The sequence below is a fragment of the Myotis yumanensis genome, unplaced genomic scaffold, assembly GCF_028538775.1.
Source record: "Myotis yumanensis isolate MYYU_CA2020_CCGP unplaced genomic scaffold, mMyoYum1.0.hap1 SCAF_9, whole genome shotgun sequence".
In the NCBI taxonomy this organism is placed as follows: domain Eukaryota; kingdom Metazoa; phylum Chordata; class Mammalia; order Chiroptera; family Vespertilionidae; genus Myotis; species Myotis yumanensis.
In genome coordinates, this window is record NW_027223760.1 from 22,994,950 (window position 1) to 23,212,853 (window position 217,904).

At 45.2% G+C, this 217,904-nt stretch overlaps 1 protein-coding gene and 3 pseudogenes across 5 annotated transcripts; 1 reads left to right on the top strand and 3 right to left on the bottom strand.

The window, feature by feature from the left end:
• Positions 1 to 4,695: 4,695 nt before the first annotated feature.
• On the bottom strand, positions 4,696 to 4,958 carry LOC139016852 (large ribosomal subunit protein eL43-like; annotated as a pseudogene).
• Positions 4,959 to 16,066: 11,108 nt separating this feature from the next.
• Positions 16,067 to 17,016, bottom strand: LOC139016853 (geranylgeranyl pyrophosphate synthase pseudogene; annotated as a pseudogene).
• Positions 17,017 to 29,140: 12,124 nt separating this feature from the next.
• Positions 29,141 to 158,272, top strand: NRF1 (nuclear respiratory factor 1). 5 transcript variants are annotated; one of them, XM_070423883.1, is made up of 11 exons: positions 29,141 to 29,217; positions 79,833 to 80,064; positions 88,588 to 88,702; positions 93,608 to 93,734; positions 102,878 to 103,018; positions 119,153 to 119,311; positions 120,006 to 120,203; positions 120,766 to 120,867; positions 126,761 to 126,918; positions 133,486 to 133,610; positions 156,663 to 158,272. In XM_070423883.1, exons 2-11 carry the CDS (start codon positions 79,842 to 79,844, stop codon positions 156,824 to 156,826), a joined length of 1,512 nt encoding a protein of 503 aa, XP_070279984.1. In that variant the 5' UTR covers positions 29,141 to 29,217; positions 79,833 to 79,841; the 3' UTR covers positions 156,827 to 158,272. The 5 variants fall into 5 exon arrangements, with proteins under 5 accessions (XP_070279984.1, XP_070279987.1, XP_070279989.1 ...); XM_070423884.1 differs by having other exon boundaries at positions 29,146 to 29,217; positions 79,836 to 80,064; XM_070423885.1 differs by lacking the exon at positions 29,141 to 29,217 and adding an exon at positions 78,121 to 78,136.
• On the bottom strand, positions 54,582 to 55,147 carry LOC139016865 (proteasome maturation protein pseudogene; annotated as a pseudogene).
• Positions 158,273 to 217,904: the final 59,632 nt, after the last annotated feature.

Here is a 217,904-nt window from a genome sequence, read left to right on the forward strand (position 1 = left end):
ATTTTTAAAAAAACAACTATGAACAAATTCCTATGCACACTGCACATATCTTATTTTGAAGTAAAAAAACAAAACGGGAACAAATACAATATTTGTATTTGCATGTGGCCCGCGGGCCGTAGTTTGAGGACCCCTGCTCTACACTGTCAGGGCAGCAGCCTAGTCGGTGTCTGGAGACCACACAAGACCTTTCAGCAGGCGTGGTGCTCGCCTTCCCTCCCCCCCCCCCCCCCCCCCCCCCCCGCCTCACCCCCTGCTGTGCTGCCAGGACCCTGCAGCAAGCCTCAGCTGTGGGATGCAGAACCTGTTCATGCACGGTGATCCTCCAGTTCCTGGGACAGCCCGTCACCCACCACCAGGCCCCTTCCCTTGAGGGGGCTGGTGCTCTCACCTCCACACCACGACCTGGCCCTTTGGAAATCCCACTCTCTGCCAGGAGACTCTCTCCTTCTCTGGTATCGGCCTCTCCTTTTTCCTCGTGCAATGTTATCAGAAAAGACAAATGAAGAAAACCCATCTTCTTTCCTTATCTGTCCCCTGGCAATCAGGGAAGTTTCCTTAGGTGGCCAAGGACGCTGGGCCATCACGCCACCCAGTGCGGGCACCAGCAACCTAGCGTAGAAGCACTTTGCCCGCCTCGGCTGCTTGGGTTTACAAGCTGCCCTGCACCTTTGGCAGACCTGCTGAATACCTTTTTCTAATTATAAGAATAATAAGGCACATTTAGAAAGTAGGGAAAGGTAGGTGCAGAAAAAACCCACCTATAATCCTGCCACCCAGAGGCAGTCCCTATTAACATTTTGATATATTTCCTCCTTCAATTTTACATGCATTTTTCTGTAGCTGAGATCATCCTGTATACATGACTTTATGTCTAATTTTTCTCACTTTTTACAATATTTTCCCATATCATTAAAAATTGGTTGAAAAACATTAAAATTTTCCACATAAGTTTTTTATTTTTATTATTTTTTTAATCCTCACCCAAGGACACGTTTATTGATTTTTAGAGAAAGGGGGAGAGAGAGAGAAACATCAATTGAATGCCTCCTGGACATCCCCAACCAGGGATCACATACCCGAAACCTAGGTATGTGCCCCGACCAGGAATTGCACCTGAAACTTTTTGGTGTACGGGATGACGTGCCAACGGAGCCACCCAGCAGGGCAACACATAATTTCTTTTAAATTATAAAGGTAATACACATGCTCTGTAAAGAATTTTAAAAATTCAGAAATATATAAAGGAAAAAGGAAAAAATCTCCCTTTACTACTTTTCCCCCATGCCTCAGAGGTAAACCACTTTTTGTTGTTGTTGTAAACCCTTTGTTGCATATATATATATGTATATATAATCTACAAGCAACTTTATTTTTTATTTATTTATTTATTTATTTTATCTACATCTGCTTCTAGGTGAAATTTTTTGTTTGTTTTTTTGTTAATCCTCACCTGAGGATATTTTTCCATTGATCTTTTAGAGAGAGAGAGGGAAAGACACAGAAACATCGATGTGAGAGAAACATATCCATTGGTTGCCTTCTGCACGAGCCTGGGCCAGGTGGGGAGGAGCCTGCAACCAAGGTATGAGCCCTTGACCGGAATCGAACCTGGGACCCTTTGGTCTGCAGGCTGATGCTCTATCCACTGAGCCAAACCTGCTAGGGTACAACTTTATTTTTTATTAATGTGACCATCTACATCAAATTGAATAATTCATTCCTGAAAATCCTTGTGTGCAAACTGAAAAATGAAGCATGGTATGGTTTGCAAAATTTGTTCTGAAATTCTAACTACTTCACTGTTTTCTGAAGATACTGATATAATGGTCACACAAAACACCAAAAGTTAAGAGGAAATATATGTCCATCATCAGACCTTTAGAAACATTTAAAGTAAAAATTAACTGCGACTTAAAAACAAATTTACACAATTTGAATTCATGCATCCCAAAGAAGTTGAACTGGCATAAGTAGACTTATAAAAAGCTAAGGCACATATTCTTATATGAGGCCCGGTGCATGAAATTTGTGCACTGGGGGGCGGGGGGGGGGTGGGGGGAGGTGTCCCTCAGCCCAACCTGCACCCTCTCCAATCTGGGATCCCTCTCACAATCCAGGATTGCTGGCTCCCAACCGCTCACCTGCGTGCCTGCCTGATTGCCCCTAACTGCTACTGCCTGACAGCCTGATCACCCCCTAACCACTCCCCTGCCAGCCTGATCAATGCCTAACTGCTCCCCTGCCAGGCTGATTGACACCTAACTGCTCCCTTGCAGGCCCAATCACCCCCAACTGCCCACCCCTGCTGGCCCAGTTGCCCCCAACCGCCCTCCCCTGCCGCCTGGTCCCCCCCTTACTGCCCTCCCCTGCAGACCTTGTCCCTCCCCCCAACTGCCCTCCCCTGCAGGCCTGGTCCCTCCCCCCGACTGCCCTCCCTGCAGGCCTGGTCACCCATAACTGCCCTCCCCTCCTGGCCTGATTGCCCACAACTGCCCTCCCCCCTCCCCTGCCGGCCATCTTTTGACCACATGGGGGCAGCCATCTTGTGCGAGGGTGTGATGATCAATTTGAATATTACCTCTTTATTATATAGGACTAGAGGCCCGGTGCACGAAATTCGTGCACTGGGGATGGGTGGGGGGTCCCTTAGCCCAGCATGTGCCCTCTTGCAGTCCGGGACCCCTCCCTTGTTACTGCCCACCTGCTTGCTGCTTCCTACGGCTTGGCTTGCTGCTCCTTAGTTCTGCCACGAAGGCCTTGGGTCTGCTGGGTGCCGGGCCTGCGGGTTTGTGTCTCTGATACCCCCAGCAGCCCCAGCACCAAGGTGGCGGGCCTTGGGGCTGCTGGGTACAGGCCCCCCATTGAGTGTTTGTGTCTTCTATCAGGCCCCCAGCAGCCCCAGCAGCCCCAGCACCACCTAAGGGAAACTTTATTTAGTCTTCTTTTAAAAGCAATCTAGTTTAAAAATGAGTTGCAGTTAAGACAGAACAAAGAACATGGTACCTAAGAGTGAGATAGACTGACAGAGGAGAGGCTGGGCACTGGTCAGGGGCTTACATGCCAACTGTTCTCCACCTGGGAAATGATGTAAAATCGGTTTCTTTAGTTTTCTGCTTAATGGTCTTCTCCAGCACTGAGGTCAGAGGAGCCCCCTTCCAGGCCGTAGGCTGCTTCTTAGAGTCGAAATTTTCGCCATAGGCCTCTGCCTAGGAAAGGACCTCTGCACCCCCAGGGTGCATAAACACACAGGGCTTCCATCAGGCTCTGCTGATCCCGGGGCCGGGAGGCCTCTCGGCTCTGCTGATCCCGGGGCCGGGAGGCCTCTCAGCTCCGCTGATCCCGGGGCCTGGAGGCCTCTCGGCTCAGCTGATCCCGGGGCCGGGAGGCCCTTCGGCTCCGCTGATCCAGGGGCCGGGAGGCCTCTCGGCTCCGCTGATCCCGGGGCCGGGAGGCCCTTCGGCTCCGCTGATCCAGGGGCCGGGAGGCCTCTCGGCTCCGCTGATCCAGGGGCCGGGAGGCCTCTCGGCTCCGCTGATCCAGGGGCCGGGAGGCCTCTCGGCTCCGCTGATCCAGGGGCCGGGAGGCCTCTCGGCTCCGCTGATCCTGGGGCCGGGAGGCCTCTCGGCTCCGCTGATCCAGGGGCCGGGAGGCCCCTCGGCTCGGCTGATACCGGGGCCGGGAGGCCCCTCGGCTCCGCTGATTCCGGGGCCGGGAGGCCTCTCGGCTCGGCTGATCCCGGGGCCGGGAGGCCCTTCGGCTCCGCTGATCCAGGGGCCGAGAGGCCCCTCGGCTCCGCTGATCCCGGGGCCGGGAGGCCCCTCGGCTCCGCTGATCCAGGGACCGGGAGGCCTCTCGGCTCCATTGATCCTGGGGCCGGGAGGCCTCTCGGCTCTGCTGATCCAGGGGCCGGGAGGCCTCTCGGCTCCATTGATGCTGGGGCCGGGAGGCCTCTCGTCTCCGCTGATCCAGGGGCCGGGAGGCCTCTCGGCTCCGCTGATCCTGGGGCCGGGAGGCCTCTCGGCTCCGCTGATCCAGGGGCCGGGAGGCCTCTCGGCTCCGCTGATCCAGGGGCCGGGAGGCCTCTCGGCTCCGCTGATCCAGGGGCCGGGAGGCCTCTCGGCTCCGCTGATCCAGGGGCCGGGAGGCCTCTCGGCTCCGCTGATCCAGGGGCCGGGAGGCCTCTCGGCTCCGCTGATCCAGGCGGCCGGGAGGCCTCTCGGCTCCGCTGATCCAGGGGCCGGGCGGCCTCTCGGCTCCGCTGATCCCGGGGCCGGGAGGCCCCTCGGCTCCGCTGATCCAGGGACCGGGAGGCCCCTCGGCTCCATTGATTCCGGGGCCAGGAGGCCTCTCGGCTCCGCTGATCCCGGGGCCGGGAGGCCTCTCGGCTCCGGTGATCCTGGCCTGGCTGCCGCGGCCATCTTGGCTGACAGTTAATTTGCATATACTCACTGATTAGCCAATGAAAAGGGTAGCGGTCGTACGCCAATTACCATGTTTCTCTTTTATTAGTGTAGATCATTTGACTACTGAACAATTAGATGGATTTTAATTTACAAGTCTTTTTTTGAGAAAGCAAGATTAATACAATGTAAACCAGAATGTCTAAATAATAAAATTAATAAACCAAAGTAACTTTGCTATGTAAATTACCTCATTTATTATAGGCTAGCAATGTTTCAAACTGTGGAGCTTCTACTGGTCTTTCAACTCCTTCAGACTTTATTGTGATGGCAGAAGTGGTGTTGTAGGTCCAAGCAACACCAGCTACTGTTTTCATGCAGGAACTACAGTGCCAGATCCCACAGCTTATCTCTTCATCTAGGTTTTGCCATAGAAGGAGCAAGTGTACTTGGCATGCTGGCTGATTTCAATTTCCTTCACTGTTTTCTGAGGGAGGCACCATAATGAGTCCCATATTTACCAAAGATTCTAATCTTCTTGGTGCGTTTAGCCATGTCCTTGCAAACTAGGTCAGATCCCCACCTCACTCCCACCCCCCACCCCCAGGATATTTTTTCCATTGATTTTTAGAGAGTGGAAGAGAGAGAGAGAGAAACACAGATGTGAGAGAAACATCAATCAGTTGTCTCCCACACACGGGAGCTGGGGATTGAACCTGCAACCCGGGTATGTACCTGCAACCCAGGTACGTGCCCTTGCCTGGGAATCAAATCTGAGACCAATGCTCTAATCACTGAGCAACACCAACCAGGGTGGTAAACTGCTCTTAACAGTTTAGTATTTAAACAACAGTAAATAATATCTATGCTCCCTGTCATCTCAATTCAACACTTCTTATAACTAAGCATATCCCTTGCACTGTACCTATACATATACCAATACATAGTTGTTATGGTAATGTATGCCACCTACACTTGTATACCAATTGTTTAGGCACATTACTTAGGTATTTGGGGGCAAAGATGGAGAAAGTGATGACAAAGTTACATCGCAGAGCAAGTGCAGGCCATACAGAATTTGAGAACTCGGTGTTCATCTGGCAGATGCCATATTGCTTCTTTGCATTTCCAGGACGAGACCCTGTCGTCTGGGATCTAACGTTGACTTCTGTCACCTCCAAAATTCCCTGATGGTTTTCCAGATGGACAGTCTCCTGGGCTCCACCTCAGAAGAGCTGAGAAAATACCAGTGTCTCGAATTACCCAAATTACACAGGTGGTTTCCTGCACCGCAGAGGCCTTTTATGGAGACGGCAGTATTCCACCCCGGGGGGCGAGGCTGGAGACAGAAAGTCAGCCTTGGCATTGAGCTGGCCCATAACGAGATCGCAATGGTTTGCCAAAGTCACAGATGTGAAAAGTAACCAAGTTTACAAGCACCTCCGACTTCTGGACAGGCCTCGCCTCAGGCATAGGATTATAGGAAACCCACACACAGATGCTCAGCAGCCGAGCCAGGGCTTCTGGAGTTTGCAGGAGGACAGCGAGCAAGCCTTGTGTAGTGGAAACAGGCAATAAGGAGCCAGGCCAGGGGCTCTACTTAACCAGAAACCTCAAAAAGGCAAAGGGCCCATCTCTCTTTGTCACTCTTTTCAGACTGAGGCCTCCTGGCCCTCTGCTCTGTGGCTGGTCCAGGCCTTACTAAGATGCCCACAGGTTCTGTGGCCAACAGAGCAGGTTGCTGCGAGCTTTCCACCAGATGTTTCTTTTCTTAGTGGGACAACAAAGATTTCCCTGCATAATTGTTGCTATATATATATAATGCAATTTACCATATGTACAGCTCTGCATCCTCAGAATCCAGCATGGCTCCTGGCATGGCAAGATGCTGAAAAATGCCTTCTCTGAACCTTAAAGATGCTCAAAAATGACTTTTTTAACCATATTGATGTTCAAAAATACCCTCTTTGAGCCTATTTCATGTCATTGCACTCACAGGAAATATATAGCATGTTCAAGTAAACTGGGGGAAGGGAGGTTGGGGGCAGCTCCTGGGGCTCCATGGAAAAAGTAATTATGTTTTCTTTATACTAAAGAATTAGACAAATAAAATATCAAGTAATTAGAGAACTTAGTCAATACTGAATTTGTATGAAATTATCCAAATAAAATATTTCCAAAATGTAATGAGAAACTTGATCTTACTTCCATGAACATAACTTTAAAATGTTTTATATTTCATTTTACGTAAAGTGTCTACTGTATTCTGATTCCATATGTCATCAATATAAAAATTATTAATGAGCTCTTTTACATTCCCGCTTTCTTACTAGGTCTGGTGTGCGTTTTCACTGCCGGCACATGTCAGGTTGGCCCAGGCCCCGTCCAGGTGCTCCGCTCCACAGGCGGCCGTGGCTCCGGACGGCTCGGCACCGCTCTGCATAGAGAGCCGCAGACACTGCTGAGCAGAGCTCCTTCACACGTTCTTCTTCAGATGCTTGCAGTGGAGATAAATAATTGCCAATGAGGATTTTACAGTAATAATCTATTCAAGTTCTTGCTAATCGCCATCAGTGAGAATTTTTGCCCAAGAAAGAGATTAAAATTTTTAAAGCATTTTTACCACTCTTCAAACTTTTATAGACGTTGAAATTATCTTTCACGAGTTTAACAGCTCTTCTGGAAATTTCTTGTGATAAGGCAAAGGATTTCAAACCCATCACATTTTTTTGTGCCAACTATCTCTTCTTTTCCCTCCCCTCCCCCCCCCCCCCCCCCCCAACCATTTAAAGATAATGCTGAAGGTCTGGTTAGCAGGCATGCCCATGTGGTTAGAGCAATTATCACACAGCGGTTGGATCCGCCTCAAGGGGAACAGGGGCTGCAAAGGACAGAACCTGCTGTGGGTGAAGACAGAGGTTTGGGACCCAGCCTGGTGCTGTCTCTCCAGCGGCAGCAGCCACCTACCCGCACCCACTCTCCATGGCCTTAGCTGGGTGCCGGGCTCCCAGGACGCTAGCAACACAAGCCCCAGCAGCTCGTCTGCCCCTTCTCCAACGCCTGCACAGTGGTTTGTGGCAGCTACTGATGTCGCCCTCGGCGGGGCGGGACATTTTCCGCATGGGGCTTGCAGGGACAGGCGTCACTCTCTTTTCTCCCTCCCTAGGGTGAAAAGGCAACGGATTTAAAAAATAGATAAAAACTTTTCTGAGGAGCCCTGATGCTGCTGCTCACAGCTCAAAGTGGCTGCCCAGAGGGCTTGCCCGCCCCAGGCCCTCTATTGTCCCCACGCACTGAGGTTGTCAGTGACAAAGAGAACCCCAGTGTCTGCCGCATGCTGCTGAGAGATTCTGGTGTAGCAGACACTGTCCAGCATCCATTGCCTGCCTCTCCTTCCTCCCTTCCTTCCTTCCCTCCCTCGCTCCTTCCTTCCTTCCTTCCTTCCTTCCTTCCTTCCTTCCTTCCTTTCTCATTATGTTTTTTTTTTTTTTTTTTATTTCAGAGAGAGGAAAGGAGATAAAGAGAGAGATAGAAACATCAATGATGAGAGAGAAGAATTGATCGGCTGCCTCCTCCATGCCCCCAACCAGGGATCCAGCCTGCAACCCAGGCATGTGCCCTGACCGGGAATGGAACCGTGACCTCCTGGCTCATTGGTTGACACTCAACCACTGAGCCACACCGGCCGGGCTGCCTGCTTCTTTCTTGTTAACAATATCTTCTCACTTTATACCTTGGTGATCTTGGGCAAGTTATCTAACCTATATGAACTTTAGTTTCTCTCTCTCTCTCTCTCTCTCTCTCTCTCAGCAGCTTTATTAAGATTTGAGATAGTATTCACACACCATATAACCCATCCATTTAAAGTATACAGTGTAGCCCTGGCCAGGTGGATTAGCTGGTTGAAGCACCCTCCGGTACACCAAAAAGTGAGTTCAATCCCCGGTTGGGGCACATAGGGAGGCAACCGATTGATGTTTCACATCGATCTTTCTCTCCCCCCCCACTTCATCTCTCTGAATTCAATAAAAACAAACAAACCAACAAATAAAGTGTACAGTTTTGTGATTTTTGGTATATTCACAAAGTTGTGCAAAAGCTTCTGTTTCTTGTCTGTCAAACAAGATAACCTCATGAGATTGTTGTGAAAAAGAAGTGAGATGACTAAAGTGCTTGGTACATCATCTGGCGCATGGTAACCCTCAATAAGTGGTCATTTTGACGATGATGATGACAAGATGACAGGTGGTGAGGGAGCGGCCTGGGACACTGAGCAGTGACTGCAGCCTGGGAACTTGCTGCACGGCTTTGTGGAATCTGGGCAGCCCAGCTTTACTGCTCCTCCTGCACTGGCCACAAAGCCAACAGCCTTCCCATTAGGTGCTAGAAGCCACCTCTGTGCTCCCACGGACTGACGTGACAGCTGCTCAACAGCTGTGCGGGCTGCAGCACAGCCTAAGGCAGGAAGTGGCAAGGAATGCCATTTTTTACAGAATACCGAAGGCAAGGGAAATTCAAGTCAAGCAAGAAAAGTCACTCCCTTGTCTTGGATTTGATCAGCTGCAACTTGGCCTCATTTGGCTTGGTCTCCTCCCCCTCCAGAAAAGTTTTACTGTCAAGATTATTATAATAAAAATGTTTATTGTTAATTACTTAATATAATCCCCTCTCTAGAGGTGGTCAGTATTAATTTTGGACTAGATATTTTTATTTTTTATTTATCTTTTAATTTTGTTTTTTAGTTTGGACTAGATATTTTTAGAATGTACATACAGGGTGGGGCAAAAGTATGTTTACAGTTGTTCGTATGGAAAATAATACAATAATTAATAAATAGTAATACAAGCATAAAGTGTTTTTGCATCACTAGTTTTGCCCCACCCTATGTATTTTTTGTAATTTTTAAAATTAATTTCAGAGAGGGAGGGAGAGGGAGAGATAGAAACATCAGTGATGACAAAGAATCATTGATCAGCTGCCTCCTGCACGCCCCCTACTGGGGATCGACAACCTGGGCATGTGTCCTTGACCAGAATAACCCGAGACCCTTCAATCCGCAGGCTGACGCTCTATCCACTGAGCCAAACCAGCTAGGGCACAAACTGAACTTTTTCAAACAACTGCGTAGCATTCTTTGGCATGGATGAACTGTCATTTATTTACCAAATCCTCAATAGATTGGCATGTTGATTGTTTCATACTTTTGAAAAAATTATTACTTCAGGGGCAATGGCGTGCCATCCACAACCCCCGTCAGGAGGGAGATGCTCACTCCCCAGCTGTGAGGAGTTTGCCGGCTGATAGCCCGCAGCTCTGCTGTGTCCCTATCTGGGCTTGTCCTCAGCCAGTGGGCTGCCTGGCGTCCAGTGACTGACCAGTCAATGTGTGAGTGGAAGGGGGAGTTTGAAGGCCTTGCCTCAGCGCTATAACCTCCAAAGGATCATTCTAGTTCCAGAACTTTCTAAAACTCTTACTACAACTGTTTCAAAGCTTAAGTTCTCTCTCTGTTCAGTCCTGCTCCCCTCACTCCTTACAGAGGCTGTTCTCAGGAGCACGTCCCAATAAACCTTCTGCACATAGACCCATCTCAGAGTCTGTTTTCTGAGTAAGCTGACCTCAGATGGTGGCAAATGTCTTTTTTATCTTTTTAAAAATATAATTTTATTGATTTCAGAGTAGAAGGGAAAGAGAGAAAGAGATAGAAACATTAATGATGAGAGAGAATCATTGATCAGCTGCCTCCTGCATGTCCCCTACTGGGAACTGAGCCTGCAACCCAGGCATGTGCCCTGACCTGGAATCCTTCAGGCCGCAGGCCGACGCTCTATCCACTGAGCCAAACCAGCTAGGCCCTAGCTAGGGCATAAAAGTCTTTTTTTCAAAAAAATCTTTTTCTGAACAGTTGTTACTAGAATTCTTCTTGGGAAAGGGGTGTCGTTTGAGGGAGAACCTCATTGAGTCTCGTGGGGACTGAGTGTGACCTTGGGAATGGAATTCGCAGGGAGAGGAGGGGAAGCGTTCAGCTCCAAGCACAGAGAGGAATTACCAGCTTTGCTCCTGAACTGGGAGGAGACCAGTGAAGCAGAGAGAATGACAGGGAGAAGCGAAAGACAGAGAGAAGAGCCAGAGAGGTGGTGAGAAGCCAGGACTGGTGAAAGGAGCAAAGAACTTGTAAGAAAGAGGATGACATTGTGTGGCTTTGATGTAAACGCCTCTCTCGTCTCCACTCTGGAGCCATCCGGAAACTCGGCTGCGCTAACAGCAGCTCTGGATGAGGGGGCCATTTTGTGGAAGTCGAAGGAGTCAAGTGTCACCTCCAAGACTCTCTGGGCCACGGACAGTGCATATAAGGACTCAGTGACCATGACCTATAGAGACTGTGTGAGGGAAGTGTCGGCCCGCAGAAGGCTCGGGACTTAACCGAAATGTGAAATGGGACAGCGACGTCCCAGCCACAGTCTCTGCTCCGAGCAGGTGTGACTTCAGCGAAGAGTGTGTCAGTGCAGGTCTGCGGGTCCCGGGGAACGGGGGGAAGGAAAGCGATACTTTCTGCCTCCTCTCTCCCTTTGGGAACCTGGGACATGAAGACCCAGGTGCTCCGAGTGGCACAGGGAACGGTTACCAATGAAGGCGAGGAAGAGAATGCCCTGTTCTGGGCTGCCTTTAACTATTGTATTTGGAGAGAACAACACTCACTCATGTCACACAAATGACTCCCTTTCCTAGTTCACATCTCATAGTCACTGGCGTTTTCCCACAGCCTCGGGTTTTATGTAATTGCAAGCCCGATGGGAAGCAGTTTGTGCAACACGTTTTCTCTTCCAGTCTTTGGAGGCAGGATAACAAAGTAGGAAGAGCTTGGGTCCTGAAGTTAGATCTGGGTTTCAAATCTACTCTAGCTAACCTCAGAGGGCTCTGAGCCTCCGTCTCCGTACCTGTAAGACAGACCTCCCTTACAGGGTTGTAAAGATCAAAGGAGGCCCAGTCGGTGTGGCTCAGTGGTTGAGCGTGGACCTATGAATCAGGAGGTCACCAGTGGGGGCATGTGTCCAGGGTTGCAGGGGTGGTGCAGGAGGCAGCGATCAGTGATTCTCTCTCATCATTGATGTTTCTATCTCTCCCTCTCCCTTCTTCTCTGAGATCAATAAAAATATTTTTTCAAAAAGATTAAAGGAACCTTAATCAATAAAGAAATTAAAAAAAGATTAAAGGAGGTGATGTATGCAAAGCATGCACAGAGATGGCAAACACTCAGCAAATACTGCTTATTATTATTTATCCTTTTCGTCTGCATAACTCCATGGCTTTAATATTCCCCGTTGTTGGACATTGGGCGGTTTCTAGTTTTTGTCTGTTGTAAGTAGTACTCTCCCACTAGGTGGAAATTGGCATATCAGATAATTCAATGCTTTATAAACCACCTACTCTTTGACTGATAATGACTGATAGTAACCTCATTGGGTGATTATGAGAATTAAATGAATTGATACATATACGGTGCTTAGTACAGTACCTGACACACTGCATGCTTTATAAAAGTGTTGGATGGTATTATTATTGTAATTATTCTTTACGCCTTCATTTGTCCTCCTGGCCCTCCCTCCCCCTTCCTCCTATATAGGCTGATGTTCTCTTTGTCCTCTGTCAAGTTCTTCTCATTTCCTCCAACTCCTTCAGGGAATGACTTGGATTTGCATCATCTGAAAATTCAGCTAATTCAGAACCTGAAACCAAGTGCAAGGAACCTCCTGTGGAGAATCTAAGACACCTCAGAGCTGCGTGTTCACCTGCTGCAGACACTCGCTGACTGATCTTCGTGGATGAGAGTGGTCACGGCCCCTCTCCCAGAGTTGCTGAGCGCTGGGCACTGTTAATTAATCAGCCTCACGCTGGCATTTGCTCACGACGCCAGGGAGGAGTGCCAAGTTGGCAGCGGGCAAAACTGTGAGCCTCGACAGAACCTGGCTGGAGAACCCAACTATGCTGATCAACTAAACGCTGCCTCCGTATCATTCCTTTTTCGCCAACTCCGTCCACACCTTTGGGAACCCCTGGACCTGCTGGGGTTGGACTCCAACAATTGGTGCCCGAACAGGTATCCTCTAGGTAAGCCCCCCCACCCCTCCATTGAGAACCCCCACACTCAGACGGATAGGACTCCACCAGGGTGCTGCAGACCCCCCTATAGAGGATAAGTAGGGTAAGAAGGTGGATAGTACAGAACTTAGATTGAGAAGATGTACAATACTGAGTCCAAAGAAAGAAGACTCTTTATTGATCTTTAGAATGAGAAGATGGGCCATACTGAGTCTAAAGAAAAAAAGACTCCGTATTGATCTTTTAACACATATGCTTGCTAGGAGTTAAGGTTACTCCCATTCAGACGGAACGTTTTTATACAGGAAGTATGTCCATGCTTTTCTGAGGAAGGAAAGGTAAATGTAGAGGCATGGGAGAAGGTAGGCCCAAGGAGCCTTATCCTTAACCCCACTGCAGCCTTTCCACCCCAGGAAAGTGCAGGACTGGCAAGCTCTCCCTGGGGTGATAGATCAGGACTCAGGTAATAGCAGAAAGCATCAATCCTACTCTTAAAATGGATACAAGAGAGCATTTGGGGTTTTTCTTTTTAATGCCTGCTTTGGATATGTTAAATTTTTTAAAAATACAATGCAGAAGGTTGTACAGCAGCCAAAAGGCATCGGGCCTCCTGTACAATAGCCTCTGCCGACTCAGCCTGGTAGAAGGATACATAAACCAGACAGGAGTTTTACCAGATCTAGTAATGATGTGGGGAAGAGGTTGTGTTTTTTATCTTTCCAGAAGGAGCAGCTTCTGCCTCCCTCCTGGGGACCGTCACCCCTGGGAGGCCTAGTTAGCACACCTGACCAGTGCCCGTCTGCAGCAGATGTGCAGCCCTGAGCTGGAACCACCTGTCCATTGGGAGGATCACATGTGCCTCCTTTTTTCTGTCCTTATGTCCCAGCTTTGCCCCACATCTCCTTTCCTTTTTCTTTTTCTGTTTTTTTTTTTTTTTTTTTAATCTGACTACTTGTTTGCTGGTTCTTTGGCCTTTCTCCTTCTCTCCTGAACACAGCCTTTTCTAGAATCTCCCTACCCTACTGTTCCAGGAAGGGCACCTCCCTTTTCTGCCGTGACTGGGAGTGTCTGGTATATGCCCCATACGTGGAGTTGTCTTGTACCAAGAGCCTGACATCCTGGGCTGAGAAAGCCCTGTCCCGGGACTCTCCTTTGTCCTGTATTGGCCCCTCTTGCCCTCGTGTCATGAGGGACCCCCTTCTCACAGTCCATTTGCCCACAGCTGTTGACTGGGCTTTCTGTTCATGCTGAGGTTGAGGCCTCGTGGTGGCCGGTGCCATGGATCTCTCTCTCACCCAATGGTGTGAGCTGGGCCCTCCCTGGAGAAGAAACCTGGGTTCCCCAATATGTGACCAGAGCCGGGGCCCCGCCAGCAGGCAAGGGGAGCCCAAGGCAGGTGCTGGGTGTGGAGGCCATAGGGCATAGGCTACCAAGGAGACAGAACTGAACCTTTTGCAGGGAGGTGCTTCCCCTCCCTTATTCACACACCTCACATCACCCTGCTTGGCCCCAGAGGATGGTTGGTTAGCCAGAGATGGGTAAGATTTCTCAGGGAAGGAACAACCTAAGACAGGCACAGTGGCAGAGGGGCCATCAGGAGACAACTTGGGGGTCAACAGAGGTGGGGCACAGACCTTCACTCCCCCAACTTTGCAGAGGCCTGAACCCTCAACCCTTCTGAGAGCACAGCTGACTCTTCCCTGGATGCCCACACCATCATCAAGCATGGCCCTGATGGACCCTTTGATGCAGCCCTTCAACTCGCTGACGCTTCGGGAAGCCCATCGCCAGTGACACCGCCTGCTAGCCAGACCAACAAGGACAACCAAACCACCAACTTGAGGACAGCTGAAATCCCTTGACTGAAGAGGCCAGCAACCTTCTACAGGAACAAGGCTCCGTGTGCACTCCATCCACTATGTTTATAGCTATGCTCGCTATCATTGCTTGTCAGTCTCCTTCCGAGTCTTAACCCAATCTGAGAGGTGGCTTCTGATTTATATGCACTATCATTTAAAAAATAAAAAAGGGGGAATTTGCCGGAAGCTGGTCCATCCTTGCTGCTTGACACAGTTGCTGCAGGAAAGAAACATCTGCATAGCATATGTTTCAAGGGACCTGGCGTATATGGCATACTGTTCCTCATATGTTTGCTCACCTTCTTGGCTCTATGTGTTTTAACCAAGGTCACCTCTCTGAGAAAGGTTGTTTCCCCAGATAGGGATTTTTCCCTGAAGTTAGGGAGGGAATAAAACCCCTTAACTAAGAGCCAGGTGAGTAGTTAATCACTTTAACTACAAACAATCACCCTTAAGCTACATAATCTTTACTCCCTGGAATGGAGGTAAGAAACACCCTAACCTTTGGAATAGAAATTGACAGGATTAAAATCAACTGGTATAAATACAGATGTAATAAGACAATAAGATACAGGACTTGCTTGGCTGGAGAACCCAACTATGCTGATGAACTTAAAAAAAAAAAAAAAAAACAACCGAAACCGGTTTGGCTCAGTGGATAGAGTGTCGGACTGCGGACTGAAAGGTCCCAGGTTCGATTCCTGTCAAGGGCATGTACTTGGGTTGCGGGCACATCCTCAGTGGGAGATGTGCAGGAGGCAGCTGATCGATGTTTCTCTCCCATTGTTGTTTCTGACTATCTCTCTCCCTTCCTCTCTGTGAAAAATCAATAAAATATATTTTTAAAAAAAACACAAAAAAAAACACTGTGAGCCTCTGAAGAAAGACCATACACTCCTCCTAGAGCTGATTCCTTCTGTTTCATTTAGCATTTACCTTACCACCCAACAGGGCCGAAAGCCACTGGCTTTGACCCAGACAAACCTGAGTCCACACTGGCTCAGGCACCTACTAGCTGGGTAGTTTGAACAAGTTATTTAATTTCTTTTTTTAAAAAATATTTTTTTATTGGTTTCAGAGAGAAAGGGAAATGGAGAGAGAGATAGAAACATCAGTGATGAGAGAAAATCATTGATTGGCTGCCTCCTGCACGCCCCCTACTAGGGATCAAGCCTGCAATCCAGGCATGTGCTCTTGACCGGAATAGAACCTGGAGCCCTTCAGTCCCCAGGCCGATGCCCTATCCACTGAGCCAAACCGGCTGGGTCTAATTTCTTGTGCCTCTCTGATTCCTCTTCTGAAAAATGGGAGCAATAGCTTCCACACCAGGTTGTTTTTTAATTTAAATTGTGGTAAAATACACATAACATAAAATTTACCATCTTACCCATTTGGGGTGGGGGGGTCGAATTCTTTATTGACAGAATCAATCAAACACTCATGGCAGAGTTGGCCACAGAGACCCAATACAGCACTCTGGACATTCACATTACACCTATTTGAATGTGACTCCTCTCAGTTCCTTCAATTCTGTACAATGATTACAGAGTGGCTCTACATGGAAACCACCTCCCCCACATCGCCCCTGTCCACTCAGTTCTTAGAGACAAACAGCTTGCTCCAAATTTATAAAAAGATAGGCTAAAAGACAAAAAAATAACCAACTAAAATAAGCTGTCAGGCCTAATCAAGAATGGCTTAATATTACTAATTCTCTTCTTTGAACATTTTACTTAAGTGCGTTATTAGAGCTACCAGTTCAGGGTTTCCACCAAGCGCATCAATTTGTTTGTAGGCTTTAGCTTCAAGCTCTTTCAGAGTATTCCGCGTATATTCAAAAGAACCCACTTTCTCAAGATAATGTACACAGTATTTTTTTATGTCTACATTTTCGGTTCTCTGGCACAAGATGTTCTGCACCTGCGTGCTTTCAGGCTTCAACCAAATAGCATGAATAGTAGGGAACGAGAACTTTCCCTCTGTGAGATCTTCACAGAAGCTTTTGTTTTCACTGTATTCTTTGGAGTGTAGATTAGCATAATCATCTCTAATTTGGAAAAAGAGCCCAAGTGTATCAAGTAGTGACTTTAAATCTTCTTTGTAATCAGAGAACAACTGCATGAGACCTACTGCTAATCCAAACAGCCCAGCTGTCTTCTGCTGCACCATAGCTTTATATTCTTCTTCCGTGGGACAAGTGCAGCTATCCCGCCAATAAATATCCAGGCCTTGTCCCTGATGGAGTTCCAAGAGCTGGTGTGTAAAAACCTTAACTGCATCGGGGTGATCAAGAGTTAAGACTTTCTCTAGGCCAAGAAAATATACATAATTGGCAGAATTGATGACAGACGGAATCCCATAAATGCTGTGTGCCATGGGAAAGCCACGTCGGAGCTTCGAGTTGTCTTCGATATCATCGATGAGCAAACTGGCATTATGCAGCATTTCCGTCACTTCAATGATAATCTGAAGCTTGTCGTCTGGAACTTTTAGCCAATGATTAAATGCCTGTGAAAGTTTGGTTCTCACTTGCTTACCTGGTAACTGAAGCAAGTACTTGTAGGGTTCTAGAAGAATTCTTTGGACTTTTTCTTGAGTCTTCTCCATTGTTGTTGGATTTCAAAGATGATGGTTCAGCGATGAGATCACAGCTTCCACGCCACTAGTCTGGGAATAGCTGGGCCCCGCATCAACTTCCCACTTTATAGCTCACACCCGGGCTCCTCCTGACGCTTCCATGAATCCCTCCCCCTACTTTATCAAGGAACTCTCCGCCCTCTTTGGCCGCCAGCGCCGCCACATTATTCTGTGCCCATCTTACCCATTTTTAAGTGTACAATTCAGTGGCATGAAAGGCAGGGTTGTTTTTGAGGATTAAATGAAATAACATATATAAATGCCTAGCACATACACTAGAGCAGTGGTCAGCAAACTGCGGCTTGTGAGCCACATGCAGCTCTTTGGCCCCTTGAGTGTGGCTCTTCCTAAGCCTTAGGAGTACCCTAATCCTCCTATCTAGTAACAGACAAACATGGTAATTGACCGTACCTTCGCTATACCTCCCATTAGCTAATCAGCGAGATATGCAAATTAACCACCAACAAAGATGGCAGTTAATTTGCATACGTAGGTGCGAAGCGGTGGAGTAAAGACTGAAGGCGTGAGGAGAACCAAGATGGCGGCATAGGTAAACACCGGAGATTGCTGTCTCGCACAACCACTTCAAAAATACAACTAAAAGACGGAGCGGACATCACCCAGAACCACAGGAAGGCTGGCTGAGTGGAAATTCTACAACTAGAAGGAAAGAGAAAAGCATACCGAGGCTCAGAGGAGGCGCAGTGCAGAAGTGAAATACTAAGGTGCAGAGGTGCGTGCGGAGTGGGCTGGCGGCTGAGGGTGAGGTTATCTGTTTCAATTGGGAGGGAGTCTCAGACTCTGAGCTCCACATCCGGGCGAGTGTCTAGGGACCCAGACTCATACGGGAGAAGCGGGACTGTCTGGCATCAGTCGGAACTCGAGGGCAGCTTTCTCTCTGAGGTTTGCAGCAGTTGCTGGGACACTGAGAAGCAGAGCCTCTGGGGATGGGACTGAGAGCAGCCATAACTGGTCCCTCTGCCCGCCCTGTTGATCCTGTGGGACCCGCCCCACCCAAGCCCTGCACAGAGGCATTTGCCGGATAGCGCTAGATTAACACCTCCCTAGAGGACAGAAATTCTCCCACTGCAGACACAGCTGATTCTCACAGCCAGTTGGCCTGGAGGTCAAATTGCCCCCCCCCCCCCCCCCAGTATTACCTACAACAATCAAGGCTTAACTACAATAAGACTGCGCACAAAGACCACTAGGGGGTGCACCAAGAAAGCATAAAAAATGCAGAGACAAAGAAACAGGACACAAATATCAGAAATGGAGGATATAGAGTTCAAAACCACACTTTTTTTTTTTCAAAACCACACTTTTAAGGTCTCTCAAGAACTATCTAGAAGCCGCCGATAAATTTAGTAAGGCCCTCAAAAAGACTGGTGAGACTGCTGATAAATATAGTGAGATCCTCAAGAAATCTAATGAGACCCTTGATGTTGTGATAAAGAACCAACTAGAAATTAAGCATACACTGACTGAAATAAAGAATATTATACAGACTCCCAACAGCAGACCAAGGAGCGCAAGAATCAAGTCAAAGATTTGAAATGCGAAGAAGCAAAAAACACCCAACCGGAAAAGCAAAATGAAAAAAGAACCCAAAAATACGAAGATAGTGTAAGGAGCCTCTGGGACAGTTTCAAGCGTACCAACATCCGAATTATAGGGGTGCCAGAAGATGAGAGAGAGCAAGATATTGAAAACCTATTTGAAGAAATAATGACAGAAAACTTCCCCTACCTGGTGAAAGAAATAGACTTACAAGTCCAGGAAGCGCAGAGAACCCCAAACAAAGGGAATCCAAAGAGGACCACACCAAGACACATCATCATTAAAATGACAAGAGCAAAAGACAAAGAGAGAATCTCAAAAGCAGCAAGAGAAAGAAACTCAGTTACCTACAAGGTAATACCCATACGACTGTCAGCTGATTTCTCAACAGAAACTTTGCAGGCCAGAAGGGAGTGGCAAGAAATATTCAAAGTGATGAATACCAAGAACCTACAACCAAGATTACTTTATCCAGCAAAGCTATCATTCAGAATTGAAGGTCAGATAAAGAGCTTCACAGATAAGGAAAAGCTAAAGGAGTTCATCACCACCAAACCAGTATTATATGAAATGCTGAAAGGTATCCTTTAAGAAGAAGAAGAAGAAGAAGAAAAAGGTAAAGATACAAACTATGAACAACAAATACATATCTATCAACAAGTGAATCTAAGAATCAAGTGAATATATAATCTGATGAACAGTATGAACTGGTGATTATAATAGAATCAGGGACATAGAAAAGGAATGGACTGACTATTCTTGGGGGGCGGGGAAAGGGATGTGGGGGGTGCAGGAAGAGACTGGACAAAAATGGTGCACCTATGGATGAGGACAGTGGGTGGGGAGTGAGGGCGGAGGGTGGGGTGGGAACTGGGAGGAGGGGAGTTATGGGGGGAAAAAGAGGAACAAATGTAATAATCTGAACAATAAAGATTTATTTAAAAAAAAAAAAAAAAGACTGAAGGTGGCTCCAGCCAGAGCAGCCAAGACTGAAGGCGGCTCCGGCCGCAGCCAAGGCCTGGGTCCCAGGTGCCGGAGGAAAACCAGTGCCGGCAGCCAGGGGAAGGGAAGGCCTATTGCATGAATCTTTTCGTGCAACAGGCCTCTTGTTAAGTTAATAACAATGTACCTACCTATATAGTTTAAGTTTAAAAAATTTGGCTCTCAAAAGAAATTTCAGTCTTTGTACTGTTGATATTTGGCTCTGTTGACTAATGAGTTTGCCGACACTGCCCTAGAGCATAGTGGATACGCAGTGAATGTCAGTTCTCTTCTCTCCCAACTTCTCCCACTCAATGTGGGCCACTGCATTGTGAGGCTGCCTACGAATGCCTGGGTCGGTTTGCTTTTAAGTTCAAAACCTACGATAAGGGTTTCTCAGCCCTTATCATAGCCCCCAGCTGTGGCTGCCGCTTATCACTGAGTTGAGTTGGTTCTATGTGGAATCCTTGTCTGGTGAGGAAGTCACAGCAGCTGGGCCGCCTCAGTTTCCGGGGAGATCTGCCTCACATACCTGATGGCCTGGGACCAGCATGGGAGGGGGAGCTGTTCCTGGACTTGCCACACAGCTGCACCAGGCCAATGGGTGACAGTCACAGAGGGCCAGGCTTTAGCCAAATAGGAGGTCATCCCTGTCGTCATTGCCTGTGAAACTAGGACCTGGGTTCTTTCTGTCCTGTCAAAGCAATATGGCACGTGGTTGTCAAGAATACTTTATCCTGCCCTGGCCAGGTGGCCTGGTTGGTTGGAGTGTTGTCCCATGCACCAGACGGTTGTGGGTTCAATTCCTGATTGGGGCACATACCTAGGTTTTGGATTTGATCCTCAGTGGAGGTTCGTACAAGAGGCAACAGATCCATGTTTCTCTCTTACATCTCTCCCTCTCTCTCTTTCTCTCTCTCTCTCTCTCTCAAATTAATTTTAAAAAAACACACATATCTTAGGTGAGGATTTTTTTTTAAGTACATTATACTAAAAGGTTTATAACAATAAACAATGGTCTCCTTGCCACCCAGCCAGGGTCCTCTCTGGAGCCAACCTCTTTTAGATGTTTCTTCTGGTAGTTATCTCCATATTTCCAAATAATATGCTTATTCTTATATTTTTTGGTTTACTAATTTTAGATGTTATCTATTGACTTTTTATTATGGTAGATGAAGATCTGACAGTTTGGCACAACCTCCATCCTCGTGTCATAACTTGGAGTTAAATCAATATTCAGCCTGGCTGGCGTGTTCAGTGGTTAGCGTAGACCTAAGAACCAGGAGGTCACTGTTCAATTTCCTGTCAGGGCACATGCCTGGGTTTCGGGCTCTCCATCCCCAGTAGAGGGCCTGCAGGAGGCAGCCAATCGATGATTACCTCTCATCCTTGATGTTTCTATCTCTCTCTCCCTCTCCCCACCTCTCTGAAATCAATAAAATATATGTATATTTAAAAGTCAATATTCAGTGTGTACTTTATTATGATAACAAATCATTCAAGTCTTTGCCACATTCTACAGAGTTCTATAGGATTGGCCCCTGGCTCCGTCTTCCCCCTGCTGTTTCTTTCTTCATCCCTCTCCTCCAGCATCAGTGACCTCTCTGGTTCTTTTTACTTTTTAAAAAAATATATTTTATTGATTTCAGAGAGGAAGGAAGAGGGAACGAGAGATAGAAACATCAATGATGAGAGAGAATCATTGATTGGCTGCCTCCTGCACACCCCACACTGTGATGGAGCCCACAGCCTAGGCATGTGCCCTGACCGGGAATCAAACCATGACCTCCTGATTCATAGTGATAACCAGAATGGTGAGCTGAGGGTTTTTCCCAGATCATGTCCTTCCACACCACAGAATAAGCTCCATGGACCAGAAGATTTAAGCAAAAATGTGGAAAATTTATTACAAGCAGATTCAGACTCCCTGCATGGGGAGGGGGCCCAATAATGGGCTGCCTGGTGAAGCCTTGTAGACCAGGGGTATATATTTGCTACAAGCCAGCTTCTGTATCTATCTGTGTCGTCACCTGCTTGATTTCCTCATTGTTCTTGCCCAGCAATAACCGGAACGTTCTCTGTTTCTGTGTCAGCACACCTTATTGTTGCAAGTCCTCCCTTGGTTTCCCATGCCTCCTGCTTTGAGTCTAGAAACATTTTATTATTTCTGCTTGGTTGGTTCCTGCTCAAACTGCCCTGTCTGCCCCTGCCTATGTTCCACCTGCCTTTGTTTTCCACTGGACCCCTGTCCTATCTGCCTGCATGTCAAGCTAACTTCTCTCAATAGGTTGACACTCAACCACTGAGCCATGCTGGCTGGGCCTCCCTGGTTCTTTAAACATTCAACCATACTGAGTGCACCCCTGCCTCAGGGCCTTTGCGCTCGCTTTTCCCATTATCAGAATATAATCCTCCCTGAGCTGCTTTCTTTCTTTTATTAATCCTCCCCCAAGGGCCCATTGATGAGAGAGAGAGAGAGAGAGAAACGTCGACTTTCTGCCTTCTGTACCTGCACCCGCCCCAACAGGGATCCAACCTGCAACCTAGGTATGTGCCCTGACCAAGAATGAACCCCAAACCTTTTGGTGTACGGACAATGCTCCAACCAACTGAGCCACCCAGCCAGAGTTGATAATATATAATTGTTGTTAAACCTGAGGATATTTTTTTCAATTGATTTTTTTTTTTTTAGAGAGAGAGTGGAAGGGAGGGAGGGGAAGAGAGAGAGAAAAGGACATTGATGTGAGAGAGACACATCTATTGGTTGTCTCCCACACGCGCCCCACTGGGACCAGGGATCCAACTGGCAACCCTTCCGTGTATGGGTCAACGCTCTAACCACTGAGAAACACTGCCAGGGCTATGTATTTTTTGTGCTTTAATTTCTTTGTTTGTATAATATCCTTTCCCCTCCCTATATGTACTACATGGGCACACCCCTATATAACCTACTTATATATTTCTTTTGTTTTTTATATCTTTTTATTGATTTCAGAGAGAAAGAGAGAGGGAGAGGGTGAGGGAGAGAGAGATAGAAACATCACTGATGAGAGAGAATCATTGATCACCTGCCTCTTGCACTTTGTTTACCTCCATGTATCTTGAGCCTAGGAACATGCCTGGTATGTAGAGGACTGTCAATAAACATCTGATTCACCCTAGCTGGTTATGATCAGTGGATAGAGCTTCGGCCTACAGACCAAAGGGTCCCGAGTTCAATTTTGGTCAAGCTCCTCCTTGGCCCAGGTCCTGGTCGGGGCTCGTGCAGGAGGCAATGAACCGATGTGTTTCTCTCACATTGATGTTTCTCTCTGTCTTTCCTTCTCTCTTCCACTCTCCCTAAAAATCAATGGAAAAATATCCTTGGGTGAGAATAAAAAAAATAAAAATAAGTAAACATCTGGATTGAATGAATGCTGAGTCTATTGACTTACTGTGCTTTAATTTCTTTGTTTGTATAATATCCTTTCCCCTCCCTATATGTACTACATGGGCACACCCCTATATAACCTACTTATATATTTCTTTTGTTTTTTATATTTTTTTATTGATTTCAGAGAGAAAGAGAGAGGGAGAGGGTGAGGGAGAGAGAGATAGAAACATCACTGATGAGAGAGAATCATTGATCACCTGCCTCTTGCACGCCTCCTGCAAGGGATTGAGCCTGCAACCCAGGCATGTGCCCTTGACTGGAATTGAACCTCGGACCCTTCAGTCCAAAGGCTAATGCTCTATCCACTGAGCCAAACCATTAGGGTGACCTACTTATGTTAATGTAACACAGATGTCACTAATTGCCACAGGCCTCTTTTGTGTGAGTGAGTATAAAGGTGCCACTGACCAGCCGGTTGTGGCTGCTTTGTATGCAATAAACTATCCACCTATGCCTGCTCGTGTCTTTTTTCCAATTTCCAGCGTCCAAAGAGGTCAGGTCCATGGCAGAGGAACTTGGGCCCAACATGCTCCCTCTTCCTTCATGTTCTTATGTCATATTCAAGAGTCTGATCACCCTCGAGCAGCCCTTGTGAGATCTCACGGGAGTATTTTCTATATTATTTCACCTGGAGGTAGATGACCTTGCTATTAAACCCAATCCTTCCTACCCTGAGGTTCAGCTTAGAGACTATCTTTCAATGAAGTCCTCCTGACCCTCATTATAACCAGGGCCAGAAGTGGGGTGAACTTAGCAAGGCACCTAAGGTGCAAAGCTTAGGGAGGCCCTCACTCTCAGAGCTGTACAAATATCTGTTCCATCAGTTTGCACTCATGTCGATTGCTCAGCCTCAGCCGTCCCCACCTTCATTCCATGCTGCTGACTGTGCCCAGAGTAATCTTCTGAAACACGTGGCTTCCCCGTTGCCACCCGTCACTCAATCAGTCTGAAACCAAACATTGCACCTAAATTGGCTGTTCCTTTAGATGACTATCAATGATACCACCGTCTTTTGTCATTTAGTTCTTAAAACGTTGGAATTACTTCTGACCTTTGCCCTCCTAGTCCTTAAATACCTCATCAGTTACTTGAATTTTCCTTCACTGGTCTTTTTTTTTTTTTTTTTTTTCATTTCTTTTAGCCATCTCCAGCCTAATTCTGGTCCATTAGGGAATTCAGCATGTCTTCCAAGGACTGATAGTAAGTGGTATTAAGAAGATATTTGGTTAGGGATCTGAGAATGCCTGAATCCTGGCTTGGCCAGACATCTCCTCTTCCCATGAGGTCCCCAGGGGAAATACATGTATAGGGAACAATGACCCAAACAGGCAAAATAGAACTTTATTATTAGCTGGGTATTATTAGCTCAAACCACAATGTACAAGTCAGGAAAGATAGTCTGGACTCTAGATGTCTCTGCCTATTCTCTCTCATCCGTACCCAAATATGAGTCTTAGAATCTTACTCTCTAGTGCAGTCGTGGGCAAACTACGGCCCCCAGGCCGGATCCGGCCCGTTTGAAATGAATAAAACTAAAAAAAAAAAAAAAGACCGTACCCTTTTATGTAATGATGTTTACTTTGAATTTATATTAGTTCACACAAATACTCCATCCATGCTTTTGTTCCGGCCCTCTGGTCCAGTTTAAGAACCCATTGTGGCCCTCGAGTCAAAAAGTTTGCCCACCCCTGCTCTAGTGGGACAAAAAGCCACTCTTACCAGAGAAACTGAAGAGAAAGACTAATCTGCAGACTTTTTGCCCAAAGATCGGGGCTGTCCCAAGTCTTCACAGGTGGGCAGTAGCCCCAGGGGCTAGCAACCTCTCGAGAGGAAAAGAGAGGATGCTGGCTGAGGTGCATCAGAGTAGAGACAGGGCAGCACTTGTTACCACTCAAAACTTGGTGAAGATGGGAGGGAGGCTGCACTCACTCGTGCTGAATCTTTTACTTTGCAAAGGCTCAATCCCTAGACAATGTAACTTACTCTGTATTCTCCAATTTTAGCAAGCTTTTTTTCCTTTGAGGGGGTGGGGGTGGGATGAAATTTTTTGCTCACTATCCTGACTCCACTCTAAGGGGGAAGCCTTGAGTGCCCTCTAGGGACCAGTGGCTCAACTCAAATTTGGATTCATGGTGAATCTACACTAATCTGATCTTGTTCGTGCTTTACTCAAAATTGTCAAAAGCTATCTGTTGCCTTCTGAGTTAAGAACCAATTTTTTTTAAAAAATATATTTTATTGATTTTTTACAGAGAGGAAGGGAGAGAGATAGAGAGTTAGAAACATCGATTAGCTGCCTCCTGCACATCTCCTACTGGGGATGTGCCCGCAAGCCAGGTACATGCCCTTGACCGGAATCGAACCCGGAACCTTTCAGTCCGCAGGCCGACGCTCTATCCACTGAGCCAAACCGGTTCGGCATGAGAACCAATTTTTAAAGAGGTCTTTATGACCCTCTACAGTCTGGCTCAACATACTTTTTTTTCCCCCCAATCATTAGAATGACTTGGGATTATGCCAGACAAGGCAAGAATAGGAAAATGACATCAAATGTAGTCACCCAGCCCTAACCGGCTTGGTTCAGTGGATAGAGCATCAGCCTGTGGACTGAAGGGTCCCAGGTTCGATTCCGGCCAAGGGCACATGCCTGGGTTTCTGCCTCAATCCCGAGGAGGCAGCCGATCAATGATTCTCTCTCATCATTGATGTTTCTATCTCTCTCTCCTTCTCCCTTTCTCTCTGAAATCAATAAAGAAATATATTTAAAAATATATATATAGTCACCCAATAAAGAGATCATTTGGATCTAATCAAGAGGGGAATGAACCCAGGCAGTTACCAGGATTTTCCCTGCCAGGTAATCTAATCAACAGGTCCAGAAAGAACTAGGTGAGGCATCACAGGAATCTAATGTGTAGGGTGGGCTCTGGGAGAACCCTGTTGACACACATCATATAAAAGGGAGTTGGTGTGTTCACAGCGATGGCAGAAGAATCTCTCTCATACATGTTGGTCAAAAATCTCTGACAAAAGACAACCTCAGCCTGCTGAGACAGGAGTCCCCCTTCTCTTGCAAAGGTAAGCCCAGTCTCGGCTTGAGACAGTAACCTCAATAGTTAATGTCATTGAATCCTAAGAAGGTTCAGAATTTAATATGAGAATGATGAAAATGTCAAATCCATAGTATCCATATTTTTGTGTTAACTTTGTTAATATTCTGTGCAATTAGGTATTTTCAATGTAAAATTTAGAGAATTTATTGTTAGAGAATCTGACAAATTAGCCTTGTGATTCCAATGAAAAATATATAATTAATTAATCTTAGACTTGTATTAGAGAATTCTACTAGTTTGCAAATAGCATTTAGAGAATCTAACATTCACTATACTTGTTTCCTATATTAGATTTCTAAGAATCACTAGATTAATCACTATTTGCTAGAGAGATGACTAAGAGCAAGTAACTTAAACTTCTTGTACCTGTTTTCTCACCTGTGAAATGAGTATAATACCTATTTCATGAGATTGTTGTGAGAGAATTATGAGTTCGTACAAGAGTTTGCAACAGTGCCTGACTTTTAGTGAATGTTCAATAAGTCAGTTGCTGTTATTATTTATATAAAGAGGTTTTGTTTGTCAGTTCAGATATTTAAATACAGTATTTAAAAATAAGGTGAAAATGTTATGTTTAAAATGCTGTTTGGCATGTTTAGGGAAATTTATTAACAGTGTTGTAAGTGAAGCAGTTATTTGGGGGTTTAGTGTATTCCAGCTGATTTGGAGGAGCATTAATCAGCCTCTCTCACAGTGTCCATGTTTCCCACTGTATCCAAAGCACCAGGTACTTCATACTTGGTAGTGTACCAAATCTGTGTTGAATTGAACTGAGAAGTGATATAAAAAAGATTCTGCCTGGCCAGTATGCTCAGTGGTTGAGTGTCAACCTATGAACCAGGTCACTGTTTGATTCCCACTCAGGTCACATGCCCGGGTTGCGGGCTCCATGCCCAGTGTGGGGCGTGCAGGAGGCAGCTGGTCAATGGTTCTCTCTTATCATTGATGTTTCTATCTCTCTCTCCCTCCCCCTTCCTCTCTGAAATAAAAATATATATTAAAAAAAAAAAGTAAAGAAAGTTGTGTGCAGAGAGCAGCCCTTGCAAAAGTTGTGAGGTGGAAGAACTTCCTGTGTTGTATGACCTGAGAGCTTCCGAGTTTGGCTGTCCTGGTGGAGAAGTCTGCGACAGATGATGTCAGAGCTGGCAGCATCGGATGAGGTCATGAAGAGCCTTGAAGTCACCTCAAAGAATTTTAGACTCTAACTTATGGGTAATGGGATCTTATAAGCCTGTTAAGCAAGGAAATGACAAGATTTACTTAAAAACAAACAAACAAAAAACCTCCCACAACAATCAAGCTATAGGGTGTAGAATGGATTGGAGAAGGCAATTCCTATAGCAGGGAGACCAGGAAGAGTTTTCTGCAGTATCTTGATGAGGACTGATAGAATCTTGAGCCAAGTTAAGAAATGACAAGGAAGGACAGTTTTAAAAATCTAATTGATGATGGGGACTTGAGGGAGAGAGAAAGGAGTATTGGATCATCATGCCTAGGTTTCTGACCTGAGTCCCTGGGTGGTAGGTGGTGACACTCAAGTCACTTTCTTAGAAATCGCTGAATAAAAAGACATTCCGTTTTTATTTTTTTAAATTTATTTTTATTGATTTATGGACCCTTTAGTCCATAGGCCGACGCTCTATCCACTGAGCCAAACCGGCTAGGGCAAGACATTCCATTTTTAGAGATGTTTCATTTTGTTGAAAATGAAAGTTTCCTGCCTGGCCGGCATAGATTCTTTCTCATCATTGATGTTTCTCTCTCCCTTCTTCTCTGAAATCAATACAAATATATATTTTTAAAAATAAAGAAAATTAAAGTTTTCTAATTGTGTGGAGCTGTTTTCTGACACCCTTTGGATATTTAGCAATTCCCTAGGCAATGGTTCTTACACGATGGTGCCATGAGAACAACCAGGAGAAGGTGTGAGGGGATGGATAGAGGGCGGTGCGAATAATGAGGTTCCTGCACGAGCAGCCAAGGTTCTGGAGACACCAATGGGGGCCCAGGATTTACACTTAAATCAGGCGAAGGGTTAAGGGTTACGATTCAGGTAGTCAGTCTCCCGACCACACTTTTAAAAAACAAAGAACAACAAAACCACTTCTAAGAAGTCTCCGAAACTCCATTGCTCTCCTGCTGTGCACGGCTCCCTGCTTCGCGGGCACCTGCTTGGGGTCCCCCTTGCTTTGGCCTCCCTCCCTCCAGCTCAAGAGCGAGGGGTTCGTCTTCCTAACCCAGTGGTTCTCAACCTTCCTAATGCCGCCACCCTTCAATACAGTTCCTCATGTTGTGGTGACCCCCCATTTCATTGTTACAAATGGAACATAATGAAAGCCTAGTGATTAATCACAAAAATAATATGTAATTATATATGTGTTTTCCGATGGTCTTAGAGTCGTTCGACCCCCAAAGGGGTCGCGACCCACAGGTTGAGAACCGCTGTGACCTAACCGGTGCATCTGCGGCGAAACCCAGAAAAATTCTTGGCACAGAAAGTGTCCGCTAGAAACGTTCGCCCAATGAATGAATGAGCGAATAGATGAATCTATTGCTTTGCACAAAAACGTCTGCTTTTCAACACCTGGGGAGGGTTTGAGATGGGGAAGCTAAGGTCCTTGCAGAGAGCGGGTGAGGATGCGAGCGGCAGGCAGCGCGAAGAGCGCAGGGAAACCCCTTTCCGAGCGTCTGTGCCCCTTCAGGAGCCCTCATTCCCCGGGTGTGCGGCGAGAAATGTTACGATTTCCAGACCAGCAACCATCTTGGGCGGCCCGCGCCCCTTCTCCCGGGGCGTCCGCGTTGGACTAATCCATTTGCTTTCGTGGCCGCCACCCCATCCAACCCTCTGAAGCGCAAGGTGAGCGTGGGGAGCCCGCGGGGAGCTGCGGAGACCCTACGCCCCGGGGCCCCTCCGGGCCGAGCCCGCCAAGGAAACGCCGACCTCCCCATCATGGCGGCCGCCGGGCGGGGAAGCCGAGCCCGTGCGTCGCGTGCGTGCTCCCCTCCCTCCCCTCCCCCTCGGCGGCGGCAGAGGCGGCAGCGCTCGCCATTGCCGCTGGTGGCAGGAGGCTGCGAGGAGCCGGCGCGGTCGCAGTCTCCACGGCGCAGGCCCACGGTAGCGCAGCCGCTCTGAGGTGAGTGCCCTACCGCGCAATCTCCAGCTATTTCAGCCCCGGCGCAGCCGCAACACGCCGCCCGCCCGCCGGCCGGCCGGCCCGCCCCGCAGCCGGCACCCTGCCGCCCCCGGCTCCGGGCCTGGGCCCCCGCCGCCTTCGGCCTGCCTGGGGCGGGGGGCCCCGGCCCGGCCCCGTCAAACCGCCACTCCGAGGATGCGCAGGCCGCACTAGGCCCCAGGCGTCCTGGCGGGCCCGGGAGGGAGGCGCTGCCCGCCCGAGAGCCCCGGGGTTCCGGCCTCCCTCGCCGCCCCAGGCTCTCGGGGCCGCGGCCTCCTCTCCGGCGTGGAACCCGGGGCCCGGGCCCGGCCTTGCCGCGGGCTCGGGAGCGGGAGGCCCGGGAGAGCGCGCCGGGCCGGGGAACAGGAGGTGGGCGGGCTGCGCGGGACCGGAGCCGCGGCTCTTGGCTCGCCCCCCGGGGCCCTTCCTGGGTCTGGGCCGCGGGCGGCGCGGCGGGCTGGGCCGACTCGGGCGCGGGAGCCGCTGTCTCCGGCGGGGAAGGAGGCGGCTCCCGGGGCGGCCTCCGCTGCTTCCCTCCCGCCGGGGCGGCGTGGGCTGGTGGCCCAGGTAGACGGGGGACGCCGGAACATGGCGCGCTGCCCACCTTCTTGCAAGTTAGAAGGCGGCTCGGGCGGCGGCGGCGGCGGCAGTTCGAGGAGGAGGGCGCAAAGTCCTTTTGTATGCAGACAGAAGGAGCGACATGATGCTTTCCTCCACGGCTGACATGCTGCCCCGGGAGGAACCGCGGCTCTTCTCTGCCGGGGGTGGTGGTCCCCTGGGTGCGGGTGCGGGACCGGGGAGTGGCGCGGCCGTCGGAAGGAAGCGACCCTTTGCCGCTGGACGGACCGGGGCTCCGGACGGTCGTGTGCATGATGCTGACACCATCTTCCCGGCCTTTCGGGGGCCTCCGGGGTTGGTCCCTGCGTGTCACCTACCCCACCGTGCAGCGGTGTCCATCGCCTCTCTCACCTGTTGTGTCGTCGTGGCTGGCCCCGAAGTTTCTGCCGTGCACCTCTCTGTGCTCACCAGAACTTGGAAGCTGTCTAACAATTCTTAATATTTTTAGGGCTTCCAGCGGTAACTGTGCTCCAGCCAGTTGGAGGAGCTGTTGCCTGGCCTCCATCACTTTTTTCCAAGCATTAGAGTTGAATATATTACTTGCTTGCTTTTAGAGCGAGTGTCGGTTGTGCTTAAGTATTTCTGTGGTCAGAGCAAAATGCGCATTTTCTTAGTGTGTAGAGACAGTGCGTTGGGAGCTCTTAGGGTGAAAGGTAGTGTGAGTGAACCTGTCAACTTTGTCCCAGGGCGTCATCTGCGGCCACAGGGATCCTTTTCTCATTTCATCTCTGCCTACTCTTTTAAAAAATTCATTTTCCTTTGTCCGTGAACAGTAAGGGACTGGAAAAGGGAGAGAGGATCTTGAAGATGCTGTGTGTGTGTGTGTGTTATTCAGTAGTGACCCGACTCCCTGTGATTGTGTTTGAAAGTTCTTGACGTGTTATCCTATAAGGGAGGGAAAATATGACTAGTTCTGTGTCTACATCTGAGTGTAATTTCCTTATTTTATCGAGTGCAAAAGCAAGCGTACAGTTATCACATGTAATGTAGTATTCTTATTCTTGACTTGGGCCCTAAATTGTGTGCAGAATTTTTGTGTCAAGGGACTTATTTTTTTCTTCTGACAGCATCCTTATTTAGAGTCCTGTGATTTCATGGCACCTTCCTCCCACAACCCCTATCTCAAACTCAGCTTCCATGAGGGAAAATGACTTTTTTGCTAGTAGTCAGTGGTCATATTCTCACTTAGGGAAAAATTTTTTTTTTCTTATACCCAAGCCAGGAGTTTTCACGGAAATAGTTTTCTTACTAGGTTTATGGAAATTTAGCTTCTGGACTTAGGAAAGTAACTATAGGAGTAGAAGGTAATGAAAGCCCTTGTTCAGATATAGAAGGGATTAAAGGAGAAAGGATTTCAGGTTTACCTCCCAATTCATGTATATTTCAATGGAACCAAAAAGTGTACAGTTTTTTAATTTAATGATTTTGCTAGGGTGCTGAAGACCAACTTCCCATGAATTTGCATTGCCTGTAGGTTCAGTCACACCATTGGGTTGTCTTCAAAAGTATTTTATCTGAAATAATCACAAGTGGGTGACTGTTTTAAGGGAAATTTAAGCTCTGTGGGGTCTGGGATTAATTTTTTATACCTCTTACTTGGGGAATAATAATGATGAACAGTAATTATTGAAGTTAAGTTTTTTTTTCACAAATATTTGAAAAGGCGTGCTGATATTTTGGTTTCTGGAAGGTCTTTAGAAGCACACCCTCCAGCCCTCTGGAGAACAGGAAATGATTGCATAGTTCAGTTTCTGTCATATCTTAGGTGAGCCCTGTTCATCCACTCAGTTCCACTGTGGGTTGTTGAGTGAGTGTCAGAAGTGTCTACCTGAAGCATTTCCATGTATTCTGTCTGGGGCTGGAAATGTGATACTTGAATTTAGATGTTTGTGTAATTCTGCGTGATGCTTATTAATACATGTATAAATAGTATTTGGAAAGTCAGCTTTACAAATATCATCTTTGACTTTGTAAAAAAACATTTCAGAAAATGTTCTATACTAAAGGACATTTTCTCTGTTCTTTCATGTTTTCCTTGAGAGCTAAGGCTAGTGTTTTTAGTCTGAGCTTATCCAAATATAATTTTCCATGAATGCTTAGTAAAACAGCAGTGGAAAAGAAACCCACTTGTTAAGTTTATTTTAGAAATATTTTATTTAGACTAAGTACAATCAGTATTTTTTGCTGCTTTAGAGACATGTTAATTTTTGTGCCTTATGTATCATAGTTCCTTATTTGCTAGGGGTAGATTATCCACTTTCTTGGTTTTTCAGTTAGTATTTTTATCCATCAGTTTTGTACTAAAATGAACAGGCTGGAAGAGAAATAGTAAAAAGAGGTGAAACAAATCAATTTCAGGTGTTTCCAGAAGATTACAGCAACATTCAACTATTTGGAAACTTTTAATCCTGGAGTAACAAAAGCTTTGTCTGGTTATTTTGATGTAATATGGACACAGCTTAGCAAATTAATTTTTGACTGCTCAAGGAAAATAAGTGGCTTATATATACCTTGGAATATATACTTTTTTCTGAAGTGCAGTTCAGAATTAGGCTAATTTATTTTCGATCCCACTCATTGCAGTTTAGTTAACTACCAAAGCTTCAAAAAAGTTTTATTTTTTCCCTTTTCATCATGTCGCCTGTACACCGACAATGTCCTAAAATGTGAATATTAATGTGAACTAAAGAAAAGTCAGAATTGCAACTTTATAGAGATATTTTAGTATATTTTTAAAAGACAAAAAAAGAAAAAACAATTAGGGGACAGTTCAGACAGACTTAAAATATTTGTGTTCCCTTGAGGCAAATCTGTATTGTATGAATGGCAATCACTTAGAAGATAAACTGGCCACATCTCCAGAATTCCAGATCTCATAACCTGCCTTAAACTGCTCTTGAACCAGATAATATTTCTTAAGGAAGCCGTGTGTGAGTGTGTGTGTGTGTGTGTGTGTGTGTGTGTGTCTAAAGTTTGAGGGGGAAAGAGTAACTGATACTGGCAAAATAATCTAGTTTTATAGATTGGGATGATCACTGGAATTTAGGAGATACATTGGTTTGAAAAGCTCAAGGAGCTACTTTTGTATGGGTCATCAGTTGGTGATTTAGACTGTCCACTATAATGTACTTAGTATGTAAGTGTAATATTTAGATTAATTCATGCATGCTGATTTCTGTGGTTGCAAATGTGAAAAGTTTGGCTGACAGTTTAAGTGAACATTTTCTTAACTCTTAAGTAGTGCCTGTTGGATAAATTGCCAAGTGTTTTTCAGAATCATGAAGAATGAGCTTTGTATGCATAAGCGTTAAGACCATTTCAAAAAAGAGCTTGTAATTTACTGTTGGTACAGTCTTTGCATTTCAGAACTTGGAGAGTGTTTTGTTGCTGGTACTGAATGCTAATGTGGTTAGTCTGGCAGCTAAACCTACGAAGAACAAGAGGAAGTGAGGAAATGTCCTTATGAAACATTGCTTACAACTAAGCAGTGGACTAGAAATGAGGAGCGGACTAGGGGACTTAATCCTCATTTTATGTTCAAAAGAGGATGAGGTGTACCCACCATTGAGAAATAACCTTAAGTGTGTCCTTACTTTGGAGTTTTGCCCTTCATTCACCAGACATTGATTAAAGACATGCAATATTCCAGGCATGTGCTAGGTGCTAGAATAACAAATAAACCATGGACCTTGTCTAGTAGGGGAGAAAGATTGAAGGCCCAACTAACTATAATACAATTTGTTGAGATCTGAAAGAGTGGCGTGGATTATTGAGGGAGGGAGGAATTCCCTCTGGGAAGGCATGGGTGTGATGCAGGGAGAATAAGTGAGGCTAGGGAAGACTTTTCATGTAGGGGATGTTGAAGTATGACTTTGAAGGGTGAGTGGCAGTATTACTGATGGAAAAGAGGCTTGAGGAAGGGCATTGATAGTCTGAGAAATAGCAAGTAGATTTTGCAGTACATAGGGAGTAGTGGAAAATGAAGCTGATGAAGTTGACTTGATTGGGAAGAGCATGGGGTGAGTTAAAAGATTTTAGTTGGTGAATAGATGATGATGCCTTTATTAAAAAAAAGAGAGATTTGTATTCATTAGCATAATGCCAGTGTAAATACATACTGCAAAAGAGTGTAATATCAAGAGTGAGGAAAAGACTAAAGGAAACCTCGTGGAGCACCTACATGTAAGGGTCAAGTAGATGAAGAGCCTTTTGAGGGAAGTTGAAGCGGAATGGGTAAAGATAATTGGTGTGTGTTGAAGAAGCTGAGGCTAGAGATTAAAGGAATTTTATTAGGGAATTTAGCAAAGTGAAATTGAGCAGTCTACTACAGAGCTCATTGGGATAAAAACTGGATGTAGTAATCAAGAGTTAAAAGACATTTTCTGAATGTGTGTGTATGTATATATATATACATACATACATATGTATGGGGTGGGCAGAAGTAGGTTTATGGTTGTTTATGTGGAAAAATATATAATACAAGAATGAATAAAAATACAAGAATAAACTTTTGCATACTCATAACTGTAAAACTACTTTTGTCCACTCCTGTATGTATATATGTATTTATTGACTTGCCAAGAATCATGAAAAACAATATATCTCTAGAGCATCATTGAATATAGGTGTAGGACCTATAAAATCCAATTTAATAGAGGATCCATGCTTAGAAATAAGTCCAGTCCTCTCGTTTCATGGGAATTAGGATAAAATCACTGAGAAAGGACTTAAATTCTAACAATTAGAGTTTATATATTTGAGTACATGGTATAGAATGTTTGAGTTTATAGTCTCTTAAAATACAGATTCCTCTTGAAAGGTTTTGAGGTTTTATATTATTATTATTAGTTTAATATATTTTTATTGACTTCAGAGAGGAAGGGAGAGGGAGAGAGAGAGAGAAACATCAATGATAAGAGAGAATCATTGATTGGCTGCCTCTTGCCCGCCCCCTCCTGGGGATAGAGCCCACAATCCGGGCATGTGCCCTTGACCAGAATTGAACCCAGGACCCTTCAGTCCAAAGGCCGACGCTCTTATCTATTGAGTCAAACCAGCTAGGACAAGGTTTTATATTATTTCCAGTTATGTGCAGGGGTTTTGACCTGGGTTTTATAGTTCTAGGGTTTATGGATATATTTTGGCCCTATGATCCTGATCTCTTGAAATTGTATGAACAGTTTTTGTGTGTGCCTATGTGATTTTTCTGGTTAGAGGGTCAAGAAAGAGATTCTCAAAGGATTCTTCTTCTTTTTAAAAAAATATATTTTCATTGATTTTAGAGAGGAAGGGAGAGGAGAGAGAGAGAAATATCAATGATGAGAGAGAATCATTGATTTGCTGACTCCTGCACGCCCCAACTGGGGATCGAGCCCCCAACCCGGGCATGTACCCTGACCAGGAATCAAAACCATGACCTCCTGGTTCATAGGTTGACGCTCAACCACTGAGCCACACCGGCCAGGCTCAAAAGATTCTTGAGACACACACACATGTCAGGGGCCTTTTCAGTAATGTTAGTGATTAAGTCAAGCGTTGGTTGTGTTAAATCAAGGGAAAGAAATTTTGAGTGGGTGTTTCAGGTGAGGAACTTTGGGAAGGTATGAAGCAGCTCTAGGAGTTAGGAGTAGTAGCACCAGAAGGAAGGTGGAAGGCCAAAGCAAAGCTTAACCAATTTTAGAATTTTGCCAAGTCTTCTGGACTCTTTTTTGTATGTTTTTTTGTTTTGTTTTGTTAATATTCCAGGATTCAACTAGTACATGGCTGTCTATTCATGCACTATATACAATAGACTTTGTGGGGGATCAAGTTACCATTGTTTTAAAGAGAAAGTGAGTTTTGAAAGAAAGCTAATAGATTGTGCTCAAAAATTCATTTTTAGTTGGGAGTTGCTTATACTTTGGAAATTTTAAAAAAAGTACAAATGTTTTAATCTAGTGTTCTTGGGCCAGAAATTTATTCTCTCCTTGCTTAATTTTTCTGACCATGAAATGAAAGACCATGGTCTCTGTTATAGGGTCTTTCTGAAATATGACAATTATGGAGTGCTTTGAGATCTAAGATGATTTAATGCTAACAAATTGCTCACATTTCTTGTCATTAATAAACTCTAGAAATTTAACCAAATTATTTCATAATGTTCCATTCTAGAACTTGATTTCCAGAATATTCCATTCTGAAATTTTGGATAATTGGTCATTTTTATTTGCTTACTCTGATCTCTGGATCTTTGAAATTTAATTAGACAGGTTTGTCAGCTAAGCCCTATATTCTGGGGCAGTGATTTCCAACTTCTGATTGTCACCCTTACAAGTAAAATTTTGAGCACACATTGTGAATCACATTTATTTATAAATGATGTTAATATACTTCTGTATTAATACATTTATGTGCATTATAAGATATATGGAAAGTAAATTTTAAAAGGTTGAGATAAAATGAAAAAAGCTACGGTATTTTTAAATGTCTTGTTAACTGAGTTAATGGTGGTTTAGTAACTTATTTATGATTTTGTTTTTGTAAATATATTTGCTTATAACCCATGTGTTTTTTTTTCTATAATTAATGCCAATTGATAATGTTTTATATGATATCCTGTAAAAGTATTGGTAATTCAAGAATGATTTGAATAAATATATTGGGTGATCTTAACATAGAAAATTTGTGTTATATCACTTGTAATTAGCTTGTGTTTGTGGATTATCTTTACATTCACTAAATCTACAAAGAAGATCCCTAAATAGAACTAGAGTATTCTCTTTTCCTTTATTCACTTTATTTTTCTTTTTCCTTTTTGTTGAATTTATTGGGGTGACACTGGTTAACAAAATTATACAGGTTTCAGGCACACAATTCCCCAAAACAGCATCAGTACACTGTATTGTGTGTTCATCACCCCAAGTCAAGCCTCTGTCCATCACCTTTTATCCCCCTAAACTCTTTTCCACCTCCTGGTCCTTTGTCTTTCATTAAATGATTACGAAATAAAATTCTTTGTAATAGCTCTTCCTTATAAAAGTAGCCCACAAGTTAAGACGTAACCGAGGTTTGCTAAGTAAAAACACCCTCATAGAACTAGTATCTGGATGTAAAGCTGGCTTCGGGTACTAAGTCGAAAGAAAAAATAATTCTGCCCTGGCCCATATGGTTTAGTTGATTGGGGGTTGTCCTGTGCAGCAAAGGTTGCTGGTTGGATTCCGGTCAAGGGCACATGCCTGGGTTGCTGGCTCCACCCGAGTAGCGGGTGGTAGTGGGGTGTGCAGAGGCAGCTATTGATGTTATGCTCTCACATCGATGTTTCTGTTCCTCTGTCTAAAAATCAATAAACTATTCTTTAAAAAAAAATAAATTCTATCACCAATTATGTGACAGCTTAAAAAAATTTTGTCTCCCTTAATTTTTGGCTCTATATTTTGAAAGTTTCCCCCACATTGAAACTGTATTATATATTCTTATTATAGTGAAACATTTTAGAAAGAAAACAAACAACCCCTTCAATATTAAAGGTTATCTTTGGTTTATGTGTCTTGGTGATTTTTATTTCTTTCTTGTACCTTTCATTACTTTTCAAATTATTTTTATGAAAACGCATTAACTTTGTAATCAGAGAAATAAGTATGGATAATAGAATTATGACCCTGAGGATTCACTATCAGATTTTGGGCAGGTAAGTCACTTATCCTCGTTGGGTCTGTTTCTCTATTTGAAAAATGAAGAGGACAGAAATAGTATTTAAAGCTTCTTGTAAATAAAAATTCCTTCTAAAATTTTGAGTCTGTTGTTATGACATGTTAAACAATAAAGATATTTTCTTCTTAAAAAGGCATGTATATGTGTTCATTGTAGGAAAACAGAAAAAAATTAAAAATAATCATAATTCTACCATCCAAATAATTAAGAATATTTTAATATCCATCCAAATAATATTTTAATATGTGTGGATTTGGATATTTCCCTAAGTATACATGTATGCACATGTGTGCATACACATGCAATATATATGCATACTGTATATGCTAACATATAGTAATACTATGCATACTGTTTTGAAACAGTAAAGTCTAAGGATATTTGATACATCTATTTTGCTCTGAAACTTTTTTTTTTTTTAAAATATATTTTATTGATTTTTTACAAAGAGGAAGGGAGAGAGATAGGGAGCTAGAAACATTGATGAGAGAGAAACATTGATCAGCTGCCTCCTGCACATCTCCTATTGGGGATGTGCTCGCAACTCAGGTACATGCCCTTGACCGGAATCGAACCTGGAACCTTTCAGTCCGCAGGCCGACGCTCTATCCACTGAGCCAAACCGGTTTCGGCTGCTCTGAAACTTTTTAAAAAATATATTTTTTATTTCAGAGAGGAAGGGAGAGGGTGAGAGATAGAAACATCAATGATGAGAGAGAATCATTGATTTGGCTGCCTCCTGTATGCCCCACACTGGGGATCAAGCAACCTGGGCATGTGCCTCGACTAGGATTCGAACTGTGATCTCCTTTTTCGTAGGTCTATGCTCAACCACTGAACCGCTCCTGCTTGCTGGGCTTTTTCTGAAACTTTCTTAATGGGGCAGTGATAAATCCTTTTGTTTTGTGTTGTTTGGGGTTTTTTTTGTTAATCCTCATCCGAGGGTATTTTTCCATTGATTTTTAGGAAGAGTGTAAGAGAGAGGGAAAGATAGAAACATTGATGTGAGAGAAACACATCCATTGGTTGCCTCCTGCACGAGCCCTGACCTGGACCCTGGGCCAGGGAGCCCACAACCAAGGTACGTGCCCTTGACCGGAATCAAACCAGGGACCCTTTGGTCCGCAGTCCAGTGCTCTATCCACTGAGCCAAACCAGCTAGGGCTAAATCTCTTTGTTTTGATGAAATGTAAAAGATGTTTAAAACAAGTTTCTCTCCAAATACAATATTTGTCCAGGAAATGCTTACTGTCTCTTTCATGCTCTGTGTGGTTTTGCTGAAGTAAGTATAACTTGGAGTAAGGGCGGAAGGGCTTGCCTATGAAAGCTTACTTAGTGAAGAATGAAATCTAAATCCTGGGTTAACCTCAATTTCATTCACATATTAACTTGCATTTTTTTTTCCATTCTGCCCTCATATTTCCTGAGGTAAAATTCCTGTTTGCAGGGTAGTTTCTGAAGTGAACCAATATATTACTGGTTTTTGATTTTACCCTGGGACCTTCTGAGTTGTTATATTCCCAATTGAGAGCAAATTAGATATTGGTAACAGCAACAGTATAATATAGAAGTTAAAAAAATACTTATTTGTAGACCCAGAGACAAGGGACAGGGGAGGGGGGTTAGAGATCAACCAAAGGACTTATATGCATGCATATTAGTATAACCAATGGACACAGACACTGGGGCAGTGGGGGCTTGCCCTCAGGGGTGTGAGTGGCGGGGGTGGGTCAATCGGGGAAAAAGGAGACATGTAATACTTTATACAAATAAAGAAAATCTCTGACTATAACAAAAAAAATATTTATTTGTTTTTAGTATTAACTATGGGGAGTTCAAAATATTTTCTATACATATAAGTATATCTGTATATATAAAAGCCTAAGCGACTGTCCGACCGGTAGCTATGATGTGCACTGACCACCAGGGGGCAGGAGCTGCCAAGCTGTGGTGACTTGGCAGCTGTGGTTCTAAGGATATTTGATATATCCTTAACATATAACCAGAAAGGAGGGAGCCCCATTCCAGGGTGCCTCACCTGAAAACTGCCCTCTCACAATCCAGGACCCCTTGGGGGTTGTTGGAGAGCTGGTTTTGGCCCGATCCCTGCAGGCCAGGCCGAGTACAAATCTAAAATGCTATGTAATCTAATTCATGCTTTCCCCTCAATGAGTATGTGATGTATATAATTCTAATTTTATGTAAAGGATAAGTGGATCCTTCTCAAAGTTAACTTTTTAAAAAAAATGTATTTTTATTTATTTCTTAGAGAGGAAGGCAGAGAGATAGAGAGTTAGGAACATCAATGAGAGAGAAACATCCATTGACTGCCTCCTACACGCCCCCTACTGTGGATTGATCCCGAAAAGGGGCATGTGCCCTGACTGGGAATCAAACCAGTGACATCTTGGTTCATGAGTAGACACTCAACCACTGAGCCACACCGGCCAGGATCGAAGTTAACTTCTTTGAAGAGTTTATACAGTGGATTCTCTTTAGAATTGTAACTTAGCTTTCCTGCATTTATTTCTATCTTTAATCTCTCTGGTAGCTGGTTTTTTGTTTGTGTTTTAAGGCAAAATGGAAAGCAACTCTAGGGTAAATAGCCCCTTAGTTATGCCAATTAATAGCTAAAGTAATCTGGTTATTTTTTTAATCTAAGTGTAGTATGAAGCCTGTGGAGGTGTGTCGGAAGAAAAAAAAATCTGATTTGTTTATTCTCTTCCCTTCTACCTTGAAGATTAGGATCTTTTCTAGGAAAAAAAAAATCATTTATACCTGATAATTAAGATGCTTAAATCAGTATCTTCCAAACATAATGGGAGGTGAAATTTTTGGGAATAAAAAGTCTGAACTTTTTGCATCTTAAACTTTGTCTTCAGTTTTCATGTCTGAAAGATGTGAGAAGAGTAGCTAATTCTAACTTGAGAATTTACCAGATGAGCTGTCTTTATTCTGAAGAAATCCATTTTGTAGCCAAATGAATGGTTTATATCTAATGTTCTTTAAACAGGTAATCTTGTTTAGTATTAATTTAGGGGTATAGGTACAGTAGTGATTCCTGTCTCTTAGGTTAGCATGATTTTGAAATTACCTTTTTAAAAGAATACTGATGATTTTATGACAAATTATTTCCTTAAAGATAAAAAATTGTGCAGTTGTTCCATGTAAATGCACTTACTCAGATTTGGCCAACCAATAGAGTTCCAGAATTCTATACCCAGAGGCCTAATTGACATTTGTTGGATGCCCAAATGCACTACATCCCAAAATGAAAGTTCCTTCTCAAAGTTGGCCCTGTTGCACTCTTGCTTACCTCAGTGAATGGTACCATCATTTCATCATTTCTCAGAACAAAAACCTTGTTTTTTCCATATCAGCAGATCCTGTATAACTCTCAAAGTAAGCTCAAATTGTCTTCTTCATTTCCACCAATATCACCTAAAAAAAAACCAAAAAACAATCCTATTATACATAGAATTATTTATTTACTTATTTTTTGTTAATCCTCATCAGAGGATATTTCTCCATTGATTTTTAGAGAGAGTAGAAGGGAGGGGGAGAGACAGGGGAATATCGATGTGAGAGATACACATCAATTGGTTGCCTCCTGCACACACCGCGACCAGGGATTGAGCTTGCAACCAAGGTACGTGCCCTTGACCTGAAGCAAACTCTTGACCCTCCAGTCTGCAGGCCAACACTCTATCCAATGAGCCAAACCAGCCAGGGCCACCATTACCACTTTTGTCTGAGTTGGCATTGTTTCCTGGACTGTTGCATAACCTTTGGTCCACCTGCATCCACTCTGAGCACTAGTCCATTCTCAGTGCAGCCAGATGACTTGATCTTTTCTAAAGACATGGGGGTGATCACATCTCCAATTGTATTTAGGATGATGACAAAGTTCCTTAATGTGGCCACACCTACCTTTGGGGCTCATTTTGTATCAGCCATGTTCCCCTAACCGTAAGGCCTTTCCTATCGCTGTTCCCTCTGCCTCGAAAGCTTTTCCTCTCTTCTTTTTAGCAAAATCTTACACATTTTTTTTCAGGTCTCTGCTCAAGCATCATTTCCTCAGGGAAGTTTTATAAGGTCTTCCTCATTTTTGTACTTTTCCAGCACTTACCCAGTGATAGGAAATTTACAACTTACCCCAAGTCTGTTTAGTCTTTAAGACATTTAGATAGTTAGAAAGTTTAATTTCAACTGAAAGTTCGTCCTGTAACTTTTACCTGCTGGTCTGTCCTCTGTTCTCTAGGACTTTCAGAAACAAATATATTTCCTGTTTTCTTATAAAGTCCTCTGAATTGTCTCTTTTTTAGTCTAAATATTTCTAGGACCTTCAGCCTTCTTGGAAAGGTAATGGGATATACTGGAGAGAGAGAGTTGCTGGGGTTGTACTAGTTTCCTAGGACTCTGTGCTTAAATCTAGGATAGCTTTGCAAACTTGAGCATGTTACTTACCCTTTCTAAGTCTAAATCTCCTTTATTTTAAGACCAGGATAATAATGCCTATGTCATTGATATGTGAAGATTTAAGGAAAATTCATATGAAGTACTTGATACACGATAGCTAACTCATTAAATGTTGCCTTCCACCAAACTACCCTGACCCTACTGCACTTTGTCAGGGACCCCAGAGTTGTGTGAACCTAGTATAAGATGTGGGACTGTTCTGGTAAGTACAGACTAGAGTGGGTCCAATTTTTCTGTATCCTGGGCACCGTGTAGCCACTTTGATTAATGTATCCCAAGTTTGAATTAGATTTTATGTTTGTAGCCACAGCATAAGATTGGCTCCTTAAACTTAGAATTGGTTAAAATCCCCAGCCTTTTTCATTGGTATAATTATTAAATCTACATATTGTGCAGTTAGTTGTGTAGATCCAAGTGCACATTGTCACATTTACATTGTGTATTACAAGTGTTACATGATCAAGTCATAGGCTTAGTACATAGAAACTAAATCTGAATTTAATGTCGCTGCATGGTTTAAAAGAATCTTTAAACTTAACCTACTTTATTGCTATTCAGAGAATATTTCTTAAAACAAATGCTTTAGTGAATTTAAAAAGGAAAAGAGTTACAATTGAAGTAGCAACTATATCAGTTATGTTGGAGAAGGATGGCATTAGTAGATACTTCTGTAATCAGGTAATTAGGTATTCCTTCAGGTGGTAATCAATGCTGATCACTTGCAGGTTAATGGATAGCTTGCTATTGACGCTTTTTGTCAGATATATGAGATCTGTGTCCATTGCTTATTTAACAAATAAGCATTTAATGATATCCATATTTACTATTAATTTGCATTTGAGGTAAAAGACTAGAGAAATGAGTAATGTAGAAATGGTGCTTTAAATATTTATTTATTTTTTAAAAATTTAAAAAAAAATTTATTGATTTTTTGGAGAGAGATAGATAGTTAGAAACATCGATGGGAGAGAAACATCGATCAGCTGCCTCCCGCACATCTCCCACTGGGGATGTGCCCGCAACCCAGGTACATGCCCCTGACCGGAATCGAACCTGGGACCTTTCAGTCCACAGGCTGACGCTCTATCCACTGAGCCAAACCGGTTTCGGCTAAATATTTATTTTTGATTAATTATTACATGTACATAGTTAAAAGATCAAACAGTATAAAAAGAATACAGTAAGAAGTGTTTCCTCACAGTTTCCTTTTGAGAAATAGCCACCACTACCAGATTCTTCTGTGTCCTTCAAAGTAGTTTAAGCAAAAATGTGTGTCGTGTGTGTGTGTGTGTGTGTGTGTGTGTGTGTCTTTAAAACCACAAATGATTGCTTATGTGCATATGGTTCTCCTTTTTTGAATGACATCTTTGATATCTTTTTTGTTTTAAAAATATGTTTTTATTTATTTTAGAGAGAGAGAGAGCAAGGGAGAGAGAGAGATAGAAACATCAATGACAGCCCTAACCGGTTTGGCTAAGTGGATAGAGCATCGGCCTGTGGACTGAATGGTCCCAGGTTCGATTCTGGTCAAGGGCATGTACCTTGGTTGTAGGCACATCCCCAGTAGGGGGCGTGCAGGAGGCAGCTGATCAATGTTTCTCTCTCATCAATGTTTCTAACTCTCTATCCCTCTCCCTTCCTCTCTGTAAAAAATCAATAAAATATATTTAAAAAAAAATAAAGGGCCAGAAGGTTGAGAACCACTGCTCTAAATAGTTTTAAAAAAAGGAAAAAAAAAAAAAAAGAAACATCAATGACAGAGAAACATCCATTGGCTGCCTCCTGCACATTCCCCACTGGAGATCGAGCCTACAACCCAGGCATGTGCCCTGACCAGGAATCGAACTGGCGACCTCTTGTTGCATGGAACCATGCTCAATCCACTGAACCACACTGGCCGGGTGACATCTTTGATATCCTGATCTTTAGCACCAATGTAGGATTTCTAGTCCCCTATCTCCGCCCTCCCCCCCATTGTTCAGAGGCAGGGAACCAAGTTCCATAGCTCTCTATTACTAATTTGATTGTGTGAGACGCATTTCCAAGAGTTGTATATTATGTAGTCCTTTGTGTGAAAGACTTCTCTTTATAGGTTTATTAAGTTTATCCCAGGGAAATAAAACGAATTTTTATTTCTGGCCATAGAAAGTGAGTAAAGAAAAACCCATCAATTCAAATTGGTTTAACACATTATCATGATATTGCTTGAGCCCTCTTCATGCTTTCTAAATGAATTACTCATTTTGATTATATTGACAGCAAGGCTAAATAAATTATTTCAGTAACCTAGTAGGTGTCATAGTTTAGGAAGAGCTGGAATGTCCAAGAGTAGTAGGACTATGGCATCATCACATTCTAATTTGGGTTATTATTTGTGTGTGTTTTTTTCCCGCTCTTATTACACTGTAAGCCAGTTAGATCCTTTTATACTCTTAAAAATTATTGAGGACTCCAGAGCGTTTGTTTATGTGGGTTATAACTTTCGATATTTGTTGCATTAGAAATTGAAACAGAAATTTTGAAAATGTTTGTTAATTAATTTAAAAAATAATAGTACATCCACTAAGTGTTAAAATAGGTGAAATATTTTTATTAACAAACTGTATTTTCCAAAACAATTTAATGAGAAGAATAGCACTTTTTACAGTTTTTGCAAATCTCTTTAATATCTGGTTTGATGGAAGACAGCTGGATTCTTATATCTGCTTTTTTAAAAAATGTTTTTATTGATTTTTAGAGAGAGAGAAAGGGAGAGGGATAGAGAGATAGAAACATCGATGAGAGAGAAACATCTTTGATCAGGACTGCCTCCTGCAAGTCCCCCACTGGGGATCGAGCCCACAACCCAGGCATGTGCCCTCGGCCGGAATCGAACCTGGGGCCCTTCAGTCCGCAGGCTGACGCTCTATCCACTGAGCCAAGCTGGTCAGGGCAATAAAATTAATTTTGTTTGTTAAGCCTCACATGACATTTTTTCTATTGCTTTTCAGAGAGAGTGGAAGGGAGGAAAGGAAAGGGGGGGGGTGAAAGGGGGGGAGAGAGAGAGAGAGAGAGAGAGAGAGTGAGTGTGTGTGTGTGTGTGACAGAGACACACTGTTTGCCTCCTGAATATGCCCTGACATGGGCCAGGGAGCTAACCAGCAACCCAGGTACTTGCCATTGACTGGGAATTGACACTCTAACTAATGAGACACACTGACTAGAGCTAAAATTAATAATTTTTACTTTTATATCAACACATTCTTAAATAAAAGTGGCTCTTTAAAAAAAACCAACAACTGTGAGTATACAAAGGTGAAAAATGTAGTGATTACTACTACAGTGTGGTGCCATTGCCTTATATTGTGCTAAGGTGCCCTACCTTTAAATTAACTTACCTTTGCTTTTGCATCATAAATGCAGATATAAGCACTGTGAAAAAAGGCAAATAATGTCTTGGTTACTATGAAAATAGTTTTGACCTCATGGATTTCTGGAAAAAATATCAGTGGGGACCTCCAGGGTTCTGTGGTTCACTTTGAGAATGTTGTAAGCTGTTTAAGAGTTAAACTAATTATTCAGATCAATCGTCCCTGCCCTCCCTCCCCCTGCAGTTTCTGGTCCAGGATTTTACACAGAAAAGTTGTTGAAAGGATATTTGTTTAATGAGTGTGATATGATGACATTTAAACAGGACAAAACTTGCTGAGTAGAATAATAGGCAGTCTCACAGCCATCCAGGCAGTCCTGATTACACAGCTTTGCCACAGACAATTATGGAAGAGAATGAACTAGTGGAGTGTTCAACATACTTGTTAAATGCAAACCATGAAATAAAGAAGTGTAAGGTGATACTGAACTAGGAGTTAACTGGTTTCAGAAATGCACAGGAAAAGGATGCACATGTGTAAGTACCTACAGAGCCAACAACTCCAGCCTTTTTAGGCTTCTTCTATTAATGAGTCCTCTACTTTTCAGGCCCTTAATTTTGTAGCAAAGAGGAGCCTCACTAAGGTGGATCTGATTGAAAAAGCAAACCTCTAATTGAAATTTCAGTAGGTCACTGCTTGTGCTTGATCTAGTAAAGTCTTTTCAAAAAGGGTTACAGAGGTGAATGTTAAAAACAAATCACTTTTTTATGAAGAATACTGAATAAAATTCCTGTGTCCATATAAGCTGCAGATTCAGGTAGATAGTTTTTTGTTTTTATAATCCTCACCCAGGGATATTTTTCCATTGATTTTTAGAGAGAGTGGAAGAGAGAGGGAAAGACAGAGAGAGATATCAATGTGAGAGAAACGCATTGATTGGTTGCCTCCTGCACACTCCAGACCAGGGCCTGGGGCCGGGGAGGAGCCTGCAAACAAGGTACGTGCCCCTGACTGGAATCGAACCCAGGACCCTTGGGCCAGCAGTCTGATGCTCTATACACTGAGCCAAACCGTCAAGGGCCAGGTAGTTTTAATTGAGTAAATTTCCCCTTTAAGGAAACCTGCCCTATAGAATACCCTAATGTGGTTATGGACTATACTTTCCCTTTTGGGGTCAAGGAATTGAGTGATTATTATTATTATTTTTATGTTTGTATATTCTTTTTGGTTAATCCTCAATTGGGGATATTTTTCCATTGATTTTTAGGGAGCGTAGAAGAGAGAGGGAAACTTAATGTGAGAGAAACACATCGATCAATTGCTTGCCTCTTGCAAGAGCTTTGATCAGGACCCAGTCGAGGGAGGAGCCTGCAACCAAGGTACATGCCCTTGACCGGAATTGAACCCGGGACCCTTTGGTCCACAGGCCGATGCTCTATCCAAGGAGCCAAACTGGCTAGGGCAGAATTGGGTGATTAGATGGCAGGATATATTCTCTTTTAGTGTGATGTCTCAATCCATCTAGCTACGTTTTGATAATCTTAGAGTTTGCTAAATAGTACTTTTAGCAAAAAAGTACTATTGTTTTTAGATAATTTGTTTTGTTTTTAGATAATTTGTTTATGACAGTGTTATTTCTGGTTTAGGGCTAGGATGTAGGAAAGGGCAGTAAAATTGAAGGCAGAAATAGGAAGGAACAGTCCTAGTCTTTCCCTGCTCCATTCCTCATCTCTACTTTTTAAAAAGTTGTTACTTCTATCTCCAATAAAAATCGTAAAATATTTAATCTTACATAAAATTTTTCTGTGTATATTTACAAGCAAATAACATGACTGTATGATTACAACTATTGTGACATTCTGGAAAAGGCAAAACTATGGAGATAAAAAAAATTAGCCCTAGCTGGTTTGGCTCTGAATGGAGCGTGGGCCCACAGACTGAAGGGTCGTGGGTTGTGGGTTTGATTCCAGTCAAGGGCACCTTGTACCTTGATTGCAGGCTCCTCCCTAGCACAGGCCCTGATTGGGGCTTGTATAGGAGGCTACCAATCAATGTGTTTCTGTCACATTGATGTTTCTGTCTTTCCCTCTCTCTTCCACTCTCTAAAAATGAATGGAAAATTATCCTCGGGTGAGGATTAACAACAAAAAAAGAGTGAACCTTAAGGTGAACTATGGACTTTGGGTGATTATGATGTGTCAATGGAAGTTCATTCATGGTTAAAAAAAAAAATAGTACCACTCTAATGAGTGATAGTTATGATGGGATAGCCTGTGCATGTGTGAGGTCAAGAGGGTATATGGGAAATCTCTGTACCTCCCAACTAACTTTGTTGCAAACCTAAAACTGTTCTAAAAAAAATAGTCTTAAAAAAATGAAAAAGAAGCCTACAATGAGTATTTCTGTACTGTTTAAATACTATGTACTGTTTATGTTTTTTCTGGGTAACTCAGTGTCATTGCAAAGCACCGATTCCTGAATTGTATGGAACTTTTTTTGGCCATAGGAGCCTCTGAATTCAAGTGTACGTTTTAGTTAGACCTTTATTAGCATACCATGCCACTTGGAGGAGGGAGCAAGAAAAGCATGACAGACGATTTGAGTTAAGTGGCACTATAGGCTACTGCTGGCAAACAGGAGCTCCACAAACCATTGTTTAAAATGAAGAAAGAAAAGTCCTAGGCATTTCTCTCATCAGTGACAGTGTTGGGAAAGCTCCACCAGCACCATTATCTCTTCATTAGATGAAGCTGCCTCCCCCACACCCCACCTGATCTCTTCAGTCTTTTCTCACCACCATGCATTCTATACATTCAAATATATTCAGCATTATGTAACTATTAACTATAAACTGTGTACATATATGGACCATATTTTAAAAATAAATATATATGTAAACTATAAAAATATATGTATTGAAAGACTTTCATTAGGAATAGAAATTACAAATATATGGCCCTAATAATAAAAAGTAGGTAAGAAGTTAGGTATGGCAGGGCAGAATTCTGGTCAACAGATGGTTTTTCTGATGGGTGTGAAGGAGTGGGTTGTCAGGAAGCAGTGAGTTCTGCCATCATTAAGTTTCTTTGTGTAAAGCATAGACAACCTCCTAGGGAGCTAGAGAAGTGAATCTTGCATGTGTCTTGACAGACTAGCATGTGGAAAGTAAGGAAGCAAAAATCCTCTAAGATTCTGCACAGGGCAAGCATTCCTTTGCATACTCGAGTAATGTGTTTTTTTGGGGGGAAAAGCAGAAGTTCTTCTCTAGGTTTATATATCTGTTTTTCCAACTCATTCCTTATAATATTTGGTTCTTTTCATAGTGAAATATGGGATTTTTCTACATCTTTAAAAACTAAAGTGCCCAGCACTAAATACAGGTGTGATGAGGCTGATGCAGAATTCCCCTTCAGTTGTCCACATTTTACATATGCTGATTGTCACCCGATGCTTATTTCCATACTAAGTTTAGTGTGAACCAGCACCCCTGAATCTTTTTTTTTTTTTAAATGATGATACAAGTCTTCATCATCCCATGCTTTTCTGAAATGGTGTGTGTTTTTTTTTAAGACCAAAGTTCAGAATAGTGTGTTTATGCCAATTAAAATTTACCTTTGAGATTTTAGCTCATTATTTTAGGCTGTTGAAGCCTTTTTGGAATTTGATTTCACCCTCCAAAGGCGGACTTCGTTATCTCTGGCAGCTCCAGTTATCTATCTACTTGACTATCTTTTCTCCTTTTAGTTTCCAAAATTGTCCTGTTGCTGCCTTTTTTCTATTTGCTTTTTTCAGTGGCAGATTCCAACTTGTGTTACTTTGATGGAGATGTATAGCTGCACTTGAACCTCAGACAATAGAAAAGCATACATTTGCAAACCCACTAGAGAATTGTGGTTTACTTAAATCATGTTAAATATCAAGAACCTTTGTGCTTCTTTTTCTTTTTTGGACATTTATTAATTTTGATTATTCAGTCTTCTTTTGGTATTTTGGAGCCAATTCATCTGTGTTTTTAGTTTTTTTTAAGCTTTTCTGTATATACTGGAAAAGAAACAACCCAAAGACTATTTCTATAATTCCCAGTAGATAGAATGACCTTAGGGGTAATCTGGAAGGCAGAGGACTTAACAGGTGGCTAATTTTCTTGGACGTCAGTTTCCCAACTGCACAATGGAAGACTTTGATTAACCGGGGGTTTCCACTTGTGCTCTTGGAGTCCTAAGGAGCCTCAGAGCATCCTGCAGGGGGTGAGGACGATGGATGGCTATAGCTCTCTGTTCTCCAGCTCCTTCAATAATAGAAGCTACACTTTATCTTACGTTTTGAGGTTCTACATAGGATTCTGTTTAAAGAAAGGGTTCCCAGAGGACATCATGCAGCTTTGATAGTGTGTGTGTGTGTGTGTGTGTGTGTGTGTGTGTGTGTATATCTGAACTTGGAGGCCACCCTCTGGTTTTTCATTTGGTAAAGGGAAAGAGAGCCTTATTATGCTGTTTGTCTTTTCTTTCCCAGAATAACCACACACACACACACACACACACACACACACACCATTATAAAAGTAATTACCTTATTTTATTCTTTTACATTATCATTTTAAAGGGAGAAAAACATAAAATAGAAGTAAAGTATCTGTAATTCCATTCTGCAGAGGATAGCATTCTTAACAGTTTCAGTGTATCTTTTTAGTTAATTTGGTTTGCCCATAATTATATCTACCCCCTTTTTTTTTTAATGAGACCATACTCATTCTAGCAGATTTTGTATCATGTTTTTTTGTTTTCTTTCAATTTCCAACAGTGTATATTGTGGACATTTTTCTGTGTCACTACACATCACTCTATCTCATCCTTTAATACTTCTGTAGTATTCCTCTGTAGTAATGATTTGTAACTATACCAGTGATAGCGAACCTTTTGAGCTCAGCGTGTCAGCATTTTGAAAAACCCTAACTTAACTCTGGTGCCATGTCACATATAGAAATTTTTTGATATTTGCAACCATAGTAAAACAAAGACTTATATTTTTTGATATTTATTTTATATATTTAAATGCCATTTAACAAAGAAAAATCAACCAAAAAAATGAGTTCGCGTGTCACCTCTGACACGCGTGTCATAGGTTCGCCATCACTGAACTATACTGAGTCAGAGTGAATATTTCTGGTTTTGCAACATATGGAATCTGTTTTTTTTTTAATATATATATTTTATTGATTTTTTACAGAGAGGAAGGGAGAGAGATAGAGAGTTGGAAACATCGATGAGAGAGAAACATCGATCAGCTGCCTCCTGCACACCCCCCACTGGGGATGTGCCCACAACCAAGGTACATGCCCTTGACCGGAATCGAACCTGGGACCCTTCAGTCCGCAGGCCGATGCTCTATCCACTGAGCCAAACCGGTTTCGGCGGAATCTGTTTTTAAAGTATAACTAGCTTTATTTACATACTAGAGGCCCAGTGCACAAAAGTCGTGCACAGGTAGGGTCCCTAGGGGCTGCTGGCTGCCGGCCGGGGCTTCCCTTCCCCCTCCCCTCCCACCTGCCTGCCACCACCCCCTGGTCAAATTCCTGGTCCAACTCCCTGTTGAGGGGACAATTTGGATATTAGGCTTTTATCATTTTTAGATTGCCTCTGGCATACTCTTTCTTTCAATAGTTTACTTTTAATTCATTCTTTTTAAAGGTTATACTATTGGTTGCTTTCACCAGTTGCTTCCCTTTCCTCTGGTTTGATTACAGATCAAAATCTCAGAGATATTATTCCAGTCAAGCTACAAATGCAGATAACTCTTTTCTTTTGGGCAATAGCTTTAATTTAAGGACCACTTTACTAGTTACAAGTCTGTCCTTAACAAAATCTTGGCAGCCAGAATTATACTTGACACTTTTATTCCAGTATATTACTGTTGGTGAGAAAGGCAATTGACTTGTTTTGACCCAAATGAGCTTAGTTCTAAGAGATTAGGAAGGTGAGTGACAGCAGCTTTTGGTGGTTTGACAGCCAGCTGCAGGATGTCTATTGTGGCCAAGACCAATGACTGCTGATAAGTATATATGTTAAGTTACATTGAAAGATTCCTTTCCCCTACTGTTATTTAATATTGTATCAAAGATCACATTGAGAAATGTAGTGAGAAAATATTTTTTTATTCTTATAGGTTAGATTATTGTTATTTTTTGTACAGTGCTCTATATTTTTTCCAAATACTTAATTCTAAATGGATGCAACATTTGATAATCATGAGAAAAAATTTTGACAGGAAATATAGTATAAATATTATTTAGGGAGGTTTTGTTTTCTTTTTTAAAAAATATTTTTTTATTGATTTCAGAGAGGAAGGGAAAGGGAGAGAGAGAGAGAAACATCAATGATGAGAGAGAATCATTGATCGGCTGCTTCCTGCACGTCCCCTGCTGGGGATTGAGCCCACAACCTGGGCATGTGTCCTTGACCGGAATTGAACCTGGGACCCTTCAGTCCGCAGGCTCTATCCACTAAGCCAAACCAGCTAGGGCAGGAGGTTTTGTTCTTTAGAAAGTTGGGATAGCATATCTTCCTCTCACCTTTAAGTTTAGGGATATCTTGTACAGGTTCAACAAATCTATAATAATAAAAGCGTAATATGCTCATTAGACTGAAGGCCAAACAGAGCAATGACCGTCCAGATGACCTGGACGACCTTCTGGACGAAGCCGGGCGCCATGGCTGCGAGGGCCAAGCCTCTTGTATGAATTTCATGCATTGAGCTTCTAGTTCTAAAATGAAATGTTACTCTTACTAGTAGTTTTAAATGAAGTCATTTTTTTTAAAAAATATATTTTATTGATTTTTCACAGAGAGGAAGGGAGAGAGATAGATAGTCAGAAACATCGATGGGAGAGAAACATCGATCAGCTGCCTCCTGCACATCTCCCAGTGGGGATGTGCCCGCAACCCAGGTACATGCCCTTGACCGGAATCGAACCTGGGACCTTTCAGTCCGCAGGCCGACGCTCTATCCACTGAGCCAAACCGGTTTCGGCAAAATGAAGTCATTTTAATTTTGTTTTCAACCACTTTACAAATTTTATTTATTTCAGTCTTGAAACGTACTTTTTTATTTTTCTCTTACTTTCTTTCCTTATCTAGGATTCTAAGATGATTTTTCCTACTTAATCCTATGTCTGTAACTTTGAATATATGTTATCCTAAATTTAACTTTGTATGTAGTTCAAGATACAGTTTATTTTACAGATTGCTCACAAAGTAATTATGGGGATTTTAATTTTTGAGTGGGTACTATTCAGAATTTAAATGTTTGACACTTTTGAAGTGTTTATGGGTAGGGATAATTATTATGCAATTTAGAAAGGAGTTTTTTTAAAATTTGTTATTTATATTACAAAATCTCTGGGTACTACTTATCTTTGTCTTAAAATGTATTTCATACATTCTTTCTGACTAATTTAGGGAGTTCTAATTTCTCATTTATTCAGCAAATTAATTTGAGTGATTATTGTGAGCCTTAAACAGTTCTAGGTTCTGGGGGTAAAGCATTGAATAAAACAGAAAAATCTTTGCCCTGATGAACTTTATGTGGGGTTGAGAAAACAGATAAACAGAAAAACAAATACTACATAAGGAGGTAATGAGTGTTATGGGAAAGTACTGTTAGTTTGAGATTATCTCCATATTGTTCAGAAAATTAATCCTCAAAAATACTAAGGCTGTGCCCTAACCAGTTTGGCTCAGTGGATAGAGTGTTGGCCCTTGGACTGAAGGGTCCCAGGTTCATTTCCGGTCAAGGGCACGTACCTCGATCCTTAGCCCTGGTCTGGCTGGTGTGGGAGGCAACCAGTTGATATTTCTCTCTCTCTATCTTCCCCCTCCCTTCTACTCTTTCTAAAAATCAATGGAAAATTATCATTGGGTGAGGATTTAAGAACAGAAAATACTAAGGCAGCAAATGGAAACCTGGATTGGATATATAATGGACTTCTGATTATTGATTGATGTGTAATTTAAATATAATAGTATTTATTGTCAATTACCTTTCATACTCCTTTCAGTCTCACAGTTGTGTTAATAATTCTTATTGTGGTTCTATTTATTGTTGCTTAAAATAATACTTTCCATAGTGCTTTACAGTTAAAAAAAACATTTTCACATCCCATTTTTTAAGTGGCCATAACATAATAGTTATGGTTGAATCATATGAAGTTGCTGATATTTGACTATTTTGAACCTACAAAAAGCAATTTCATATTGCTCAGTCTAAATACTATTCTCTACCTACTTTTAAAATTAAAATGTGAACATGTTTTGTAAACTGTAAAGCACTGTGCACATTGCCAAGATTTAAATCTTGTTTCTGAAAGCCTCTATTTGTGATTTCCTCATATAGTAAGGCTAATAATAAATAATGCCTCATTGAGTTGTGAGGTTACATGAGATTATACATATAGAAGTGTTTAGAAAAGCACCCAGCACTACCTGTTCGTTTTTACTAGCATTATCATTCGCAGTTTTGCAGATGACGAAATTGAAGCTTGTAGAAATTTTATGATCCCCTCTCCCAAGATTATGCAACTAGAAAACTAGGCATTTCTGATTCCAAGTCTGGCTTTTTTCTGCTTATACTTCACCTATCTCTTAGGAAAAGATGCAAAGAAAAGAAAAAAAGAAGAAAGACTATTCGTACAGTAATTTACAGAGCTCATTCTTGAATCTCTCTAACATTGTTACTTTTTTTTAAAAAATATATTTTATTGATTTTTTACAGAGAGGAAGGGAGAGCGATAGAGAGTTAGAAACATTGATGAGAGAGAAACATCGATCAGCTGCCTCCTGCATACCCCCCACTGGGGAAGTGCCTGCAACCAAGGTACATTCCCTTGACTGGAATCGAACCTGGGACCCTTGAGTCTGCAGGCCGACGCTCTATCCACTGAGCCAAACCAGTCAGGGCTGTTACTTTAATTGATGTAGTTAACCTTGTTTTCCTATACTGTTTTGACATTAATAAAGAAAAATGTTTGACAGAAATTTGTAAACTGAGATATGATAGGTAATTGTGACTTACTGTACATTATTTCCTTAGAAAAGGTACTAGTGGTACTTTTATAACTGATTTGTTGAGAAATTAATGTACCTAAATAATAAATATTAACCTCAGTATTTCTAAGAATATAAGTACAGGTTTTTTTTTCACGTGTCAGTACTTTTAATGTTGTATATATAAAATTATAGTAAAAAGACGACTATAAACAAGATGTAGCCCCTCCATTTCCATGGTCAGCTCACTGCATTACAGTAAACCAAGTTTATATTCCACCATCAAGTGTGGTTCTCCCATTAGTTCACTTTGTGATGGGTCATTAAGAATATCTTCAAATCCAATAGTCTCATCATTACCCCTCAAAATATCCAGTGAAAGGTTTGAGCTTGGAAGAAATGGAAGACGCTGAACCTGTTGCACTGTCTTGAATTCCATTTGCAATTTTAGTGGAGCAAATAGACCCTGGATGTTTCTCAGTGTGGAAAAAGTCATTTTACCTTGGTTGAGCTGGAAATTTTTTTTTGATAATTCAGAGGATGACTGGGCAAAAGTTCATTTTTCACACAAGAAAAACCTTTTCGAAGAAGATCATGACTTTCAAAAGGTCCACTTGCTAATAGCTCAGTAACTGGAATACTGTCCTTTAGCTGAGATCCAAGTCCTCTGGCATTCACCTTTAGCTCACTCTGCAAATAGCCTCTCAAGCCCGGTATAAGTACAGTTTTTAAAAATATATATAGTTTTATTGATTTCAGAGAGAAAAGAGAGGGAGAGAGAGAGAAACATCAATGATGAGAGAGAATCATTGATCAACTGCCTCCAGCACACCCCGCACTGGGGGATTGAGCCTGCAACCCCAGGCATGTGCCCTGACCAGGAATCGTGACCTCCTGGTTCATAGGTCAATGCTCAACCATTGAGCCACGCTGGCCAGGCAATGTAAGCAGTTTTTAATTATGTTCTTTAAAAAGGAGTAAAAATAAATGTTAAAAGCTATTAAAAATAGTTTTAAAAAGCAGTTTTTTAAAAAAATATATATTTTATTGATTTTTTACAGAGAGGAAGGGAGAGGGAGAGGAATACAGAGTTAGAAACATCGATGAGAGAAACATCTATTCAGCTGCCTCTTGCACGCCCCCTACTGGGGATGTATCTGCAACCCAGGTACATGCCCTTGACCAGAATCGAACCTGGGACCCTTCAGTTCGCAGGCCGACGCTCTATCCGCTGAACCAAACCGGTTAGGGCTAAAAAGCAGTTTTAAAGCATCTAAAGGCAGTTAAAAAATAACACTTAAACCACCAATTCACAATCTCCTACTCAACATTTCTACATGGCTATCTATAGGCATCTCAATTGTTCCTCTGACATTCATTCCCATTTCAGTAAATAGCTGTTATGTTCTTCCAATTGCTCAAATCAGAAACGTTGGAGTCGCCCGGCTGGCGTGGCTCAGTGGTAGAGAGTCGACCCATGAACCAGGAGGTCACAGTTTGACTCTCTCTTCCTCTCTGACATCAATAAAAATATATTGTAAAAAAACACACAAAACACCTTGGAGTCATTCTTTTTTTTTTTTTAAATATATTTTTATTAATTTCATAGAGGAAGGAAGAGGGAGAGAGAGATAGAAACATCAACAATGAGAATCATTGATTGGCTGCCTCCTGGGGATCAAGCCCGCAACCTGGGCATGTGCCCTTGACCAGGAACAAACCTGGGACCCTTTAGTCCGCAGGTTGACGCTCTATCCACTGAGCCAAACTGGCTAGGGCTGGAGTCATTCTTGACTCCTCTCTTTCATTGTACCACCCAGCATCCAAATCATCAGGAAATCCTGACAGCTCTACCCTCAACACATGAAAAATCTAACTTCTTACCATCTATCTCCACTTATGCTACTCTGGTCCAGGCCATGCTCATCTTTCAGTAGCCTTTTAATTGGTTTTCCTGTTTCCACCCTTTTTCTCCTTTCAGCCTGCCTTTCATAGTGTAAGTCAGAAAATTCTATATTTCTCCCCTGCTCAAAAACATTCAAAGACTTCCCTTCTCATTCAGAGTAAAATCCAAGGATCTTAATGTAGCCTTCAAGGTCCTACAAGCTTGATCCTGACTAACCTCTCTGACCTCATCTGCCTTCCCTCCCCTGGCTTAGGGTGCTTCAGGTCCTGGGGACATTTTGCCAATCCTTGGTCACACCAAGCAGGTTCCTGCCTCGGTATCTTTGCATCTGCTGTTCCTGGAGCCTGGGTACTCTTCCTTCCCCCAACTATTTCGTGTGTCTCCCTCACTTCCTGCAGACCTAAGATCAACTTGTCAGAAAGGCATTCCTTGACCATCCTCCCCGTCTCTATTCCCCCTTCCTTCTTCCTAACATATTATATATATACTAGAGGCCCGATGCACAAAATTTGTGCAAGAGTAGGCCTTCCTTCCCTTAGCTGCAGGCACCGGCTTCCCTCGCAGCCCTGGTCTAATTAGCATATTATGCTTTTATTTTATATATACGTATATTTGCTTATTGTTTATCTCCCTCTGATAAGATGTAAAATCCAAGAAGGCAGGGACTTTTTGTTCACTGTTGTCTCTTCTGTATCAATATTTGACACACAGAGAGTGATTATTATGTATGTTGAATGAATGTGAATGTGGTGGCTCTTTTGGCAAGGCATTATTATCTCAACTCCTTTCACTGCATTTAATATTGTTGATTTCTACAATACCATGTAGAAATGGCACTACTATCTCCTGCTTTCTTTCACTTTTTCTTCTAATGTCCTCTCACTCTTTTTCACATGTTTTGTTTTGTTTTTTTCTCCTATATATATATACTAGAGGCCTGTTGCAGGAAGATTCCTGCAAGAATAGGGCTTCCTGCGGCTGGAGCAAAGCAGAGAAGGGAGCGGGTTTGCCCTCCCGCTCCCAGCCGCTGTGGCTGGGGTTGTTTTTCCCGCTCCCAGCTGCTGTGGCTGGGTTTCCCCTCCTGCCTCCCGCCTCCGCAGCCTTGGCTCTGTTCCTGTCTCCACCGCCTCTACTTTGCTCCCTTCTGTAGCGCTTCGCTTCTACGTTGTCTTCAGTCTTTGCTCCCAGCTGGTATATGCAAATTAACCGCCATCTTTGTTGGCGGTTAATTTGCATATCACGCTGATTAGCCCATGGGAGGTGTAGCGAAGGTACAGTCAATTACCATGTTTGTCTATTATTAGATAGGGTATCCCTTTGAATATCCCCAAGTTTCCTGCTTCTTTACATATTACTCCAGGTCAATTTTATTCATGGTCTGTGATTTCATTACCGTCCCTTGTTGACAATTTCCAAATTTACACTTGCACCACAACTCCAGATCTAGGTATCTGTTTTGACAGCTAGCATGAGTATTGTCACACACTGTCTTTCTCTGCACATCTGCTCTTTTATTATTCCTTGATTAGATTAATGACCCACTCACTAACCCAAGCAGAAACATGGGTTACCCTCCCCTCACTGTTCACATCCAGTTGTTTACTAAGTTCTTTCCATTTCACCTAAATATTTCACATATGCTTTTCCCACCCTCACTGTCTTAGTTGAGGCCACATTGGTGCTCCCTCATGGACCATTGAATTAGTTACCTGACTGGGTAGACTCAGTCCTTCCCAGGCCATTCGTCTAGAATGTTTGCAGAATGCTACTCATCACCTTTAGCAATGCTTCCATCCTGTAGCTCAGAATGGGAAGGGTGGCCAGGAGTTGTACAGAGGGCTTTTGTGACCTATGGGTTATCTGTCGGCTGAGTAGATATACTATCTCTCAAAAGTATTGCTTACTAGTTAAAAAAACAACAACAACAAAAAAACAAAAACCAACACACAAAACACCAATTTATTACATACCCTTTTATTATCTGTTTTTCTGAATAAATTCAACTGTCATGGAATAGAGGTTTATTTTTTGTGTTTTTTACTTGTTTTGGTTGTTATAAAGGGATCGTCATAATATTAAGTATCACTGAGCTAGAAGATAAAATAAAAAACTGCATAGCATATAAGACCCCACCATCTGACCTCCTGCAAGCAGAACCTCTGGTGCACTCCATGCTTGATCATAATGCCACTCTGTTTCCTCTGTTCCTAATACTTCCACTCCACCCCTAGCAACAGCTCTCAAATAGCTACTCTATAAAATATTTCCTGACCAGAATAAAATCCAAACTCCTTTCCAAGGCCTACATGTAGAGGCCTTACATGATTTTTCCAATGTTGTCCCCTTCCCACCTCCCTCTTTTCACCAGGCTCTTCCCATGGCTGCCTTCTCATCCACTCAAATCACAAATCAAATGTTTCACCAGAAACCATTCCCCCTTCCTGCCACTTTTTTATTATATGGCCTTATTTTATCTTCTGCATAGTACATGTCACTTCCTGAAATGCCTTTCTTATGGTTCCTGCCACCAGAATGGAAGTTCTTTAAGGTTAAGGACTCTGCCTTATTGCTCATCACTGGGTATCTTGTCCTAGAACCTGGCCCCCAGTAAGGCTCATTGACTGATTGGATTACTTACCCTCTCCCTATAATTATCTTCCTTAGCCTTTATACATTGCATTGCAGTCTTTGTTGCTATTAGAATTTGCAACCTGTGGTGCTAGACCAAGCAAGCATTGTAAGTGGGTGAGGCAGTCCAGGAGTGGACATCCTAAAGAGAACTTGTTCTGCTTCCCTTAACCAGTCAGTTGTTGCCAACCTGAAATGATAATAATGATTAGCATTTATTGGGGAGGGGCACTCTGCTAAGTGTTTTACTTCAGGGGTCCTCAAACTTTTTAAACAGGGGGCCAGTTCACTGTCCCTCAGACTGTTGGAGGGCCAGACTATAGTTAAAAAAAAAAAACTATTAACAAATTCCTATGCACACAGCGGCAGCAAAAACACCTGGCGGGCCGGATAAATGTTTTCGGTGGGCCGCATGTGGCCCGTGGGCCATAGTTTGAGGACCCCTGTTTTACTTAATGTTTCGTTTCATTTAATCCTCATATCAGCACTATGAGGTAGGTATTAATACCACTAGTTGATAAATGGGAAACAGATAGAGAGAAGTTAAGTAACATGAAACTAGCAAAATGGCAGAACTGGCTCTGGAGCCCCAAGCTCTTCACAGTACTTACTGCTTCCTGGTGTCCCCACATCTTTCTGACTTTTCAAGAGAAGTCAGAAATCTAGAACTTTTATGCTAAATGTCAGTAGTTCACATTTAAAAACCAAACACATAAAAAACTGTGGACCAAACAACAGGTATGAGGGGCTGCTTTGGTTTACATGGTTTTTCTCTGACCAGACGTGCAGCTGCTTTTAGTTCTACCCTTATAATCTGGCACTCAAGTGCTGGATGGATGGTTGCGTGAACAAATGCAACTAATCATTTCCTCTTCTGCCTCACTTTCTTGCTCTACAATAAATAAAATAATGCCTTGTTTCTGGAGCATGTTGCAGTTATACAGTGCTTTCATATGCATTGTTTAACTTCTTTAAAAGCCTCAAAAAATAAAATACCCTCAACATTCTGCTACCACCACACTATATGTGTGTGTTCTTTTGCTCTTAGTTTCACAGTGGATCAGAGGGAGTAAGACACAGGAGGTAAACCACAAAATGATGAGTGTTAGGCTCACGTCTCATCTGTATTATTGTTGCTGTTGCCACTGATCTTCTTATGCCCCACTCCGTGTGTGAGAAAGCATGCTTTTAAACAATCAGTCTTACTTTAAATTAATAAATACACTATCCATATATTTTGCAAAATTTGTGGAAAATAGAGCACTGTGAATACTGAGGTTTTGGTTGTTAGATCTTTTTTTTTTTTTTTTTTAACATGATTATATGCTATATCTTTAGCTTCAACAGTTGGCTTTTTTTAAAAATTTTTTTTATTGATTTTTCACAGAGAGGAAGGGAGAGAGATAGAGAGTTAGAAACATCGATGAGAGAGAAACATCGACCAGCCGCCTCCTGCACATCTCCCACTGGGGATGTGCCCTCAACCCAGGTACATGCCCTTGACCGGAATCGAACCCGGGACCTTTCAGTCCACAGGCCGACGCTCTATCCACTGAGCCAAACCGTTCTCGGCACTGGTTGTTAGATCTTGACTCTTCTGCATATACTTGATTTCCAGTGATTGGTCTGGCCTTCATTTTTGTGTGTTTTTTATTTCTAAGTTTATATAAATAATAATTTATGTAAGTAATTTATAAATAATAGGGACTTTCATACTATTTAAAATAATTTTTATAAAGTAGTATAATGATTGCAATCATAAAAGTTGTGTGCACAATTTTCTATTTTCCTCAAAAGTCAGCTCCTTGTCTTTTTTGTTGTTGTTGTTAATCCTCACCTGAAAATTTTTTTTTTTCCCGTTGATTTTTTTTTTGAGAGAGAGTAGAAGTGAGGGGGGAAAGACAGAGAGAGAGACACATTGATTGGTTGCCTCCTGCACAGGCTCTGTCTAGGGATCAAGCCTGCAATAGAGGTGTTCTTGACCTTGACCGGAGTCGAACCTGAGACCCTTCAATCTATGGGACGACGCTGTAACTACTGAGAAAAACCGGCTAGGGCAATGGTTCTCAACCTTCCTAATGCCGCGACCCTTTTTTTTTTTTAATGTATATTTTATTGACATTTTACAGAGAGGAAGGGAGAGGGATAGTTAGAAGCATTGATGAGAGAGAAATATCGATCAGCTGCCTCCTGCACACCTCCTACTAGAGATGTGCCCACAACCAAGGTACATGCCCTTGACCGGAATCGAACCTGGGACCTTTCAGTCCGCAGGCTGACGCTCTTTTCACTGAGCCAAACTGGTTAGGGCTAATGCCGCGACCCTTTAATACAGTTATTCATGTTGTGGTGGCCCCCAATCATGAAATTATTTTCGTTGCTACTTCATAACTGTAATTTTGCTACTGTTATGAATCATAATTTAAATATCTGATATGCAGGATGTATTTTCATTGTTACAAATTGAACATAATTAAAGCATAGTGATGAATCACAAAAAAATATGTAATTATATATGTGTTTTCCGATGGTCTTAGGCGACCCCCGTGAAAGGGTCGTTCCACCCCCAAAGGGGTCGCGACCCACAGGTTGAGAACCGCTGGGCTAGGGCATCCTTGGCCTTTTTTTGTTATTGTTGTTAAACAGTTTTGTTCCCTTTGTATCTACTGAAAGTGGGAGTGGGTAATTAGCTAAACTATTTGCTATGGATGAAGAAAAACATGAAATCAATTGACTGTCCTGATGTTCACAGAAGACTGTAGTTTCAAAAGACGTTGCTTTGGGAATTTCATGAATTGCATTTGTTCCTATAGTGGGGAAGCATGCTGTCAGGACCCTCAGTTTGTAGGAACCAGTCCTCACAGTAGCTATGTCCTCTAAGGCTGTGTTGGTGGGGGGAGCAGGAGACATGTACTAGGCACTAGGATGGGTGACTGCAGGTGCAGTTTGAAAAATCAATTCAATATGCATATTATTTTATAATCCTAACTCACTGGACCCTCAGTAAAACCCAAATTTTGGCTTAAAGACATGCACATGATAGTGTAGGATAGCAATTAAGGAGTCGAAGCCAATAATGGTTAGAGACTGTGCTTTAGGACAGAGTGGGTGGGTCTGTGATGGAGAAGATGGAGTACTTGATTGGAAGGCACCAGATGTGGGCTCGAATTTTGGTTTTGCCACAACTAGAGATGTGACGTTGGTTAACTCAGACTTTCTAGGTCTCAACTTAATCTGTAAAATGAAATCAGACTATATAGTCTTCAAGGTCTTAGGTATTTTAAATTTGCCTCTTGTTAAAGTAAAGATCTGTAGGCAGTTGGGTCTGACTAGTTTTCAGGATAAGAGGATATAGTTAGGGAAGCCAAAGTGAATAGTTATAGATTTTTCAGGCAGCCTTCATCAGGATATTATTTGTGCTTTTTAACAAATCAAAAAGAAGAGAGCCTTTGATGAAAAAAACTTATTTTCTGCCTCATCTCTTTCCTTCCCATCCTTAGCCTCTACAGTCCAGAGTCAACCTTTAAAAACTATTTTACTATTTCTGTCTTTAGCTTCTCGTGGAGTTACTTCCATGAGACTTCATAATTAATATGTGTAAACTTCTGTTCCTTATTTATCAACTTTAGATCAACAGTATCTGAATTTTTTATATGAAGAATAAGAATTTAACTGACATTTTCTACCCTCTCCTTTCTCCATCTCCCTTTTTTGATATTTATATTCTTTTTTAATAGTCTTTTATGACGTTTCTTTATAATTTTAAATGGTAAACAGTTACTTAAAATTTTTTAGAATTTTTATAAGCCTTTATTTGAGCCAAACTGAGAACAATGTTGGGGAGCAAGATCTCGGGTGCTCCTAAACTTTTTTTGTTGTTCCATCAACATTCAATATGGTCTCAACTTGTAATTTTGTAAAATGGGGTTATAAGTGCTCCTGTACTTCCCTCTTTCTGTATTTCACTTTCTAGGAACTATCCTTTTATTGTCAAGGTTAAGACTTTCATTCTGCCCTCTGTCCACCACCAAGTATTATGCCCTTGTCTTTATGTTTAGATTGCTGTTTTTACTGCATTACCTTTCTATGCTTGCTGTAATAGCAAGTCCAGAATCATAACTGTATGATTACTCAAAGTTTTATGGCCTTTTAATGCTAAGGAAATAGCGGGTATGTGTAAATAAAGACTTAGTTTAGTAAACCATTCATTTACTCATTTAGGTGACAGAATTACTTCAGTGCTGTTTATAATAGTGAAAAATTGAAAACAATCTAAATGAGTGACTTTTCGGAATTAGTAAAATAAGTACCGTATACTTTTACAGGGAATGCTCTGTAAACATTTAAAAATGATGTGAAATTTTAATTATTTATCACATTAAAATATTTACAAAATAGTATATACACTGTAGCCTCACGTTTGTTTTAAAAAAACAACCACTATATAAGAAACTTGGTGGGAAGAGAGGGAGGCTAGACCCGTATGTATACATCAAATTGTTAACTTTGTAATGTGGCCATCTTGGGTGGTGATTTATGTTTCTTTTTATTACTTGTATTTTATCAGTTATTCAAAAAGAACATGTGTCACTTATATGATAATAAAAATTTTAAACTAAAGATAAAAACATTACAGTTGCCAGTCAGTTTTTCTTGGAATGTTAGTGTTAAAATAAACTATTAGTATCTGATAAAAATTCAGTAAATATTTGTGGAATGAGAGGAACATAGAATCATAGCGATCTATAGATTAGTAGTATTGACTCTTATACCTTCATAATTTTATCCAGAGACGATTTCAGTTATCTCAGAAGAAAATTCATGCATTGAATGGTCTGCAGAATCTAAGAAACAGCCTTAACTGAACGTTGGTTGTGTAATGACAGATGCAGCAGGATTGAGGCCCACTATAGAAGCAGGCAGCAATGCTATATTTCACAGTAAGCAGATCTGAATGAAAGTGTCCTTTGTGCTTGTCTGAGACTGAGGGGTGGGACTTGTGGCAATTTATGTTATTCCTTCTTAATGGAAATTGAGGCAGCCTCTAATCCTGCTATCACATGACAACTACTTATTTGATTTTTGGTAATTTGGGGAGCAGCTGTGGACAAATGATTTTTCTGCAAAAAGAGCCAGCTGCATTCTGGTCCATTTGCAAATTAATGCCTGGGTTTACTAAACTTCCTATCCATCATGTTTTAATACAGGGATGGCTTCAGCAACTCACCTGCTTTTTATTGATAGTTGTAGCTGTTAATAAGTATCTGAATATTTGAGGATGCACTTTCTAATCCTTTTTATCATTGCCATTAACATTAATTAGGTACCTTCTCAATTCAGGGTACTGAGCCAGATACCAGATTTGTAAGTTGTATGGTATTGTACAGTGTGGATAGAGTAGTTTTCTCTTTAACAGTTGGGTCAACATTAGCCTATTGTCAGCTGATTAGATTGCAGTGCAAAGAAAGAATCTGCCCTGGCTAGTGTGGCTCATTTGGTTGAGCATCATCCCATGCACCAAAAGGTCACTAGTTAGATTCCTGGTCCGGGCACATGTTTCAGGCTCAGTCCCCAGTAGAGGGTGTGCAAGAGGCAGCCAATTGATGTTTCTCTTTTACATCGATGTTTCTCTCTCCCCCACCCCCTTCGTGTCCCACAGGTGTAATAAAAACACGAAAAAAGAAAGAAAATGATCTAGTGTAGAGGTAGCCAAGGGCTGTGTTCCTTTGGTTCCCAGACTTCTGAGTCTGCTCTCTGGGTGTTCTTGATGCCCCCTTACTAAGCTATGTGCTTTTATAAGCCGTTGCCTCTGCTTATGTTTTCTTCTTCTATTCTGGCACCTGGCTGAAGACTCTGCTTCTCCTTTATGCTATCTACTCGATGTCTTTCCCTCTTAGTTCTCCCTTAGCCTTGGTGATTATCACTGGAATATGTGTGTGTGTTTTCTTTTTTTAAATGGCAAAAGCTTTCTTATTTAACTTTATTAATTTGTACTTATTTTTTTAAATATTTTTATTGATTTCAGAGAGAAAGGGAGAGAGAGAGAAATATCAATGATGTGAGAGAATCATTGATTGGCTCCCTCCTGCAAGCCTCACACTGGGGATCAAGCTTGCAACCCAGACATGTACCTTGACTGGGAATCGAACCATGACCTCCTGGTTCATAGGTCGATGCTCAACCACTGAGCCACACCAGCTGGGCTGCACTTATTTTTTTAAAGCTCATATAATCCAGGGACTTAAGAAACACAGGGAATTGGGTCGGTAGGGTCTTCTACAATGAGTAAAAGAAAGCTTTCCCTTTCTTTGATTGTGAACACCAGTCGGGCAAGGGAGAGACAGTGACAGTCCTTCTATCCTTGCAGTGTTGAATTTTCAAAGGGACAGATTGATCTGAATTATTGTGTGAACCTACCCTATTGGAAATTTCTTTAGCAATGATATGTAATAGCCTGTGATTAGAAGCAAGTCATTTCAAAACTTAAAAATAAAACATAGCTGAAACCGGTTTGGCTCAGTGGATAGAGCGTCGGCCTGCAGACTCAAGGGTCCCAGGTTCGATTCCGGTCAAGGGCATGTACCTGGGTTGCACGCACATCCCCAGTGGGAGATGTGCAGGAGGCAGCTGATCGATGTTTCTAACTCACAATCTCTCTCCCTTCCTCTCTGTAAAAAATCAATAAAATATATTTAAAAATAAAAAATAAAATAAAATGTAGAACTACACTGTTCACTGTGGGAGCCACAACCATATGTGACCATTTAAATTAAAATGAACTAAAACTAGCCCTAGCCAGTTTGGCTCAATTGATAGAGTGTGGGCCCACAGACTGAAGGGTCCAAGTCCAGTTCTGTTCAAGGGCTTGATCCCCAGCTCTGGTTGGGGCGCATGAGATGAGTCTCTTTCACATCTATGTTTTTCTGTCTCTCCCCCTCCCTTTAACTCTCTCTAAAAATCAATGGAAAAATATCTTCGGATGAGGATTAACAAAAAAATAAACAAACAACAACATATAAAATGAACTAAAACTAAATAAGATTAAATGTTTTATTCCTTTAGTCATAGTTGTCACATTTCATGTGGTCAGTAGCCAATGTGGTTATTGGCTATTGTTTTGGACAGTATAAATTTAGAACATGTCTGTTATTACAGAAATTTAGATCAGTGCTGATCTAAAACCTATAGAAGAATTGATGTATTGTAAAGCATTTGGTGAAGTAGATTCACTAACTATTTTATATGAAAGGATGTTTGTTCCAGTTGAATTTGAGTAACCTGAAATTCCCTGTGCTTTCTTTATATTTTATGTTGTTGTGGCACCCTCTAGTGTTTCATCTGTGGTATAGCTATATCATCATGAAATAATCTTTTTATGATTTGAGTCTAAACATTGAAATATTTTGGAAAATTTTGTAGGTATATGCCTTTTTCTAGGGAGGGGATCTGTAGCTTTCACGTATCCTCAAAAGGGTTCATAATTTGGAAAAGGCAAGAACTACCCTTTGATAGAGATCCTAATATGGTCAAAACTCCTAGTTTGTGATCTTATTAACTTTTTTTTTTTTTTGCCCAATGTAAAACTAAATCATGTAACTTTCCTTTGGGCATTTCTATGTTTTACCTATCCTTTTATGTGGAATAATAATAACAATAGGTTATACTTAATCAGACACTTATTATATACCATGTTTCATTTTAAGCCCTTGTACTTACATGATCCTCACAATAATTCTTTTTTAAAAAAATATACTTTATTGATTTTTTACAGAGAGGAAAGGAGAGGGATAGAGAGTTAGAAACATCGATGAGAGAGAAACATCAATCAGCTGCCTCTTGCACACTCCCCATTGGGGATGTGCCCACAACCAAGGTACATGCCCTTGACCGGAATCAAACCTGGGACCCTTGAGTCCGCAGGCTGATGCTCTATCCACTGAGCCAAACCCGTTAGGGCACAATAATTCTTAAATAGGTTCTGTTATTCTTCCCATTTGCGTGATGATAAAACTAAGGCATAGAAAAGTGAAACTTGTCTGAGGTGCTAGTGAGTGGCAGGGCAAGGATATAAACCCAATACTCTGACTCCCTGCTGTAGAAATAAGAATAACTTTTAAGCAGGTATGAGGTGAAATGGAGAGGAGACTTTACATACCCTTGTACACGTTGGATCTAGTTATATAATAAGAAAAAATAATAACTCTAAAATGCTGCAAGCCACACTGGAAATTAGAATTAATACCCATTATTGAATTTCAAGTCGATGTGCCTAGATCTTCATAGTCTGCCAAGAACTTAGAGTGATAGCCCTGGCGAGGTGCCTCGGTTGGTTGGAACATCATTCTGTACACGAAAGGATTGCGTGTTTGATCCCCAGTTGGGGCTCAATTTGGAGTCTACCAATCGATGTTTCCCTCTCTCTCAAAATCAATGAACATATCCTCAGGAGAGGATTTAAAATTTTAAGAATATACATATATACTTTATTTTAAAAAAATATTTTTATTGATTTCAGAGAGGAAGGGAGAGGGAGAGAGAAACATCAATGATGAGAGAGAATCATTGATTAGCTGCCTCCTGCATGCTCCCTACTGGGGTTCAAGCCCACAATCCAGGCATGTGCTCTTGACGGGAATCAACCTGGGACCCTTCAGTCCGCAGGCGAACAACGCTCTAACCACTGAGCCAAAACAGCTAGGGCATATATTTAAAAAAAAGAAGTTAGAATGATACATCAACACTGCCGTTGCTACCACGTATTCTTTAGTTTGTCCAAACACCTAATCTAGTCCATTCATTGAAGTATATGACAAATATTTTTGTGACTGTTTGTTATTGCTATTTCTGTAAAAAGACATTTATTGTATTACTGTGATGTCAAGTTTAAGGTTTGCTGGAATGTTAGACTTATTAAGTACTTTACTTAAAGGATAGGTAAGATAGACTCAAAGAGATAGTCTTTGTTTATTGTCTGTACCTTCTCACTTCTTAGTGTACCATTTCCCCCCCACCCTCTCTCTCAAATAAATTTGTCTTTTTTGTTTTGTTTTGTTTTGTTTTGAATTAAATCTTTATTGTTCAGATTATTACATTGGTTCCTCCTTTTTCCCACCCCAACTCCCCTCCACCCAGTTCCCACCCCACCCTCCGCCCTCACTCCCCACCCACTGTCCTCATTCATAGGTGCACGATTTTTGTCCAGTCTCTTCCCGCAGCCCCCACACCCCTTCCCCCCAAGAATAGTCAGTCCATTCCCTTTCTATGTCCCTGATTCTATTATAATCACCAGTTCATACTGTTCATCAGATTATTTATTCACTTGATTTTTAGATTCACTTGTTGATAGATGTGTATTTGTTGTTCATAATTTGTATCTTTACCTTTTTCTTCTTCTTCCTCTTCTTAAAGGATACCTTTCAGCATTTCATATAATACTGGTTTGGTGGTGATGAACTCCTTTAGCTTTTTCTTATCTGTGAAGCTCTTTATCTGACCTTCTATTCTGAATGATAGCTTTGCTGGATAAAGTAATCTTGGTTGTAGGTTCTTGGCATTCATCACTTTGAATATTTCTTGCCACTCCCTTCTGGCCTGCAAAGTTTCTGTTGAGAAATCAGCTGACAGTCGTATGGGTACTCCCTTATAGGTAACTGACTTTCTTTCTCTTGCTGCTTTTAGGATACTCTCTTTGTCTTTTGCTCTTGGCATTTTAATGATGATGTGTCTTGGTGTGGTCCTCTTTGGATTTCTTTTGTTTGGGGTTCTATGTGCTTCCTGGACTTGGAAGCCTATTTCTTTCACCAGGTAGGGGAAGTTTTCTGTCATTATTTCTTCAAATAGGTTTTCAATATCTTGCTCTCTCTCTTCTTCTGGCACCCCTATAATTCGGATGTTGGTACGCTTGAAGCTGTCCCAGAGGCTCCTTACACTATCTTCGTATTTTTGGATTCTTTTTTCATTTTGCTTTTTCGGTTGGGTGTTTTTTGCTTCCTCGTATTTCAAACCTTTGACTTGATTCTTGCGATCCTCTGGTCTGCTGTTGGGAGTCTGTATAATATTCTTTATTTCAGTCAGTGTATGCTTAATTTCTAGTTGGTCCTTTATCACAACATCGAGGGTCTCACTAGATTTCTTGAGGATCTCACTACATTTATCGGCGGTTTCTAGAAAATTCTTGAAAAACCTAAAAAGTGTGGTTTTGAACTCTATATCCAATAGTTTGCTTTCCTCCATTTCTGTCCTTTGTGTCCTGTTTCTTTGTCTCGGCATTTTTTGTGCTTCGCTGTGTCGATAGAGTGGCTTTCTGTGCTAAGTGTCCCAATTACCTGAGGTAGACACTCTTGGTGCACTCCCTTGTGGGTTTTGTGCACAGTCTTGTTGTAGTTAAGCCTTGATTGTTGTAGGTAAAACTGGGAAGATTTGACCTCCAGGCCAATGGGCTATGAGAATCAGCTGTGTCTACGGTGGGAAAACTTCTGTGCTGAAGACACCCTTATGGGGCAAGACTTGCTTCAGTGGGGCTTTGGTGCTCACTGAGTCTGCCCCCTGAGTGTGTCCCTTATAGATCTGAGGAGTTGTAATTGGATGGTCCCACTCTGACCACTGGGTACACTGGCTCTTGGGTTAAGGAGGTGCTAATCTAGCCTTTGCCTGAGGCTACCCAGCAGAAGCCAGCTGTAAAGCAATGCAAGTTGCCCTAGGGCCTTGGGGCAGCTGCAGTTTGTTAAGTTATTTTCAGATTACAAAGGGCCGGGCCTTTCGTATGCAAAAGCCTCCGTGCACAGCTTGGGCGGGGCAGGTCCCAGGGGATCAACAGGGCGAGCAGTATGGCTGCTCTCAGTTCTGCCTTCAGAGGTCCTGGCAGTCGCCGAGAGTGCCTCCGAGAGAAAGCTGCCCTCGAGTTCCGACCGATGCCAGACAGTCCCGTTTCTCCCATATGAGTCCAGGTCCCCAGAGACTCGCCTGAACTGGAGCTCAGAGCCTGAGACTCCCTCCCGATTGAAAAAGACAATCGTGTCCTCAGCCACCAGCCCTCTCTGCATGCACCTCCACACCTTTGTATTTACTTCAGCACCACACCTCCTCTGAGTCTCGGTATGCTTTTCTCTTTCCTTCTAGTTGTAGAAATTCCACTCAGCCACCCTTCCTGTGGTTCTGGATGATGTCCATTATGTCTTGTAGTTGTATTTTTGAAGTGGTTGTGCGAGGCAGCAATCTCCGGTGTTTACCTATGCCGCCATCTTGATTTCTCCCCCAATTTATCTTTTTAAAAAATATATTTTTTCATTGGTTTCAGAAAGGAAGAGAGATAGAAACATCAATGATAAGAGAGAAATTCCCTGTGCTTTCCTACACTCCCCCTATTGAGGATCAAGCCCACAACCTGGGCATGTGCCCTGACCAGGAATTGAACCATGACCTCCTGGTTCATAGGTCAACACTCAACCACTGAGACACACGGGCTGGGCCCATTTCTCTCTTCATGAGGCATTTTATACTCTGTAACAGTCTCATTTTAATGATTCATCAAACTCAGGATTTTGAATTCAACTTCCATCAGTGTATGGAAACAGAAACCCTAGTGATGGTCTTATAAAAATGCCCTTAGAGTCACTTTATTGACATACACAAATCAATATAAAATTTTACTGCTTACCAGCACTGAGCAATATCTGATGAGGGTGCATTTTTTTCTTCCCTTTAGATCAGTCAGAGCCTAGTAAACCATAGGAGGTATTTCCAAGAATGTAATTGTGGGAATTGGTTACACAGGTTGAAGACTGAAAAAGCAAAAAGTAGACACTGATATAATCTGAATACTAATAACTTGAGGAAGCAGCTACCAGGGCTGGGGGAACAGAGAAGAATCTGAGAGCTCAGAGGCGGCCCCCATTCAGCCGGTAATCTGATCTCTGAGTGGGATGCCATGCAGCTGTTGCTCAGCTACCAGGGGAGAGGGGGGCACAGCTGGAGCAACACTGAAGAATGAAAACAGCAGGGAAATCCCTTCTCCCTCCCCTTTTCATCTCACAATGTTGCCTCCCCTTGCTAAAGCGTAGCTGGAAGTTGGCAGGCAAGTTTGATAAACAAGGTTAGCTGACCAAGCCCAGAGCTGGGTGTAGAGCAGTTCAGATCAAGTAAAGAAGGAGACGGGATGAATAGCCAGCACAACCTTGTAGGGGAAGAAATTGTTATTGCCTGGATTTTAGCTTTAGTAATGAAAATTGCAACCAAGTACCTCCAAGCATTTAGCAAAGAGCAAATTATGATAGCACTATTATTAGTGGACACAAGCCCTGCCTTCAATGAGCTTACAATATTGTTTTCACAAAACCTTCACTCTTTCTTAAGTCATTATGAAGTTGTGTGGTTAAGCTTGTTTTTCCTCACATATTATGTAAAAGTATAATTATTAACTGGATTCTCAGGCTGTTATTAATGTTAATGAATATTTATAAATTTCATCAACATATTTAAATGAAAACTGTTATGTGATTGCAGCCTCACAAAATTTTGTTATTTTCAGATGCTCCAAATTAGTAAATTATTCTTACTCAAGGCAAAACTATTTCTTTTCTTTTAACCAATTCTTTTGGTGGTGGTGGTGGGGGGGGGGGGGTGATATGTTAATTTTTGTTGTTGTTGTTAATCTTTTTTTATTATAGTTTACATTCAGTATTATTTTGTATTAGTTTCAGGTATACAGCACACTTCACAAAGTGCTCCCCTGGATATTTCCAGTACCCACCTGGTACCACACATAGTTATTACGATATTATTGACTATATTCCCTATGCTATACTTTGCATCCCCTTGACTGTCCCTTCACTATTTTCATCCAGTCCCCAGGCCCCCCTCCCCTTTGGCAACCATCAGTCTGTTCTCTGTGTCTGATTCTGTTTCAGTTTTGTTTGTTCATTTATTTAAGGAAAAACTATTTCTAAATTTGAGCAGTGCTATTCTCTTGGTTCTTAGCATAAGAAAGGGACTTGATTTTTCTAATGACAATTTGCTCTAACATCATTAGTTTTAAGTTTCAAAAGGATATTACAATTATTGGCTTTTAAAGTTCATTTTGTTAAAAGTCAAAGTAATAAATTCATATGATAAAAGATCAAATAGAAGCGTTTAGAATAAAAATCAGTCTTTTGCCATATTCTTCCACTACCCCCTTCCCACTTTTTAAGAGACAATTTCTTTAACTGTTTTTTATTATAGTTTATTTTGTTTATAGTGGTATCAAACAACTTCTGCATAACTCCAAGTAGTATGTCTATACCATCTTTACTTGACTTATCAAACTTGGGTATTTTTCACTTCCTTGTAAATAAGGATTACCTTCCTGTCTCCTCTATTTTTGATAGTTATATTGTAATAATACTAAGTTCTCCCATCTCTTCTTGATAGTATCCCTGACTCCCATCACTGTGTAAAGATAGGGTGGTAGTGCTCCTCACCATTGTCCACCACTCCATCCCTCTCCTACATCATTTTTTTCAGCCTTATCTGCTTCTACATTGTCATAGTTCATATCTTTTACATTCTTTTTATATTCTGATTGATTTTCCATATTTTTATCTATAGTTGGAGTCTGAAAATGGAAAAAAATAAACTGCATACATGACTATATGGCTTTTGCTCTGTAGAGAGAGCCCAGTGGTGTGGGAGGAGGATATATTTTTCTCTGCAAGGCCAATATCCCTTGGGCTATTTGAAAGAGAATATTCCTAGGATGGTCAGATGGGTTCTTCTTATTTTGAGTAGAATTAAGCCACACTTTACCTTGCTTCTCTTTTCACTTTGACTTTCTTGTGCAATTGTTTTCTATTTTTCCTGCTTTGGTGAGATTTTGACCCATTACCCTATGTCCCCCAAAAATCAAATCCTATTTTTAGCTTTTTTGAGAAAGTCTGTTCTGCTTAGTAAAATTTCTGTCTTAGTTAAAAAGTTTAGATTCTGGACATGTCTGGGAATGTAAGTTGAGCCTCTGGGTTTTTCTGTTTCTGTTTGGACTATAGATACAGTCTTACTCTGAGACTTTGCCTTAGGCAGTTCTTGCAGCGTTTCTTTTGATATGATAATGTCATTGATTAGACTAATGCTTTCTTTTACATTTCGTTATACCTTGATTAGATTTCCTGGCCTGCCTTTTCCTACTTTGATTTTTAAATTACTCTCTATACTTAATCTCATCTATTATGTGTGGATTAGACTAAATTTAACTCTCTTGGACATTTTATCCAGATTCCCATAGCTCCCCTGGTATTATGAACTTCAATACCAGGGTGCTGAGATAAGAAAACCTGATTTTTCTGTGCTCTCTTCCATTATCTTTCAGTCCCACTCTTATTGCCCTAGAATGGCAAAAGCAGAGACTTCTCTGTACCACAATACACCCCCCTTTATAGTTCATATAATAAAGAAGAACCTTCAGATAAAGCACATGTTACATCCCCAGGTGATGATCCAGGCTAAGAAAGAGGTTCTAGTGAACTTCTCCCCATGTTACATTAGTGTTGACGAATCTGCTGACCGTCAGCTGGCTCCAGGTGATAGACAGATATGCCTTTTTAATTTGGTGTGGCGTTTAGAATTCTGTGTTGCTGGTGCTTTTATTTTGTTTTTCACATCTGTTCAGAAGAATCATTGTCAGGTCTATGTTTTCCATTTTGTGCACTGTCAGGAAATGATGCTAGAGATGGTTGCCTGTAGTTTCTTTTTTTTATGTCTGGGAGAACTGTATCTTAGTTGTTAGAGTTAATATAATAAAGGGCTTTTTACCAAGACATGGAAACAACTTGTGTCCTTTGACCAATGATGGGATAAAAATGCGGTACATATATTCAGTGGAATACTACTCAGCCACAAAAAGATGAAATACTGCCATTTGGGACAACATTGATAGAGCTTGAAAGTATGCTAAGTGAAATAAGTGAGGAAGAAAAGGATAAGAGCCATATGATTTCACTTATATGTGGGATATAAAACAAAAAGCAACAGCAGCCCAGCTGGTGTGACTCAGTGGTTGAGTGTTATCTATCCCATGAATCAAGAGGTTCGATTTGCCGTCAGGGCACGTGCTCGGGTTGCAGGCTCGATCCCCAGTAGGGGCATGCGGAGGCAGCTGATCCAATGTTTCTCTCTCATGGATATTTCTATCTCTCTATCCCTCTCCCTTCCTCTCTCTCTAACATCAATTAAAAAGACATATTTGCCCAGCTGGCGTGGCTCAATGGTTGAGCATCACAGTTCGATTCCCAGTCAGGGCACATGCCCAGGTTGTGGGCTTGATCCCCAATGTGGGGCCTGCAGGAGGCAGCTGTTTAATGATTCTCTCTCATCATTGATGTTTCTATCTCTCCCTCTCCCTTCCTCTTCGAAATCAATAAAAATATATTTTAAAAAAGCAACAAACAAAAAATTTATAAACACAGACAACATTATGGTGGCTACCAGAGTGGGAAGGGGGTACAGGGGAAGATGAATAGGGTAAAGGTGGGTCAAATATATGATGATGGAAGGAAACAGGACTTTGTGTGGTGAGCATACAATTGAATATACAAATGTATCATACGGTTGTATACCTGCAACTTATATAATCTTATTAACCAATGTTACTTTGGTAAATTAAAAAAAAGAAAGAAAGAGGGCATTTTAGATGCCTGACTCAAAATCTTTTGTTCTCAATTAAAAACAAAACAAAACACAGAGATGGAGGTCTAATTTAAAGGTGAAGAAATTGAGGCCCAGCCCTTGTGAGAATAGTCAGAGAATAAGTCAAGAAGGATAGAATAATAAAAACATAGTAATTCTGGGCATAATAATAATATTAAGCATATGTGCTGGGCACTGTGTATCTGGATGGTCTCATTTAATCCTCATGTCCTTTTGAGTAAAGGAATTACCTTTTTCTTTTCATTAAAAAGAGTTGAAGTTGAAATTGAGACTTAGAGGTTAGATAACATCTAGGGGTTCTGGATATGGAGTAATAGTCTGTCCTGTGGTTTTGTGTGGTTTTTTTAAAAATCATATTATCTAATATGTTTTCAACCATTAGTCGTTCCTATCAGTTTTGCTATCCAGAGAATCTCACTCCTCATGGATGAGTGCTAAAAGGCATCACTGGAAATGTCTTGGGGAGGGTGGGCATGATGATCTCCAGCAGTGTGTATATGTTAGTCATATCAGGCTTTAGGCAACCTATTTTATACATTATTTTTTGAAAACATTAAAAGCATCATTGACAAGTATCCCACTCTGCTTCAAAGAAGTTTGAAATACCTTTGCCTTTGCTTTTTCACAGAGTGTGCTGAATAAAAATGGTTAGAGAGGCTGAAGGATGGGATGGGGAGTGAGGTAGAAAGATGAGGCACTGGACAAAAGTGACAAGCCTGTGAAACAGACAGCTATTGATTTATGCAGTAATTGCATTCTGAGAAAATAATTGAAATCCATTATGCCAAGTGCATAGTGTACAAATCCCTTTGAAAAGCAGTTAGATGCCATCTAATCCCAAATCATTTAAAAACAATTTTGAAGTACCCAGAATTCTAAAATGCCCTAAGCAGTTCATCTCTTAGTCTAGAAGAACAGTGAAATGGATGGAAAATAGTATTTTAATGTTGCCTTTCCCTCATATGTTATTTTTAATTGTGTGACTTAAATAGTATTAAATTGCATTTTAGATATGGACAAATCTGGGAAGTAGGATATATTCCCTTGAATATTCTGAAACACACCAAACATGGGATATGGAAGAAACCTCTCTTTAATTTTTTTTATTTTGACATAATTTCAGACTTTTAGAAAAGTTGCAAAAGTAGTATAAAAAACTATCATTACCCAGATTTCCCAAATGTTAATATTTTACTATGTTTTCTTTCTTCTTTTCTCTCTATATTAAATGCTTATTATTGTACCAGTACCTGTTCAAAGCTCCATTTGAAGAAATGAGGGTGTGAGTTTATCTATGAAGGTATTATGCCACACAGAACTGCAAGGCTGGGAGATGATCTCAGGCACAAAAGAAAGTATAGAAAGGGGTTTCAAAAGATAGACAATTATTAGATCTTTTTGGATTTGTGGCATCCTTTTTGTAATTACATTGAATTTTATTTTGAACTACAGAATACTCCCTGAGATAATCAAATAATTCCAATGATAAGAATCACTTGAGTCACAAGGATGAGTTATGATATGTATGTGATGTGAGAGTGAAAAGACATAATGAAAAGTTAGAGCTCCCCCCGCCCCCCGCAAAAAAAAAAAGAAATTGGAAACAGCACCAGAATATAAAACAAAAATCAAGGACCTTAGAAAAGTAAAAAGTTAGGCAGCTACATGGAAATAGTTGACCTAAAGAAGAAAGATATCAGTACGAGGCTTAAGAAAGAGGAACAAAGGATTTTAAAAGTCCTCAAAGAAGGAAAAGGAAACCTTAATAATAGAGTAGAATAAATTGAGAAAAGAATTTCACATGAATAATTATATTTTTACTTATAGCCACAAAGGTCATATTTCTATATCTATACGGCTGTCTTTTTGTGGGGTAAACTCTAAATATGCATGCATTCTCTTTCATAGAGAGTATCTTTCATTGAGCAGAAGTTTCTAATTTTAATGACGTCCAGCTTTGTCAGTTATTTCTTTTCATGGATCATGCCTTTGGTGTTGTATCTAAAACACTGTTGCCATACCCTTGGTCATCTAGATTGTCTCATGTTATCTAGGAGTTTTGTTTCTTACACTTAGGTGTATGATCTGTTTTGAGTTTCTTTTGAGTGTCAAGTCTATGTCTCGATTCACTTTTTGGCATGTGGATGTCCAGTTATTTTATCACCATTTGTTAAAGACTGCCTTTGGTCCATTGTATGTATTACTTTTGCTCCTTTGTCAAAGATCAGTTGACTGTATTTATAGAGGCTTGTACCTTTACTTTTTATTCTGTTCCATTGATCTGTTTGTCTGTTCTTAATACTACACTACTTTGATTACTGTAGCTTTAAGTCTTAAAGTCAAGTAGTGTCAGTCTTTCGACTTTGTTCTTCTCTTTCAGCATTGTGCTAGCTATTCTGGGTCTTTTGTCTCTCCTTATAAACTTTAGAATCAGTTTATCAATATCCATAAAATAACTTGCTGGGATTTTTTATTGGGATTGCATTGAATCTGTAGATCAAACTAGAACATCTTGATAGTAGTATTGAGTCTTCCTACCGCAATGCTTATTTCTCCTTTGATTTCTTTTTTGTTGTTGCTAATCCTCACCTGAGGATATTTTTTCCATTGATTTTTAGAGAGAGTGGAAGGGAGGGAGGGAGAGAGAGAGAGAGAGAGAGAGAGAGGAGGAGGAGAAGGAGGAGGAGGAGGGGGGGGGGAAGGGGAGAGGGAGGAGGAAAGGAGGGAGGGAAGAATAGAACCTGCAACCTACATACATGCCCTTGATCTGGAATTGAACCCGCAACCCTTCCATGCCTGGGCCAACACTCTAACCACTTAGCAACACTGGCTGGGGCCTCTTTGATTTCTTTTTATCAGAGTTTTATAGTTTTTTCCCCCCCAAATAGATCTTATTCATATTTTGTTAGATTTATACGTACTAGTAAGTATTTCATTTTTTGGTTACTAATGTAAACAGTATTGTGTTTTTAATTTCAAATTCTATTTGTTCATTGCTGTTATATAAGAATTGATTTTGTATATGAACTTTGTGATTACTGTAGCATTGCCGTTACTAGTTTCAGGAGTTTTGTTGTTGATTCTTTTGGATTTCCTACATAGACAATCATGTCATCTTGAACAGAGGAAGTTTTTTACCCCCTTCCCAATCAGTATTCTCTCTCTCTTTCTCTTTCTTTCCGAATTAGCTAGGACTTTCAGTACCAGGTGGAAAGGAGTGATAAGTGGGGGCATGCTTGCATTATTCCTGATGTTAGCAGGAAAGCTTCTATAGTAGTCCCTGCTTATCCACAGTTTCATTTCCAGCAGTTTTGTATATCCACAGTCAATCGTCATGGCTCAGTGACTAAGGATCACCCGAAATATGATGATCCTTCTGATGTATCATCAGAAGGTCAATAGTAGCCTGACGCTGGTTCACAAGGTCTACATCATTCACCTCACTTCATCTCATCCTGTAGGCATTTTATCATCTCACATTATCACAAGAAGGAAGGGTGAGTACTATACAATAAGATAATTTGAGGGAGAGAGAGAGAGAGAGACCACATTCACATAACTTTATTATAGTATATTGTTATAATTTTTCTATTTTATTATTTTTGTTAATCTCTTACTGTGCCTAATTTATAAATTATAGGAAAAATCATAATATATATATATATAGGGTTCAGTACTACCTATGGCTTGAGGGATCCACGGAGGGTCTTGAGATGTATCCTCCACAGATAAGGCGGGACTATAGTAATTCTCACCGTTAGGTTTGATGTTATCTGTAGATTTTTGTTTTTTATTATTTTTTAAATATATATTTTATTGATTTTTTACAGAGAAGAAGGGAGAGAGATAGTTAGAAACATCGATGAGAGAAACATCGATCAGCTGCCTCCTGCACACTCTTTACTGAGGATGTGCCTGCAATCAAGATACATGCCCTTGACCGGAATCGAACCTGGGACCCCTAAGTCCGAAGGCCGATGCTCTATCCATTGAGCCAAACCGATTAGGGCATATCTGTAGATTTTTAAAATCAGGTTGAGGAAGTTTCCTTCTATTCCTAGTTTGTATTTCTTCTTTTTAAAAGTTGAATAGTATTGCATTGTATAAATATTCACATTTTGTTATCCATTCACCCATCAGTGGATAGTTGGGTTGCTTCTACCTTTTGGCTATTGTGAGTTTTGCTGTTATGAACATGGATATGTATAAATAGCCCTTTGAGACTGCTTTCATGTTTTCTGGATATAGACCCTGAGTGAAATTGCTGGGTCATATAGTAATTCTTTTAAGTTTTTTTGAGGAACCAATATGCAAAGTTTTATATACAGGTATGTTTATTGCACTTATGTTTATAATAAAGATTTTGGAAGCAGCAGCCTTGCCATGTATCAGTAGGTGATTGGTTGCATAATTATGGCACATCCTACAATGCAGTATTCTGCAGCTATTTAGAAAGGTCTGGTAGATCTGAATGTTTTGACATATCAGATGTCCAGGTATATTGTAATAAGAAAAAAAGCAAACTATAGAATAATATGTGTAATATGAATGTTTTTATTTTAAATCATATGTATGTATGTATGCTTTTAAAAAGTTTTTTTTTTAAAGATAATGCACTTCTCTGTAGTTGTTGGGGAAAGAGGGAACAGATTATAAGTGCAGTAGAGGAGCAAACCTTTATCTTCTTTATAAATTACTGCATCATTTTAGGGTTTACAAGAAGCACAGTTTATAAGCAGAAAATCCAGTTTGAATGATTGCAGTTTTTGGGGGGCAGGAATTTAACTCCAATTTGTCTATGAAAAATACAAAGAAAATGTTAAATATTTCATTTACTTATTAAGTGTTTTCATCTCTATAGTGTCAAATGTCAAGTCACTGGGATCTTTTAAATATCTTTTTTTGTTATATTTAATTGTCTTTTACTGTTATGTGTAATATTGGAGTATTTATTGTTTCGTGACCTCAGGTATAAAATTAGCACAGTGATTTCCATCAGAAGGTATTATATAAGGAAAATATTCTACCATTTTTGGGTCATATTTGAATGGTGCCTCCCTTTTCCCATGACTTGGTATGGTGAGGTTTGTAGTGAAATCAAAGGTTTCTCCTGCTCTTAGGGAAAATATCACTTAGTTTAAGTATTGTGTTATATTACACACTGAATTCTGTTCTTTGCCTTTTTTCTGACAGTAGATCTACATGGAGGAGCACGGAGTGACCCAAACTGAACACATGGCTACCATAGAAGCCCATGCAGTGGCCCAACAAGTACAGCAGGTCCATGTGGCTACCTACACTGAACACAGTATGCTGAGTGCTGATGAAGACTCGCCTTCCTCACCAGAGGACACCTCTTACGATGATTCCGACATACTCAACTCCACAGCCGCCGACGAGGTAACAGCCCATCTGGCTGCTGCAGGTAATGTTGTTTGTATTGGAAGTTCTTTATTTTTTGCTTAACTCTGGTACGCTGCATATCTGGAAGAGCCTAGGATGTAGGCACTCTCACATTTATCTTCATATTGCATCTTCACAATTTTGTTTTAAGCCTTGGATTTTGTGCCGGTGCTATATCGAGACTTAAGTCCTAGAATCATATACTATTGGTGATATGGCTTATTTTTTTTATTTTCATCCATCTTAACGATCTTTTGACTTTGAACTGAAGCATTTAGTCCATTTATACTAAATGTAATCACTGATATATTTAAGTTCAAATTGATCGTGTTTACTGTATGCTTTCTCTTTATCTCACTTGTTCTGTGTTTTCTTTTCCTTTTAGAGATTGAAAGTTTTTATTTTTCTCTTGTTAGTTTGGAGGTTATATATACTTTTGCTATTAGGGGTACTCCTAGAAATGATAACATACATACTTTACTTATGTCCAAGTATTATATAATTGATACTTGTGTCCTCTTTAGGGATAATGGAACACTGTATTCCAAAAAATTCAAGAGGAGGGAAGACTCTCAAGCTCATTTTATGAGGCCAATATTATGCTGATCCCAAAACCAGATAAGGACACTACAAAGAAAGAAAATTATAGGCCAATATTTCTGATGAACATAGATGCTAAAATCCTCAACTAAATTAGCAAACCAGATTCAGCAATACATTAAAGAGATCATACATCATGAACACTTAGAACACTTGAACTTCTTCCTTTTAAATTTTTATTGAATTTATTGGGGTGACATTGGTTAATGAAATTACATAAGTTTCAGGTGTATAGTTCTATATTTCATTATCTGTATATTGTATTGTGTGTTCATCACCCAACACCAAGTCTCCTTCGTCAGCATTTATTCCCCCTTTATCCTCTTCTACCTCCCCCCACCCTACCCCTCTTTCCTTCTGTTCTCTGTGTGTAGGTGTTTTGTTTTTTTCCTTTTTTAAGCAATTGTGGATGGGATTGTTTTCTTAGTTTCTCTTTCTGATAGTTCATTATTGGTGTATAAAAATGTAACTGATTTTGTATCCTGTTACTTTACTGAATTCATTATCAATTCTAGTAGTTTTTTGTAGAGTCTTTAGGGTTCTCTATATACAGTATTATGTCATCTGCAAATAATGACAGTTTTTCTTCATCCTTTCCAATTGGACTGTCTTTTATTTCTTCTTCTTGTCTGATTGCTATGGCTAGGACTTCCAGTACTATGTTGAATAAGAGTGGTGAAAGCAGACATCCTTGTCTTGTTCTGATCTTGAGGGAAATGCCTGTAGTTTTTGCCCATTGAGTATGTTAGCTGTGGGTTTGTCATATATGGCCTTTATTACGTTGAGGCATGTTCCCTCTATTTCCACTTTGCTGAGAGTTTTTATTGTAATTGGGTGGTGGGTTTCATCAAATGCTTTTTCTACATCTATTGATATGATCATGTGATTTTTATCCTTTATTTTGTTTGATGTGATATATCAAGTTTTTTGATTTGTGGTTATTATACCAATCTTGCATCCCTGGAATACATCCAACCTAATCATGATGTATGATCTCTTTAATGTATTGCTGAATCTGGTTTGCTAATTTAGTTGAGGATTTTAGCATCTATGTTCATTAGGAATATTGGCCTATAATTTTCTTTCTTTGTAGTGTCCTTATCTGGTTTTGGGATCAGCATAATATTGGCCTCATAAAATGAGCTTGAGAGTCTTCCCTCCTCTTGAATTTTTTGGAATATAGTAAACATGATTTTGTGGACCTAGATTTATTGGACTTTGGATTTAACGGACAAAATTTCCAGTCCATATAGCATGTGTGAACATTAACACCCTATTAATTTTAAAATGCTTTTAACCAAAATTTGCTTATAAACAAATAGGTTATTTTGTTGTTCGTGAATAGGCCATATGTTGGGAAAAACACTAGTAATTTCGCCAACATAAATAAATATTGCATATCTACACCTATAGTCTACATACTTAAATCCAAGAGTCACTGCACATAGACAGTGTTCGGCCAGTGATTATCACTTGATCACACCACATTGCATGCCAATATTTGTTGCTTGTTGATCTGTCATTATTTTTTCTTTTTCTTTTTTTTTAAAATATATTTTATTGATTTTTTTACAGAGAGGAAGGGAGAGGGATAGAGAGTTAGAAACATCAATGAGAGAGAAACATCGATCAGCTGCCTCCTGCACACTCCCTACTGGGGATGTGCCCGCAACCAAGGTACATGCCCTTGGCCAGAATCGAACTTGGGACCCTTGAGTCCGCAGGCTGACGCTCTATCCACTGAGCCAAACCAGTTAGGGCGATCTGTCATTATTTTTTCAAATAGGTTTTCAATTTCTTGCTTTCTCTCTTCTCCTACTGGCACCCCAATGATGTTAATGTTGGTATCCTCGAAGTTGACCCAGAGGCTCCTTACACTATCCTCATTCTTTTGGATTCTTTTTTCTTTTTTGCTGTTCTGATTGGGTGTTTTTTGCTTCCTTATATTTCAAATCACTGATTTGATTCTCTGCTTTATCTACTCTCCTGTTGATTTCCTGTGGATTATTCATTTCAGTTAGTGTATCCTTCATTTCTGACTGGTACTTTGTTATACTGTTGAGGTTATCACTAAGTTTATTAAGCATCTTTATAACCATTGTTTTCAACTCTAATAGATTGCTTGTCTCCATTTTGTTTAGTTCTTTTCTGGAGTTTTGTTCTGTTCCTTCATTTGGGACATGTTTCTTTGTCTCTTATTTGGCAGCCTCCTTGCATTTGTTTCTATGTATTAGAGTTGCTACATCTCCCAGGCTTGGTAGAGAGACCTAATGTAAGTATTCTGTAGGGTCCAGTGGCACAGCCTCCCTATCACCCAAGCTGGGTGTGCTCCCCCCACTCCCAACCCCTGTGTGGGCTGTGTACACCCTCCTCTTGTAGTTGAGCCTTGAATGCTGTTGGCATGTCAGTGGGAGGGATCTACCCGTGGCTGTTCAGCTGCAAGGACTGGATGTGACCACTGACCTCAGACCACTGTGGAGGATCAGCTGTGCTGGAGCCCACCTCACAGAGCAGGACTTACTTCAGTGGGGTTCTGGTGCCTGCTGAGCCCACCCCTTGAGTGTGTCACTTATGGAGGTCTTTGGGTGGTTGTGCTTCGAAGTGGCTGAAGATATCCACTGGGTGTGCTGGCTCTGGGGCCTCTCAGGAGGTGCACCTGCCACCTGTGTTCTGCCCGGAGCCACCTGGCATGAGCTATAAAGCGATCTGCAGATGACTGCTACTTGTGCTGGGCTTGGTGGTGCCCAGGCAAGGCAGTCTGTGAACTGCTGCCTGGTGCTGAGCCTACGGCCACTTAGTGAGAGGTATGGGGCATGCTGAAGCCAGATGCTGCGTGTTTAGGAAAATCTGAAGCCTTGTCTGGAAAAGCTACGGGAAACAGCTTGGGAGGGCCCAAAAGTTGGGTCGGGTGGAGCCTCAGAGAATCACCAGGGCGGGGCAAACTCTGCGAGCCAGGTTATTGGAGTCTCAGATGTAGCGCCTGCCTGCTTGCAATGTGGAGGAAGGGCTCAGTAAAGAAACAATGGCCTCTGCCAGTACTTATGTCTGGGAGAAAGCTGCCCTGATGTCAGACAGTTCAGTTCCTCCTCATAGGTATCATGTCTTTCAAGCTGACACACCAAGGCCGGAGCTCAGAGAGAATGAATCTGAGGAAGTCTGTGCAAGGGCCCTTTAAGAGGAACTGGGTGGGACTCCAGCAGCCTTCCAGCACCCTCAGCCTCATTCCCCACTAGTTTTTACAGCCAGAAGTTATGGGGATTTCTCTTCCTTGCTCTGGAACCCTGGGTTGGGGGCCTGGTGTGGGGCTGGGACCCCTCACTCCTCAAGAGGGACCTGTGCAATTGAGATAGCCCTCCCAGTTTTTATCTGCCACACGTGGGTGTGGGACCAGCCCATTCGGCATCTCTACCCCTCCTACCAGTCTTGCTGTGGCTTCTTTAATTCCCTAGTTGTAGGACTTCCAGTTAGCCAGATTTCTGGCAGTTCTGAATGATAATGGTTATTCTGTAGTTTAGTTGTAATTTTGATGTAGTTGTGGGAGGAGGCGAGTATGCTGCCATCTTGACCAGAACTGCCCACTGGTTATATTTGAATGAATGCTAGATGCTGTGTTTGGAAGATGAATTTTATTTATTTATTTATTTACTTACTTACTTACTTACTTACTTACTTACCTTTATTATTTTTTAATCCTCACCTAAAGATATTTTTCCATTGATTTTTAGAGAGAGTGGACGAGAGAGGGAAAGACAGAGAGAGAGATTGATGTGAGAAAAACACATCGATTGGTTGCCTCCTGCACAAGCCCCAACCAGGGCCCAGGCCGGGGAGGAGCCTTCAACCGTGGTACATGCCCTTGACTGGAATCGAATCCGGGACCCTTCGGTCCACAGGCCCAGGCTCTATCCACTGAGCCAAAACGGCTAGGGCAGGAAGATGAGTTTTAGAAGTAATTTGGGTAATAACTATGTATGGTGTCAGATGGGTATGAGATTTATTGGGATGATTGCTGAATTATATAATGTCTAATCCAGGGGTGGGCAAACTTTTTGACTCGAGGGCCACAATGGGTTCTTAAACTGGACCGGAGGGCCGGAACAAAAGCATGGATGGAGTGTTTGTGTGAACTAATATAAATTCAAAGTAAACATCATTACATAAAAGGGTACGGTCTTTTTTTTTTTAGTTTTATTCATTTCAAACAGGCCGGATCCGGCCCGCGGGCCGTAGTTTGCCCACGGCTGGTCTAAATCACTGGCTTGTACACCTGAAACTAATAATATTGTATGTCAACTGTAATTGAAAAATTAAAGTAAAAATAAGAAGTAATTTGATATCTAGAATAATATTATCCTCCTCGAGAGGATTTTTATTTGCTTCTGCCAGATGTCTGAGGGCACTAGCAATCCTGGATCATCTTAATCCAATTTAAGGTTTTAAGACTTTTTCTGGGCCACTAAATTACTTAAAGCTGAGCTATATTTTGTACCATTCTCTTTGTTATTTATATTGTATATTTAGCATTATGTGGAAGATTCTTAAACCATACTTGGGTGGATCTGATACTGTATTGTGCTTAGATGTTTAGGAAAAACTGGACGGGAGATCAATGATCAGGAATAGCCAAAATACAACATCTTTTTAATATATGCTGTATTTAAGGGGAGGAAGATAGATGTAATGAAGAATAATCTTTTTACCATAAGTTATTGTCCATTGTATATTTCTGAAATGGTGAATTTAAAAATAAAGCTTCGTAGCAGCAAATCACATGAAATATTTGTAAAATACATTTTTGAAGTTCTTATACGTCCCAGAAGAGGGCATCCTAACATCGTGAATCCAGGTCAGCTTCTTTCCTAGGATGCTTTTGAGACAGTTTTGCTGTATTACTGTACTGTATTGTCATAGTGGTAAGATTAGGAAAGGACTTTAGCTTAACCCTTTTGTGTGGCAGATATGCAAATTGAGGCCCAGCTGGTAGAAATGATTTACTATACAATCATTCAACAATTACTTACTATAGACTCTATTTCTATATATAGGTACTATGAATAAGACAAGCAAGAGCTTGCTACTAAAGGTGTTTACAGACCAGTGGGGGGAGAAGGTATATATAATAAAGTAAGATATTTTCAGAAAGTACTGAGCGCTCTGAAGAAAGTAATGAAGTAAGGTCAATGAAGAGGAAGGGGTAATCGGGAGCTGCTTTTTCTTATCCTATTTCCCTCCCTCCACTGAGGTAACCTGTTCTGTTCTGAATGTGGTCTTTATCTTTCTCTTCTGTTTCTTTTATGTTTTTGCTGTATATCAGTAAATAATACTTAGCATTGCTTTGCATGTTTTAAGTTTTATATGAATGGTATTACTCTGATGTTATCATTTTATAACATTATGTTGCCGAAACTGGTTTGGCTCAGTGGATAGAGCATCGGCCTGCGGACTGAGGGGTCCCGGGTTCGATTCCGGTCAAGGGCATGTGCCTGGGTTGCGGGCACATCCCCCCGTGGGAGATGTGCAGGAGGCAGCTGATCGATGTTTCTAACTCTCTATCTCTCTCCCTTCCTCTCTGTAAAAAATCAATAAAATATATTTTTAAAAAAAAACAAAACAAAACATTATGTTTATTCATTTGGTATTCTTTTTCTGAGATTCATGTTGATAATATGACTATATGTTTTCATTTTAACTGTTGTTTGGTAGTCCATTATCTGGCTGTTTCATATATTGGTAGAATACTTAGGTTGTTTATAATATTTTGCAATTATAATTGCTGCAAATGAAAATCATCTTAAATATTTTCTTGTGCATATTGTGAGGGTTTCTCTTGGCATTGGTTTTCAAACTCTTCTGACAATATTGCACAGTAATACATTTTACATTGTTATCTCAAATGCACATAAAATGAAATAACAGTTTTTCATGAAGTAATACTTACCCCCTACTGCAGGGAATACAATATCTGATATGTTCTATTCTCTTTCACTTTATTGCATTTTATTAAAAACAAAACAAACCAAAAAATTATTTATGAGCCACCATAGGGTGGAAACCTGCAGTTTGGAAACCATTGCTTGAGGATATACCCAGCAAGGAGAGGGAATTGGAAGGCAAGGATCAGCACATTTTCAGTTTTACTAGATACAGTGGGGCCTTGACTTACGAGTGTCCCGACTAACGAGTTTTTTGAGATATAAGCATTCTCTCTCTCGGCTGATTTTTTGCTTTGAGTTGCGATTCGGGTTACGAGCCAGCTTCAGATACCCCGCCGCTAGTTGGCGAAGCGAACATCACAGTGAACGCCACAACATCAGTCCAGCATCACGTGTCTCACTCATTCACTGTTGATTTGACATATGAGTAATTTGAGTTACGAGCTCCGTCACGGAACGAATTAAACTCTTAAGTCAAGGCCCCACTGTATTCCAAATGTCTTTTCACACTGTTGCATTAATTTACATTCCCATAAGCAGTGTACTAGAGTGCCTTCTGCTTCTAGTCCTCACCTTATTTGGTATTATCAATCAGTTTTTGTTTTGGCAGTTTGGTGGGTATGAAATAGTATCTTACTATTGGTTTAATTTGCTTGGCTCTGAGGTAGAGGTTTCAGCCAGTGCAGGAAGACAAGATACAGCACCATTTCAGATCTTTATTGACTGTTCATTTTCCTCTTTTGCATATTTTGCAGAGTTAAGTTCTAGGGATTTGCTGTACAACATTGTGCCTATATTTAACAATACTGTATTATACACTTAAAATTTTGTTAAGATGGTAGATCTCATGTTAAGTGCTCTTACCACAATTAAAAAAATAAAATGTTGGAAAAAATATATCATTAAGATTTTTCCCCTCTCCCAGCTGTTTATGATGAAAGGTAGATAAAAAATCATTCATTTTACTTGCTTTGGGTCTCTTTTAGAAGGGTTTATTTAAGTCAGACTTATACTACTAAACAGCATTAGAGCAGCAGAAGATTTCAGGAAGGCTTATTTTAATTGAGCCACTTAGAACATATATAACATTTATGCCAGTATAAATGTGAAGGATTAAACTTAATTTTTATTTAAGCCTTTTATGGATTCACAAATAAGTATACCAGTGGGTCATCTGTTAAAAATAAATATAGCATGGCTCAGTGGTTCAGCATTCACCTATGGAACTAGGAGGTCATAGTTCAATTCCTGGTTAGGGTACATGCTCAATTCCCAGTGTGGCGTGCAGGAGGCAGCCAATCAATGATTCTCTCTCCTCATTGCTGATTCTGTCTCTCCCTCTCCCTTCCTCTCTGAAATCAATAACAATATTTTTTAAAAAAGGAATGTCTTTGATATGTTTGAGATTTCATGAATCAGAGACTCCAGTAGTTCTCAATGGCCTACTTTTATTTTAGTCATTAGTTTCAGGGCAAAACAGACCAGTTTTTATTACCATTTTTTCCCTAGAGTGGGATGGGTTTTCATCTCTTTCCTACCAGGAAGCTTTCATCATTTTGACTAATTCCAAGTATGAGTGATTATGTCTGACTTCCTTAATTTGGCTGTCACAGGAATGGAAATGAAATTTGAAATCTGTAATTTTTTTGTTGTTCTGGCAAGCTTCCTCTCAATGTTGCAATATCATCTAGCACCTGTGAGAATATTTCCTTAGCAGTATCAGTATACTGGCAAAACAAAACAAAAATCATTATATAAAATTCAGGCTGGTATGTGGTGGGGAGGCATGCCATTCACTTTTTTTAAAAGATTCATTTTTTAAGTTTTATTGGTAGATTGAAATATAATTCATGTTGAATAATAGTGAAATATATTGATAATATCAGGAATATTTTATATTTATTGATAACATATTAGGAAATAGTGCTACCTTTTTTTGTAGCTTTAATTGTGTTCTGTCTTGTATAGTTAACAGGCTCTGCATAATCTCAGCACATACATTATTATTTCAGGTCCTGTGGGAATGGCTGCTGCTGCTGCTGTGGCAACAGGAAAGAAACGGAAACGGCCTCATGTGTTTGAGTCTAATCCATCTATCCGGAAGAGACAGCAAACACGTTTGCTTCGGTGAGGGCGTTTTTATCCATATTGTTATTTCTCAAATATTTCATGGGGTGGATGACACAATTAGAACATACATTATTAGGTTCACCAAAGATACCAAGTTAGATCCCTTGATGACAAAATTAGACCTCAAAGTACTCTTACAAAACTAAATAAATGCTACTAGAAATATGATTAACCAATGTATAATATTACATTAATTAATTCAGGAAATTTATATGCCTGCTATATGCCAGGCATTGTTCTAGGCTTTGGGAATATAATAGTGGACAAAACATTCCATTAAAGAATTTATATTCTAGTGAAGGGGGAAAAAAGTGAACAAATATGTAATATGTCAGATGATGATAAGTGCTATGGAGGAAGATGAAGTGGAGTAAGGAAAAATAAAGGTTAGGAGGTTAGGAGGAATATGTAGTTTCTCTTTTTTTAATAGGGTTGGTCTGGGAAATGCTCATAAGATAACCTTTGAACAGATACCTGAAGTAAGTGAAAAGGCAACCATGTTAATGGGGAAGGAAGAGCTTTTCCCCTGGGGAAATGGGGAATAGAAAGGGGAAAGGTTCTTAAGCGGGAAAGGAACATGATAGTCATGTTTGAGGAATAGCTAGAGAGAAAATGAGAGAAGGTATGGTCAGTAGTGGGGAGTCACATCATGAGGTCTTTTGGTCCAATACTGGGGCTTTGATTCTTGCTCTGAGTGAGGTGGGAAGTCAGTGAAGGCTTTTGACCAAAGCAATGATATGGTCTGACGTATGTTTTAAAAGGGTCATTTAGGCTACTGTATTGACAATAGCCTCTAGGAGTATAAGAATGGAAACAAGGAAACCAATTAAGAGGCTAATGTAGTAGTCTAAGCCAGAAGTAATAGCGCCTTTAAACCAATGTAGCAGCAGCAAAGGTGGAAAGAGGTAGTCAGGTTTTGATTGTATTTCAGATCAGCTCCAGCATGATTCATTGATGGATTGGATGTGGGATGTGAGAGGGGAAAAAGGCTGAAGGGTGACCTCAAGTTTTTTGGTCTGATTACTGGAAGGATTGAGTTGACACTTACCAGAAGAGGAGCAGGTATAAGATTGAGGGCAGAATCAGGAATTTGGTTTTGGTTAAGTTTATGATACCTCTTAACCATTAAATAGAGATATAGAATAAGCAGTTGGAAATATGAATCTGGAATTCAAAAAAGAGATCTTAGCCCTGGCTGGTGTGGTTCAGTTGGTTAGGCGTCGTCCTGTGCACCTAAAGCTTGTTGGTTCAATTCCCAGTTAGGGTATGTGTCTGGGTTGTGGGCTCAATCCCTGGTAGGGGGGAGTACAGGAGACAGCAGATTGATGTTCTGTTCTCATATCGATGTTTCTCTCTCTTTCTCCCTCTCCCTTCCTCTCTCTAAAAATCAATAATATATATATATATTTTAAAAAAGAGATCTTCATTGAAGATATAAACAATATAGGTAGTATTTAAAACTATGTGTCTGAAAGAGACCACCTAGGGAGTGAGTGTAGACTTAAGCCTCAAGCACTGTACCCTTTGAATATTTTTGTTATTTTTATTTTAGACAGAGGAAGGGAAAGGGATAGTGAGATAGAAACATCAATGAGAGAGAGCCTCTTGCACTCCCCCTGCTGGGTATTGAGCCCGAAACCCAGGCATGTGCCCTAATCAGGAATTAAACTGTGACCTCCTGATTCATGGGCTGATGCTCAGACACTGAGCTACATGGGCTGGGCATACCCTTTAGAGTTTGGAGAGATGAAAGGAACTAGCAAAGGAGTCTAAAAAGCAACCAGTGCACCAGGAGGAAAACCAAGAGAGTGGTACCCTGGAAACCAAGTGCAAAAAGTGTTTCAAGGAAGAGGGCACGTGATGAGCTCTAGCAAATGCTGCTGACAGTCAAATAAGATGTAAATTGACCTTTAGATTTAGCTACATGGAGGGTCATGACTGAACTTAACCAGGACATTTTCTTTTTTTTTTAATATATATTTTTATTGATTTTTTTACAGAGAGAAAGGGGGAGATATAGAGAGTTAGAAACATTGATGAGAGAGAAACATCGATCAGCTGCCTCCTGCACACCTCCTACTGGAGATGTGCCCACAACCAAGGTACATGCCCTTGACCGGAATCAAACCTGGGACCTTTCAGTCCACAGGCCGACGCTCTATCCACTGAGCCAAACTGGTTAGAGCAGGACATTTTCAAAAGAGTGGCAACAACAAAAGGATTGGTGTGTCTTCAAGAGAGAATGGAAGGGAGGAATTAGAGACAGTGAGTATAATACAGACCATTCCTTCAAGGAATGCCACCAAATTTCTTGTTTGGTATGTTGTCTTTTGCTCATTTTTATTTCTTCGGAAGAGTTTGTAGGTAGCAAAGAAAGATTATTATGTAGGTGTGATACATGAAGGACTTAATATTTTGATTGCATAACATGTATTCATATACTAGAGGCCCAATGCATGAAAATTCGTGCAAGAGTAGGACTTCCTTCCCCAGCTGCCAGCACCAGCTTCCCTCCTCTGGCTGCCAGCAGGCCCCCAGGACCCGGGCTGCTTCCCTCTTCCGGCTGCCAGCAGGCACGTGGGACCCGGACTGGCTTCCCTCCACCCTGGCTTCGTCAGGAAGGACAGGAAGGACGTCCGGAATGATATCCGGTCTAATTATCATATTACCCTTTTAGTATTATAGTTGATAAGAAATTTATAAAATGTTCTAGAACTTTTTTCTTATAGTATTTTAAATACTACATCCAAATTTTCTAGTATTTATTGGAATGTTGATTCCTAATGGAGTGCCAGCCCATGTGAATGATCTACCCTAATAAAAGAGAAACATGGTAATTAGCGTACGACTGCTACCCTTCCCATTGGCTAATCAGCATATCCTTATGCAAATTAACTGTCAGCCAAGATGGCGGCCGGCAGCCATGCACTGAAACGAACAGGGAGGCTTGCTTGCTCCAGTGACTGCGGACTCCAACGTTCCCTGCCTGACTTGCCGGCCTCTCAGCTGCAACTCTAAGCAACTATGTTGCAAGTATAGAAGCTAAACAAAACCCCAGAAACCGGCTTTCAGTCAGCCGGGCTTCAGCCAGCCTGACCGAAACATTGTATCAAATACAGAAGGTAAAGGCCAGAAACCTGATTTCACCAGCGAGGCCTCATAGCTAAAGCTGGCCCAGAAAAGAAAAAAAAAAAAGAAAGAAAAAAAGGAGCAGTTGGGAGCTTCAGTCACCTGCCAGCCTGAAAATGGCCCTCAGCCCCTCACCCAGACTGGCCAGGCACCCCAGTGGGGACCCCCACCCTGATCCAGGACACCCTTCAGGGCAAACCAGCCGGCCCCCACCCGTGCACCAGGCCTCTATTCTATATAGTAAAAGGGTAATATGCCTCCTGGCACCAGGATCAACGGAGCAGCGAGGCTCCCGGCACCGGGATCAGCGTGACGGGGGGCAGTGCCCCAACCCCCTGATCAGCCCTGCTCTGTGCCTGTTAGGGGGGAGCTCCCCAATCCCCTGATCGCCCTGTGGCTCTGTGTGTGACAGGGGGCGGGGCCACAACCTCCCTATCCGCCCTGCTCTGTTCGTGACAGGGGAAGGCGCCCCAACCCCCTGATCAGCCCTGCTCTGTGTGTGACAGGGGAGAGCCATAACCTCCCCATTGGCCCTGCCCTGAGTGTGACAGGGTGCAGCGCCCCAACCCCCTGATCCGCCCTGCTCTGTGTGTGACAAGGTACGGAGCCCCAACCCCCTGGATGGGCCCTGCTCTGTGAGTGACAGGGGGCAGCGCCCCAACCCCCTGATCGGCCCTGCTCTGTGAGTGACAGGGGGCAGTGCCCCAACCCCCTGATCAGCCCTGCTCTGTGTGTGACAGGGGGTGACGCCGCAACTTCCCTATCGACCCTGCCTTGAGTGTGACAGGGGGCGGTGCCCCAACCCCCCAATCGGCTGTACCCTGAGCGTGACTGAGGGTGGCATCGCAACCTCCCTATCCGCCCTGCTCTGTGCATGACAGGGGGCGGCGCCCCAACTCCCCAATCGGCCCTGCTCTGAGCCTGACCAGGGGCTGCACCTAGGGATTGGGCGTGCCCTCTGCCACCCGGGAGCAGGCCTAAGCCAGCAGGTCGTTATCTCCCGAGGGGTCCCAGACTGCGAGAGGGCACAGGCCGGGCTGGGGAAACCCCTCCCCCCCCCCAGTGCACAAATTTTTGTGCACCGGGCCTCTAGTATGTGATAAAAAGCTAGAAAACAGTCTACATTAAGAACATAAGAAGATTATATGAAACTAAAGGAAAGCTTGAAAAGTACTAACAGTAGCTTCAGCAAACATACAGGTTATATACCACTAGATGGGCAATTCTTCTCATTTCCTTTAATGATAGTACAGGCAGGAGGAATTAGAATGTATTATTTATAGACATATATTTGCTATGAGGAACATAGATAAAACAGTACATGGTTTTGGAGAAAGATAGAAAACTTTATTTTAGATATGTTGGCTTCACTTCATTTGAATTGACATGACTCACTAGTCCCTTAAAAGGATAGACTAGCCGTAACCGGTTTGGCTCAGTGGATAGAGTGTCGGCCTGTGGACTCAAGGGTCCCAGGTTCGATTCTGGTCAAGGGCATGTACCTTGGTTGCTGGCACATCCTCAGTAGGAGGTGTGCAGGAGGCAGCTGATCAATGTATCTCTCTCATCAATGTTTCTAACTCTCTATCCCTCTCCCTTCCTCTCTGTAAAAAAATCAATAAAATATATTTTTAAAAAAAGAAAAAAAAAGGATAGACTAATGTTTGTAGTCATAATAAATTGTCTCAAGTCAAAGTAAATTTTGTGTCTGTCATCACTATAATTTTTCTTTTTAAACTGATTTATAATTTCTCTTTTCATTCTCTGATTCAGGAAACTTCGAGCCACATTAGATGAATATACTACTCGAGTGGGACAGCAAGCTATTGTCCTCTGTATCTCACCCTCCAAACCCAACCCGGTCTTTAAAGTATTTGGTGCAGCACCATTGGAGAATGTGGTAAGAGGACTGAGCTGTGTTCTCAGATACCCTTTACTTTCTGTGAGTTGTTGTTCACATTCTTATGATCTTCTGGGTAGCATACTAATTATTACTTCTAACCTACTCTCATCCAGGAAGGGAGTGGGAAATGGGGTTTTCAAACCACTTTATGCAAATAAAAATGATTATGTCTCTTTCTACTTCCAATGACAAGGTATTTTACCTCACCAGATGCAATGGGAAAAAATGGTATTCTGTTTGTTAAGAAATCAATGTAGGATTTTGTAAGAAAGTTGCTGATTTATGTCAGAAACAAAATGGTAGATAATTCCAAGATATAAACTTCATGAGGCAAAGCTGGGAGCACTTTATTCATTGCTGATATTCGAGTTGCATATTTAAAATCTCTTACATTTATTCAAGATTTGACTTAACATTGCTTTAATTTTGATATATACTTAAATATTTTGATCGTATACCTGTCCATAGATAACTTTATGAAAATACTATTTACTTATGTGAACTACTTTTTCTCTGGCTGAAATAACTTTGAATTATTAGTAGAATAAAGATCTGTCCAGATTTAAATTGAATTTTGTTTTTATTAGGATAAAATCTATTCCCTCAAAATTACATTTGTCAGTTTTCTCCCATATTGAATGTGGACATTTCAAGGATTCAGAATTACTAATCACTTGAGATTTTATTAGTTGTACTATGTGTTTTTCCACACACACAGTTGTTGTGGTTCTTCCTTAATGTTTTTAAGTTTTGTTTTGAGGTTTCCCCAGAATTCCTAAGACCCTAGAATAGGATGTGTATTAGGACCTTTCCTTAGAGGAATATGGTAGAAAGCTTCTAGTTCACAATGGTGCCTGACAAGCAGTCCTTAGTATCATACTGTTGATAGACCTGAAATCTGGGCATGTCTTCTCTTCTGCAGAATTAAAAATTTTAAATATGGTTCTACTAATGTGATCTGTGAAAAAGACTCAGCTAAAAGCCCTGCTGAGTTTGGTTTAGTGCAGTGGTTCTCAACCTTCTGGCCCTTTAAATACAGTTCCTCATGTTGTGACCCAACCATAAAATTATTTTCATTACTACTTCTTAATTGTAATGTTGCTACTGTTATGAATCGTCATGTAAATATCTGATATGCAGGATGGTCTTAGGCGACCCCTGTGAAAGGGTCGTTCGACCACCAAAGGGGTTGCGACCCACAGGTTGAGAACCTCTGGTTTAGTGGATAGAGCATCGGCCCGCGGACTGAAGGGTCACAGGTTTGATTCTGGTCGAGGGCAGGTACCTTGGTTGCAGACTCTATCTCCGGTCAGGGTGCTTTTGGGAGGCAACCAGTGGATGTGTTTCTCTCACATGGATGTTTCTTTCTCTCTCTCTCCCCCTCCCTTCCACTCTCTCTAAAAATCAATGGAAAAATATCCTTGGGTGAGGATTAACAACAACAACAAAAAAGACTTACCTAGAAGACTCAGAAAAATACTTCTGAAAATTCCTCACTGAAAAATCCTAAAGAAAGCTTTAGGAGACTGTTGGAATTGTCCATATAATACAAAAAGATATATAGATTTTATGAAACAAGAACAAACAATCGTTTGATAGACTAGAATAAGGTAAAAAGAAGTAGATATTTTCCCATTGACTGACATTTAATAAGTATGGCTAAAGAATAAATACCAATAGAATAAGAAGCAAAATATTTCTTCCCAGAACACTAAAGAGGAAAGAAAACCAAGGCTATATACAAAAGATAGAAAACAGGGAAGGAATTCAAAACAAAACACAAGGCATAGAACAAGCTAATATTAGTGAAACTACTTAATTATGTTATAAACCATAAATATAAATGGGTTAAACTCCCTTGTTAAGACAAAGATTTCTTTCAGATTGGAATAACAACCCAAATTAAAACCGAACTCTTTAATTTATGTGGCATACTTACAGTTTCAAATGTTCAAAGTAGCTATAAATGATAATATTAAGAAAGTGAAAAGGTGACTTTTGTTATACCTTCAAGGTACAGAATATTCCTTAAACTTATATACACTGAATTACAGGCAAGTATTAAAGAATTAGACCCCATTGTTTACCATAATCAATTATGCACTATATTGCACATATTCTCACATTAATAACAGTTAAAAATAATTTAGATTTTATAGTAATGTGTAACATTTATTGAGTGCTTACTATGTTCTAGGTATAGTTATAAGCACTTGGCATGTATTATCTCATTTAATAATTTAAAAACTGTGACATTTGCATTTTCTATTTCCTGAAGCCATCATTATTCTTCCTTTTTGCTCTTCTAGCTGGAGCTGCTGAGAACTCTGGAAAAATTAAAATTCAATAGGACTGTGCATCTTTGGAATGTGGATTTCTTATTATTTTAAGAGTTTGTTGATGGGATTAACTTTTGCAGTTATAGAACTTTCCAAATAGGTCAACAATCAAATGGATAAAAGAAAAATAGTGCAAACATGTAGAATCATTATCACTCTAAAAATTCAGTTTTATCCTGGTTTCTAATAGGTCAACAAAGTGTTAGTAATGTGTAACATTTTGGGATTGGAATAACATTTTTCCAATGTTTTTCCAAAAATGTTATTCCAATCCCAAAATGGATAGAAATATTTTGCTTCTTATTCTATTGGTATTTATGAATAATTTATTGCACTTTCTTCTATCCACTAAACCAGAGGTTCTCAACCTGTGGGTCGCAACCCCTTTGGTGGTCGAACGACCCTTTCACAGGGGTCGCCTAAGACCATCCTGCATATCAGATATTTACATGACGATTCATAACAGTAGCAACATTACAATTAAGAAGTAGCAACGAAAATAATTTTATGGTTGGGTCACAACATGAGGAACTGTATTTAAAGGGCCAGAAGGTTGAGAACCACTGCACTAAACCAAACTCAGCAGGGCTTTTAGCTGAGTCTTTTTCACAGATCACATTATTAAAAAATGTACTGGACTTATAATAGATTGAAATATTTCTTATATTGTCCAGGGTTTTGTTTAATTCTTCATACTGTGTTCTACCCAAATTACCTCATGTTGACAAACATGAAAAAGATGTATAACTTGCCCTAGCATGGCTCAGAGGTTGAGCATCAAACTATGAACCAGAAAGTCACGGTTTGATTCCCAGTCAGGGCACATGCCCAGGTTGTGGGCTCAATTCCCAGTAGGGGGCATGCATGAGGCAGCTGATCAATGATTCTCTCTCATCATTGATGTTTTTATCCCTCTTTCCTTCTCCCTTCCTCTCTGAAATTGATAAAAAATATATTTTTTAATACATATAAATTGACATGTCAAACAGGCAGATTATTGGTGTAATTTCCTGGAGGACAGATGGGCAACTGGTATAAAAAGTGCCCCAAAGCCTTGGTGGTGTGACTCAATTGGTTCAGCGTCGTCCCGTGCACCAAAAGGTTGCTGGTTCAATTCCCAGTCAAGGGCACATACCCAGGTTGTTCCCCTATAGGGGCATGCAAGGGGCAGCTGATTGATGTTACACTCTCACATCAATGTTTTTCTCTCCCTCTCCCATACTCTCTCTGTAAAAATCAATAAACTGTTTTTTAAAAAGTTATAAAAAGTGCCCCAAATGTATACTTTTTAACCCAGTTTCCTTTTAAAATTTTATTCTTAAGAAATAATTGCTTAGGCCTGGCCGGCGTGGCTCAGTGGTTGAGCGTAGACCTATGAACTGGGAGGTCGTGGTTTGATTCCTAGTCAGGGCACATGCCCAGGTTGGGGGCTTGATCCCCAGTGTGGGGTGTTCAGGGAGGAGCCAATTGATGGTTCTCTCTCATCATTGATATTTCTCTCTCTCCCTCTCCCTTCCTTTCTGAAATCAATAACAAAAAATATTTTTAAAAAGAAATAATTGGTTAAATGAGCAAAGATGTATGTGTAAGGGTATTAGTCGCACTATCTTTATAGTATCTTTATAGTATTTTTAAAAATTGAGAGTAACCTCAAACTTCAAAATAAGGGATTTGTTAGATAAATTAATGACTCATCTATAGATAGGACAATTACACTGCCATTAAACATGATGACCCAGATCTTTCTATTAACATTTTTCAAATGGTGAAAATGTATTAAATGAGAAAAGTAGGTTATAGAACCATATGTAGAGTTTGGTTCTACTTTAAAAGTAAATCTGCATTTTCTACATGCTTATGGAATTGTTGAGTGCAGAGGATTGTTGTAACTAATGCTTGTGTAGTATAGCAGATTTACAAAGCTTTAAAGTATACATATTCTCAATTCTGGCAATAACGCTGAAGTGTAGGTATATTAATATTTCATTTTGTAAATGAGAGTATTAGTTCAGAGAGGTTAAGTGATTTGCCCAAGTTTCCCAACTTCTGAATAATAAAGCCAGGTTAAGTCACTCTAGGATTTGCATTGAAGGTGATAGAGAACCACATCTTCCATAGATTTGTCCAGGGTATTAATATGAAGTTTCAAATTCAGTCTCATTTTCTTAGTCTTTGCCTTCTCTTCTAAAGGGGAACAAATAGAGCTAGCTCCCAGTTCTCTACAGTCCTGTGAAAGGTCATGATGGTTGTTTATAAGCAAACACTCACTGTAGCTACTACTAGCTCTTTCTGGGGGAGGAAAGCAGCCATTTAAAGGCATTATTCTGGTGCTGTTGAACATCAAAAGTCACCTCCCTTGTTCCCCGTCTTGGTCAGACCTACAGAACTAAGAGAAGAGGTTAATCAGAGCACCCGGAGGGGGAGGGGGAGTGTGAGTGATTGATTGATGGGGAAGTAGGAAATAAGAGTAAGAAACTTCATTTATATGTGCATATGTTTATATGTTTTTAAAGAAGAAAGAAAAGTTATTTATATGTATATTGAAAATACAAATAACACAAAACAGACATAAAAATACTTCCACCCCTGGCCCGTGTGGTTCAGTTGTTTGAGTGTTGTCCCATGCACCAAAAGGTCTCCAGTTCGATTCCCAGTTGGTGCATACAGGAGGCAACTGATGTTTCTCTCTCTCTCCTTTCTCTCTCTCAAGTCAATAAAAACATTGAAAAAACAAATAAACAACTTCCAAACGATTGTGGCCATACCAATCAAACAGCATGGTATTGGCATAAAAACAGACAGAGATCAATGGAATAGGACAGAGATCCCAGGAATAAACCCATGCTTACATGGTCCATTAATATTTCACAAAGGGGGACAAGAATATACAATGACACAAAGATAGCCTTTTCAATAAATGCATTGGGAAAATTGAACACATACATGCAGAAAAATGAAATGAAACCACTTTCTTACACCACATACAAGAATAAACTCAAAAGAGATTGAAGACTTAAATGTAAGACTTGAAACCATAAAACTCTTAGAAGAAACATGGGCAGTAAATACTCAGACATTTCCAATAGCAATATTTTTTCTGATGTGTCTCCTCAGCCAAGTGAAGCAAAAGGGAAAATAAACAATAGGGACTACATCAAACTAAAAAGTTTTTGCACAGCAAAGGAAACCATAGACAAAATGAAAAGACAACCTACTGAATGGGACAAGATACTCAGCAATGATACATCCAATTAGGGGTTAATATCCAAACTTTATAAAGAACTCATACAACTCAACGGTAAAAACAAACCAACCACCCAATCTGGTTAAAAAATGAGAAAAGGACCTGAATAGACACTTCTCCAAAGAGACATATACAGATGGCCAATAGACATATGAAAAGATGCTCAATGTCACTAATCATCAGAGAAATACATATCTATAATGGAATATTACTTAGCCATAAAAAAGAATGTGATCTTACCACTTGCAACAGCCTAGATCAGCCGTGGGCAAACTATGGCCCGTGGGCTGGATCCGGCCCGTTTGAAATGAATAAAACTAAAAAAAAAAAAAAGACTGTACCCTTTTATGTAATGATGTTTACTTTGAATTTATATTAGTTCACACAAACACTCCATCCATGCTTTTGTTCCGGCCCTCCGGTCCAGTTTAAGAACCCATTGTGGCCCTCGAGTCAAAAAGTTTGCCCACCCCTGGCCTAGATGGACCTAGAGGGTATTATCCTAAGTGAAATAAGCCAGACAGAGAAAGTCAAATCCATATAATTTCATTTTATACAGAATCTAAAGAGAAAAATAAGTGAACAAACAAAGCAGAAATAGACTCATGGATACAGAAAACAGACTGATGGTTGCCAGAGGGGAGAGGGGTTGAGGAACTGGGTGAAAAAGGTGAAGGGATTAAGAAGTACAAATTGGTAGTCACAAAATAGTCATGGGGATATAAAGTACAGTATAGGGAATTTACATATATAAAAGCCTTAGTGACCGGTCGACTGGCTGGTATCTGTGACATGCACTAACTACCAGGGGGCAGACGCTCAACGCAGGAGTGGAAACCACTGGCATGGAAACATGGAACAAACTGATGAATTTCAGAGGGAAGTGGGGAGGGTGGGATGAGATTAACCAAAGATCTTATATGCATACTAGAGGCCCGGTGCACGGATTTGTGCCCCAGTGGAGTCCCTCGGCCTAGCCTGCAGGGATTGGGCTGAAACCAGCTCTCCGACATCCCCTGAGGGGTCCTGGATTGTGAGAGGGTGCAGGCCAGGCCAGGGGACCCCCCACCGGTGCATGAATCCATGCACTGGGCCTCTAGTATAGTCAATAATACTGTAATACCTATGTATGGTGTCAGGAGGTACTTAAGTATTGGGGAACCACTTTGTAAAGTATATATGATTATCTAGCTACTGTGCTGTGCACCTGAAACTAATACAAAATGATATTGAATGTAAACTGTAATCGAAAAAAAATTAATTAAAAAATACTGTGGTCATAACCTGAAGTTTTTTTGTAAATTTCTCTGAGGGATGCCCTACCATCATGTTTTGTTTTGTTTTTAATCTCAAGATATTTTTAAGGAATTACCTAGCACTGATAAGTTTAGCTAAATGCCTGAATATGAATTCCTATAGTTTACTAACCCATAAAAATGGATGAAATAGTTTGAAACTAGCTAATTACATAGTAATAATCTAATGATTTCCCATCTTCAAATGCCTGGTGTTTTCAGCACAATGAAATTAATTTTTATATATTATCATTAACTCTTACTATATGATCCTACTACTAATATAATGATTTAACCTGATACATTAAAATTCAAAGACTGGAACCTAGCCTGGTAGCTCAGTGGTTGAGTGTCCACTCATGAACCAGGAGGTAATGGTTTGATTCCCGGTCAGAGCACATGCCCAGGTTGTGGGCTCAATCCCCAGTAGGGAGTATGCAGGAGGCAGCCAGTTAATGAATTCTCATCATTGATGTTTCTATCTCTCCCTTATCCTTCCTCTCTGAAAAGCAATACAAATATATTTAAAAAAAGACTAGAACCTAGGTTTATAAGGTTCAGTTTTTCTGTGGGTTGGTAGTATAAAAACTCTACCTGGGATACAGAAACCTAGAAAGCAGAAAATGTAAATCCTTAAAGTTGCCATGGCAGCACCAGCTGCTTATATTACAATAAATAAGTTAGTAAATTTTTTGAAATTTTCTTTTTTATTAGAAACCAGGATAAAACTGAATTTTTAGAGTGATAATGATTCTACATGTTTGCACTATTTTTCTTTTATCCATTTGATTGTTCACCTATTTGGAAAGTTCTATAACTGCAAAAGTTGTACTTTGTGGCCAACAATAATTTTTACTTTTTCACATGCTGGAGGTGGAGTATTGGGAATCTTTGTTTTTTTAATCCTTATAATGAGATATTTATAAGGAAGTATGTCCTGATTGAGAGTCCAGTCCACTTAGCAGAAAACCTAGGACTCAAACATTGTTGTAACTTCTGAGCAAAACTCATTTTATCTTCCCTTTTTTCCTAAGTTAATGGCTTGAGATCTGAATGCAAGTTAATTGTCTATCCCATGTTGTCACATTTTCATAATTCCATGGCTTCTTTGTTATCCCCAAAGGCTTTCTCATCCCCCTTGTGCATTCTTGTAAGTGAATGAACCTATTATTGTTGCTTGTAGGATCCAGTGTCTCTCTACCGTTTCTGCTCACCATAGAAGAATGTGCGCACGTACAAATGTGCTGCTGTTAAGTTCTCTGTCTTTTGAGAGACCTTTCAGTAGCAGTGGAAAGAGTGGACTCAGAACAATACTGGTTCAGACCAGTGCTTGTCAAAACCACAAAGGCATTATGGGTTTGAAGTTCACCTCTGTCATCAGGAAGTACCAGAAAGGAGGAGGACCTGACCTGTGGGGCTCTCTCTGGCCTTGGGCCTTACTAACAGTGGCACCTTTGCCACCCAGCTACAATATTCACCTCTGGTGTTTTTTTTTCTGATGTCAGCTTCTTGTGCACTTGAATCTCCAATCTGTTTGGTAGTCTGGCTTTGCAGAAAAGTAACAAAAGTTTTAGAGACAAGCTTTTGGTCATCTTGAAAATGATTTTGGCGTTTAACTGCCACAGTTAGGTTTTATTAAATGGCCCGGGAAATGCCATATAATGAAAGCCATTCCTAATAGACCTGGAACAAGTGATGGAGCCAGCATTGACAGAAAACATGATTTTAACTGAGAAGCAGTATTTCTGTAAAAACTTTTTTCCTTTTTACTGTTGTTACCTGTAAATTTTGTTCGTTTGTTGTTTTCTTTGTAAATCCTTACCCAAGGATGTTTTTTCCATTGGTTGATTTTTAGAGAGAGTGGCGGGAGGGGGAGAAACAGAGAAAGAGAAACATCGATGTAAGAGGGACACATCGATTGGTTACCTCCCCCACCCATCCTGACCAGGCCCGGGGAGCAAACCTGCATCCGAGGTATGTGCCCTTGACTGGATTCGAACCCACAACTCTTCAGTCCATGAGCTGATGCTCTAACCACTGAGAAAACTGGATAGGGCTCCCTGTAATTTCTTTTCATTTAATTCTGTACATTGTGCTGTCTTTGGGGCCAGTGGGTGTTTTTATCTGCTAGTTGTAGAAGTGTTTGTTCTTAGGGTTCTGGACTGGCTGAGGGAGACCAGCCCCACCCACTCGCTAATTGCTTTGCACCTTCCCTCCCTGGTTGTTGGGCATCTTGTTTACTTCTGCCCTAATTCCCTGCAGGTGCGTAAGTACAAGAGCATGATCCTGGAAGACCTGGAGTCCGCCTTAGCGGAACACGCCCCTGTGCCACAGGAAGTTAACTCAGAGTTGCCGCCTCTCACCATCGATGGAATTCCAGTCTCTGTGGATAAAATGACCCAGGTAAGGGGTGGGAAGTGAGGAGACACAAAGACAGTGGCACCGATGTGGGTGGGCCTCAGGTGACTTTACTTGGTTTTGTCCTCAGTGATACCACTAGAGTGAGATTCAGCCTGGAGCTTATAGTGAAATAGGAGAACTCTTGGAAAAGAAAATGTTGTGCCAGACGAAGGCTCCCCACCAGGGACATGGATGTAGCCTCCTCCTTCTGTTGGCAGTTGTTTACTGCCTCTTGGATCCTTGGGTTAGCTAAAGAAACTTAGCTTGGAGTTGGTTTGGAAAGGAGACTGTCAGGACTTGGATGAATCACAGTAAAGTGGAGCAAGTAAACTTTTCGCCTCTTTTGGGCTGAGCTGCTCCTCTGTGCACATTCTGAGTCCCACCACACTACTGCCAAGGAAGGCTCCCTCTCCAGGGAATGAGGATGGAAAGCTCAGAAGGACACCTTACTCATTGCTCCCCTCCTCTTCCTTTCAGACGGGGAGTCAGAATGTACTGAGCCTGATACGTCAGGAATGTTGCTGAGATTGTTTCTTTAAAAATTTTTAACTTTAACAGTGACAGCTTAAACAAAGCTAAATGCCTTTTTCTAACATATTTTCTCACTTTTATTAATACACGTTGCTAAATCCAGTTGTGAGTTTTCTTTCCTTTCCTGTCTTCCAGCAGCGTTTAACACAGTTGATTACTTCTTTCTTCTTAACACAGTTTCTGTGACCCCACATTCTCCTGAATGTTCTCCTACTCGGCGGATCCTCCCTCTTCTGCTGGCTTTTCTTCCTCTTCTTACCTGGTCTGTGTTGGCATGTTCCAGAGCTCTATCTTTATTTCTCTCCAAGTGATCTAATCCTGTCCTGAGGACTTTGTATCCCATCTATATTCTGTTTACACCCCAGCTTATACCACTACTGTTAGATCCTTGATACCAGATGCCCAAAACAGAACCTATGAATGCCCCCACCCACTGCACTCTCCAAATCTCTTCCTCCCCTATGCCCATGTCAGTTAATGATGCCATTGTCCATCTGGTTGCTCATATCCCATCATAGAAGTAAATCCTTGATTTCCCTGTTTTGCCCTCATCCTCCTACCAACCACATCTAATTATTAGCAAGATATGCCAATTCACCTCTGAAATATACCTTGAATCTGATTATTCTTCTCAGTTCCCATCACACCCTAGCCCAAGCCTTCAGCATCTCTCACATAGACTATTTCAGTTGATCAGTTTTGTTGATCTCCTTGCTGCCACTCTTGCTCTGCTGCAGGCCATGCTCAACAGAACCACCTGAGATTTAAAAAAACAACAACAAACAAACAACAAATGAGGTCATGTCACTCTTGTTTAAGCCCTTTAGTGGATTTCACTATTTCTCGGTTCAAAATCAGATTTTGCCATGGCCTCTGAGTCCCTATGTAATCTGACCTCTTTCAACCTCATTGTCCATTCTTCCCCCTCAGTTAGTGTGCTACGGCCAAACTAGCCCTCTTTCTTTTTGTTAGACACCCAAGCTCATTCTTTTACTTTTGCTATTCCCTCTGCCTACAACATTTTTCTCCCAGAACATTGTGTGATGGAGCTTACCTTATTCAAAGTATAGCTCAGATATCACCTTTCTTGTCTCATCTAATGAAGTTTTCTTCTCCCATCAAGTCACTACCTAATACATCCTGTATTTTATTGTATTTGTAACATAAATTCTCACTTAACATTTTTGATAGGTTCTGCAACTTTAAGCGAAATGACATACAAGGAAACCAGTTTTACCATAGGCTAATTGATATAAACAAGAGTTAAGTGCCCATAGCATTCACCAATGTTATAATGAGATGGCATTCTTTGAGAACCTGCTGTACTTATCTGTGGCCTGTCTTTCCAGTAGGGTCTTAGTTCCTGTTTTTCATTACTGTCCAGTACAGCTGCCCAACACCTAAATAACATCTGTATTCTAAATAATACTTGGTCAGTATCTGTCTAGTGGATGATGTAGGGGTCAGAGCAGAAATGAATCCAGCGTAGTGGGTAACTGAATTGTGAGGTTCCTGAATGGGATTCGCTCGGTACAGACATTGCTGCTGCTGCTGCTGCTGCTGCTGCTAGGGAGGAACACTTTTCTTCCTACTGAGTCTGAACTAGAGACTTGGTCTGAAGTAATACAACATTTTATAAATATAAAGCTAAATTGAGATCTTTCTGTGGATACTTGAATGATCTCTAAATAATGATTCAAAAAGGAAGGCATTATGTAAACTTTTTCTGCCATTTCATACCTGCTATTATTCTGTTCCTAGGGCCATTCTGACTGGTTAAAAAAAAAACGTGAGGTGATTTTTTTTTTAATCTAATTGATGTAAAGAATTTATTCTGTATCTCAGGTATAAAGTACATCTAAAGCCGAGTAAGCTTCTAATTGAGAATGCAGTTAGGTAGAGTCCTGTCCTGTGATGGGCATATTTCCCCTCTTGTCACAGTTGAGGTTCTAGGTTGAAATAGTCCTGGATACTGATAATCACGAGAATTGGCTGATGGCCACAAAAGTCAGAGCAAATAGTTTAATTATCGTGTTAGAGATAAAAAATTTGAAACTGTTGTTTCCAGTCCTCAACAAAATATTAGCACAGAGGATCCAACAATACATTAAAAAGATCATACACCATGATCAAGTTGGATTTATTCCTGGGGATGCAAGGTTGGTCCAACATTCTCAAACAATAAATGTGATACACCACATAAACAAAATGAAAGATAAAAACCACATGATCATATCAATAGATGCAGAAAAAGCATTTGATAAAATCTACCATCTATTTATGATAAAAACTCTCAGCAAAGTGGAAATAGAAGGAACATACCTCAGTGTAATAGAGGCCATGTATGACAGACCCACAGCTAACATCATACTCAATGGGCAGAAACTACAAGCTTTTCCCTAAAGATCAGAAAAAGACAGGGATGTCCGCTTTCACCACTCTTATTCAACATAGTACTGGAAGTCCTAGCCATAGCAATCAGACAAGAAGAAGAAATAAAAGTCATTCCAATTGGAAAGGAAGAAGAAAAACTGTCATTATTTGCAGATGACATGATACTGTTAGAGAACCCTAAAGATTCCACCAAAAAAACTACTAGAACTGATAATGAATTCAGTAAAGTAACAGGATATAAAATAAATATCAAGAAATCAGTTGTATTTGTGTACACCAGTAATGAACTATCAGAAAGGGAAACTAAGAAAACATCCCTTCCAAAATTACTTAAAAACAAAAAACAACCATAGGAATAAACTTAACCAGGAATGTAAAAGACTTGTACTTGGAAAATAAGTCTGATGAAAGAAATTGAAGAAGATACAAATCAATAAATAAATGGAAGCACATACCATGTTCATGGATAGCAAAAATTAACATCATTAAAATGTCCATACTACTGCCTAGTTGGCATGGCTCAGTGGTATATGAACCAGGAAGTCAAAGTCAGGGCACATGTCCGGGTTGCAGGCTCGGTCCCCAGTGTGGGGCGTGCAAGAGACAGCTGATCAATGATTCTATCTCATCATTGATGTTTCTATCTCTCCCTCTCCCTTTCTCTCTGAAATCAATAAAAATATATTAAAATAAATAATAAATATAATGTCCACACTACCCAAAGCAATCTATAGATTCAGTGCAATGCCTATCAGGATACCAATGTTGTGTTTCACAGAACTAGAATAATTATTCCAAAAATTTATATGGAACCACAAAAGACCCAAATAGCCACAACAATCTTGAGAAAGAACAAAGTTCAAGGTATCACACTACCAAATATCAACTACTAGTATACTATAGGCCAGTGATGGCGAACCTATGACATGCATGTCAGAGGTGACACGCGAACTCATTTTTTTGGTTGATTTTTCTTTGTTAAATGGCATTTAAATATATAAAATAAATATCAAAAATATAAGTCTTTGTTGTACTATGGTTGCAAATATCAAAAAATTTCTATATGTGACACGGCACCAAAGTTAAGTTAGGGTTTTTCAAAATGCTGACACGCCGAGCTCAAAAGGTTCGCCATCATTGCTATAGGCCATAGTAATCAAAACAGCATGGTACTAACATAAAGACAGACATTTAGAACAATGAAACAGACTAGAGAGCCCAGAAATAAATCCAAGCCTTTATTGTCGATATTTGACAAAGAATGGTATTTGGAAAATTAGACAGATATGTGCAAAATAACTAAATTAGACCACCTTCATACACCATACATAAGAACAAACTCAAAATGGAATAAAGACTTAAATGTTAGACTTGAAACCATAAAACTCCTAGAAGAAAACATAGGAGTCAGTTAAATCTTGGACTTTTCTCATAGCAGTATTTTTTCTGATATATCTCCTCAGGCAAGGGAAACAAAAAAATAACAAGAGGGACTACATACATCAAACTAAAAAGTTTCTGTACAGCAGAGGAAATTATCAACAAAATGAAAAGTCAACCTACTGAAAAGGAGAACATATTCACTAATGATATACCTGATAATATTAATATCCAAAATTTATAAAGAACTTATGAAACGTAAACTAAAAAAACAAACAATCCAATTAAGAAATGGAAAAGAGGACCTGAATAGACACTTCTCCAAAGAGGACATACAGATGGCTAATAGACATGAAAAAAATGCTCAATATCACTAATCATAAGAGAAATGCAAATTAAAACCACAATGAGGTATCACCTCATGCCTGTCAGAATGGCTATCATCAATAAATCAACAAACAAGCATTGGCGAGGATGTGGAGAGAAGGGAACCCTCATGTGCCATTGTTAGGAATGCAGATTGGTGTAGCCACTGTGGAAAGTAGTATGGAGTTACCTCAAAAAATTAAAAATGGAACTGCCTTATACCCAGAGATTTTATTTCTGGGAATTTATCCCACAAACCCAAAACACTAATTATAAAGAATATATGGAGTCATTAAATTTTTCTAATTTGCGGTGGGCGTGGGGGGGGGGCGGTGGATATATCCACCGTCCTGGCTAGGTGACTCTATTGGTTGGAGCATCCTATACACAAAAAGGCCTGTCAGGATACATACCACGATTGCAGTTGTCGGCCAATTGATGTTTCCTACATCAATGTTTTTTTCTCTCTCAAAATTAATAGAAGTATATCATTGGATGAGGGTTATAAAATATATATATATATATATTCATGTATACTTATATATATTTATATGATATATGCACCTCTATGTTCATTCCAGCTATCATTTACAACAGCCAAGATTTAGAAGTAGCCCAAGTGTCCCAATAGTAGAAAAAGTTGTGGTGCATTTACTCAGCCTTAAAGAAATGGGGGAGGGGAATCTTGCCCTTTGTGACAGCATGGATGGACCTGGGGAGCATTATGCTAAGTGAAATAAGCCAATCAAAGACAAGAACCATATGATTTCACTCATATCTGGAATCTAATGAATAAAACTAACAAAACCAGAGACAGACTCAGAGAGAGCAGGCTGACAGCTCTCTATCCATCAATAGGGATGTACATTAATATGAGTTTTTCAAAGGGCAGGTTGGCATGCATGTCACAATTTAAAATGCTTACATGTTCACGGCATTATTTAAAGCTAGAAGCCCGGTGCACAAATTCATGCATGGGTGGGGTCCCTTGGCCTGGCCAGCGATTGGGGCTGATCAGGGGGCTGGCCTGCCAGGGGGAGAGACTGCAGGAGGTTGACCAGCTGAGGGGAGGGACTGCGGGGAGGTTGGCCAGCCAGCCACAGGTGTTGGCTATGGGAGTGCACTGACCACCAGGGGGCAGCTCCTGCATTGAGTGTATGCCCCATGGTAGTCAGTGTACGTCATAGCAACCAGTCGACCGGTCGTTTGGTCACTTAGGCTTTTATGTATATGTATATATAGACTAGGGGCCCAGTGCACGAATTTGTGCACCTTGAAAAGAACTGTGGGCTGCAAGGCTGTGGTAGGCACAGATGCGGATTTCGGCCCATCCACTTGGCCCCTCCAGCCGTAGCCCCCAGTCCCCTGTCTGCTGGCAGCCCTGCTCCCGCCACCACTCCCACTTGCTGACGGCGCTGGCCCCACTTGCACCTAATGACTGCACGGAGCGATTGGGACCAGCACCATCAGCAGGTGCAAGTGGCGGCTGCTGCCTCGATCGCCCCTTAGGAGCAGGGGGAGATGGAGAAGCCCTCAGGGGCAATCAGGGCTGGCAGCCATGACTGGTATCGGCTCAGTGGGTACGAGCAGCAGCTACGACACCGGCTGCAGGTGCGAGTGGCGCTGGCGCTGGCAGCAAATGTGAACACTGGGTAGGACCGTTTGCGCGCAGGAGCAAAGAATTTTCAGTAACCAGCAGAGGCTCACCCTGATGACAGCGACTGGTGCCCTGCCTTGGTCTGGCGCCCCCGCTCACCTGCTCCACCATCCCAGCATGGCCAGCGCCTGCCATGCTCCGCACACACCCCCTGGTGGTCAGCGCATGTCATAGTGGCCAGTTGTTCAGTTGTTCCGCCATTTGGTCTATTTGCATATTTGCCTTTTATTATATAGGATAGGAAAATCTGGGGACAGTGTAATTGAATAAATGATATTAGCTGTCCTTAGAATTTACATGGAAAGAAGAGCAACATGCCTTGCTGGCGTGGCTTAGTGGTTGAGCGTCAACCTATGAACCAGGAGGTCACAGTTCAATTACTGGTCAGAGCACGTGCCAGAGTTGCTGGCTTGATCCCCAGTGTTGGGCGTGCAGGAGGCAACCAATCAATGATTCTCTCTCATCATTGATGTTTCTATCTCTTTCTCCCTCTCCTTTCCTCTCTGAAATCAATAAAAATATATTTAAAGAATAAATAAATAAAAATAAAAGTATAATTCTATATTAGTAAATAGAATGTTTACCTGAAAAGCTTCTGTTCTTATATTTTTAATGTATATTGATCCTGATAAAATACTTTTTTTAAAAAAAGGGTTTTTAAAAATTGATTTCAGAGAGGAAGGGAGAGGGATAGAGTTCTGATAAAGTCCTTTAATGTGTAAAAAAACACATAGCTCTGTTGTATTTTTAATGACATAATGAAAACTAGGCAACTTGAAGCATGCTGGCTAGATAGAACTCCCATATCTGTCTGCCTCCTTGCATAAGAAGTGAAGGAGGTTGAGGAAGACTTAGAAGAAATTTTAGTTTGGTGTCCATTCTCCAACCCCAGAATTCATTTACAATGAAATAATAAAGTCCTCTTTTTCAGGGATTTTGAAAGCCTGGTTAGCAACATTTTCTAGAATACTTCAGACCAGAGACATGTTTCTCAAACTCAGAGTGCATAGGAACTCCCTGAGAGTCTGTTTAAATGCAGACGGAATCAGTAGGTGTCGGGTGGGACCTGAGGTTCTGCCTCGAAGCAAGCGCCCAGGTGATGCCCAAGTGCTGATTCCCAGACTACACTTTGACTCTAAGGAGTTTTTTTAAAAGAGTCTTTAAGTAATAATTACGATTTTGCTAGTGGAACATCAGTTCTGCTCTTACCACACTTGAGTCCTATAGGATTCTCTTGTTCTTAGGTGGTTGTGAATATTTTTAGAATTTGTGTTAGAAGAGATTCAGGCAAACATTATAATTACAGAAGAAATATCTCTGGAAAGACCAGTTTATATTATTGGTTGAAATCCACTCTTTTTTCCCTTCTCTGCTCCCTCTCCCCACCTTGAACTTACTGTCCTCTCTTACTCTCACTGGGGCAGTCTCTGTTGCTTTAATATTCCCTTGGAGTGATGATGCAACAGGATAGTAATTCTTCACCAGTTTTCAGGGAAACCTTCAGAAACATTCAGCACAGTGATTGCTTCATCAGGAAGAAGTTATTCACAGGGCTTGACATGTTTTACTTAGAAAACATTAGTTTTCAATTTAGGTTTTTTGAGTGTTGTTTTGTTTTGAAAAAGCATAGGTCTGGCCTCTTCTACTCAAAGAGTAGAAGCATTATGCTACGTGAAACAAGCCAAACACAAAGGACAGATATCGTGTGATTCCACTTACATGAGTTACTGGTATCTAGAATGGGCAAATTCAGAGAGACAGAAAGTAGAGTAGAGGTTACCAGGGGCTGTGGAAAGTAGAAATGGGAGTTACTGTTTAATGGGGTGCTGGTGAATAAGTTCTGGAAATACATAGTGGTGATGGTTGTACATATTATGATTGTACTTAATGCCACTAAATTATATATATTAAGTGGTAAATTTTGTGTATATTTTACTTCAATATATAAAAGTATTTGAAGCAGGGCTGGATAAAAAGTATTTTATTTTAGTGGTCCTCTAACTTGGCTGCACAATAGAATCACCTGGGGAACTTAAATCCTAGTGCCAGGCCACACTTCAGACCAATTAAATCGGAATCTCTGGGGATGAGATTCAGGCATCTGTAGGTTTAATGTCCCAAGGCGATTCCAGTGTGCAACCAACTTTGAGAACCACTATTGTGGATAACAGTTTGAAACTGCTGCTTCTTACTATAGTCAGAATCTATATGCAAAGTAGGTTTTCCTTACTGTCTAAAATTATTTTTTAAAAAGTGTTTATGGCCCTGACTGGTTTGGCTCAGTGGATAGAGCGTCGGCCTGCAGACTCAAGGGTCCCGGGTTCAATTCCAGTCAAGGGCATGTACCTTGGTTGCAGGCACATACCCGGGGGGGGGGTATGCAGGAGGCAGCTGATTGATGTTTCTCTCTCATTGATGTTTCTAACTCTCTATCCCTCTCCCTTCCTCTCTGTAAAAAATCAATAAAATATATTTTAAAAAAATAAAAAAATAAAAAGTGTTTATGTATATGGTACCATTCCATATTTTGTAAATATTAGATAGGCAAGATGAGGTTAAGAGAATATAAAGGTAACAAAAAATTGGATGTGCTTTTAAATAGGACATAGCTTATTGTGACTAGAGTAAAAAAAATAAGGATATATTTAGGAATACTAGGGGAAGGGAATAGGCACATAAATCTCATATTCAAGATATAACTAGACTAGGGGAAAATACTTACAAATTATATGACAAAGAATGAATGTCCAGAACAGATTGATATTTTCTTCAAATTAAGAAAAAGAAAAAGATAACTAGAAAAATAAGCAAAGCATTCTAACCAGTTCACAAAAGAAAAGACAATCGATAAACATAAAAAAGATTCTCAACCTCATTAGTAATGACAATTAAAATAAACAACTTCGCCCAGCCAGCAAGGCTCAGTGATTGAGTTTTGGCCTATGAACCAGGAGGTCACGGTTCGATTTTCTGTCAGGGCACATGACCAGGTTGCAGGCTCAATCCCCAGTAGGGGGTGTGCAGGAGGCAGCCAATCAGTGATTCTCTCTCATCATTGATGTTTCTATCTCCCTCTCCCTTCCACTCTGAAATCAATAAAAATATATTTAAGAAATAGATAAAATAAACAATTTCTTCCACATCCGATGAGCCAAAAAAAGAAAGCTTGGTAATAATAAAATGTGAGGGAAGGTATGAAAAAATGAGGATCGACATGCATTGTATTTGGGATTGGCAAGGTCTTTTTGAAGGACAGTTGGGCAGTATCTATTAAAATGTTAAGTGCTTATACCCTTGTTAACCAGCAATTCCACTTTCTGCTAGAGAAATACATTCTGCAAACCTGTGTGCACAAAGAAGCATGTACATGCACTACAAACAACCTAAATATTTATCAATAGAACTGTTAAGTAAAATGGAAAAATCTACACCTTGAATACTAGGCAATTATTTTTTAATGAGATTATTTTAACTGTACTACCTAATGAGAAGATCTCTATGTTGAAATGTTGAGTGGGAAAAGTGAGTTGTAGTAGAATGTGTACAGTATGGTACCGTTTGTGTTTTCTCTCATCACATCAAACTGTGTCTCTCCAGTATATATTTATGTAAATGCATAGAATTTGGCTGATAAGGAAGGATGTTTATCAAACTAATGCCTCTGGACAGGTGACTGGTTTGGAGTGGGGTGAATCAAAAGAGGACTTTGACTTTATTTATTTAAATTTTTGTACAAAAGAGTACATTCAGTATAAGCTAGCAGAAATTGACCAACGTGAGACTCGAAGAGAAGGCAGAGTGTTAAGGGCATTTTGATTAATGAGAGTGACCATTTGCTAGTTGGCTGGGTGTGGATGTAGAGGAGCAGAAGTGTTGGCTTGAAAGAGGAGTCTCTAAATGAGTATCTTCACTGGCTGTCCCTTGCATTCTCTAAACTTATCTTTCCTTCCAGAGTTCTTCCCCTGTTGCTATAGGAATGTGTTTTATGGGAAAATGAGATTGAGAGGCCAGTGTTTCTGCTAGCACTGCTAGGGAATGGCGTTTCTAATAAGGAAGCCACATTCATTATTTCTCTGAACAGAGATCAGTGGTAAAGATAATCCCAAATAGTGAGCAAAAAAAAATCATTTTGCTTTTCTTCCTCTGCCCTTTAAATGTTTTTTTTTTTTTTTTTTTTTTTTTTTTTTAATTTTTCGCTTAAAGTATTACAAAGGGTATTACATAAGTATCCTTTCCCCCCCCCCTTGACAAACCCCTATGCCCTTTAAATGTTTATTTGAATATGATTGGGTCTGTCAAACTGGAAGTTCATAATTTAAATGAAAATAATGAAGCTACAGTCTGAAAATTCTCCAGTTTTCCTTCCCTGCCACATTCCTGTTTTCCTGTAACCTATAGTAAACGTCACCTTTCAACGTGATTTGATTTCAGCAACCTTCTCTGTAAATTCATTACATATTCTTTGACCTCTTCAGTAGAGGGGAGTTGGCTGATATTTTGTTTTGAAAAGCCTTTTCTTGGGAACTGAAAATAAATGGACATCAGGAACCTCAAAATCCCTTGACTAGGGTACATGCAGAACAAAGGAGGAATGAGAAAAGGGGATTTGGGAATATATAAAGATAATGCAATGTTGGACAGCAAAGAATTAACTGAATTTACAAGTGGAAAACTAGGAGAGTAAGAATCATTATGTCATTTTAGCCAGATTAAACTTTTTAGAGTTTTAGAAAATCTTCTTTTTTTTTTTTAAACCATCGGTGGTTTCCACATAATCTTTCCTTTTGACTGCCACTGGCATGAATTTGATACCTTTTTTCTTTGCTGAATGTGCCCTGGATGGAGTGGTATTTTCTACTCTTTGCTGGTTTGAGGTGGGTTTACTGAGAAAGCTGGACACTTTAAGCCCATCTAGAGGTCAAAAATTAGAATAAGGGCCAGGAAAGCTTTTGCTGCCCAATTAGAGGACAGCCTGAGAGGGCAGGCTTTACCTTCGCTGATCCTGTTGATTGTCTCCCCTGCGGATTAAAGACAAACCTTCTTTAATAAGCACATTGAATAGCTTGGGTTTCCAAAACTCTCCAGCACCAGTAATTAATCCAACTGGTAATGAGAGCACAGTGCTGAATTCTGGAAAGAATCATTTAACTCTTTGTCTGCTGGACAGCTCATTTCCCTTATTGATGGCTCCTGTAGCCTTAGCACTATTCATGTGGGGAAATATAAAGATAGACTGGTAGAAAATTGCCTTTTCCAGTTAAATCTTACTATCTCTGTGTACTTAATGTCCTTTATCCCCAAAGTATACAGACTTGAAAAGTGAACTTTTATATTAGAAGGTGCTTTTTTACCTCTTGTTTTGACATAGAAGTTTTGTGCAGTTGATAATTAGTACTTTTAAAAAGCTAAGATCTGCTTCTGAATAGGAACTTGTATACCAGCAGTTAATTTCACTATGATTCTATTTTTTAACTTAATGAGGGGGGGGGATGCCTGTGGACGTACCCTTCCCTTTGTGCTGCTTCTGTTTTTCCTGTCTCTCTCTTCTTCCTACGAGTTTGAAACATTTCCATCCAGAGATTTCTAGCACACAAAACATCTTTGAGATGTTTCCTAGTTCCTTCTCTCTTTTCTGTAATTATGGAGTCCCATTTTCCGATGATTTCCATTAGTAATCTGCTTGTACACTTTTTTTTTTCTTGTACACCTTTTTTTAATGCTCAGAGATACAGCAGAATAAATCACCTGAAGTACCTGTGCATTGGAGTGGGTTGGTAATAGCTTGCTTCCTCAAGGCAAGGAATTGTCCTAATGATCATTTTGTTCCTTCCTGATTCTAGCATTTTTATTTCTCCCTCAATCATGTTTACATGGTCGGATACATATCAGCTTATTCTTAGGCCTCCTTTTGCATTTTTCCACTAAACCTGCTTTGAAAAACTAAGGATAAATGTCTTTGTGCCTAGCACAGTGTGTTTAGTATTAGAAAACCATTTTCAGAATGGTGGCTATTTCTTTGAATTTGAAAAGATGGCTGATGATTGAAATAATAATAATAAAATAGCTTTTAATACCAAGTCACTATGTATTATTAGCTACCTCAGATTCTCAATTAATCCTATATGTTTGCCATTATCATTATCTTTTTGCAGTTGACAAAATTAAGATTCAGAGAGAGTTGAGGTTCATAGCTGTTTGAGTATAGAACTCGTGTTCTTATTGATGTATGCAAAAAGCTGACTCAAAAAGTAGTCAAGACATATTTCACAAAGGATGTAGGACTTGCTGGGCAATAGGAATGGACAGTGGCACTGGAATAGTAACATGAGAAAGTAGTCCAGTAAGGAGAACATATCAAAAGGCATAGAAACATGAAAGGATTCAGCAGTCCATAAGATAGTGCAGAGACGTGTGTAATGAGGAACAAGGCTGCCTGCTGGGAATTACTGGGAACTGGAGGTTGTAGGAGGCCAAATTGAGGGGGGACCCAAAAAAAGCTGGACAGAGGAATCTAGTTTGGTTGTTTATAGCAAAAGGCCATTTGAAGGGTTTTGAGCATTGGAGCTATGTAATATTTAAGGAACTGCTCTGTCAAGGATATGTGTGATGAGGAAGAGAGGGGAGCCCAGCCGTGTGGCTCAGTAGTTGAGCGTCAGTCTATGAATCAGAAGGTCACAGTTTGATTCCCTGTTGGGGTACATGCCCAGTTGTGGGCTCGGTCCCCAGTAGAGGGTGTGCATCGTTGTTTCTAACTCTCCCTCTGGGGGGAAAAAAATATATATATATCTCCTGTATAAGAAAAGCCTAATATGCTAAGTGTCTGGTCAGCTATTCAGCCGTTCAACCAATCAAAGTGTAATATGCTAATGATAAGGCCGCTCAACTGCTCACTATGACGTGCACTGACCACCAGGGAACAGACTCTCTGACCGGTAGGTTAGCTTGCTGCTGGGGTCCCGCCGATCGGGACTGAGTAGATGGGCTGGACACGCCCTGGAGCCCTCCCGAAGTCCCTCCCCTGCAGGCCAACCTCCTGAGTCCCCACCTGGCCCCTTTATATTTAAAAAAAGAGAGAGGGGAGTTCCCCAAGAAAGCCAAGTAGAAGCATACACTAATCTTGGGCTGTGAAGGTGGGACTGGAAAAGAAGAGATTGACTATCACAGACATTTCAAAGAAGGAAGAATTGAACTGGCAATGAATGGCTAGATGGGTGTTGCGGTTTTGAGCTTGGATGTCTACTGGCAAAGACAAAGGCCTTGAGGAGACAAGTAGTTGGAGAGAGGGGAACGGAGGGTTTAAGTGAGTAGGCTGGTGCTGTGTTCACTCTTAGAATAACCAGTGAATTCTTGAAACCCAATGGTAGGCCTGGCGTGAGAGAGTCGAAGCCATGTGCCAAGGTGACCTAGAACTGAGGAGCAGGGGAAACTGTTGGTGCAAATGGCTGGGGTCAGAAACTGAGGAAACGATCAGAATTGGAGACTATATGGGACTCCAAGTAAGGTTTGAGCGACTGTCAACCAGGCGTTTTCAGCTGTGAGTTCTTTCTGGAAGCTTTAGTCTTTCATTAGTTTAGAAATGTTTAGCCGCCTTATTTCATTATCTCCAAACTCTACTTAGTATGGATGTAAAGAATTCCCCTTCTAGAGACTTAATGAGATTAAAAGAAGGGGGGGAGGGAGTCTTATAAAAGTCTGTGGTATCAGTTTATTTTATTTATGCATCTGAGAAAACCATTGTTTTTTTATATGAAGAAATGTAAATGTTGAGTGTGAGGATTAAGCCCTTCCCTTCTCTGTGTATCTATCTGAGGCTAGAAAAGGACACACTCCTAGGAAACCAGGATAAAGGGAAAAATGACTTTGAGATGCACTTTCTTAAAATAACTGAAGGAGTGACCTCATGAGCCAGCCGATAGCCTGGGTTTGCAAATGGATACATTTCTATTAGCCTGCTGCTTGATGCTGCAGAGCCAAATATAACAGAGTGTATTATATCATATCCTGTAGACAGGAGACTGTCTGGGAGAGGGTGGACTTAGAAAGAGAGGTGAAATGACAGACTCAGCACAAGAATTAGGAATGTAAATACTATCAACCATAGCTTCCTTTATTAGGTAAACATTGCTGATTTGGGCTCATGATTCCCTATTATGTGGTAATTTGTGTCATCTTCTGGTAGAATAATATTTAAATAGGAACACCTGATCTTTAAATAGGCTCTTCAGTATAAAAGTGTTGCTGCATTCATCTCTCATTAATACTTTAGCATTCCCATTTCTGTTTTTTTTTTTTTCTTTTTCTGTTTGACAACTACAGGCTTGTGTCCTTGGGTCTGACTCATTGCTAAATTTGTCCTCTCCTTTGGTCTTAAGCTATAGAGGCAATATGGATGTGCTGGAAGATAGGGTTTATCTCTGGAGTGTTGTAGACCATCAGGTTATAAGGAAAGCAGAATGTCTGGGAAGGAAGATTATAGCTTGATAAACTGCTTCTTTTGCCAGAAATCATTGTCAGCAATTAAGAACATTCACAAAGTAGGCTTCCATTCTCCCCCCAACATACACACAGTGTAATAACTGCCAGGAGATAAAGAACAGCAGTTGTGCCCAACCAATGTGGCTCAGCAGTTGAGCATAGATCCAGGAACCAAGAGGTCACAGGTTTGATTCCTAATCAGGGCACATGCCTGGGTTGTGGGTTTGATCCCCCATAGTGGGGGGGGGGGGGGGGCAGCAGGCAGCCAATCAGTGATGTTTCTCTCTCAATGTTTCAACTCTCTATCCCTCTCCCTTCCTCTCTCTTTAAAAAAATTAATAAAAACATATTTTTTTAAAAAGAAGAATGGCAGTTGTCTCTCTGGTTTAATACCTGTTTGGTCTGGATTCAATTTGTAAAATAAATCTAAATGACGTCCATAATGTTTTTAAGATCACACATACTTCACTATCTCTATATGTCAGACTCAAAGACATTGGTCTAGCTTACTCAAAGCTTCCTAGAAGAATTTTAGGGTATTTTCCCTTTTTATTAAGTAAAGCCTATTTATTTATTTATTTAAATGTTTTTTTATTTATTTCAGAGAGAGGAAGAGAGAAACAGAAACATCAGTGATGAGAGAGAATCATCAATTGGTTGCCTCCTGCATGCTCCTTACTGGGGATCTAGCCCAAAACCTGGGCTTGTGCTGACCAGGAATCGAAATGTGAGCTCCTGGTTCATGGGTCGACACTCAAACACTGCCACACTGGCCGGACAAGCCTATTTATTTTCATATATTTTGTAACCAACCACCTTACTGAATTCTCTTATGTTTATAGTAGAATTTCATTTGATTCTCTTGGATTTTCCATATACACAGTCATTTCATCTATACGTAATAATGATTTACCTGCTGCTCACCTCCTATTTCTCTCTTATCTAATTGCCCTGATAACTACCTCCAGAACAATGTTGAAAATATGGTGATTTTGTTTGACACCTTAAATTTGTGGAAGCTATAGAGAGGAAATAAACTGTAGCATCAGTAGTATCTTGGGAGGCAGAAATCAAACTTGGGGGCAGGTATTCTTGATCTTACAGGAACAAATCTATGCAATACACCTTAAGGTTTTCTTCACGTTTCTATAGTTCTCAATCACTTGTGGAGCTATAGTAACACGTGGAAAACAGTGGGCTCATCAGTCACATACTGAAGCTCCCTCAGCCCTCCAGGAAGGCTCTCTGTGTGATAACCATAGAATTTGGTGGGAGACACAAACACATCCCAGATATCTTTCATGACTACCGCTGACCACACCCTTGTCTTCCAGGCCCAGCTTCGGGCATTTATTCCAGAGATGCTCAAGTACTCCACAGGTCGGGGAAAACCAGGCTGGGGCAAAGAAAGCTGCAAGCCCATCTGGTGGCCTGAAGATATCCCGTGGGCGAATGTCCGGAGCGATGTCCGCACAGAAGAGCAAAAGCAGAGGGTGAGTCCTCTGGCCTGAGTTGCTTGTTGCTTTTCCATTTTGAATCAACCCCCTCATTTTTTGTCTTTCTACTTCTTTTGCTAAGGAGTCTAGAAACATTTGTGTTATAGTCAAGCCTGTCCCCCCAAAGAAGTTCGTCTCTGATTTGTATAGCCTTTCCCATGAATTTACACCTCTCTCTGCATAGGCCTTTCGGAGCAGTTTTAATTTTATGAGTTGCATGGAAAAACTGAAGAAACTTGTAATAAAATTATTAACCCCTTTAAGACTTAGAAATGTTTTTAGTTCTGGTTAGCAAGAATCACTGTTGAAAATATAAATGTGGAATTAGAGAGATGTGAAGTTCGCCATGTCTGCAGATAGAAAAGAAGAAAGACTAAACTAAATGTCATCCTTTTTCTGCATATTTGTTTTCTGTTAGTTTGGAAATTGAGAATCTTAATGTAAAATTATTGAGAAAAGAGTAATCTTCTGTCAGAAGTTTTAAGAGTTGGCCACAGGTTAGAATAAAGTAATTAAAATCCAAAAGTGGGAAATTGTTGGTACTTGGTATTGAGTTTCTTTAGGAAAAAGGGAGTTTACTCTGTCCGAGGTTTGTTTTGTCTTGATAAATGGTCAACTGCTTATTCCATAGTGGGACTGAATAACCACCATTTTTGTGACTTAATGTGCTTTTCTGGTCTTTTGGTGACAGGTTTCATGGACCCAAGCACTACGGACCATAGTTAAAAATTGTTATAAACAGCATGGGCGGGAGGACCTTTTGTATGCTTTTGAAGATCAGCAAACACAAACACAGGCCACAACCACACACAGTATAGCCCATCTTGTTCCATCACAGACCGTAGTCCAGACCTTTAGTAACCCTGATGGCACTGTCTCACTTATCCAGGTGAGTAAACCTTATGGTTCCAGATTGTGGCTTCTGGGGCAGATCAGAGAGCACCTCACCTCCGAGTGGAGAAAGCTTCCTTTCTGCAAACTCCTGTATGAATTTTATACAGCTCCCCAAGATCTTCCTACTGAAAATTCATTTTTGAATAATATTCTAAATTGTTTGCATTTTGCTAAAAACAGCTTTAAATAGCTTTTCTTGACACTTCCAAATTTTTTTTTTTTAATTGCTTCACTTTGTCAATAACCAGGAAATATTCCTTCTGCATTACCTCTAAGAATTGTTAGTAGATAGGGAACCTCTAAAATTCAGGTTGGGGTAAGAGTAAAAAGTTGATTGACTGACATTGGGCACGCGTAGTAAAATGTGATAGCTTCTAAAAAAGTAAAACTCTGAAACTCAGTGTCTGAGATATAATTTTGTAACTCATTTCATATTATTACAAAGCCTATTGTTATTTATGCTGAATTGAGGATTAAATGAATATTAACTTCTGAGTAGAGGAGAAGTAGAAGGATTCATCCACTGACACTTAATTGCTTTCCATACATTTCTTTAGGTTGGTACAGGGGCAACAGTAGCCACATTGGCTGATGCTTCAGAATTGCCAACCACAGTCACTGTTGCCCAAGTGAATTATTCTGCTGTGGCAGATGGCGAGGTAAGAAAGAGGATACTGTCTGCATCTGCTTAAATACTTGAATATAACCAGTGTCACCCCAATAAAGTCAATAAGAAGTAAAAATAAGTACTTGGATATATAGGTGAGGGAGAAGTGAAGAGATGAAGAGATGAAAGCTGCCTACATATCTGTCGCAATATTTTATTCAAACCTTTTACAAAGGATCTTATGCCGCGTGTATTAATTATAACAATTGAAATTTGTGGATTTTTATGATTCGACCTAACTATTAGGAATTTACAATTTTATATTTATAATATATCATTTTGTTTAACATACTATAAAAGGGGATTATCCATTTAATACTTTTATGCTGTGAATCTCAAAGACTTTAAATTTTAGGTTTTATTTTTAAAATTAGATCATTAAAACTGGAGCTGACAAAAGCATTCTTTGAAAGGGTAAATATATTTGTAAATCAGTAGAAATGATTTATTACATTTTAAATGTGCATTTGAAAAGGCTTCACAGGAAAATCCTTTCCTACCAAAATCAAGGTAACTGTGGAATGTTAACCTAAAGATAGAAGTACTTTATGAAGTACTTGGTAGAGTAAGCACTCAGCCCTATGAAGCATAAACTCTGTTATCACCTTTATTTTATAGATGAGAAAACTGTAACATGTAGAGGTTAGGAGACTTGCCCAGAGTCCAGAATAAGTGTTAAAAGCTCATTAATACATTGTCTAGACTCTGGGCTGTGAGCTATCGGTGAAGTTTAGGAAAGAGTTTACTAAGTCCCTATGAGCTTTTTCCCTAAAACATGGTATATGCCTGAAGTTTGAAAAATAGCCCACAAATGTCAAAGAGAAGTATTAGAAATAAAGTTAAAATTATCTTACCCTTGTTCAAAACAAGGAGCATTTCTACTCAGAACAGCACAAAGTCACTTTCATTTGTACATCTCAGGAAGGGGAGAGAACTGATAAGGTTCTCATGGCTAGTGAGATGAAGGGAAGCCAGCATTTATTGAGCCCCTGCCATGTGCAATTGATGTGTTGACTTAGGAACTCTGCTTTAAAGGAGCTCCTGTCTGGTGCGGGTGAGAAGTGTCTGCATAAATGAACTATGGTCCAGGCTGTAAGCGATGCTGCACAGTGATCTATGCCTTCAGGAGAGAATGTTAACAGTTAGGGAGTCTGGGGAGATTTGGGGCAGGAGCTAGCATTTGGTTTTCCAGTGTAGAAAGGTGAAGGAAAACAAGATACTTACTTTTATAAATTTGTAAACATTATGAAAGAGTATGGATTAGCTAAGGGGAAAATTCATCAGTCCCCAAACTCTAAAACTAGAGGACACTCCTTGCAGTCTGAAAGAGGTAGAGAAGTTCATTTCCAGATTGAAAGGAACTTTGTGTTTCTTACACACACTTCTCTAGAGTCTTTGAAACCCATTTTACTAAATAACTTCACATATTCAAAGATCATTAATGCCAAAATTTCACAGAAAGCTTGAAGGATAAACAATCTCAGTCACATATCTATGGCTTTTTCAGCAAACTAACACTATTTTTAAGTCATTTGTTGTGGGAATGGATGAGTGACCTGTAAGTAGCCTGTTGATTAATCCCCAGTCAGTCAGATAAAAAAAATCTCTTTCCTCCCTTCCAGTAAAACAAAAAGGAGATAAAGAGAAGAAGCATAGGTTATCTCAGAAAGTGGCAAACCTTTTTAGATTTTGTAGTATGATTCTGTTTGGCTTCTGATTTCTCTTAGACACTGACATGGATGTTAGCATCTTAGTTTTGAGCCATAAGAACGGTAATTAGTCGAAATATCTCACTGACTTGAGGCAGATAAGACCACATCAAGCCAGTGAAACATTACCTCAGGTGACTCAGTAAAAACATTCTGCTGCCTTGTGTTTAGCATTTTTCCTCCCAAAAAACCAAAAGTACTTGACAAAAGTAAACATTACCCATACTTTTAGAAGTTGTAAGGTCACTTATTATCCCAACCTTGCCAGTGAGAGCTCCGCTCGTTAGAGCACACTGCCTTTAATATCTGGTTAGTTACATTTGGTTACATTTAGTCCAAATGGAAGAATTATTTGGGGGCCTGTCTGTTCTGGTAATATATGGTCTCCCAAATCTGTTTGAGTACTCTGTGTGCTGGAATATCCAGTAACAAAAGTCTCTAACCTTAGGCAGCTTATAACTAATTAGGGACACACAAAAAGGTAGGTAGACATTTAGAAATGAACAAGAATAGAATTTCCAAATAATATGAGATAAATATGTTGATTTCAAAATATTTATACAATTTCAGTTTTGATGGCATATTTACAAATACAAATGGATTTGAGAATTTATTCTGTGTATGATTAGACCACCAATAGGTGTTGGTGATATTAATTGTATTATGTATCAGAAAAGTCAAAATTTGAAATAATAGAAATCTGATAATAATGGTATATATGATCATGTTAGAAGGAAAAAAACCTTAGAGGCATAAATTTTAAATTAAACCACCAACACATGTAACAGTTTTGAAGTAGCACAACTTATTTTAGGTGGGTTTTTTAGTGAATATTATTTACCTGAAATACAGGTAAAAAAAAAAGTAGGAAAATATGAATGAAGGAGTATGTTCTTCATTCATCCCTTCAGCAAACACATTCATTGTCAGGCACTATAGATACTAAAATAAAGACTGCTCTTGCTCTTAAGGAGCACACAGGTAGGTGGTAAAAAAATCACCACAAAACAATGGCAATGAGAGAAGGATCCTATAGAAGCAAGCCCAGAGTGCTGTGCAACACAGAGGAGAGGCCCTGAACCTTGGACCGTAGGGGAGTGCAGTTGTCTCACTCCTGCAGTCTCCTCTGAGCTCAGACTAGAAGGGTGGACAGGAAGACAGGCTGGAAGGATGGGAGTTGTATTCCTGTCAAAGGGAGCGGCACATGCTGCATGGCATTTGAAAGTGTGGGAGAGCCACAGGTGGTTAACTGTGACTAGAGGGGGGATATGAGTAGCCACAGTTTGAAGGGCCTCACTGTAGTGGGTCTTTTTCAGCAAAGCATAGAAGCTAACTGTACATCTTCTGAATATCTTTCCTCCTAGGGCTTGTGGCCCTTTCTCTGGGACATGGTGACATCCAGGAATAGATAACCACACAGATGGAAAGGGAGAGCAACAAGAGCTCAAGCAAATACAACTAAAGCACTGAGACTCAAAAATAGGAATTCCAAAGAAGTGTTCATACCTAAGCTGATTTATCACCTGCCTTTTTTTTTAAATAGAAATCCCTGTCTGCTTCTTTTCTACTTCCTCTCCACCCTTTACCAACAACCATTAATCTTTCATGCCTATAATTTAACTTCCTTAAATTATACTGTATATGGCGACATTTTAATGTCATTTTCACTACAGATGTAGTTGTAACTAAATGTATGTATATCAGGCCCTGGCTGGGTAGCTCCGTTGGTTAGAACATCGCCCTGATACACCAGTGTTGTGGGTTTGCTCCCCGGTCAGGGCACATATAAGAAGCAACCAATGAATGCATCAATAAGTGGAACAATAAATTGATGTTTTTCTTACCCCCCCCCCTTCTCTCTCTCTCCAAAAATCAATAAATACATTTAAAAAATTAAATGTCTATATATTAAGTTACTGCCATTGGAGTATAAATGCTTGGGAGAGCTGTACCAGGCCAGCTCAGTAGTGGGGTGGGCAAAAATACTGAGGGGCAGATCTGGAAAAAGGAAGACTGTTTAATGGCAAAAGGTGACAAGGCTGGCCAACTCCCACTGCTGTTTTGAGTGGAATCTTTGAGCATCTACGACTTGGCAGTGTAACTTGCCATCTAAAGTGGCATTGTTTGCAGTGATGCTCATCGGAGTAATGAGATCAAAGAGGTAATACCTGAGAAAGTCAGAGTTTTGTGAGTTTCTGAGTGGGCAACTTTGCAGCTCTGAGGGAAGGAGCTAGGATGTCTCCGCCTCTTAGTGATGGGCCCTGAAGGCTTGCTGACACAGTCCATTGCCTATGAGAACCCAGGACAAATACTAAGGTAGCTCAAAGGAATATCTCATTCTCTGGGGGGCTTTTGACAAACATTCTGAGAAGCAGTGTCATAATCTGAGTATGGTAAAAGAGCCAAAGCAGAATTTGTGGAACTTTCTTTGGGACACAGTAACATGTGGGCACAGGTTATGTGAAGCGGGAACAGCAAGAAATCCAGTAAGCACAGCTAATGTCCTGAGGACTCAAGTCCATAGAAATATCTACCTCAGCTGATTGATTTATCACCTCCCATATTTTGCCCTGCTGCTTTTTGTTTTTGAGGGAGAATAATTAATCAACTGGTGATTATTGAGCAAAATGGACTGAAGTGGTTAGATTTAGATATCCAGAGCTGAGAAGTCTCTAGATGCAAGGCATTGTACTAAAATCAGTAGTTCTCAATCACGAGTACCCCCAACAAACCCCTCAGAGGGAACATTTGGCAATGTGTGAAGATAATATTTTTGATTGACATAACGGGAGGTGCTTTTAGCATCTAACCAGGTAGAAGCCAGAGATGCTGCTAAACATCCACAATGCACAGGACAGCCTCTGACAATAAAGAATTACCTGGTCCAAATGTTAATAGTACACAGTTGGTAAAACCTGTGCTAGGTCTAGCAAAGCTGAATTCTCTTCTACTCTGTGACTGGTAGTGTGTTGTTCTGTTTCTTCATCATTCCTCCCCAATAAAAGCAAAGCAGGTTTTGCTACATTAAATTACTGGATTTGCAATTTCCATCAAAAATAAAAATGCAAAATGACTTTGATATACAATTCCATCTCTAGGAATTTATAAATAAACTCAAAATGTACAAAGTAGTATTTGAGGCTATTCATCACAGTACTGTTTATAATAGCAAAAGACTGGAAACTATAAATGCCCATTAAATGATGGCTGGTTAAATAAATCATAGTGTATCTGTATAATACAATGCTGTGCAGCCATTATTATGAATCCTGAATGAATGAAGTAGTTTTATATGTCTCAACATAGTCATTTCGTAGATGTATTATTTGTGAAAAAAGCAAGGTCCAAAGGATATGTTGAATATACTGCCACTTTTTATTTTTTAAAAGAAAGGAGGAGCCCTGGCTGGTTTGGCTCAGAGTGTCAGCCTGCAGAATGAAGGGTCCCAGGTTCGATTCCAGTCAACGGCACATGCCTGGGTTTCGGGCTCGATCCCCCGTGGGGGGCATGCAGGTGGCAGCTGATCAATGATTCTCATCATAGGTGTTTCTATCTCTCCCTCTCCTTTCCTCTCTGAAATCAATAAAAATATATTTTTTTTAAAAAAAAGGAGGAGTATGTGTATGTAAATATTCTTGCACATAGAAAGAATATCCCTGCAAAGATATACAAGAAATAGGTAACAGTAATGGCCTTTGGACAAAGAGTCTAGAGTTCTGGCATATTCCCTTTGGTATAGTATGAATATATTTTAATTACATTTATACTCTAAATTAAAATTTTTGAATAGGTAACTGATAAGGCTAAGATATTTCAAAAATTATTTAAAAATGTACAGTGGAAAATCTTGCTTTCTGACTCCTATTCAAGTTATTACCTCAACCCCACCCTACCTCAGCTCACAAACTAAGGAAAATATTTTCAGTGGTTTCTTTGGTATCCTTCCAGAATTTTTTATGCAAATATAAGCAAGTTCAAATATATATTCTAATTCCGCACCCCCTTTTGCACAACAGATAGTATACTTAAAACCGTGTTCTGTACATTGTAGGTCATGTTCATTTAAAAGCATAAATCTATTTGGCTGAGCACATAACAATTTATTAGAAAAATGACTTAAAAATCATAATCCTTTTGTGACTTTGATTCTTTACTATCGTGTCTTTTCTGCTTCAGGTGGAACAAAATTGGGCCACGTTACAAGGAGGTGAGATGACCATCCAGACGACGCAAGCTTCGGAGGCCACACAGGCAGTGGCATCATTGGCAGAGGCCGCAGTGGCAGCTTCTCAGGAGATGCAACAGGGAGCTACAGTCACCATGGCGCTCAACAGGTGGAGGCAGGGGTGGGGAGAATAAATGAGCATGGCGAATCTGTCCCTCCATACCGGTTGTAGAGAAATGGACCTCAGTTTGTCACAATTGGCCGTTGGAGTTTAATGCTCTTAGCCCTTAGGATATTGTAAGTGGACTTCTAATCAGCCCTCATCCACACTCAATGCATTTGAGACCCTTATCAGCTCCTGGCACAAGGTAACACCACCATACAGCAGCTGTTAGTCTTTGGTGGTCATTGAACTCTTGTGACATCCCAGCACTCTATTAGGTGAGGTTGTAAATGAAGAGTGCTCTAAAATGTAATGTCTCCTTCAATGAAACCATTGGGAAGATTGGTTTAAGTAATACATTTAGCAAGCAGTATTACTCGGAGTGTAATCGACTCTTGATTGTGTAGTATAGGCTGGATATCATAGAAATTCAGAGGAGTGGGATCACTCTCCAAAATATGAAAATCAGCTAAAGTTTAGGTCGGTTGTGATAGAGATTAGAAAGCCTTGCTAGGATTATGTACAGTGCTTTCCAGAGGCTGTAGAGGAGGTTAGGCGGTCATATAGATTCAGGTTTGAATCCTAGCTCTGCCACTTACTAGCCATTTGATCTTGAGAAATTTAACTCCTAACCTGGGTCTTCTCATAGTTATAATAAGGATGATTTTCATCATGTAGAATAAAAAGGATTCAATAAGATAATGTATATAAGACTCTCAACAAAGTATCCAGCCCATAGTTAGCACTTCAGGAATTATAGTTATTTAAATAGTTTATAGTGAGAAGAGATTAGAAATAGAATACCAGATTGGAAGAAGCAATCCAGGTGTGATTTGTCAAAGGCCTGAAAACTAAAGTCGTAACAATGGAGATGACGTGACTGGTTTTGAAGGAAGTATGGCCAGGACGTGGGGGTTGATTAGGCACAGAAAACTGAACCACACACAGTTGTCCTCCCAGAGTCACCCACTGAGTCCCTGAGTGACCTGCAGTTGAAACTTTTTTCTTAGCCCATTGAACCATGTTGCTTTTCAATAATGTGAAAGTATTACTTTATTTCTCACACTTTGGCCCAATCCCACTCTTTGCTTTGAGAGGCTTCCTGAAAGCCTTGGCCAGAATGAGGACCCCCCTCCCTTTTACCCGCCATTAAAGACCAGCAAAACTTTATTTCATTGAGTCAGTGCTTTCCAGTGAAGAGTATCCTGGAAACCCTGCACATTGTGGAAACTATGAGGCACATCCTACGGACCAGGGCTTTTTTCTAAAGGCAAGGAGGGTATTGGTTTCCCGGGAGAGCTTGTTAACAGACTCAAATGCAGCTGAAGTGGCTATAGTGTTTACTCCAAAGGAAGGAGAATGTGGTTCGCTGTGGCATGTGGGAGGAGTAAAGGGATGTTGAAATCTGTTTGCAATCAAGTAGTTCAACGCCCCAATGAGTGCTGGGGGATGGTGTGTTGCAGCCTTTGCTGTGGGTGAAGGAACCACACCTGACAGCGAAGACTAGGCTGTAGCAAGCTGTTAGGGGCACATCAGGGGTTTTCTGATTCCAAGAGAAGTAACCCACTGTCTAATGGCAGGAGGATTGGACCGAAGCATACGTCCTTGGTGTTTGCTTCCCTAAGGGATGAGATGCACTCTGGAAGTCATCTTAGTGAAAATACACTAAGAAATCTGGTCTTTGTTCCTGTGGTAACAAAGTGAGTTCATAGAGCTGCTCCCGCCTAGCAGTCTGTGTCAGGTGCAGATGGGACAGGCATGGTTCTCTAATAATCACCTGCACCTCTGCTGCACTGTAAACAGCAGATGTGGGCGCAGAGTGAGAAGAGAGGCAAGCTGCATGGGATGGCAGGTGGGGAAGAAGAAGGCAGAGGGCGCCTTCATCTGTTCGAGGGGGAAGGGGATCAGGACAGATGCAGGACGGACCTGTTTTTCAGCCATGCTGCCAGAAGACTTTTGTATAGCAAGTCAGAACACGGGCCCTGGACTCAGACAGCCTTTAGCCCACCCTGGCATTATTATAAGCCAAAGAGGCTATGGATAAACTGTCATGAAAATGTCTGAAAAGTAGTTAATTTTAATTATTTTCCAAATATATAATAAATCAACACTTTTAGGAAGGAGATGAGGAGAGAATCAAAGTGAAGAACAGAGCATCACAGCTCCAAAAGAAAGTAGAGCTATTCAGCCTGAACAGCTAGAGGAAAGGAAGTGGAATCATTTGGCTGTTGCAATGTAGTGATTACTTTTAGGTTCAGTTTGTTGGTTAAGCTGCCCTAGATTTATATTTCCTCTTAAGTCAGTCTGCATACATGATAAATACTTGTAGGCTGAATCTACAGTTGCCTTAGTAGAAATTCAGTGTGTTGACACCACGACAATTTTTACTGTCTGCCGTGTGTAGTGCTGTGACTCAGTGCTATAAGGAAACAAATGCTTAAGTCGATTCCTCGTCTCAAGGAATTTAGAGTTGCTGTTCTTTTGCTGTGAAGAAACTGCTTAAAAAAGAAGTGAGTCAAATTTCCAAAGAAAAAATTGCTCTTGCCTTTTTTTATAAAGAAAATACTGTTGAGTTAAAAATAGAGATATTATTAAAATAAAATGTGGCTTTCAAATACGGACTGTTATTTATTTGCCAGTAAAATGGGATGGACAAACTAGATCAGAAATCCTCTCTGGAAATGGAGGGCAGGGACTGTGTAACTGCTTTTTTCTTGTAAAGAAGGTTGGACACTTGCAAATAAAAAGTTAGGAAATGACTTTTGTCAAAAAATTGTGAAGTGGTAGCTTAGAGACATTTTAATGCCTATTCACCTTTTAAGTAAAGGTAATCTATTTCCAGCAGTAGCGTTTGGTCACTTTTTATGAAATCTAGTGTAAGTGGTTAGAATAAGTTTGGAACTGGATTTGCTGATCACTGGAGTCACCCCCTGTCTTGATGCCTCGTGTAAAACCTGCATCCATTGCTGCTTTGCCTGTGGCTCCTGACAGGGGATGAAAAACTAACCTCACTGACCTGTGGACCTGTCCTCTCCACTGGACCCTTCCTCCCTGGCAGCCCAGATTGCTTCGGTGGTTGGTGGTCCCCGGCTTTTCTTCTACTGTGACATTTTATTTATTTATTCTTTTATTTATTTGTTTGCTTATTTTGAGAGTACGTTTATTAAAGCTGGGGACAGTGAAAAAAGAAAGGCTTAGGATAGAGGAAGCTACAAGAGAGAGATATTGCGGGGCTGCTGTGGCTCTCTAGAGACCTTATAGAAAAGAAGTGAGCCAAGGTGGGGCTGCTGTTGGCTCACTGGGAAGTGAAAGTCACCAGCCCAGCCGGTGTGGTTCAGTGGTTGAGCATTGACCTATGAACCAGGAGGTCATGGTTCAATTCGCATGCTCAGGTTACAGGCTCAAACCCCAGTAGGGGGCGTGCAGGAGGCAGCCAATCAATGATTCTCTCATCCTTGATGTTTCTATCTCTTTCTCCCTCTCCCTTCCTCTCTGAAATTAATAAAAAATATATTAAAAAGAAAGTCACAGTAAAGAAATACGCCAAGATGAGGCTGCTGAAAAGTCAGGAAAGGGGGCCTTCGAGACAAGTTCAGAGGGTTCGCCTGGGATGGGCTGCCACTGCCCATTACTCCCTGGTTGCAAGTCTCGTGGGGACCCTTAGAGTTTAGGAGAGGAAAGTAAAGGTGCATGCCTGAGAGGGAAGGAAGGCATGGGCATGCTCCCGAAAGGGAGAGCGCCCTTACCTTAACATTTTAGAAAGGTGTTAAAGAAAATGACTTTAAATATTTAGAGCTTTTGGCAAAATAAAATAGGAGTAATTGGCTACAGGTAAACTTTCATGTGAGGACTTGGGTAGCTGCCCTCCCCATCACTGCCTGTGAAACTCCACACTAAAAGCATGTGCCCGGAGTGCACAAGAGTGGCAGGGCATCCCCTTTGATGGTCATAGAAAAAGATTGTTGTAAACTGTGATTAAAAACTGGGAATGAGCAGTGGCCGAGGTAACCTGTAAACAAAAATCCTGTTTCCACATAAACAGTTCTCATCTGCAGCTTCCTTCTCCACACAGCTGCAGCTTTTTTCAAAAAACATACTTTTTAGCTTCCCATGAAGTCTCGGGTCAGAGTGTTAACACTGTAAAATAGGATGTTGGTATTATTTGACACAAGTTTTTTAGAAAAATATTAACAATGAAGAATCTAGGCACTAAATAGTACTTCATTTCACTATCTCTGATACTTACGAAGCATTTTGAAATTGAAATTTGCCATGTGGTTTGTACAGAATAGCCTTAGTAGTAATTCCGGATCAAGGCTCCCCTGCGGCTCTAAATTCATGTTACAAATACTATGGAGTGACTGGCTGGGGATATCAGTTCACCAAGAACTGTGTTTCGGCATAAAGGATTGTCTTAGCTTTTACATGGGCTGCATGTAAACTCTGTATTTTGTTCAGCTTTTTGCTCAACCTCAATTATATCCCAAAATTGTTTATGACGGAAATAAATTTAGTTCAAGGTCATGATTATATATTTCAAGTCAAAGGAAGAAGCCTCCAAATTAAAGGTTGCCACAGCTATGTAACTTTAAAAGGGAAAAGTCAGCACTTTGGAATTTAATTTATTAATTTTAATAAATGTCAAAGAATATGTGGGGTCAATACAATGTTAGGTGAAAAAAGCAGGCTATAAAACTGTATACAATATGATTCTGATTATCTGTTTAAAGTTGTGTTTAAGATGAGAAGGAAATACTATTATCTCTGTATAGTTTAAATTTTTTTATACTTAATGAAACTTTTACAAGTTTTTACATGTATTTTATTATTATTTTGTTAATCCTCACGCAAGGATATTTTTCCATTGAATTTTAGAGAGAGTAGAAAGGGGGGGGAGAGATAAAGAGAGAAAAACATCAATGTGAGAGAGACACGTTGATTGGTTGCCTCCTGCACACACCCAGGGCCAAGGAACAAGCCTACAACCAATGTACATGCCCTTGACCAGAATTGAACCCATGACCCTTCAGTCCAAGGGCGGACACTCTATTCACTGAACCAAACCAGCTAGGGCTTACATGTATTTTATTATTAGAAAAAAAATAACTTTTAAACATAAAGACATAAAAGTTTAAAAAAATAACAAGAAGAGAATTTTCTTTTTAATGAGACTTTTCTGTTCATTCAGTTTCTTTTACCGCTTCCTAGAATCCTTTTAGTGACCCAGAAGTCTTCCCCAGGGGGGATGTTACGGCAGTTGCTTTACTTGTCTGCTGACTTTCTTAGACAAAAGTGACATTATGATACATGTTGCTTTGCCCACAGTCATCATGTTTACCTTAACCAGTCCACAGCCCCTTGCCCATCCCCACCTCCAGCTTGTAATTGTGACTGTCATAGTTCCGGCAAAGTCTGCAGCCTCAGAACAAAGCTGAGTCAACTGTCTCATTTGGTGTCAAACCCAGGACTTTGTCCACCTCTGCTAAACTAAATGACACCACCTCCTCTTAATATGCCTACTTTCCATACTTCCTCAGTAACGTGCGAAGTGGTACCTGATACTTTCCCAGGAGAGGTGCAAAATTTACCCCCCCGCCCCCCACACACACATACACACATTTTAACATCTCTGAAATATGGATGATAAATTATAGTCTTACTTTTACAATTGTCAGGAATTTCTCTTTTCTTTCTTAATGACACATAAAATAATAACACATTATATAGTTTATAGCATCATAGAATAAGTAAAAGTGGGTATTTATGCATAGAGTAAAAGCATATAGCAAGGAAAAGGAAAATGGGACACACTGCTAGAATAGAGCTCACTATAAACATGGTTAATATCTATTGTACAGAGTGTTTGTTTTGCAATGAAGGGAGGTTTATTATTTTATTGTGTTTCTAGAGTCAAGGAGTTTGGGCTTATAGTGATCATTTAAAATTTTAAGTCTTAATTTAGCACTGCCTGCATGTACAGTGAGACAAAGGGGAGAGTTGAACTTTGCAGAATAGTAGTTAACTATTACTTTGTATTTAAAATCATGGATATAAGCCAAATTGTTATTATTTAATATTAATTGAATAGCAAATCCAGATTGCTGACTCCTCGGATTATTATTTTTTCTTGGCTACAAAAGGGCAGTTTCAGGTGATTATCTGTCTTGTGTTACTGTAAAGAGAGAAGAAAAAAAGGAAACCTTGTGATTGACAACCAAAATGGTTTTTCCATTGTGAATATGGATCGGAGCTCCGCTTGGCTCACAAGCACTCAGTCACTGTCGATAAAGAGGAGACTTACAATGCGTGTTTTCTGTCCTCAAACACCCATTTCCTAGGTTTAAGGAAACTCTCACAGTAGCTTTAGAAATACTGTAGGTAACACTTGGGGTTTCTCTGGCTCTTTATTATCATTTAAAAATTACTCTGGCTCTGTCCAGTAGCAGTGGAATCGTGTGCTTGCTGGTAGGCTCACACACGGAGTCGTGGAGAGCCCAAGGAAGGGTGGTTTCTCTAGCTGCAGTGCTGTGCCTTTATTCACCTCACACCCCCTCTCCTGTTCTGTACCCGCAGTGAAGCTGCCGCCCATGCTGTCGCCACACTGGCCGAAGCCACCTTGCAAGGGGGGGGACAGATCGTCCTGTCGGGGGAAACCGCAGCAGCCGTTGGAGCACTTACTGGCGTCCAAGATGCTAATGGTGAGAGAGCATAAATATTTCATTCAATTTCTTCCTTGTTTCCACTTAAACCTTCAGGATATGACTGACAAACCCTTCAGAAAGAGGTTGAGCTTTGATTTGAGCTTTTTTCTAGTGGTAGGCCATTGATGCCTCAGAAAAGTCTAGGAGCCCCTGATTGTTTTCACCAGTGGGAGACTTGGGGTTTCCTGGGGCAGGGTGGTGGGGAGCCATGGTAATGGTTACCTAACTGAAGTGCTTATTTGAGAAGTGACTGTTTTGCTATGACAGGACTTGCTGAGAGGTACTTCAAAATCTGCTGTCCTGTGGGAGAGATCAGTGGCCTTTACTGTAGCAGAGACTCTCCATGGCGGGTGCATCGTGGCTGGTGCAATGCTCTATCTGAGAAAGGTGCCACCATCTCCCGGCGGCAGCAGTAGGCTATGCTGGAGGTGCCTTTCCGGGTGGTGCTGAGGTTCTGCCTCTGTTAACGTGGCCTCACCAAGGACCTGGATTTAGCCAATAGCATCCTGCCACTCTGCCCTTCTTTCCCAGCTCTTTGACTTCCTGGATATTGATTATTTCCTGAATAAATGAAAGGGATAACGTTCATAGAAATATGGCAGCAAAAATTTACAACTCCAGCCCAGCTCTTCGGATCCACTTTCGCAGGCTCTGGGCGTCAGTTACCAAGATGGGCTGCCCAGGGAAGTGCCTCAGGAGTCTGGGTCTAAGAGGAAGACCAGCCCTGTTGTGTGAGACAATATGTGATTGTTTATTAGGCTTTTGTTTTAAATTCTATATAATCAGGTTAAGCGGGTCAGATTAGGTGCCCTGTGGTGCTTTTTCAGTTGCAGTTGGCAGACAATATTATGTTAATTTCGAACAGAGTGATTAGACATGTCTATAAGATGCTCTGTGGTTTTGTATATTTGTTGTTAAAGTCCTGGAAAGAGGATAGATAATAACATACATTTGTTTAGGCAGAAAGTTCCCTTTTTTTATTATTATTGGTTTAGTCACCTCCACAAAGATAGTAATACTGCTGTGGAAGACCAAATGGGGAGAAAACCCAATATATTTATTTACAATTCCCAGGCAGAAAGTTCCTTAATGGCATTAGTGGCTGAAAAATGTCCCTGGCACTTTTTTTTTAGGGAAGTCCCTAAGAATTGAATAAGATTTTAGTTGGAAAAGTCTTGAAGGAAGAATAATTCTGTGTCCTCCTTTGGAAGTGGGAAGAAGAAAGTACTTCTGTCCCCCAGAGAAGAATAGCATAGGAGTCCTGGCCGATGTGGCTCAGTGGGTTGAGCGTTGTTCCGTTATTCTGTGCACCAAGAGGTCACGGTTAGATTCCCGCATTGGGCATTGTGGGGCCCCGCCCCCTGAAGGGGGCTTGCAGGAAGCAGCAATCGATGTTTTTTTCTTTCTCTCTCTAGCTAGCTCTCTCTCTCTCTCTCCCCCCTCCCTCCCTCTCTCTAAAATCAATAAAAACAGTCGTGGCCAATATTTGTCAGTGGTTAGTGCTCAGCCCACACATTGAAGGATCCAGGTTCAATTCTTAGTCAAGGGCAGGGTACCTGGGTTGCCAGAGGCAACTGGTGTATCATCAATGTGTCTCTATCCCATCGATGTTTCTTTTTTTTTCCTCTCTCTCTCTCTTTCTGTCCTCCCTCCCTCCCCCGTGCCTCACTCTCTCTAAAAGTCAATAGACAAAATATCTTCAGGTGAGAACTAACAAATAAATAACTAAAAACATATTTTTAAAAAAGAATAACATAGGAAATATAAACAGCCATTGTGGCTTCTAAGAATCATTTATTTAAAAAACAAAGAAATATCAAATGCTAAGTTACAGCCTGCTTTTTCCATAGGGCTGGGGGCTTCCCTGAACTAACCCAAATAGAGACAGATGACCTTAGTGAGAACCTGCAGGGTAAAGGGCATCTCATAGCCACGTATGTGTAGGGTGAAAAGGAAGATAGATAGAATGAAGGCAAACCTGCTTTAACCAGAATCCTACTTGCTTTTCTCTGTTCCTCATCTGAGTCCAAACCCACCTTAAATGAAAGGGAAGATGTCTAGCTATGTGACATTCTTTTGAAGTGCAGATGCTGTTATTCCGTATGGAACTGCTAAGACGACTACTCTGTGTAGGTTTGATAGGAGACTTTGTTATCCCTTCTAATGTAATGGTCTTGACCTGTGTGGTTGAGGAGAACAGACTGCTTTATAGTTCTGACCTCCTCCCAGCCTCACCTTTCGATGGACCCTCTGAGTCTCTCTCTAGTCAAGTAGACCTGTTCAGCCATGCAGTGAGGTTGAACCACACCCACTACTATTGATTCCTGGAAGCTGCCTCTTCAGTAGCTTTGGGTTGTGTGAATCAGTTGTGTTGATTTTATGTTGTTGGCTACATTTGTGATAAGAGAAAATTCTGGTCTAATCCTAAAAGCCAGTGGTTCCCCAAAGCAGGCCATCCCCAGTTTGTGACTGCCCACATGTGCTGAACTCAGACTTGGCAGTTGGAATTATTACCTTCTCCAAGCAGCTTTTTTATATCAAACGAGACCATTGAGCTGTGCCTCATCCCAGCAATTTTAAGTGAAGATTGATTATTTCGTTTTTCCTTTGGGTATCCAAAGAATGACTCATTGGATATGATCCAAATAATTCTGATGCTCCTTCGTCTGCTAACATTTTTACACATAGTGCTGCAGCATTTACCCTGGGACTGGAACTATAGAAGCTCTCTTTTCGTTATTCTTTCAGATTGTGTCCTGTTACCAACATTTGTCACTTCTGTGATGACAAGCTTAAGGAGTCTACCAGTAGACCAAGGGTACCATCAGGGAGAGTTTATTAACAGGAAGCACCAGAACAAGGTGCTGTTTGAAACAGATACCACTGGGGAGCAATACACCTCAGGTTCCCGAATAGGGCTTAAGTAAAAATCCTACTAGCAGATGACTCTTCTAAGGGCAATTTGGATATTGTTCAGGCCTGAGACAGAAATTTTTCAGCATCTTCTCGGATGGAACTAGAGGGGATGGAGGACCATTACTAGAATGTGTGGAGCTTGATGGAGTACAATACCCAGTGAGAGATGGCTGGGGCAGTGTGCGGATATGAAAGCAGTGTCCTGTAGGACAGTGGTTTTCAAGTTAAAGATCATGACCCATGCATAGCAGAAGTTTAAATTACAGGTCACTGGGACCGAGCTCACAGAAACCTTACGCCCTGAAGACCTCCCCTTTTTTTCTGGACCCTACCCTATCCCAACTCTAAAGGGGCTACTCAGGCACTGGTATTACTTTATTTCATTTATGTTCTCCCATTTTTAGTTGCAGTAAATGGGTCTTTGATCTCTCAGGATGGAGTTTCATGGTAGGTTCAATTTAAAGATTTTCACAGGTGCCTTTCTTTTCGTTGAGATGCAGATGGAATTACCTTTGTCTGGGAAAGGACTCTGGATGAGTTCCTTCCTTTATTTTTTTTTTTAACACAGTTATTTCTTCCTTTTCCCTCCCTAACACACCTTAATATAAGAAGTCATACAACTTTTAAATTGCCCATTGGTTTCCCCTCACTCTACTCCTCTGTAGCCTAGAACCCCTGTGCTGCTGTACTCCAGGACCACACAGGTGTGCTCACACAGGGTTGAAGAATTATACTGGCACTTGGCCACCTCAGAAGTACTCTTCTGTCTAAGATCTTATGGCAGATTCATGCAGCTATCCTTCATTCCTAAAAGCTAGGGGGGTAGGGGTGGGGTAAAAACAGATAACTGAAGTTCTTAGTTAATCAACAAAATTAATGGCAGTCATCTGCTTCAACTATGGTCCCATCAGCCTCTTACCAGAGCTGCTAAGAAAGTTCAGCATTTTTTTTAACCGTTTGAGTCCCAAGCAGCGCAATCGCGCTGCTGAGATTTTATGTCGAGAAAACATACGATTCGTTTGAGTCCCAGGGGGTATTGAAAAAACACTGTCGAAGAATCCCAAACAGCGCAACCGCGCTTTCTCTAAATGAGTACGAAAAGACCCAAACAGCGTGATAGCACTTGTTTTATTTTATGTAGAGAAATACCAAGCAGCGCAATTGCGCTGCTTGGGACTCAAACGGTTAATGGCCAACACTTTCTCTAAAGTTGCCCCAAGAGAAAAGGGGGGCATAGCATTTGTTTGTTTAGGGGGTTGTTTTTATTTTTATTTTTGGCCCTGATTATAAAAATCATCTATAATCCCACTATAGAGAATAGCATTCATAAAAAATTTTAACCTAATTAGGATCATGTTGGTACTCATTTTGAAAATATTTTGTTGTTGTTTTTGTTAATCCTCACTGGAGGCTATTTCTCCATTGATTTTTGGATAGAATGGAAGGGAGGGGAGAGAAAGAGAAATATCGATGTGAGAGAGACACATTGATTGGTTGCCTCCTACACCTGCCCCAACCAGGGCCAGGGATGAGCCTGCAACCAAGGTACGTGCCCTTGATCAGAATTGAACCTGGGACCCTTCAGTCTGCAGGCCGACGCTCTATCCACTGAGCCAAACGAGCTAGGGCAAAATCTTTCCCTTTTTTGGTGGTTGATGTTTATTTTACTTATTTTTACATTATCTTTCAATTACAGTTGACATACAATATTATATTAATTTGAGGTATACACCCCAGTGATTAGACTTTATGTAACACTAGAGGCCCAGCACACGATTAAATCGTGCAAGTAGGGTCCCTAGGCCTAGCCTCCTGCGATCAGGGTCATCTTCTGCCTGTTCGCCAGTCCCCAGGCCTAACGCTGCCTCCGCCGCAGGCCGTTGGGATCACCAGCTCATCCCCAGCTGTCCTGGGACTCAGGCCTGCGGGAAAGCGGGCGCCTGGAGACTTTACCTCCATGCGCGTGCGCTGGGCTGGCCGCTGATGGAATGCGCTGCCTGCTCGGGGCTGCTCATGCGGGTGCTGCTGCCGCCATTGCCACTGCTGCTGGGGCTTGAGGCGCTGACAGAGGTTGTGGGGCACACCCATGACCTACCCGTCCCAGCGTCACAGCGTGACGCCTCTTGGCCTTTTATTATTATGATACTAAGTGATCATCCTGATAAATCTCCTCCTCCTCCTCCTCCTCCTCCTCTTCCTCCTCCCTCCTCCTCCTCCTATTTCTCTTCCTCCTCCTCCTCCTCCTCCTCCTCCTCCTCCTCCTCCTCCTCTTCTCTTTAACATTTCATGTAATACTGGTTTTGTAGTGGTGAACTCCTAGCTGGATACTCTAAAAGCTGCACCACCACCAAACTGTGATCTTGGGCAAGCAAATTAACCTCCTCGAGCCTTAACTGTAAGATTGGGATGATAGTTCCATGCTCATAAGATAATTGTGAACATTAAACAAAATGATTCCTGTAAAATGCTTAGCATAGTGCTGGGCACATAGACACAAGTAAACATGACATTATTATCAGCTGTCAGCACACATTTCTTCTCCAACGTTCTCCCAAATGAGTTAAGTTGAACAGGGCACACAGCACTGTTGCAAACCCTGCTTTCCTGTCTTTAGGACAGATGCAAATACTTTATGCAAGTGAAGCGTTTGTGCTCAGAGGTGAGTACTTTAAAAATGGGAATAGATCAGAAGCCCTTTCTGTAACCTTGAGTGAAAGAACCTTGATTGAAGGTGACATTGTTTTTGTTTTGTTTGTTTTTAAATATATTTTTATTGATTTCAGAGAGGAAGGGAGAGGGAAAGAGAGAGAGAGAAACATCAATGATGAGAGAATCATTGGTCGGCTGCCTCTTGCACACTCCCTACTGGGGATCGGGCCCGCAACCTGGGCATGTGTCTTGATTGGAATTGAACCCGGGACCCCTCAGTCCGCAGGCCGGCGCTCTGTCCACTGAGCCAAACCAGCTAGGGCAGAAGGTGACATTGTTTAATGGCTCCTGGATTTGATTATATCACACTTCTTGGGCAAGGACTGCTGTTCCCTTCCAGTACATAGTTTGCAGTAGTTAGTATATAGCCTTTGTTACTACTAATGGCATAATCTCTCTACAGATCTTACAACTGCATTGTATTTTAACTTCCATCATGACAGGTGACTTTCTTCATTTTCCCCTTATCACCGCCACCATCATCCATTATTACTTACTACATGTTTTCCTCTTCTAGCTCCTCTTTAAAAATAAGAGATGAAATGCCAGTCCTCATCTTGATACACTGTAAAATACACCTCTCATTCTTTCTTTTTCTGTGTTCTTCATTATCTGGACACATTAGTATATGGACTTGTTTCCAGAAGGGCCAGTGGAAATGTAAATGTTAAATTAAATTTAGGAAATATGTCAATGTTGCTCCCCAAAAGGGTACATTAAATCACTTTGTGCCTCAGTATTTTAATTAAAGTTTAAATAAGGATTTATTATAAGTGCATTTTCAGTCATTGTAAGCATAATAACAGCTTTAAAAGATGGTGTACTCTTTGATACTGTGTTGCTATTTGTACCTTTAATCCAAAAAATACCCAAGCGATGAGTTCAGTGCCTCCAGGATTTGAAGCAAGCAGGCCCCTAAATATCAGTGTTTTGTGTGAGCAGTGAGTCTCAGGCTGCAGGTCTCCTGAAAGTCCCCAAAGAGCAGTGCTATGGCAGGTCTGGGTTTTTGGGCCACCCTCTGTAAGTTAAGTGCCCTCTTTTCCACTGATAGGGAGGCCTTATGGGAAGCTAAGACTCTAGGATGATGTCACCCATGCTGAGGCCTTGCCTGGTCCGTAAGAAAAGGCAAATGAAGATTCCTCTGTCTTACAACTGATTCCCCTTTGGAATCATACGTCTTTTTATTTATTTTTATTGATTTATTTTGGAGAGAGAGAGAGAAACATCGATTGGCTGCCTCCCACACTTGCCCTGGCAGGGAATCAAATCTGCAACCTGGGCATGTGCCCTGACTGGAATCTAACCCACCACCTTTTGGTGAACGGGCCAATGCTCCAGCCTACTGAGCCACACTGGCCAGGCAGGAAACACGCCTTCTTTGCAGACAGGGTTTTCCCACTTAAGTCAGCTAACTGTTCTCTTAAGATGAAGAGTTTTCATTCTGGGAAACATATTGGTGGATGTCATACCAGGAAATAATTTCAATTTCGCTCTATTTTTGCCTTTTGACTGTAAGTGTTGTACATAATTATTTTTCTATTATCATCTCTTTCCATTCTTTTCCTTTCTTTTTCTACTTCCAATACTACTACCACCACTAAGTAAGCTCTCTTGGCATTATTTCACCTTCCCGCAGTAAGGTGAGTGGGACAGAGCTTATGAGCCCTGTTTTTAGAAGTCAGTGTCATGATAAATCTTACAGGGGCAAATAAATGGCATCAAAACCCAAGATCTAAGGGTGTGCTGTCCACTATGGTAGCTACTTATTATGTGTGGTTGTTTACATTTAAAAGCAGGTTAATTAAAATTCAGTTACATTAGCCACATTTCAAGTGCTCAGTAACCATGGCCTAAGGTACAGAATTTTTTTATTCATATTTAAACTTAAATAGGCACATGTAGCTGGCTAGTGGGCACTAAAAAGGATGCATAACATCTCCATCATTGCAGGAAGTTCTGTTGGATGGGCTGAACTAAAGGCTGTAGCACAAACACTGCTGCCTCCTGGCAAGTTGTGCCCCTTCTGCACAGGAGAGGACAGCACAACGCTTCCTGGGCCTTGCTTCCCTGTCACCTCAGGTCATGGACAGCATGGCTTTGCTTTAAAAACAAAACAAGAAAAAACCTACCACGTGACTGCAATAATCCGAAGCCAGTAAATAGCTGGGCAGCAGGGTTGCAAGAAGCACTGCCCTGTTTGTGCACTACAGTCCCCAGCAGAAGAACCTGCGGCAGGAGGCAGTGGCGATGCCTACACCCACTTCCCTGGCCACTTGCACATTTCAACTTAGATGCCTCACAAGTACAGGTTTCTCTTCCTGGTTACAGGCATCTTCAAGCACGCACTCTAATGAATTTATAGTGACCCCCACCCCCACCCCCCCACCCCCCAAAAAAATGAAACATCCAGAGCCTGGTGGGTCACAGGCTGAAGGAAGCCATTGCTATTGAGTGAATTCCAGACTTCACGATGAAGCATGCTGCTTCTAAGGAATGGTGATGTGGAGATGGGCGATGGGACTCTCAATTCTAGAATATCCAAAGGGGGTTTACAGTTCTGTGCCCCCTGGGTGTTACTCACCCAGCCCTTTCGTAGCACTGAAGCTTGTCCTCCTTCCCTACTGCCTTCATAATGATCTCCTGAAGTCCAAAATGCCTACCAGAGTAGCTCTTGGAGGGAAGAGGCAGTTTTTCTGACTCCCCAGTCTCCCCGTCGAGGGAGATATGTTGATGTCACTAATTTGGGGGACAGCAGATAAGTCCTACTCTCGTTAGTGCCTGGGTCATCATGAGCATGCAGTAACTGTTATGCCACTGTTGTTATTATTCAACACCACTGATGGGAAGGGAATCAATCTTCAAAGGATTTGCTTTTAGCACTTCTGGAACACATTCTTAGGCTCTGGTCCACTGGGCCTCCATTGGAGGGAGCAGGTAGTGACTCTCACACTGAGAACCCCTCTTCAGAAAGCCTGTCACTGATGGAAGCATTGTCCCTCAGGCATGCTGGGGAGACAAAGCAGATTCAATTCTCCGAATTACCAGGCCTTTCCTGGCACTCATCAGACATCGCCCCAGCTGGGGTTTCCAGTTGTCAGGGCTCTTGGGTGCCTTTGTCTCCTGCAAAGATGCTGCCCTGTGGATACCCTCAGAAGGAGCAGGCCTCTGGAAAGTGTTATGGGTTTAGAGTCATCTCTCTCCTTGCCCAGTCTGCAAGTCCAGAGGAAAGGTGTCCTCTCCCTCTACCATTATGAATGGGGGGGCCTCGGGCATTCGTGATATGTGCACCAGGAATTGCTCACCTAGGCTCTGCTATTTGAAGACTTAAAGACTAGAAAAGAAGAGGGCCTTTTTCAATGAAATGTTTGGCCACTATTCATTGGTCTCTATTCTTAGGACTCATCTGAGCCATGGCCATGGCCCTCAGATGAAGCTTCTAGATGCTATCCATGTTAAAAGCTGAGTGCTTCCAGAGTGCTTCCAGAGTTGGCTTCTTGAAGCCCAGTGGGAATTAGCAGGTTATCAAGCCACAGTGGCCTGCCTTGATCTGCTCCTTGGTCTGACTGTGCCAGGTATTCTCAGCTTGAGAAAACTGATGCGCCAGGGACATTCTGGGCAGAGATTCCCAAGAACATGCCTGCCATCTGGCAGATGGACACCACTGACCATGGTCTCCTCCATCCCCAGTGTCCTGAAGGTCAAGTTACATGTTTCGTTATCTCATTCTCCTTCCCTTTAGGTCCCCAGATCTTTCTGAGTCTTTGTATTCGAAAGACAGATTCTGGTCTTAGATGATTCCAGCTCCTTGTAACCAAGACAGAATCTTGGTGCCTCATTGCAGGTAATATTCTGTAAAGGGATTTGTGTGTGTGTGTAGCATACCAAATTCAGAGCCATAATCGAACAAGTTTCATTGCAGTCATTTCTATTCAATACGTGGATTGAAAAGTGGGTTTTAATTGAGCATGTAAAAATGGGATCAGTCACTGTTCGCATAAGAACAAGAATTTCTTGACATGAAAAATTCTTCAGAATGAAGTGTTTTAGGTTCTTGGGTAAAGGGGACTTTCCTCTTTTTATTTATGTTTCCACTAGGATTTTGAAGGAATGTCAGTGTACTGTTATTAACTCTGATAGCTTGCACATCGCAGCCAGTATGGTTTGGGGCCCTCTGGCTCTCAGGTTACCTGTGTAAATACAGGGATTCACTTCCCAGATCTGCCATTTGCTTAATAAAGAGCAAGTGTGCAGAACCCAGCAGCAGCAGCCTGGCAGAGCAGTAATCTGAACAGGATAAACATGCTTCCTTTTTGTGTGATGCTCTCTCCCCATCCTCCTGCCAAGAGCAGGATATCAAATGAAGGGGAGGTTGTGGTTGGAGTCAGTAAAGTGAATGTCTAAGTGGCACCTGCTTCATTCAACAGATCTGCTTTCCCAGGGCCTCCCACTGCACATCTGCTCCTGACAAAGCCTCTTTTCTCCTCCTGTTGGTCAGACCGAGAGCAAAGGCCCAGCAAGGAGACATATAGATTTGGCTTTGTCGGCACAATTGCCTGTGACTTTATAATTACACCAGATCTTCATTATTAGCAAGGCCCCAATTTAGAGATTTACAGAGCCTAAATAGGGTTTTTGAAGTTAAATTGATAAAAACATCTTTTCGGTGGTAAAGCCAGCAATTGGACCTGAGAATCATTGAAGGGGTCTATATATGGAAACTGAGACACTGCTCTGAGCGAGACTACAAAGACCCTGCTATCAGATTGGCTCATAGAGAGGCGTCCAGCAATTCTCCTGACTGCCCAGCCCAGCCGCTCCTTACTGCTTGAAGCTTTATAGTGCACAGCCAAACTGTATTGTTCTCAAATGCTGATAAAGTTTCTCACCATGGGGGTGGGGGTGGGGTGTTAAAATAAGTGGGGGTGGGGATGGGGTAGAGCAGCAAAGGAAAAAAGCCTGTGATATAAATAAGGGAAACGCCAGGAAAATATATTTTAGGTGAATGTAGAGCATCCAATTTCAGATTGAGTTTCCATCTAGACAAAGGCAGCTCTTGACCATGTTCTGCAGTTTATGTATGACTGAAGCACATGTATGATGTGGACTTGGCTCACCGGAAAACAGTGGTACATCTGTACAGTGAAATACTGGAAAGCTTTCAGAGCTGTGCACTGGCTATTAAAATGTAAATTAATTAAAATCAAAGGTTCAGTTCCTCAGTCACACTAGCCACATTGCGGTGCTCTGTAGCCACCATATTGGTCAGCACATGGGGAACATACATATCTGTCTTCACAGTGAGTTCTAATGGGCAGCATGGCTTCCGAGATTAAATGTCTTGACCGCTTAAGTAGTAAGGTAGTAAGCCTTGGTGTTTCTATGTCAGCCTTGTTGGAGGAGGAAAAGGAAATTTGCTTAAATGTTTTTGGAGCAGCTCCTTCCAGCCATGTTACTTAGACTATGAACTTTATCTTTTTTTTTTTTTAAATATATTTTATTGATTTTTTACAGAAAGGAAGGGAGATAGAGATAGAGAGTTAGAAACATCGATGAGAGAGAAACATCGACCAGCTGCCTCCTGCACATCTCCTACCGGGGATGTGCCCGCAACCCAGGTACATGCCCTTGACCGGAATCGAACCCGGGACCTTTTCAGTCCGCAGGCCGACACTCTATCCACTGAGCCAAACTGGTTTCGGCTGAACTTTATCTTTTTACGTTTAAAATATTTTCCTTCAGGAATCTCATGTCCTTTCCCACCCATTTCATAATCTTAGGAATGTCTGCTTTCTGCTGCCCTGCTCCCTGGCCTTGCCTTGCTTAAGCTTTCACGGTCCTACTGTTGGACTAGAGAGTTCTGTTTTTTCTTCTTCCTTTTTTTTTTTTAATCTTTATTTTTGAAAGTATTACATATGTCCCCTTTTTTCCCCATTGACTCTCCCAGCCCACCCCCGCCCACACCCCAGGCCTGCACCCCCTATGGTCTGTGTCCATGGGTTATGCATATATGCATACAAGGTCATTGGTTGATCTCTCTCTTCCCTTGCCTTCCTTCTGAGGTTTGACTGGCTTATTTCACTCAGCATAATGCTCTCCAGGTCCATCCATACTATTGCAAATGGTAAGAGTTCTTTCTTTTTTACACCTGCGTAGTATTTCATTGTATAGATGTACCACTGTTTTTAATCCACTTATCTGCTGATGGGCACTTACGCTGTTTCTAAATCTTGGCTATTGTAAATTGCGCTACTATGAACATAGGGGTGCATATATTCTTTCTGATTGGTGTTTCTGGTTTTTTGGGATATATTCCTAGAAATGGGATCTCTGGGTAAAATGGGAGTTCCATTTTTAATTTTTTGAGGAAACTCCATACTGTTCTCCACAGTGGCTGCACCAGTCTGCATTCCCACCAGCAGCGCTCGAGGGTTCCTTTTCTCTACATCCTCGCCATCACATCTCGTTTGTTGATGATAGCTATTCTGACAGGTGTGAGGTGGTACCTCATTGTCGTGGGGTGTTTTGTTTTGTTTAATATATTTTTATTGATTTCAGAGAGGAAGGGAGAGGGGAGAATTCTTTTCTCATTCAACAGTGCTTCTGACTAACAAGAGGGCATGTGAACACTCAGGGCCAACAGTGCGTGTGTGAATTGTTCATTTTGCGTCCAGCATGGAGTGTGGGCAACACTCCTGGGGTGGAACACTGAGCTGGTGGCACAGCTTCCACTTTCAGCAACTCTGGGGATCATGGGCAGGACCTTTAATCTTGCTTCTCCATTTGTCTGCCCCTGGTAGCTGCTACATGGCTGCTCTGATGCCTGAGAAAGAACCTAGATGAAACAATACTCCCTCAAGTTTAGGGAGTGTCTTTCATCTCAGGAACTTCAATCATGTAAATAAAATGTTACTTCTTCTCATAGCAGCCCCAAGAGACATAAGTGGCCTGTTGGTTTTATAAATAGAATTATATTCAACTCTTATATGCCACATACAGATGGTCTGTCATGCAGGTTACTCGTGACACATTTTAAGTCCTTAGACAATTTCTCTAAGCAAGTCAGAGGAAGCCTGGACCATCTCCTCCACCTCCACAGTGGCTGAGTGCTTTAGGAATACAAATTAGTCTTCATATAGCTGAAGGAAGACATAATTAGGAAAGTAAGTCTGCTGCAAGAAAATACGTCACAAATTCCAGTGTAGAGAGAAATGAACCACCCTCCCTTCAGCTCAAGAAGAGCTGACTGTAAGGTCTACTTTAAAAACATGCCCACAGCGCTCGGTGTGCAGGCACAGTTGCCGGTGGATTTGTGAAACTTCCCGGGTGGATGTCACTCTTGCCATTGCTTTTTCCAAGTTCTGTGTTGTTGTCAGGCGTCTGTAGAGCAGGTTGTGCCCATCGCGAGTGGGTGCTGACTGAGGCTTCCTTCTTTTTAGAGAAAGAAGGAAGCAGCTGGAGGTGGGGTAACTGAGAGGCTGCCCCTCGGGTGCTCCACCCTGCGGGTCACCAGTGGTCTCAGTGACGATTAATGATTCCTATAGCTCCATTATATCGGTAAGAGTGATAAAGTGGCGGTTCTCTGGTGTTATTCCTTCTGCCATTTTTAGCTAGAATTCTCCCGAAGGTGGAGCAACTCTGCCTTCATGGTTCCCAACCTGGGGTGACCCGAGGCCAGGAAGGGTTATCTAGCAGGCCAGTCAACCCAGAAGGGCCACCGTGTGCAGAGGGCAGCCCAGTAAGTTAGAGGAGGGATTAATGACACGGACCCAGAGGCATGGGTTCAGGGCTCTGTTATGTCAGGCTGCCCAGTTGATTCTACATACTGATTGTGAGACCCTTCTTTCCTCTTCATACCTAGTCCTTTCTGTTCTCACCTGAATTCCTGTGGCATCCCTCTGATGTCTGATTACCACAAGTCTTGTCACTTTTGTTTAAATCCATGCACCGCTTTGCAGGCACGGTCACGTAGTTCTTTGGACTAGTTTCAGTGATGTCAGATGTGTAAGTTCTGGGGACCTAATACGCAGCATGGACACTGGTTAAAAACTGTACTGTGTACTTGAAACTTGCTAAAAGCGTCGCTCTTCATTGTTCTCACCACACACAAAGAAGGAGAAATAGAAATGCTAACTATGTGAGGTGATGAATATGTTAATTAGCTTGGATGTACTGATCATTTCACAATATATACAAATATCAAAACAAGTTTCACCCAATTCCTATTTGTCAGTTATGCTTTAATAAAGCTGGGAAAGCTCTGGGAAATAAATAAAAAAAGAACTTCTCCCCGTTAACAATGTGCTTATGCTAAATACAGTCCAGATAGGAAAGCAAGATAAATACCTAAACAGAATGCAGTTTTTTGAGATCCATTTCTTTCTCTGTGAAGACCAAACCCTGGAACTGTCCGTTTATTTCCACCTTCCAGTCAGCTGTCTGCAGGGTCTCACTGCCTAAGCAAGTTGAATTCTGCCCTAAGTGCTCTTAGAAAGTCTGGTGTTTGTTTTCTAAACGGTACTCTACAGGTTGTGCTGTGTGAAGGGGTGGAAAATCAGAACATCTCTGGATGTTCTGGATGTTTCTTTGCCTCAGTCTAACCCTGTTTAGAAGAGGCAAGGGCTAGATGGTGGGCACTGGGGGTAGGGTGCGGGGTGTTTCTTGTACTAGTCTCTCTCCTTTTGTGCCTATTTGAAATTCTGTACAGTAAAAAAATTTGAAAATAATAACAGAAAATGAATCTCTGCTCCTAACTCTGGATAATTCCCGGTATTCATTTCTATACCTGACTATTGTAAACTCAGATGACTTTACATTGTAAACCTCACATATTGTAAACTCAGACGGGTTTATTGTAAACCTCACATATTGCCCATACCCTGTCCACTGGTACATAGACTTTGGAGCCCTTGAGTGTTGTTCTCACCCTTCTTCCCAATGGTTTCTCCTGGGAATTTACTAAGCACTTCCTGCCCTTCTCTGTACAGTCGGATCAGATGTCCCTCCGAGCACATGCATGTTCCACCAGCCTTCGGTGAACGTTCCTCTCTCCTGCCACGTCAGGTGATAGCCCTCGTGGTCGGGTCCTCAGCAGGCCTTGGAGTCAGCTGGGTCAGCCCCACATTAGGAGCTCAGTCCGCAGGATAATGAACCACAGTTGTTCTGAACACCGAAGCCCCCAACCTCGATTCCATTAATGTTCCTAGGCATGTGATAATTTCAAGAGGAAATAATTTCTATCTCTAAAATATGTTTTGTAATAAAAGTAAATTCATTTTTAACATTTGGCTCATGGGGTGGGGGCAAGAGGAGTTTGCTGGTGGCCTGCAAAATCAGGCAAAGGATACAGTGACACTGTCCTACCCAGACAAAGTCACTGCTACAAAAGTTCTTCCAGAAAGGAGTTTTTCCCAGTGAGGCTTCCTATTGTCTAGCAAATGCAGAGAAAACGTGGATGCTGAGAAGTGCTTGTTGACCAAGGCACCTGTGAAGCTACTGTTGGCTTCATGAGAATATGCAGTACTTGCCAGGTGTAATACATATTTTAATCCATAAATCCCTTAAATGCACCCAGAAGCCATAGACTTAGGAAACACGGAAAAGGAAGATTAAATGTCCCAGAAGCAGCTAATATAACAGAAACAGAACCACTGGGAGAGCAATGCTTTCTCTGTTTCCCCTGGTCTTACCATCCTGAGGGTTACCTGGATCTCCTTTTCATTCGATACGGACATTCTTTTCATGACCTTTTTCTTGCCCTGTGTCTGTCCTCTCTCCATCTGGTTCCTGTTTGTTACTCTCAGCCTCTTCACCTGCCGCCTGCCTCCTGGGCTACTTCTTTACCTGATGTTCTCCCATTTCTGTACCAGCACGTACCATGCCTGTGTTTTCCTGTAACAGTGGTTGCCCTTAGATATCAGTCACTGATGTGAAATTTTTTCAAGCCTGTAAATAAACTTTTTTAAAAATATTTTTTATTGATTTTTAGAGAGGAAGGGAGAGGAGGGAGAGAGAGATAGAAACGTCAATGATGAGAGAGAATCATTGATTAGCTGCTTCCTGAACGCTCCCTACTGGGGATCAAGCCCACAACCCAGGCATGTGCCCTGACTGGAATCAAACCTGGGACCCTTCAGTCCGCAGGTCAACGCTCTATCAATTGAGCCAAACCAGCTAGGGCACAAATCAACATTTTTAAAGGACTTCCCTCCTGCCTGCCACCCCTAGAGACACCTGTAGATACCCTTGATGGCTCTTTAAAAATTCCAGAAGTTACTTAGGTAATACATGGTTTCATTTCTTATTTTTTCCCATTCTTCCAGTCACACAGTCTTCTGGTTCCCCATTTAAGCCAATGTGTACCTGAGACATATACTTAGCTTTCATGTCCATAGACCACAGAAGGCATTCCATTATAAATTTTAAAGCCTTTGGATTTTAAGAATTACTTCTCTTCTACCAACTGGTGTGTTTCGTTGATAATTTATTTGTTTAGCTCTCTAATTTTTCTCTCACAACCATCAATATTTTTCTTCTAACTAAAGATATTTCCATGACCAACTTGGAAGGCCTTTGGGCTGGAAGATTCAGTTACAGCAAACAACAATTCCCAAAGGCTTCCTGGATTGTGAGGGCAAATGAAAGGCCCATTCTTCCTCGGGCCGTCTGTCCTGCTCTATCTTGTCGGGGACAGAGAAGGGGGCAGTCTGTGGTTCCGGGTGACCCTGACCAGGCCTGCAGCTCTGTGCTCTGCTGGGCTTGAGCCTGTTATGAGTTTCTGAAGGGCTTTAGAAATTTATCAGAGTGACGGCATCGTCATACTGGCCTGATCATATATTTCATATTCTTAACATTGATTAGTGGTTTAGTCCGGATTACTTTTTCACCAGGGCACTGGATCGGCAGCTACCTCATGTGTCCCGGTGCCGTGTCAGTGCCAGTTCTGACCATCACTGCATTTCAGAGAGGACGCTGCCCGCCAGTCCATCTGCCCTGATTTCATGCCTTTTATCTCTAATCTTTACTTCTTTGAGGGCCTCGGGGAGTGATGTGCTTCCTGGCAGGAGCACGTTGCTGCTGGAAGGAGATCTGTGGGTCTCTGCTTTTCTTCCTGCTTCCTGAGAACTTCAGTCTAACATCTGTGCCCCCAGCCAGACTTCCTCAAACCCCTTACTCCAAGTCATCTTTGAAAAGCAGCTGACATTTACCAGGTACCTACTGGGTGCCAGGCACTGTCCCGGACTCTAGGTCGGCACATCCAGTTCCCAGCAAGCCTGTGAAATAAGTAAATACTGTTTTCCATATGAGGAAAGTGAGGCTCAGAGCCTGTCCGTGGCCGGGCCAGGATGCACATGGAGGTCTTTCTGACTGGGAAGCCTTTAATGGCAATAGAAGAGCCTATTTTACCTCCCACAAAATGCACCTGGACAACCGAACCGCATTTGGCTGCAGTACCTGAAGAATATTGTGGAGAAATCCCACTTCATTCAGGAGCAAAGGGAAAAGCTTCAGGATCTTCAATCTGTGGAGGCCAAAGCTAATAAGAATATAATCAAGTTTCTGAAAATCATGACAAACATGATCAGTTGTCATACTTAATTATTAAGCATCTATTATGTTCAAGTTGCTCAGTATTCAAAGATAGTGTCTCGCCAACAACCTTAAGTAAGCGGATTTATACAGAAAATAAACAATAACTACTTGGAAACAGGTTAGCACAGAGCTGATGCCAAATGAATGGTGAAGGCATTGACATCACAGGAAAGAGGGAGCCCAGTGGGCTGTTATGTCTGAGGTAACCCCATGAAAGAGGTGGGACTTCTTAGAGCAGGACTTACATTGGCGCGGGATGACTCTGGGCTGAGGGACCTGTCTGAGCAAACACGTGGTGGTGAGGGTACACTGAGGCGACAGATACGGTTGTAATGAAGGGATATGCAGGGCATTTGTGGGGAAGGCGGTGTAATCCTCAACTGTTAGCTATTTGGACTTTATTTTTCCCTTAGTGGAGAGCCACCAAATGTGTGTGTGTGTGTGTGTGTGTGTAAGCGTGTGCGCACGCCGTTATACAGCAGGTACGCGATGAAGCGCATTACCTCGGGAGAGGCCAGAATAGAGAGGTCACTTCATGAGTGTGCAAGGCTGTGACCCTAAAAGTTACTCCTCGGCGCCCGTGGTGCACCACAGTCTCCCCGGCAGTGCCACCAGCAGAGACAGACCACACAAAACCCGTGGCCTCCTGTTGGCAGATTACAGAGCAAAGCCACTTAACGTGAGTAAATGGTCTGAATTTTCAGAACATGACCCCATATCCATGACCTCGTGTGGGAATTTTAGGCCATCTCTCTGACCGCTGTGGAGAATAGACTGCAGTGGAGCAAGAGCGGAAGCAGGATGACAAGGAAGCTGAGCGTAGCCCAGGCAAGAGGTGGTAGGAGTTGGCCTAGGGTGGCAGCAGTCGAAGTGGTTGGATTCTTGTCTGTGTTTGAAGGAAGTGGACAGGATTTGCTGATGCATGGCGTTTCGTGAAGTCAGAGATGACTTGCCTTCAAGGTTTTTGGCCAGAGCACCTGGAAAGATGTCATTGCCACTTGCTGAGGTAGAAGAGTGAGGGGAGTATGTTTGACCACTTGGGCTCAACAATGATACCCAATTGGTAGAAAACTAGAGCAGGTCTCATCGTCTTTTACAGGGAAATGCGATCCCCAAGCCAGCAGTTCCTCCAGGGATTTTGTTCTGACTGCTGTTTGACAAGGACATCCTTGTGCTGGGTGGGACTTGAAGTTCCTGAGTCACCTTTGGCCTCTTGTTCCATTTGGCCCGTTGTATAAACCTTACCTAGAAGCCTGAGAGGAGAGGCAGCATTGAGCCCCTGCTGGCCCCAGTGTGCCATGGTTGGGCATTCTGTCACATGGAGAGACTCCCAAGAGAAATAACCACTCGGCCTCTCTCGGTCTGTGTTTTTGCTTTAAACCTTTTATCTGTTTACTTTTTCATTTAAAGAAAAAGAAGGGGGACTGGATTTACTAAACGGAGTGAACTCGGGTTTCTTATAGCTTTGAAGATTCGGGTACTAGAGATTGGGAGACTTGAAGTACAGGCCTATGTGTAGGTCCATGGGTCTGCCAGAGGAGCTCGCCTGTCATCTGTGAGAGGGCAGAACCTGCCTGCTTCTGCAGGGTCTCAGCAGAAATCAGATGATGTGCAGTGGGTGTCGGAAAGCTTTGAAAAGTGCTCTACAAATGTCAAGAGTCTTATTACTCAGATTGTACAGGGTCTCTCTGAAAAACAAAAGGAAGGACTTCAAGCCCTTAAAGTAGAATGTGAAGGGTTTCCTGTTGCTTGATTAATTGAAATGACCCAGAATGCAAGCTTAGATTAACACACGCCTTCTAGATTAGGGCTAATCAGGGCCAGACTGAGCAGATGCTGGGACAGTCCCAGCCGGATGACTGTACCTCAGCATTTAATCATCTCTTCCAAGGGCAGCCGGCGATTTAGTGCCTGCTGGGTTTCCAAGCTTCCACTCCCCTCTCCCTCCCTCGCCATGGACATAAAGGCTGCTAGGTCAGAGACACTGAGACGATTTAATCTAATCCATGTCACAGTGGCTTTGGGGAGGGGAGTGTGAGGGAGGAGAGAGACTGATTCTAAAATCCCCACAATGAGGTGGTAATGCATTTATTTAAGGTGGCGATGGACTGGAACTGCCTGTAGAAGATAATGGAATTGGGATTTCAAGACATTTGAGGTTATGAAATTACCTAATATGTGGCATTTCTCCCTCTGAAAAGCTTTTCAGATATGGAGTTGCCTTTACCAGTTATTCCCTCTCGAGATAGCTCTGTATGCAAGTCATTTCATCACCCAGGTGTAGAGGCCAAATTTATTTCTTCCCTGATTGTGGAGTAAAGTACAGGAGATGAAATCTTTAAAAGTGGTTCTATTTGGATGGGTGCTGAATATGGTAGTTTTTTTATTGCTGTTTCTGGGCTGGGAGCTCCCATTCTAAAACAGCCTGGTCACCCCAAGACTCATCCAGTTCGATCGCTCAGTCCCGAGGACAGACACCTGTGACCCCTCAGAAGGCAGGTTTCATCGTGAGTGTTGGAAACATTTACTGCTCTCCTGCCGATCGCTAGAGACTCACAGATGGAGGCTCCATCCCTCCCGCAGGAATTGAGAGGCTCCTTGGAGACAAGACATGCAAACAGCAATAATGAACAGGACCATTGCCTCCATGGAGTCCAGTACAGAGCCCTGTGGGAGCCAGGAGAAGAGGCGCCCAGGTGAGAACTGGCTGTTGAAGGAAGAATAGGAGCCCATTCACAGAACAAGCAGAGGGTAGCCAGTTGAGGCAGCAGTGACGGTGCTCCTGTGTGGAGGTGTGTGTGGAGATCCATAATCAAGTAGTCACCTGGCTGGGTGTAAAGGCTGGTGGATCACCAGGCGGACTGGACCACTGGGGCTGACATGAAGGGTTCAAATGCCTGCATCGGGATTTGGACTTTATATCCCATGGGCCACTGAAGAATTGTGAAAGAGGACAAGATCATGTTGTGTTCAAAAGATCATCTGGGTATAGCAGTACCTGTAATTCTACGTTTGAACCTTTCTCCGTTTTATTCTAGGGCAAATCTTCCATGATACTCAACCTGTGTTAACATGTTGGACATGGACCCACATCAGAGGAAACCCAAATATGTCATAAACCAGGGTGAAAGGGGGGAAAAAAAACAGGGTGAAAGAGATTTAACTGCCCTAACCGGTTTGGCTCAGTGGACAGAGCGTTGGTCTGTGGACTGAAGGGTCCCGGGTTCGATTCTGGTCAAGGGCATGTACCTTGGTTGTGGGCACATCCCCAGTGGGGGGTGTGCAAGAGGCAGCTGATTGATGTTTCTCTCTCATCAATGTTTCTAACTCTCTATCCCTCTCCCTCTCTGTAAAAAATCAATAAAATATAAAAATAAAAAAAGGGGGGAGGAAAAGAAAGAAAGAGATTTAACTGACAATTCTGTATGTTCTCTCCACCCCAGCCCAGACCCTGGTTGCTCACGGTTAGGAGGAACCCCCAGCTCACAGTAGTCACTGTGTTTGTAAAGTGTGTGACTTAGTCCCCAAGTTTGAAGTTTTTAACTGAATCGAGCCTGGCAGCAAGAGCAATGAAATGAAAGTGATCTTTCCTTCTGGTGTGGTTGCTGTTTGCCAGTGTGGGTTCTTCGGAGGATTGCACACTGGCCTCACTACTGCATGTTTTGGGTTATTTCATTAACTTTGCCTATTTTGACCAGAAGAGAAGATGAAATCAATGGTCTTGATACACTGGGGTGGATGTGTGGTCATGCCATTTCCCCCTCTGTTCTCTCAAATTTGCTGCATAGCCTTCCCCCTGGGTCCCTCATCCTGCCCCAGAGCTCACTACAATGTGTGGGTTCTCTGTTTCCTAGATCCCATGGCCACTCCTTAGTTTTCTGTGCATCCTTGAGAGCATCCCAAGAAGGTGTGCAGGTGGCCAATTTTTAGAGCCCTTGCACGTCTGAGGATGTCTTGGTTCTGCCCCATCCCTCATTAACATAGTTAGCATTCTTCATGAACTGGCTATAGGATTCTGGATAAGAACCTTTTCCTCTCCGACATCCAAGGCATTCCTGGCCCGCTTCTGAGAAGTCCCACAATATTATGTTCCCAGATCTTTGTAGATGACTCCTTCTTCTTTCTGCCATCTTGGGGAATCTTTGCATCTGTTGTGCTGAGCATCTAGTGGGCGTGGTCAGGCAGGAACTTGTGTTTCAGTTACAGGTATTTACTTACCTACTGTCTGATAATTTCTTACCTTCTGGTTTTTTCTAGTCTCTCTGGAACTCTGTTATCAGAGATTGACCCTCTTAAGTCTCATATTTTCTCTCCTACTTTCCATCTTTTAACCTTTTCTACTCTCTGGAAGATTTCCTTGACTTGATCTTCATATAATTTTTTGGAATGTATATCATCTATTTGATTTTTTTACTTAAAAATTTTCCCATATTCCTTTTTAATAAAAGCATCTAATTTTTATGATACAAACGTCTTCTCTCTTTGAAGATATTAGATTTGGGGGATTGTTTTCTGCTGCTCCCACATTGTCCCTGCTCTCTCTGTGTTCCTTAAGAGTGAGACGCTGAGAGGCTGATTGTCAGGGTGTGCAGGGCAGAGCTAGGGGCCAGGAGTCCTTGGGGTAAGTATTACAGCGGCAGCCAGGTTTGTCATTGTCTCCTCTCCTCCCCCGTCCGCCTACCCACCGGTCCACCTGCCAGACATCACACCAAGTCTTTTCTTGGGCCTCTCCAGGTCATTTCCTCAATGCAGGTGAACTCCGATGTCCTGTCAACAGCAGGGCTGGGGTGGTGTGACCTACTGGTCCGGTTGGTTGAATGCAAACTTTCCGCTATTCCCTGTTTTTGCCTCTTCCCCTATTTCTGCAGGAGCTGGGTCCCTGTCCTGAGCCCTCCGTGGACACTGGAGTTGCAGTTTTCACTTCTCTGATGAGGCAGAATCACTTGATATTTGCTTTGAGTCTTCCAACCATATGTTGACCTCCCTTATTTCTATCCTTTGCCCCCCCTTCACTATAATTTTAGTTTTAGGAGGAAGAGGAGTTTGATGCATGCATTTATTCTGCTTTGTTTAATGGAAATCCTTTTTTTTAATGTCATATAAAATGACCAGCTTTCCCTTCTTAGGAAGACTGCCCTCTTCTGAGATCACATGCTTCTTCCTTTCTTTCTGCTGTGAAGTAATGGAATATGAGGAGGTAGTTAGGGGTCTTTTTTTTTTAAGTTGACTCCAAAATGTATTTTAAAATTTTACTGGTCTGTGAAATCTAAAATCAGAAAACATGACCTAGACTTTTTTTCCCCCTGCTTTTCTTTTAAATACGCTGACTCTAAGTGGAGTGACAGTGGCCAGAGCCAGGATAGGATTGAGGGAAATGTTTTGTCAAGCTGAGAGAAATTTGAACATAGGCAGAAAGAGGGCTGACGAAGTTAGTGTAGCAGAATATCAGACAACGAATAGAGGCCTTTTCTAGAGGACCACTAAGGCAGCAGAGGGATGGGCTTGTGGGAAGGGGTTTATTCACTTGCCACAGGCAGGTGACTGCCCTTAAAGCTCCCGGGCAGGGACAGGGATGGGCTACGCTTCCTAAAGTTGGAGGCAGGGGCGTCATCTCTTGGCTAGTTGGGGAGGCCATGCTCTGAGACATGTTTCCACAATTTCTCCTAACTTTTCTTTCCTAGTTATCTGTTTTAAAGAATTAAAATGGGGTAAAGAGGGGGTGTAATTGTGTGTGGAAGTGGGTATTCGATTCCCTGAGGAATGGAGCTGGTTGCCCCGTCCAGCCAGCATCTGAAGCTGAGCCCGATCACCAACAGTCTCCCCTTCTCTCCCCAGGACTGGTCCAGATCCCGGTGAGCATGTACCAGACTGTGGTAACCAGCCTCGCCCAAGGCAACGGGCCGGTGCAGGTGGCCATGGCCCCTGTGACCACCAGGATAGCAGACAGCACAGTCACCATGGACGGCCAGGCTGTGGAAGTGGTGACGTTGGAACAGTGACATGCGGCCAGATCTTGGCATCGTTTTCTAGTCTACTTCAGAAATTTTTACACATTGCAGAGGTGCAATCAAATGGAATTAAGTCTCTCGACTTCGGAAGAAAAGTGTTGTTAACCCTTTTTTAAAAAAGGAAGAAAGGCAGCGGATTTTGGATTGCATTTTTTAAAGCACCACTCGATTTTCTGGGATTGGTGGAGGAAGACACTGCGCTGTCAGTTCACTGTCCCTAAAAAGCCAAATTGTGGCAGGACTTCTTTCTGCAAAAACATGTGTGTATACTTATGTGTGTGTATGTGCGAATGTGAATATATGTATATGTGTACATATGGATATACACATTTACATATATATAAAGTATATATGTGTACATATATATATATACGTATATATATATATGAAACCCGCATGGAATTATCTGTATGAAATTAAGGTGCGCTGTGGAAGAAAATAATTCACCCAGTTTAGTGGGTGTAGGGTACGTGGCCGGACACAGTCACTGATTTTTGTTCATACCAGGGTCATGCGTTGAGCTACTGACAAACTCAGGTGGAGGTGACCATGGCCTTCACCAAAGCTGCCTCCCAGTGGCCACCCAGAACTCTCCCTGCTGGACTCACCTGAGGAAGGAAGTTCCAGAACTGGGGGGTTCCAGAAAGTGTGCTTGCAAGGTCCAGGGGCCCCATGGCCTGGCAGCTGAGACGTTCCTCGGGCTGGCCCAGGTGCTGACCTTGCCACAGGCAGGTGAATGTCCTTCAAGCGACAAGGTTTCCTCCACCTCCCCTCACCTCTTCGCAGGAAACCTCTTGATCTCATGACTGTTAAAATACTGCTCTGGGTTTAAGGTCAGTCCTAAAGTGGTCATGTATATGAACTGAAGGTAACAGAAGTATTAAGGGTTTGAGGAGTGTGTGCGCATTGTGTGTGTGGGTGTGTGGAGGGGGAGAGAACGGGAGGGCGAGTGGGAGGGTTGGAAGGGGAAAGGAAGGAGGGAGAGAAAAACACAGGGTTCACCAGTGGAAGCAGTTTTCTACTTCCTCTCACTCGGTAGCTTCACAGAGAGGAGGTGGGAGCTGGCGGGCACCTGCCGGGAAGGCCGGCCATCACGCCGGGCTGGGGCATAAGAAGAGAAAAGAAAGGACGGGTGTTTCCTGAGCTCCGGGATCAGGCCCTCAGAAGGGACCTCGCGTCCTGGTGGGCCCAGGCCCCGCACAGCTGCCTCCTCGAGGTGCCCCTGGGTCTGGGCTTCTCTAACTCTTCAAGTCAGGTTTCTCAGCTGCAAGCCCTGCGTCGCCAGGGGCTACATTCACCTGACTTTTCGACAGGCCAAATCTCCGCTCCTCGAGTACAGGGACAACTCTTCCCCCTCCTCCCGGGCCCCCCACGTGTGATAGTGTATTTAATGTGTTTTTTTAACGCAACATTAAAAAATTATTCCTGTCTTGCTCAGCCTTTGAGAAAAGTTTCAGATTCTTGTATTTGCTTGTTTTATATAAAATTATCCAATGTTCTTTGTATGTTTTTTTCTGTACGTAATGGGGGGAGGGAAGGGAAATTTACATATAAACAGTCTAGTTCTATAATTTGTTATTTTTATAATTATTATTTTTTACCGCCATTGTGAAGCTGTCCAGGGACTTTAAAGTCCATGATCCTTTGTGGTGAAATAACCTCCTACTAGTTTGAGAAATTGCCAAGAAGAAGAAAAGCAAAACCCAAGTAGCAGAGCATGGATTCTGTGTTGTTTTCCATTCTGTCTATTACTGCCTCATTCAATAAATAGTCAAAAATGTGGCAACAGGAAGTGGGACTGTTCATCTCTATAGGAGCACTTAGTCTCTAGGAGCCCTTGGGGTGGCTTGTTCTGCTTTGTAAAAGGTGCGTGTGGAGCTCTGTAAGGAGCGTGCCAGGATCTCCTGCCCGTTTACGTCACCAGAGCAGCTCTATTAACTCAGTTCTATGAAATGCTGACCTGGGCAGGAGCATCTCGTTTGAAGAATCCTAAAGGCGGTTTGAAAAACTCAATGCTGGAGTCCTTTGTCTAGGGGTTTATTGCATTCCACATTAAACGTCAGGATGGGTGCAGCCCTGGCTGGGTAGTTCAGTTGGTTAGAGCATCATCCCCATACACCAAGGTTGCAGGTTCGATGCCCGGTCAGGGCACGTACAAGAATCAACTAATGAATGCATAAATAAGTGGAGCAAACCTCTCTTTCAAAAATTAATAAAACATTTTTAAAATATATTTTATTGGTTTTTTTACAGAGAGGAAGGGAGAGGGATAGAGAGTAAGAAACACCAATCAGCTGCCTCCTGCACACCTCCTACTGGGTATGTGCCCGAAACCAAGGTACATGCCCTTGACCAGAATCGAACCTGGGACCCTTCAGTCCGCAGGCTGACGCTCTGTCCACTGAGCCAAACCGGTTAGGACAATAAAACATTTTTAAGTCAGGATGGGTGACGGTGCCTGTGCACGTGGGCTCTCCCCACGGGAGTGGTCAGTGTTGCGGTGGGTATCCTGGGTTCTCTCACAGTCACCGCTTTAACCCTCCTGCCACATCCCCAGCTTCAGGCCCTTCCTGCCTCCTTTCCCCCCAGGGTGGTTTTGCACTTCCAAGCTTGTGCCACTCTATGCCTCAGCCTGGAATGATGCCTCCTGGCCGCCTCCACCACCCTTTCTTTTTGGTGTTGGATATTTGGGTCAGTGTCCAGGTCATGATTATTGGAATATTTGAATGGGGAAGTCACCAGGTGTTTTCCTGGATGACAGTGGCTTGATAAAGCCAGTGCCACCTCTTCCCCTTGCACAAGTGGCACATCGTCACCTATTTTCAACCAGGAGGACGGACCAGAGAACGAGGATTGATTATAGCCAAACCAACCAAACATCACTGCCATTGGCCACCCATGAACAGCTGGGTTGCCTGAAGTACCTCCTTGTGGGAACGCCTTCTCAGAGGGGCCTTACGATACACCATACATCCCGTTGGCCTGGCAAGACCCAAACGCCTTTTCAAGAAGCATGTGTGGAGCCTGGTGAGCCTGGTGGAGACCTTGGCTTCCATTACTGCCCGTTACCAAAGGAGCTGCTAACTCTGCTGCCCACAGGGACCAGGTAGGTGAAATCAGTGCATGAAGTAGAAGTGGTTCAGGTGTGAGGAAAGGGCATGATGAAGACAGGCAAGTGGGGAGCATGTGTCCAAAGAGGACAGCCTCCTGCGTGCGGGAGGAATATGGACCCAGGAGCCCCATCTTCAAAATTTCCCAGAGAAGCCAAGGAGTCCAGACTTAGGAATGAATCTCCTAATTGCAACAATAAAAAATCCTTTAGCTATTCTGCAAGCAAAATAAAGCCCAGCTGTAGACCAGGTCTGGCCCGTGGGTCAGTTCGGTTTATCCCGAATGCTGCCATGTGCCAAGTGGATAAAGCATGGCCATTGCCCTTGAGAAACAAGATGAGAAGGGGAGACGCTGTGAACGGATCCCTGCAGCCCCGTGTGGTGAGACCCCATCTGAACCAAGTGCTGTAGAGGACGAGTTGTTATCTCATATTAGGGGTCTTCGTTAAGTGTAGCATCTGGGCCAAGGACAAGGATCTGGTTTTCATAGAAACCAAGACACTGGGCTACAGACTTTTAGCTCTAAGTCCCACATCTGAGAAACCCATTGGCGATGCTGGTGACTGCTAGAGTGACCCGAATTCAGTGGGCGAGCCGAGGACAGCCGGAAAGTCAAGGAAGACGGGGAGCTCGCCTGTAGCTCAGGCTGCGGGGGTGCCCACCCCTCACTCAGACCCCAGTGAGGCTCGTGTCCAGCGTTTCTAATGTGGAAGCGGGCCTGCACCTCGGCATTCACCTTCCTGCCTGTCCGCGGCCATTCCGCCCCCCCCTCACTAATGCCCCTGAAGCCTCAGCTGAGGGTGTGGCGAAGTTGTACCAAGATTGGTGGGTCCCTTTGGTGTTGGCACCAAAACTCAACAGGGAAGACACTGACAATGATTTGGAGCAGAGGCTGCATGGGGTGAGGAAGAAGGGCTCACATTTCTCCTCTCCCCTCAATCTCAAAGGGCTGTGGGCCGCCCAGGTCATCAGCTCGAGCCAGGCTGTGGCCTCAGCACAGCTGATGCTCAGATGCCAGTCAGGGGCCCCGCCGTGCTTTCCCGCTGGCCCCTGCCACTTGCTCCAGGTTGGCAGCTCCCGGGACAGATCTGCTCCAGGTGGTGGAGGCGGTCCCGGGGGAGGTGTGACTGAAGGGCTGACTGAAATAGCTGGAGAAAGGCCTTTCCACCTGCCATTCCACTCCAGGGCTGCTGGGCCCTGAGTGCATCCTCAACCCACTTTGAACTTGAGTTTCTCCCTCTTGAGAACCGCTGGGCCATTAGCAAACATTTGTCAAAACTGCCTTGGAGTGTTTCTGCTGAGTTGAGGGGGTAGAGCAGTGATGGCGAACCTATGACACGCGTGTCACAGGTGACACATGAACTCATTTTTTTTGGTTGATTTTTCTTTGTTAAATGGCATTTAAATATATAAAATAAATACCAAAAATATACGTCTCTGTTTTACTATGGTTGCAAATATCAAAAAATTTCTATATGTGACACGGCACCAGAGTTAAGTTAGGGTTTTTCAAAATGCTGACACGCCGAGCTCAAAAGGTTCACCATCACTGGGGTAGAGGGTAGGGGCAGGGGCAGGGATAGTATCAGCAGAGAGCAAACCTGCATCCCCTGAGCCTGGGGCTTGTTTGCCCAGAGCAGCCTGGCAGGCACAGGCCTGCAGCCCCAGCCCTGTCCAGAGGCTTCACTGACTTATTTACTACTTAGTGGAAAAGGCTAGAATCTGCCCTCCCCCCAAATGTAATGCACGTGTGAATAAAATTGTTGGTGCAAATTAACCCAATTGGGTGTCAACTCAAATTTGTTTTGAATTTACCTACCCTTTAGGAAACTAATAGTTACGAATAATTACCAATTACTAAATGGCTGCTCTGCAAAATACTTTACACCTTTATTTCTAATCTTCTCCACAGCCCTGTTAGATTCCATTTTATTGGTGTGGGAACTGGCAGTCTTCCCAGGTGAATGTGGAACTCGTGAAAGGAGGGCTGGGGTCGAACTCTGCTATGTCTGTCTCTGGAAGCTCTGCTCTCTGTGCCAACCACGCAAGGGGCAGGCAACAGAAAACAAGCCGTGCGTCTAGAGTCTCATTTTTAAAATTAGAGGCCCAGTGCATGAAATTCGTGCATGGGGAGTGTCCCTCAGCCCAGCCTGCACCCTAATCTGGGACCCCTTGGGGGATGTCCAATTGCCAGTGGAGGCCCGATCCCTATGGGACTACTGGCTCCTACCAGCTCACCTGCCTGCCAGCCTTATCACCCCCTAATTGCTCCCCTGCCAGCCTGATTGCCCCCAACTGCCCTCCCCTGCAGGCCTGGTCACCCCAACTGCCCTCCCCTGCCAACCATCTTGTGGTGGCCATCTTGTGATGATGTGATGGTGGCCATCTTGTGATGATGTCGCACATGATGCCATCTAGGCTTTTATTATATAAGATAACCTCCAGATGAGCACTGAGCAGCATGTGCAGCCTCTTCCAGTGGTAAGTGTGGTGCCATCCATGGTCCTCGCGAAGGACTTGCCATACCCAGAGCAGCTTCCCAGTGGCTGGGCCTTTTTGTCATATGCACGCACACAAACACACACAGGAACTTGCATACAGCAGGCTCTCAATACATCTCATCAGATGAGTGACCCTACTTTCCCAGAAAATTTGGAGAACACAGAACGTCCACTCCACACATTCTTATTACTAAAAAATTCCTGCAAAAGTTCAATGTTAATATTGTTAAATAATTAGATGTGAAAATGTTAATTTTATTCCTAAGAAAAATCTGTGAGATCCTACCAAGGGTAAAGGCTAGTGAAGATGCTGGTGCCTGAACACATTCTTGAGCATGAGCAGCTACATTATGTTTTTTCCTTTAAAAGTCCCAAGGCGCCGAAGCCGGTTTTGCTCAGTGGATAGAGCGTCGGCCTGCAGACTGAAAGGTCCCAGGTTCGATTCCGGTCAGGGGCATGTACCTGGGTTGCGGGCACATCCCCAGTTGGAGATGTGCAGGAGGCAGCTGATCGATGTTTCTCTCTCATCGATGTTTCTAACTCTCTGTCTCTCTCCCTTCCTCTCTGTGGAAAATCAATAAAATATATTTAAAAATAAAATAAAATAAAAATAAAATAAAAAAATAAAAGTCCCAAGGCCCACTCTAGGTGGTTTGGCTCAGTGGAAAGAGTGTTGGCCTGCGACTGAAGGTTCGATTCTGATCAAGGGCATATGCCCAGGTTGCGGGCTCAATCCCCAGTGCAGGAGGCAGCCAATCGATTCTCTCTTATCATTGATGTTCCTATCTCTCCCTTCCTCTCTGAAATCTTAATAAAAAAAAAAATTTTTTTTTAATGAGTAGGTATACTTAAAAAAAAAAAAAAAGCCCAAGGCCCAAATACAAGAGAGAGAGAGAGGAGAGAGAGAGAGATCAGTTAATGTTAAAGCCCAAGAAGTTCCCTGCGAGGCGGCCAAGCCAAACCTTGGCTAAGTAGTTAGACTCTTAGTTGGTTCTATGCCCCAGTCTGTGCTCCCTGGTGCCTTTGTGCAGAAGAGAACTTTAAAGCTGTGAGGGAGGGACGGTAGCCACCACACCTGGTTTAGGCCTGGAGAAGCCCAATGCCACCCGCTGGTGTCACTGCACCCAGACTGCTGACTCTTGGTGGGCTCATCTCTCCCCCCTCAGCCCCCCCCCCCCCCACACACACACACACTGCATTCTGCTCTCTGAGCTCCTCCTGCCCTGGCTTTACCATCCAGATTCTCAAAACCTAAAAGTTTTCATCTATACCTTATGTAGAAATTCACCTATAATTCTGGATCTTACCAATTTTTTTGCAGAAAAGAGCCATAAAGGCATAGTTTGGCAGCCCATCTGCCCCTTCCCACCATCCCCAATAGCCTCAAGGCTTTTAGAAACAGCTTTATTGAGATAATTTACTTACTTTTAAGCCCATCGATGGTCTTTAGTGTTTACAAAGTTGTGCAACCATCACCATAATCTTAATTTTAGAACATTTTCCTAACCACCCCTCCCCCCAAACAGCCAAAAGGAAAGGTGTTGTTTTTAAAACTTCCTCCCCCCTCCACCCCCCCCCAGCCCTGGCTGGGGCGTATGCAAAGGCAACCAATCCATATGTCACATCAATGTTTTTCTCTCTGTGTCTCTCTCTCTCTCCCTTCCACTCTCTTTAAAAACCAATAGAAAAATATCCTCAGGTGAGAATTTTTAAAAAAATGTTCCCCCAAAATAATTTGAAGCATAGAAGATGTATACAATGAAGTAAGAGAATAGGAATGAGAAATCAAGACCAAATAAAAAGAGGCCACGCATTTGCCAATGATGGGGTCAGGCACTGTTGATAGGATGAAGGTTCCCAGTTAGCTCTGCTCTTGGTAAAGAGGGTCTTGTTAGGAGAAGAAAAGAACAAGCCATTAATTACTCAAAAGAAACAAAGCACCAAATACTTGTTTTTTAATTTAAAGGAACTCCAACTTATTTTACATTCAGCATCTTCCACTGCATGTTTATAGCGGAGCACTCGCTGATGACTTCTTTAGGCTTTTAACGCCTTGAGCATTACTTAAAAGCACTGCAATTGTGAAGGTATTCGGGAAGGGACCAAAGGGCTGTAGCATGTAAGTGCTTATCCACAGACCACTGCCCGTCTCAGGAAAGGGTGAGCCTGAGACAAGTATGGTGAGCCACCTGAGATGGCTGTAGCAGAGGTCCTGTGGGGCTTTTCCCATTCCCTGGAATTGCCTAGCAGGAAATACAACTGAGGACAAAGCCCTCCCACCCCCACCCCATTCTCTAGAGCAGGGGTCCTCAAACTTTTTAAACAGGGGGCCAGTTCACTGTCCCTCAGACCGTTGGAGGGCCGGACTATAGTTTAAAAAAACAAATTCCTATGCACACTGCACATATCTTATTTTGAAGAAAACAAAACGGGAACAAATACAATATTTGTATTTGCATGTGGCCCGCGTGCCGTAGTTTGAGGACCCCTGCTCTAGAGAATGGCCAATGGTAGGAGCCTCCCTTCTCCGCCAGGGCTTACTAAGAGGCAACACTAGCCCTGCCACCTGTCCCAGCCACCGCCCTAACTGGTCCCTTCTCAGTCCATATAAGATCTTCAGGGAATTGACAGAGAAGCTGTTAAGGTCACTGATCTTGAGGAAAGTACTTAGCTATTATGATTGCTGCTTTTTGCTTCCCATCCTCCCTGCCCATCTACCTCCACCCCCCAATCCTGGAGGACCTGGACCAAGTGGAGAGAGCGGAGATGCTGTCTACAAGGCAGACCACACTGCACCCAAACCCGGCGGGTCCTGCCTTCCCTGGGGGCGAGGAAGAGGGCGGAGTTGAACTCGTTTGAGATTGAAGCTGCAAATTAGTCTGGAGTTGATGGACCATGTTTACAAAGTTATGGAATTCACTCAAAATGTCATTAAGAAATAAGAGTCAACAGGACATGGTCAAGGCAGTAACTGCAGACACAAAAGCACCGCTGTTCGCCGTGGCCAGTGTGCTCAGTGGTCAGAGCATTGGGCTGCACACCAAAGGGTCTCAGGCTCGACTCCCAGGTCAAGGGCGCGTACCTCAGTTGTGGGTGCAGGAGGCAACCAACGTATGTGTCTCTCTCCCTCCCTCCTTTCCACTCTCTCTGAAAAGCAAAGGAAAAAATATCCTGTGATGAGAATGAACAAAAAACAGCACTAAGTTCACACTCACCAAGGCAAGATGCCTTTGGTTCCATAAAGGGAAGACACTTGAGACACGGGTTCCTCGGTGGCAACAAGGGCTTCTATCTGCCCAGGAGGGGCTGCGCTAGTCTGCATCTTAGCTCCCCTATACCGTTCACAGGAAGCTGTCCTTGCTCTTCTCATCCTGAAGGCTACAGCCCACCCTGCCCCCATGAGGCCTAGCCAGGAGAGCTGCGACAGCAGGAGACTGGTGCCCAGAAGCTAGGGACCTCCGGGATGGGGCAGGGAAGGTGCCAGCGGGAAGCGGGGAAGATTCTCCGGAAGTGTCTGTTGACGGAGTTGGGCAGAGGGTCCTGTCTGGGAAGAGGGGGGCCTTCATTGCTGCCTCCATCCCCATCCCCAAGGCCTGCTGCCTCCTTTTCTGGCTGACCTCTCACCCTGAGAAGCCCTAATGGAGCCCGTGCAGGGGAAAGCCTCCATTCCTGGAAGGTCAGGGTCAGGCTTTGCCACACTTGTGACCGAGCTTCAAGAACCTGTGGATAGAGCGTCGGCCTGTGGACTGAAAGGTCCCAGGTCTGATTCCGGTCAAGGGCATGTACCTTGGTTGTGGGCACATCCCCAGTAGGAGGTGTGCAGGAGGCAGCTGATGGATATTTCTCTCTGATCGATGTTTCTAACTCTCTACCCCTCTCCCTTCCTCTCTGTAAAAAATCAATAAAATATATTTAAGAACCCGTCTATGGGACTGATCACCAACACCCCGGAGCCCCCATCCCTAACACGACGGCAATTGGCTTCCCAGTGTCTGCTGTTTGAGAAGATACTTCCACTCTGAATGCAAAAACCCTTCCATTAGCTTGTAGTGTGTGCATGACAACAGCACTTACATTTAACACCTGTGTAAGTGTGGGCTGCACGCTGCCCAGATGACAGCCGGGGGCTTGGGGAGATGCAAGTGACCCCACATGGGTGAGGAACCAGCCTAATCATCAGCTGGCATTTGACAGGGACAGGGCATCTGGTTCAGCCTCCTTCCATTGATGTCTCTATCTCCCTCTCCACCTCCAAAATCAATAAAAATATATTTTTAAAAAATAAAGAAAAAATATTTTTTTAAAAATAAAGAAAAAAAAAAAAATTCCAGGGTCTCCCTGTCACATGCCAGATACTGGGCATGCGAGTATGAGTGAGACACAGCCTGGCCCCCAGACAGCTTCCAGCCGCCAGACTCAAAGGTGAGGGGCCAAGACACCCTCATGAAATCTCCTAGCAGAGCATGATGGGAAGCCAGGAGCAGAAAGGGTGGACTAGCCTTAGCCGGTTTTGCTCAGTGGATAGAGCATTGGCCTGCGGACTGAAGGGTCCCACGTTTGATTCTGGTCAAGAGCCCATGCCCGGGTTTCGGGCTCAGGGCTTGATCCCCAGTGGGGGGCGTGCAGGAGGCAGCCGATCAATGATTTTCTCTCATAGATGTTTCTATCTCTTTCCCTCTCCCTTCCTCTCTAAAATCAATAAAAAAAAAAATTTAAAAAAAGGAGGTGGACTGCATGGCAGGCCAGGGCATGCGGGGCCTTGCTAAATAGATAAGCACTTGGGTTTATCCTGGGGGGGGGGGGGGGGGGGTGCCACAGTCAGATTAGTGCAGGTGGCCAGTGGAGCAGGGACAGGGAGCTGGGATGAGACTCCACAGTGGTGATGGTGCCCAGGCCACCACCCTCAGCAACCACAGCTCCCGGGAAGGGCACGAGCCCCTGCAGAGGTTGAAAAGGCCACGGGGAGGCGGCCGGTGTCTTCTGGCCACAGCCCCGCGGGCAGAGCTCCCCAGCTCCCCGAGGCCACACCAGGGCTCTGCTCCCCGGCTCCCCGCCGCCCCATGTCCTGATCTTGGCTGGCCCGTGGTGTGAGGATGAATTGAAATCATAAAAACGCAGCACATGGCAAGTGCTAAAGAGATTGGTGGCTTTTACCAGGACAATCTGTCCAAAGCCCCTCACCTCTTCTTTAACTCCCTGCCGAGGCCCAGAATCTCATTCCCGTTGGCTCCTCTCAGCCTCAGACCGGCCAGCCTGGAAGAAGGGACAGGCAAGAACGGGGGCAGGGGCACCGCTCTGGCCTCCTGCTCTGCTCACCTGCACCAGCTTTGACTATACATTCATTTCAATGATATTTACTGGACTATGTACCTGTGAGCAGGCCCACAGGGCACGTTCGTGCAGACCGTCCACTGGCCTGGATCACGCCTGCTGGTGTGTGTGACTACGTGCATCTTCTCAGTTGCTCAGAAGCTGGGGAACAGAGTCTTTTAAGGCGAGATGGATCCCCACTCACCTTCCTGGGAGTCTGTTTCTGGGTAATTTCTGGCTAATCCAGCCCCACAGCCTCCACCTGTCCAGACCATCCTCTTCCCCCTGGATCAGCACTTGCACCCCCACAAGAGACCCAGGCCCCGGCCTCATCCCCCCCGTTCATTCTCCATGTTCACCCAATCTTATCCCCTCTACCTTTTATGGCTCCCACTGCCCTCAGGTTCAAGAACAAAATGGCCTGCAAGACCCTCAACAGTGGCCTGCCTTCCCGCCTGGCATGGTCCCCAGGGAAACCCGAGCTTTCTCCTCAGGCTTCTTTCCTCCTCTTTCTCATCCTCACTCATCCCCAAGGACACCCCTACCCCACGTCCCAGCAGGTGCCTTCTCACCCTTCCTCCCACTGCCTGTTCCTAGCTATGGCCCTGCGGACAGTGCCCCGCATGTAGGTAGGCTTTAATAAATGTTTGGCAACGAGAAACAAACCCATGTCCTCCTCATGGCTGGCACATAACTTACCAGGTCTTTTAAGAATAACCGCAGCCGAGGGAGGATAGCTCCTTCCCTCTCCAGGGCTATGGGCTCGGTCAGATGCCCTCTTCTAGGGACGTCCCCTCGCCAGCCACACGCCAGGCTTCCTCACTCAGGCCCACTCTCCCTGAGATGGCAGCAGCATGGAGCTGGGGGCCTGGGGTGGGCGCAGGGAGGTCTGCGGGTCGTACCCTCCCCCATCAGCCCCAGTGGCTGGAACCACTAATGATCCTCTGAGGCAGGTGTGAGTGAAGAAGAGATTGGTGAGGGCAGAACTGCATGGGATGGGGTCTGGCCAGGCCTGGGGCTGGGGAGCAAGGGAAAGGCCTTGGCATTGTATTTATACTGTGTACACACACGCTCTCTCACACACACACACTCACACACACTCACTCACTAACTCACACCTGCCACTCTATAGTCTAGCTGCCTCAAGCCTTCCGCTGGCACAGAAATTCCCAAACAGGTCTGCCCACCATGCTCCCAGCCCTCATGACCCGAGCCTGAGCCAAGCCGGGTCCCTGGCCCTGTGACCCATCTCTAGGAGCCCCCTGTCACCCCGGGCTCTGGGAGGCGGGAGCAGGCTCTGTCACCTGGCTCTGGAGCCTCAGGGCCCATCCGCACAGCAGAGCTGCAGCTTGAGGCAGAGGCCCCACCCACAGGCCACCAACTCCCCAGGGGGCAGTCCTGCACTTACACGTGCCCCTCCTCACACCTCTGGGGCCTTTGTGGCTCCATTCCCCCACTGTCTCAGCAAGATCACTGGGCGGAGGCCTGGTCAGGCCGCCCTCTATCCATCCCCTCCTCCCAGGAGCCCAGACGGAGACCTGCTCCCCGTGATGTGTGGGAGGGAAGGAGACCCTCCTTCCAGGCCTGAGCCCACCCTGCAGGGCCTTCTAAGGTAGTGGGCCAGGAGGTTCATCACCCGAGGGACGAGCTGAGTGAGGGCACCTGCACCCCAGATGTTCCCTCCTCCTGCAACCCTCCCCACCTCCCCCTCCCCATGGGCTGGACCCCAAGCCCTCTTGGTAGCACCCCTGAGGGCTGGAGGATGGCGTCTCAGCTGACTCAGAGACCTGTGACCTCAGGGGGGTGCAGGGAAATAGTGAGTGTCACTTCCGGCTGCACCCACCCTCTGCCACTGCCCGGCGGCCCGGGGACAAGAGCTGGTCCCTCCTTCCCAGGGCAGCAGGCCCAGCACGGCGCGGCCCTTCCGTCGGTGGCTGGCAGCTGTGGCCCGCGGAGCCCTCACACCGTAGTTGGCAAGTCTAGAACCACCGGATCCCATTACCTCACCAGTGTGAGTTCTACCATTGCCAAAAACGGTGGGAGGCGAGCGGCAGTGGTGGACCTGGGAGGTGGCGGCCTGTGCTGAGAAAGAGACAGGGACAGTTAGCACGGTCCTGGGTGGTCCAGGCATGGGCGTCCTCTCCACAGCCTGGACAAGGTCCTGGTATGGGTGCCCCTTCCCCAGTCCCTGTGCAGCCCCCCTGTGCAGGGAGGGCGGGACACCCCAGGGGCAGCCCCGGCCGGGGAAGCTGCACCCACCCGCTCTCAGGGAACCCTAGAGGGCACCTCCACTCCAGACCACCAGCGGGGCTCTGGGATCGGCCGCCTCCACACCAGGGAGTCCTCTCTCTGCCTGGGTTCTCGGGGAGAGACAGCTAACGCAGCTGCGCTCTGCTCATTACCAAGCACTCATGCCACGGCCCCACGTGATCTGGGGAGACCCCTCCTATGTCATCCCGAGGGCCCACAGCTCACCAGGTGACCCACCCAGAGGGAAGGAAAGTGAGATTTTCTGTACCCAATACTCCTGCCCATCAAGCCCCAAAGAGGCAAACCACTCCACTTGCTGTGGCCTCTCCCCTGGGGATGGTGGCCAACTCCAGGCTCGGGCCTTGTACCCAGGACCAGCACAGCCAGCCTCTGGGCCCACTGACATCACTCATCTCGGCCAGCTGACGGCAGATGGGCCCAGCCAGCGGAGAGTATCCTGTCCATGCAGCTTGTCCCGACCACAGAGCCCACCCGCCCACCCACCCATCCACACACCCTACGAGGGTTGGCTGCAATCTGACTCCCCACAGGGGCACCTCCCCAGGCCTCCAGGTAACTTACCCCAAGGACAGCGCTTCTGTGTCCACATCCCAGAAGAGGTCAGGTTTGCTTAAGCAGGCTGCAGCCCCCTAAAGTCACCCCAAGGCTTCAACTGGCAGGCAGGCCCAGCCCTCCAAACCCTGGGAGGATCTATTTGCCCTGGGCAGTCCACACCTCCTACCCCCACGCCCCAGCTGGAGGGGACGCCTGAGGCCGACTTCATCACACAGGGCACAGGGCTGTGGCCTCAGCAGGGCAGAGCCAGAGGGCTCCGGTCCTTCCTGCCCTTCGGGGTGGAGCAGGGCTGTGGGGAGATGCACTGGAAAGAGCAGAGATGCAGACAAACCCAGGCCACCCTCAGGGTCCCACTCACCCAGGCCCATTCCCACCAAGGTGGGGGCCTGGGCCCTGTGTGGGGAGACCCCTTTTCGGAGAAATCTGCTTCGTGGTCAAGGTTATAGAACTGGGCCCACGGGGTGGGAAGGTCCGCAGGAGGACACAGCAGGAAGGGGCTTTCGGTCCCAACCCCAGGGTATGGGGGGGTGGGGGCGTGAGATGGGGGCAGCGACTTGGCCCGAAGCTCCCCCACCCCCAGTGGAATGTGTAGGTGGTGGGAAGGGTCAGACCCTTCTCCCACACCCAGGGAAGCCCGAGGGGCTGGGCAGGGCTGGCGCCACTGGGAGGGGAGCCTTCGAGGCTGTACCAGCCTGGCTTCGTTGGCAGCACCTCGCAGCCCCCACCGGCAATCAATGGAGCCAGATCACATTTCGCAGAGCCAGGGCACGGACCAGGATAATGGCCGGATTGAACAAGCAAATGGGGCGTGGGGGAGGGGCGGGAGCCTGGCAGATCCGCCTCGCACAGACCCTCCAGGAGCGGCCCTCTCCCTCCGGAAGCTCCAAGCACCCTAGACAAGCAAGGGGCCCTGCACGGGGGGGCGCAGGCACCTGGAGTGGCTGCTCTTCAAAAACACCGAGAATCAGAGCCAAGTGCTTCTCAGAGACCGTCCCATCTGACCAGAAAATGCTTTTAGCTGCAGCGGTTGAGACTGAAGTCAGGCTGTAGGCATTCCTGTGGGGCACAGGCCATTGTAGGGAATAAACATCTCCAAACCCGAGAGGTGACTGTGGAGTGGGTACAACCTTTGGTCCATTCCTCCTGGGTGCCGGGCCCCCGTGGACAGGGTGGTGAGGCACAAAGGCAGGAGTGGGTGGGGAGGTGAAGGCAGGCCTCCTCCCACCCCACCCCCACCCCCGCCGCCCCGCCTCCCCCTGCTGCAGGGAAAAGGGAGGAGCTCAGGGGTCGCAGCCTGAGGAAGTCACTGTTGGGGGTGAACTCTGCCCAGGCCAGGAGCCGAGGCCGGAGGTCTTCCCGGGAGCTGTACCCACCCGCCCTTCAGGGTGGAGCAAGGCTGCAGCTGGGCCCCCCAGAGGCAGCTGGACATGGAGGCTGGAGGCTCCGTCAGCTCCTCTGTGCCCACCAGAACCTGTTCCTCAGGGCTCAGCAAAGGCGCCCACCTGGGCAGGTGTGAGGAGCGGAAGCAAAACCACAGGAAGGAGTGGAGCCCAGCTGCAGACCACCCGGGTCTGAGCGCAGCTGCTCTACCCTCGGGCGGGAGGACGCCCTTCCTGCTAGACAGGAAGGCACAGAAATGCGGCCAAATACTTCAGAAGGTTCCAGGATGCTCTAAAAAACGGTCAGGCAAACAGGCCTTCCAAACCCCCTCCCCTGCTGGGTCTCTGTGGCCACAGCCCGCGAGGGTCTCTCCAATCCAGACTGTGGGCTCCTTTCTTCCCTGCCCGGGGGCCCTCAGGCAGCTCAGCCATTTCGGCCCTGGAGAGGGACTGGGCCCTCAGGGGGGACACACCCAGCGGCAGGGACACGACCAGGACGGGGTTCCCTTCTCCTCCCCCCCTGAAATCAGCCAGCAGTTCCCTTTCTGCAGGGCTCAGAGAGCTTCTGCACAGCGACTCCATCACCACACCCAGGGGGAACTATCAGGAGGCCCCTCCCTGGGTGGTACCCAGGGAACTGGCAGGGAGAAATGGCCTGGTCCATCCAAGGCAGCCCCTAGGGCCCAGGGCGGAGGGGGTGGTAGCCTCGCTTCTAGCTTTGCAGCCTCTTGGATTCCACTGTCCCCCCCCCCCCCCCCCCCTTCCCCCACAGCCTCCACCATAGAGGCAGCTCCACCAGGGACCGGGGCAGTGACTTCAGGCCTGACAGCTCCCAGCTGGCCAGTGTCCCAGGTCAGCTGGCCTCTCGATGACCACGGGCTTCACACCGGCCAGGCTCTCTCCGGCTGGGTCCAGGCCTCTGAGCCTCCATCCCTGCTGTCTGAGGTAACTATGGGAGCCCAAGCCCTAATTTAGGTTCAGGGCTGAGGTGCCTCCAAACCCTAAGGGGTCCGGGCTCCATAGCACAAAACCCACCAGTAAGGCTGACCCCACACCAGCGGTGGCTGGCGACTGAAGAGCCACACGGGTCCAGTTCTACCGCTCACTGACTGGCCTGTTCGGTCAGGCCTTTGCTCTCGGAGCCTCAGTTTCCCCATTTATAAAGTGATAAAAAAATTCCACAACCCACAAGGCTGTGGTGGGGGTCAGTGAGATGACATATGTAATGCCACCTGACACACTGATGGGCAGCAGGTTCAGCAACCACAGCCCAAATCAGGGATCTAGAGACCCGAGTCCAGGGTGTGGTATGTGAGGGACCACTGGCCCTTGCCCTAGACCAGCCATGGGCAAACTACGGCCTGCAGGCCGGATCCGGCCCGTTTGAAATGAATAAAACTAAAAAAAAAAAAGACCGTACCCTTTTATGTAATGATGTTTACTTTGAATTTATATTAGTTCACACAAACACTCCATCCATGCTTTTGTTCCGGCCCTCCGGTCCAGTTTAAGAACCCATTGTGGCCCTCGAGTCAAAAAGTTTGCCCACCCCTGCCCTAGACCCTTCAAGAGAAAGGGCCAGAACGGTACAGTCCAACCCCAAGCCCACCCAGAACCCTGTTCTCAATGCTGTCAGATGTTCACCCCCGGACGGCAGCCCCAGGATCACCCAGTCTGACCTCAAGGCCACTGCCCAAGCCAGGAGCGGCCTCCCAGTTCCCACAGAAGGCCAGGCCCTGTGCTGCCCAGGGTGCGTTGAGGGCAGAGCGGGGCCTCTCTGACCCATGGCACCACCCGGGCTGGTCCTGCAGATGGCGACCCCCCTCCCCCGGCCGCAGGCGGCCCCATCTGCTGGCCCAGCTCAGATTGCAGGGCTTCCAGATCAGCTGTGGCCCCGGGCGCTGTAAGGCGATCTGGCTGCCCACGGGGCTGCGGCCCTCACGGCAGCTGAGCCAGATGGGCCAGGGAGTCAGCAAGGAGCCGGTGGGGCCCAGACACAAGACGCAGGGGAGGTAAATGCGGCCGCCGTGCCCGCTTTTCCCATATTGGCACTGCACATGATTGCTCGGAGCGGAGAGACACAAGCAAAAATGTGCTAGTGCCAAAATCGGCCAAGCAGATGGTAGTGGTGCCGGCCCTCGAGGACGCGCTGGAGGGGCTCCTGGCATCCCTGCACCCCTGGAGGCAGCCCAGTTCCGACGTCCAGGCCCACTGAAGGGCTAGAGGGGCGAGGTGCTCCTGAGGACTCGTGGATCTGTCTCTGCTCTGTTTATGGCCCTTCGGTAATTCACTGACCGAGACTGTTCACAGTGAATTCTACCAGTGCCATACACAGAACAGGAGTCACGCTCTGCGGCCGCGGACCCTGCAGAGAGACGCCTGCCCCGCAGCCCTCCTAACCCCACCCCCCACAGGCTCAACAAGATGACCTTGGAGGAGACAGTGACAGTGGGAGAAGGGCTGAACGCCTGCCTTTAGAGGGGGGAGATGTCCTCCCAAAAAGGTGTTTCTGATCTCAACCTGGAGGCCCGCCCACAGTCCCTCCACCCTCACCCAGCCCACCCTCGCTCAGGAGGGAGATGGAGTGAATCCAGCCCACAGCGCAAGCAGCTGGCCAGATCCTCCTCTCTGCGTCTGGGCAGATACCAGCAGTATTGCTCCAAGCAGCCTCGGTCTTCACTATTCCTCACCCCCCAGCCAGTCCTGGGGCAGAAACAGAGCCCAAGGGAGCAAACCAAACTTGCTGTTCCCCAGACTCCCACCCCACAGTTCACAGACCAGACCGTGAACTGCCCCGCTGGGCATCTCTACCTCCGGCCCATGGCCAGGGCAGGAGGGCAGGTGGCAGGAGGTCCCACGGCCAAGGAGGCAGGGGAGGTGCAGCTCATCTCCAGCCAGGGGAACGGCTTCTGGCCGGCTCTGAGGGGACTGCAGAGGAAAGCAGGCAGGGAGGAAAGGGAGGGGCCAGGGAAGGTTGCATCAGTGGTTGCCAGAGTGGCTGCTGAGAGAGATGTCGTCGCTGTGGTGGCCCCTGCCTCTGGTGCCCAGCGCCCTGGGGAAGGAGGGAGAAGGGAGAGAGGAGAGAGGTTTGGTCTCAAGGGAGCTGGCGCCCAGGGCAGGAGGGCTGGGGGCTCTGCGGAACAGCTGCCTCTGCCTACTCCAGGCCAGCCTGGAACCGGGGGGGCAGGGGGGCCAGAAAGGTACCCTGCAAGGATCAGAGTCCCCTGGCACAGAAACCATAAACCCCCCGGCGATGCTTCTCCATGACCTCAGGGCTGCTAGGAGCCTTACTGCCTCCGGACCTCCGCCAAATCCTCACCCATTCTGCCATCATCAAATGCGCCCAAATCACAGCTCAGTGCACCCCCACCCCACCCCAGGGACCCCTGCCCTGCTTCACACATGCTCACTGCTCCAGAGGCCACCCCAGCACAGGGGATGGAGGGCTTTGGAAGTCACTCCCTGGCATCCTGCCTCAGTTTCCCTCCCTGCAACTCTGAACTCCGCTAAAGAAAAGGAGAAGGGACAGGCTGGGCGCTGCTAGCAGAGTCCACTGGAGGTAGTTATGTCTCCACAGAACTCAGGCTGCTGCAATCAGACTCACCCAAAAGGCCATTGCAATGCAGATCTGGGTCCACTCCAAACCCGCATTGTAGTAGGTATCCAGGCAGCCCTGCTCAGGGGGTGCAGACCCTCCTGGAACTCAGTACTTAAAGAAACAGAATCCTAAATTCCTTCATCTTTCTTTACTTTGGTGGGGAGAGGGTGGGCAACACGGTACTGACTTGGCTATGGGCCGCCAAGGAGTAGGTGTGTGTGTGGGGGGTGGAGGGTGGGGTCTGAGAACAGAGGATTGTAGTTACGGATGCTGCTTTCTCCCAGCCCTAGAAATAAAAGGGACCGCAGGTAAAGGCGCGCTGTAACCGATCACCAGGGGCTGGGGTGCCCTTCTGACTAATGGTGGCATTTCTGTGGAGACACTTAGTCTCTGTTTGCCTCATCTGGCAACTGATTTGGGAGGGAACGCAGAGAATAGCTTACAAGGCCAAATCCCCCACCAGCGCCAGTTCTGAGCGAAGCTGAGCGAGGCTCCTCCCCTACGTCTGCCTCACCCCTGCGACTGAATGCTGCGGACCGGACGTGGTGCCGCAGTGCCGGCTTCGCCACACCCGCAGCTCCATCCCCGGCCCACCCGAGCCCTGCATCACCTCTCTGATCTCGGTCCGGGCAGGCCTGGGCCCTGGGGAAGCAGGGTGTCTCTGCTCTCCCGAAAGGGAAGGCCAGGGGAGCTGGGAGAACATAAGCAACAAAAGCCTCATTAGAAAGGTCAAAAGGGAACACTGAGGCCTTTGGTTGCCAGGAGTCCTCAGGGCAACTCCTCTGCCCTCCCCGGGGAAAGGGGAATGGCCCTGACCTTGAGGTCCAAAGGTCCAGAAATCTACTTCTGGGAGTGGGGAGAAGAAGGGGAGAACCTGGAGCAGGCTGGTCCCTGGCTCCCACCCGGCCAGGCGTGCGCTCCAGGCAAAGACAAGAGCATCAGAGCTGCTTCAGCCTCAGGAAGACGCTACCTGCAGGCCAGGAGGAGAGGCTGGTGACACTAGCGCCCAAGCGCCCAGGGGATGAGGGTCTCCTGCACACGCCGCAAGGTCTCTGCTGACTGCCCCTCCTAAACTCTGCCATCTGCAGACACCTCTGAGTGTAGCTAGAGGTTTCCCTGTCTCCCCACAGGCCCGCAGGCCCCATGCTCCCTCCCAGTGCTGGGGAGGGGGTCGGAGAGTGGAGTCACTGGGACGTGAGGCCATGAGCACCCAGATCCAGGGTCTTTTGCCATCAGGAGGCCCTGAGGTTCTCCACTTGACATCTACACAAGGACTCCCCAGTGCAGGATCAGAGCTGCACCGCCCACGCCCAGCCGGTACGGTCCCTTCTGTCTCCATCCAATGTCTGGGAGGCCCAAGGGGATGGAAGCTGGGGGGGGGGGGGGGGGGGGGAGATGTCCCTCAGACATGCCCAGGGCTAGGCACCTGCCCCCTTGTCTCCCCATGAGGTCTCGGTGGAGGCCCTGGTCACCTTCGTATCCTCCGTTAGTGCAGTGGCTGGAGCTGTGTGGGCTCAGGGCGGGAGCCAAGGGGCCCCGTTAACCCGCCTCGCAGAGGAAAAGGAATAAAACGAAATTCTCACAAGGAATAATGGCATCCCAGATTTTTTTCTTCTTTGCATAAAACCAACCCCAGAGGGCCCACCTCCCCTCCCCAGGAGCAGGGCCAGGGCCTGGAGTGCAGGAAGGGGCGGCCATGAGAAATAAAGAAACCAGCAGACCAGCAGGAAGAGGCTGCGCTTGGCGGCCAGGATCCAAACCAAGAGCCTCACAGGGGATGCGCTGGCCCCTCTCCGCTCAGATCTGGGCGTAGGGGAGGGGGACGGGGGCGAGAGGGAGGGGGGGGACAGCGTTCCTTCGGTTGCGCTCCTTCGGTGGTGGGGACAGAGTTTTTGGAAGGCTCCGTCTCGGAGGGAGATCTGCCAAGGGTGCCCGTCGGGCTCACTGCGGGATGGGCAGAGGGCGGTGCATACCCGGGGGAGCCCAGTGACCCCGCCAGAGGACCAAGGGCGTAGCGCAGACACCGGCCACCTGGCCTCCAGGAGGAAAATCGGGCTTTTAATCCTCAAGAGATTTGCGAATCCGGCAGACGGCGGGGCGCTGGGTCCTCCCTAACCCACGGGGTAGCGGTGGGGGCGGGGAGCCGATGAGGACACCGCCGGCCGCCGGCCCCTAATCGCTCTGAGCCAGTATTAGATCCCCTCCCCCGCCCCCCGCGCGCGGATGCCGGGACTGGGGGAAGGGGAAGCGCAGAGCCGGGAGGGCCCCGTGGAAGAGAGCGATCCCAGCCTCCTAGGCCGCGCCCTCGCCGTCCATTCCTAGGATGTGCGCGCCGCAGAGGCGGCCCAGGCGCGCCATCCGGCCGCCCACTCGGACCCGAGCCCAGCGGGGCCGGGTGCTCCCCAGGGCTAACAGGGATGAGGAGGAGGGTCAGAGCTGCCAGGATGGGTGGCCGAGGAGCGGGATCTCCCCGCACCCACTGGGCGGGGCTGCCTCGGGGCCACACGAGTGTTCACGGCCTGCGTCGAAGCCTGCGATGCGGCTTAAGGCACTAGCGAGCTCTCGAGTCACCTACTCCCCCTGCCCTGGTCGCCGCCCGCCTCGCAGCCTTTCGCTTCCAACCTGAGCGCACAGGGCGGCTAAGCGCCGGGGCGAACCCGCTCGTTCCCCTGGGAGGTGCTCTGGCCTGAGCCGAAACGCACTCGCCAAACACAATCCGCACGAAGCCACGCGGCCTCTCCCGCCCGGGCCACCGCGGGGGCGCAGCAGTCTCCACGGGGGGACCAGGACCACAGGGCCGCGTGGGCGCCTTCAACGGAAGGCGCGGGAGAGCCAGGAGGCGGCATTGCCTCGTCATCCCCGAAGGCCGGTCGGCCGGCCGCCGGCAACTCGGATTCTAGCACCGTTCGCCCCCGGGCGCCCGCCTCCGCCGTCTCTTCCCCGCCCGGAGCTGGCTCCACCCGGCCCCGCCCCGACACTCACCTGCGCCGGCTCCGAGTGGGGAGCACCGCCGCCTCCCAGCTCCGCACCGAGTCCACATGGGAGAAACAAGGCAAAAAGGGCCCTGGTTCGGAGCGGGCCAGATGGACGGAACCTGAGGCGCCCCCGGGTCGGGCCAAGAGCGGTGCCCCGAACCTCCACCGCGCGACGCGGGAGGAGGCAGTGCCCGAGCGCGGAGCCCGGCGGGGGAACAAAGAGGAGCCGGGATGGGGCCGCGCGCTTCCTGGGTGTCGGGTGACAGGTCTGCGGGGGGAGGCCCCTGCCCGGCCACCTGAGGAGGAGCCACCTCCGCGCGGCAGGCGCGGTTGGGTGGGAGAGGAAGGGCCCGCAGCCCGAGGAAGAGGGTGCGCGGAAGGATGCCCCGGACGGCGCGGCCCGAGAGGCCTGCGGGTCCCAGCGCAGAGGTGCGGACGCTCGGCCGAGTGCAGGGATAATGACTCGGGGAGGGCGCACCACCCCTGAGCCCCGCCCGCCCCCCGCGCCGCGCCATTGGCTCAGGTGCGGAGAGCAGGGGCGGGGCAGTGGGCGGGCCCGGGGTGATTCACCTTGAATGTGGCTCCGGTTGGTGCACCGCGCAGGACCCGCCCGACTGGGACTGCGGAGACACTGGAGCCCCGCCTGCTGGCCCTGCCCGGCCCAGTCTAGTCCCAAGGGGTCTCGCCGCCGCCCTGGGGCCCCGGGGCGCTGCCTCCTGCCCTCAGGCTAGGGTGCTGCTGGCCGAGGTGTGTCCCGACGCCCTGCCGTCCCACCGCCCTCTGAGCCCGGAGCTAGCCGAGGTGTGTGTAGCGCAGCGAGCTTGGAAACCCGACCCTGGGCTGGGGGAGGGGAAGGGAGCTTGGAGCTGGAACACACTCGGGGGCCCCTGGACGGCTCTCCGCAGTCTCCCCCGCAGAAGTGCGCTTGGCTGAGTTGTCTCCGTGGGCCCACGGGGACCCGGGCGCGCGGGGCTGGAGTGGGGACGAGGGGCTGCCCGCCACGTTCTCACCCACCTACACTCGCTGGCCTCACAGGTGTCTGGCCCCGGCCGCCGCCGCCGCCGGGAACAAAGGCTGCCTGTCTGGGAAGGGGGAGGGGGAGGGGAGCCGCCCCCAGACCCGTTCCCATCCCCCTTCATTCTCCCCACGGCGACAGCGGCTCCCCCGAGAGGGGGTGGGGCGGGCCCAAGCCGGGGCGCGGATGTGGATTTGATCCTTTTCTGCGGTCCTTCGCTCCGATACCCCTCCGAGCATTCCGAGGGGCGGGGCAGGGGACGGGAGACTCCCAGGCTGTCAGCGTTGGGTGTCCGCCTCCTCCTGCCCCAGCATCCTGGGCACCGGAGCGCCCTCCCGCCCCCTGCCGTTTGGGGCGTCCTTCCCGGTCCCAGTCCCAGCCCCAGCCCCGCCTGGCCGCCCAGACGGCAACCACCGTTCAAACCAGATTAAAACGAAACGTTAATCCGTCTCCCTCCCTTTTAGCTCCCAGTTCTCCCGACCGACCCCCGTAGGTCTGGCGACTGCGAAGCCCCTGAAAAGGAGCGTGGTTAGCCGATGCCCCCACCCAGTCTAAGGGCCTCTTGCATCACACTGGAGACCGTTAGCACCGCGTCCTGGACTCGAGCGAAGGAAGGGAGTGGCAGTGGTGATTGCGGGGGGGTGTGGTGGGGGGGAGTCTTTGGTTCTCGCTCGGGAGACGAGACCAGCCGAGGGTGACGGTGCGGATACGAACCCTTCAATAGGTCCGACTCCTGGGCGGGGCCTGCTCCGCCCCTGGATGCGGCTTCCAGAGGAGGAGACAAGACCCCCATCCCAGGCGAGCGGACTAGGCGAGTCTCGAGGCCTCCTTGTCCCTCAGCGCAGCCAGATATGGGTTCGATGCGCCTGAGCAAAGCACTGGGCCCAGCACTCCAAAAGAGGGGGTGGGGTGGGGGTGGGGTAGGGGGTTGTCCGCATGAATCCGTCTCCGGCCCTCACTCACTCCCCGCCTACCCAGGTCGCCCTGGATTTCTCTGGCTGCGTCCCCCACGCGCCCTACCTGGTCCCCAAGGGCTGTGGGGTGCTGGGTGGCAGCGCGTGGTGCGCCAGAAACTGCGACGCCGGAGCACAGGCCACGCTGGTTGCGAGTGGCCCCCGCGGCCTGCCGCGCCCCTTTTATAGCGCGCGCCCCGCCCCAGTGCCCGGCGCGCCCCGCCCGGGCCCATTCACCTGCTGTTGAGAACCAGACACCGCTCTGCGCAAAGCGAGCCGCGGACCAGGCCGCGCGGTCCGGCCGTCGGTGCTGGCGGGGCGGGGGCGCCGCCGAGACAGATCCAGTTTCCACCTTTTCTTACATGCGCCGCTGAAAGCCGAGACGGCCTCGGCAGCCAGCGTGGCTTCCTCCCCCCGAGGTTCCCGGTGCGCCCCGATGCCCCCAACCCCACTCCGGGAGGGGCCGCGAAACTGCACCCGCAAAAGCCTCATACATATTTTAGGGAGCAGGCCCGGCCGGTAACCCGAGCTGGACCTGAATGGTGAGGGGGCGGCCCCCGGGGACCCGATACCCTGGATCCCTTTCCGCTCGGGGCACAATCGGGGGAGGAGGTGGCTCGGGACGACCTTAGGTCCTCACTTTGCTGGCCTGCCCTGCGCACCCTACTCCGCCTGCGTGCTGCCCTCCCTCCGGAGAGCGCACGTCTGCCTGCCCCACAAAGGCACCCTCCTCCCAGTAAGAGACCCTGCCCGCTTCCCCACCAACATCCCACTCTGCCAGAGCCGTGCATCCGCGACGCGCAGTGTGGGTTCCTCGACCCTCGAGTCAGACTCGGGAAGCACCCCTGTACCTTTAGGAAGAACTGCTCCAACCTGGGAGCCTCGGGCATCCTTCCTTCTGCCCCGGGCACGGCCCCTCTTCCTCCTCCTGGGGTCTTGGTTTTTTTCTCTGGTCCTATTAGTCCCCCCGCCCCCGCCCCGCCCCGCCGCCCACTTCACTTGCCTACCTCCCGCCTCGCCCACTCCAGGGCAGTCGCAGTCTCTGCTGAAGCCGTTGGGTGAAGCCGTGGCCAACCCTCCCGGTGCCCTTTCCCTTCCCTCCTTAGGGCGGCAGGGCTAGGGGGCAGCAGCTCTGTCATTGCCTCGCTCAGGCTGGTCGGGCCCCGCGCGGACCGGGCTCTCGGCCCCTGACGTGCGGAACTGGCATAGTCCCCGGTGAACCGGGACCCCTGATTCCCGTCCTCCCGCGCCTCAGTTGCCGGCTGCTGCGCGGACTCCAGAGCCTGTTTCCCCCGTTTTCAAAACGGGAAGAATGACTCCCACGGCTCAGGGGAATCAATCGAAGGCACGGGTGGGTACGCGCTTGCATCCAGACCCATAAATCTCTAACTATAAACCTTGCCTCATCCCTGCCACAGACCCTGTACCCCCGCCCGCGGAAATGCCTCCCTGCTGCCTGCCCCCCGCCGTATTTCGGGCTCCGGTGTTGCCCCTCGAGATCTCACCGCCACCCCAGCCCACTCCCCGCCGGGGCCACGTGCTGGAAACTCGGGGCCGCCGCACTGTCTTTGGGTCCAGTCCCAGGTTCCAGCCCTCGGGGCTTTGTTCTAGAATCTAGACGTGCGCTCACGCCCGCAGGAGGGCTCGAAATTCAACCAACCGCCGGACTTTTCTCGAAAAATGAAAAATGGTGTGTTTGTGGGTCTGTGCATTTCCTCCCAGCGGTGCCCGTCTCTGTGCTGTTCTCAAAGGGCTGGGGACCAGGGGATTCGGCTCTGGCTGCGGGGCGCGGGTGTTGGAGGGAAGTAGAGGGGGTTTGGGGGAAAGAAAACAAACAAGAGAAAACAACAACAACAACACAGAAACACCAGAGACAGACAAAGGAAAGGCCAGCCCTTTAAAAGAGTGGGGGAAAGACAGGGTGTCCCCAAAACACGAACGCGCACTTTGAATAATTATGAATACCAATGGATTAAATCTGAAAAGAAAGCAACATCAATTGAGCTTTCAGCTGTTAAAGTGTGTCTACATTTTGGGGGGGATGCCCTATATACGTGGCCGTTATATGTCCTGGAAAATATTTTGGTTCTTAAGTGGAAAACTCAAAGGACATAGAGCTTCTGTTTGTGTAGAAATATAAATGGGGGTGGTGATGGCGAGGTGCAAGTTCTGTAGGCATCGTCTCCCCGCCCCCCCCCCCCCCCAAGACGGCAGGTAGAGATGAGTTTCCGTAGAACTGGGGGCCAGGAGACAGGCACTCCTGCTGTCTTTCTGGACTATTGAAGTGTGTATGTGTGTTTACCATTTGCTTGTATGAAGTTTTCAATTAAAAAAAGAAACTGCAGGAATGGTTTTGGTTTGTTTTTGTTTTCATCTGATTCGGGTACTGAAGCCTAGAGGGGTGGAATCAGAGCCGGCGAGCCAGCCTGACCGACAGTAGGCAGACCGACAGCTTGGAGAGTAGGGCGGTGGGGGGCGGGGGGAGAGGCGCCCCGGGTTTTCCGTCCCGGCGTTTTTGCAGCACAGTCGTCTACCTTTCTCTCCAGTTGACATCTCCCCCCCCCCCCACCCGCCCCGAGTTTGGCCCGGATGGCAGCTGAGGCTGGAGCGCCCACCCCAGGGGTGTCCGTGACCGGATTCAGCGGGGAAGATGGCTGGCAGAGATAGGGGACCGAGCACTCGGTGGGGGGTCTCAGGGCGTGGGATCTAGTCCAGCCTGCATTTCCTCCTCCGCAGGATAAACTGAGTTTACTCGTGGCACCTCCTTTTGGAAATGCGAGGAGAAAACTGGCTCGTGGCCCCCCTGGAAAGGAGCCCTGTGGGCCTGAGCTCGGCCGGGCCCCCTCGGGTCTGGAAACCCAGCCTCCCCATCCTCCTCACCCGGCACGACCCGGCGTGGCGGACCCCAGCCTCTGACCCGGAGCCAGCCTGGGGGGCACCACGTGCCAAGAGCCCGGGCCCCAGCCCTGCAGCCCTGGAGCCATCCCGGGCCTTAGGGCTGGAACCCGGAGGCTCTGAGCGGAGATTGGTCTGACGTTGAAGGGAGAGGGGCCGCGACCTTCAGCAGATGATGGAAGGTCAGTGACCTAGACATGGGGTTGGCCACAGGCCGCGTTTCACTTCCCCTGCCCAAAGCGAAATTTAGCTGAATACCTCAGCCCCCCAAACCAGACACACGCTTTTATTTCTGTTTGGGGATGCTTCCGGGTCTGAAGACTTAATGGCCTCAAATTAGAATAATCTCCCGGTGCCATCACTCCACCCGTGCGTGTGGGCCGCCTGCCCGACCTTTCTGAGCCTCGGTTTCTTCTTCTGTAAATAGGGAGCTTGCTCGGGTCACTGTTGGAGGAATCGAATAATGAAAAGCAGCACAAATGCTGCTTCAGGACACAGTTCTTTTTAGTCCTGCGGTCGCCACCCAAATCCGAGGGGGGCACATTGCCCGTCTTCCTTGGAGGAGGGCGCGCAGCTCCTGCGCGGACGTGGATGGACGGCCCTTTCCCTGCTCGCAGACAGCTGCGCATTGGCGTGGCGTGGCGTTCTGGGAGGTCGTGTCCTTCGCTCCTTCGCTCTTAGCCCGTAGCGTGTCGGGGCGCCCCCCCCCCCCCCGGGCCCTGCCCCTGCGGGGCGCGCTTCCCCGAAGACGCCTCCTCGACGGCCTGCGCCGCTCCCGCCCGGCTCGGGGTGCTCTGAGCCTCCGCGTCTTCGCGGGTGTCTCCTGCCTTGAGTCCGTGTGGTTTACCCCGCGTCCCCTCCGACCCTCCCAGGGCTACTACGGGGTTTGTCTGATCCAAACCCTCGTTTTCCGCCGAAGAAACCAATGCCCAGCGAGCGAGGCCCCGAGTTGGGGCCGGAGCCAGGACCAGAGCCCAGCTCTCCGGATGCCTGCAGCCTTTCCCAGGGGCTGGGTCTGCGGGCCCGGGGAGAGCGGCTGGAGCTGGGGATTAAAAAGGAAACGCCGAGGGGCCACCTGGGGTGGGGCCCGCGGAGCTCCGAGCCTCAGAACTGCCCAGGCCTCTGCGGGGCTCTGGTCTCTAGGTCTCCAGGCTTCTGGCCGCGGGTAGGCGGGGACCCCGGGAAGCGCAGAGATTTTCCTGGGGACAAGGCTGGGGGGTGCGAAGCAATTGCTGGGATGCCTGGAAGGAGCGTGATCTCGGGAGTCCTTGGCCGCGAGCTGGCAGCCCCTCCTGCCTGGGAGATGATGCCGGGGGAGGGGCCGAGAAAAGGCGAGCCGGGTTGAGAGGAGGGGCTGTGGGAGGTGGAGGCAGAGCGGCTTGACTGTGGGTGAGGGGACGGGGACATTGGAATTCCTGACGCTCTTTGATCGCTCCTGGAATCTGCTCTTCACAAAGCGCCGCCAGCGTTGGCTCCTGCGCTCCTGCGCCCCTGAGACAGGGCAGCTGAGGGAGGGACCGGCTAAGGTTGTGGGGCTGCAGCTGGCGCAGCAACTAGTAGCCCTGCCCTGAGGGCTGAGGGGTCCCTAGGAAGGAGCAGGCTTTGACCATGTGGTGGAAGCGAAGCTGCTGTGAGCACCTGTGCAGATGGAACAGCCGCACCTCCTGGGGGGAGGGGGGAGGGGGGAGGGGGACGGGGGGCGGGAGGTTGGGGTGATGACCTGACCGGGTCTGTGGTCCAGGGTGATGTAAAACTCAAGCGCCAGGAGGACAAGGGCCAGTCTGTCCTGTTCACTGCTGTGTCCCTGTGTGGGACTCAGAAGCGGCTCCATGAATACGTGTGAGCGAATAAGTGAGCAGGCGCGCCATCACAGTCAGGGTCCCGCAAGACCGCCCTGCGGCAAAGTGAGGCCCATCTTGAGAGGCACTAGGCAACAGAAGAGGGGCCGGAACCCGCCCGTCAGAGCCGCTGGCCGACCTCACCCCTGTTAGCAGGGGCCCAGGGCATTTCAAGGGAGGCAGAGACGGCTCAATGTCACTTCCAGGGGCCTTCCCTCTTACCATTTTCTCGGGTCGTGGACTTGGACTTCTCTTGAGTCACTTCCCCCTCTGGCCTTCCGTTTCCTCCTCTGTAAATTGGGAGCTGTTTCTTCTTTTCCAACGTTGATTTGAAAATGCTGTTGCTTTCTTCTTTCATCCCTTCATTTTTCTTGTCCAAGACACATGTAGTTGGTGTGCTGTAGCCATAAGAACCGAGACAGATGAGCTGGGCTGGACTTGGAGCAGAAGAGCCCTGCTGTGCTAGGTATGAAGATCCCACTGTGTGCTGGAGGGTGTGGGGCCGCAGGAGTCCCAAGCTGCTTCTGGATGTCACATGCTCCTACAGGTTAAATTAGCACGTGGTCCCCCAGGAACCGAATCATCGTCTGGAATTCTGCACTGTTTGTGCCTTTAGGAACTCACATTCTGAGACCAGAGCATGCTGGGTAATGCTCCAACTTCCTCTTCAGAGAAATTGAAGCTGTCCTGAAACTCCCCTTCCAGCCGAGATTGGGTGGAGTGGGGTGGGGTAGGGTGGGGTGGGGTGGGGTAGGGTGGGGTGAGCCAACAGACTGAGCAAGCACATCCCAGCAACGTTCCTCATTCAGAGCCCCTGTGGTATGGGCACAGAAACCCCATGGGGTGGGGGGTGGGGGAGCAGGATCTGGCTAGCTGGAGTCCCTCCCTCCCTCCCAGGGTGCTGGAATCTGCCTTCACTTTGGACCTACCCTGGAGCACAGGCCGTGGGCTCCCTGACTCCTCTGTTTGGCGTTGGGAAGCTCCCCCAGGTCCCACTTCATTGGGTCCCTGTCACACACCCACGCCTCAGCCTGAGGCCACCTGCCAGCTGATGGGGTCTCTTTAAGGAATTGATTTCCACAAGTCCCTAAAGTGTTTCCTCCGCAGTAAATCTCCTGCCACCAGGGCTCTCTGCTGCATGAATGATTTAGCGCCTCGGAGGGGATGGAGCAGCCTTCCCGTGCGCTCTGAAGCCTGCAGCTGTGACATCACCATCCCCCTGGTGATGGATGGTCTCCGCTGCCCTAATGGGAGGAAAGTGCACAGGGCCGTCTGGGAGGGCGTGGGGCCATGGAAGTAAGTACCCATCTGGCTCCACAGATTTCTGGTTTGGGGGGTCTTACTGATGGGCCAGCCCGCTAATGGCCCTCCAAGGTACCTAGAGAAAGGGCCTGGGTCCATCTCTCCGTCACCACTCCAGAGGGACCCAGGCTCATTTCAGAGTGGGGTTTGTCTTTCCGACTCTTAAAGTGCTCCAGAGAGAGGAACTCTGTATACCGAGAGCCCTCATCCCCTGCTCTGACTTCACAACACACATACCACTCTCACGTGCATGCACACACATGAGTGTGTACACACGTCCACTTTCACAAGAACCCTCTCAGGAAGTTCATCATTATGTCCCACCCAAGTCTGCTACCAATGAAGGCCATCTTTCTCTGAATCCATCTGGAGGCCACAGAGAACAGCTGGTTGTTATCTGCCATATGCTAACCTTTCAAGCACACGTGGTGAGGAATGACACGGTCTTGGTCCCTCCCTGCCCTCACTCCCTCCCGTCATCTTTCCTTTAAACTCCAATGACCCCAGTCTTCTCAGTCCCACCAGCCTTTAGGGGAAAAGACAGGGTTTTTGTCAATAGCATGCATAGGTTACAGACATCTTCAGGCGGAGGGCAGAAGGTAGAGAGGGTGGCACCTAGATGGGGGAGGAGCCTCTTCCCAGTCTTGTCATCTCTGACCCCAGCTGGCTCATGTCCCACTGGCCTGCCCTCGAGGCAGTCATCAGGTTGAAGTCTCTCTGAGACTGGCATTAGGGCTGCCACTTGTGAAGGCACCTTCGTCACATATCTGTTAGCACCTAGGGGCGTGGGATGCAAAATGGGTAAGTTTTTTATTTGGTTTAGACAACTTTGTTGAAGGAAGTTTACATACACAAAAGAAATCAATTTTAAAGGCACAATGAGATGAGCTTTGACGAGCATATGCACCTGTGTAACCACCACCACAATCAGTATATAGAGCATGTCCATCACCCCTAAAATTTCCCTCATGCCCCTTCCAGGTCAGTCTTTTTCCCCTCCCTGCCCCCCACCTCGTCTCCAGTTCTCCTACACCAGACAATGACTAACCTGTTTTTTATTGGTGTAGTCTTGCCTTTTCTAGAATTTCATATAAATTCAATCATAGCGGATATGTCCAAGTTTTTAGAGTATATAACCTGTCTACTTTCACTTCGCGTCATGGCTGAGAGATTTATCCAAGTCGTGTGTATGAGTAGCTCACTCCTTGTTATTGCCGAGTCGTATTCCACTTTGTGAATGGATTCGCCACAGTTTGCTTATCTGTTCCCCCAATGGATTGGCATTTGGACTGTTTCCAATGTCTGGCCATCACGAATAAAGTTAATATGAACAATCATGTACACGTCTCTGTGTGAACCTATTCCATCAGAAATTATGTGGGTAAATGTTTAATAACCAACTCTCTGGAGGGGGAGGAAGCCCTGATTTGTAGCATTTGCTGGTTTCTGAGCTATAAATATTCCCACCATGGCGATTTGAAGCTATCAATGTGCTACCATTGCTTTTCATTTCCCTTGTCTCCCTCCTGAGAGAAACGAGAGTTCCAGTTGCTCTATATCCTTGCCAACACTTGCTATGCCAGACTTTTTCATTTTAGCATTCTGGAGAGGGTGTGTAGCTCCTGTGGTTTTAATACGCATTTCCTTGATGACTAATGGAGCTGAGCATCTTTTCATGTGCTGTGTGCCTGGGTGGGTGCGTTTGAGGGGCTGGGCAGAAGGGCCCGGCTCTGCAGTGTTATGGGCAATGTCCTGGGTCAGTGGGCGGCAAACTGTGGCCCCTGGAGTGTGGCTCTTCCACAAAACACCTCGTGCGGGCACGCACGTACAGTGCGATTGAAACTTCGTGGCCACACTCAAGGGGCCAAAGAGCCGCATGTGGCTCTCGAGCCGTGGTTTGCTGACCACAGTCCTGGAGTGAAGTGCCACGTGAAGGGCCCAGGTACCTTAGAGCCACAGAAAAGGGAGGCACCCAGGCCAAGGATGGGCCAAGGCAGCAAGCAGCCTTGACTGAGGCCCTTAGATCCCCATTTACACAAGTCTTTACACCAGCGGTTCTCAACCTGTGGGTCGCGACCCCTTTGGCGGTCAAACGACCCTTTCATAGGGGTCTCCTAAGACCATCCTGCATATCAGATATTTACATGACAATTCATCACAGTAGCAACATTACAGTTATGAAGTAGCAACGAAAATAATTTTATGGTTGGGTTACAACATGAGGAACTGTATTTAAAGGGCCAGAAGGTTGAGAACCACTGCTTTACACAATTCTTGCCTGAACACGTGCACTTGCCTTCACATCGCCGTGACACGGGAAAATCTGAGGCCTGATGGGAATGTGCCTTTTGTCAGAGGGCACTTGGTGGGGGAAGTCGCAGACCCAGGTTTTCTGACTCCAGCCCCCATAATGCCACTGTGCTGTTGACGAAGAGCTCTCGCACACTTCATCTCATGACTTCTGCTACCTGGGGGGAAACTGAGGTTCTGGGAGCTCGAGGGACTTGCTCAAGTTCCACAAGTAGTGAGTGGCAGACCTGAGACTTGAACCCTGGTTTCAAATGGCTCCACCATTTGTCCCTGCACGGCTCCTCTGACCTCCACCTTGCCAGGATCCAAGGAGACCACGCTGCCCTCCTTAATTCCACTGGGGCCACGGCAGCAGCTCACTCAGCCAGCTGCCCTCGGCCTCGGCCCGTCCCAGCCAGTTCCAGCTCAGCCACAGGAGGAGAACGGCTTTCTCAACGTGGCTTTGATCTTGCCTGGGGGACTCCTCGATGCCTTGCTTCCAGTTGCCTTCAGTCTTGGGACTAGAGGGCGAAGCTATGCCTCCTGAAGACTCTTCACATTTTCAGTGCCTTCTGTTCTCATCATGAAAAGCCAGACCCAAGTGTCTTATTAGACTCAGGTTGTGTGTCCCTGTGAGTGTTCGCTACCTTCGAGCTCAGACCCACCTCTGATGGTCCCAGGGCTCGGGCGTTAACAGTACGTTTCTGACATGTAGCAGACACTCGTTAAGTGCTTGTTGAATAAATGCATGGCATTTGTTAATGAACATGGTTTCTTTTTCTGGACTGTAGTTCATTTAAAAGCCTAGGAGGAGGGAAATTACACTTATTGGGTGGGTGGCGGCTTTACACTGTGTGAGGCTGGCATTATTATGCCCACTTTCCGGATGAGAAAACTGAGGCTTAAGGGGGTCAATAAATTGGCCACTCAGCTAGGAACGGGTGGAGCTGGGACTCGGAACTGAGTCTGTCTGAATGCCATGTCGACCCTCTGTCCGCTGTGCGTGAGGAGAGAGGGTGCAGATAGCCCTGGATGGGCCCTGCAGGGGCTTCCAGTGGCAGGGAGGGAGCCCGAGATCTAGGCAGGTTGTGCCAGTGAAGGTAAGACAGAGGCTGGTCACAAAGCTATGCATTTCAAACTCTCCTCTAAGGCTGTGTCTCCAAATCCAGCATCCGCAGGGTCTTGGAGAACATCCCTCTGCTCCCGGGTCCACGACACTTCCTATCCACTTCGAGATGGAACAGGCCAGGCCCGACATTCACAGCCTGCACAGCCCAAGGCTGCACTGAGCAGCCATTTGCAGCTTGGGCCGCTGGAGGCTTAAATATCAGTGTGATGGCCCCCCGCCACCCCCTGGGAGGGAGAAATGGTGGTCGTTGTGGGGGTGGTAACGCTGCTCCACTAATGTCCGACCTCCTGGGACGAAATTCAATGATGTACTTCTTTGTTTATTGGAGGCCTGCTTCCGGGAGGAGCAGACACTGAAAGACCCTCTGAAAAAGGACAGCCGGATCCCCACAGAAACGGGACAAAACCCACGAACCACTGGCTGACGAAGCTGGGTGCCTGGGCGCCACCCACACTCTGACCTCAGGGACCAAGGAGCCCTTCCCGCTTGCGCTGCCAGGAGCAGACCACGGGGGCTTCGAAGCTCACGCTTTTCCTCCACCTGGATGTCCAGGGTTCAAGGAGGGACCAGGTCTCGGCCAGAGGCCAGCTCTGAGCATGTATGGCGTGGGATTCTCTCTGATCCAGGGCACAGGTTCCAGCAAAGGTGCCCAGGGTGAGTTGGGTTTGGGGAGGGACGCCGAGGCCAGGTGCTTGGGCACCTGAGCGGCTCCATGTTTTCTGCAGGAACCGGGCCCTTTGGCTGCAGCCACTGTCTGGGCCGTTAGCACCCCTTTGGGCAGAGACCACTCCCAGCCTGGGAGGGCGGGTGGGGACAGAGGCCCCCTAGGCGCTCGGCCCTGCTGATCTTCCTTGGCGCCCTCAGCAAGAAAGAGCAGCAGCGATACCTCAGGGGCGCCAGAGGAGCCTATCGCCTTTCTCTTTCCTTCACAGCCCATCCCGTGGGGGCCTGAGGGGAGGGCCAGGGAGGCTGGTGAAAGGCCACCTGAGGCTGCTTTTCAACGAAACTATCCATGTACAGGATAGAATTACTTGTATCGAGTGCACAAGACTTTTAATCCGCTTGGTAATCAAACAGGGCATCACTCCCGGGCTGCTGGAGCCTGAGATGACAGCGTGTTTCCACCCACTTCACAGGTGGGGAAACTGAGGGCCAGGGGAGACTCAGAAGTCACTCCCTCGAGTCAAGCAGGCAGCGGGGAATTCAGAGCCCTGGGCTCCACGGCCAGCCCGGACCCTCGCAGGGGGCAGGCTGGGCACAGCTTGCCCGCGAGGGGCGCTGTAGGCACCTCTGTTATCTTTCAAAACTTGCAGAGTCCCTTCCAGCACGAATGGGGACCTACCAAGACTGGGTTTGTGTGTGTGTGTGTGTGTGTGTGTGTGTGTGTGTGTGTGTGTGTATGCAAATACAGAAAATATTCCATCATCTGAGCATGCCATGAACTGGAGTTTCTGCCTGCAGAAGCTAGGTACCTTCCCTGGGTCCCCGCCCGGACTGGCGGAAGAATTCGCATTGCCCTGGTGTTCCTCATTCTGCCTCCAGCCAAGACAGTTCCGACTCCAGTTGGCTCCACGGCCATCCCTCTGCAGGCCTTTGGGCTAGTCTCTCCCAGGTGCCTCAGTTTCTGCATCTGTGCAAACAGGGCGATGCTGGCGGCTCCATTGTGCCAGGAGTGGCTGTGCACGTCCAGAGACAAGGGAGGGAAGAGGACTTTGCTAAGTAGAAGATGCTAGATCCCCCTGAGGGGCAGCAACATGTCAGAGGCCAAAGCTGTGAGGTGGCCCTGGACCCTGAGGCCCTGGGCCTCGGGGCTCATCTATAAAGCAAGGAATCTGAACTGCCTTCCAGCCAGGGCATTCTATGGGGTTCCGAGAGACTGCCTGGGGTGGGCAGTATATTTCCCTCGTTGAACCCTCCATGCCTGGGCCCCTGGACACTCTTCGCAGGGGCCATGCATGGCCTGGGCACTTGTGCCAGACCCCCTGCTGCCACCCACCCCTTGAGGAACCCACAGGCTCAGCCTCTCGGGTCCTGCTCCCCCAGCCCCCTGAGCTCCTTGGCACAGTTTCTAGGAGCACTGGACAGGAGCATGCAGGTCACGGCATAGCGGCTTCTAATTCTGAGCTGGCACTTGAGGGAAGAGCCCTGTTGGGGGTCAGCATGTCCCTACCCTGGCCCCGATGTACAGGAAGACAAGATTTGGGAATGTCACGTGCCTGGAGGCCCTTCCTGGCTGGGTGAAGGTGGATGTCAGTGGCCGCAGGCTGCAACCAGGTGCCTCCTGCGTGGCCTCAGCAGCCGAGGAAAACGTGGGCCCCGGTCTAGGGTTGCCAGGCAAAACTCAGTGCGGGTCTGATTGGGATTTCAGGTAACGAATTGTTTTTTAGCGTAAGTATGTCCCAAATATTGCAGAAGACATACTTACACTAAAAGCATTCTCTGTGCATCTGAAATTTGACTGGAAATCTGTATTTTTATCTGCTAAATCTGCTACTGCACCGGCATCCTATCCCTCGCCCCACCCCCGGGTCCCGCCGTGGCTGACACAAGGTGCCTGGGCCCAGTGGGCATCTTCCCATCTTTCCCTTGAGGTTCTGTGACGTTTCTGCTACCTGCTCTTGCTGGTTCTGTTTTCAGCTCTCATTCTTATCTCCATCTGCTCAACTTTTGCCGTCCGGCCTTTCACTGTCCATCTCGGACAGTCCGTCCTCAGCCTCCCTCCTGCGGATTCACCGCCTTACAGGTGACGCTGGTCAGCACACGAGCACCTGGTGCTGAGAGCCCAGGCCCACCCCAGGGGGAGCCGAGGGCATCAGGCCCTGCTCCAGGCCACAGCCCCTCCCACCCGGCCTCGGGAGGACCATGCAAAGGGCAGCTGGGATGTGCCCTAAAGGGATGAACACCGTTCTGGACCGGGGGAGGGGAAGGAGGCGGGAACAGCCTGTCCGCGGCAGGGCTGGCAGGGCCTCAGAGCAGAGGGCTTCCCAGACCAGTTCCACCCAGGGGCCCAGCTGAGCAGGGGCTGGAGGGACCTTCCACCGCCTTCCGCCCCAGGGGAAGGACTGAGACAGTTGGGACAAGCTGGAAGATGCAGCTGAGTCTCTCTCCCCGACCCCCACCCTGTATAGGAGCGACTGCTGGCTTTCCTGGCTAACATCACCTTAAACAAGTGACCTAACCTCTGTGAGCCTCAGTTTCCTCATCTCCAAGGTGGGGGTGAAAACATATCTACCCCATAGGTTAAACTGCAATCACCTATGTAGAGTCCTGAGCTCAGTGCACGGAAATCGGAGACCCTTGGTACACATTTCTTCTCTTTGTCTCTGCAGCCGGGAGCCACCTCCAGTATCTTATCACATGATAATGATAATTAGCCAAAGGGGAGGAAGACCCAAGCAGATGGAACCTCCCACCCAGTCTCCGAGGGCCCTGCACACCCACCCCAACCGCTGGAAGCGCTGAGAGCTGGAACTGAGATGCCCTCCCCAGCCGCCAGCCGCCCGTGGGTTTGCTGTGCGGCCTGAGGGGCCACTCCCTTTCCCGCCTGAGCCCTGAGCCCAGGAAACGCAGCTGGCGGGAGGGAGAGGGCCCAGGAGGCGGAGACCCTCCTCACTGGCCACATGAGCAGCAGAGAAGCCATGGGAAAAGGGAGGGGGAGGGCAGCAGTGGAGTGCCAGGCGCCTTCGTGCCATGGGTGTGCCTCCCGGCAGTTTTGAATTTTTATTTTTCCTTTTTCTCTAATGTTAAAATGAATGTTTGGTGCCCCACCCACCACATCACAGAAGTAAACCCTACAGTTGCAGACAGAGAAGACCAAGCAGATGTCACAGACCCTGGAGGACTGCTGACCAGCACCCACTGCGGGCTCCTCCAGCCTTTTTTCCCATATATTTTTAAAAATATATATTTTTTATTGATTTCAGAGAGGGGAAGGGAGAGGGAGGGAGAGGTAGAAACATCCATGATGAGAAAGAATCATTGATTGGCTGCCTCCTGTACGCCCCCTGCTGGGAATTGAGCCATGTGCCCTGACCGGGAATTGAACAGTGACCTCCTGGTTCCCAGGTCGACGCTCAACCACTGAACCACACCAGCTGGGCCCTGTGTGTTTTGTTTTAAATAAAAAATTAGACCATTTTATATACACTGCTTTGTGTCTTTTCTCACCGAGTAAGCTTTCCCCCTGTAGGAAGATTACATTCTATGACAATGAGTTACTGAGCAATCCTTCATGCTGGGCTTATTCGTTAGCTCATCAAGCCCATCTTAAGGACAGTTGGGTCCTTTCCAGTTTCCTGCAATCACACAAATGAGTAATGTTTTAAGGATCCATTCTTACATGTGGCCTCTCTAGGTCAGAGGTTGTGCAACCCTAAGACATTATTGGTGCCCGTTACCACAGGCACACGCGCACTCGCGGTCATAAATGCCAACGAGCCGGATGCTAAGGCACGGCTCCCGGGTGAGGTGTATTGGGTCCTGCTTGCTTTCTCCAGGCCCCGGCGGGCTGGCCCCTCACCTGCTCCAGGCGACAGGGCCCTGGGTGCCCAGAAACCAGACGATTCAATATTGGTGCCCGGGGACCTGGGGCCATGTGGCTGCCCTGAGAGGTGGCTCTTCCTTCTCTTCCAGGGCGCTTGTCCCCCTCCCAAGGCCGGAAACCACCGGGAGGGGCCGTTCTGAGCTGAGATGGGCAGTTGGGGTCAGGAGACCATCATGGGTTGGGTCAGGATTGAGAGTCAGCGGTTATGATGGATGCTAAAGGCAGTGGTTGTCTTACTGCCTCGCTGGGCAGACGTAAGCGAGGAGGCTGATTGGCCCTGGGCTCCCTACTTCCCCCACTGACTTGCTCTATTTTCACCCATTGTTTTTCAGACTTTAAGGAAAAGCTTCCAGCCTCAAATGCCAGAAAAACTTTTGAGCAATGACTATTGGTTTAATTGGCCCCCACTCTTCTCCCTATCACAGATGAGGACAGAGACTGGGCGGCAGGAGCGACTTGGCCAAAGTAACAGCAGGTTAGCAACTCAGTGACGGAACAGACTCCTGGCCCCGGTCGCCCTTCAGGGGTTTTGAAACCTCCACCTCCAGGAAGGCTGTCAGTCCTGCACCCCTCAGCCCACCCCACTTCCCGTCTGCCATGCCAGGGCTTCCAGGCCCCTCCTGAAGGATGAGGGATGGCAGTGCCCTCGCCTGTGTTCCGAGGGGCAGCTCTGACAGACGCCCTACACTGGCCAAAGGGCCCTAGACCGAGACTTCTTTTTTTTTTTAAATACATTTTATTGATTTTTTACAGAGAGGAAGGGAGAGGGATAGAGAGTTAGAAACATCGATCAGCTGCCTCCTGCACACTCCCCACTGGGGATGTGCCCGCAACCAAGGTACATGCCCTTGACTGGAATCGAACCTGGGACCCTTAAGTCCACAGGCTGATGCTCTATCCACTGAGCCAAACCAGTCAGGGCTAGACCCAGACTTCTTGCCTCAGCTGTGCCCATGCCAATTCTCCTGCCCCAGGCCTCCTCACCCACTCCCAGTCCACCTGGCTTAAGACTTGCTTCCTGCCTGGCCGGTGTGGCCCAGCGGTTGAGCATTGACCCAGGAACCAAGAGGTCACCGGTTCAGTTCCCAGTCAGGGCACATGCCCTAGTTGCAGGCTCGGTCCTCAGTAGGGGGTGTGCAGGAGGCAGCCGATCGATGATGTTTCCCTCTCATCCAGTGTGTCTATCTCGCTATCCTTCTCCCTTCCTCTCTCTCTAAAAAATCAATAAAAAAAATATTTTTTAAAAAGCTGCTTCCATGCCCTAACCGGTTTGGCTCCGTGGATAGAGCGTCGGCCTGCGGACTCAAGGGTCCCAGGTTCGATTCCGGTCAAGGGCATGTACCTGGGTTGCGGGCACATACCCAGTGGGGGGGTGTGCAGAGGGCAGCTGATTGATGTTTCTCTCTCATCGATGTTTCTAACTTTCTATCCCTCTCCCTTCCTCTCTGTAAAAAAATCAATAAAATATATTTTTTTAAAAAGCTGCTTCCTCCTGGAAGCCTTCCCTACTTCCAGCCTGAAGTGCTCTCTACCTCCTGCAGCATCTGGGCCAGTCCCATTCTCCAGAGCCTGGGGGAGGCCCCACCTTCCTGGGACCTGTGATCTGAGGTCTAGTTTGGTGGGAGCCTTGCTTGTCTGGCAGGACGCCTGGGGGATAAAGCTGTGGTGAAAACAAAAACTAACAATAACAACAACAAAAAGCTGCGGGGGTGGGGGTGGGGGGGTTGGGATCTTGAAAGCTGGGACCTTTCCATGTGGGGGCCTTGACATAAAGAGAGTGCCGTGGTAGCAAACGGCGGAGGAGCCCCTGGAGCGGAGAGTGCAGGAGGAGAGGGGGCGGGTAGAAAGCTCAGAAAACTGGAAATGGATGTCCCAGACGAGGCTGGCTGTGGGCATGGGCGGAGGGAGCCCCCGTGCTGTGTAGGAACTTCCAGGAGTGACCATATAGGGTCAGGGCTGAGAGAGAAGTCACAGGTGCATGGCCAAAGTCCCAAACAGTTCATATCTGGCTCCTCCAATGGTTAGCGTGAGTCTGAGGGCCAGGCAGCATGGCACTATGGTGACCAGGGCAAGAATAGGCTCAGGGCTCAGACGACTCGAGTCCAAACTGGCCCAAGTCCTGGCTGCTACCTCATTTCCTGGCCTACACCTGGGCGATAACGAGAGTACCCACCTCAAGGGGCTGTGTGGGGTCCAATGAGGCCAAGGGTCAAAAGTGAGGGACCACTCAGAGCTCAGCTTGCACCAGCTCTGCGTCCGCTTTCTCAGCTGCAGCCAATGGGGACGGCAGCGCCCACCTCGCAGGGCTGTTGCTGGGAGAGGACGTGAGCTGGGCAGGTGAGCATTCAGCACATGTGCAGTGAGTGTTCCACAGCAGGCCCTGTAGCACTGCTACTCTGACTTCCAGGCCGAGTGGTGTCTGCTCTGGGACCCCCCGTGGTCAGCCTCGATGCTTCGGGGTTCCCATGAGGGCTCAGCACTGTCAGGCCCTGGAAGGGCCTGCTGAGTATGGCAGCGTCCTGCCCTCAGAGCCACGGACAGACAAGGGGTCTGGGAGGGGGGGAGATTGAGGGTTGGGAGGATTGGGGTCGGGGTGTGTGCAGCCTCAGGAGCCTGCACACAGAGCACAGGAGCTCAGCCAGCCCAGGCCCAGCAGGAGGCAGGAGCAGCTCAGGTCTAGTGGATGTGGGGGGATCAGGGCTGGGTGACCAGGCGCCTCTGTCCCCCTCCACCAGCCTGGCCTGGAGGCCCCAGGTCTCACAGATCATCACAGCAATCGCAGTAGAACAGGACCTGCTGCTTGTGGGCCAGGGAGAGGCCGGAGCAGGTGAGGGGCTGGGAGGAGGGTAGGAAGGAGGTTCCTGGCAGAGCTGCCTGCCAGGGCGGGGCGGGCGGGCGGGGGATGGGGGGGCCTTCCTCGCCTGCGAGGGCGGGGGATGGGGGGAGGCCTTCATCCTGGAATATGATTCCGACCACCCTGAATCTCCACGGCGTCAGGAAGGAAGGGCCCTGGGGTCTTTTGAGCGAGCAAGCCCACCATCCGCTGAGCAGAGGCGATGCGGTGGGTAGGAGCGTGGGGACAGCCTGGAAATGACTGTTTAGAGATCAGGTTATCTGTGTTTACCACCGAGAGCACATAAAGCCGTGTGCGCATTAACTGTGCCCACCTGCTTCCAGCACGCATGTGCTCATCCAGCCAATGGCGCCAGCAGTAAAGGAGATTGCTTTTGAAGTTGACAGACGCTGAGAATCGAGCTCTAAGATTGGCCCTGTCTCCTCCAGGTGGCAGCGGGGTCCCTCCCCCGCCACCTGCCCTACAAGCCGAGGGTGCATGTAGCTGTCGCCATGGAGCTTGAACAGGGGCCTCCCATCCTGATAAGTGCTTTCCCCCCAAGGACTCTCTGCCTGTCTCCCAGCCCAGCACAGGGCCATCCGTGTGCCAGGCTGCAGCATGAGGGCCTCAGGAGAGACACCAAGCAGGACTTCCTGATGGCAGGCATCTTGAACACGAGGAAGGGTGCAGGATCTCCTCCTCACAACTCTTCGGAATCATGCCCCAGCCCTGGGGAATCAGACTTGAACAAGGGGCACCCCTAATTTGCATGACGCCCCATGACCTGAGTGGTGAGATTCACTACGATATTCCTACTTCAAGGGGCTTCTCTGCTTTCAGGACCTGAACTCCCATTTTCCTGGTGCCTCCCCGAGCCATCTCCCAAACTTCTCCTGCCCCCAGGCCACAGGGTGCCTGTCCCTGCAGGGTGCCAGGCGTTCCCTGCTGACATCAGTCCCCGCCGTCTCCCAGAGATGCTATGAGGCTCCTGCACAGTGGCCACTTAGTAACTGTGCTGAAAGCTCATGGCAATAGTCCGTGTGATCCCCACACAACCGCCCTCAGGGTCGGCACTGCTCCCTGCTTTTGTGAGGGAATCCGGAGCCTGGGAGCCGTTCTGGATGGTGGTCTGCCCTGCGCTGTGTCTAGCGTCACTCCTTCCCAGCTGCTCCCTCCTCACCTCCTGCCTCCAGCTAAGAGAAAACCTTGGTCCAGACTGGCCTTGGGCACGGCCTCCCCCGCCTCCCTCAGTCCTACCCCAGACCAGCTCATTGGAGGCACAGGCACGCATTTGCCCAGCACCCCGTGTGGATGGGCACCTGGGGCTGTGGCACTGGGGTGAGGGCTGCTCCCGGCCTTCTTGGGGTTCATTGTTTAAGAAGGTCTAGAAGGCTTTCCCTGGGCAAGAGGGGACCCAGAACTTGCAAGGTCTGGACTCCATTTCTCTGCCCTCCGAATAGCAAACCCAACCCCTCCACTGCCGCCATGACGGCTAAAACCATTTAGTGTCTTCTGCTCCTTTGCAGCGGTTCTCAACCTGTGGGTCGCGACCCCTTTGGGGGTCGAACGACCCTTTCACAGGGGTCACCTAAGACCATCGGAAAACACATATATAATTACATATTGTTTTTGTGATTAATCACTATGCTTTAATTATGTTCAATTTGTAACAATGAAATGGGGGGTCCCCACAACATGAGGAACTGTATTAAAGGGTCGCGGCCTTAGGAAGGTTGAGAACCACTGGTTTAGAGTGTGTTCTGCTGGGAATAGAGTCAAATGACTGTTTCGCAGTCCCTTGCTATCGTGTCACTCTGTGGCTATGCCCTTTTGCTAGTAGGTCCAAGGGTTCCTTTGCTTTATTCCACTTTTGACTTTTAGGAATTTTTTAAATATTTCATTTTAAATCATGTTTTTTGTTTTGTTTTTAATATATTTTTACTGATTTCAGAGAAGAAAGGACAGGGAGAGAGAGAGATAGAAATATCTAGAGAGAGAATCATGGGTCGGCTGCCTCCTGCAGGCCCCCTACTGTGGATTGAGCCTGCAACCCGGGCATGTGCCCTGACCAGGAATCGAACCATGACCTCCTGGTTCATAGGTTGACAATTAGCTACGAGGTTTAAATCATGTTTTAATTAATTTTATTTTTAAAGGGGGTAAAATACATTTACATGGTTAAAACCTGAGATAACATTTTAAAAATACTCAATGAAAAGTCTTCCCAGCTACGCTGTATCGTCTCCATTTTCCCCTTTCCAGCCACTTCTATTAGTACCCTATTATCCTTCCATCTTTTTTCAAATGAGGGCAAATATCAATGTTATATCCGCTCTTGCATATATGCACTGTAGTGTGCTCTATGCATTGTGCAGCACAGTATCATTTCATAAAAGTACCTAAAAGCCACCCTCGCCGGTTTGCTCAGTGGATAGAGCGTCGGCCTGAGGATCAAAGGGTCCTGGGGTCAAGGGCACGAACCTCAGTTGAGGCTCCTCCCTGCCCAGGCCCTGGTCGGGGTGCGTGCAGGAGGCAACCAATTGATGCGTTTCTCTCACATCGATATCTCTCTCTGTCTTTCCCTCTCTCTTCCACTCTCTCTAAAAATCAATGGAAAAATATCCCCAGGTAAGAATTAGGAAAACAAAAGTACCTAAAAGCCAGTCTCCTTCCTTTTACAGCTGCATGGAATTCATTTTATGAATGTAGCAAAAGTTGCTTAACCAGCCCACTACTGATTGATATTTTGGTTTCATTATTTTACTATTGCAAATTATTTTACATTTAATTTTGTGTTCTTAAAAATTACATATATATATATATATATATATATATATATATATATATATGGTTGATTTCAGAGAGGAAGGGAGAGGGAGAGAGAGATAGAAACATCAATCGGCTGCCTCCTGCATGCCCCCCCCCCCCCCAACTGGGGGTCGAGCCTGCCCTTGACTGGAATCGAACCTGGGACCCTTCAAACCACAGGCCGATGCTCTATCCACTGAGCCAAACCTACAAAACAAAGTATGTCGAATAAATCTAGCATCCATCTTTGCCCTACCTTTAACTTTTTAAAAATGTTATTATATACCTGGGAGGTAACTCCATAGAAGTAGTCAGAAGTTTTTTTATTTCTTTTATTTTTTAACAGTTGCATAGTACTGCATTATGCGAATATGTCATAGCTTATTGAGTTGTGTCCCGTGGGGACCACTGGGCTGTTGCGAATGTTTGCTATTACAAAGAGTTGTCAGAAGCGCCTGGTATCTTCGGCGGCCTGGACCCACTGTATACGCTCCTTTCAGGACATGCCCTGAACTTCAGTGAAATGCCCACCAGCCTGTCCACAAGCAACTGCACCAAAGCCTGATGCTTGAGCCAGACATTGAACCACAGACAGAACCTGAGGAGCCCAACAGCATGTGAGGAGGGTTGGGGACAAACTGCCCAGTTGGGGCGCCCCAGATTGGAGGGTGACAAAGGATCCAATCAGAAGCTCTGAGTTAGGAAGTGAGTTTTCAGCACATACAGAGGAAGGTCACAGTGCTCTGGCTGTACCCCAGAAGAGGAGCTCAGGACCCAGGTTCAGCTGAGGAGACAACCTCCTGTCGTCAGTTCTCCCCGCACCCCCCCTCCCCAACCCCCGAAGGCCCTGTGAATATATGGAGTCTTTTTTTCTCAGTCATGCCATTTATTTCTTCAACACTTGTTTTTGCATACGGAGTGCAAAGGTACATTTCCTCCTACTGTTGTTTTCACAAATGTCCAAGTATGAATTAAAGATGTTTTATTGGAGGTGCTCTTGCAATGTGAATGAGTGTGTGTGTGTGTGTGTGTGTGTGTAAGTGTGTGTGTGTATTTGGGCTTGGGCCAGACCTGAATGATTTTATGAATGAGACTTAATCAGGATGACACAGGCCGATGAGGGGGTTGAGAGGCCCTCCTGAGAAAGAGAGCGCCATTATTTGGCTGTCTCCCTCCCAGCAGGGGAAAGAATCGGGAAGAATTTGGGATGCCCAAGTCCCCGGCTCGCAGGAGCGGGTGGGGAGCTGAGAGGCTGGAGTCGATGTTCCAGAAAAGTGAGAAGAGGGATGTGGTCCATGACCGCCCTGCCAGCGGCTGCAAATTATTCATGGGGAGCGAGAGGAGTCTGGAAAGAACCCTGGGCTGGCGATAAGGCCGTCGGCGTTGACCTCGGATGGATTCTGTTTGGCCTTGAGCACGCCACTTAAACTCTGTGCCCAAGCCCCTGAGCCATGTTGCCCAGGGCAGCGGCCCCGCACAGGCATCCTTGCTGCAACAGGCAGGGCACAGACAGACACACCGGCCAGTAAAACCAAAGGCCAGGCGAGGACGCCCAGGCCCCGCCCAGGAGAGCCACCGGCCCAGGCGCCCAGGGAGCACCTTGACACTGGCCCCAGGGGGCAGCAAGCTGCCTGTCGGGGGGCTTCATACAGCAGAGTGGCCCCGGGGTGCACCACGGGAGGAGTGAGGGCACTGTCCAGGGTGGAGGTCATTTCCCTTGCAGAAACGAAATTCAAATCTGAGGAGGGACCAGAGCTATGGGAGGGAGGCAGCTGGACACAGATGCGTCCGGGGAGGCGGGGTGCAGCAGGGATCACGCCACTTGACAACATTAGACCAGGATTCTGCCTGAGCCTTCCTCTGTGCTGGTCTGAGCTCCCAGGCTGTGGGAGCTGGTTGTCCCCTTAGGCCAGTCTCGGCGTTTCCCCAGGGCTGTCTCTGAGGCCAGGACTGGGCTCCAGGCCGCCCCCCCCCCCCCCCCCCCACCACCACCCAGGACCCAGCTGGGGAGGCTGAGATGGCCGCCCGGCCACAGCCAGCACATGCATTAGTAATGGCCACTGATCCTGCTGGCCCCGCGCCCTGTTTCCAGAGGGGGGCAGTAACTCGAGCCCCGGTGCCCCCTGCCCTCCAGACGCCAACCCGTGGTGGAGCCATCGGACACCACCTCTCTCCCTGGTCCTCGGTCTCCACATCAAAATGAAGAGAAACTCGAGCAAGTCTCCCCGCTGACATCCTGGGCGCTCATGGCTCACACCGTCACTTCTTCCAGAGGTTTCCAGTACGGAGGGGTGAGGACGCGACCGGGGAGGCCCCTCGGCACCCCTGTGCTGGGTGCAAGGCCTTCCTGGGCTGGGCCTCAGTTTCCCTACTGGAGCGATAGGTCTGTTCTGAGGTTACCTCTGGCGCTGGAGTTCTGGGGCCCTTGGACTTGGTCTAATGGGGGTCACAGCAGGTGGGGGGTCATAGTAGGGCCACAGGTAGACCAGGCTGGATGGACCGTGTGCCCAACAGCAGCAGAGGTGCAGCTGTGAGGCCTCCTGAGGGCAAGTCTGGACCGAGTAGGCCTGGAAGATTGTAAGATTTGAGAAGAGCAGGGCAGGGGGAGGGGCAACCGCAGCTCAGAGAGCAGGTGGGGGTGCAGGGGGCAGTGCTCACCCCAACTGTTCTTCTGGGGGCTCCCAAGTGGAGGAGGGAGGAGGCCAGGAAGCTCATCTCACCCTGGGGCTGTGGCCGCGGGCTTCCCTCCTCTCCCCCTGACCACCCCAGGGTCCCTGTTCTCCCACAGCAGCCCTGGGATAGCCCTGAGGGACACAGGCTCTGTCCTAGGGCTTGTGACCTGTCTCCACAGCTGCCCTGGGCGGAAAGGTCTTGGCCACCCCAAAATGCCTCTCCCCAGAGCCTTGTAATTACCCCCGCAAGAGGTGAGACCCTGTCCCCGAACACACAGCCACTGGAGAACACACACCTCCAGGGATTAGGCCAGGGGTGGGCAACCCCTGGCACACGTGCCAAACATGGCACGCCAGTAACTTTTGCTGGCACGCGAAACCCTCTCTTATAATCTTCCATTTACAATTTTTTTCTTAATATCGACTTTTTTATTTTTCAGATAAATTCAGTATAGGTGCATCTTAGGTAAATAAATAATTTTACGTAACAAGTTATCTTAAAGACCATAGACATGGATTGACGAGAGAGGGGAAGAGCAATTTCTATGCCTCTGCCTTAACTCTCCCTGCCTTCCTAGATCCGAACAGTGTTTTGGTTTCATCCACATACGCTTGTGAATCTTTGTTCTCAGTGATGAATTTTGTTAAGTCTCGTAATAGGAGTAGCCTGAAGGATGAAAGTGGTAGCTCGTGCATATCTCTGAAGGTCACGAAATATAAACCTGATGTAAAATCTCTGTCATCAGTGATGCAGCAGCAAAAGTCCTACTGATAATATCAAACGGAGTCATCAAGTTTTCTGTCGGACTATCAGTGTACATGTATACATTAAAAAATAAATGTATTTTTCATCATCATATACTGTGTTTTTGTCACTCGAATGAATTTTATTATTTCTTCAAGGTTCTTCACATATGTACACCTTAAGAGATATCAAGTAGGCGTAACATGTTCTCAAAATTCTCAAAAAATTAGGGTTGGCACGCAGAAGAATTTTGAGTCAGAGATTTTGCTGGTTTTGGCACGCACTCACAAAAAGTTGCCCACCCCTGGACTAGGCCATCAGCGGGGGCTGGGCTGCGTGGGAGGGGAGCGGGCGGGGCACACCCCTTGGGGTTCGGGACAGCCGGGCACTCAGAAAGCTCTGTGCTGCGGGGAAGGGGGCAGATTAATCCTCAGGGTCGGGGTGGCAGCCCAGGCTCCGTGGGTGGCCAGCTGTGGGTCCCCCAGGAAGGAGGACAGCTTGGCCCACTTCCTTCTTGCCCCTCCACCCCCAGGCCGTGAGCGCCCCCAAGGTTGCCCTGAACAGAGTCACCAACACCTGTGGAGGCTGACTTCTGGGCTCAAGACGGGCTTAGGTGGGGGGCAGGGGGCGGCGCAGAGAGAGGGGTCTTGGGGCTGCAGGACCAGAGTGGCCTTCTCTGGCCGAGGCCTTCACAGGGCCCAGGGTTTCCATCGACTGCCCACTGCCAGGCCCCAGGGGTCGGGACCAGGGCTGCTGCCCCAGCTAGCTTAGCCCCGAGGGCCACCCTTGCCCAGGGTCTGGGGTTCCAAAGCCACCAGCAGAGGGACGATGGGAGCTGAGAGCCTGGGCCAGGGTGAGGACACACCCACCTCCAGCGCTTCAGGGCCATCAGCCCACTCCTGGCACCAGCAGTCAGAGGGCCAGGCTCTGGGCCTTGGGAGGTGGCTGGAGGGAAGGTGGCAGCTCAGAGGCCCGGCTGCAGTGAGGGGGGCTCTCTCCCTGGGGGCTCAGGGGCTCCTGGGCAGCCAGCAGGGCAGTCGGACTTTCTGGCACCCACCCAGGCCCTGCGGACGCAGCCACAGCCGAGAAGCAGCGGCTAAATAATCCAGCAGAGCCGGGTACCCTGACGCCCGAGGGAGGCCACCTGCTGGCCCCCAGCCTCCACCCGGACAGCGGACAGCGAGGCAGATCCCCGGCCTCGCCCAGACCTTCCCTCACCCAGAGGGTTCACAGGCTCCCTGGCCAGGTCCTGACGTGCCCCGCCCGCTGCTTTCCCTGCAGCTGTGACCGTCAGGCCATCTCCCCGTCCCCACATCACTGTCTAATTCCACCCTTTAAACGCCCTGAGTCCATCTGCACCGCTCCCTCTGCTGCCCCCTCTGCTGGGCCTCCAGCCTGGTCCAAGCCCACACCACCCTCTCCCCCACAGACGAACAAGGTGACTGGGCTCCCTGCCTGCAGAACAGCCCCAGACACGCCACCTTCAGCCCCATTCATGGCGGCCAGGTCTCAGGACCACTGCCTGGCCCCGCCCGCCCCTGCTCACGCTGCAGGACCAGAGTCAGCAGGCTGTGCGGTTCCCTCCACACTGTTCCAGCCTCCACTTTCACTTAGGTCTCTTCCTCAGCCTCTGATGATGTCACATACCGCCCCCCCCCCCTCACCCCCGCCCCAACCTGGCCAGCCTGTTCCCCTTCTAGAGCCTCGCTCCTGCAAGAAGTCTCCCCTGAGCGCCGGGCCTCGCCTGCCCTGCCCGTCTCCATCACAGCCCCTTCCCAGAGCTGATAAGCATCCAGTCCTGTGTCTGTCCTTCCCACCACGGTACGTTTGTTGTTTTCTAAAAGCTTTTTGTTACTTGTCTATCAGATATTCTACCTATTTTTTCGGGGCGGGGGTCAGGGGGGATACACATAACAAAACGCTCGCTGAGATTCGCCCTCGTGTTTATCACTCTGTGCTCTCTGTTCCTTTCGCACAGCAGACCTTCACCTGGAATCATGTGCCTGAGGAGACATGAGTGAGACACCCAGCAAAAAATGATAGATGTGGTTATAGAATTGGACACCTGAAGCCTATAATTTTATTAAACACTGTCACCCCAATAAATTCAACAACAGATAAAAATAAAATAAAATGGCAAAAATCCAGAGGAAAAAAAACAGATCCAGAAACAGTGCCACAAAGATGTCAGATATTAGAATTTTCAGACCCAGTCTCTTAAAAAACATGTCTACTCTGTTTATAGAAATGAAAGACAAACTTGGAAAGATCTGCAAGGAAGAGGAAATTATTTTTTGAAAGTGGCGTCGTAGACAGGAAAAAGAACCAACTAGAAGTTAGAGCATCGTCCTGATACCCCAAGGTTTTGGGTTCAATCCTCAGCCAGGGCGCATACAAGAATCAACCAATGAAGGCATAAATGGGTGGAACAACAAATCAGTGTTTCTGTCTCCATTCCTCTCTTCTCTTTAGATTCAATAAATAAAATTTTTTTTCAGCCCTGACTGGTTTGGCTCAGTGAATGGAGCGTCGGCCTGAGGACTGAAGGGTCCCAGGTTTGATTCTGGTCAGGGGCGCATGCCCAGGTTGGGGGCTCAAACCCCAGTAGGGGGTGTGCAGGAGGCAGCCAATCAATGATTCATTGATGTTTCTCTCTCTCTCTCTCTCTCTCTCTCTCTCTCTCTCCCCCTCTCCCTTCCTCTCTGAAATCAATAAAAATATATTTAAAAATTTTTTTTCAAAAGACCCAACTAGAACTTTAATATAACAAAGGATTGGTAAGTGGGACATTACACATCTGTTTAAAAGAATGAAGCAGCTCTTTATGCCCTGATATGGAACTATTACTATGTAAGAAGCAGCACATGGAGCAGTATGTGATTTGCTTCCATTTGTATATAAAAAACCTGTCCCTTCTGCTTATATACACAGGGCATCTTGGGGCACCAATGAAGCTACAAACAGGGGTTGCCTCTGGGGAAGAAAACTGAGTATGAAGAACAAAGAGATTTACTTTTTATTTTTTAAATATATTTTTATTGATTTCAGAGAGGAAGGGAGAGGGAGAGAGAGATGAAACATCAATAAGGAGAGAGAATCATTGATCGTCTGCCTCCTGCACGATCAGGGATCGAACCTGCAACCCGGGCTTATGCCCTGACCTGGAATTGAACCATGACCTCCTAGTTCATAGGCCAATGCTCAACCACTGAGCCATGCCGGCTGGGCGATAGCTCATTTCTTTTTTTTTTCTTTTTTTTTTTATTAAATATATTTTATTGATTTTTCACAGAGAGGAAGGGAGAGAGACAGAGAGTTAGAAACATCGATGAGAGAGAAACATCGACCAGCCGCCTCCTGCACATTTCCCACTGGGGATGTGCCCGCAACCCAGGTACATGCCCTTGACCGGAATCGAACCCCGGACCCTTCAGTCCGCAGGCCGACGCTCTATCCACTGAGCCAAACCGGCTTCGGCAAGCTCATTTCTTTTTAGCACTGAATAATATTCCACTCTCTGGATGGTCCACAGTTTATTTAACCACTCACCTGCTGAAGGACATCTTGGTTGCTTCCAGGTTTTGGCAATTATGGATAAAGCTGTTATAAGCATCCAGGTACAGGTGTGTGTTTTTTAAAAAATAAAGCTGTTTTATTTACCTGTTTATTTTTTATTGATTTGAGAGAGCGAGAGAGAGCGAAACATCCATTTGTTGTTCTACTTATTGATTCATCATTGCTTGATTCTCTTATATGCCCTGACCAGGAATCGAACCCGAAACCTTGATGTATTGGGACGACGCTCTAACCAACTGAGCTTCCAGCCAGGGTCGTATGCAGGTTCTTTGTTTTTTTTTGTTTGTTTTTTTTTGTTGTTTTTTTTAAAATATATTTTATTGATTTTTTTACAGAGAGGAAGGGAGAGAGATAGAGAGTTAGAAACATCGATGAGAGAGAAACATCGATCGGCTGCCTCCTGCACATCCCCCACTGGGGATGTACCCGCAACCCAGGCACATGCCCCTGACCGGAATCGAACCTGGGACCCTTCAGTCCGCAGGCTGACGCTCTATCCGCTGAGCCAAACCGGTTTTGGCTGCAGGTTCTTTGTTGTTGTTGTTTTTTTGTAGACGTAGTTTTCAGCTCCTTTGGATAAATACCAAGAAGCACAATTGCTGGATTGTATAATAAGAGGTTTGTTTAGTTTTGTAAGAAAGAGCCAAGAGATTTAATTTTTACTACATAATTGTAACTTTCTGAAAATCTGTACTGTGCTCATGTATTACTGATTCAAAATATTTTTTAAAACTAATATTCTTTGTTCCTGAAAAGACTAAATGAAATAAAATGTGAATATATAAATTGTCTTTAAGCAAATTTACATATTTTTGCAATCCTTATGAAAAATCTCAATAGTTATTTTTTTAAAAATATATTTTATTGATTTTTCACAGAGAGGAAGAGAGAGGAATAGAGAGTTAGAAACATCGATGAGAGAGAAACATCGATCAGCTGCCTCCTACACACCCCCCACTGGGGATGTGCCCGCAACCAAGGTACATGCCCTTGACCAGAATCGAACCCAGGACCCTTCAGTCTGCAGGCCAACGCTCTATCCCCTGAGCCAAACCAGTTAGGGTTCAATAGTTATTTTAATCTTGACAAATTGCTCCTACAATTTGTCTGAAGACATAAACAGGCAATAAAATGTTCAGATTTTATTATGGAAAAATGGTGGCACAGCCTTAGACAAGGTGTTACACCATCAGAATGTAGAAAAAAGCAACAATATTATTTAAAATAAATATGGTGCCAAGAAAAATAGAAGCAACAATAAGCGAAACAAAACTAATGAACATAGATATTTAATATGAGGTAAAGTTTTAGAAACAAGTAAGTAGGTAAGGAGAATCTCTACCCGCATCTCTCCCAAAGTAACCTCATTAATACCATGGGTTTTTAATGTTTTTATGTGTGTGCCCGGCTCCCAAATTGTATGTTTACACCCTGAACACCAGCCTCTTTTACACAACTTCCTACTTGACATTTTCACTTGCTGATGGTCCTCTCAAACTCATCCTTTCCTTTCCTCCTCAACCCCCGCTTCCCCACCTCCCATCTCAGGAGGTGGAGTCCTTGCTACCCCTCACTACCCAGTTCCTCAAGTAGAAGTTCACCCTTCATCCTTAACTCTTCTCTCCCCGCTCACCACATCCAGGCCGGTGTGGCTCAGTTGGTTGTACCAAAAGGTTGCTGTTTTGAGTCCTGGTCAGGGCACACACCCAGGTTGTGGGTTCAGTTCCACATGGGGTTGCTTGCAAGAGGCAATGAGTTGATGTTTTTCTCTCTCTCCCGTCCTCTCTCTCTAAAATCAATATGAACACGTTTTTTAAATTTTTATCTTATTTTTGTTTAATCCTCACCTGAAGATATTTTTCCATTGATTTTCAGAGAGCGTGGAAAGAAGGGAGAGAGACACAGAGAAACAGCGATGTGAGAGAGACACATGGATTGGTTGCCTCCCACACGTGCCCGACCAGGGCCAGGGATCGAGCTTGCAACAGAGGTACATGCTCTTGACTGGAATCAAACCCGGGACCCTTCAGTCTGCAGGCTGACGCTCTATCCACTCAGCCTAACCAGGTAGGGCTGAACATGTTTTTTAAAAAGAGATTTCCCATGCCCACTTTCCATTGCAGGGCTCCAACTATGGGTCTTAAGGTGCATTGCCTCTGGATATGAAAACCTCCAGGGATGCAAACAGGCACAGTTTGAAAATCTGGTTTAGGGAAAGCCTCCATAAGCTTCATTAGGCCGGGATCCCGTCCTCTGCTCTGGGTCTTCCTTTGTCACACACGTGTGTCGGTTAAGGCTGACGCAGGTGATAAAAACTGCATTTTGGTCCTAGTTGGGGTTGCAGAATCTGGTGTGTTGTAGCATGGGGGGGGCGGGGGGGAGTGGGGATGACATTTCACCGCGCATAACTAACTGGTGTTACTGCTCTTGAGAAAAGCTCCCGTGGGGGCCAAGGCAGAGCCAGCATCGGGAACACACTCTGAATGTAAACAACGGCTCCCCTGCCACACCACAGCGAGGAGCAAGGAGCTGCTCTCAGGCTAGTCTCTGTTCTCAGCATAAACCCTGTCTCAGAAGAACATCTTCCTAAAAGAAATGAAGCAACACGAGTTCACAACACCTTCTTCTAAGTGTAATGGCAGATCTGGGGGGGACTATAAAATACATTTGAAAAATTATACATGATGCTTTTGTCAAATTAGGAGTGCTTTATTCAATAAGATATTTATAAGTCTACCTTATCCCCCAGCCAGCGTGGCTCAGTGGTTGAGTGTTGACTTACGAATATATATATATATATATATGTATATATATATATATATATAAAATTTTTTAAATACATTTTTACTGGTTTCAGAGAGGAAGGGAGAAGGAGAGAGAGATAGAAACATCGATGATGAGAGAGAACCATTGATCAACTGCCTCCTGCATGCCCCACACTGGGGATGGAGGCCGAAACCGGGGCATGTGCTCTGACCGGAAATTGAACCATGATCTTCTGGTTCATAGGTCAATGCTCAACCACTGAGCCATGCAGCTGGGCAATATATATATATTAAAACTACCTTATCAAGTGTGTAATAAAATATTACTTGTAAATATGTAATATTTTGTTTACATTATAATTAATCCTTATTTTATTTAATCTAATAAAATGTTACATATTTTCTCTTTATTTAAACAAAAATAAAATTATTTGCCAGCTGACAGACCAATTAGTTCTTTTTTTTAAAAATTTTTTTATTGCTTAAAGTATTACGAAGAGTATTACATATGTCTCCTTTCCCCACCCCCTTGACATTCCCCCGGCCTCCCCTACCCCCCAGTGTCTTGTGCCCATTGGTTATGCTTATATGCATGCATACAAGTCCTTCGGTTGATCTCTTACCCCCCCTCCTGCCCCCCAACCCTCCCCAGCCTTCCCTCTGTAGTTTGACAGTCTGTTCGAGGCTGCTCTGCCTCTGTATCTATTTTTGTTCATCAGCTTACAATGGTCTTTATTATCCATAAATGAGTGAGATCATGTGGTATTTTTCCTTCATTGACTGGCTTATTTCACTTAGCATAATGCTCTCCAGTTCCATCCATGCTATTGCAAATGGTAAGAATTCCTTCTTTTATATAGCAGCATGGTATTCCATCGTGTAGATGTACCACAGTTTTCTAATCCATTCATCTGCTGATGGGCACTTAGGCTGTTTCCAGATCTTAGCTATGGTGAATTGTGCTGCTATGAACATAGGGGTGCATATATCCTTTCTGACTGGTGTTTCTGTTTTCTTGGGATATATTCCTAGAAGTGGGATCACGGGGTCAAATGGGAGTTCCATTTTTAACTTTTTGAGGAAACTCCATACTGTCTTCCATAGTGGCTGCACCAGTCTGCATTCCCACCAGCAGTGCACGAGTGTTCCTTTTTCTCCACATCCTCTCCAGCACTTGTCGTTTGTTGATTTGTTGATGATACCCATTCTGACAGGTGTGAGATGGTACCTCATTGTTGTTTTGATTTGCATCTCTCGGATGATTAGTGACTTTGAGCATGTTTTCATATGTCTCTTGGCTTTCTGAATGTCCTCTTTTGAAAAGTGTCTATTTAGGTCCTTTGCCCATTTTTAGATTGGATTGTTTATCCTCTTTTTGTTAAGTTGTATGTGTTCCCTATAAATGTTGGAGATTAAAACCTTATCAGTGATAACATTGGCGAATATATTCTCCCATGCAGTGGGTTTTCTTGTTGTTTTGTTGATGGTTTCTTTTGCTGTGCAGAAACTTTTTATTTTGATGTAGTCCCATTTGTTTGTTTTCTCTTTAGTTTCTAGTGCCCTAGGAGCTGTATCGGTGAAGAAATTGCTTGGGCATATGTCTGAGATTTTGTTTCCTTTGGATTCCTCTAGTATTTCTATGGTTTCCGGTCTTACATTTAAGTCCTTTATCCATTTTGAGTTTATTTTTGTGTATGGTTTAAGTTGGTGGTCTAGTTTCATTTTTTTTGCATGTATCTGTCCACTTTTCCCAACACCATTTATTGAAGAGACTGTCTTGACTCCATTGTATGTTCTTGCCTCCTTTGTCAAATATTAATTGAGCATATTGGTTCGGGTCAATTTCTGCAGGCTGACGCTGTATCCACTGAGCCAACCCAGCCAGGGCCTCGGGTCGATTTCTGGATTCTCTATTCTATTCCATTGATCTATATGTCTGTTTTTGTGCCAGTACCAGGCAGTTTTGAGAACCGTGGCTTTGTAATACAGCTTAATATCTGGTATTGAGATCCCGCCTACTTTGTTCTTCTTTCTCAGGATCGCTGCAGCTATTCGGGGTCTTTTTTTATTCCAGACAAATTTTTGGAGAGTTCGTTCTAGGTCTGTGAAATATGCTGTTGGTATTTTAATGGGAACCGATTAGTTCTTATGCTTTTCTCTTTCATTAACATTATTGGAAAAGTTCGATCTAGATGTCTCACAAAACTATTGGCATTATTTCTCATTTTCTAATACAAACTTATTTGTTATTATTCCCTAAAGCCAAATAGCAGAGTGTGAAACACACATGAGCTTATGTGTACTGAAGGAGTCCTATGTCTCTTTATCATATTCTATTCTTTTTTTAAAAACATATTTTATTGATTTTTTACAGAGAGGAAGGGAGAGGGATAGAGAGTTAGAAACATCGATGAGAGAGAAACATCGATCAGCTGCCTCCTGCACACCTCCTACTGGGGATGTGCCCGCAACCCAGGTACATGCCCTTGACTAGAATCAAACCTGGGACCTTTCAGTCTGCAGGCCGACGCTCTATCCACTGAGCCAAACCGGTTAGGGCTCTTTATCATATTCTTCAAATGATGACTTATCATTTTAGTAGCACAGACAATTAAATAATGAGTGTAAGGACACATTATCCAGGACGTGGAGATCAGGGGAAAGGGCAGCTGCCTGTCATTTCAATGTTGTATCGGAGCAGAGTGTGACAGGACTAAGGACTACTCGTTTCCCGGAGAACATATCTGTAGAGTGACTCACCATTGATTAGGGGCCGGACTTGCTAGGTACTTGTTAACTTGCAGATTTTTGCTCAGGAGAGTGACAAGTGCCCTGTAAGATATGAAGCAGTTCTGTTCCTAACTTAGCAAATGATCTTCAGCATCCTTTTGACTGACTGGCTATAAATCTTCATTCCTCAAATTCTCATTTGAACCAGTTACCATCCTTCTTATTCCCTCATGAATTATTATTATTACTATTACTATTATCACTGTTGTTATTATTTTAATCCTCATGAGGATGTGTTTTTATTGCTTTTGAGAGAGAGAGAGAGAGAGAGAGAGAGAGAGAGAGAGAGACATCAATTGGTTTGCCTTCTGTATGTGCCCCAACTGGGGATTGAACCCACAACCTAGGTATGTGCCCTGACCAGGAATTGAACCTTTAGAGTTTAGGAGATGCATGCCCGTGGGGAAAGAAGTGGGGGAAGAGGAGGGGAAAGGGAATGACAGGGATGTGGGGGTGTTCCCCAGAGGGAGAGCACTCTCTCGTCCTTTGTCTTGAGGCTTTTCTTTCTTTCCTGCGGGAGGGAATCTTAGGGGAGGTCTCAGCAGAACATTCATCAGTTTTCTAGATGTGGGCCTCCAGGGCCGTGGTCTCCACTGATTGGTCAGTGTCAGGGCAGGGGGTCGTCAGTCATCAAAGCTGGTCCCGGTGTCTCCCACCTGGTTCTGCTGCTTTTCTGGGTCTGGAGCTGAAATACAGCTGAGGCCTGGCTGTCATTTCTGGGGAGGTGCCTTCTGTGTTGCTGTCAATTTCTCAGCCGGTTTGCTCAGCTCTCGGTCTCAGTTTCCCCATTCCACTTGTCCTGGCTTCCCGGCCTGTCTCAAGGTGACTTCCAATTCTTTACTTTCAGCAAATTAGAGGAGAACTGAATAGATTTGTCAGCAGGTAAATCATTAAAAATAATTTGTGATGAAAGATTACTCTATGATTTTGGCTATAATTCAGAAAGAATTCAACGAATTGATTGAAATTGTTGTATCAGAATACTTGCTATTCCCATCTCCTAATCTATGTGAACAAAGTTTCTCAGTGCTTACATCTCTAAACCTGAAAAATAGGAACAATTATTCCTGAATTCTGTTTTAAAACCATGGATATAAAAAATAATTGCAAGCCCGGCCGGCGTGGCTCAGTGGTTGAGGGTTCATCCTCCTATGAACCAGGAGGTCATGGTTCGATTCCCGTCAGGCCACATGCCCGGGTTTCGGACTTGGGGCATGCAGGAGGCAGCAGATCAATGATTCTCTCTCATCATTGATGTGTTTATCTCTCCTCCCTTCCTCTCTGAAATCAATAAAAAAAAAATTAAAAATAATTGCAAAACAAACAAAAAAAGCCCATTCCTCTCATTAAGAGAGATATTTCTAAAAATATTTTATAACAGCTTTTTTTGAGATGCAATTCACACTCCATGAAGTTCACCCTTTTAAAGCATACAATCCAGTGGTGATTACTATATCCATAGTTACCATGCAACTATGACCAGTATCTGATTTTAGAACACTTCCATCCCCCCAAAAAGAAAACCGTTACCCATTGGGAGTCATTTTCTTCTCCTCCCTCAACCCAGTCTCTGGCAATGACTAATCTACTGTCTGTTTCTATGGATCTCACTATTCTGGACACTTCACTTACAACATGTGGCCTTTTGTGTCTGACTTATTGCACATAGCATAATGTTTTTTAAATATATATATTTTAAAATATATTTTATTTATTTTTTACAGAGAGGAAGGGAGAGGGATAGAGAGTTAGAAACATCGATCAGCTGCCTCTTGCACACACCCCACCCCACCTCCACCCACGATGTGCCCGCAACCGAGGTACATGCCCTTGCCCGGAATTGAACCCGGGACCCTTCAGTCCGCAGGCCGACACTCTATCCATTGAGCCAAACCGGTTAGGGCTGTTTTTTAAATATTTTTATTGAATTTTAGAGAGATGGGGAGAAAGAGAGAGAAACATCGATGTTCAAGAAGAACATCGATCGGCTGCCTCCTGCACGCCCCCGACTGGGGATCAGCCCATAACCTGGGCATGTGCCCTGCCTGGTAATCGAACCAGCAATCTTTTAGTGCAGGAGACAACACCCAACCAACTGAGCCACACCGACCAGGGCAGCATAATGCTTTTAGGTTTATCCATGTTATCACATACAGATGTCAGCGTTTCCTTCCTTTTATTTTTTAAATACATTTTATTGATATTTTTACAGAGAGGAAGGGAGAGGGATAGAGAGTTAGAAACATCGATGAGAGAGAAACATTGATCAGCTGCCTCCTGCACACGCCCCACTGGGTATGTGCCCGCAACCCAGGTACATGCCCTTGACTGGAATCGAACCCGGGACCCCTGAGTCCACAGGCCGACGCTCTATCCACTGAGCCAAACCTGTTCTTTAAATGTTTGGTAGGATTCACCAGTGACACCAGTTGGGCCTGAGCTCTACTTTGTGGGTAAGACACTCCCAGGGCTGGTCTCTCTGGTCCTCCCTCCTGCGTTGTCAGAGCGCTCAGGAGGACCCCTGGCACTGCCTGCCTGGAGGAATGGGCCCAGTGGCTGGGCTTCTGGGCTCTGAGAGGAGGAGGGAGGTGAGGTCTTCCTGTTCCGTGTGTTGGCGTTCTCTGTAAGCCCTGCTTCCCAGTGTGATCCCCTCCCCTGAGCGGGGTTGTGGGAGCTGGTTTGCTCTTTCCCGAACCCCCTGGCCTGCTCGGTCGGGAGGGGCAGGCGGCCTGGTGCACAGAACCGCGAGGAGGGGCACCCAACGCTGATTAGGCTCCCGCTTCCTCCCGTCACAGCCCTGCCTGCACCCCCAGGGTCAAGGAGCCGAAGCCCCCAGCCTCTGAGAAGGTTTTGCAGTGAAAACTGGTCAGTTCATCGCTTCCCTCCTCGCTGGGTTAGGAACAGGGTTTTGATGAGAAGAATTTTTTGTTTCGTTTGCTTTTAATCCGTCACGTGAGTAAGTACACGCACACCTGTTTTCTAGTTTCCAACAGCGCTGTTTGCTACGGTCCACGTTTCCTTCCTTTTGTTCCTGTGGTCACACGCCCCCACCCCACCCCCTTTTGGATCCTTTTACTGTCACTCGTGGGGTTTGGTAGGGAGTGAGGCGAGCTGTGTGGTCGATTGGCCATCTTACTTGGAGGCCACCATCTCCTATTTAAGGCTTTGGCTTAAACCTATTCTGTTACCTGCACTTGCAGAAGTCTGTCCTCAAGGGTGTGGCTGTTTTAGATTCTAAGGCTAAGCAGACGCGGTAACCTTGGGCTGGTAACCACCTTCTAGTTTCCTCACCGGAATATTTGAAGGCGTGTATGAGTCAGGATTCCAGGTCACAAAGGACAGAGAGCCATGTCACGAGCTTTGACAAAACAGGGCCTTAACATTCTGATCTAAAGAAAGGCCCCGGGAGGAGGGTCTGGGGCAGGCCCTCCCGGCCCTGCTCCAGGCTCCCCTCCTGCCAGCTCGGCATCCCCAGAGGGAAAGGATCTGCTCTTTCCCGTGGTCTCAGCAGAAGTGCCAGGCGGGGAGGGGCGGGGGCGGAGCTCCTCTCTGAACTCAGGGCCGGGCACCTGATTGGCTGGCAGGGTGGAGTGGTCACCCTCTGAGGGAGGGGAAGGGGGACCTTAGACTCCAAACACCACCTGGGCCAGAGCCAGTGAGGAGGGGTCGTTCCCCCCAACAGCATCGCAGTGCTGATACCAGCAGCAGGAACAGATGCTGGGCAGGCAGAAGTAACAGGTGTTCTACTGCAGGCTAATCACACCGCCTCTCCGCCTTGATGTAAATTAAACCCTTAGCTCCATGCCTGGAACCTTAAAACACAGCCGTCTTTGCTGTCGTGATTATTGTCATTATTACTAGGGAGACGCTGTGGCTTGCCTTTTTATCCTTCAGAACTAATTCCTTTGCCAGGGACACAGACGGGCACAGAGCCATGGCCCCCCTCAGCCCTCTGGGACACGAAGATGGCAGCCAGGCTCAGGGCTGTGGCCCCTGATCACAGGCTCCTCTCGCCAGCTGGGTCTCCCTCCTTATCAAGTCAAGTCAAGGCCCAGTTCATCCCTGCCTCCTCCTCCAGGCAGCCTTCCTGCACGCCTCGCTGAAGAGCACCCGTGGAACACTTTGCCACCTATTGGCACTGTCTGCCCAAAGAAGTTATTCACTGCTTGGTACCAGGGCCTTGGTCTCCCGTGCCTTCAGTCACACCCCTTCTTCCCGTCCCCTCTTCCTCCCAGGCCCATAATGCAAATCCGGCCACACAGCAGGATCCAGTAAGTACCAGGCGATTCCGGTGTCTGGCTGGTGCCATGGCCTGGAGGGCAGGGCCCAGCCTGTTGGAGGACATCAGAGCTTGGGACAGTCGGGCCATCTCTGTCCGTTAGGAATTGAGCTCAGCTGCCAGTAACCGGCAGAGACTGCTCAGCGTGTCCCCAAAGTTAACCTCCCCTATTCCTTAGTAAAAGAACTCCAATGTTTTAGAACCCCAGTTTTTAAAAATGTAAATCTCAATACTTTATTTAATAGCAGGACTTTAAAGGAACTTTTATTATGAAAATTTTATAATCTATTCAGAAGTCGAGACAATGGTATAAGGAACTTCCATGTACCCACCACTTAGCAATTGTTAACATATGCTAATCGTGTTTCATCAATTACATCCCTCCCACCACTGGGTTATTTGGAGACAAAGTCAAACATCATATCATTTCATCCATCAATTCAATATGTATTTCTTAAAGGTAGTCTTTGAACACACACAGAAGACACAAAACCTTTTCATCTCTAAAACACAATAATTCCTTATATCATCACATAGCCACTCATGCTCGTATTTCCCCAGCTGTCTCATTTTTAAAAAATTTATTCTTGTTAATCCTCACGTGAGGATATTTTCCCATTGATTTTTAGAGAGAATGGAAGGGAGGGGGAGAGACAGAGAAAGAGAGAAACATCGATGTGTGAGAGACACATCGCCTCCCCTCCTCTCCCTGACCAGGGCTGGGGATTGAGCCTGCAACAAAGGTACGTGCCCTTGACCAGAATTGAACCTGGGGCCCTTCAGTCTGCGGTCTGATGCTCTACCCACTGAGCCAAACCGGCTAGGGCTCATAATTTTTTTTTTTTTTTTTAAGAGCTGATTGTTTCAACAAGATCCAAACACACAAGATTCAGATATTGCATGAGTAGAACTCTAATTGTATTCAGGGGGCAGGGTGT

Excerpts from the sequence above, each read along its gene's own strand:
- NRF1 (XM_070423883.1), top strand. The coding sequence starts at position 79,842 with ATGGAGGAGCACGGAGTGACCCAAACTGAACACATGGCTACCATAGAA. Across the intron at positions 80,065-88,587 it reads AGCCCATCTGGCTGCTGCAG|GTCCTGTGGGAATGGCTGCT; the intron begins GTAATGTTGTTT and ends TTATTATTTCAG. Across the intron at positions 133,611-156,662 it reads TGGCGTCCAAGATGCTAATG|GACTGGTCCAGATCCCGGTG; the intron begins GTGAGAGAGCAT and ends TTCTCTCCCCAG.